This window comes from Dicentrarchus labrax, unplaced genomic scaffold (assembly GCF_905237075.1).
Source record: "Dicentrarchus labrax unplaced genomic scaffold, dlabrax2021, whole genome shotgun sequence".
NCBI classification, from domain to species: Eukaryota; Metazoa; Chordata; class Actinopteri; family Moronidae; genus Dicentrarchus; species Dicentrarchus labrax.
The window spans coordinates 25,975,388-26,219,180 of NW_026136702.1; the positions used below are offsets into that span (position 1 = coordinate 25,975,388).

General features: G+C 39.7%; 4 protein-coding genes across 7 annotated transcripts in view; 2 read left to right on the forward strand and 2 right to left on the reverse strand.

The window, feature by feature from the left end:
- The window catches only part of gbf1 (golgi brefeldin A resistant guanine nucleotide exchange factor 1), a 104,255-nt gene extending 38,341 nt beyond the window's left edge, over positions 1-65,914 (reverse strand). The window contains 11 exon segments of the mRNA XM_051422690.1: positions 1-211; positions 1,183-1,330; positions 3,377-3,412; positions 7,352-7,406; positions 11,822-11,882; positions 12,883-12,991; positions 13,730-13,848; positions 21,645-21,776; positions 60,296-60,362; positions 62,703-62,807; positions 65,618-65,914. The exon segment at positions 1-211 is cut by the window's left edge and continues 19 nt beyond it. Of these exon segments, the coding sequence (XP_051278650.1) occupies positions 1-211; positions 1,183-1,330; positions 3,377-3,412; positions 7,352-7,406; positions 11,822-11,882; positions 12,883-12,991; positions 13,730-13,848; positions 21,645-21,776; positions 60,296-60,362; positions 62,703-62,798 (1,034 nt within the window). The 5' untranslated portion in view covers positions 62,799-62,807; positions 65,618-65,914.
- A 10,032-nt stretch (positions 65,915-75,946) lies between these two features.
- On the forward strand, positions 75,947-102,839 carry pitx3 (paired-like homeodomain 3). Its single transcript, XM_051424399.1, has 4 exons — positions 75,947-76,185; positions 88,913-89,030; positions 95,878-96,083; positions 101,366-102,839. Exons 2-4 carry the CDS (start codon positions 88,922-88,924, stop codon positions 101,933-101,935), a joined length of 885 nt encoding a protein of 294 aa, XP_051280359.1. The 5' UTR covers positions 75,947-76,185; positions 88,913-88,921; the 3' UTR covers positions 101,936-102,839.
- Positions 102,840-118,804: 15,965 nt separating this feature from the next.
- Positions 118,805-136,022, forward strand: LOC127376775 (inactive pancreatic lipase-related protein 1-like). Its single transcript, XM_051424020.1, has 12 exons — positions 118,805-118,922; positions 120,304-120,455; positions 120,667-120,786; positions 122,231-122,365; positions 123,397-123,505; positions 124,825-124,944; positions 125,390-125,506; positions 128,917-129,035; positions 130,636-130,765; positions 131,457-131,571; positions 134,561-134,728; positions 135,898-136,022. The coding sequence occupies exons 1-12, from the start codon at positions 118,874-118,876 to the stop codon at positions 135,965-135,967; spliced, it is 1,404 nt and encodes a 467-aa protein (XP_051279980.1). The 5' UTR covers positions 118,805-118,873; the 3' UTR covers positions 135,968-136,022.
- Positions 136,023-146,530: 10,508 nt separating this feature from the next.
- On the reverse strand, positions 146,531-222,851 carry hspa12a (heat shock protein 12A). Of its 4 annotated transcripts, XM_051423468.1 has the most exons (13): positions 222,513-222,851; positions 187,229-187,305; positions 185,666-185,793; positions 175,582-175,768; positions 173,690-173,794; positions 173,378-173,494; positions 168,497-168,668; positions 168,285-168,299; positions 163,737-163,823; positions 161,808-161,912; positions 161,459-161,717; positions 154,458-154,561; positions 146,531-152,439 (listed from the first exon to the last, which is right to left on the reverse strand). In XM_051423468.1, the coding sequence occupies exons 1-13, from the start codon at positions 222,553-222,555 to the stop codon at positions 151,808-151,810; spliced, it is 2,031 nt and encodes a 676-aa protein (XP_051279428.1). In that variant the 5' UTR covers positions 222,556-222,851; the 3' UTR covers positions 146,531-151,807. The 4 variants fall into 4 exon arrangements, with proteins under 4 accessions (XP_051279428.1, XP_051279447.1, XP_051279437.1 ...); XM_051423487.1 differs by lacking the exon at positions 168,285-168,299 and having other exon boundaries at positions 185,666-185,790; XM_051423477.1 differs by lacking the exon at positions 168,285-168,299.
- Between the last annotated feature and the right edge of the window lie 20,942 nt (positions 222,852-243,793).

The following is a 243,793-nucleotide window of genomic DNA, read 5'->3' on the forward strand; positions in this document are numbered from 1 at the left end:
GGCTCAGTCGCAGGGTGTGTGCTAGCAGTCCCAGGGGTGGTCACAGATGAGCTACATTGTTCCAGGTCAGAAAGGTCTTCCCTGGAGGTGGCTTTGGAACAGGTATCCAGGCCACTGTCTGTGGTTGTAGGACTGGAAATGGAGGAACCAGCACTGTCTGAAGCTGGGAGGATAGAGGTGGTGAAGCCTTGCTCAATGAACGGTACGCCGCCTAACAGGAAAGAGATGCAGTCATGCAATGGTTTAACACAATGGGTTTTACCATTCACCCGCATGCTCAAATGTATACATCCCTCGCTTAATCCCTCATGTCAGAATTAGCAGCAATATGTAAGGTCCACAAAAGATTTCTTATGTATTTGTTTGCCAGAAAGTAGGATCATTCTTCACAAAAAAGAGCATGTTATTCATGTCTGCATTTGACCCTGCCAGCATTTTTAAATAAAGAAAACAGACAGAGCATTTCATGTTATTTTGGCTTCTAGAAAGTTCTGAAAGCAGTGGAAGGGTCATTACCTATGGTTACATGCACACTTTTTTCATTCTGATCGAAATGATTCCTACTGAAGACTTCGGCTCAACTGTTCATATGGGATGTGATCTAATACATCATTTAATCGGAACAGCTGTCTGACATGTTGCAAATGCTTTTGTAAATGGTAAATGGACCTGTACTTGTATAGCGCCTTTCTAGTCCTCCGACCACTCAAAGCACTTTTACACTACGTGCCACATTCAACCTTTCACACACATTCACTCATTGATGGCAAAGCCCATCGAACAGAAACTAACTCATTCATACACATTCAAACACGGATGCACGGCATCAGGAGCAATTTGGGGTTCAGTATCTTGCTCAACAATCTTGCTTCGACATGTTGCAGGAGGAGCCAGGGATCGAACCAACAACCTTCCGATTAGGGGACAACCCGCTCTGCCTCTGTTCCACAGCCGTAAAAGTTGGTGGGGTCAGATCCACTTATGTTGTTTTGGGATTCAGCATTGCAATAGGCAGTCCTCAAAGGTTTCCAGTGGTTTTTCAATTGTTCAACTTTTTGTTCGTTTTTTCTTGGACATGTTTATACAGAGCTTTTAAATTGAATATAATCAGAATGTAAACATAGCTCCATGTAAACATAGCTCCTGATGATTGTGAGTGTATTATTACAATAGCACTCTTACCTGAAAGGTTGTTGTTGCTGAGGGTGCTGGACTGGGTTAGGTCCATCTGACCGGACGGGCTTCGGACCATGTGGCGAGGCGGCCGTGGTGAGCGTTTTTGCTTCTTCCATTTGGTTGACTCACTCATCCCACCGGCACGCATCTTCAACTAAAGGAAACAGAGTGGATGATTGAGTAAGGCTTCTTCAGACACACTGTACTGCTGGACCATCATTACTGATTAAGGCCAGGATCAGATAGGATGCTTGATATCTCTTAAAGTTCTTCCTGTGTTAAACATGAGGGGGATGAGAAGCCTTTTCTGAAAGGGCAACTTACAACATACAAAAAGTTGAAAAAAGCCTTTAGTGGAGAATGTCCTCAAGTGATGTCACTTGAGTCACCGTCACTAAACAGCTGCATATTATACCTTCCACAGAATTACCAAAGACTGGCCGAGGGCAGCTGAAAAGTAGAGCTGCAACTAAGAATTATTTTCATTATCAATGAATCTGTCGATCACTTTTGTTGTTTGGTCCATAAAATGTCAGAAAATGGTCAAAAATGTTGATCAGTGTTTCCCAAAGCCCAAGGTGACGTCCTCAAATGTCTAATTTTGTCCACAACCCAAAGATATTCAGTTTACTGTCATAGTGGACTAAAGAAACCTGAAAATATTCACATTCCAGAAGCTGGAATCAGATAAGTTTAACATTATTATTTTTTTAATTTATCAATTATCAATTAGTTTGCGATTACTAGTTGACAACATATTGCTTAATCAACAGAAATGAATATTTTCTTACATTCTGATTCATTACACTAACTCTGTTGACCCTTGTGCAACACGCTTTGGCAACACTATAGGTGATAGTTGGTCATAAAATAAAATAAAAATAAATCAAATCTAAATATCTGGAGAGAACATAAACTTGACAATCATCCCTGGTTCTCTGAGAAACAGGTGATGCATCTCACTTTGGGAAGATACTGAGTGAGGTTCCAAAGAGAACATCCTATTTGATCGGGGCACAAAGTGAACACAGCCTCAACTGTAGATTAACCAGCAGGTAATTTCATAAGACAATGCACAGAAATTTAAAAAAAGCTCAGTATGTACATGCTAGGGCTGGGCAATAAATCGATTTTATCGATAAATTCGAATTTGTAGTTAAACACGATTTATTTTTAGTTAAAATCGGTTTTCTCTTGAACTTCCACAACACCGGTGCTCCCTTTCGGCTCCTGTAGGTCAGAGTGCGCTGACCCCTCCCCCCGCCTCTCCACAGATACACACAACATGGCAGCAAGCCAGGATGAGCTCATCCCCGACAAAGGCACAGTGTCGTCGGTTGTTTGGAACTGGTTTGGTTTTGTGGCGTCCGACAGCAAACAAACCACGACCCACTGCAAAGTTTGTTTGAAAGCTGTTGCAACCAAAGGTAGCAGTACGACCAATTTATTCCAGCACCTCAAGCAGACGCATGCAGCCGAGTGGGAGAAATGTTGCTCTCTGCGAGATATACAGGACCACAGCCCACAAACACCCGCTAAAGAACAGTCTACAAAAAAATCGATTAAAAATCATAAACCAGGTTTGGTGTGAAAAAATCTTTCTTTTTGAAAAAAAAATATTTTTAAGCCATATCGCCCAGCCCTAGTACATGCACACAAATACTGCACACTAAGAGGATCTGCTTCCACTTGTTCTGCTTTGATGATGGGTGCTGTCATTTTAAAAGGTTCTGTAAAGGGATTGTTTTAGGGTGTCATTTACAGTTTCAGACACCTGTTTTGTGAGCTTATCTCATCTAACCTAAAAAAAATATTGAAACATGCACTATCCTGCAACACAGTAAGCATATGGGTGTCATGATATACAGCAGCTGACACATATGTATGAGGGTGTAAACCCAAAAGACCGTTCAATTAAAAACAAAACTCAACAATAATACAAATGCAATGTGAGCATTCACAAGCAGAAATGTCTTAGTGAACTATGTTTAACGTGATAAGACTGTGCAGAATCATTTATCTGTTGGTTTGTTCTTTAATAACAGATGATCATTTCTTAAATACAGCACATGTCAAGTTCCACCTTCTAGCCAGGCTTACAGACTACAGAAGTGGGAGGTTAGTGAGGTCTTAAAAAGGACAGGGGAAAGGTTACAGGGAGAGATTCTCCAGCCTAAATACTGAAAGTCATCTTCCTTACCTGCACTCGTTTGTTTTTCCACAAGATATTGTAAGCCTCAGAAGAGAAGGGGAGCGGGCAGGTGCCCGTGATTAGTGATGGGTAACATGTCAGCAGTGGGACCAACACAAAACACACTTGAGCATACAGGTTTATGCATGATGGGAGAGGCGTGGGATCCAAACAAGGCACAGGGTTTGGAGACACAGGCACAGCCACTATAGACTCTAACCACTGGAGAATGAGCAGCAAGCCAATGAGCAGGCAGTGTGAGTGGGCAGGCAGACAGAACATGCAAAAAGCAACAACTGCTGGAACAACGCCTTCCAGCTCAATATTCAGGTCTCACATAAAAACCACATATAACAGTCATTCAAAAAGCAAAACAGGAAAATGATGACTTAGGCTATATTTATTCTAGTATAACACATGTTCAAAACAGGCTGACTTCCAGTATTTCTTCTTGCAGCTTTCTCGATATCATCAACCTGTAGAGCTGGAGAGCCCCCGCAGTTCTACACCTACAGTTTTAGACATATACGCACGTGTGAGTTCCTGGCCCACTGAGCTTGTTGGAAAGGTTTGCCTTCAGGGCTTTGTAGTAATTTTGGTGCCTAAACCTTACCAAACAGTACAGGTTTCTGACAGATCATCCTGAGGGAAAACTCCTCCCATGTGCCACCATTTTAGATATATGCATGCCCCACCAGTTTTTTTTTTCGTTTTTCCTTTCAACTTGATGGATGGGGGCAGGATGGAATTGAACCCGAGGCATTGTGGTACGGACTCAGTCTACTTTGAGCACAGTGTAGTGTCCCAGTTATTGTTATTTCTGCTTTTTTGTTAAATGACATTTAATTGACTGAATGTAGGCCAAAGACAAAATAAATTGTACAACGGTTTTATGCATTAAAAATGTCAAAATTGATCAAAATTGTTATCAGCATTGGCAGGAGAAAGGTTTTTGTCAAGACGCAACAATAAATGAATGAAATCTTTACGACATAGTTACTATTAATTAGGGACCAAGCCAGCGACCGCTGGAGATCCCTATTGTATTTGCTATGTTTCTTATTATTTTTAGCGCCTCTGACTGCGTTTTTGCCCCCCTGAACATATACGAAAACTCAATTTTATTTGGCAAAGTTGTCAGGCCTGGTGAAAAATTGGATATTCTTTGCGTCGCTTCTGGGTCGGCCACTAGGTGGCGCTACTATCATAAAAAGTCTGTTTAGGCTAATAGCTTCTGCATAGTTTGTCGCACATTCAAAAACCTTGTATCCACGCGTTCGGTGAATGGAGCTGAATCTTCCCATATAGGCCACGCCCACTTCCGTCGATAATTTTTTGTTCCGTTAGAGCGGGAAATGTCCTTAAACTACTTTTTCGTGTTCCTCCTACACGCTTTGTCCCATTCGCACAAATTTTTTCACATAGCACCTGGGGACCGTCCTGGCAAAAAAAGTTATTTGAAGAATTTTGATATTTAAAAAAAAAGCACGTTATAAAATTAGCACTTCCTGTAAATCTTTCGTCAAAAAAGGAAGTGGACCATTTCTCCACATTGGTATGTCCGATTGACACCAAGCTTGGGTCCATAGTTCCTAATGTCTTCCTTAGGCATCGTGCACAATTTCAGGCCTTTGCCAAAAAGTGGTGCTCTTTAAAATGAAGAAGTTCATATCTCCGCATCGGCACGTGTGATTAAAATGAAACTTGGTACGATGCTTGCCCATGGCTCCCTGAGGCTCACTAATAAATGTGTCAACAATCCGCCACTAGGTGGCGCTCTGGTGGCATGGTAAATCACTGTGCGGAGATCGTAATAGTTATGAATATGAAATTCACAGGGCATGTGTAGACTGGTGCCTGTAGCTCACATACCAAATATTGTGTTTGTCGTGTGTGTAGCACCCCCTAAAGGATTTTTAAAAAGCAGCATCTGCTTCAAAATTAGTCAGTACAGTCAACATATGTTGTTGATTAAAAGTTGTGCTATTTGTGACTGTACGTTGAAGGGCGTGTCTGTGGCATCCCGTCAAAGTTGGCCACGTTGAATCGAATGTCAAACTGTGATGCCATTTCCGGCATTTCAGGGCTTCTATATTAACTAACTCCTTCTACAGATTTTATCAGATTGACTTCAAATTCGATCACTGCAATCCAGACACGTTGGTGATCGAAAGTTGATCCAATTTTTACTGTGCGTCAAACGGCGTGTCCGTAGCGTGGTGCTGAATTGCCACGGTTCGTAGTGAAGTGTCTTCCTATGAACGCATAAGTCTTTTGCACAGTGTCTGAAACGCGTGAAAATGTAGAGCTGTCTCCCCCTTAGCTTCCAGCGATGAGGGTTTGGGTGTTAGGCGACGTGGTTTGGCGCAGCTGCAGCGGGCAAGGCCCCGACATGGGGAGATGGCGAGGTCCTGCCCAACGCTGCTTGCAGCTTTAATTATTGATCAAATTCATGAACTCATGCTGAAGCTAGCCAGCTACGCCAAGTAATAGCTGGTTCCCAGGGCATTCCAAAGGATAGGCTGACATTACTCACTGAAGACAGTTGGTTAACGTTAGCTTGATAGCATTAAGTTACCCACTGCGTAGGGTTATTAAAACATTAAAGCACAAATGACCACGCCTCGTAGATATAAGCAGTGCCACAGTTTTCTGGGTATAACGCAGTCACAGACTGTCGTTTTAAGTTGCGCATGTGTAAATATGTGGGTTACAGCGGCACAGGCCAGAAAAAAAACAGCACGCACCATCTTTGTAATTTTAGAAACATGACGGACTCTGTAGAAGAGGACCCGCTCCCTCGGTAGATAAAAATGTCTCCTTCTAAGGTAGCAAAAACGCAACGATTCTTATTTTCAGGTGATTATTCACTAATGAAAACATACCTATGAATATTATATTCCATTTCTGACAATAGCTTCTGAATGTTACACACTGGAGCTTTTAACTTGATTTTTTAGGTGGGCCTTTTTTAGGGGGCTAAAATACATTTTGTTGCTGCACCTACCCAAAGCAGTGCATTGCTTAGCTTCCATGCCAGTACTCCTGTCTGCTTCTTTAAACTGGGGACATGCTGACTGCAGTACGCTGTAGGTAATGCACCGACTATGGATAAGTACCTCATACAGCCCCTTCCAAAATACCTGAACTATCCCTTTAAGGATGTATATAAAAATGGCAGCATTTGATACTTGCAGTATTTTGATAGCCACTGCTCATACTACAGTTCTACCCCACAATGTTCTCATTTTCATTAGTTAGAGCAACTAAAATGTGTAATGGTGGAATAACAAAAACAACAACAGTTTTATCTCTTGATAATATTAATAGGCATGAGCAAAATGTTAGAAACCCTGAAAACCACCAAAGTTTAACAGCAACCCAATGCACCCTCATGCACTCCCACAAAGAAGCCATGTTAACCCTGCCTATGTCCGTGTACTACGCCAGTGGGCCAATCAGGTGGGAAAGTTAAGTACCCTCTCTAGGCCACTCTGTGTTGTGTTTCTATGCTGCTCTGCACAAATAAGATCCTGAGTGTCCAGGATAGAGGATGGGGTCTGTTGGAGGGAGAACAGGCAAACACAGAAAAATGGGAAACTCAACCAAAAACTACAAGTTCCAAAAAGCAAAACTGAACTGAAAGGGCAGAAATGAGATTAGACGGGACTGCATTGTTGGGAACAGGTGACAGGAGTAGTGGTTTTAAAGGTTTATCCAGACTTCGAGTCCTTAGATGTAAAGTTAATAGAGTACAGATTACAATATGCAGATAATGAGGTTGATCTTTTGGACATGTTCACATTACTCAGTCAGTGATGTGATGTGTTGTTATTACATCAATAACTGTATTTCACAGGCACAGATACAAAGTTCAGACAGAAACCTAAAAATAGCACAATGACAATGAAAAAAACAAGACATTAAAATGGAGAAATAATAGCGAGCAGATCAAATACGCATTCAACATCTCAGTCATGTTACCTTCTTCATGTTGGCACCCACATAACTCTTGGCCTCCTCTTTGAACTGTGGTAGTCTGAAAGAAAAAAGACACACCCATACAAGTTAATTAAGGCAGTCTTTGGGGAAACAATCTTCTGACATAAATCTATGAGTGTTGCAGGGATGATGTTGCAGAACAAAACATGAAAATCTTTTATGCTTGTGTTAACCACAGACTTTATTTTAGGCATCTAACCAAAAACCCATTCAAAAAACCCACTGACTTCAAGGAGAGCATCCTCCTTATAGATACAGGAAATTAAAAATTATGAATTTGTAAATAAAAAAGGTATACATTGTGTTGCTGATGACTTGAGGAGCTGTTAACTGCATCTGTGTTTCTTCTTTTATTTTAGAATCTGTATGGTTCAAATGCTAGGTTTTTAAAAAAGAGCAAACATATTCCATGTTAGAGAGATCAAATCACATCAAGTTTATTGTCACATACACAATGATACAAAGTGCAGTGTATAGTAAAATCTGTCATTTTTTCCATCTTAAGTATTCGGAAGTGGGCAGATCAAAACAATCTGAGTTGGTGAACAGTTTGGTGTAGGAGGTGGTGTGAACAGGTAAAATTGTTACCCACAGGTTTTACCATTACAGCTGTGTGACAACTGGGGGCATGTAGCTTAAAAAACACAAGTCTAAAAAAAAAAGATACTATTAGCTGCATTATGGGAAATGTAGGATCCAGAGTTTTTGGAGCTTGACCCATATCAGGACCAAAAGGCAGTAGGTCAGCAACTACGATTAATTGCAATTCCCACTAATTTTGTGGAAAAATCATTTACCAGGACCTTTCCAGGACTTTTATTGAAAGTACAGGACAGCACTTGCTGACTAACTGCTCATTTACCAGTAGGTCTAGTATGGACACATTCCATTTTTTTCCTCCTTGTTTAATGATACAGATTAATGATGAAGTGTCTCAGGTTCATAACAGATAAGTGGTCAGCGTTCATGAGATGCTCCATCTTAATTCAACGACTTTTCCACTGCTTACTGTAACATGACTGTGGCCATAGCCAATAACAGTTCTACTTAAGTAGAATTAATTTGACATAAAATTAATCTCCTCACTTATTAGCCTGTTATAAGAAGAAGCAGAAAGTCTTTGCTGCACGCCCAATTACCATTTCTGTGCGTGTATTTTTTGACCACAACAATAAGACTTTTTTCCACTGGGCTTTCATGAGAATTCTGCTTCTGGCTCCGAAAACAAAAAATCGCTGCAAGTTTGTAAATGGTAAATGGACCTGTACTTGTATAGCGCCTTTCTAGTCTTCTGAGTACTCAAAGTGCTTTTACACACATTCACTCAGTCCAGTCCAGCAAACAGAAACTAAGTCATTCATGCACATTCATACACCGATGACGCAGCATCAGGAGCAACTTGGGGCTCAGTATCTTGCTCAAGGATACTTTGACCAGCAGCCGGAGGAGCCGGGGATTGAACCACTAACCTTCCAATTAGGGGACGACCCTGGGAACCCTGTTGAATGATTTAATATTAATAATTTAACCAATTAATGATTTGGCCTATAAAATAGAGTCCAGATGAGACCATAATGGCATCTTCAAATGTCTTGTTCTGACCAAGAGATTCAATTTACTGTCATAAAAAAACATAAGACGTTCACATTTGAGAAGCAGGAACCAGTGGAATTTTGCTATTTATGATTAAAAACGTAGCCATATGTTGAGATTATCATAATTGTTCCAGACAATTAAATATTTCAAATCTGCCTATTGTTGGAACCCCAAGCTCAATGGAAATGAAATACTAAATTGTGAGAGCCATAGTGTATTTTCTAAACCTAAAACAGATGAAACAATTTACACAAAAGGTATTTAGATTGTGTCCTGAGGCAATATCACGGTGGGAATCTCAACATTTTAAACCTGAGCCAATAAACTTTTCCAACATTTGATGAGCAATACTGGCTGCTGTTCTCAAGGTATTACAGCCTTTGTGTGTGTGTGTGTGTGTGTGTGTGTGTGCCACTAGGTTTCTGTGGATTCTAAAGCTCTGCTGGAAAATGAGATGTCACCAGCAGTCACGCACACATACACACAGACAAACAAGGAGCCGGCAGCCCCCCTCCTGACATTAACTGAGCGTTAATAGAGTGTTGTCTTGCGAGCATGATTATTGGATGATCTGTGGGTCCAACAGATTAACATGCCTAATACTTTCAGCAGGCAATCTAAGACTCCTTCTGAGGAGCTGAAGAGAGCTGCTGCTCATTATTCTCTGATGGGGGGCGGAGGAGAGGGGAAGCCCAGACCCTCTCACATCTCTATTATCCAGGGTCTGTGGACAAGTGGGGGGCTGGGAGGGCTGAACATGAGCAAAATGAGATGTGGGGCTTGTGTGTATGTGTGTGAGCAATATCAGAAGGATGTAGTAAAAAGCCCACACTAAATTTATATCTGCTGTCTATGCTCAGGGATGCCTCTGTTTACGACTGTGGCCGCCAAGCTTTTCTATTTCCATGCTCGCACAGTAAAATCTTGTTAGGACATGATAACAAGGTGCCATACAAGAGTCCTGCCAATAAATAAAAACAGGCCAAGAATGCGGGGGGTGAGAGTTGGTGAATGGTGACAAGCTTGGCAAAAACCAACACTGGACTTCAGTGGGGGAAGATAACCCATCACTTTGTGACAAATCCTGTTTCAAATAGACTTGGTGGAGACGCCTTCAAACATCAGGCGGATAACACCAGAACTTTATTTTGAGCTCTGTTTGTTCTTCAGGTGTGCTCCTCCACATTCAAATGAGCACAGGTTTTTTTTAGGGCTGATTTTCCTGATTGCTTCTGTCTGGGATCGCTGGCAATGCTAATTCTGTATGTGTGCCTGTGTGTGTGTGTGTGTATATGTGTATGTGTATGTGTATGTGTGTGTGTGTGTGTGTGTGTGTGTGTGTGTGTATATGTGTGTGTGTGTGTGTGTGTGTGTGTGTGTGTGTGTGTGCGTGCGTGCATTGCGTGTGCGTGTAGGTATGCTTCTTAGTATTTATGGGGCTTGGAGCTTTGCTGTCAAAGCAGAGACCAGCTTCATCTATATGCAGATCATGCTGCGTGAAGCTCAATTGGCTCATCCGCTTGTCTGTGACTGAATGTGACTGGCACTCTGATGCATCTGGATGGTGGTTTGTGTGTGTGTGTGTGTGTGTGTGTGTGTGTGTGTGTGTGAGTGAGTGTGTGAGTGTGTGAGTGTGTGAGTGTGTGAGTGTGGGGGGGGAGCTCTTATGCTAAATGCCAAAGGAGAAATCATGTTATGGCATTAGTGAATCAGTGGCCCATTGACCCTGTTCACAGTACAAAATGAAATTCATGAGCTTCAAGGGGAATAATGAGGCCTGAGAGACAGATATATGCAGAAAACCGTCCATCTATAATCTAGAGGTGATGAAGGAGCAGTGGCAGTCTGGCCTGCTCTTCTTCCGTGGTGGACCAACTTAAAGATCCCCTCCAGACATGTATTATGACACATACAAATAGTCGGCTTGGAAAAGTAGTGGGGTTTTTTTTTTGCAAAAAAACATATGATTTCTTTATTAAAATCCTTAAAAAGTACTACTCCTTCCACCTCGCTAAAAATTCCAGAATCTATGAATATTCAAATGTTAATTTCTTCCTTTCTCTTCTTTTCCTGTAAAGTCCATTCCAAGTGGATGTGCACTGGTGGCTTCAAGTTAATGTAGAAGTTGCATACTGGACCAGGAATGACTTGAAATCCCTAAAATCTAATTTTCAATGAGCACAGCAGTAGATGATGGAGCTGCACAATTAATTGAAATATTAATGAAATATGGCCAAGTGAGATATAAAAATAGCAGAAGCTACAATATTTTGATAAAAAGGTAAAATGAGTGACAAACTAAACCAAAATAGTGAAGTACTGTAGTTCTGAAAAGATTTTACAAATCTTTTAAAAATCTTTAACTTTTCCTCTTTAAGGCTTACATTTTGTCAATTTCTTCTCTTCAAAGCCTAAAGTAATCTCCTCACTAGTCTCCCAGGCTCTTACTTTTTTGTCACTAATTGTGAATCATATTGCAATATCTGCACAATAATCACAATATGATGTTCATTATCATTTCATGCAGCTCTAGCAGATGACTGTGGAAACATCTTTCTAGCGTCAAACTCTGCACATTCATCATTGTGCACAGTGAAGATCATCAAGAAAAACCACCGACTTGAAACTACTCTTCACTTTCCTTCATTTTGAAGCAGCATTCATGCATCAATTGTAGCCCTACAGGTGTTTTTATTAGATAGCTCACCTGAAAAAAAAAGTCCCTAAACAGGCATCATATTTAACATATACAAATAAACTGGGTGTTAACATACTGAATCCTAAGTTTACACATTAAGGTGTATCTGAACTCTAACATCTACTGCATCTATCTTCACCACTATCACATTCATTTACCTGGAGAACAGTAGCTGCACCATGTCAACCAGTGTATGTTCAGCTGATTTCCTGAGGAGCTCTACAAACACAGAAGAGAAGCAGACATTAGAAGCAAACAGAATAAAATAGACAACCAGACAGAGAGACATTTAGACACACTTCAAGGTAGAGCTAATAGAGCAGGAGCAGTCACGTCTGGCTGAGTTTGAACTGGGGGCTGGTTTATGCAGGCGGTTTCTAATTGTTCTCAATTAAATAATAGAAATGCAAAGATTTTTTTGTCATTCATTCTCAATTTGACCATCCCTTAACCAGCAGAAGACTACATATCCAAACTTATGAGAAAATAGCATGCAGGTTAATTATAATAAATAGGTGTGTTATAACATATGTACTTTCAATGTTTTTAGCAACTGTTATCACTTTGTCTACCTCAGTATGTATGATGTTTGAGTGGTAGGTGAATATATGGTGTGTCTGTTTGCCTACAGTACTTCTTATTAATTTATTATGTTACCTCTTTTAATTTATTCATGGCATTAAAAACTTAGTTTATAGCATATTTTTAATTGGCACCAGATTAAGACATAAACAGAGTTTCATTGCATTGATTGATTTTATTTTTGCATATGACAATAAAGCCCCCTTTGAACTCCTTTAAACTATACAAGAGATAAATAGAAATTCCTTTCTTATTGTCAGAACAAGTTCAATCTCACCCAAACTGCTCCTAACAAACTGTTAAAAGTCCTTGCAGTGGTTTCCAACATTTTGGCTCATGTCCACTTAAAACGAAGCAAAACTTATGATCCTACATCACACGTTTACTAGGTTAAGTATTAACTGACTTTTCTCAGATTGCTGGAATGCAGTATTTTAGATTAAAGCAAAAATGTTACAGAAAGTCTGAAAGACAAACATAATCTTTTGAGTCATAGATCCTATTTTTGATTGTATTCCTGTCCTATTAGTCATCTTATGAAGCTTCAGATTTATCTTGCACAAACCACAGGAGTTGCTTACATATTTTGCAGTATGAGTTTATTTCTTCCAAGAAATGACTGTCATGAAATACTCACCACTTAGACGCATCTCGAAGCAGATCCTGAAGCAGGACTGCATGATCTCACAGACAGACTCGTTGGTCAGATGGGCTCCAACTGGTGTCAGCAGCAGAGTCCTCAGGACCTGAAACACAGTATCATACAGCACTGTAGCAAACTGTAAAAATTCATCAATCAGGTTCATCTAACAAAAAACTCAGACTGAAATCATACAACTGCTTACTCCCATGCATGCAGGTTTTGTTATAGAAAAAGACTGTTCAAATCACTCCACAGCCATAACTTATAAACATTCTGGACACATAAAGAGGAGCTTGAACAATGTGTGGTTCACTTCCCAAGCAAATGCTGGGATTTACTATGAAGATGAAGGGAAAATATGCTGTGCCCAAAAAGATAAAACTTTGGAGATGTTTGTGACACTCATGGTGAAATTAAGCATCCTGTTTCCAGAACTACTGCAGTGCTAAGTGATATCCTGAACATACCTTGTTGTTGTTTTTAGTTTGAGATGTATTATTCATTTATTTATAATGCTCTTTTTCGGAAATCATTTTCCAGGAGTTTTTGGCACTAAGATCCACTAACATGTTACTCCAGAGTCATTTTAGGTGATGACATAGCACATTAATCATATTTTTCTGATTATTTGTAAGTAAAAATAAAATAAATAAACAATATAGAAATTCTTCTTCATTGTACTTGCTTGTGCAAATCTAATGGAATTTATTTAAAGTTGCTGTAACAAGGTTAAACTATAAGGCTCAGAAAGGTCTGTTACTAGAAGGTTGCTACACTATACTGGATTCTCTTGTACAGGGATTGAGACAACATGGACCTCGTTTGTCAGGTCCTTCAGTACCTGTAGAATTTTCATAAGCACGACTTCATCGCTGGCAGGGTCCGTTCCCACAAATCTAGCATGGGTGACTGCGTCTGCCATGTTCTCAATGGCCTCTGCAGCTGCTTCATGGTTAGCATCTGCAAACAGACAAGAAAAACACACAATTTTCTCAAAAATTCACACTCCAAAACAAGCTGGATTAGCTTGATATAATAAGAGCTTTTCATAGGCAAGAACACTGAAAGGAAGCCATGTTATTGAGGGCAACAGACACGATGTTCAATGCAGGTTAGGTCATGACTTGGCTGGAAACAAAATGGCAAACGGGACACTGCACGGGACACTGCTGGGAAGTAGCAGGAGCTGCTGCGTTAGTTTACACAGGTGTACCTAATAAAGTTGACAGGTAAATATAAAGAGAACAGATTTCCTTCACAAACCAAAAAAACTGCAGCCCATTCACCCCTTCTGCTTATGGCCTACACAGGAATGATAAGCTGCAACTTCTATATCTGAAGTCAATTTTCCATTGGAGCTCTGTGAATGAACAGACTATTCCACAGGAATATTACACTACAGCTATAGAAGCTGTAGTGTAACATCACCATATAATAATATCTGCAGCTGCTATGTCTACTGCTTCTGCTCAGAGAAGACTTTGGGTGCACAGCGGGTGGTGGGACTACAGTGTGGACTTCCTCTTTACTCCCATGGCTTGATAAGACTTGATAGAATGAAACAGGACACCTTCATATACTGGTAGGCTGCTCACTTCCACCATCCAAGGAAAGGTGGTAGAGCAGTGTGTAACTAGCTCTGCCTGCGGTGCATGTGGTGGAAACCTGCTCCAAGTGTTTAAATTCAGTTTACCTTCAGAATGACAATCAGAATGTGTCCCCATTCCAGGGGTAAGAGAGAGAGATTTAAGAGAGGGGGTTCCAATGTGGTGCCTGGTAGCACGTGAGAATGTTCTTAAGGCACACCCATTTGAACGTCAGTATATTTTTTCGAAATGTTATTGTGATGACTACTGTCACACAGAACAAGAATATTACGCAGAGAAAAAGCAATGTAATTTTGTTTTGTAACAAGTTTGATTTTCTTTTCTTTCGCACTCCAAATAAAGGCGTCAACAGTTCACATTATGTGGAACAGACATCACATCACAACTTATGATGGACCTGTTGATTGCTTGTGTTTCCCTGTATTATATGACAAAGGACATACAAATTATAGACAATGTGACCACAGTGAGATGGGATGATTGAAGCCATCTACGCTCTTTTCAAAGCCCAGAAAAACTTTCATTTTACCTCCAGAACACAAGAGTTGCTCTACCGCTGCCTACATCAGTTTGTTTGTGTACATCCTAACAGAATGGACCGGACTTGAGCCCCGGGACAGGTAGCTGAGATGAAACCCTGTCAGTGTGACCCCGATACCCCTGGGAACTGTTTGAATGTCACTCATTTGCATGTCGGTATGAACTGTTTCAATGCAACAAATTCACAGGCGAGTATTTCACATTTTCGTCTCGTCCCTGCTGGCTATCTTTTTTCTCAATTTGTTCACTTCAGTACAAACGGTCTTCATTGTGTAGAAACATTTAAATACATTTAAATATGTAATATTAATATATGATAGAATTTTATAAATTAAAAAGTATACTGAGACTAGCCTGTACATGTTCTCAGTAAAAACCGTGCTTCCCTTCTGCCCCTCTACATTTGGCATTCATTCTGTGTCCCAAATGGATCCCTAAGCTCTTGCCTTTTGACTTTAATTGCCTTTGAATTAATTGTTTTACCTGGATAAGGCGAGCTGAGTAAACTGACTCTCATTCATATCAGTAGATTTATCATAAGATGCTTCAGTGTCAATACCACAACTAGATAAAAAATTACTTCCACACCCACAATTCCAAATCAAACTGGTTCCACCCATATGAAAATAACTCAAAGTAAAAATGCACGCTATATATATAAAAAGGTTGGAGATCCTTGATCTAGGAAGTGGGGGGTAATGATTGTGGGTTAACTCAGTAACCATGAACACAGCTCCAGCAACACAAAAACAGAACTAGACAAATCTAGTACGGTCCATCCAGATTGTCCTTCAAACCCTGCGATCTAATGACCAGATGTGGCCTTTTGTTGGAGGCAGGCTGGGACAAATTGGCTGTCAGAGCAACAGGAGCCAGTGTTTTTGAAACCCGAGCGGCCGGACAGCTATCTGCACAGAGCCAGCCTGTTTTCCTTTCCCATCGCCCTAAGGAGCAGCAATTCATTAACTAATAAGCACAGGGGGAAAGAGAGGGGAGCGGAAGGACGGCGAGGGTGCAGATGAGGATTTTCCAAGTAAAACAACAATGTAGCCTGTCAACATGAAGACTCTATGTGGAAAAGATGGACAGCTTAGGTGAATCTTGCCTTATGAGCTAGTGGATATTAGATAAATAATGGTACTGCTTAGGAAACTACCCACTTAGCAAACGCACGGGACATTTTAGTAATTGGCTGCTGTAGTGCCGACCTGTAGTACAAACAGTATATCAGTCAGAAGTTGGTTAATGGATGACAACTGGTTTATGCGTGGTTGAGACAAAGCAATGCCAACGTCTCTCCAGAGGCGAAGGCGACAACAAGCATGGAAGTTGTGCAGAAAACATCCAACGTCCAGACGCAGAAACTGGAGCCACAGTGGGATCCAGCAGAATGTCAGAAGTGATATAAAACACTAATCCTTCTCTTGGCACAAAGTCTATACAAGCAGTGTCTAAAGGAGGGGTTGGGGGGGCATTGTTAAAATAACATGGGGAAAGGAGAGGCTCTGTGTGTGTGTGTGTGTGTGTGTGTGTGTGTGTGTGTGTGTGTGTGTGTGTGTGTGTGTGTGCCTGAGGGTATGTGGGCAAAGTCAATAGGGGGTTGAACCAGCTGCCACATAAAGCAGTTTAAGTAATATCAAACTCTGGTCACAAAAATCAAAGACGTGGCGTGAGTGAGCGTGAGCAGAAAGGGCAGAGTGGATGCTTTTTTTTTTTTTTAAACGTGCAACACACAAAAAGCTCTCGAGCTGCACTCTGCATAAGGGCCAATACATCTTTAGAAACCAAACAAAGGGACTGCTGCTTTTTCCATGCTCAGAGAAGAAAATGAGTTTGTTCACCTGTTCATCTTCTGAATAGCACAAGATCACCTTTCAGCCGGGCCGCTCTGTTCCCGGCTGTCAGTGTGAACATGAGTAAACGCATGGAATACATATATTTATAGCATTTTCTTGTTGTTGTTGCAATGATGTAGAAGTATCAAGTTTAAAGTGTGAAAAAAATATCTTGTATCTTTCCTGTGAATTCTGTTTTAAAACAACAAGAAAACTAAAGTAAAAATATCTTAAAGCAAAACCACAATTAAACCAAAGAACATAGAATAAGTGACAGACAAAGGTTATGTTGAAGTTTGAGCGCTCTGAGCAGGTTATCACTCATCTGCTCTGGATACTGAATGCAACAAATACATTTTAAAATTAAAATAAAAAATACATTTAAATCTTTGTTGTAATTTGTAACATGTCTATATTTCTTTTCAAACTTTTAGTTTTCTCACTCTCTCTGGAGGTTTATTTATGTCTCACTTTATCATTTTTGATGCATTTATTCATTTATACATTCATAATAATTAAAAGGTTACTCGAGCTATTTAGTATTACATTTCCATAAAGGTAAAGGACCTGAAAGAGTGAAATTTATAACCCTGATTACATCATTGGGCTTTTTTCTCAGATTTTTAAATCAGTGCTATTTTTCTTTAAAATGTTATTATTATTCTGTTGTTTTTTCCTTTTAATTTTTTTTAAAAGGAAAAAACTTTTCATTTATTTATTTTTCTTTACACATGGTTTATGTGGATCTTATGTTTGGTGTTAAATGTATTATGTATCCTTTAAAAGGGAGTTGACTGGTGAAGGCGTCAGCAAGAAAAAAATGTGCCTTTTTCCTTCGATTTTCTGTGTATGGATTTTGCATAGGAGGTGTTGCTCTTTTCTTGATTAAACTACATGGAATGTTGCTGCTCATGCTAATTATGCACTTCTTTAGTCTATTATAACTGCCATTTTATCCAAGAATAACAATTTATTCAACCCTAAAATCACAGGCTGGCTACAGCTGTACTCTAAGCTCATCTCTTCTGCCAGTGGCTGTGGTTTAAGCCTCCGCTGAGCCTCGCTCTGAGCCCTATGTGGTCTGGTGACGGTGTGGCTGCTAGCACCACAGTGAGGGGCTTTGCTGACTCTGCCGGGCAGGAGAGACCGAGGGAGAACCAGGGAGTAACAGGGGACGAGAGATGAGCAGTGGGAGAAGAGAGGAAAGAGCAGAGATCTGGATATCTGTCAGCACTGAGGCTTAGTTTGCTGCTCCCACCATGCCAGTAGACCTCAGGCCACAGATTGAAAGGAATTACCTCACACTAAAGGAAATGACTGAGTGTGTGTGGGAGACAATTGACTTTGCCTTTCTCTTGGGCCCTAGACAAGCAAAAAAAAAAATGTAAAAGAGGAAGGGGCAGGGGAAATGTTTGCAGTGACACACTGAAGGGGAGGATCAAATTCAACACCCAGGATGAAGAACTGAGAGGGATGACAGCGTCATGTGTGTAAACCTAAACTGACCTTTAACGTCAACACACTCCATCCTTTGCTGAAAGCTTACAAGACATATAATGGTAACATGACACATTGAGCAAGGATCACAGAGCAGTACCAAGAGCAAGTCCACCTACAGAAGCATCTGTCTAACTGCGGGTTATAAAAACAAACAGACCTGAAGATGAAGTATCACGTGCAAAGCTAATGCTGAGCAACATTGTTTAAGATCATCTGAATCATCCACCAAAAGTGTTCATCAAATACTCAGATGTCAGATTTTTGGATTTCTTCCTAGCCAGAAGATGGCAGTACTTGACAACACCAGTGATGTTGTAATTTGGGTCCATTTCCCACTCACTTTTACCCCGCTCTCATAAAGCCAGTTTTATACATCCTACTTCAGTTATGATTTCTTCAACAACAAAAAAAATCGGCATGTACTTATAATTAGTTAGTACAGTCTTCATTCTCCTTTATTGTCAATATTTTTGTAATGAATGTTATCATTATTAACGGAATAGTATGTCATGATTTTCTTGGAATTATGGGAAGTCAATGCAAATTAAAATAACAATCAAATAGTTTTTAACTGTACTTTTGCCTACTGTATGGCGCTTAAGTTAGCTGTATCTATGAATCTCTTTATCCAACTGTGAAACAAGGAAAATCTCCAAATACAATGTGGCAACCATCAGCAACAAACTTTCAGACAGGATAATACAGCACTCACCTCTAGATGTAGTCTATTTTATTTTTTAACACAAAACAAATCTGGTATGTGTTTGACATAAATGTAAAATTACTGTGCTCACTTTAAATAAAATCAAAAACTGGACATTAAAAAAGGGGGCACTGTTTGAGAAGAATCCCTTTTTAAAACTTCAGTGGAAAGTTATGCTATATTTCTCAGTTATATAGATGATTTAAAATGACTGCCTGGTACCGTTGCATTCTCCTTGGAAATCTAAATCTTCTACATAGTCACTCCACACTTTCATGAGAAAATATGTCTTTGGTCTCCTCTGGGAGCTTCTGACACATTCTTCAGATCAAGTTTCAATACTCTTTGAACTCGCATTCAATATGGCATGCACACCGCCCCCACTACAAGAAAAAAAGATGGATGCATGGCTAAGTAAAACTAGAAGAGGTATTTGAGGAGCAAAAGTCAAACTGATGGCGCAGGGTTAATAAAGTTGTTGAACCACTGTCATATTTCCTCATCTTCACGGCTAGAGGAGAGCGAGAGCCGTTGCCTTGAGAGCTGCATCACCGCGACCGTGTGCCCCCCGTAGAACAGTGCTGATGAGATGCTGGCAGTGGTGAGATGGCGTCAGGATGCGGGTGGTGGGGATTAAGGGAGCTGGTGTCAGGTCTGGAGTGACAGACAGAGGCTCTGGGACTCAGGGAGCGATTTGTGAGGTGATCTTTAAACAGATATTGTGTGTGTATGTGTGTGAGCCTTGGCAGACAGTCCTTTTAACATGCACTAGGAGGAACTTCCATATCATTCAGTCTGGAAAGCATCGTCATCTGCTGGTCTTCAGTTTGGATGAACATCCAAAAATTCCTGAACCCTCACCTGTTCCAGAGATTGTTTCACTTATATGTGCAAAACTTTTTTTTTTTTTAATTTCAAATGCAATCGCCAAGGGTTGCTAACTTTCACATAATAAAAAGAAAACTACAAGCTACTGAAAAGGACCCAGAAATGCCTGGCACATCTCTAGTAGCGAGCTCAGTCTGGCAGTGACTGCAGCTGTTTTGCCAGCAATGTAACATTGACTCAACTGCTGCTATTTAGACTAACATCTGGTGATGCATGCTCATTTCACACTTAACAAAACAACTGGCAGACACCGGGCCATATTTCCATGATGAGGCTAATGAGGACAGGCAGTGCTGACTGTACGCCAGCACAAGTCAGCTTCTGCATCGATGATGAGAGTGGACCATTCCTGGCATTCCTGAGCTGACCTGACTATCAGCAACAGCAATGGCTAACATGTAGCTTCACAATGGTAAACAATAAATATGACCACAATTTCAGTTGCACACTATGTGTGTTACAAAAAGTGATTCATGATTATATACTTGAACACGTTGATGGCATCTCCACCTAGTATTAACATGCAATCTGTATCTGGATAAACTCTGGATAATAGGTGAGGATAACACATGAAAATGGCTGAAGATGTCCGTAGGCTACATTTCAGAAGCCTTGCAAGCTAAGCTAATGGCAGTGGATAAGCTTGCTAGCACTAGTAGTAGTTCAGCTACCAATCGTCAAACACTGTTTCGCACCTCATAGCTGTCCTAAGTCTCAGAAAGCCATGGTGCTGTATGGGCTGCCACTCTTCTTTACTTTTTTTGTTGTCTGTAGAGGAAGGGCTCGACTGTAGCTTTTTGAAGGGCAGCTTGAGATAGCAGGAAGAGCTGGAGCTGGGTGACCTGGGATATATCTCAGGTGGTGATGAACCACAGTGGCTACAGACTTATCTGATTAAAATAAAAATGTTGACTAGCTCACAATGGTTCTGCATCTTTCTGATTAGAATTACAGTATATTATGGGTTTACAATACTTCTTTTCTGTGTTAACAAGTCATCAGACCTTCACAGATTATCGACATGTAAAGAGAAATAGGGACCAGCAGCCTGTTGCAGCAGCAGTAAGTTCAAACTTAGCCTATTTATAATGGAAATTATTACTAAGTTGTGATTTATACATTACTAAAATTAAAACTGTTGCGCTACAGAGATGTTACAACTTAATTCTAAGTAACGTTAATAACTTAAAACCTACACAGTAGATCAGCTGTAAATCATAAAATGTCACAGATTTATATTCACTGATGGTGAAACAGCACTTTTTCTGCCACATAGAATATTTTTTTCATTATTGTAATTGTAGCCATCAAGAAGTATTTCAATATTGATCTAGCTCACTACGATGTGCTACAATGCCAAGTGGCTAAGGACAGCCAGAAACCTACTGGGCACGGTAACCATAGTGATGGAACAAAATCTTTTATGTTTATGTTCCATTTTCAAGTGGAACCATGCTGGTTCTCACTGCTTCATGCATTCTGCAAGTGTTCTCAAGCTTCTGACTGGTACTGTAGAGACATAATATGTGTATGCTTCACAACTAAAACTGCAAACATCATCAACTATAAAAATGTTGTGGGGCCAATTTATTAGATGATTTAAGTATGTGCTTTCAGGGTAAAACTTTACCTAACAAAAGAAAAAAAATATTGAAGAAATTGATTGATGACAAGATTTCTCACCAATAAGGCCATAGGAAAGGAACTTGTTGACAGAGGTAAGTGCAAGGCCTGTGATTGGTCCAGTGGTGTCCTCGGAGCGCACTACTTCTAGGAAGGGCCTCAGAAAGACGTTGGGTTCAACATCTGACAGCTCTGAAGGAGGAGACAGACACACACAACAGTCAGTCACGTAAACACACAACCTAAGATCACAGAAATCTGATGATATATTCATATATAGTTAATAACCCTTAAAATATTATGTCAACATCAGGCTGTCACATTTCAAATACTGTGCAGGATAAGAAGCAGTTTGACACACTACAGAATATACTGTTTGAGACACTTTTGAGCTGATCACAAGTACAATTCTCAAGGACAAAAAGAAAAAAAGAAAACATATTATTAGACAGTTTAAGTGAAATCAGGTTCCCGAAGTCCTAATGCTTGATTCTTATTTTTTGTCCAAGGACAGTGAAAAAATATCTAATATTTGTGTGTTTTAGCAGCCTGTAATGATCAATATTTCCCATAAGTCTGTCGTTGGTGAGTTTTACAGATACAGAAGAAGTACCCACGCCACTGTGCTTATAATTCTTTCATCATTGTTGAACTTTTATAAATTAACTAAGACTTCAGTTTTTTGGGTGACTGCTTCAGTGGAGCTGAAACTCAGGATCACGCTTCATTTCTTTCATCAAGACCGATGAGAGAAATGCTGAATGAGTTACAGATGAAGGGTAACTCGAATGTGACGTGTGACTGAATTACTTCAGCTCTGAACAAACCTTTCAGTACAAGGATAACAGATAAAAATACCAAATATCATAATTCTCTTTTTTTTAAGACAATTTTACTTTCAAATATCTCTGCTGCTCATATTTGTCTCCTGTATCTCTACATCTCACGGCAAAGCCACACTGCTGCACATACAAACAAGCCAGAACAGAGCAGTCAACAATGCTGTGCAGAGTTTAATGTACTATTCCCCTGCACTCTGTATGACGGTCTGTGTAAACAGTGCTGGTGCCCTGAGGGGGCCAGATCAATGAGGAATTAACATCACAAGAGGCAGAACCTTAGAGAGAGAGAGAGAGAGGAGAGAGAGAGAGAGAGAGTGTGTGTGTGTGTGTGTGTGTGTGTGTGTGTGTGTGTGTGTGTGTGTGTGTGTGTGTGAGTGAGTGAGAGAGAGAGAGAGAGAGAGAGAGAGAGAGAGGGGGGTTGTATGTGAAGCGAGACAGAGATGGGAAAAGTGAGAAGTCAAGAGGGTTCAATATTTTGGGAAATATATTCTATACATACTGATTTTCTTACTCAAGATAAAAACTATTTATGTAGCATTTCCGATGTAAAGATGAGTAGAGCATAAAGACGTGAAGCAGGTTGAAACAGGAACTATATGAATTAAATTGAATTCAACTGAATGTAAGTATACTTTAAACTGTCGGGAGTTGATATATTAAATTTAAAGTTCAAATTTGCCTTGGCAATAAAAAAGGCTGTTCTTGAATGTCACTGACCATCATTGTATGCTCCTTTTTTAACAAAAGTATCGGTTCATGCAGCAGTATTGTAAAAAAAACCTAAACGATACCCAACCCTAGTGGGCTGGTGCTACTTTTGTTTCCCTCGCCTCTGAAACAGAAATACCAGAATGAAGAGAAAATGCAGCATTTGTGCTGCAAGGGTCATTACATTTTGACCTTTATTTAAATTTTGAAATAATGATCTTTTACTAAACAAAATATAATGAACCATTAGATAATTGACCATAGCAAAATATCTGCTAGCAGAAGCAAACCATAATCAGGATTAATAAGCCGCGCCAACTAAATCCTACATTATTAAATCCAGCTGCATTGTGAGAGGCAGCAGATCTTCCCCTGTAATCAATTCACAGAGAAGAGAGCTTCGCTGGGCATTCCACTCTGGGAAACCACCTTTGGCCGATCCACCCTGACTTCAAAAATCTCTCTCTTTCTCTGGAGAATTCAGAAAGAAAGGGGGTCGGGGGGGGGGGAGCAAAAATACAAAACAGGTAAAACAACAACGGAGAAAATTAGTGGAGTCACGCACGCTGCTGTGAAATGTTGTGCCAGTGGAGTGCTTGCCACAGCAATACCGCAAGGATTATGGCTTTCTTACGAGCAGCTCCGCTCCAGACGAGAAAAAACAACTTGGACATCAAACAAGCCGAGCAGAGTGTCCAACCAATGTCTAGAGTACACATGTGACCGCTGTGCATTAGCGTGTGATATCCGATACCCCTGCGGCTTGTTTAGAAATCAAATATGAAATAATTTGGAAATTTACACAGTCCCTTTATCGGCCGCCAGGTCACTTTCAGGCCTTGCTTTCAAAAGCAAATCTCTTGCTTTGTGCTTTATTGAATATTTTTTCATCTGGTCTTTTATTTTAGTTATTGTTAAATCTGAACGCTTGGAGCAGTTTTGGTTTTAAGGGTGAAGGGTGAGGCCGAGTGTAAATTTAGAAACGACTGCACAAAAATAAACAGTTTTCTCAATGAAAGATACAATAAAAACAAAGTTAGGAATTGGAAAAATAAAAATCAGCGTCAACTCCAGAGTGAGATAGCTTTGTCGGTTCGATTCGTCCATCAGCTCCATAAAACTTTTTAAAGAGGGTTTTTGTGTCCCATTACTTTACAGTGTAGTAAGGGTGGAAGGAGAGTGCTCAAATGAATCTGTCAATAGACCCTGATGAAGACTTCATCAGATGCGATCACCCTGTAAGTGCTATGGCTGCGTTCCCAAAGACCACAGATTGGAAAACTCAATTGTGTTGTATTGATCCAGCTGGCCATCGGTGAACACAGGGCTGACTGGAGCGGTCTGTCAGTGGCCACCACCAATCTTCTTATATAAAGTCTAAATACAGGCTCTGTACTTCAGCTCAATCTCCGGGGCTTGTGGAGTGGAGTGAAATAAATAACGACGGCCACAGACGTGGTGAGGCAATCATTCTATAACCAGGTTAACCTCTGGCTGACATTGACCAAAATAAAATAAAAAATGCTGGATTAAAGCAGCTCACACAAGCGTGCATGTCGCCAGCTAAGGGCTGGGTTTGCCGGGTACAAGTCCTAATTTAAGAGTGTGTACAAGTCCAACTCGGGTTCAGCTTAATTGGGGAAAAAAAGAGGTTTGTGAAATGAGCCCATTACGATTCACCATGAGCCTAATCCTATCTACCTTTACCACGCTGGAGCTCCTCCTTTCTGCTCGGAGCTGCAGTGAGAGTATCCAGCCATGTGTGGATTACCTCTCCAAATGACCCCAGCAAAGAGAGAGAGGGGAGGCAGGGGGTGAACCTTTGCCCCCCAGGAGAGCACCTCGGGATGAGGCTTGCTCACCGCAAAACAGAAGCCATCTTTAACACATGCACATCTATTGGCACTGGAGCAGAAAAGGCTTAGAACACAAGGAGCAACAGCATGAGATGAATCTGAGCTGCAGACACACCGCATTGTCCAGACAACAGAAGGGGGTAAAAAACTGCACAGAGAACATGAAATAATGAAACACAAACAATATCTATACCCGAGTGGACCATCTCAATGGAAAACATACAAATATTTCAATGTGGAGTCTCCAAAGATCTTTGAAAGGCTTTCTAAGCAGAGTCAATAGTTATACAAACAGGCTGTCTTCCACAGAATCACAGTGTAGAGGAGCTGAGCACTAGAAGCAAAATATCTAGTGCTTTTAATGGCTGACACATCAAAACAGAGGAGGATTACATTCTTATGGTACTGGCATTGCAACTGAGTAACTTCCTTGTCTTACAAAAGCAAATTAAACAAAAAGCACACTGAATATTGTCCAAATAGTACAAGAATGTTCCAACACTTAAACATGTCAAATCAAAACCAAGGCCCTACAGTGCTATTACTTGGTTTGCATATGCTAGTGATTCTAACGGTGGGGGACAAAACTATTATTTTCTACCTATGTGAGTGACAGGGTTCAGTGACAGTTATTTACTGGTAGGCCAAGAATTGACACATTTAAGCCCAGTTTTATTCCTCTTTTATGATGCAGGGTTCATGATGAAGAATCATTACAGGTCATCAGTGTTAATTGGGCCCTTTTTCAGGACAGACAGGTTGATGTCGAAAAAGACATCAGAATTGTTTTTTAGTTGTTACAAAGAGACTGCTTTGGAGTTTTCTTGTGATTAAAGTATTGAGTTTAATGGAACAATCTTGCTGATCAGGTTGCATTAATTTAACATATCACCTTCACAGTTTGAATCAATATTTGGATCGAGTACCTCATTTTGAAGAAGAAATCGACCAGAACCTCTTTATGCTTTTCTAAGCAGCCACGCAGAGATGCATTGTTAGAAACGCATCAAAACCTTGGTTTTCCTATAGTAAGGCACACCTAGCATTCACTCTTTTTAGCTGTTTTTAGACACATAAAAGTTAAGATATTTTCAGCTTTTCAGCATAAAGGTACAGCGTTGTGCCGCTTGCAAATTAAATCAATCAAATCAAGTAAGAGGTGGGCTGTACAACTTTACCACCTCCTTCCTGTTTTGATGCCACTTACTATCCCAGTAAATGGGTTAGACTGTGAAAGAGCTACATATCAGGGGTGTAGTGGAGGTAAACCCAAGTAACCTCAGTCATCTACCTCTTTGAAATGAAGCTAGAGTTTACTCACCTATAGTTTCAATACAGTTTTTCGGTTCATCGTATTTGATAACCCTGTTACAGTGATTGTGTAACGGCGCTGTGAAACCTTTCTGTTCTGTGCAATCTATAGACAACACATAAATATTCAATAGTGGTTCTGACATAGCTGGACGTAAAAAATCAATGCATCTCTGTGCAGACAGCAGCAGACATCTGTAAAGAAACAACCTTGTTCGGCTTTTACATCTGTGACATGCACCACACACACACACACACACACACACACACACACACACACACACACACACACACACACACACACACACACACACACACAAATCTCGAAACAAAATGACACCTTCTAAAAGGTGCAACAGAAGCAGGGAGAGGGGCAGCAGAGGATGAGGGAGAAGTGAATCTCCCCTTTGACCGACGCAGCGGCCCAAAACCAAACACTGATGGTTATTGATCTGGACCTCTTCAGCTGCTAAAATTAATAGTCAGGGTCCTTGGTTGCATTGCCAAGGCTCCTCGTGCTGAGGAGAGAGGCGACGCTTTAACAAGACCAGCAAGGCTAAATGAAATCCAGGGAGAATTCTGCTGTTCATCTGCTGAACAAAGTCTTGCAGGACAGTATTCTTATACATCTGTCGGGAGAAGTTTGATGAATGTCAGCTCTCCTCAGCCATCTGCCCCCACCCTTGTTTCATTCATTCTTCTTTTCTGCCCTCAGTCTCTGTATTCTCCTGAATGAAATTGACACTTGTAGAAGGGGGCAATTAGGATGGAACAACGCTATAGAGCTCCATATGGCCATTTCATTGGGCCACAGTGGTATTTTATAGATGCTTGGAACAATGCCTCTGCGCAACCTAAACAGGCAATTTGAAAGCCCCGGAGAAATTAAAACTTTTCTAAAATGCTTGGGAGGATGGCTGTAATGGCTACTGCAGGAGAGCATTTCCTAAAGGGCTACATGGAATATAGTTTGCATTTGTATTTACCAGAACACTCTGACTGGAAGAAGCTGAGAACCAACAGCCCTAAGCTCTTAAAGCCTAATCAATCACAAAGTCAATCAAAACATGTCTTCACACTGCCTCTTCAGAAAAGTAACAAATGTAATAGCTGGTAAGTCAGTCAAAATACAATTGCAATTAAACAAGTTTGCATCCAAGTCCACAAAATACAGCGTTTACCCAGATAAGCTAGTTATACCATGACTTTAGCCTAGTAGGTAAATTATTTTCTTCTCTGTAACTATGTCATGTCTTTTAAATGCCTTTTTTTTATGTTTGCAATACTCGTACATTAAATTGTGGTTATCTGCTGTTACAGTGTGTAATAAAACCAAAAGTAAAATGAGAGAAGTAAAACCATATTTTTAAATTAGCATGTTATTTGTATAAAAAAACATGTCAAATTTTCAAACTTGTCTTGAAAAAGTTCTAAGCTAAATATTAGGCCTGGCCTCTTAATCTCAAATACGGTAAAATGATCCAGAGATTCTCAGGATCATTTGCTGCAAACTTAACTGTGAAATACTATGTTATGGGGTAAGGCATTAGCATGTCACAGGTGCTGTCACCTACATTGCCTACACCTAGTTGGTGGCGATGTCATTCGATACCAAGTTGGTTTTGATCGTTTCAAAAGGCTACGTCATTAACAACAAGCCCCCACACGAATCACCTGCTGTTGTGGAAATGCAATCACAAGTGAAAAAAAAACCTATTATAAAATTGACGAAGAAAGTCCCACACAGGTAGATAAAAACCAAAAAAAGCGGGGCAAGCTGGTGAGCAAATGTGAACAGCAGCAGGTTGGGGCAAAGGATTGGGAACATTTTGTGCTGTATCATCAAGTCACTGTTACTGATAAAGGAATGGAATCGAAATAAAAAAAAAGAATCTGTAAAAACCTTAGTGGGACAATTTTAAATGACTAGCACTCATGTTATCAGTGTTATCCCGTGTCTCCCCATAATTTTTCACTGAGAATCACAGAACTCCCCCAACTGCCTGTCTTCCATGCTTTATCTGCCACAACTGAAGTCTCCCCATATTAATGATGACACCAGTGAAGACCAAACAAACACAAAGCACTGGTGGCAACCTCTGACCTAAAGGGCTCTGTTCAAACTACCCTTTGACTTATGCTACTCATTAAGACAAACTGAAGTTGCTGCCCTGGGAAGACAATTTTTTAGGAGGCATTTGCATTACAGCAAAGGTGATAAGGTTTGTACAAAGGCTTTAAGGAATGTAGGCAATGCACTCAACTACAATGTTGTAGGCACTTTAAAAAAGGCGTATTTAATTTTATCTGGAGTTCAAACGGCAGTTTTTCTGCAGTTGAACCAGATAATTGCAGTTATTGTGTTACAGTGTATAATATCTTTAAAAATGACCTTTTATACCAATCCCTGGCATGTAGAGTTGGGCGATAAATCAAATTACACAATTTTTAAACATAAAGGTCAGTTTACTAGTCATGGGATTACTCCTCAACCTGTGAAAACATTTGTATAGTGACTCTGGAGAAGGTTTGTCGAGTATGAGAAAATAACCCTGATAATGTAAGCAGAAAGCTTGCGTTACAAACTGAAAGCGTTTAAAAGACAACGAACAGCGCAGGACACTTTCAGGAAATACCTGCAGGTGACTGGACGAACAATCTATCTGTTACTGTTTATCATGGGCGAACTTCAACCACGACACATATAACACGCTAAAACTCTACGGCAACCTCTTTAGAAGCCGTCGTTGTTTTCTAGCAAGCGATTACTTCTCACACACATTGTCACTTACACACCCGAAGCTCATGCTGTAGCTGCCACTAGTTCCTCACTGGACACTGGCTGGTCCGAACCACTGTGGTTGGAAACAAAGGCATAACTTGAAGACTGGCAAGATGGATTCTCAAACGAGAGCAGTACACACACAGAGCCGAAGAGAACGAGTGAGAGCTGTAGAGCCAGATTATTATTATATTATCAGTCCCTCCAGAAAAACGTGTTTATGCGATCGCATTATTCAATGCATAATCAGCCAAAGTCCGCATATTTAAGCGGGGGCCGCATTTTTTCAATACGCCGCACTTTCGCCACATAAATTGCAGATTTCCGCGCAAAATATGCAGGGTTTGCATGATTTCATAATCACCGCATTTTCGTTGCAAAAAAGTCAAAAAGTTGAAAAATGATGCGTTTTCTACAAGAGCAGCCATGGGAACGTTATGAAGTGACGTAACTACGCGACGTGAATGTCATGGAAAAGCTGCAAATCCCGCGATGAAGCCGCAGTTTTTGCAAGTTCCCGCAATTTCATTGCATAAAATTGCATAAATTGCCGCATATTCCATCGCGTTTTTTAAGAAAACGTGCCGCATAATCAAGGATTTTGCCCTGCAACTAAATAGGGGTTTATTTGGGCTAGCTTGACAACAGGGAATATGGTAACAAGTTGATTCACAGAGGCTCAACCAAGACTGTTACTCCGGGGAAGATGAGAAGGGACAGGCCAGAAAAGGAGAGGCGTGAAGTAGGAGGGTCCAATAAAGACGGTTTCGGTGGGTTTTAGGTTCTGTTGAGTTTGACTGAGGAGTGTGTTAAGATGATAATTAAGCTGTCTTAATTAAGTAAAAGAGTTAAACTTGGACTAGTGCACTAGTGTGCACATACATGGCAAATATATGGGCAATCACTGGTTGTTGGACTGACAGTGGCTGTTAGGAAAGTTTTAGCATATCTCCCAACGCAATATTCATCATCATGGCATCATGGGGTATGTAGTCTAGACTAAAATTCACATTCTCAGTCTCTGCTGTCTGTCCCTACTTAAACTTAATTTTTGAATTACAGTAATATATTACTTTAATTCTTACCACTTTAATTGAATTAATTCAGTTTTCGCTTTCGTTCGTGCCCAATATACAAATGTCAAACTGTGAATTTTATTGCTCTCAGGAGAAAAAGCCTCTAAAATAACATACAGACCAGGGATCTCTAGAAGAAATCTCCAATAAAAACGGCGATTTGACCAAAACGCTTTATTAGGTTCAAAGAATATTCCTTTCAACAGAATTGTGTTTCACTTCTAAAAAGCAGAGCCAGTAAAAATAAAGAAGGTGCATTCACACAGCATGACTTCATTACCAAACCTTGCCTGGGCTAGAGCCTGCCAGCCACTGCGCTGCTTTGCACCTGTTATCCTGTACATAAAATGTATTTTCTATGCTGCATACTTTGCACAGAGGCCACACTATTCCGGCAGGGAGCTGGCCGGGCCCCAACATCCACTTAATGTGTTTCACAGCCTGCTGTCCCCACTGTGATGGATGGACATACTTTACACTCAGTGTACTTATAAATAACGGATGTTTTATCATGCTGAATTCAAACCTCAGGGATTGCATATGAACATTTCTGTATGAATGTGTAGTGAAATATTTTGTGAGTTTATCTTTGGTGGTAAAATATCTTTGTTCTTCACTGGAGCTGACTAACTCTTTATAATTCCTTGAGATGACCTGCCTTGCCATAAATGCAGCCATCTAATCCAAATCATTCCATTTAATTTTGATTCATAAGTGTTTGCTTGTAGTGTCACAGTGAGGTGCCCTTCAGATCAGGCAGGCTCGTATTATCACTTCTATTTCCAGAAAAACAAACAGTGGGGAGCAAGACGCTCAATTTCCATCCCATCCTTTAACCATGTACCCTTGCCAATGTCAGTGTCTGTCTTGGTTAAGATGTTGGGCAGGTAAAAGGAGACTGGGGATGAGGAATGTACCGGGAAGGAGGGAGGGGTTGGGGTAATGAGGTTTTGAGGGCTTGAAGCTGGGTACAGTATAGGGTTAAGCTGCAGATGGCATCCATTCGGCAGGATAAACCAGCACACATGCTTGGGCTCGGGCTGGATTTCACACCCCTCTTGATGAGCACCGCCATCCACAAGTGCAAGGAAAGAATGAGGGATGGAGGGATGGAGGGCCGGAGGAACGCGGTGAGGTAGTGAAGCAGCTACGAGGTAGGTGCACTACAGGAAGCAGCCGTATCAGTGATGCAAGAAATCGCAGTACAGAAGAACTTGTCCACCAGACAGCGCTGACAATTTGATTTTTCAACTATAAAACGTTGCGCTCAATATGTATCTTTGTTGCAATAAACAAAAAAACACCAATCTAAAGGGTCTGTATCAAGATTGTTTGTGTAAGCTATATTTTACTATATTATATATTATATTTAAAAAATTATATTCGGCCGATATATTGTACCGGATTATTTCTATTCCAATTATTATTTAAAATTCATTTTTGGTCAGGCTATACTTTCATGTGTGGAAGAACATCTTTTTTTTCGGTTTTTTTAACCAACTGGTGCTTACAAACAAGAAAGAAATCATTCCCACAGCAAGGATACTAAGTGGCATAGAAAAACAGAATGTGGACAGATATGAGTTGATGAGAGAAAGAAGGCAAGAAAATGTGAGACGCGGGGAGAGAAAGAAAAAAAGACTTCGAGAGCAGCCAACACAGAGACAAAGCTGTGGTGTGTGTGTGTGTGTGTGTGTGTGTGTGTGTGTGTGTGTGTGTGTGTGTAGTGGGGAGTTATCGTCCTTATTTGTTTCACCTGCTGCACTCCTTCAGCTCCCCACTAATGGCATTCCCATGGGGTAGGAGAGATTCCAGAAACCACGCACTGTACAGGCCGACTCTGCTGTGTTCACATGAGACACAATACACCACCGCCACAGAGGCTCACACTGCAACTGCACTCTGCCGGAGATTACACATGGCCGCTGTGCGCAAACTGATTTAGTGTTTGAAAAACTGCTGTTGAATGGCTAAAGTGTCTGCACAGGAAACACTCCACCATCACAAAGCATTATTTACATGAAATGGGATTTTTGACTTAATCAAAGAACTGCTGTTTAAGTCAGGATGATTAAGTACAATTTGAGGTGAACGCACTCAACGAACCAAGGATTTGAGCAGCTGATATACTTGATATTTTTAGCCAATATTCACCATCTTTAAAATATTTATGAAAAATGTTGAGATACAGTGTCAACTTTATTTGGTATACTTCATTATTAACACTTAACTGGTGTATCATATTGCTGCAATTAGATTTCTAAAGTATTTAGGTTTGGGACGGTGAAGTTCGGTGTAAGAGCTCAATCTGGTTTGATTTTATGCAAACCGACTGAACCGGTAGATGTTCTGGCTAATTAAAAAATTACAAGAAGCAGCTATCAGCGTGTATCACAGCTGAGCAGACGGTGGCGAGGAGAAGCGGTGCCTTCAGGCTAAGTTGTTAACTAGTTTGTAAAATACACTACTGAAAAATTTATTTAAAAAAATTACCCCATCGTTTTCCCTGTTCGATACAACAGTAATATAACCCTGGCAACCGTCACTCATGCTCATCACATCTGTTTGCTGTGTTAGCAATGTAGCTAGCCGGTACAGTTAGCAGCGTAGCAGATTGAAAGGCCAGTACATAGCCTTGTTTTGATGTGCTCCTGTTTGCCCCGTTATAGTTGCTGCATTACTCTAAGAGTTCCAGTGGTCAGGAACCCTTCATTACTTAACTGAGTTTTATTATGAAACATTTGCAGGACGGTGTTATGGAAAACTTACTTGCAACTCCACTCTCATTCATGGGGTCTCATAATGTTCCCCTCAGGAGTGGCTGAGTCGTGACAGACACCTAGTGGTAAAAATCGGTATTGCTAGTTTCGTTTGGTATTTAGCTTAATATCAAACCACTTTGAAATGTTTGCCATCAGCCCAACTCGAAAAGCATGCAGTTAGGGTCAAGAGGTTCAGTTACAGTTTGACTAAACATTAGAGTGGACAAGACGAGTGGTCTAAGTGACTTGGAACATGCAATCATGTGTTGGTGCCAGACGCAGTGATTCCGGTATCTCAGAAACAGCTGTCCACCTGGGAACTTTGTATGTTATAGGGTTAGGGTTACTGAAACCAGAGAAGAATGGCAACACTGCCAGGCAACTAAGTATAACAGTATAGCAGTAGTGTGCAAAAATGAATCTCAAAATAAAAAATGAATTAAAGGTTGAAGTGAATGGGCTGCAGCTGCAGAGGATGATGTCATGTTTCACTCCTATCTGTAAAGAGACAGAATATGAGGCTACAATGGGCACAGCATCACCAAAACTGGACAACAGGTAAGTAGGGTTGAATTCCGATATCTAATTCCATTTTGGATCGTGATACAAATGACCCAGATTTGATCAGAGGCTTACAACATCTTTTTATTACTTTTTTATGAGCAAGACCATTGTAGAAAATATTCAGATATTGTTAGCAGCTTTCTCAGTTTTAGCCAGTGCTGACTGTCACTTTCACAGATTATAATGCCAAACATCACCGAGGGTCATTTATTCCAGAAGTAACTTGATGACAGGACTAAATGAAACTTGGGTGATGTCTGGTTAATGTGCTCTCTGAGTTTGCCAAAGGAAAGGGGACAAGAAAAACCACCGCTCTACCTCACGTGTTTGTGTAGCTCCAACAAGACAATCAAACAACAATCAGAGTGGCAAGCCTTCTACAGTGAAACAATCTAGTTGATTAAATCATGTAAAGTTCCAGTTAAAACCTCCTACTTAAACTTGTATGCATTTCCTATTAACATTTTAGGTTGTATCGAGAGGTTTGGAACATCAACCCCACAGAATGTAATTACAGATTTTAAAGTAATCTTAGAAATGTAGTTGTTTGCAAATATTAAAAGCTTAACCTAATTGCATTTTTTAAGAGATAAAGATGATTCAGATTCAGTTCAATACAATAAAGATATCTGGGTCGAACTTTGGTACAAGCACTATGGATTCATGGAGCCAACCTGCCTGTGTCAAAAGCATTTGTTAGGTCACAGAACAAAACTAGAAATACTGCCACTACCAGGAATCAAACACCAATGATTTATTATTCATTATGATTGATGTGAAAGCACAATATAACTCCCATGGAAAATATAATAGTTGGCTTCATATCATAATATTATTATCGATCTATTGCCTATCTCAAACATCAGTCATGACATGACAATCCACCACCACTAGGCATGGGACAATATGAAAACTTCATGTCACAATTATCTTGGCCATAAGAACTAACATATCACAATCACAATAACCATGGAAATATACTTCATACTTTTAAAATAGCATACTGGAATCACTATACCTTACATTTAACACTGTTAAACACCCTGTTCTGTATTTTGGAATTTATACTTTTTCCACACACCATGTTTTTTATCGCGATATGCAATAATATCATATATCGTCCCATCCCTAACCACCACCACCATCCTTATGGCATGAGGTAGTGAAGGCAAATCAGATGAAGAGTCCCAGACTATGAAACTCTGAAATCCATCAAGAACTACAATCAGGGCAATGGTGGATTTTCTTAACAGTACATTTAGAGCGAGCTGTACCATCACTGGTGGTGCTTTGACTACTCTTGAGGCAGGGTGAGGATGACTATAAGCCAATAAATCAACACGCAAGCATGAAGGGAAAAATGTTCTGAGACTAAATGTGTTCAACGGTTGGTTGGATGGTTTAGGACAGAGTCAAGAACTGACCATAAAAACAATCTTTCACTCCTTGTAAGCTTGGATGGATATGTAGTTGAATTGATATGTAATTAACTTTACATAGGTCTATATTACTGACAAATAAGTGAAGTGCTTGTAGAATATGCTTAGGAATTTCAACACCACACAGGAAAGCAGGATACAGTGGAGAGCCCAGTCATCCCATTTTATCCCTGCCTCAGTGTGTGAACCCCTCATTTGAATGTAACCATTCACAGCACATCTCATCAGTATTAATAGGTTGATACCCAATGTATTTAGACGTGATGCTCGCTTTATACCCACCCAGCATTGACAGCAAATCCTCTGTGTGTGTTTAATAAATCGCAGCAGTTAGGTGGGATGGCTTAGTCTCAAGTCACCTAATGACTATATTATGAGCCATAGCATTAAGAGGGATTAATACTAATCTTGGCTGTTTCAGTTTCCCCTGGGCGGGGTGGGGTGGGTGGTTTGAGTGGACAACGTAGCAGTGTGTGTTCCCCTGACCAGCAGCTAGTCGGCCAGTTCCCAAACACAGTGAAAGTACATTACTGAGTTGGTTTTGCATGCTGATCACTGCCAAAGGAAAAGCCTGGCTGCTGAGCCATCTCCAGGACTACATGCTGTTTAGCTATTCTTGAGCGCGTATATAAATAAAAAGCCTCCCCCTACATATAGCACCTCTATATAGCTGGGATAAACACCCAAACAAACTAAATCTGAGACTGGGTATACAGAGCAAAAGCCTTAAGGTCCACTTGGTGACCAGTCCTGAACCACAACAAGGTTTACAAAGTTACAAACTGCAGTATATAACCATTTTATAATGTATACAATCAACAAAAAAGTAAAGAAGCAGTAGAGAAAAGCTAAATTCAGTTTAACGTCACTACTGTAACCTGGTCAAAAATACAACATAATAATGCCCCCAAGAATATTATCTATTTAATTATAAAATATATATATTAAAACTACCCCTTTTTCTATTTTTAAAATGTATTTTGTTGGGCAAAATAATGACCAAGGTCAAAGGTGCTCAAAATGCACCAAACAGTTGGTAAGAAGAGAGCAGGTTTCCTTTATTTGTTGCTTGGCTGCGAATAATAAAGATGATATAAAATGATAAAATGAATGTGTAGAAACTACCGTTTGTATTTTGTGGTTATGGAAATGTTTGCAGGAATATTGCACTTTCTTGTAGTAATCGAATGTTAAATTGACACTCCTATTGATCATGCCAGCAGTGGCCCAACCCAATTTGAGTTTGAGACCCCTGACACAGACAATCAAGGCAAATATACAGTATTTTCATAATTAATATAATTAACAACAGGCTTACACTGATTTGTTAAACATGGCCACTCAATTATTCCTAAGGCACCAAGAGCCACTGAGAAATAAAACTCATCATTTAAATCACCCCCAATAACTGTGCCAAAACTAGACTATTCAAATGGTATTGGTAACTTAACGGTAGCAAGAAACCTACTAAACAAATTTGTTTGAAGTGCGACTTCCTGCTGTTTTGAATATTCTGTACACCTACCTGTAGACAGTGGATATAGTTTAATTCTGTTTCGCTTTTGGCATTATGACCAGGTAGGGTCCTTCCACTCTTTCACTGACTAAAGGAGTGGAACATTATCTAGTGAAGCTTGTTATACAACAGAGACCAGAGAACAAATGACATATATAAAACATCAAAACAAAGGATCAGTTATAAATAATGCTTTAAAGGCTTGTAAGATACATTTGTATTACACACAGTGGCAGAGATAAATGCATGTTGCTATATGGTTCAGTGGGTATCCATATGAGAACAGGTGACAGCTGTACTCATTTTAGAGGCCAACACTAAAGGTCTTCAAATGAACTGCAAAGATCCACATCTGAAGGCAAGTGCTGATAGCTGTTCCAAATAAATATGCTTTTTGAAGGATCGGTAGTTGTACAAAATGAAGTTTTGAGCCCCAAAATCCAATCCAATACTTATAATTACACTGTTAACTTTGCAAGCTTTATCACCACGCAGAAAGAAGCATGCATTTTTGAGCTAGCTATCGTTACAGCTCAGCCAAGGAGGATGCCATTAATGTTTACATCTTGTGCTCTCACAAGCATGAGTCTCTTGTCTATGAGCAGATGCATGCTTCCTTCTGTGCGGTGATACATAGAAAGAAAATAGTTCCTATGTGAAACTGCACAAAACAAGGTCTCGAGTAACTGGGTCATGATTTCTGGAAAGAGACATCCAGATGTCATCTGGTTCCATTATATTGACTGATATCACCAATACTCACCAAAACTATCTAGATAGATAAATAGCACTACAAGTAAGAGGGAAAATATGTATCTTTTATTTGTGGGTGATTAATTAAACATTCACAAATTGGACACAATTGACTAAATATGCATATTAACTTACAATAAAGGGCCAGAGCACTTTATTATTTTAACATCAAATGCATTTCACATCAGTTCTTTCCACAAAAAATACGCACACGCAGGCTTTAGTGTCACGTAGGCACTCCATGTGCAACAGGTTGCCCTCTCCATGGCAACACGTGGTGACTTTCGAACAACAGAGGCTTACAAGGGACATTTCTAACCACTGATGCCACACAGGCTCCATGGTGGGGAAACATTAAAGCCTATCGGGTTTATCCCCACTGGGGCACTGAATTGCCCCGCTCAGAGTGGTTGGAGATGTCCCGGGCTGGCTTAGCAGACCAAGGCGACAACTGTCATAAATTACTCCCCTGTGGGTCTGCATGTCTGCCATACTAGAAACAGCTTTAGGGAAACTCATGGGCAATAGGGCTGCAGAGCACAGGGGGTTTACTTTTTTCATTCGTACACCTAAGTACAAACGAATATCTTTGATAATTAAATGATCCTAATGGAGGTAGTAAATCACTTTAAAACAAGCTCTCTAACACTGTAGCCTTCTCTTCTGTCTCCATGAGATCCAAGTTTCCTCGTTTTTCTTAGTGTCAACTCGAGCAGGAGGCTGAGTGGTTGAAGAGGAGAGAAAAATGAGCCACTTCACTGCTGTTCACATGGCAGCTCACTTCCACTGACGTATAAAGTGCACTTCCCCAGGGCTTGCTGTTTGTCATAAAACATCTCTCAGCACATAATTTAACCAAACTTGAGAGGCAAAAAGAGAAAAAAAATGGAAAACAAACATAATTTACTTAAGGGGTGTTGGTGTCTAATACTGAGGCTGTTTGCCAGGAGTGCAGTAATTCTAAACCATGCTGCAGTAAGTGGCTCCTCAAAAGATACTGTGGGGTAATGTCAGACAGCTGAGCAAATGGGATGGGGTCCAGGGAGTGCATTATCTTTATGAATTCATGACTAAATTTTGTACTGAAAGTGACAGAGGCGAAGGTGTTTGTAAACACACGGCCTGCTCTCACAAAAGAATGTTTTAGAGCTCAAACGTACAGTGTACAGCAGGCTTTAATGTGCCTTCATTTGTGTGCCTGCAGTCACACTCCAATGTAAAAAGCAACTTACTGTCATCACATCACCCTTTCAAAATTGGGCATTACACCGTCTAGAAATGCACAATCGTAGGTATCAAATACACTTTTTAAGTGAAAAGATACCGAACATGATCTATGTGAAAACTAGGAATATATGGTTTCCAGTTACTTTGGCTTACACTAAAGGCTTTACAAGGCTTAGCTGCAAACCACAAAATGGTGGGCCTCCCACCCTTCAATGTCCTACACTACAAAAAAATGAAAAGGTGCCAGTGTCAACATAATAAATGTCTGAAAACTGCACTGCATTAAGTTAAAAGCCTATAAAAGCCTTCACTCACTCACAAATTCAAAATAATGTGTAACACAAGACTGACACGTGCACAGCTTAAAATATTCTTGTTTGCTGTTAGCTCTTTCAAACATGTGGACAAATTCTTTCCCATAAAGTTGGTTTCTGCAGTGCAATGTGTCTCCCTCACACCAAGCTCGTTCTGCACACGCAAGGCTGCGCCTATCCAATCCGACTGGCATCACGGCCATGGAATGCTGAAGTCCACATTTTTCCCATTCAGCAAGGAAAAACGGCCTTTCAAAGCCAATCAGCTAGAAATGTTGCTTTGTTTTTATTTTCGACTGAACTTCCTGGAACCTATTATGGAGCTGTCAGGGATGTATATTTAGCTATGGCAACACAGGGCCTCCTCGCCCCCTTGCGCCACTGGTCATGTCACCTCTGATAAACAGAAAAACAATTGGTTATCCCTTTTGTCACCTTTAAAGAAAATGGCATGGGTAGTATGTCTGTGGGTGTAAGTGACAAATGCCGTCTGTATGGCTAAACACAGCCTCTCTGTAAACAACATTGGAGGGATGCAGGATAACCATATTCACACCTTTACTAAATCCTCTGGAATCTCAGAAAGAGACATTTCTATTCACTGATAATGTGACAAAAAGACTAGCAGTCACATCTGATCAAATGGAATATGTACAGCTGTATAGCGGCGGCTCACAGGTAGTTCAGTGGCAAGTAATAGCCACAGCACCTTATAGGCTAAGAAAAGGGTCATGTTAGCACACTGTGTTGCTGTAATACTCTTGGTAAAGAAAACCAAACTAGAAGATGAGTAACATTTGAGGTCCAAAATTTGTTTTTGATCCTTAGCAGTCGGAGCAAAGTAAAAATAAAATGGTAGTGGTTGGTTTAGTGTGTCAACTTTGGCTGACATACAATTTCACCATTACTTTTGCAGGGTTTTTTTTAATCATAAATCTCATCATGGTACCTAGATAAAAGTTGAAGAGATCAAAGAGTATACAAAACACTAACAGTTTCTTATTGTTATCCAGCACTGACAGCCACTTTCAATAGTTAATGTAAGCTGTCACTACTCAATGTTATTTCCTGTGTGACTTGACAACAGACCAACTGTCTGTTGTTGGGTTTGTTAGCTCTCTGCAAGCTCTCTGTGCTTGTCAGAGATCATTTGTGAGGTATGAACCTCGACTCTATAACACTACTGTACTGCACAACCAAGATCAAGTGTTTATATATATATAGATAGATAGTCCTAGGAACAGCTAAGATCCTGCGCAGAACCCTCAAACTCCCAGGCCTCTGGTAGAGGACCCGAGCTTGAGGATGACACACAGATACCACCCCAAGAGGGTGAGAGGGAAGTTTTTTTTTTTTTTTTTTTTTTTATATATACACAAGAAAGCTCCTCACCATGCACGGAGGGTTTCACCCCAAATCCAGGACCCTGAGACTGTACGCTAATCGGAAAAAGGGAGGCCGAGGACTAGGGAGCATCAAGGCCACTATCCAGGATGAAACATCAAAAATCCAAGAGTAAATCAGAAAAATGGCCACAAAGGATGAACTGCTAAGTGAATGTCTCAAGCAACAGACACCCGAGAGTGCAGAGGAAGAGGAGCAGACAACCTGGAGGGACAAGCCCCTACATGGCACGTACCACCGCCAAATTGAAGAAGTGGCTGATATCGAGAAGACCTACCAATGGCTGGAAAAGGCTGGACTCAGAGACAGCACAGAGGCACTGATCATGGCAGCACAAGAACAGGCCCTAGGTACAAGAGCCATAGAGGTACATGGAGAGACACAACCAAGTGGCTGGAATAGTGTACAGGAACATCTGTACCCAGTATGGAATAGAAGTACCCAAATCCCAATGGGCCACACCACAGAAGGTGGCTGAGAACAACAGGGCCAAGGTGCTATGGGACTTCAGCTTCCAGACTGGCCAACCAACCGGACATAGTGGTGGTAGACAAGGAGCAGAAGAAGGCGGTGGTGATAGATGTGGCCATACCAGCAGATGCCAAAATCAGAAAGAAGGAACACGAAAAGGTTGAAAAGTACCAAGGGTTGAGAGAACAGCTGGAGCAGATGTGGAAGATCAAGGCGAGCGTGATCCCCGTGGTAGTGGGAGCACTCGGGGCAATGAGTGGCTCCAACAGATCCCAGGAACAACATCAGAAGCCTCAGTCCAGAAGAGCGCAGTCCTAGGAACAGCAAAGATACTGCGCAGAACCCTCAAACTCCCAGGCCTCTGGTAGAGGACCCGAGCTTGAGGATGACACAGATACCACCCCAAGAGGGTGAGAGGGAAGTATATATATTATAATAACACAATTACAACAGACTGATCAATCTTTTCTCTAGTGGATCGCGTCAATTTCAAGAGTCAGAACCTCACAGACACATTTATTCATATTACATCAATCATTTCAGCTCATAACATAATATTTTAGAACTAGAACCATTATTTGAATTAAGTAACTGGAAAAGCAAGCTAAGCTACATCCAGTAGCCTTTTTCAGTAGTTATTTCAAAGTGTCAACATTTAGGTACACCTAACTATAGGATTGGACTTTAGTTATATGTAACTAATAATAAGTGTGTAATGGCACATGTATATATCCCAAACCATTCGGTACAGGATGTTCTAGTTTTGTATGCGATTTGCTTGGTGCGGTACGCCCTGTGACCCAAACACCCACTGTAAAAATATCATATTTATGTCTCCTACTCACACTGATGAAACAGAAATTCTAGAGCGCAACAAAGTTTTGGCAGTGCACCAGTTTTGTCCATCAGCTGTAGCATGCTAGTCGGCTTAGCCCAGTTAGCCAGGTTAGTCAAACTCTTTGAATGGCAAACACAAATGGCCAGAGCTAGAAGACACCATGACACCAGTTACAGTTACAGCAAAAAGTGGACAGATTAGTGTCAAACTGTATGCCAACAATGTTCAACTGAATGTTTCACCCCTAGCAGTTACCCTTATTACAGCACTTGCATGGGATCAGGGCCAAAAAAACCTCACCAGCCCATTTTTTTCTAAATCTAAATCTCACAAACAACCCAAAATCAAAGTCTCTGTATCATTAAAATGTAATCTAACAGGTAGGATATAACTTACAAAGTCTCAAAGCTGAATCAGTAAATTTCTATTTCACAGCTTGACTGAGCAAGAAGCTCTCAAAAGATGAATTATTCTGACAATAGCAATCACAACTGACTATTCCATACTAGCTTTGGTTCTCTTTTGTCCTAGCTGCAGTTCACTCCCGTGTTTCTTTGCTCTAACCTGTCCCTGAAACAGCTTTGGACTAGAGCTGGGTATCGCTACTGATTTTCCCATTCAATTCCATTCTGATTCACAAGGTCCTGATTCTATTTGATTTTTGATTGGATTCAATATCTATCAATATTCAGTTGGGAATATTTCAGTTATAATATACATTTTGCCTAGATATGAAAAAGATTTTACAAGGAACCTGGTGCATACTTAGAAATATACAATTTTATATTTTTACAGAACTAACCCTGCAGTGTGCACTGTAAACAGTCACAGGACCCAGCCCCATCTGACGGATGACGAATTATTGATTTAGCTTTTTAGAATTAATATATAGATATTAAGAAATAAACTTGACATTTAAGGTTTCTGAATGTTGCTGTTATTTCCATGTTAAATGGAAAAAAAAAGACTGACATAAATTGTTTGTAAATCACTGCTCCACAGATTTTCACTCGCCTCATAAAACTGTATTACATATATGTTAGAAACGCGGCGCACGTCAGTCGTGCGAAAATTTCATATTCTCTAGGGGTCCACTATGAGCATGGCAAAATGGCCCCTCAGGGGCCAATAAACTGTACCACCCGGGGCCCCTTTCACCGTTATGCACAAAAATCGGCACATGCATAGATCTTATCCTGACATAAAAAAAATCCAGTGGGCGCCATATCCCAAACCCAACAGGAAGTCAGCCATTTTGGATTTAGCAGCCATTTTTGACAGTTTGCACACATTGTATTTGAACAAACTCCACCTAGGGAATTGATCGGATCGACTTCAGATTTGGACACAGCCAACTAAAGACATTCACTATTAAAGTTGTGCTATTTACGACATTCCGTCGAACGGCGATCCCGTGGCATGGCGTCCAATTTCAACGACTCGCCATGAAAAAGGAAGTTGTCATAACTGCCGCGTACATGATCCGATCTCAATGATACTTCACGTTTGATAAGAGTTCCGCCCTGAACACGTCAATGTGATAATATTCAGTAATAGTGAGAGCGCCACCTAGTGGCAACAGGAAATATCACGTTTTATACTTTCATGTTCTACTCCTCGCAGGATGATCAGATCTAGCTGAAATTTACTTATAAAATGCAAAACACATTGTTGATGATATGTGATGAGTGGGCGTGTCTGTGAAATTTTGATGTACCGCCACAAAACACGAATTTGCTTTAACTTGAGTGTACATTGTCCATTGGGCTCCAAACTTCACTTGTCTAATAAGAGTCCCGCTCTGAACACATCTATGTGATAATATTCAGATATAGAGATAGCGCCACATACTGGCAACAGGAAGTAAGCACTGCGTGGCGATTTTGATCTGATTTATGTGAAATTTTCATGTTTCATGCTGTTACGACAGCATGTGACGCGGCCGCAGCACACCCCGAGTTGCGTGGAGTGCGAGGGCCTGTTCATCGCTGCTTACAGCATTAATTTTGTCTTACATTCAGCACATCTCTATGCTGTTTTTAGCTCAGAGAAAGTCTAGAAAGTAATTTGCCAAACAATTACTGATAATACATTTATTGACATACGGGGAGTCATGTAGATGGTTTAAATGAATCAACTGGGTGGTATCCTTTACTCAAAATGGAACAGGTACCAAAGTTACATTCGTGTACCCCGTTTCCTCAGAGCATACACAGTATAAAGCCCAGACCAATACCTCTGTGGTGTTGAGTTTAGAGGAATCTGTGCTCTGAGCCCTGGATTAGTTTGACCTATACTTGACTCCAACAGTAACATTGATGCCCACAAGTTCACAAGTTCATTCTCCCTTGACCTCCATGTCTGACCCCCTACCACCCCATAACACCAATCCCCTCAAGTCTACTATGTCGACCAGCCTGCCCAGACGACACCCACGACGGACACCGTAAGTCCTTCCAAGTCATAAATTTAGTAACATTTCACCACTCACAACCTGCTCAGCTCGTGCCAGTTTAGCAGGAACTTTTACAGTTTAAAACCAACATAGACATATCTGCATTGCTAGGATGGCTGCTAGCCATCCTGTGCATACAGACGCTGGTCAGACTGGGAGGGAGCAGAGCCCAGACTGTTGCTCCCTTCTAACAGGGATTATGAAGCACAATTGACAGATCTCCGAATAATAATAAACACAGAAGCAAATTAAAGCAGAAAAATCTATTTTGCATCCAAAATTGGGAGTATACCATTTTGTAAGCCAAAGCAATCCCAAAACACTGCAAGATCACACTCATCATGACCTTCCTTCCTGATGTATGCTGCTTTATGTCAAAGGATAAGGAGGTAGTGGGTCAAATGTTCATTTTTTTGTTGTAGTTTTCTATCACTGTTGTTTAGGAAATACTTTGTATTTCACTCTTACCATGTAATCAGTACCTTTGGACACGCTTTCTACTGGTGTTCACACCCAACAGCAGTAGGGTAAGTCTTCAACTGTACAATTATCAAGGATGGGGTGGTCTTTTCTACAATGGTGTATAAGGGCCATTGTAGAAAATAAATAAATACATATGGAGTCGGGGGAGGGGTGTAATAATCAGAGATTAAAGCCACAAATTTATGAGAAAAACAAAATTCAGGGAAATTGTGTTTTAGTGACATGGAAGTCACAGTTGGGGGAGCTGAGATAAAGCCAGTCTATAGAATGATAGGAAATGTGCAACTCTCATGGTTTTTGCATTCATTTGAATGGCTGCTTCCACATATAATTGGTTGGTGTTGTTTATTGTAGTGTAAAACTTTCTAAAAACTGTGTGTAGGTTAAAGTGTAAAATGCTGTTAAAAACTATTAAATATAAGTTATCCTGGTCATTCAAAACCATGAATATCACACATCATTTAGCATGACATCTTTATATAGACTGACTTTGTCACAGAACCCCAACTGTGACTTCTACAACCCTAAAACACTGGTTATTTTTCAATCATTTCAACTTTAATCTTAAAATTTCTCAGCTTTTTCTCACAAATGTATGACTTCACAATTTCAGAGAATGTTATTATAATAGCATTATCCCAAACTAACAATACAAAATGAATGTGTCATAACACATCCCCCTGAAACACCCATTTTAACTGCAGTAACCGCATTAAGTCGCCATCATAATTACATTTATTATGAATTTCCTCATCTTTTTGGGTTTTTCATATATGTACCACATTCTACACATCACCTTTTATATTTTTTGTTTTTGTTTTACTTGTTCTCTTGTCTTTGTGTATTTTATTCCTGTTCATCATCATTTTATCTGTAAAGTCACAATTTTTTAGCTTTTGTTTTTGCACAATAAAAAAATAACAATCTTGGAGAATATCTGAGTTTCTCTCTAGCAAATGTACATCTTTAACCTAGAAATATTACCCTCTCCCTGGCTCTGTAACTTATTTTTTACCAACAATGGTCCTAATACGCCGTCATACTTGTCTGCCTTATTGAAGTTTGTATTTCTACATAACATATTGCTGTGTGCAGGAATAATTTGCCTAGACAGTACAGGAAAAAATAAATAATCTATAATCTTCCCAGTATGAACACACAATGCAAAAACAATTCATATTTGATCTACAAATCCTTAGACCTCAGTTCTCTGCAACTCCTGAATAAATCCTTGTGTAAGCCACAGCTCTGTGCAGTCCAAAGCTGTAAATAAAAAAAAAAACAGTGAGCCAGAGAGCAGGGAGTGAACATGGTTGTACATATCGGCAGGTCTATTTTGCTTTCAGAGAAATCAACACCTTCTTGTTGTCCCAGGTTGTTAGCATGTCTCATCGTCAGCTGCACTGGGCCGCGCTGGCCTGCTCAGCTCCCTCCCCTGTCAGCAGGCAGCTTTTGTTAAAATTTGTTATCAGCGGTGCTGATCCCACTCTATTTAAGAAGGGGTGCGTCAACAGGTTTAAAGCACTCCTGCTGCATGTGTCACCTCTTTTTTATTTAATATTTGGGCAACAAAATGTGGCCAGTTGTTTATTTCCCCCCACCCCCTTTCTCCATGCCCACCAGAACGCCTGTCCTCCTCTACCCACTGGTCACCCTCCCACCATCCATCCATAAGAAATTTTTGACCCATGTCACCTTTACAGCGCACTCTTTCATACCCCCCAGCTGCAGCCCAGAAATAGGATGGCTTTTTTTAATTCTGGGTGTCCACTCCGAGGAGAGTGCCTGGTGCATGTGTCCTGTTCCAAGCTCAGACAGGAGGGGGATGACAACGGTATGGATTGTTGTACAGAGTTTGTAGAGTGATTTCACTTAAACAAAATCGAGTATTAAAAACCTTCTGCTAACACTAGTGTTGCTTTCGTCAACGAAAATTATGACCAAATATCGTCGTCAACGAACCTTTATCACATGACGGAAACGAGACGAGACGCAACGTAAATGGTGGTCATGTGACGAAAACTATAATCAAATATATAATGCAATATTGTTGACAAATAAAAACGGGACAAAAACTCTGCTAAAATATCTCTTCATTTTCGTTGACCAAAACGAGACGAGACGAAATGTTTATAACGTTATTTCGTCTCACTATTATTATTATTATGTTGCAATATTTCTGTTTCCTGAGTCTCCGGGCTGCATCAGCGCACTGCGCAGACGCAGGCGACGTCACTTCCTCAATCCCCACTCGCTGCATTATTTAGAAGATGCAGCTGCGGTGGGTTAACGTTAGTCACAGACACACACATTTCATTGGCACTTTTTTATTATGTTATTGTAGCTTGAGCATTCAAGCACCTTGTTTCTCTTAAAGTTAAACTTGAATGTAATGTAAATATTTTCTGGCATTGCCATTTGAAGCCATTTTATTTGTTTATTTTATTTAAATTTACGTGTGTGTACTTTTTACATGTTTGGTAGGTAAAATAAATATGTTGTAAATTCAAATCAGAGCGTCTTCCGTGTCTGGAATTGAATGTATTCTTGAGTCTATAAGGTAACAATAATATAATAATAAGATAACCTTGTTTGACTTGTGAAATGGGTGACTTAAAGAAAATGTTGGTTTTGTCTATACTATACTAGGTACTTGTACTATATTAACTGGGTTAAATAGAATTGCATTACTAAAAAGAGACTAAAATACAATTTTCATTGACTGAAACTAGACTAAAATGTCATCAGTTTTCGTCGACTAAAACTAGAGGAAAATAGTCATGGATAATTCTGACTGAAATAAAAGTAAAATGCTCAGACTTTTAGTCGACTGAAACTTGACAAGACTAAAGAGTATAAACGTGACTAAAACTAATTAAAAACTAAAATGACACTTTGACACAAAGACTAGACTAAAACTAAAAATTAAAACAGGCCGCCAAAAACAACACTAGCTAACACTACAATAGTCGAGAACAACACCAGCGTAATTACGGTAACTGTACACAAAGATGGCAACAGCTGTAACCTCAGCTTAGAAGGCAAAAAAAAAAAAATGTTGGTTGGGATGCATGATTATATATATATATATATATATATATATATATATATATATATATATATATATATATATAGGGGCTGATTAATTATCTCTCATTAATGGGACATTTATGTTAGTATGATTTTTTCCAATAATAAAATTATAGGCAATAAATTATTGGACAAGAATAATAGTTTATCTTGAATGCAAAACTTTTGAATTTGAATTTGTGCAGTTTTCCTGGTTAAATTGCATGATTAGAAATATTCTATAATTGCTCATAATGTGTTACTAATATATATTATATACTATTTTCATGTAGTAACATAATCAAACTACTCTTTACTCTTAAGAGAAAATTAAAAGCTGAGGCTATGGAGCTTTTGACATCAGAGCGATCATTTGAAATTTGGCAATTTCAGTTATGGCCTTAATAATATTGATCTGGGTCACGATGTGGTTATTTCTGTCAAAATATCATCCTAAAGAGCACTGACCTTGAGCTTAAACTGCAAACAGTAATATGAAGTGACCAGAAAACTTAGAGCAAAGGCCTGGAAGTGAGTAAGAACTTCAAACTAGATAAATGATAAATGACAAATGACTCAACTTAATGTTCTATGTGAGTGCAGTCCTGCTTGAAATAAAAAACACTAATTTACGATGAGAGACTAACAAGAAAACAAATTCTGTGTCCAGTACAAGAGAGCATGTATGTATCTGTGAGAATCCCAGCTTGAGACCAATGGGCGATGCAATGCTTAGCTAATTGGATATGTGTATTACAATGTCCGTGGTCACAGCACCCTTATGGGGCATGAAATAACAAGCAGCTGTGTGTGTTAAGAGACTTCACGTGTGTGTGTGTGTGTGTGTGTGTGTGTGTGTGTGTGTGTGTGTGTGTGTGTGTGTGTGTGTGTGTGTGTGTGTGTGTGTGTGTGTGCTCGGTTTGTCTGCCTGTGTGTGTGTGGGAGGGAAGGCTGCTGAGAGGTTTATTAACCCAGTCCATCAAGGCAGTGTGGGATTCACACTGAGACACCAAAGGCTTAAGGATGTGAGCACCACACAAGCAAGACAGCAAGACAGCGCCTCTCCGAAATACTAATATGGGCCCTTATTTTCTACCACAACAACCCCCCGCACTCCCTCCACCCCCACCCCCTCCACAGCCATCACCTCTACACCGGCACTGCTTCCCCAGCTAGTGGGCTGTGTGCTTTGATTTGACCAGCTTTGCTGTCCTACTGAGGAGATTATCAACAACAGCCTCAATTCTTTACCACTGACTTTCCATTGTGCGTCACTCTGCAGACCATTGTATGTTTATGATAATGATCAACAGGGCAGTGTGAAGCCCAGTTTACAGGGCTCTACCCTATATAAATGGCAATATGGAATTGCAGGGCTCTGTCAAAGGTGCAGTGGATTTAAAGACCCTATTTTAGTCTGTGCTCTCACAAACACATTTTACAACCAACATGGCAACATAGCAGACATCAGAATGGTGGCGACACCATTAACCAGCCATGACTTATACATTGTCCACATAACAGTCAAAGAGCAGTTCTATGACATTAGCATACTCCTTATCCTTATTTATGTTGAGTTGTTTTGCAGCAATAAGCTGTTAAACTAACATTGTGTGCCACAAGTGCTAAGACAACGCAGTGCACTGTTTTTAAAGACAGAAAATATATGATTCAAAAGCTAAAAATATCCAGAGAACACAGTATCAGCGGTGCAAAACAAATTTTGAATATTTTTGATCAAGCAGATGCAAGATCTTAAGTTCATATGAAAAGAAATGTGGAGAAGAACTAAAGATGAATAAATAAAGCACAATGAACCATGTGTCTTATGACTAAAGACTCAAGCAAGCCCAACCTTGTATCAGGATAACACATCATCCAATTTCTCTGGTGTTTGATGTGTTTGCTTGAAGTGTATCCTGCAGACAAGTTAAGTGCTACATTATACAAATGATAGTGTCTATGTGAACAGACTTCACCAAGGATACAGAAGAGATACTTCTCAGGAGCCATGTAATATACCTGATTCCACATGAAGTAATAAGAAGAAATCTACCGTATTGGCCCAAAGATAAGATGGCTAGACTAAAGACCCACTATGAACAGACCTGAAGACACTCACTAGCCTAGTAACATGAGACTACAAAGAGGTAATAATCCAACACTCTCTGTACAGGATTTTAGAATCCTGTCTTGGCCGTGCTGCACCAATAATAATAATAATGTTATTGCCTTGACTCACACAGTCTGCATGAGCAGATTGATTGATGAATTACTATTCCAAAGGTCAAGAATGAACTTAAACACTCAACAGAGATGACGATCTGATTGTGCTCTCACATGTCAAGTGACATCAAATGAGAGGACAGGACTAGGTGGAAACCTAGTATATGGCTGGACCGTGTATGATCAGCAGTAGTGTCTCTAATGTGAATTCCTGGATATTAAATTTCCATCTGACGCACCCCCCTATGTAGATAAAAATGGCTCATTCTAAGATAACAAAAACACAATGATTCTTATGATATTCTATTCCTGACAATAGACCCTCCTAAATGCTACACACTTGACCTTTAAGGTGTACTGAAGCATCCTATCACATGACATGGAAACTATGTTTGGGTCAAAATGCAGTTGCAAGAGCAATACTTTCTACTCATATGTTAAGATTTGTGATTTGAAAGAACTTATTCTATTTATAATTATAACTACCAGTATTCCAATTATCTGTTCACTCCCTGTGATCTTTCATTTGTTCCTATCTGCGGTATCTCGTTTTTCCTTTCAGTGCCAATGTTAACCAATTGGGCTGTTCAGACAGAGGCACCATCATCTGCAGCACTAGTCTGGGTGTCTGTCCTATTTTTTTACTCTTGCTGCAAGTGAATCTGGCAAGAAAAACACACCGATAATCTATTATAAATTATATAAACGATATATTCTAATAAGTGATGAAAAACGCATTCTGTCTTGACAATCCTTTTGATTTTTCTGCGATGCTCCACTTATCCATGAATACATAATTCAGGAGGAGAATCACTTGTTGACCACGCTTGTGAAATGACCAGCCAGGCTGCTCACACAAGAGCTCACCTATCACTGCGTTTTGTGCCACTTCTGCCTCCTGTGCATCTGCGTCTGAAGTCATGTTATGTAACGAACGGTTACAGAAAAAGTGCCTATTCATTTTGTAAGCGCATTTACTACGGTGGATACTCCAGTACTCCACTGACCAACGGTGTGCCTTTATCACTCACTCAGTAAGTACCAGACTCTTCCGTTTAAAATTACTGCCTAAGCTTAGATGTAATATAACGTAAAAGTAATTATTTTCAGATGACACCAAAACTAAAACGTGGCAAAAAAAGCAGAAAACCTGTAATTGTAATGGGTGCAACACAGGTATAACCCAGCTAGTGGATGGGTTTGCCAACTGGCTGTGTGCATTATCTCAGATACGTTTCAGATGACAGATTAGTGACGGTAAAGCACCAAAAATATACAAAGTCCTACACTGCGGGTCATGTCAACAGAATTCAGATAGCCACTAACATTGCATGCATAGGAGCTAAACTTGGAGGCACATTCATTTACACATTGAAAACCTACACTTGGCACCTTCAGAAATTGTCAATACCAGCTTGTACAGTCAATCTTGAAAATGCTGTTCGGCCAATCAACTTGTCACCACGAGCAGAACAAGAGTCTGTTTTTAGAGCAGACCTCCGGTGAAGAGTGGGCGATGGATTCAGAGGTGTTGAAACGTCCCAAACCTTACCTTAATAACCCCTGTTTTATTAATGCTCTGAGCTCAGTGTGGAGTAATTAAAGCAACACTGAACCTAAAGCCCATTAGCTCGGGAGTAAAGTAAAGCGAGGTGAGGTGTGGGTCGGGGTATCTGTCTTGTGCTGAACCCCAATTACCACCTCATAAGAATATGCTTAACAGAACATTAAAACACAATCCAGGTTGCGCAGAGGAAAACACTAAATCCTCAGCATCCAGTCACAGCTGACAACACAGAGAAGGTCTAGACCTTAACTGATCCAGTCCAGACTCTTTGGGCCAAGTCTGGAAAAGAATAAGGCCAGCACCGTTTAGACTGCACTGGTGGACACATTGGCCTACATGACATTCTCAATTCAACATTTGTGCTCATCCATATTCTATTCTATATTACAGGTTGGGTTTCTTTGTTCCCATTAAGGTAAAACTGAAAGTAAGCACACCATTATGTTGCTAATAATCTGTCATTGCACAGCAAAACTGTGAGTGTGCACAGTCCAGACAAGTACGGTAAGTCCAAGTAGGGCTGTCCCCTAAAGTGGAGTAAACTGTTAGTAGAAGAGAAGTAGAAGAAGTTTTCACTAGTACGAACGGTTGGTTGCTGGTTGTTCCGACACATTCTGAATCATTACCGTTTTTTCCATCATCTTTTAACAGGCAGCTGTTAAATACATATATTTAATTTATTTGAATATAATTTATTTAATCTGTTCAACGATCAGTCAATTAATGGCTTTAACTAACGACTGATAGTCGACTGGAAAAATCTTTAGTTGGGGACAGCACTAAGTTGCAGAAAGAAGGGCGGATACAGACACTTTGGACAATAATTTTACTGATTGTCTTTGTTTTCTCTTCCAAATTAGTTTGACTAACCTTGGTTTCTACCTAGGGCTGCACAATTAATGGAAATATTTTCAAAAGTGAAATATGCAGAAGTTGCAATTTTTTGATAAAAGGTCAAATGTGTGATAAACAGCATTATAATGAAGTACTGTAGTGCTGCCATGTCCTGGCCTACAAATCTTATTCTCCAGATTTAAGAAAATATGTTTGTTTGGTACAGACCCCAACAAATGTCAAATTATCATGATAATAGTTTTTGATGCAAAAATGATCATTCCCATACTAATCGTGAATCATATCACGATCATAATATCTGTCAAAATAATCGCAGTCAATGTGAAGCCCTATTTCTACCTGAATATTTTGAATATTGTGGCCACTTTGACAGCCATCCTACAAACTGGAACAAGTGGACTATTACTGCCAATGGCCACACAGACAACTGTGTGCTGATAACTGTATGTAGGGAAGAATTCATACCTGTTTAAAACCACAAACAGCATTTAAAGTTGTGTAATGTAGCCTCCAAATGAGTTTTGCATACTTGGAATTTGAGCAGTAATAAACCGTGTCGAATCAGGTTGACCAAACTGATTTGTGTAGTGAATAATACGCTGCTAAATCTGATTCAGACAAGTTCAAAACTGTGTGGAAACTCCTGTGTGCATGCTGGAGGCTTTAGTCTGAATGCAAAGCACATTTCTTGTGTCCAAGCCGTGGCCCAGCCTGCCCTCCCCCTCCTCTTTTGGGGCTCATGGGGGCTAGTTTGTTTTGCTCACATCTTGCCCACTGTTCCTGTCAGCACATCCAGATCCTCTGCGGCACCCTCAACCCTCAGCTCCGTCCATGCCTGAGCCTGAGCCTTAGCCTGACCCCCCCACCTCCCACCCAACAGACACCCTGGCTGGCATGATTAATAGCCCTCTGCTGGGACTCTCCATCCACTCAGCACATTGTTGAGAGCCTCTGAAACAGGACAACAGTTGCATCCCCTCTTCACACTGGGCCTAAGCCCTGCCTGTCAGTCCCCGGTTAGGGCACTGTTAACTGGCCTGATTTACAGCTACTAACCAGCACTAGGTGGCAGCTTGTCTGGGGAGGGGGAGCAACTCAGATTAATCATAGCTCTTTTGATGGGGACTTTTACAACCGCTAGGCCAAGGGCTAGCCACAGCATAACACCTGCATAATCCATGGCGCCTCCTATCAACTGTCAATCACAACTACACACAGACACAACTAGTATTTATATTCTCTGTGATACATTGGCATTTAGTTTGATTCATTTAATAGTAATGTTGACCTGAGTCTTGTTCTCAGAAATCACTGTATAATCAGTCAGATTAACTAAAAATTAAGGTTCAAATCTCAAATGATCCTCATCTAAGGTTTGATAAAAGATTAAAGTTGCAGCAGGTAACTTTTACAAAAGTAACTTTTTGTCATGTTGTTTGAAACTTTCACTATATTCTAAATACAGTTAGTGCGAGACAGATAATGTGTGAAAAAAACAGGTTCCTCTGGTTCCATCCAGAGCTACAAATGGCATTTGCAAGAATCCACAGAGCCTGAAAAATTACAACCAATCAGAGGAGGACGAGCCAGAGGACTGTTGGTCAGACAAAACAAGGAATCTTTCAAATTTCAAATTTTATGGATAACATAATAAATCCAAAAATCACTAGATTAATCAATGAATCATCAGTTGAGGCCTACTTCACCACAATGGTAAAAATTACATTGTTTTTAAGAGGAAGAAGACACATTTCATATTACTGATACTAATAGTAATTCATTCAACTCCTCTAATTGTAATTGTTTAGTCAATCAAAAACATTCGAGCAGTAACATGAAACCAGTGCACTGTAAAGCCTAAGAGTACGGGTCTCCATCTCTTCACGTGGTCTTAACTGGTATTAAGTCACAGGGGCTCGAGTACTCGAGTATTCATTTGGACGTCAGTATTCATTTAACATGTCACATTCAGATCTATGCATGTGCAGCCGCAGATAATGTTAGTCATCTAAAGTTACGGGCAGAGTGGCGATCAGGCATTACAGTCATGTTCAAAAAAGTAAGCATGCAGCATAAGCCATATAACATTAAACTTGCATATCATAGAACAGATCTGATGGCGTTTGTTAAAATCGGACTACATGCTATATCACAGCAAACAGCACTGCAAGAGTGGACAAGCTGAATGAAATTAACTGTTTAGCTGTAGCCTACTGGAGAAGGTGGCAGCAAATGAAAACGTAAACCAGCCTCAACTTTGCTAGCCAAATTCTTGAAATTGTTATTATTATTATTATTATTATTAACATCTTAATGTTTGTGGATAGTTTTTCTTTGTGTTGGCTAATCTTTACACCACAAAAAGGTAGATAACCCCAGAGCATTTTTGCATGAGTTTTCCCTATTCTTTGGCTAGATTGTCCTTTTTCTTTTTTTGATCATGGCGTATGTGAAATTTATGTCCAAATTTAGTTCCAAGAAGTGTGCAAGTTGTTGATATGATATGATATGAACATTTCTGGGAAAGGAAATCCTTAAATCAGTTTTTTTGTACTCATGGGAAAAGCAGTCTGAATTACACAAAGCCTTCACAATAATATTACAACAAAATAATCAGTAGAATTGTAATGATTGTGTGAAACATGACATATGCTCCATTGTTACAATTCCATTTCTTTCATTGTTGTTCCCTTTACTAAGCTCAATTAGTCAATCAATTGATTAGTCTATTGAAAGAAAATCAACAATTCCAATAATCGACTAACCATTCAGTAATTTCTTCAGCAAAAGTACCAAATATTCACTGGTTCCAGCTTCTCAAATGGGAATAATTTGCTGCTTTTCTTTTCCTTCTATGATATGAAAGTGAATATCGCTGGGTTTACAATGTTTTTTGGACGGGAAAAAAACCATCAAATTTAAAAAAGTGTGATTGGCATACTAACAACTAACAAATTATTTTGTGACATTTTATAAACCAAACAAATAATCAAGAAAATAAACTGAGCACAATATCAAGCCAAAGTAAATCGGAACAAGCATTAATGTGACAACCCCACCCACTTATTATTGTCTTTTAACCATATCATAAAAATAAGACTGACAGCAGGACTGAGAATCTAACCTATGATCTCATGCTTGAAGCTATGGGACACTGGGGCCACGTGGCAGACATGTAAAGAATTGCTGTGCGGCAGATTCTCCTTGCTCAGAATGCCTCCATGAGTAAACATATTTGCATAAGTGGCTGAGCGACATGAATTATGGTTCCTCCTCCTCTGCTTCTGCCAGCTGCCTTCTGTTGCTTCAATTGGGAGTGATATATGTGTGAAGATCAGGTGGCAGGAAAGAGGAAGGTGGGGGGGCTGAAAGATTGGAAGAGGGGGGTAAAAGGCCACCGCCAGTTCCCAAGTGCTCAGGCTGCTTTCCCCAGAGGCCCGCCAACGCCAGCCTGACCACAGCTGGGGACTGAGACGACAAACACTCGTGCTTGACCTTGAAATAGGGCTGAGAGGGACGGCATGTGTGCATTCTCTCTTGATGACTGACATGACTGTAAAATGTGATGAATTAGTGAGGTTGTCAGTAACACGTGGATTAGGCTGTGTGAAAACAAAAGGAAAACATTTCAAAACATGTGTATCATTATACCGGCACCACTGAGTACAGTCATTTTATTGCAACAAATAAAATAAATGAGTGCACGTGATGAGCTTCAAGCTTTGTGATTAAAAATATATTATTTTTGCCATTATTCTACTATTCCATGCCAAATTAGCTGTGCTTTGTGCTTTGCTTTGGGGAAACCAGGATAATTATTGTAAAGGTCAGCTGGAGAGTAATCAAATCATCCTCCACAATGTTCATTCTACAAATCCACTGCCATGCCCCCTGATATCTACCTCTGCTGCTGTGCTGGTGATTCGAGTCAATTAGAGGTGTGCTTGTGAATTTCGTTAGTGTTTGGATGAAAAAGAGAAAGCTGTCAGTCAAAAGGCCACTCTGGCTTTGTATCTGGGGGGCTGCAAGGGGCTCTAAACCTGTATTTGTATGAATAAAAATGAAGGGATTTAGAAGCAGACTGTTTCTTCTGCAGACTTGTCAAAAATCTGACCTTCGCTGCAGTGGAGGGGGTTGATGGGAGAGGAGGGTGGAAGAAGAGAATAGAAGATTTGAGAAGCTGAGGCTCAGTGACTTCTGCATAAAAAAAGGTGCAGCTGAAGAAAAAAAAAAAAAGCAGGAGATAAAATAAAATGTATGTCAGAATGAAAGGCTGTTCTCCACGCTCTCTTACTCTCGGAGGTGTAGTCCGGCAATAAAATAAATCCACAGAATTATTCAACAAGAGATTGAGACAGATTTGTCTGTGTGATGACAATCCTGTACAGGAGAGACCCCTTGTCAATGTCAGGTAAGAGACAAAGGCTCAATCTGCAGTTCAAAACAGTACTTCAGATGTTAGAACATCAAATACGACAAGACTTTCTTTATATTTGACAGCTGATCATTTGAGTTAATGCTTACATGCAGCAACAAAACAAATCTTAGAGACAATTTGTAACTATAAGTTGCTTGTTTTTAATTCCAATATAGTGCCTGGATTAGAGGTAACACAGCACACATGGCTATTCATGTCAGTTAAACGGCTAATGGTCCTTTTGGCAAACTGTTCACCAACCACTAGGGATGTCCCGCTGAAGGATTTTCCCCTGCTGTTTTTCAGTGTGGCTCAACAGCGCAGCATGCAGTATTACCGCCATTTTTGTTGTTTTTACTAACTACTCTGTAAGGGGTACTGCGGGATAATGTTTCATTTCAGTACCTGCTTGTACTAATCACCTGCACTCTCCCTCCTCTTGCCTCCTGGGTCTGGCCACTTTCAGCCGAATAAGGTCGCCAGTTAACTGACATATTCACCCGAAAGTCACTTGTTTAACTGAAACACTGGCGAGCCTTGGAACACTAACGCCACAGCTATGGCGAACTGGGATAATTAGAGGAGCAGTCAGTGTTTTCTATTAGAAGAATACTGGTGTTTCCAGTATGGAGTTTTTCCAGAGCGAGTGAGGCTATGTGACTTTTTTTGTGTGTGTAACATTGTAATCCTGGGCAGGGACGTCAAAATACCAGATTTAGTAGTGGTATTCAATTATTGCAGTTATCACAAAAGCCCTACCAACTACCACTGATTAAGTCATATTATACCACAAAACATATAAGATAAAGGTTCAAAATGTCATGACAATAATCAAAATAATAATGTTCAAAGTAATATCAAATTGTGAACAACATATAACCACAATTTATGGATTTAAGGATGTGTAATTAACAATTAAAAGATTTTATGGGGTTAATGGTACACGCAAATGATGGTTTGGTACTTAGAGGTGGACATTTTTTATGTAGCAGGAAAAAACAACAACAACTTTCTTGGCTCAAATGGTCAAAATGGTCAAAATTCTTATTGTATAATTTGTAGCTCTCAAACTTCAAAACTGTCAACTCAAAAATTAAGAAAGATAAATAGTGACTGAACTGATGGTTAGTCCGCTATGCCATGTAATCTCAGCAGTATGTGTATATTATGGGGCAGCAGATCTCACCCACCTCTATTCAATTCTGTATCTGTCTGAAAAATTAAAAACAGGAGTTTTATTTTTCCATAATAAACACAATATGTTCTATAAGTATAAAACCAAAGAACCTTTATAGGACAGAACACACCATCACTTTTTACCAGCCAGTGCACATTTAAAGACAGATGCTGGCCGCAAAGCTGTGGAAAGCACTCAATTAAATGGGTCTAATGAGGTTAGGGATGGGGCATTAGATATCAGGCTAAATCCAAACCATCCCATTTAAATCAGAGGAAAGGCTGCTGCTTCCTGAGACTGATTTGCCTGGCTGACTGAGCAAGGTGGAGCTGAAGCATCCCGACATATGGTCCATCGCTGGCCCGGCTTCTTAACTGTGCCTTCATTGTTCGCAAGTCGAGAGAGAACCACATTTTCCAGGGGTTGAAGGAAACTTTTTTTTTTGCTGCTTTCAGAAAAGAGAGACAACACTTCCTTTCCCAGAACAATTTATCTTTCTGCTTGACAAGACTCCCTGCTATATTTACCCAACTAAAATTGCAGATGATATACTTCCAGCTGCACTACTCTCCGGCTCTATGGCACATGGTCCTGTCAATCACTAGTTAGAACACAACGGGACCAGAGCAGTGAAACCATCAGCCAGACGGAGAACAGAGTAAATAAGAGGAGAGAGATGGAGAGAAACCTAATTCACATTTCCTCTGCTGGTTGGCTTTTGCTGTTGGAGGGAGCAGAGATACACCAGAGTGAATGGAATTACTGGGCTTTCATTAAGCAGACAGCTGGGCCACTGTGAAACCTCAAAGCAGCAGCAAAACAGCCCACCCGCAAGACTTCCTACCAAAATATTGCTGTGTTTCTGTATGAGAGACACAGCAACAGAGATCGATTAGGTTGTTCTGCTGCAGCAAAAACAAAACAAATTGATCAGTCTGTCAAGCACAGAATCCAGCTCTGCTGTGGTTATTTGATCTCCATTTTGTCTCTCATCAGGGCATGGATGTAACATTTGAGAGACTGGGTTCACAGGGGATCTGGAGTTAAGGATGCAACAAGGCTTTCCAACATCCCTGACAGGGACTCATTACTTCATGCAAATGTCCTAAAAAAATATTTAAATTTTATATTCCACTTCCATCAAATACAGTAAGTATAATGGAATCAGTTTAAGTGAAGAGAACAGAGGAACATAGTCTTTTGGTGATTTGAGGGCTGAGGGGAACGGGTTATAGAGAGAGGCAAAAGGAAAGAGGAGGGTTAACCAGTGTGGTGGATTCCCCCTCAGCCAGCAGCGCCTGTCCATCTCACAGTGGCAGAGGCATTCCCTGGAGGAAGGCAACAGCGGTGGGGGCTCAGACTGTGCAGCTCCATGTGTTGCATCTTTCCCATTGCTTATTACTTCTACAACTGGAGCTGTAGGGCTGTGGGAGCTGCCAGGACTTTCATTGCAAAGGCATGACAACATGCAGGATTGTCCTCAGAGCCAGCTTGGGCTTCTCTCACAAGAGGGGGGCTGTCGGACAAGCACCACTGCAGTCACACACACACACACACACACACACACAGTCAACACACTGTAAATGGTGATAGTAAATGGTAAATGGACCTGTAGCGCCTTTCTAGTCTTCCGACCACTCAAAGCGCTTTTACAGTACGTACCACATTCACCCTTTCACACACATTCACTGAGTGAAAGTCCATCGAACAGAAACTAACTCATTCATACACCGATGCACAGCATCAGGAGCAATTTGGGGTTCAGTATCTTGCTCAAGGATACTTTGACACGTGACAGGAAGAGCCGGGGATCGAACCAACAACCTTCCGATTAGGGGACAACCCGCTCTGCCCCTGAGCCACAGCCGCCCTAGTGTGATTAGAAGAATCCAATCAATGGATCAAAACCCAAAGTTTCAAACTACTATCAAAGAGAGGAGGAAATGCCTGACATATTTCTTAGAAAATTGACTTGACTTGAATTAAATACTAAAATAGTTTGGGATTATTTTCCTGACAATCGACTAATTGTTTCAGCTCCAATGAAGATGGAATACTGATTCTTTTGACTATATGGAAGTCTGATATTTTCATGTCACAGATGAAGCATTAACACAAGAGTTTGGTACCAAAACACCCTGCCTACTGGCCCGATTCACAACGCAAATGTTGGTGCCTCATTTCGGTACCAGAGCCGACTTTTGCAATAGTTGTCCTCTGGTGTGGACGTTACAGGCAACAAGGCTATCTCTGCACAGTGTCATCACAAGTTAACATTACGGCAGCACTCCTTCTACATGGCTCTTGTAGCAGGTAGCTGACTGCTAGCTAGTAGATACTTAAAATACGGTGTTTTTTAAATTTCTTAAATTATCCAAAACTTTTCTCAGAGTACACCTGATTAAATATCCACTTACTATCCAGACAAAAAAAAGTGAAAAGGCCCCTTTGTGAAAGCAATCTCAAGTACTGAGTAGCTGAGGTTTATACATGTTTTGTGTTCAAACATGGAACAGAAAGACAAAAATCCCTAATTCACAGCTATTTCCCACTGCATCCATCCCCTTAAGACTACGTTCATCTCCGCAGCCTCACATACCTTTAATGTTGTTGAGAATTTCCTTGAGGTGGCCAAAGCTGTTCAGTAATGGGTCCTGTTCCTCGTCCTGGACAGAGAACATTAGAAGAACATGACTAGAGTGTGGAGGACATCTAAGAAACCGTTTGTCATTGAGAGTTGTTGGATCTGATACGATACTTATGAAACTTAGTAATTAGCACAGTACTTTATTAAGTATAGTATAGTACAGTACAGTACAGAACAGTATAATATAGTACAGTACTGAACACAATTGAACCTTATGGACTTAATAAAGCACAAGCTCTGCACTCTTTTACTGTGACACAATGTTATCTCTCTGCAGGTGATTTGGACCATTAGGGAGAGATGAGACACTAAGTGCCCTGGCGTTTTAGTGGTGTAGAGGGACAGTAAGCGTGCTGGTTTTTTGTCTTCAATTTTGTGTAAGATTATGTTTTTTGATCTACATTCACCTTTGTAAAAATGGAAGTCATGTGACCCAGATTCAGCCTATTCATCACACCAGTGCTCACATGCAATTTTACTGAGCAAACCTGAAGGAGCTACAGGCTAACAACGTGTTTCACCTGTAGCTCCTGTTTATTAGGAGCTCCTGTTGCCCCTGGTTAACTTTGATTTTTAACTGCATAGTCCTGCAACCTACCAGCAGCTGACTGGTTCTGGCTATGCATGGAGAGTTTTGTTTATTATTTCAGTAAATATATTCTGCATAAAAACAGAAATGACGTTTCCTCTTGACACACAACTTGTTGCATTAGTTATGATACACTGTGTTGCAGTAGATCTCGGTTCTAGACTTGTTTTCATGCATTTTATTGAAATAAGTAGTCCATTAGATGATTGTAATACAACTAGGGCTGAGAACCAACATCAAACAACTCTTGATTTGTTGCAAGTACTGTAAGAGAATAATAGCTGTCCTCTCCTGACCCATACAGGTCAGGAGAGGACAAGTTTTAGCTTTTTTTTTTTTTTGTTTAATGTATAGTATGATGAAGCATGTCAATATCTTGCATAATGAGTTATCAGCAGTATTTCATCAGTCCATATTGCATGCATGGCTTCAAAGAAAGCTGCATCAAGGTTTGAAAAGCCCTTTAACAAGCTTCATGAATTTGCAACAGGTGGACTCCGGTCAAAAGACGCAGCGGCTCGGGTTCGAATCCGACCTGCGTCCCTTTGCTGCATGTCATCCCCTCTCTCTTTGCCCCCCTTTCCTGTCTATCTTCAGCTGTCTCTCTATCAAATAGAGGCCAAATAAATAAAAAAAGAGATGTTTGGGCAGTGATCAAAGCAAAACTGATGAATATTTAAATTAGGTGTTACTATATTGTCATTTTACTTCATTTCTACATTTCTAATAATGCATTTTCTCAACATGTGCACTATAATGTAGGGATGCACCGAAATGAAAATTCTTGGCCGAAACCGAAAACCAAAAATGAGGAAACCAAGGCCGAAAACCGAAACACCGAAAGAAATTATTATGCCAATTATTAGTACCATTGCATTTATGGCTATGACTGTGTACTAACCTCACTAAAATCAAGGCATTGCAATTCAAAGAATAAATCAATTACAAAAGTATGAAAATATTAATCCCACATCCTCTATGACAGAGAATGGCTGATCATCTAAGGCAATGAATTCCATATTTTTTTGTGTAATGCCCTTTGCCTTGGTACCATCACTGGAAAACTTTGCCTTTTCAAAAACGTGCGCCACAGACGGGGGGGTTGATTTTCCTTTTTGTGCCACATCTTTCATATTCAGAATGGTGGTGTTTGAATTTCAGGTGATACATTAAACCCAACGTGGAGAAACTCTTTCAACCCTCTTGAAATTTCAGCATTACATCTTTTGCAAATCGCTATCCGTGGGTCTTTCTCAAATATATTGAAATACGTCCACACCGCAGACATGTTGGCGCTTATCCAGACAAGCGTGTGCTGGCCGCACAACTTTATCTTTCAGCCGTGTTGTTTCGGTGATAAAAGTATTTTGGTGGCCGAATACTCGGTGCATCCCTACTATAATGGCAAACAAAACATATTTTATACATTTTAATTCGGTCAATAACACTGCAACATAATACAAATAAATAAATCAAAAATTGTAGTTTTTTAAAAACGTAAACTACAAACATATGGACTTTATGACAATGCCATCCCTGTGATTCTCACTGAGAAGTGTCATTATAAAGTACAACTTCCATCAGAGTCATTTTGAACTGAGGAATACTGACCCTTGGAATATCAGTCTGACGCTATTGATGTAGTTTGTCCAATTAACCTGCAGTTTAATGACAAAAGTACTCCCATATTCACCTGTCAGTTTTCATATCTTTAATAAATCTCACCTAAAGTCAGTTAAAATAAGCAAATATAACAGTTGTTTAACTTACCAGTGGAGTGTGGGTATTCCATCTGGAGTTCCTCTTGATAGCTCCAACTACAGTACCAATTTCACCCTGGACAATGTAGATATTCTTCTCCACCATGCTGCTTTCCTAGGAGAAAAAAAAGGGTGGTGGTTGGTTTTGGCAGAAATTTAAACCAGGGCTTGGATTCCCCATTGAAATCAATATAACGAGTGAACTAAGCTAAACACTACCGCTTTTGTCCACAGGGGCTGACAGAATCACCACTAATTCAAAGTTCCTTGTTGGGGCTTTAAGTAAATATACTTAACATATATATCAATAATGCTGTGCTTATTATAAGAAACCTGCAAATGTACTATTTTGCAAACATCATAATGGGGCAGATGATCTAAACAATTAGAGCGGATAGGTTTGTGATCAGTTACCAACCAATCAACCAACCAATCAACTTCATGTACACGGTCATACACTGGAATTCATTTTAAGCGATGGATAAACATTATAATTATTTGGACTTAATATATCCAATATGAAAATCTGAGTATCTGAAAATGAAGTTGTCAAGCTTAAAGTCGAACTATGAACTCTCACCCTCAAATGAAAACATAATCTAAGAACCAAACAGCAAATCTCCATGTGAACCTTAAAAATGCCTTAAACCAATATGGATAACCAAACAGAATCAAAATAACAGGCTGTTCATATTTGACAAGCAGTATACCTCAAAATGGTTGGATTAACCTTTTTCCCTGTGTCATGAAAGCCATGCCAGATAATACTTTTACTTTACAGGAAAATTTATGAGCATAGAGACTGGGTGGCTGAGGCCAGCTTCTTTTAAATTCATGGTAAGCAGCCTATTCAACATAATAAGGATGAAGGTATGGTAGGTAGAGGCTAGGATGTAGGGACAGGGCGGCAGGCTTATAGCTTATAAGACATATAACATATATAGACATATATATTGTCATATAAATGAGTATTCACTGGGGATCTTTTTTAAACCACCGATTCCAATCTCACTGATGTTGAGTCCAGACCTGATGTTGTATTTGATATTGTACAGCTGCACAGTGCACACAGCAGGTACGGTTAACTTAGTAGAATAAGTTTAGGTCAAATGTTTGACAACTGAATGGCTCTGTAACTCAGACGTTTATTTTGTTACGTGCTTAACTGAAAATGTCCACAAATGTTCTAAATAAGAGAGAAAAACGATATAAAAACACATACAAATAAGATTTGTCAGGTATATAATTCAAGATGTAATAAAGGTGGTTATTTTAAACTATTTATTCATTGAAGTCACAGAAATTGTGCTTTATCGTGAAATGTCTGGATATCTCTTATAACTATTTATATGAGATATGAGATTCTGGTCATATTGCACAGCCCTAATTATATGTCTTTGATTTATGCGCTCCCAAGTGGGAATATAACTAAAAAAGGTTATAGAACAGCTGCTAGAAAAAAATATATTAATACAGTGGACTAGTGATAAGGGCCCTTCTGTTAATGGTTGGTGTAAAATTATATTCAAGCTGGTTCTTTTGGAATACCGTACAAGTACTTTACATACCAAAGCAGATCAATTCTACAAAGTCTGGTAGCCATATTTGAATTACTGGACCTGTTTTTCTTCCATTATTTTACTATACACAAATCCAGTACCAGAAGTAAACAAGTTGGCATTACTGCGAGGGCGTCTCCTCACTGTATATGCACATTTAAATGCAAGCTGTCCAAAGAAGTGAACAATGTTCTCCTTTTCTGTCTTTACTTTATATATAATGCTACTTTTACAAAGATGTCTAGGAAATGGGGAAGAAACTGCAGTTAGCAGCTGCTCCAACAGTAGTGGCAAACTTCAAGTTTGGGGAAAAAAATCTTGAATACCTATGAAGAAACGTTGAATTTTACAGATATATACAAAGAAGCTTGTGATTTAACTCGACTGATTATGCTAGCTAACTAGTAGCAGTAGTAGGCTTTACAATCTGCACTCTGTGGGCTTCTCAGTGAATGTCTCCACTAATCTAATTTCTTCATTCTGAAAATATCCTAATTCATACTGTAGACAAAATCATCTAAAATTCTGTGTTGCCATGTCTCCCCGCCATATCAGAACCATATACTATATTTAAATGACAGCTCAGGGGCCAAAGGGGCTCCTGCTGTTTGGAATAGTAGATATCTAGATTTAAACGTGTCGATGGAAGCTGATGGTATTTTTTTTACACCTGTCTTTGCATGAAATGAGCTTTCCTGGTGATGCTGACTGTCAGGTTAGCAATAAAGCACATGAATCACAGCATGTTGTTGAGTCAACTGTGGACTTCCTCCCTCGCTCTCAGATAGGAGCGACAGCTGCTGGGATGTTGGTTTATGATAACAACCAGGAGGATGTATACAATACCAAATCTCTGCCTGGAACCTGTCACAAATACAGAAACAGGTGCAACATAGTCTTGGTGACACACTCAATACATCTAATGTAAATAATGTAAGTAACAGAATACAGTCATACACAGTGACACACGGTAGCGAGTTGGCTGTCAGGTGAGTGAGGAAGGTGCTATCTGGCTAATTAGATTAGGTCAGCAGCGTCTACTCAAAGGCAAACAGGCTAGCAGGTTAGCTTTCCACCACACTAAAAACACACTGGGGAGACACATTTCTACTATTTAGTTAATATTCATAAACACACGGAAGACATTTGTCGCATAAATAAGACCAATTACCTGTCCACAAACCTGACAGCTAACTACCTAGCTCAACTAGCTAGCGTGTCAATTGGCTATGGGGAGTTAGAGGAGTGTTCAACCTTTGTCCTGTCACACACTAAGAACATGTTTCCTTGGTTTAATAAAGCAGAAAAGGCCTGTTGACATCTACTTAAACACACCTTCTGGATTCTCTGGAAATAAATATATTACCTGTGTGTGGCTGCTATTTCAAAGATGGAGTCCTGTTGTAGCTAATGCTAGCCTAGCTCGGCAAGCTAGCAGGCTAGCCGGCCAACAGTGAATGAAGAAGACCAAAGTTCAGTTCACTACGACAACAAGACACACTTAAAATTGTCGGACATTCCACTGCGTTAAAACGTAATGTTCTCAAACACCGCTTATTCATTCACTCGTCAAAAAAGTGCTCCATAAGGGAATAACGTGAACACCTTCCTGCAGCTGTCAGTCTGCTCTCTGTAAACACACTGACGTGGAAAAGCTCTGCAGTCTCAACCGAGCTTGATGATGGGGTATTGATTGACAGGCTAAGAAATTGGTCACGTTAAGCGTAGAATAAGGTTTTAAAATACAAGTCGATATCAGAGGGGTAAAGTTTAAGCTGTATCAACGCCTGTGCTATTCTTCTAATCATATAGAATGACAGGAATTCTCAAAAACAACAAAATATCACTTGTATTACAGCGATAAGGGGGCGGGACATAGATAGCAGCGGAGGAGTAAAGGTTGGTTGCGCCGGGTTGATGACGAAAACAAGAGCGATCGGTGGGTCCCAGCGCGAGAACCCTACAACGAGCTGCTGAACGCGCACACACACACACACACACACACACACACACACACACACACACACACACACACACACACACACAATGAAAAGGTCCAATAGAAAACCAAAGTTTCATCTATTTTACAATCTCTAGTCAAGCTAAAAAATAAAAAAAGCAACAAAGAATACTTGAAACATATTAAATGATTGATTCATGTAAATCATTTCTTAATGTGTCCCTTTATTTATTTGTTTGTTTGTTTATTACTCGTCCTATTTATTGTTTTTCTTTTATTAAATGTTTTAAAGTCTCTTGCCTTACTGAATGTTTTAATGTCATACCATTCATTGGTACTTTGTTTATTATAATACATTAAAAAAAGAGAGTCTTCTGTGTGAGGTTAAACAACGTGATAAATAGATCCTTTCCCAGTGAGCTCCAGAGGGTCTGGGGTAGTCCTGCAACAAATTATTATAATTATATAATTATTATTTTTTGAAATGTAATTATTTCTGACAGCGAAAGTTGCAATATTCATGATCACAAGTTTCACGCTCATCTGTTTTGATTCTATATTTAGTCCAAGACTTAAAGATTTTAAGCTAAATCTTCAATGAAATGATGTATTTCCATCATTATTGATTACTTTTTTGGGGCCTTTAACCACATTTCACAGCCTTTATCTGTGGATAAGATAAGAATAAAAATCAAATAAGATAAAATTCACGGGAAAAAAATCAAATAAGATAAATGTAGAGAACTGTATAGAGGATACATATAGATAAATAAAGATAAATATATAGGACAGATATGGCATTGTGTTGTTAAACAGTGGATAAATGACATTAAGCAGAAATTAGCAGTTAAATTAAATTAAATTATTGCACTTAAGTGGTGGATCAAGTTATTGCACAAAAAAATAAGCAAGAAAAAAAATAAGTAAGAAGATTGTCCAGGTATGTGTGAGTAGATTATTATTGCACAGTGAGTGGTTACCACTCCTTCTCTTCTGTCCTCTTCACCCTATTTCCTCCTCCCCCCGAGTGAGGAGTTGTAGAGTATGATGGCACGAGGGACAAAGGAGTTCTTGAGTCTATTGGTCCTACACTTGGGGAGGAGCAGCCTTCCACTGAACAGGCTCCTCTGGGTGCTGAGGACGGTGTGCAGGGGGTGGCTGGCATTGTCACTAATGTCCAGCAGTTTGTCCAGTGTCCTCCTCTCTGCCACCGTCACCAGTGAGTCCAGCTTCATGCCGACCACAGAGCCGGCCCGCCTGATCAGTTTATCCAGTCTGGAGGTGTCCTTCTTGGATATGCCCCCCCCAGCACACCACAGTGTAGAAGAGGATGCTAGGAACCACAGACTGATAAAACATCCACAGCAGTTTGCTGCAGATGTTGAAGGACCACAATCGCCTCAGGAAGTTAGCTAGCTATTTAAATAATGACAATGGAAATAAGCTATTATAGTATATAGTATAGTATATTATAGTTATCTAGTGTTTTGCTAGCATTAGCTTTTAGCTGTAACTACCTGAATTCATGTAAATTAGTTACCTAGTACCTTGCAAAACACTAGCTAACTCACTAGCTAATGACTGATGTAGTTTAGCTCACGTTTTTCTAGCTAACTTATGATGTGACTATAAAAATATAGTCACTTTTATCTTTTAACCATCTTCAAAATGGAGTTGTCTTTTCAACATAGATTAGCCTAGCATATAGCATATCTATCTATATCAACTACAGGAAAGGAGGAAGTTGGCCAAGGTTCTGACCGAGGCTTGCTCAACTGTTATTTGAGCACAGAGCAAAAATGGCCATGGCTTAGGAAGGCTCAGTTTTTGTTTGTAATTTGATTATATGTGTGTTAAATGAGTGTAGTTTAAAGAATGTAGCAATTCAATTCAATTCAATTCAATTCAATTCAATTTTATTTGTATAGCGCCAATTCATAACAGAAGTTATCTCAGGACACTTTTCAAATAGAGCAGTACCACAGTACCACCATGAGCAAGACCTTGGCGACAAGGGCAAGGAAAAACTGCCTGTTAAAAGGCAGAAACCTAGGACAGATCCTTCGGCTCTAGGTGGGTGGTCTGTCTCGACCAGTTGGGGTGAGAGAGAGAGAGAGAGAGAGAGAGACAGAGAGAGAGACAGAGAGAGAGAGAGAGAGAGAGAGAGAGAGAGAGACAGACAGACAGACAGACAGACAGGTGCACAACAACAACAGTAGCAACAACTACACTAATAGTAGCGACTGATGATGATGAACATGAAGAAGATGATGATGACGATGACGACAACAACGATGGCAATCAAGTCCAATGACCAGCAATCAATCGCTACACAGTGTAGACCTATCTGTATTTGTTTTATAATGGCTAGGGGGTCCATACAAAGATTGTACAGCTACAACCCTACAATCTTTCCTCTGCCTGTACAATCAGAAGCATCCATTTGCTCAAGACATACACTCCAAGCATTGCTCTGTGTTTAAAGCATGGCAAATCTACTTATGTCAGACCTCTGTTTGTTCTTTGCAAAGTGTTTGATCACCTGTGGGATTTCTGATTGCAACATTTCATCTGCAAACATAAGCATGTAATTTCCACAGTAGCAGATATACAGTAAATCAGGCAATAACAACACTTTCCTTTAAATGTTTGTCATGCACTTATATGCATATATATTTGCAATGTTCACAAAAAGTATAGAAAATCGATCCATATATGGTAAACAAACATGTGGTCACAGATTGATTCAGTTATCACTTCCTAAAGAACCAGCTTCAGTAATCAAATAAACTGTATCTTTCTAACCATGACATTCTGTTGCATATCCTCATTTGATCCACCATATCCCTGTCCTATCCCTGTACAGCTGCCAATGAAACAGCTGGATTTCTCTTGATTACATTTCCTTCATCCAAACTGAAAATATTTATGTAAGCTAGTGTCTTGGAAGTGGGTCTGTTCATCATTAATTATGGACATAGCAAAAGAGCAATGAGATTCCTTTAATTTTTAAAAATCGCATTTATCCAACATTACACATTTACAGCACTTTGTCAGGCTCCAGGTTATGCCTATGTCATATCATGTTTCTGCATTGTCTTGTTGTGTATGTTTATAATCTATCCTGTTTTCTGGTAAGAAGATACAGAATCAGCATTTTGGCTTTAACATACAAACATACAAACATAAACCCAGACAATGTAATATGCTTTGTGTTGCAAAATGGTTGTGTCATATTTGGCGAGTATGTTCTTGTTTGAAAGATGTGCAAGTGATGAATTGAGGCTTGTTTATCGCAAGTTCCTCCAACATCCTTTGAGATATTTTTGAGCAGTGCTTGAGGTCTGAGAGCATATTCATGGCTATAAAAGTATATGCATGGCAGTAGATAATAACAGTCAAACCTATTTTATTTTGGAAGTTTTTTTTTTCTTGTTGTTTGACATGTTTGATTATAAACCACAATGTTACTGAACATAGAAGCACAGGACTATCTTGTATAAAGAGAAAATGTGAATCCTAGGTTTGCTTTCAGCTTTGTGTTTGAGAAATCAGGTTCAGTCCACCAGTTTGAAACGGTGGATGGCTCCAAAAACTACAATACCCATCAGCCGCCACTGTTAGGGAGAGGAAGCCAGTCATAGGTGTGAATATGAGCAGCAGTGAATTCCTTGGCTTTTCAGGTTTTTCAGCAAAAATAATAGCTTTTACCTGCTATTAGCAGCACATGTAACTCAGTTGTTCAGTACTGGTTATTAAAGTGGGAGATTTTTTGTGCTCTAGAAGTGCTCCAACTGGGTGTAATTTTGGACTTGCGTAATCATTTATGGGGAAAATGTATTGGACTTCTACCTCCAGAACGTGGATCACCCAAAATAGGTCCTCCCACTTTGCAATTCTATAGAATGTACAACGATTCCTAAAACCTGGAACTGAGTTTGCAATTTGCACTTCTCTCACCTCTCCTTGAAGTCAATGGGGTTTTTGAATTGGTTTTAGTTAGATGTCTGAAATAAGGTCTGTGGTTAACACAGGCTTAAGATATTGTACATTTCGTTCTACGACATAAAATACATCAGTAATGCTAATTAATAATTTTTCTTTATATCTTGTATTTTTTCTATTTTACTTTGTTATTTAATGTGCATATCTTTTTTTCCTCATCTGCTGTGTTCTACCTCAAGCTGCTATAACAAGTGAATTTCGTGGGTTCAATAAAAGTCTTTCTTATCCTATCTTACCTTATCTTACCCAACCTGTGCATTTTGAAAAAATAAGGTTGTTAAAAAGTGGCTAAATGAGACAACAGAGGTTGTCTGTGGCATTAAAGGTCCATTGTGTAACATTTAGGAGGCTCTATTGTCAGAAATGGAATATAATATTCATAGGTATAAAATGACTCTAACTGAGGCTAACTGTTTCCACTTGCTTTCAGTCTTTATGCTAGGCTAGGCTAATTTCTTCAGGCTCCAGCTTTGGACTTAATGCACAGACATTAGCTGTATTGATCTCCTCATCTTACTCTCAGAAAGACAGCAGATTATTTCTCAACATTTTGTACAATTTCTTTAATGATAAAATGTAAATTCTCCCCGGAGTCACTGAACCCACTAGAAAACAATACAGGGAATATAACAGAGGTAGCTAGGGCCCTGAATGCTCCCCAATGATTCCAGACATCTACATCTATCGTTCAGTATCGCCTGACCTGCAGAATGCTAGAAAGCAGTTTATCAGTGCTGGCATGCAGCGTGGGCTCCCTTGTCACACACAGGTGTTACAGGTGTTACAGAAAAACAAATACACCTGCATTCGAGTTTTGGTCATTTTCATACCTAACCTGAGCTGGAAGTCGATTTTGCAAGCCTCAGAGTTCCAGCTTCACCATCAAAGTTCACTGAAAGATGACAAATGTTAGTGTTATCTCAAAGCCCACAGAGCCCTGTTCAAATATCTGTGATTCATAGAATTCTTTGAATCAGTGTAACTCCGGGACAATTACTCTCTCCCTACTCTTCCATTGCCCTTACAATAAAAGTTACATGTTTCCTTTTTTGGTAGAATAATAGTAATACTATATGGAAAATGAATATTTCACAAACATTTCCACATAATGGCAGATGTATAAAAACAGTAATTTTACTTGATTGAAAATGTAGCCTACAGTTCAGATTATTTTATAATTCTGACATCATATCAGACAGAGACAGCTCTGGTTAAAGTTAATAATGACCTTTTGATTGCTTCAGACTATGGACTTGTCTCTGTACTTGTATTATTAGATCTTAGTGCTGCATTTGACACCATTGACCATGATATTCTTTTGCAGAGACTTGAGCATCAAATTGGCATTAAAGGAACTGCACTAAGCTGGTTTAAGTCATATTTATCAGATCGCTCGCAGTTTGTACATGTTAACGATTAATCTTCAATAAATACTACAGTTAGTCATGGAGTTCCACAAGGTTCTGTACTTGGACCAATACTATTTACTTTATATATGCTCCCTTTAGGCAACATGATTAGAAATCACTCCATTAACTTTCACTGTTGTGCAGATGATACGCAGTTATATCTATCAATCAAGCCCGATGAAATGAATCAATTATCTAAATTACAAACATGTCTTAAGGGCATAAAATCCTGGATGAGCTGCAATTTTCTGATGTTAAACTAAAAAAACGAAATTCTTGTACTTGGCCCCAAAAACCTTAGAGACTCACTGTCTAAAGATATAGTTACTCTAGAAGGCATTACCTTGGCCTCTAGCACCACTGTCAGGAATCTCGGAGTTATCTTTGATCAGGATTTGTCATTTAATTCCCATATAAAGAAAACCTCTAGGACTGCCTTCTTTCACTTACGTAATATTACAAAAATTAGACACATCCTATCACAGACAGATGCAGAAAAACTAATCCATGCATCTGTTACTTCTAGGCTGGATTACTGCAACTCTTTATTATCAGGTTGCCCCAATAAGTCCATTAAAAGTTTCCAATTAATTCAAAACGCTGCAGCACGAGTACTGACAGGAACCAGAAAAAGAGATCACATCTCTCCTATACTAGCTTCTCTGCACTGGCTCCCTGTTAAATTTAGAATAGAATTTAAAATTCTCCTCCTCACTTATAAAGCTCTTCATGGTCAGGCCCCTTCATATCTTAAAGAGCTCATAGTACCCTATTACCCCTCTAAAACACTACGTTCTCTGAATGCTGGGCTACTTGTGGTTCCTATAGTCTCTAAAAGTAGAACAGGAGCCAGAGCCTTCAGTTACCAAGCTCCTCTCCTGTGGAATCAGCTTCCAGTTGTGGTTCGGGAGGCAGACACCCTCTCCACATTCAAGAGTAGGCTTAAGACATTCCTCTTTGATAAAGCTTATAGTTAGGGCTGGATCAGGTGAGTCCTGAACCATCCCTTAGTTATGCTGCTATAGGCCTAGCCCTAGACTATCGGGGGATTTCCCATGGTGCACTGAGTTCCTCTCTTCCTCTCTCTTTCTGTACTCATTCAGGTCCCATTAATGCATGTTACTAACTTCACTTCTTCCCCGGAGTTCTTGTGCTTTCTCGTCTCGCAGGTTCTTATCGATCCTGGTGGAGCCTCCTGCCATGGTCCTACTACATTGCCATTGCCAATACTGTTGTTGCTGTGCACCTGTCTGTCTCTCTCTGTCTCTCTCTGTCTCTCTCTCTCTCTCTCTCTCTCTCTCTCTCTCTCTCACACCCCAACTGGTCGAGACAGACGACCACCCACCTAGAGCCGGAGGATCTGTCCTAGGTTTCTGCCTTTTAACAGGCAGTTCTTCCTTGCCCTTGTCTCCAAGGTCTTGCTCATGGTGGTACTGTTGGGTCTCTGTAAATAATGTTTTAAAGAGTTCGGTCTAGACCTGCTCTATTTGAAAAGTGTCCTGAGATAACTTCTGTTATGAATTGGCACTATACAAATAAAATTTAATTGAATTAAATTGAATATCACAGGCCAGAGGGACGGGGGGGCGGAAGGCCGAAAATGGTGGTATAATGTTTACCATGTTAGCATGATAACATTTGCTTATCATTAGCACCAAGCAGCAACCTCTGTGGCTGGCTAATGAAGCCAACACAGTAACAAAAACTGCAGTTCCTCTAACCGCCACTTCAGGCTGGTTCCAGCAGTGAGTCAATCTCTAAATTGAAATGTCTGACCTAGTGATGGCGCTAGATGAAAAGGCCAACCAAACTGCGGTGATCAGTTGAAGCAAGTGCAAGTCATGCAGGCTGAACTGAATTAAAAACGACTCATTCTATCATTTTCCCAGGGAGGACAGTCTCATCAAAACCTTGTTTAAAGACCTGTTGTTACTATTCAAATCACCACAAACTTCCAATTATTTCAACATAAGAGTACTGGTCACACTGGGCTTACTGACAACTTGGAGGTACATACACATTGCAATGAAGCTGGAAGGGTTAGTGGGGGCCCCAAAATAAGCTTTTCATAAGGGCCTGTTAAGGGCCCATTAACAGATGAATCCAGCCATGTTTAGATCAGTGGTTCAATATAGATTTTGAGATTTCATAATAATGATAATAAAACAAACAAATCTGGACATTTAAACTATCATATAGCAAGTTTCACTGATATTTCAACTTAAACATACAATATTTAGTGTCTGCAACCAGGGGGTCTCTCAAATTGAAACAATAACAAAAGTTTGATGATGGTGAAGTAGTGTGGGATCATGGGAGTTGTTGTCTTTACCACCATTGCTGTCATTGCATTGCAGTCAGCTTCTCCCGGTTAGGATTCCTTCAGTGTTCATGGTTCAGGAGGTTTCTACCGGGAGCCCAATTATCCACAGAGGTCTCCTCCTCTCCAAAACAAACTGATTAAAACCGCTAAACACACAGAATAAAGCAGTTCCACCTTAAAAATCACTGCTTCTCCCACGCTGTTGGACAGACAAAGGACGTCCCGGAGGGGCTGCGAGCCGAGCTGCTGCTAACGTTAGCTCAGCTTGTTTCTCTGATAACTTAAGATTCAGACGTCCGATGACTAAAATCCTTCATCCGGTTCAAATCTAGAGTTAAAAAGCACCAAGATCTAAATAGTGGATGGTAAAAATGTGGCTTCAGACTGTATGACAGCTTCTGGCAGGCAACTGGTGAAATGCAGCATTACCTGAATAAAATAACAGTTTGAACATTGTTGGAAACATTTGGGATAATGGAAGTACACAACTTTATAGTTATATAGTTATTAGCTTATACGCATTTTAATGCAGAAATGTTACAGATTATGGCTTTATTTCTTACTAGTCTATCTGTGCCAATAGATCCTGCTAAAATGTAGAATTCAAATTCTTGTAACAAAATCTTGTTTCAAATTTGATGATGAAGATTCATAATGCACAACTTGTTGTATGTCAATGTGTCAAAATGAACTTTTTGTTGTCTGGGTTTTGCTTGAACTCCAACAATAAAATTGCAAAAAAATCTAAAGTCAGATCTATAAGCTACCTTAAAGGAATTAAAACATTTTACCACCTACACTTCCATTGATTTTCAACTGCTCTTTCCTTATACTGTGTGCAGCAGCAGCTTCAGTGCTCCGTCAGGATATGTTCAGGCGCATATTGAGTGTAGGTCACCCACGGTTTTGCAGTATTCACAGCCCATCACACAGTCACTGCTAGTTACATGCAAATAACGTGAATATATATATATATAAAAGTATAAATATAAAAATAATGTGAATATATATATATATAATTTCCACATTAAAATCCTTCAAAAGACATCGACTCCTTCTACCTCTTGAAAATATGCAAATTTCAGTCCATTCTCATTGTATGTGAACTGGTGTATCACACTTTGAGTTGCATACTGGACCAGGGTTGACTTCCAAACTAAACTTCTAAATATGTCACAAATCATTCTAGTAGGCCCCGGCCCTTAAAATCAGATTTTCAATGAGCACAGAGAAACTTTCCACTTTCAGCAGATGAATGTGAAAACATCCTTCTAGTGTCAGACTCTGCACAGACACCATTCAAACAGCACACTGTAGGAACAAGTAGAAACACTGATTTCTGACTGGAGGGGGACATTAACTGACATTTCTAGCTCAATTAATTACACTTTGACATTTTCTGCTATTTCTACCACATCTTCAATCTTTATCATTTCAATTATTTCAGAACTTTTAACAGCAAAACTTTAGCAGCATGTGTAACTTTTGTTGTGACAATTTATCAATTCTCTTTTTTATGTGTATGTTTGTTTGATGGTTCTATGTGCTAAAACCTCAAAAAATGTCCAATCGAGTATAGTGAACTTTGTGTCTTACTGCTTCTTTGGTGTTTTTTTTATTGGCAATAAAACAATTAAATTAAATGAGGACCTATGGGCTGCCATACAGTCTGCACACCTTTGCAACTCCAACCGACAACAACGCAGGTGAATAAAAAGCTCCACTGTGGAGGCTACAGGGAGAAAGAGATGGAGAGTGTGTTTGTAGACAGAGAGCCAATGGGAGACGGAGGGGGGGAGCGTGTGTTTGCACTCAGTGTGTGGATGCGTGTGTGTGTGTACCCCGTGTGCGCGGAAAGAGAGAGAGAGAGAGAGAGAGAGAGAGAGAGAGAGAGAGAGAGAGTAGGGGGCCGTCCTTTCTACAGTGGACCTGTCACACACAATATTTAGCATGAAGTCAACCCCCAACCCCACACCCACACCCCCACCCCTTCCTCCCTATACTCTGTGTGAAGATCAAGCCTCACTACTCCCCCACAGCCTTCATGTCTGACAGCACATGAGGAGGAAGAAGAGGAAGAAGGAAACTGACTGACTGACCGCTTTTTTCTGACTTTTTGACGCACCGGGAAACTTTTTGTCCATGTCACCGGCAAACCTGAGGCCAGGACAGCCATCAGCCTGCAGCAAAGCTCTTTGCCTTTTCCACGGATTAATTTAACCAGACCGGGATTCGACGTAAGTGCAAATAACCGCACTTTTCCCCCTCTCTCCCTCCCTCTCTCTCTCTCTCTCTGTCTCTTCTTATTGTCTCTGTGCGTCTGGAATCCATCCAGCGCCTTTTGGTTTGTGCGTACAAGTTGACAAGACTAAAATCAACCCGAAAAGTAGAGCAGGGGTTCATCAACTCTCTCCCTAGGTAGAATTTTCAGCTTTACATAATATCAGCACTCTTGACTCTTCACGTACAAGTTAACGTACCAATAATGAGCTTTTTAAGAGCTCCTGGTGTGCTTTAAACACACAGGAAAAGGAGTTTATTACTGGGTCCGCGGAGCAGATTATGATGCTGATGAGAGGCGACCATCAGGCAGAGTGATATATTTTAAAGTACTGCATCTTCCATTAAGACAAAATGATTACAGATGGCTTCAAAATAACTGAAACTCGAAATCAAAGAGAAGACGGAAGAAATGTTCCATGTTATTTTGGCCTCGCTAAATTTGGAGGCTTTTATTAGAAACATTACAGCACTGTGTTTGGGCGACCATCATTTATCAAAGTCGTCCTACAGCCCGAAATTCTCCGCGTGTGTCCGTGTCTGAGGCCCGTGGGTAGGAGAGAGAGGTAGAGCCCGTTCAGGAACCTGGTGAAGCAGCTCTCTTCCACGCCCCAAAAAATGTTGTTTTTTCCTCTCCTGTAGTGTTACCGAATTGTCATGTTTACAGCTCAGTTTGTTTTTCCTCCAAAAATTGTAAGACTTCTCAGAGACGGACGTTGTTAAAATATTTGGGAGGTCAAAAATATTTGGGGATGTGGGGGAAATTGATAGGTGGCAGGTGGCTGCCGGGGCCACAGGAGACCGCGGACAGAAAAACAGAGCTGTACCCCCCCACACACAACACACACACACACACACACACACACACACACACACACACACACACACACACACACACACACACACACACACACACACACACACACACACACACACACGCACAACTTCGATCTCATTGCTTATAATATCTGCATCCATATTACAAACATTAGGAGGAGACAATTTCAGGTTTTTATATTCATTCATATTAATCATTGTAGACCTTGAACTGCGTTTTATAATAATAATAACATTAACAACAACAACAACAACATCAACAACAATATTAATAATAATAATAATAATAATAATGAATAAACTAATAATTAAGTAAAGGTCCAATCAGTAGCTATTTTTGCGGAGCTTTCAACAGTGTCTCACAGTCTTCTTCCGCGGATGGATTTAAAAATTCTTCTTTAATGTCAGACGGAGCTTAATACATTGTTAAATCTAGAGCCTAGTCCTTCAAATTCAATTCAGTTTTATTTGTATAGCGCTAAATATAACGTGCTTCATATAGGGCAGGTCTGCGCCTTATAAAATGACTCACAGAAAGACAACAATTCCCACAGTTCCAAATAATTAAATAGGCTAAATGAATAAAATACCTTCATTGTGGAAATTATGAGACATTTTAAATGAATTGTGGAGCGCAAAGTTCTTCTTTATTTTATATTTTACAATGTTAAAAGGCCTAATCCGTATTTTAGGCTTTGCTTGATTTTACTTAACAAGTAACCTTTTTTTTTTTTTTTTTAAAGACCGCGCAGTTGAGTTTCTTTTATTAAAAATAACAAAATCAGAGGCACTGAGGCAGATTCACTTCCAAGAACCACCGGCTTACATCTCCTCCGTGAGGCCTTCACTTACTCAGCCGCCTCTTTTGCATCTCTTCCCAGGTCAGGACATATGAAAATAAGATTTGTTTAATCGAAGTTCACGTTTGGCCTCAGGGTACAATGTAAATATTTCTTTTTTATTGCCCAACCGTGTGCGGCAGAGGCAGGTCTGAAGGCCACGGCCTGCTGCGCACGGTGCTGACATCTTTATTTCCTTTAAAAAGATCGCGTTAGTTTGTCCTCACTGCGCAGAAATCAGCTCTTAACAGGTGTTCAATCACACAATAACAGGGCGGTTATAACGGTTACAATTTATTTATTGACCTTTATTCTGTCAGATAAAACCCAAAATGTATGTAGCCTACATATATTGTTTCGGTGGCGCCCTGACATACAACACAATACATCAGAAAGAAAGTGTTAATGGATTCTGTTTAATCTATTAACTGCAAAACTTAAAATTCACATTCTTGTGATATCATCACGTAAACTGAACAGTCATCATATTATTTATGTTAAAAATATGAATATTAGATTTCCCCCAGCCTTTTAAATGGTTTCCTATAAATGAGACAGATTCTACTTTTATAAGGTGAAATATTATTTTGGAGCCGCTGTAATAAATTCTTGATGTAGCTCGGAGAGGCTGTGTGTTAATCACTGTTGTGGACTTGTATTGGCTCGCACAGCCAATTATTTCCCCGCAGTGTGTGCGCACGGAGCCGGTGATTGTGCCTCGGCCCTCGCTGCCTCAATCATATGCAAATGGCTGTTATAGGAGGGCAGAAATTAACATCTACAAACATTGGACTGAAATTCCATCTGCCGCCTCTTCGAGGAGGCCCTTAATAAGTTCTCAGACAGCAAAGTGACACACATCTTAATCAACTCTTAATCCCGGGAATTAATTCTCCACGCGTTTATGAATAATTCCCGGGCTAATGCCTGCAGTCCGTGGAAATGCAGAACAGGCTGCGGCGCGCACCGCCAGATGGACCCGGCATTCTCCCGAAAAATGAGAGGATTTTTTTTAATTCCCATTATTATTATTATATTATTATTATTATCAGCAGATATATATTTTAATGAGATCGGTGTCGACTGCTTATGCAAAGCGCTCCAGCTTATGCAAACTCTCATCTTGCTGTTGATTTGCGTCCATTTCTGAACACGAGGCCGCAGCAGCGAGAGTAAACGCACGGGCCCAACCGAGCGCTCTTTCAGCCTTTATTTCAGCGCACAGGCGGCGGAGCAGCGGGTCAGGTGGAGGTGGAGGTGGCTTCAGCGGGCTGTAGAGAGTCAGTGGTTCTCAACCATTTTGATGTCATGGACCCTCAAAGGCTGCAGTCTCAGGTCTGATCAGATTTAGTCCCTCCATAACTGTCTGTACTGTAGACTGGCAGTGTGAACAGAATAATCATTCTTATACATTCTCTCATTGGGCTAACTTCTGATAACTTAGTCCCACACTATGTGCATGTGTTGTACCAAGTGGCAGCAAGTCCTTGTGGTTCGGATTGGAACCGAGAATCAGTTCCAGGTGAGAACCTGTTCCAAATCGTCCGATCCATCAGAATCGTATGCCACAAAGCTTATCAGTTCATTTTTTGGATGCTGGCTTGGAAGGAGTCCGGGTGGGGAGGAAGAAAGGGTCCAAAGTGTGGCTTCAACAAGTACAACACTCTGTGTTCAGATAATTTAACAGTTGTGTTGACACTGAAAACCTTTGTAGGCCTACTTTCTTCCACACAGAATTTTGATCAGGAGTCAATAGGGACTCGACAAAGAATCACAGATGAGCATAATTGATAATGGTACTGGTATCAATAATATCTCATCAATTCCCATCCCTAAGTTTGTAGTGTATTAAGTGTGTTTCTGAATACTAAAAGGAGGTGAATAAAGTATCTATTTCTCTATCTTCTAGTGCAGAGATCAGCAACTGTTACTATCAAAAGAGCCATGTTTTGACAATGTTATAATGATAATTTCTTGCAGCAAATCAAACATACTGGTAAGCCAGCAGCATTGTTGGTGGAAGCAAACCAATCTGTCCACGCATGATTCCATTTTTCTCAGATACTTTTTATTTCTTGGATTTGCCAAGATAGGAAGACTTAATCCACTGTGTAATGTATGACACACATTTTAGTCAATGAAATATTAAAGCATTTTTATATTCTGTGTGTAATGACTTCACTATTTTACAGTAACAAATTAAAATGCTAAAAAATATTAGCATATCATTTTATGTCAAACCCCGGAGAGGGAATAAAGAGTCACAGGTTGCCGATCCCTGCTCTAGTCAATGAAATAATCAATGAATAGTGAAATTAAAATATTTCCCAATTTTTTTAATTTATCATTCCACACTCAACCTGTGGTCTGAGGACCCCCAGGGGTCCTTGAGTGGGTTCCTGGGAGTCTCTGAAACAAAGGTTGAGTGTGGAATGATAAATAATGGAACCTTGAACCTGACTCTTAAACTCTTAAACCCACCACCCACCCTGAATCTATGTGTTACATTAATACACTTTCCTCTGATTTCATTTTTGCACATTGCAAATATCATTATGTGTCACACTGCTAACCACATTTCTGTATAATTGGCACATTTCTCTATAGCTCTTCACTCATGTATTAAAGTATCTGGCCATCTCTTTCTTTTTACATTTGTATATAGCTTCTCTTTTTAGTATCGCTTTATTTATATTTTTCTATGTTTAATTGTTATGCACCAACTTACCAAGGCAAATTCTGTGTAGGTAAAAACCTAGGCAAGAAAACCTGATTCTGATCCTGATTCAGATTTATTACCACCAGGAAATAGCCTGCACCCTAGAGGAGGGTTTAAGTGGAACCAAATGAGCTTGGCTTCATTTTAGATTTTCATAAACTTCACCCAGGAGTTCACTCACACACACAAAACAGCTTCCATTTAACAGCCTCAGTGATCAATCTGACTGTCAGCTACTGAGCCCCTCAGCCTGCTTGTTAGCTCAGTGATAGCTTGTTGGCCATATTGAGCTCAGAGGGAGGGGGGAGAAGGCCCCTGATTTTGGAAATATAATCATGTGGGGCCCCTGTGTGTGTAGCTGGGAGGGGAGGGGGGGGGAGGAGGTGGAGGCGTACTGACACCTTGTTCTGGACAAAATGACTGGCTTGCATCACCCGCACGCCCCTTGCTGCCAAGCCAGCCGGCCTCTCAGCACCACATTGACACCAGGCCCGTCCGTCCATCCATCACTGCTAAGGCGGATATAGTCCCCCGGACTGGCTCACATTCATATTTCTGACCAAAATACTGGACCTTGCAGAGACTAGACCTGAGCTGTGCACTCACAAAGGGACAGCTGTTGCTCTGTCAGGCAACCTGAGCAGCAGCCACTGGGACCAGTTTGTGGAACGTCTTTGATTTTAAAAGCGTGAGAACAGTACATCTAGACAGGTAACGTTGTTTAAACAAATAAAGTTGGTCTCATTTTTTATTTGAAAGAGTGAAATATACATAAGTTGCTTGTGTTTTTTTGCTACTTGTTCTTGCTGTGCATTGTGCTGAGTTTAACAAAGGAAAACCTCAGTTTTACCTCATTCAAAAGATTTTTAGATTTTTGTTGTTGAAAGAATTCAATCCTGCAGCAAAGGTGACAGCATGATGGTTGGTTATGTTTGCCAGATCAGTAATATGCTTGTCAGATTTTATCTTGGCAACTTATAAAACAGCTCTATCACACGAGGCTCGCTGAAATGTCACATCAGGCTTGTTTAAGAAAGTCAATAATCGCGTAATATGACAAATGTAAAATCAAGTATTCTTGTTGGGGCATAAAAAATAGAAAAGCCAACAAATGAACTTTTAAGAGTAAAACAGACAGATCATTTGCTGTCATTCAACTAAACGGAAAAAAAGAAAATATTTGTGCAGTCATGAACAAGGGGAGAACTGATCTTTCTGACCCACACGTAAACTTTAACCCACAAATCCCTATCAGAGGCTCATTAATCCAAAAGCTACAACACAGAGCGAGTGTGCTTACCGAGGTAATCTCTATACTGGGAGACTTGACCTTATCCTCAGTCTCGCATCTTTTTTCCCAGGGATGCAGTGATGGCCTCTGGCCGACAGAAGAATACTCATTTTCCTGTCTCCTAATCTTTGGTGAAACGCTGCGATCATTCTCACGGACGGCAAACAAAAAACAGATGCAAGCCTCTCTTTAAAGTCCCGGGCAAATGTTACTGCTGTTAGCAGCGACGAATATGAAATGTGCATTTTTAGGCGCTGAGGCATAGTTTGTGTGGCCAGAATAAGACGGCACATGTGTTTGTTGGGAGGAAAAGGTTGACTCACCTATCAGGTGTCACAGATATTCAGTGGTAATAAGGTGCTAAACCTTTAATCAGAATATGCAGGTTGGCTTTAGTGCAGCTTTGTCAGAGTGACTGACACAATGTTAAGTGAGGGTCAGGAAGAGTTTAAGGGGAAACTCTAATAACTTGCAGGGATCACGTTGTTCATTTCTGTGTGCCGAGTTTGTGGGAACTGGTCGGGGACTAAATGACAAAGAAAGCTCTGTTCCATGACTTTTAAAACCCATGTGGAGTACATAGTACATTTGGAACTGCAAGTGTTAAATTGCTTTTGTTTTGATTTTCCTGGACTTTTCATATCTTAATGATTATAAATGATTATATATAAAACAGATCTCAGTTAAGTTTAATAATCCTTGTGTGTCTTTAGTGCTTGCAGCTTCGTGCTGAAGTGTCATAGTCTGTCATTTCTATGAGATTTCTTTTTACAGGAAACTGTGTTAGATCATTTTTTATGAGAAATTGAATTTGCATGTAATTGCATTTTTTTAAGATGCGATGGTGTGCTGTGCATTTTAAAACATTTGGCCTTTAGTAAGAACAGCACTCTTTCACAGATTTTTTCAAATGTAAAAGAAAACTGGAGAACCTGATCTGTGTAGCAAAGCCTTCAGAGCAACACAGTCAAAATCTCACAGGAAAGCAAAACAAACCTGTAAAAGATGGATCTTTCTTTAAAGTCATTAGATGAAATAACAAGAGACAGCCACGTTTTGAACGTATTCGACTGTCCCTCCCTCCTGAGCCACTCCCCCAAAACACATCATTTCATTTTGGCCGAATGGTAGGATTGGCTGGGCTTATTGCAGGCCTGCAACAGACACAGATGCTGTCAAGATGTAAAGAGACATTCAACAAATATAACAAAAAGGCTTCTGGAGTACATTCCCTACAGTAGCTTTAATCTAAAATGTAATTTTACTGTTTTTACTCTTTCGAAAGGAGTCTTGACGTCTAACTTTTATCTTCAACAGAGTTGCACTACTGTTGGGGACACAGGTCATGTAATCAGAACTGTGTCTGGGAATGTGAGTGTTTTGGGGTGTTTTTGCTACATGGCACATACAGGACTGATTTTAAGTTTTTTTCATGTGTTATTAAAGTCATACATGGGCAGACAACCCCTGTAGATATCAGAACTCCTCTGCCCCACACCTTTTTTTGATCCTCAGAACAAGACAGAGCCTTTGTGTTTGCAGCTCCAAAGCTGGAATATTATTATTAGTTTATGTTGTACATTTGTGCACACATTTGATATTGCCTTGGTATATATATATTCTTTCATTTCCATTTATGTACCTTTTTTACTCCTATTTCAAAGTGTCTTTACTTGCTATTTATGTGCTGTGCACTGATTTGCACAGCACTTTTGGTCAACTCCATCAGTTGTACACAAATTACACATGGTGGGTTTTCAAAGGCGATTCGTTTTGGACTAAATATCTTGCATTTGCATTTAGATGTGAATTAGATTCAAATATGATAGCAAATAAGTAATACAGAGAGTATGTAAATCCAGAATTCAAAATAAATTCACTGACACTGTGTCACTGACTGAAAACATTTTATTCACAACAGTTTATCCCCTTGTTCCCTTGTTTTAAAGAGTTTCAGTTGGAGGATCAGCCTTGTCAGCTCTAAGAATAGAGCGGCTGATAGAGTGTATGCTGATGTTAAAAGAGCGCAGAGGGAAATAATGCCATTTCAACAGCTCCAAATGGTGACAGTGAGTCTGGTTCAAGAGTTCAACCAAGTTGTACAATGTGTTGGTGGTGGTAGGGGCCAGCGGTGGGGGGGTTGTTGTTTGACGCCATGCCATGCTCTGAACCCTGCCTTCTCCCCCTCCTCCCCACTGCAAGGTTTCAGATTTAACCCCAGCAGAAGTCACATGTGACTGGCACACAAAGCTCTGGCATGGTGGCAAACGGACTGCAGGGAAACACAGCGGGGGAGCTCATTCTCCAGGGGTGAAGGGAGGTGAGGGGGGTGAGTAACAAATGCCCCCCCACCCCTGCCTTGAAAATCTAAATTTGCCGCTTCTAAGTATAAAGCTTGTGGCGAGAGACCGGTGACGTCCAAACAGTCAACAGGGATGCTTAAAGCCAGGCTCAGGCTCGGTGTTTGATTTTCAGGGATGAGGTTTATCGCCTTTTTAAATCTTTGATGACATGGATTCATTGTAGTCTACAGCAGCCTTAAGACTTTCCTCTGAACCTGTAAACTTTAGGTTCTATCCACCAGTGTCCTGGCAAGCGCAAGGTAAATAGAAAAGGAGGGTAAACAGTGACGCCTCGCTCAGTGTAGGATGGCTGAGCCTTCACTTTACGTCTGCTTTATCCCTTTTGTTCCTCTATATAAATACCTGTCTCACCATTTGGTATAGTCTTTGCTTTTATGATCTCTTATGTCTAATACTTTGGCAGCTTAATAACTTCTAAATAGTGATGGGAATGCCGGATCTCTTTAGTGAGCAGATCATTTGGCTCAGCTCAGCATTAAGAGTTGACTCTCATTTAGACTCACTTCAGGCAAATATAGCACTATTTTGACCTATGATTGGTATATGTGCACATACGTCACTTAAATGATTTAGTTTACTTAAATTGTCCTTAACCATATAATTTTCCAAATACTGTAATTTTACATTATGTTTGGTATAGAGGTTTTAAAGGTCCGGTGTGTAACATTTAGGAGGATCTATTGGCCGAAATGGAATATGACATTCATAGGTATGTTTTCATTTGTGTATAATCACCTGAATATAAAAATCATTGTGTTTTGTTACCTCAGAATGAGCTGTTTTTATCTTTAGAGGGCATGGGTCCTCTTCTGGCGGAGTCTGCCATTTTGAACTGCCATGTTTCTACAGTAGCCCAGAATGGACAAACCAAACACTGGCTCTAGATAGGGGCGTTTCTCGTGGCCACTGCAGTTTCTCCTACACACTTGGAGGTGATCTGCAACTACACCTCTAGATGCCACTAAATCCTACACACTGGAGCTTTAACGTAACATTTTATTTATATTAAACTATGGTTTGCATGTTTGCAAGCGGCGTCACCATGCTTGGGTCTTAATGTTATTACCAAAATGAGAAATTTTTGGATTGTATTTAACAAATACTAGGACCATCCTATAAGTATGTCTTGTATTAATTTATCAAATAAAAAGGGACATAACACTTTAAAGGCCTCACTAAGAAAAAAGCAATTTTTTTTTGGGCGATCATGTTTTTAGACAGTAAAACCTATTCATAAATGATTGCAGCATATATATAATGGAATAACATTAAATGTATCGTATTTACAACAATGAATGATCAGAGGTTTTTAATCTTGCAGCAAATCTACATTACATGTATGTAGATTTGATAGCTAGATTCACTACCTTTAACATAAAAGGACAAACAACCCATTTGGTACAGCATGTTCTTAGAAAATTGTAATGTAAAAAAGAAAAGGACAGGGTCTGTGTGTCTGGAGTGGCTGTTTTGTTGTGAACTTCCTGTAGGGAGGCGAACTGAAAAGGGCCGACTCCTTCAATGCGCAGCGACATCTAGTGGATTTTGTTTTAGCATAACAGACCTAAATGGAGTGGTATAGATGGCTCAATACATTTTTCAATAGAACATAGTGACTCAGAGTGTGCTCTATCAAACAGTTGAGTAGAACATTTAAGTGTTGAACAACAACACACCACTACTTTTAAATATGACCTGATCACAGGTATAATAATGAAGTCACCTGATTACTTTTTTTATAAAACTCAGTTATGGGAACTTCTAATGCAATTATGTTCAACAAATGTACTACTCTGAGTTAGATGAATTATCTTTTCCTCTACAATCAAAGATGAAATGTTTTTAATTACCTCTTACTTAATAATTGGTAGCATAAACATTTTTAAATCGATTAGCCTACTAAATATTATTTATGTCAACTCATCAAAATAATGTTTGCAACTTAATAGGTTTATCTAAATCAATAAATTAGAAGTTTTATCTTGCAACCATACATTTGTGTCCTGTCACATGAGGATATTTTTTTGACAGATGTGCTTCTTTCTGACTTTATTAGCACTGTGGCCATAAATCATCCCAAACCTCTATTAGGTTTACGTGCAAACCGAGTAGAGTATATGTGCCTCCCAACATTGTGGAGGTGTTAACTGCTCTCAGATAAATAAGCGAGCGGCTATTTTTGTTCTCCATTGAGCAACATACCTCACCGGCTAGAATCTGGCTTGGAAATGTCATCGTGTGTTTTACAGCAATAACTCTATTGCTCTCCCCCCGTGTGGCCTGAAATAGAGTCAATTCGGGGCAGGTCTTGTTATAGCTGCTTATGTCAGGCTCGTATAAAAGGATCGGGATTACAACCACAACCGGGGCTGAATGGAAAGATCGGAGAGAAAATAGAAACAGATTGCACTGCCAAATTAAACAAACAGACACAAACCCACATCAAACGGAGCCTATACTGATTTAAATAAATGTATACTTTCCCAAAATAGGAAGGAAAATCTATAAAAAGTCTCTGGAGGACACAATGATGTCAGAAGAAATTATAATGAACAAAATGTAGTTATCATATCATATGATGAAAGTACTATTAATCCAACAAAATAATTATGAATGTAAATGACTGTATAATGTATAATTAATGCACTAGCATTCAAATCCCTGTTTCTTTAGATGACTTTAAATGATGTTATATTTCTGGAGGAAGGAGCAGAATTTATCTGATGATTTAAAAAACACATATAACTGCACTACAGATCATACACTTTAATGGAAACCACAGAGGACAAAGAAACCAAATGAAGCCAGCAGGCTAATTTCCATTGTGCATTTAAAATGCTACAAGGTACTTTCTTTAAGGCTGCTTTAAACTCTGTAAAATACTGGATTTCCAGTTTATGGGCTGATTATTCCACTGAACTCCAGACAAATGTGTTTGGCCCATTATTGAATAAAGATAGCCTTATCTGTGTTTGTAGGATAATATAAACCACTGAGGAGAGTCTACAGTCAAAACTATCCCTCAGTCAGAGGTCAATCTTGATGTCTTGTGATGCCTGAGAGGTAAAAACCAGGGTATAAAAAGTCATAAAGCTTTTCACTGCTAGATGAGTGTCTCAATAAATATTTTAACCCCGCTCCTCCATCATCCGGATTGTGGCAGTTGGACCGTGAGATTTTAGTGAGTAAATCAAAGTGAAACTTGGAGAACAAAACTAAAATATCACCTGTGCTGTAAAACAATACTTTTGATCCTACATTTTATAAAAGATTCTTCACTGTGGTTTAAAACAGTTTTCCTGCAGTAAGATTAAGAATATTCAGAAAGATCCTACATATACAGCAGGAATAGTAAAACAGCAGCAACACTTACTGTGTTGCTGGTATAGTTATAGAAATATTAGTGAGATATTAGACAAGTAAATCAAATATTAGCTGGAATTCCCAATTCCTGCAGCCCACCTTGATTTTATTTAATGATGACTCTGTCCTCAGGGAGTATAACAGGTTAGCCCTCTGGAAAATCAGATTTGCAGGTTTAACTGCTGCCAAAAAGACCCTAATACACTCGTGATTCTTCCCTGACCCTCCAACAATAAAACAATGGCTGAATTATTTTGTCAATCATTGGTATTGAGTTCAAATATCTTCATCTGATGGCCTTTTCAAGCAAATGTTGATATGTGTGATTATTTGTGATTAAATCATCATACAATGTAAACCTGATTAGTTCAACTCAAACTATTTGAGGAAACAGATTTAAACACCTTAAACCTTAAACAGTTTCAATGTATTAAGTCCAACTATTTGTTTTGACGCCAAGTAACTCATTTATTGTTAAGGTAAGGTAAATTAAGTTGTGCTTAAACAGAGTAAGTATACACTCACATGCAGCATTTCTCCAAACTTAATTAAAATGTGTTAACAGAACTTATCTGAATGAAGTAAGACTAACTTAAATGCATGTTCTTTATACGAATGTTACCACCTAAATTGAATGTATTCAGTTCTCTTTCACTGAAGCATATTATTACATTACCTGTCAAAACAGTTGACATATGATAAAAACAATTTACAATTAATCAATTATCAAAATGCTAGCCAATTCATTTTGGGGCTTACATTTTTGTAATGATATAAAGTCAGCTTAAAGAAAATTAGTCAAGGGAACAAGCTGGATTTATATCACTTATATAAATACTTATAAATACTGCAACGATGATTCATAGCAACGAGTGACTGAAAATCTTTTGGAAGATCAAGTTAGCGTATATTAATATATATTAATACTTCTTTTATTAATATATGCTTTTTTCCCCTGCCATCCCTTAAAGTCGCCACCCTTTGGAGACCTCTAGATCCGCCCCTGACTTTTATGTCTCTTAATACAATTGGAATATTATTCTAGCAGTGGCTGTAAGGATATAGTGATATCATAAACAGCCTGATTATGATTTCAGCACACATGAAAAGTAATCTATTGCATTTATAGGACATCAGGCCCAAGGCCGGCCGCGTTAGAGGATTAATCGGTGATGCTGTGGGTCGCAGAGGGCCTGAGGTTACGCTCCGCTGTAAGTGTCGGTGTGTGGACGATGGAGCCTGACGTGTGTCTGTGTCTGTGTCTGTCTGCAGAGCCTGGTTATGGATTTTAACCTGCTGACGGAAAGTGAACCCCGCAGCCCGGCGCTGTCGCTCTCCGACTCCGGGACCCCGCAGCACGACCAGGGATGTAAAGGCCAGGACAACAGCGGTCAGTGGACTCCAACATCTCTGTATCTGTCTGTGTGCGCTCACATTGCGTAGTGCAGTTATAGGTTGCCAGAGTTAGGGTTGGGATCAAACCAAAACCATATTAAAAATGAAAGAAAATGCTTAAAATGATTATAAATTCCCTGCACGCAAATACGTGCGAAATACATTATTATTATTATTATTATTATTAATAATAATAATTACGTATTTCTGTACAATAGTTTAATAAATGACATTATTTCTGCTTTAATAACAGACTGTGCTCAGTATTTCTTCAGTTCATTATAATATGAAATACATGATGCTTTAAACTCCGCAGTATTAAGCGTGAGCAGAGCCCCAGAGAGAGATCTGTGCGGGTTCCTGCAGCCTGCAGGTGATGTGTCTGTAATAACATATAACACATCTGACTTTGAATATGAAAATTAATTGCAAAAGAGCCAGAGCTGTTCTTCCTGAGGGCTGCGGACTCAAAGCGCGGCGGCTGCAAGGTCTCATCCATTATGATCGATGTAATCATCTATATTTGATCAGTGAGAGTACCCCACAGACCAGATACACTGCAGCACCCCTCATCAACCACTCATGTTCCAAATGTGTCCATTATATATTTGGATATAAGAGTAAATATTTTCATACAGTTGAGCTGTTAATGTTTAGTTCGGTTTGGTCTTTGGAGTTCCAAACATTTACCAAATACTCTTAGCTGACTATTTCACCTCCGCTGCTCTCTTCCTAACTACTTTTCAGGGACTCTTAATTTCAATAACACCTAAATGAATTGTGTAACACTTAATAATGAGGGTACAAACCATATACCTATGTAATATTTAACTAATGTATGAGTCATGATAATTGAATGCATTCATGTACCATGAATTCCTCACCACTATCAAATGATCAAGTCACTTTGGCTTTATGTGATTAGGCAATGCAAATATATACAGCAAATTCCATACCCAAGGCAACCCAGAGTGCTTTACAAGGTTAATGAGCAAGAGCACACAAAGGATAAAAAATAATAAAATCAGGGGAAAAAAAAACAAGTAAAAACAAGAACCCAGAATAAAAACAATAAAACAAACTAATTGGATTTGTTCAAAGTTAATGGCTCACCATTTAAGGGATGTTCATTCATACATTATTTGATAGGTATTTCTCTTACATTCAAATGTATTTCAGGACCATTAACTTAACCTATTTGATTTAAAAAATAAATTGCTTTTGCTATATATATATATATAGACAAAGCTTTTCTATCATATATACATTAGTTAAATATTACTTGAGAATATGATTTGTACTCTCCTTATAAAGTGGATCTAATAGTGGATGTTATAATATTTTCATACAATTGAACTGTCAGTGTTTAGTTTAGTTTGTACTACAACCAGAATGACTTCCAACCATTTATCCAAGCCTTTTAGCTATAATTATTTAATCTCTTCTGCCCACTTGCTAACTCGAATATCATAAATAAGATATTTCAGATGTTTTTAATAGTAGTTAGTTAGTTGTCCTGGTGTGACCGAAACTTTATGTCTCGTGATAACAGGTGGTCGCAGTGTAATCATGTAAGTGCTGACTCTTGATTGGTGGAAATTCTATCTGAGCAATCAGATAGAGGTCAGATTTCCTCTCCCCTTGTAAGCTTTTGTCTACATCTGCTTTTGAAAAGTCAGTTTTAGCTCGTACAGTTATGTAACATGATACATGACAAATAATCACCTAAACTCTCTCTACATCTTCTCCATATAAAACCTTAACTCATCCATCTGTCTGTCTGTCTGTCTGTCTGTCTGTCTGTATCTGCTGGTGTGTGACTGTGTGTGTTGATGTGTGTGTAACCCAATCTTATTGCTAAACTGTGCGTGGTTAGAAATCCGGCCCTAACAAACTGTCAGACACAAACTATTCTGGAGAGAAATGTGATGTATTTTTATACCACATTTACTTGCATGTATCTGCAGCAGTCTTCTTAAGGTGAACTGATTTAGTCCGAAAGTAAAACCTGATCTCTGATGGGACCTGGTGCTTCTTTAGGGCCTAAATAAATTGATTGTATATTTGAAAAAGGCCCAGATGGTGTGTGTGTTAGCAAACGGAAGAGAAACAGAGGACGTTTGAACACAAATTCTGTATTAACAGATATCTCAACACTGATAGACAGATTTTATATTTTTATTATTATCTTATAAGGTATATATATAATCCAAGGAAAACTGTGTGATGGTGGCAGGGGTACCATATTAGGAAAATGTGACATGCAATTATTTTAAATTATATGATTATTAAATTAAATCTAAATCTAATTTGCACATTTGATAAATTAAATCTGTAGTTTCACAATAACTGCCAAACATATTGACATTATTGTTGAGTTTTTGCACTGTTTATGAAAACTAAAACATGATTTAAAGTAAAAAAAGATGATATGCAATATAATATGATGCATATTATACATTTTACAGTTAAAACCCCACACATCCTGGAAGATTTAAGTTCCATATTTTGATTTGACTTCTTTCAGTCCAAAAAATAGTAACTAATTAAACGGTTCAGCATTGTCCTCCCTTAATTTTATTGCTGGCAGTTTGGGAAATAAAAGGTACAAATTGAACTTTGTTTTTACAGTAACAAATACTTTAATCATGGTTTAAGTTGTCTGACAGTGCTGCAGGGTGCATCAGGGGGACCTGACCGCAGTATTTGTACAATCCTATAGGGCCCTTATTGATCAGCTCTTTCGCACACAGAAGATTCCAGCAAATAGTCATGTCCTGGTTTCTCAAAACAATGGGAAACAATACTGAGGGAACAGTCATGAAGTTAGCCGTGATGGGACTTTTGAGACTGGCATTGCAAACACATTTCTTACGGTTTATTGTGGGCTTTTGTTCCCTTTTAGAACGAACACAAAACACAACTTTTAATGTGGACTGCCACACCTTACCACACAGAGCTGACGCCCTTGCCACAGGCGAGTGTACTATCTCACACCCATGACTAAATGCACAGTGTCTCTTTATTATATAATTTGGTTTTACACTTGAGAGCAAGTTTGGCAGATTGCTTTTAAAAGCCTGTTGTCGTTATTGCTCTTCAATTAAACATAACCTTTTATTTCTGTGAATATATTCTGAATTTTGCAATTTTCCCAGATGTTGAGAAGTGATTTTGTTAAAAGCCTCTTGTTTTCCAGATGAAAGCCCTCTGAGAAGCTGACCTGGAACGGCTCAGTCATGTCGGCACATTATCAGTCAGATTGCTCCTATTGTTGCTCAGTGCATCGCTCTAAAAAGGGCTGCCCTTTCCTCTGTATTGTGTTATAGACTTTGGCCTTAAGTGACAGCTTACCCAGTGTCAGTTTACTGCCAGATAACAGCCTCAGCCTGGCCCTTATTGGTTTTGCCGGTGGCCCTGCGGAGCCTCTTTTTAAACCCTGCTGATCATTTCGAACTGCTCCGAGAGTTAAGCCCTCGCCAAACAGAGCCCAACTTGCCCCAGTCACAAAAGCCTGATCCGCGGGATTAGCTGGCCAGCTAATTTCACTTCTTTCTGTGAGGTCTTCAAATTGCGGGAGTGAGATCTGGCAGAGAGGAGCCCTGGCAGACATAACATGGATGTGTGGTCCTTTAAACTCACTGTGCTGGGGGCCAAATGCAATCACTCACTGCTCCTGCACATCTTTGAACCTAATGCAGTGTTTGGAATTGTTCTCTCTTGGCAACGTCACACCCATGCTTGTCATCTTCCAGCCTGTTGGATAGAGGGATTTGAGCTGATGTTTGATCTGACAGTATTATCTAGGCGGTTTCAGTGAGGATTGGATCGTGCTGATGCAATCCGAGGTGGAAGGTGTCAAAATAACGTGCTGTTTCACTCATACAGTATGTGTTAGATAGTTCTGCTTCTTAGTTCTCTATGCAGAATCCGACCAATTAGTCTCTGCAGGGTTCAAATGTTCTGTAAAAGAGCTCTGCTCTTAGCTGCTTCCTGTCTAAGCTTTATAAATTCTCTCAGTGAGTGTGTATGCTTTTTTAATGCCCAATGATTTCACCATGTACTACTGCTAGCTCTTCATTTTACAGGTCCAATAGTATCCTAGTAATTCCATAGAAAGAAACCAAGCCTGTCATTTCTTACCATGAACAGAGACAATGTTCAGTTATGTCTATTTAATTAAAGTCATTTCTAACCTGCCCAGACAGTCTTTTAGAGAAGAAAGTTTTACAGAAGGTCAGCTGAAAAATCGAACTCATACGGTTTTAAAGAATTTTGTGGTATAATTATTATTTTATTTTTGTCAAAATATGTAAAATGTCCTTGGTTTAAATAGATTCTTTTTGAATTATTAAGCTTTTAGCAGTTCCTTCAGGAGAAATTTCCAAACTTTATCTGTACTATTTTACATAGGTTGGGTGGAGGCAGCTAAATCCAAATACTGTAGTTAACCCATCAATGACAAAGGATTATATTTAGCATGTTCAGAAGAAGCCCCAAAGACTTCTTTCTGTTAGAGGTAGAAACACAAAATCTGTTGTGGAAACTGTCAAAACTCGTGGCTACACATGATAAAATCAAAAGTTTGGTTTCATGTCATTTATCATGACTTAATTGGCAGGCGAAATTGACAAAATATAAGAACATTTAACATTCATTTGAAATGTTAAATATTATATTTACACAAATGAAGTTATTCTGAATCCAATGGTACCAAGCAATAGATAAAACTCCTCCAATAGGAATACATTATAAAATATCAATACTTTTTTAATCCATTTTGTAACAGAAAAGAATATGTGTGCAACCACACTGAAATGCTGCTTACACATTCAAATAATAATAATCCAATGATTTAATGTACATGATAACACTCCCACCGGACATCAGGAACCTGAACTCTCTCCCCCTCTTCAAATCAAGACTAAAAACTCACCTATTCAGAACCGCATACCCCACTTAACTATCTACATTGTCTTTTCTTATATGTTTCCTATTTCTTACTGTTTTTATTTTTTATGTGTTGTACAGTGTCCTCGAGTGCCCAGAGAGGCGCCTTTAAATAAAATGTATTATTATTATTATTATTATCTTCATTCTGCATAATGAGTACTTTTACTTTTGATACTTAAAGTACATTTAGCTGATCATAGTGCTGTACTTTGTGTCTAAAGTAAAATTTGCAAGCAGGACTTTAACTTGCAATGTACCTTTATACATTAGGTTAATGAAGGTCATATAGAGGCATCAGTATTAAACTGTTTCACAACCAGTTTAAAAGTCCTTGTAGTATATATAAATGAAGAATCTGAATATTTGTTTCACCATTGCATCTATACTGCACTAGTGTTGTGATAACTTTTGTAATAATAATTTTAGGTTACTGGGGTGAGAAGGATTACCAACAGAGAAAAGCATCCAATTGCCTGAAGGCTGTAGTTACCCTGTGTGGCAATTAGTTAGTGTTCATTTAATTGTTTTGGTAATACTGTATGGATTACTAAAGTATATAACACAGTACAATGATATTAAGGCAACACTGACACTACTACTTAAAATTATTTTATTGGCTTTTTCAAACTCTGTTTATTCTGTGATTACATGGTGCAATTGAATTGAATTGCATACTACTAAATACATATGTGCTTAATGAAGCTACATACATATATTATATATGTTAGGGTCAATAGGCACCCACAACTCCCTTATGCCCCTAATGGGTTAACACAGCCCTGAGGTAGTGTAATAGAATCAGTATATATATATTATCAGTTTTTTACATTTAGTGCAAACCAATTATAATATTCATTCATATTTCCAATGTCATGTTTTTGCACATTTCAATACAAAATACAAAATCTTTCAAAATTTCAAAAAACATATACATGGAGACATATATCCATACAAATATGCATGTGATTAGATTGCAATATGCTGTGTTTTTGTGTTTTATATATAAAATAACAGTAATAACTAATATAAAATAAAACAATACAATGTTGTTGTTGATTCGTATTTCTTAGATTTCTAGAAAATTACATCCACAGCTTTTCTCTCTTTCTTCTGCACATCCCCATCCTTTTCAAAACACTGTGAAATATTCCACATCTACAGTGTATTTCTACAATTTAAGTGCAATTATCTTCAAATTACGCAGTGATGCATAGATCAAAACAGGCTGCATTAATTTAATTTAATTATTTGCTCTAAAAAACACATCTAGTCAATATGAAAATAACAGTATGATCTCATTATTATTTTTTCATGCAACATATCTTAATCCCATAAAATATTAAACATATGATTTGATTCATTCTTAATGTAACTTATGACCTACTTTGTACTCTGAAAAAGTCGGAACTCAAGCTTAACTTACTAGCTTTTTCCAGAGCTTTTGCATATCATGGTCTTCATCGGTAGATGCGGGTAGTGCAGTTGTTTAACTACTATCTTGAAGGTAAAACATGACCTTTCATGATCAGTTGTTTTGTTGTCATTGCTGTGTTAACTCTCTTCTATCTTTCTGCCTAAGCTATGCCTCCTATAATGTTTTTCTACCAAATTAGCTCCTGTTCCTGAACCGGTTCTGTTCAAGGTTATTGGAACCTTTTATCTAGCGAACCAGCCAGTTTTAAGTGGAACCACAGTAATTGGATGCATCATCAACAGAGGGTGCTGCTCAGTGCACAACAACCTGTAAAATATGACACACCCACTTTGGTTCCCAGTTTATTTTTGACTCAAAATTAGTTGCTCAAACTGGAATGGAGCTGGTTCCTTGTTGGTGAAAAAAGACCTGCTTGTGTTCTTATGGAAGAATTTTTCTTTTTGTGCATCTGCAGACACAGAGAAATCTCACCAGAACCAGCTGGATGAGTCCAGCGCAGAGGATGGCTCACTGAAGAAGAAGCAGCGGCGGCAGAGGACTCACTTCACCAGCCAGCAGCTCCAGGAACTGGAGGCCACCTTCCAGAGGAACCGCTACCCGGACATGAGCACCAGAGAGGAGATTGCAGTGTGGACCAACCTCACTGAGGCACGGGTCAGGGTGGGTACACACAGCTCTGCCATGGTCCCTGGAACCTTGATCATATTTTTACTACAGCTGGTTATCACAATGATGTCCTCCTCTCTGGTTGGATGTGCTAATTACTTAAGTGCAGTATTTGGTTAGAATTAAAGGCTGCAAAATAATGGAGAATTGTTACCAAGACAGTCTATTGTACACCAGTCGGTCCAATGCAACAACTGCTGGCAAAATTGCCATGACATTTGGTATGCATGTTTTTGGTGCCCAGATCGTGCCCAGATCCGTGACTACTTTTACTCTAAATGGGAACATAATTTACAAAACAAACATCATGCTGTATGGAAGAAGGAGGAAGTCAGTTCATTTCTCCATAAGACTCAATACTATCAGACATCTTTTTGCAACCCATGGTGTTCCCCGCTTCTGGCCATTAGAAAGAATTCAGGTTTAGGACACTTTCGCATTAGCTACACCTTACAGACCCTAAAGCTCTGTCCAGTGTATGAACTGTCAGTGGCTGACCACTTCTTGGCAGCTGTGGCTCAGAGGTAGAACGGGTTGTCCCCTAAGTACAGTTCACTTACCATTTGTTTCTACTGCCTTCAGTGGCCAAAAACCTATTCACACAGGTTAAAAGATAGGGATTTAGATTTCTTTATTGTTCAAAACTTTAAGCAGTTTTCAAAATCTTTAAAACTTAAAAACTCATGAATAAAATATTACATGAATACCATGATCCCTTAAAAACAAGTGTAATATTATTGTCACAAATTTTCCAGTGACCATCTACTGTATGTTGAAATATGGCATTATCGTTAACCTGGCGTGATGGTTTGTTACACAAAACTCTGGGGAAGGTTGGAAAAGGGAAGGCACACTTGATTGGACAAACCTGTCTGTCTATCACTATCATGGGTGAACTTCGGGAGTCAGGAGGAGAGCGAACACATGAATCGAGAAAAGCCTTCAGCTCTTTACTCTCCAGTTCTGGTATAACTGATGCTAGCATCATCAATGTCTGTAGCAGCCGCCATTGTTGTTTTTGAACGAACAGTCGCTTCTCTCTGCGTCACTTCGGCAGTAATTCCTCAAAGGATGCTGATTGGTCCAAACCACTGTGGTTCGGACACAAGTGTGATCTTGTGATTTCATGATCTCGAGAATCCAGCTGCCTTCCAAATTATCACTGCCAAAGATAATTACCAGTCCAATCATTTTGTAATCATGTATAGACCTCAGTTGGATTATATAAATCAGTTTCCAGTGATGTAACTGCAGGGGGAAATACATGATTCCTAAATGGTTAAATAATATATAAATATAGTATTCCATGTGCTAGGTGAGATGCTTTATTCCCTTCAACAAAGCTTCAGTTCATACACTAAACTTGAATGTCAAAGGTGCAGCAGTGTGCGCCCACACCCAGTGGTTTTCTCATTGTAGCTATATGGAGCAGGAGGACACGCATTCTGATGGATGACAATACAATCGCTGGCCTGCCTGACAAGTAATGGATCAAATTAATGTTGGCTGAATGAAAGGTCACATAGCATGCACTCTTGGTTGTTATTTTGAAAGGACAACAGACTACACATTGTCTCGTCCTTAATGTCCATCAGGGGCCTTTCTAACCCCTGCATGCAGGCAGATTCCTACATGCCCAAAATACTTCCCGTCAGCTTGATTCATGTGATTTGTCTGAGAGCTGTTGTTAATCGTCAAAGTTGCAGCCTGACGGAACATATTGATAACACTCGATCAAAGGTCTAGGGTTGGAGGCTGTTGCATGCTTACAGACTGTAAAGACCTTCAATGCAAATGTGTGATTTGCGATTTCAGGCTATAAAATGAACTCCATTTGATTTGACGGACACACATTTGACCTTCAGCCACAAAAACAGCTCATATGCTACATGTTTGCTGGACTACTGGGTGCAAAAGGTAATGTGTACCACAGTTGCCATTTTAGTGTGTTAGCATGCCAAAATTAGCTAATTGGAACTAAGTGGAAAGTGCAGCGTGGATGAAGGGCATGTCTTGATGGGACAAAGAAGTGAAATTTTGACCTAATGCTGTGCTATATGAGAATTGTTCATTACTGTCAAATTTCATGGCAGTCCATCCTGCAGTTGTCAAGACATTTCATTTCTCAACATTTCCATCCCTGGAGCATGCCGCTGGAACTGCCTAATGAAAATGGATCAACATACACTTTCATAGCTACTCTGCATTACTTTATACAATATTATCTACAATGTATATTTAAGGGAGTGATATTAGACCAAAATTCATTGGTGTTTACATTTTCACAACATTTTTAAATTAAAAATCTAATCAACTTTTTAACACAGGGCAAACAAACACACTACAGCCTGTTCACGGTACTGCCGTCTAGTAAGAGATAGAGAAGTATCTGCTGTCGACCACCAGCCTTAAAAACAGCGTCTTCCCTCAGACTGTGAGACGGCTTAATTCATTCTAAGCACTCCACCATGTTAAATAGTTATATAGACTCCACTGTATGTATATTTAGTTTTTATGAGTAGCAAAAAAGAGAGCTACAACCTGAATTTCATGATGCAACCCTGCTTTGTAAAACAATACATTAGCTTGTATCTTTGTAAATGATTAGATGGGACATTATTTCAGCAGACTGGACTGATAAATGTATTTTTGCGAATGCTTAGCTTACATTTGAAATCAGTGCCTAAATTACATATATGGCTACACTCGGAACTCTGTGTTCACTGGAACTTTTGATGTTCAAACATATCTAGGGTTACTTTAAAAATAAAATCTGATACAATTACCAATTACTTGTTAAAAAATGTAGTTAGCAATGTAATCCAAGGATCACAATATTGAAGTAACGTAACTTGATTACTTTTGATTACTTTTGGATTACCAAAACAAATTTACAAAAGAGGAAACAAATGTCAATAAGAAGTATTGATCTAAGTATATTCTATAAGACAACCAAACAATGTAATGTAAAAAATATGAAAATGGTATGAAGGGAACATGTAAAGTTTTTTAGCATCAAAAATGTGTTCTCTATTTTTTCAAGAGAAACTAATGTATTTTGAAATTGTTATCCTGTATAATAATCCCCATTTTTACTTAATGTAACAATTTCTTTCTGTAACTGTAATGGATTATAGTTACCTTTTTCCCCAGGCCTGAAAATATTCTAATGAATCATTCAGGATTCTGCTGGGAATTCTCATTTTCTGACTCTGAAGTTAGCCACAGACACACCATCAGATGTCTTTGCTTCATTTCAGATATCAGTGCTTTTTTGAGACAGTATTTTGATCTTCTCATGCAACCATTTGACCATTTCACAGAAGACTTATAAATACAGCTGCCTCTGAGTAACCTTGACATTCAGCCTTTTCCACAAACCTTCAAACAGCATTGCCTTCGAGTCACAGTAAAGATTGGGTAGCTCCTGTCCTCAGCCGTGGGGTTTCCCCTGCTGTCACTGAGTGGGATGGAAAAGTCAGAGTCATGCACTTTATACTCATATTAATGGTCAACAGCATTCTGTTACTATAATAACAGAGGATTGGATGATACACAGCGTGCATGCCAAGAGAGCAGAGAGACGGCTGAGTATCAACACAGGAAAGGCCTGTAAAAGTTTTATGAAGATTAAAGATATAAAACACTTGACGCCAAATTATTTTGATGTAAGACAAATACATGAGTGTTAACAAATGACCAGGAGGCTTCTGTCAGATACTGTGTTTTTATCTTTTTGTATCCACAAATGAAAGGTTTCTGTCAAATTCAGAGCAAAAGTTTGTCCACAACTTTACACTTGGATGAACTTGGCACAGTTTTCATTTCTAAAAAAGCTCAATTTAGATTTTCCACTAAAGCTTTAATCCAATTCATATCCTCCAAATATAGGACCATAAAATGACAAATGTGAAGATTGCCCTTCCCTGACATTTCTTTCATTGGGATCTCACTATTCAAATAAGTGAATGATTAGTTTTAATAAGCCAAGCCTAATATGACTGTTTGATGATACACTTCAACTTACTTTCTGGGATCATTATGTCTTTCAAAAATTCTGGATACATCTGCACACAATATTATTGGAAGTATTTGAGAGGGGTTAGGATACTCTGACTGGATGTGTTTTAGAATTAGACTTTATTGACTCCTGACACTTTTTCATTGTGAAGGAAAAAGTCATTCTAATTTTTCCTTGTGAGGAAAAATAACATTCATCAAAATCATAAATTAAACTTTAATAATACAAATGATTTACTCCACATGCTGAAGCATACTGAGGCGGGTGTAGGTCACTGATGACCCTCGCCTGCTGTTTGTTAGCATTCAAACTAATCCCCACAATTTCAGTTTAACCTGCACCTACCTTGACAGCTGTACTGCTGGCTTTACAAATGCATACACACATACGCTTTATGTAACTTTTAGAACTTCATTTCAAAGTTAAACTTGTTGTTTTTACTAACTATTTCATAGTTACATTTTTATTCATGGTTTTTGTATTTCTTATTTTTTAACTTAGTCAATATAGTCAACTTTAAAGCCACCAAGTCTGCAAGATTTGTATAAGCCTTAAAAAATTTAAATCACACATTTGCAATTTTTTTATAAATTAGTCCACAACTCCCTTGTTTTAGTTATGTTGTCCTCTTCCTACATCGATTCTTATGCATACACAATACTTCAGTGAGTGACAGAGCTGACAGAAACTGCTAAACCCAAGTTGTAGTACTGAATTTTTGCTTTAAATTGTAATGATCGAATAAAGAAAATCTGTATTTTTTCAGAAGAAAAAAGACCCAGAAAACACATTTTATTTGATACTATCAAGAAAAACACCATTATCTGTATCTGTGTCAACTAAATGATCTGTATTAGTACCTGCACTCTGAATAAGTGGGGCTTAAACTAGATGTGGGTTAAAGAGAAGTTGTTAATTTAAGACTGAAATTGATTTCACTTCAATTCAATTTTATTTGTTTAGCTCCAAATCCTAACAGAAGTGATCTCAGGACACTTTTCAGAGCAGATCTGGACTGTAGTACAAAAATTTAAATAATTCAGAGACCCAAGTTGCAGCATACAGTTTACTGTAAATCATTTTCAGAACAGCCTCAGAATTGAGCTTCAGAGCAATATTTTGGATCACAAGAGTAAGACAACAGAAAAGTATTTGTGAGTACGAATATAGCAACTCTGATGATACATTATCTGTACTGGATAATAGTTTCAGAGTGCTGTACACTCAACTTATTTTCTCCTTTTGGCTTCACTAGGTATGGTTCAAGAACCGGCGTGCCAAGTGGAGAAAGCGGGAGAGAAACCAGCAGGCAGAGTTATGCAAAAATGGCTTTGGTGCCCAGTTCAATGGACTCATGCAGCCCTACGATGACATGTACACGGGCTACTCCTACAACAACTGGGCCACCAAGAGCCTAGCGAGCAGCCCGCTCTCCGCCAAGAGCTTCCCATTCTTTAACTCAATGAATGTAAGTCCCCTATCCTCCCAGCCTATGTTCTCCCCCCCCAGCTCCATCCCCTCCATGAACATGGCCTCTAGCATGGTGCCCTCAGCGGTGGCCGGGGTTCCCACTACAGGGCTCAACAACCTGGGCAACCTCAACAACCTCAACAGCCCCACGGCACTCAACTCGGTAGCGGTGACCGCGACCACATGCCCCTACGCCTCCACAGCCAGTCCCTACATGTACAGAGACACCTGCAACTCCAGCCTGGCCAGCCTGCGGCTCAAGGCAAAGCAGCACGCCAACTTTGCTTACCCAGCAGTGCAGAACCCTGTGTCCAACCTGAGCCCCTGCCAATATGCTGTGGACCGGCCGGTATGAAGAAGAAGCTGCGGCGACGACCCCTGACCCAACCGACCAGCTGTAACTCCACAATTCCCCCCACTTCACATTTCTTCAGCTCCATCTCTAAGCTGCCAGATGTGCTGCAGACTGGCAGATCGTGTGTTGATGGTACTCAATGAGAATTCTGAAAACTGACAACAAATAGACATGCCCAGAAGGACCACAGCGCTGCAAAGGAATTCGTTTGTGAGACTTTGTTGCCGAACTGACCAACTGCTTCAAAGGATTTCTAAAGATTATTATCCATTATCACTTTTTTCCTTCTTTTGAACTGCATGATTAGAGTAAACGTAGAAACCAAGGCTAAAAAAAACATGGATGCTTCAACTGGACTGGTGGTCAACATCTTGGCCCAAAAACATCAAATGCGATCTTTGCTACTATCGCAGGAAAACGGACCTGTGGTTGCAATGTGGGAGAAATGGAGGATGTATATAATGGACTTTTTTTTCTGTTTTGTATGTGACATAAAAATATATGAAAACGTACTTTAAAGATGAGAAAAAGCATGTTCTTCAAAAGCAAAGGCCCTAGGTTGGTGTACTATAAGCACATCCTTTAGGAACTTTAAACTTTGTTGTGAATTCTTCTTCCCTTGGAAGGTCATAGGTCGAAGGTCAGCTTGGGCAGTCCTGTAAAGTGTGTGTAAACACAACCTCAACACGAAAACAACAATTTACTCACACATATACCAGAATATCAGCAAGATTTTTCAAGTAAAACTCTAAAAAGCCATTGAGTATATAGATTTGTGTGGTGTTATACAAAGGGAGTCCATGACTGTAAAAAATGTATGTAAGAGTGCAGTTGTCATAACAAAAAAACAAGCTTTTTTTTCTGGTGTAGCCTGCTTTGTCTCATTAAAGAACCAATTAAAGGATCCGTTTTTATGAACTACAAATGGACTTTGACATTGAGCGAAACGGTGCGTGTCCTTCCATATCTCTCATCTATAGCCTATGATGGCATTAGCTGTGTGACACAGGCCAAAACACTCACAACAATGAGCGCACCACCATGGTAACCCCGACTCACCTCCATGGCAACACTAACGCAAAGATGACAGAGAGTAGCGGGCTGGAGGCAGAGAGGTGGGGCGATATAGATGTTCCCAAAGGCTGCTCACTGATATGTTTGACCTACACTCCGAGCGGTAACCGCAGGCTATCCGGTAACACAGCAGGAATTCAAAGAGGCCGAGGCTGAAGCAGTGCCAGCATTACGTAAGGGCCTCAAGGAGTGAGGTGTCCCAGCGGAGCCACAAACGGGGGGTTAGCAGCCCATCAATCCCCATCAGATCCTACAACTGTTTATTGCTCTGACACTTCCACTGTTGTTTTTTCTTCATGCTGATTTCTAGGTAAATTCTACAAAGTCACATCAGTCACACAGCCTCTCCAATATCTCATCATCAGGGTGAAAATGTCTCAACATTTTGACCTCTCAGCACTGAAACACTGCTACCACCATGCAAATTGTACTACAGATACTACTGCTCAAATTCTTGTTTCATTTTGTTGACATATTAGAGTCAATTGTTTTACAGAGGGAATCTCTTTTTAGCACTCCATAAATCAGAAAATACTATAAAAAAAGATACATTTTTGCCATGGTTTAGGAATAAAAAGGGATATGAATCAGACTATGAATGATATATGAACAAAGCCCTTTGTAACTACCTTCAGAATATAGATAGTTGTAAAAGTTGACTTTAATCATTGTTAAGTGGAGATTTCTGGCTAAGAGTTGGAGAAAAAACCCATTTTGAGAAAAAATGGCTTTTAAAGATATGTATTGTATAATTCTCTATAGGTGAATAGGGTAAACATTTTAACTAATAGATATCAGCATTAAACTTCCCCAGTTAATTACTTACAATAAGATAAACATTTTTTTTAAGTTTTCTGAAAATCAGTGCCTAAAACAAATCATATTTTTGCTTGTTGTTTCTCACCTAACAAAAATCATACGTTATTGCTTTAAAGTAGACAAGGAGATAGGGGAGAAAGCAACACAAAAGTAAGTGTTTAAACAATTTGTTTTAGTATATAAAATACAAAGTGGTATAGATTGGCTGTTATTATTGATACTGATCTGGCAATTAGAGGTTTGACCAAACAGTCTGATGACCTGAGGTGCACCTTCTATCTCCAGATTCAGAAAATCTAACTACTGTACATACAACACACACACCTATGAGTCTGTCAGACTATATATAGTTTTACAGTCAGATTAATTTCTACAGAAATTAAAGTAGCTACATTATCTACATGGAATATAACAGCACTAGATTTCAGCAAATGGAGTTTTCTCAGCAAAAGTAAGTAAGGGGACCTTGAGTTCAGATACTGAGGTCAAAACAAAATAATAATAAAAATAATGCAATAAGATTATATGTAATTTTCATAAACATATGTGGAAATTAAACAGATCAGAAGGACAAAACATTCTGTGTTAAAACAAAACAAAAAGTCTATTTATAGGCTTTCGAAGAAATTATTATTCATTTTTGTAGCCATGCATGTCACCAAGCTAGGTTGAAGCTCCCTGCTTGGAAATGCTTACATTCAGCGACTGGAAATATTCCATTGCTGTGATTTTAACAAAGAAAACTGGCTTTTAATTGTGGACAGCTGCAGGCTAAAAGAGACAAAGAACTCATGAAGCCTGTGTTTGATATGAGGTGGGTGAAATGTTTGACTCTCTGTCTTTCAGACAGATCCCTGGTAAATACACACAGTGATGACCCCCAGGTAAAAAAATATTTACAAGATAGATTTTGTCTCTAAATAGAATAGGGAGAAGGAGACGTTGTGTCTCATCATCAATTTGAGCCAGGTGCGCTTTTCATCTAACCTGTACCTTTTATGGATTCACAGGCTGCAGAAAAAAACTGCCAGTTTGAAGCTTTAGCTGTGGTTCTCAGGTGAAGGAGCACAATTAACAATTTTGAGGGGAGTAGCGGAGGAGAAATAGCAGGTAGTGTAACTAATTACTGTTGACAGGAGTAATATTTACACTTATAATAAATGACATTTTTTGAGTATTGAGCCAGACACTAGTGGCAGCTATGGCCCTGCTGACACGCGATCAAAAAACAGTAACCCATAATGATACAATATACTAAAAACATACACAGAAGGTACTCACAGGTACAGAAAGTTGAAATAAATTGCAAACTTGATGAGACAGCTCCTGAAACAAAATTTAAACAAAGTACTTGTATTTTCTCTTCAGTTTGGCTGTAGTCTCAGTTTGATTGAGGTATGAGAGTGCACATATTGCCTCATTTCCCCTTAGCATAAAACAAGTATGCTATAATTTTTGTATGCTAGCTGCAAAAACAGCATACTATAAAGATTAGTAAGTACAAATAATATTTAGTTAGGCATTGGCACTAACTAGGTGAAACTAATTATTGGTGAAATGTTGATCAGTGTTACCTAAAGCCCAATGTGATATTTAGTTTACTGTCATAGTATAGAAAGAAGGTTGAGAAGGTCAAATCAGAGAATTACATTTTTTATACTCTAAAGTTAAAAAGCACCAAGATCTAAACAGTGGATGGTAACAATGTGGCTTCAAACTGGATCAACAGTCAATGTATGACAGCTTCTGGCAGACAACCACAACGCTGACGCAGGCACAAAGTGGATATGACGCCATCGACAGGCGACCGGTGAAACGCAGCGTTTATCAAAATAAAATAACAGATTTCTCGGAGTTTGAACATTGTTAGGAACATTTGGGATAATGGAAGTACACAACTACAACTACATATAGAACCTGGCTCTAGTGTTTATAGACATTTTAATGTGGAAATGTTATTATAACTTTAAGGTCATCATATCCAAGATGGATGTTAATGACTAGAAACATACATACATTGTACATACATACATCATCACATACAGTGTCAAATTTAAATATGTCAATCTTCATCAGTATCCAAGAAATTCCAGTTGAAGTGTTCAGGCTTTAGATTGAATGTATTACTACCTCGTTAGACACAGAGCAGTGTGTTACTGTATAAAATAAACCCTCAGTGAGAGAGAGAGAGAGAGAGAGAGAGAGAGAGAGAGAGAGAGAGAGAGAGAGAGAGAGAGGCAGTGTGGAGCTGTCCAAATCAACCAGCAGCTATTCTCCTGGTGGCCCAGACACAAACCTATTTTGTGGAGTGAGGTGAAGCGGTCACAGTATGTGCTCTTCGCCGCCACACCACACTAAAGAATCAATATTCCACTGGAGGGGAGATATGTGACGGTCCCTGATGTTTACTCACAATGCAAAAGTACAACGAACAAAAGAGAGAGCACAGAGCGTGGTGTGGAAAAAAATACAGAAGCAGAGGAAGTTCTAACAATTACCTCAGAGAATAGGGAGGAAAGACAAAATAACAGATGGAGGAATTAGAGGTGGAAATATTTGAAGGATGATACATGATTCTATAGGAGCCCAGGCTATTGAAATTGTTTCAAATTGACATAATATTTCAGGAATTAGTGCTTGTTATTTATTTATTTTCGTTCTTTTGAGGAATGCAAGCACCTCCCAGAAAAAAATGGCATATGCAAAACAGAGAGGAATATAATACTAATTAATAGCATTATTTTTTTAAATTGTTTTGTTTTTGAATTAGGTGAAAAAATACGTACAAACAGGACAATTTAAACATAGAAATACACATTGTGACACATTAATACACATAGAGACATACTCTAAGAACTATAAAGTGAGGTAATAATCGCTTTAAAGGTACTTTGCAAAATCTACTATCATACATAAATAAAACTAAATGAATGTTTACATCCTGTTTATAAAATTACCTGCTGTTTAAAGGTCTATAAAACTGGCAAAATATGGACATGCCTAACCACTTTGAGATGCAAATGACTGTAGTTGTACAGTATGTGCATTCTAATTGACCTTTCCTAATTCCCGCCCCCTTTTTTTATAACTCACTTGTTTCAATGATATTAAGGCTTAACATTATGCATGATGCTCCACCTGTATATAGTTTTTATCTTTTAACCGAAATCTTCAAAATGTGGTTGTCTTTCCAAGGAAGGAGGAAAGGAGAAACTTTGGCTATTATAGGCATACTTTACAGTGCTCATGGTGAATTTAAATGCATACCATGGCAAATCAATGTATAGCCTACTAATGCACAATTAATAATCAGAAGACATTTGTGAATGTTTCCTTTGAAAAAATTATATTCCTATAACATTAGTTAACATAGTTAGTATTACCCGTGTCAATCATTGTAAAGCAGCTTCCACATCAAAATAAAAGGAAGAGAGAAGGAATGAAGAATACAGATTTTGTTCATAATATTTATCATAAAGTCAAGGGACACTTAACTTAATAATAATAATAATAATAATAATATTAATAATAATAATACATATTATTTAAAGGCGCCTCTCTGGGCACTCGAGGACACCGTACAACATATAACAACTTGCAACCTTCTCTGATTTTTCATGGTGGGCATTTTAATTTGACTCACCATGAGCCATGAGCCCTGTAAAGTATTCCTATAACTATTTTTGGATACTATTTGGAGACCAACAGCAAATAAACAAATGTGCACATTTGGAAAAATCGATTCTCTAAGGTATATTTTTTTATTTGGTAGAGGCATCTCTTCGTTAAAGGTCAAACAACGTAGATATGTTGGGTTGTAGTATGGTTCCATGCATCTCTCATAGGCTTCAATAGAACTGGCACCATAGTCTGGTACCACATAGCATTAGAAATGTGTTGATATGATGTAATGACCTTTCCTTCTTTTTTAGTTTCCTTGAGAGGACCTACTTCCTTTGTAGATGAGAATAGCTAATTGTAAGGTAACAAAAACATTTTCAGGTGATTATACACTAATGAAAACATACTTACGAATATTAAATTATATTTCTGACAATAGATCCTCCTGCCTTTACAGTACATTTCTGTACATATCTTCTTCTTCTTCTTCAAGTTTTTACACTTTCAAGTCAGGCTAGAGATTCCTAGAGATAGAGGTGACAGTCCTGAACCTGCCTATTTCTAGGTAAATGCCTTTACATTAAGGCACGCAACATTTAATTACTAGGAAACATATCAGGAATGAATGAAGAACTAACTGCTAGTAAACAATTAGTTACTGAGCAACTTACTTTCTTTTAAAACTTAATTGTAAAGTGTTTTCAGACAAGGAAAGTATGGCAAGCAACATTTTCAAGCCACATTGAATGCAGAGGCATTATATCTGCTTAACTCAGCCATCAGAACAGTTGTAGATCGTTTTGCTCCAGACACATAAAAATGACGAATAAAATGACACAAGTTTTATTTCTTGCTTAGAACTTGATACAGCCAACGTCATTACAGCACAGAGCCAAAAACTTGTAAGTGGCATGCGTCTATGCAACTGGATCTGTCTGTAACCTGTCACTGCAACTTCCTGGGGACCAAGACCACTGTTACAGTCAACTGCAGATTAGTGTCACAGCAGTTAATATTTACATCTGTTTCAAGCCTACCTCTAATATACAGCTCTACTGACATGGAGGGAGATTTAAGATGATATTCGAAATGCAATATGCACCGGCAATCCTGTAACAAACATTTTCCATGTATTACCCACAGACATCAAATCAGCATTACACACAAACGTGATGGCCCATATTTTCTTCTTAAATCAAGCTCTGATAATAATAATAATAATAATAGCAGTGATAAAGCATTTTTGACCATCCATTTTTAAACACGCAGTTTTAATCTCTGCAACTACAATAATCCAATGGATGCTGAAGTGAATTAACTCAAACATCGATTATGCATGCTTGCCCTTATTAAATCTAATATGAAAATGCTAATGTGTGTAAAAATTTGAGGTGTTTCCCATTCACAATGGGGTCAGTTCAAGTGGCTCATTTCTGCCGACCTGTGCCCATAAATCTGCTGCTCTATTTGCATTTGACTGTTCCTCGCTAATATGGTAGATTATTGTCTCGGAGATGGTGGACTAAATGAAAGCGAGGAATGTGATAAATATAATTAAGATTCAAGCGGAAAACACCTTCATGGTAATTACTGTTGAAAATACAGAGTGACGGAGTAATTCAGGAGACTCTTCTTACTGTTTGTTCCTGGTAGGGGATTAGAAAAAATTAGAACTGGCTGATACAAGCCTTTCAAAGTTATTAACTAAACAAAGTGACTTTTGGTGATACTTTTTATGAGCTGTTTGCTCAACCTATTTAAAGTGCGATAAATCTCAGGAGTTAATTGCAAGCACTGATTTAGGAAAAAGTTTCAAGAAACCTCCATCATGCTAAAGGAGACTGTTTTACCAGGGCACATACGGTATTCACTGAAAGGACAAGAGAGAGCTGAAACCTGCATGACTTAATGGTTAACGGTTACTTAACGGTTATATATATATATATATATATATATATATATATATATATATGCCTGCCTGTGTTGCTATCACAGCCTCTCTGTGGTTTGTTTCTATAGCCAGTCTGCTCCATGTGCCCTTTATGGCGATAGATGGTTCCATTTCTAATAGCAACTCCTAGAAGACTGATCAAAAAACAAACAAAACAATAACAGATTGTTAACAGAATCTATAGTGCTTCTCTATATCAATGTATCAGTCCAACAGTAGTTTACACAATGCCCTTCACCTCACAGCAGGTGTGAGCAGCTACACAATGAGCTCTTCCCAGCAGCGGACAGCTGGTGATGGCACACCTTGTTTGGGCTTTGATCAAGAACAAAGCCTACTTTTTATCAGCAACAGAACAGAAGATATGCGGTCAAAGAAAAAAGATATGGAGACTGATAATTTCTGAGATTATAGCCAAGCAGTCTAAAGCTGAGGTCTTTAAATATTTTGTTTCTTGGAAGATTCTCAGAACCTTGGTGCTATCTAGTGAACCAGTCTGCATTTTAACCACTTTTGAGAGGATCCAATGGGATGCACCATCAACAGAGGGCTCTCAACAACAACCTGTAGAATATGACATACCCACTGTGGTTCTCAAGAAAAACCTGCTATTTTTAGGTACCAGCTGAGAACCAACTTTTTGGGTTCTGAAGCAATTTATTTGGTTGACATAATCATAACATGTTTCCTGTTGGTGGAAAAGGCCTGAAAGAATACAATAAATTAGTGCTGATACGGGGTTCCTGGCCTGTTAGTTCCATCACAACACCCCTGCACCTGAACACACTACTGTATTATATTGTTAGATTGCACCATGGTTCCAAGAATCTTGAAATGAACCACTTCAAGACACAGAGCTAATTTGGTGGAAAAACACCATGTTAGGCCTTCCCACCAAGAGGGAAGCAGCTCCATTCTGGTTGGTGCTTTTAAACCATTTGGAGCGTCTTGACTAAAAATCAATTGGTTCGGAACCTAAAAAGTTGAATCCCAGCTGGAAAATAACAGGTTTTTCTTGGGAACTAAAGTGGGCGTTTCATATTCTACAGGATCTTTGTGCAGTGTGCAGTGCCCTCTGTTGATGATAGTGAAAGTAATGGGAAATCAGTAGTAATAGTAATACAAATGCAAACCTAACTGAACCTATTGAACAAAAAGAAAAGAGAGAACCTGAACATCACAAGTTACAGGACCACTACTTATTGAATTAGATATTGAAATATCAGTATTGGATGAAGATTGCTGACATTCACTGAATATTCTTTTTCGTCCAGAAAGTTCTCATCTTCTACAGTACCTGTGCTGTGGAACAACATTTATTTTATCTAATCTGGGTGAACCAACTTTTTCAACACAACATTTTAAATCACTATATCAGTGTGACACACTAACAACAAACAGCAACAAATCAGTTGAAAGCTAATGTAGTCATGAGACAATCCTGGGTGTGTGTAGTGTGTGTCATTTTCCTGAGGGTGTTTGGACCATACACACGAACACACACACACACACACACACACACACACACACACACACACACACACACACACACACACACACACACACACACACACACACACATAGGTGAACCTGAAGAAGTACTCACATAAACATCAAGTGAAACAGGACCTGAAGTCTTTCAAAAGTGTCTTAAGCTTGGTGCTGTTTTAGGGATTTGGGGAAACGAATTGTCAATATGCCAGTTGGCGGAAAACACACACACACACACACACACACACACACACACACACACACACACACACACACACACACACACACACAAAATCAGTAACCATACTTTCTATTGTTTATATTGTGTGCTTCATTTCTCTTTCTTTCTCCTCTTCACCTTCACTTCTGCCCCTTCCTCCACTTTTTCTCTCTCCGCCTCCCCCTCGTTGTGCCCTGAAGGCCTGGTTCAGCCTGTGGTCCTGCTCTTCCTCCAACTGTAATACATTAGGAGGATTAACATTCCTACAGTAAGCCGCTGCAGCACAGACCCAACCTACCCAGCTTTTCTGTCCTCTTCCCCAGCCCCTCCAGCTTGTGCTGTCTTGCATGTAATTTCCCGTTTGCCTTAGACCTCCCCCACCATCCTAATAACGGACTCCAGCATGCATGCCACGCACGCAGATTGAAGCTCTATTTGAGAGGCTGTACTACAGGTACACAGGCAGACACACACTGTGTGTTGACAGCTGGGATTGTGACTGGTTTCTATTTTTACACATGGGAAATCAAATCCTATAATTCACATATTATCAGTTCAGATTTTGGCAGATCACAAACTGCTGAAAATAACAATAATTATTGTAATATTACTGTATTACTAGTAATATTTTCTTTAGTTCATAAAGTTTATTGCCAGTTTAGGTCAATTTTAATCCTTTTCATTTTATCATGTCGTCATAACAGTCATAACAGTCATAACAGTCGTCATAACAGTCAGCATAATTTAAAACATAAGACTGATGTTGGTGTATATTTCTTTTTATCATCTTAAACCCAAACCCAAACCAACAATGTGTCAGTCTAGCTTTCAAGACTTTCTGACATCTCTGCCCTCGTTCCTACTGAATATGTAAATCTTTAAAAACAAAGCAAAATGCATAGTTTAATTGTTTTTAAAAAAGCCCAGGAATTTACTAAAAAGTCCCTTTCACCCCAAGCCCTCTACATGTCTCCACTCACTTCACCATGGCCATGTCCTTCCCTCAACTCCCTAGTCTTGCCATGCTGTAGCTGTCCACCAGATGTCCTCCGACTTCCCTTCATCCTTTCCTCATCACCTGACTGGCCCCCCATCCACACACCTGTCCCTATTTCTTGCAGTCACCTGACCTTCCCACCTGCACTTCATTCCCTAATCAGCCCAGCTCACTTCCTTTGTTCCCTGCCCAATCGTTAAATCTAGTTGCTGTGCGCTTCACGCCTTACTCTCCAGCTTCTGTTGTCCCTGTGACCTGTCTGTTTTTGGACCTTGGCTGTGTGTTTGACTTTTTGATTCTTTCCCGCTCCTCATCAGATATGTTTGCCAGTTTGGACTGCTGTCGCCAGTTTTGACCCTTGCCTGTAGGCCTTTATACCTCATTGTTTTAATAAAATCACTGAACTGAATCAGCTCTGCGTCGGACATCTGCATTTGAGTCCTATCCCTTGTGTTTCTGTTACCCTGCTAGCACCAGCTGTGACAGTTACTTAAACAGTATGGAAAAAATCTATTTGTTTGGAACTATTTTCCATTAGTACCCATTAGGTGCTTACCAACCAGGTGGAACTTATGCCCCAGGACATACATTGAAAGATTGGAGTAGGATTACCAATTATTACGTGTTTAATATTTGTGTGAGGCTTTATTATATTTCTTGTTACAACAACCTACCTGCTACAACAGGCCGACTGCCGGTCATGCTTCCCACCAGCCAAAGTCAGCTGTAACACCTGAACCTGAAGGTGTAGCACGAATATCTGGGCTCTGTGCATTAGAAAATAGGCCCCATCCCCCCATTAATACATCCATTATGAAAATAGCTCAACAACCAACCAAATAGATCTGTAGTATTGGGTCCCTGGCCTGTTATTTCCACTACTGCCTCCACTACGATGCCCCTGCTCCTGAAACAGTGTGTGGTGATTGAAAACAAATTAGTCAAAATGGATTGTAAAGGTAATGGGGAAATTAGTAGTTCAATTTGAAAAGTGTCCTGAGATAACTTCTGTTATGAATTGGCACTATACAAATATAATTGAATTGAATTAAACAAAAAAAGAACCTGAACATCATCAATACCATTATTTTGTGAATTATATATTGAAACATCAGTATTGGACTATCTTGCAAAAACCCTGATTGCATTCGCTGACCACTGACCTGTGCATGGTAACTACAGTTAAGTTTAAGGAAAGGTCATGGTTATGACAAACTTTCAGCACTGGCACTGAAAACTGGCTTTAGACGTAAATCAGTGTTGATAGAGATAGAACAAATACTGGCAAGTGGCAAAGTAGTCATGCCTAGCAAAGGCTGCTCCCTAGGAACATTTTTTAAGAAAAGAATAAAAAAAATAGGGCTTTCCTAATAATTTGACTAAAGACGCAAGGAGAAATCACTTAGGTGTACGTAAAAAAGACACGCACATTTTTTATAGACCAAATGCATCCAAATGAGAAAGCCAAATCAGCTTTCACAGAGTACTCTAGCCAGTCCTCCCCTGGTATCAGGCAGCAAGAAGACATCTCTTCTTACTCCCAAACAGGCTCATGGGTGAGGTTCTCCAGAATCCATGTTGGACCACCATGTTTCTACAGTAGCCCAGAACAGACAGACAACCATTAGTTGCACTCTGCAACTTCACCGCTAGATGCCACTACATTTTACACACTGGTCCTTTAAGAGGAGAGCTAATGGTAGTAACACTGACAGTGTTCATTGTCAACCCTCTGCCGTAAAATTCGATGGCTGCGAATGGAATGAAAATGTTCGGCTAGCTTAGCTACCTTAAACTAGCTCACACCCGATAACAGACTTTGAAACTTGAATTCCCGCTCAACTCGTAAAACGTTAGCATTCTAGCTTTACAATGGATTTCCATTTACCACAGTCATGGTAAAATATTGACATTGCTTTTATGCAAGTGAGGGGGTACAGTGAATAAAGTGTGGATGCAACACTGATGAGGTGCAGATTCAAGTTTGGGGACCACTGTTGTAGTGAGTATTTGGGGCAGCAGGACCATGTATGTGGGATAATATGCAGTGTGTGTTCATGGTTTGAATGAATGAACATGTCATCCGGTACAACAGTGTAGCTCACAAATGTGTTTAATAGTTTGTGGACAATAATGGAGCTCTATGGCACACAGGAAGAAGATTTTAGGCTTTGATATGCACATGATACTTGTTAGTAGGATATATTTGTTATTGCTTTGGGTCTGTGCATGAGATTTGTTGACTAAACATAAAACACTGTCAGCCTTAACCTTGGTGTTTGATGCATATATTTAAGTATCAGTTACTTCATGGCAATGGAACTCTATCTTGGTCATCTTCACGGAATGTCATTAATCCTATAAATTCGATGTGTTTGCATACATTAGATGTTATTCTGATTTGTGTGAGCTTAAACCCAATTCAGTATGAAAAAAAGAAAAGAAAAATTTCACAAACGTACACAGAGACACAGAGACACACACAGACACACACACACACACACACACTTTCAGACTCCAACCGGCTGTAGCTGCAGCTCTTGTCTAAAACCTATCCCAGACACCTCTAATTGGCCTGTATTTATCCAGGAGCCCAGGAGAGCAGAGTGCACCCAGGGCTGTTTTCACATAGGATTAACCTAGGTCCAAATCCCAATTTCACAGAGAAAACCCCAACACTCTCACTGCATCATCTGGCAAAGATTGGCCCCTGCCAGCCTGTTTACCCAATCTGACTGCTCTGATTCAGCTCAGTGTTTCTGAGCTGCTGGTTTTCTGGTGGGCAATGGATTTAAAGATGCTAAACACATTATTTTAAACATAAATGACGTGATAGTATATCAAGTTCAGCACACATATCCTGACAGCCTGTCAGTCAGGTTTTTGTCCTTCAAAAGACTGCACCCAGAAACGTGTGTCCCTAACTTATTGACTGAGTAATGAAGTTACACCATTAGACAAATGGACAGGCATGAATGTTAGTTACCTATAATCCAGATTCTATGAGTATTTGCGTAGCTTGCAGTTGTTGTTTTTTTAAATACCTGAATGTCCCCAAAATCTGAAAACAATGTAACTTTTTTTGGACTCAGGAAAATATTATGTCTCTTTGCTTAGAGGTCTGTGTACCCTCCATCCAAAGTTGTGTTCAGCTTGTTTAACGACAGGATATACACATATAAAATGCATTGTTTTGTCTTTTGTCTTCAAATTGGCAATTGACCATAAAACAACTTAGATTTTTATTGTTATATATATATTGTTATATTTATATTATATTTGAATATAATGCTAGAATAACAAAGAAAAAGTCTGTCATTTGGACCTTCCATTTACAGCATCTGTTACAAAGATCAACATTACAACTAGATACATTGGCTTAAACCAAATAATCTTGACTCAGCATTATGCTGTATCTCATGGTTTTAGTAGTAGTCTCAGTAGATGGTATTTGCAGGTTCTATTCACAGAATCTGTTGCTCCAAGAATTGAAAAGTTCTAGGGATGAGCAAGTGTGCCATTATCTGTATCTGTATCTGTATCTGTTCATCCAACTAAGACCAGGGGTGGGTAGTTAACCAGTAGTGGTTAATTTAAGCCTGAAATTAATTGTAAAAAGAACATTATCGTTTCAGCCGAGAACTCCCTCCACCGTAGTTATATAAATTAAAAAATGACATGGAAAATCAAGGTTCTAGTCTCTAAAGACAGCAGTATGAGTGAGTATAATTGTAATAGTGTCCCTAACCCTAACCCTAACCCTAATCCATCAATGTCACACTGTAGCTGTTTTGCATATGATTCTGTCATACTCAAAACACAGTTAAATTTGTTGTCTGTAGTTGGGATGCAGTGGGATTATCCTCTTCAGAGGAGATAGAAATTGTGGGAACTGTTGTATCCTTGAACGTGTGAATGTGTATGACTGCACCTGATAAAGGGAAATAAAAAGTTGTGGGAACTGTGGTCAGAAACTGTTTTCTACATTTAAGAACTTTTTAAGCACAATATGATATTTCATTGGTGGTCTGAACAAGTCTGAACTTTAAGCAAGATACTGTTAGTGGAGATCCCGCTCCCTCCAATGGTACATCTACTCTCTAATGCCATCTACTGGACATATGAAATGTCCAAAAACTGAACAAAAACAACTGACATGTTTCAACATCATCCATACAGTCCCCCTAACTTTACCCACCTACTACCTACAGTACAAAAACATATAATAGGTGGTTTATGACACAGTGTAGTTGTAAGCATCTAAGTGCTTACAATTTAAAATTTACTAACTATAACTACTCCTGTGGGCAGCCTTAAGTGTTGTATAAACAGATAATGAATGACAATATAGTAAAACACCAGTTGTAATAATCTAAAATATGTCTTTATAAGAGAAGTAATAACTGTTAACAAATACTGTACATAAATACACACTTAAAAATTGCACTTATATCTGCTTACAACTACATTACAGTGTTTTATAAACTATTTAAGAAATGTTAAACACCAAATAAGTGTTACCCAGTAGAGTAGATAGTTGGATCCCAGGGGTCATTCCTCCTTCCTCCTTCTGTAGACACAGAGAGCCTGGCACAACCTTGTACAAAATGTACAAAATCATGATTCTGGTCATTAGAGACAGACTTGCAGTACAATTATATCAGAATTAATGAAGAACATGGAAACTGACAATGTCATTTTACTTGTGAGTTAAGTTTATATTGTCTTGTATGTGGCGATTGTATTCATACCGTAGTTGTGAATCAGCAGAGGCTACCTGTGTGCTGTATAAGCAGTGTAGATTGTTCCTACCAGCTGCTCACACAGAATAGATTCAAGATTCAAGATTCAAGATTCAAGAACTTTGTTTGCCATTTGTGCTTGCACACATAGGAACTCTTGTGTGGTTGTTTGTTCAGAGAGTCAAGTCAAGTTAAAAAGACACACAAGAAAGACACATAAATCTATAAAACATATACTTCTCTAGAAATAAAAAGAAAGTGCATAAAACCCTATATTAATGGAAAGTGATAGCATTGTAAATTGCACAAAACCCTCTATAGAAGTGTAAATTGCACAGGCCCAGGAGACAATATGATATAATATGATATGCTTCTATACTTGTGTTCCTATAGTTCTAAAAGTAGAACGGAGAGAGCCTTCAGTTACCAGCTCCTCTCCTGTGGAACCAGCTTCCAGTTGGGGTTCGGGGCAGAACCCTCACCACATTCAAGAGTAGGCTTAAGACATTCCTCTTTGATAAAGTTATAGTTAGGGCTGGATCAGGTGAGTCCTGAACCATCCCTTAGTTATGCTGCTAAAGGCCTACTTTCTGGTGCACTGAGCTACTCTCTTCCTCTCTCTTTCTGCACTCTTTCTTTTCTTTTTAATGCATGTTATGCTATTTTTTTTGAGCTTTCTGTAGGTCTCATGGTTGCATGGTCTTGTTTGACTGCCATTGCCAATACTGTTGTTGCTGTGCACCTGTTGCTGTCGCTCTCTCTCTCTCTCTCTCTCTCTCTCTCTCTCTCTCTCCCCTCGAGACAGACACCACCCACCTAGAGCCGAGGATCTGTCCTAGGTTTCTGTTTTAAAGGTTTTTCAGGGAAGAACTGTTGGGTCTCTGTAAATAATGTTATAAAGAGTTCGGTCTAGACCTGCTCTATTTGAAAAGTGTCTGATAACTTCTGTTATTGGTGCTATACAAATAAAATTGAATTGAATTGAATATTAGAGGGTTTTTTTGGAGCGTGTTCTGTTTGTGGTGATGCTGTCCGCTCGTCTGTGCCTGAGGTTGTATGTGCAGTTTTTGTGTTTGAGGAGGGAGTGAGCTGGATGTAGTATGTCTCTGATGATTCTCTCTGCTCTTTTTTGACAGCGCTGTGTGTAGATTGTGTCCATGGAGGGGAGTTCTGTTCTGTTAATCCTCTCTGCAGTCTTTATGACTCTTTACAGAGCCTTCCTCTCAGTCTGTATGGTGTTTCCATACCAGACAGTGATGCCTGTGGTGAGGATGCTCTCTATCAGTCCTTTGTAGACCTGGGTGAGAGGGCGACAGTGGAGACCAGCTTTTCTGAGCAGCCTGATTAAATACAGTCTCTGCTGGGCTTTTTCCACTGTGGCAGCAGTGTTCAAAGTCCAGTTCAGATCTGATGTTACTTGTAGTAAGGAATCTGTAATTGTCAGCCCTCTCCACCTCAGTCCTCTTAATGATGAGGGGCTGCAGGGCGGGTGGATTAGACATGTGATTATGAAATCCTGTTGACTGTAGATATCTATAGTACAAAGTGTGTCTCTCCAGATCTACTGACCAACACATCTGTTCAAATTCTGAACCACAGGTTAAGGCACTGTGTATGTATAAGCAGACTTGTAACTAATAACTGACCTGTTTTTGACCTGACACACCTGTATGTTTCCCACTGCCTCATGGCCAAAAAGCCTCCTGACTGCACTATTTAAAGCAGTGCAAAGTTAGTTCGCTACTTTCTGTCTGGCCTCAAGGTGAGTATACAGCATCATTCTGTTCGTATCTTTGCTTCACTGTGGCTCAGATTGTGGAATAGGTAATCAAAGGATTGATGGTTTGAACCCCAAATCTTTGGATAGAAAACTCTGTATAGCTCCTGATGAGTAGTTGGCATCTAGCATGTCAGTATCTGTGTATGAATGTGTGTGTGAATGGAAGAATGTGACAAGTGATGTACAAATACCAGTCCATTTACCATTCTCTACAACCAATTCTCATGGGACTTTGTCAAACAGATGTCACAGAGTTTGGGTCTGCTCTGCTTCCTCATTGGCGCATCATATGGCAAGTTAACATTCATTTTACTCAAATGGCAAAGTAAGTAAGTTAAAGTGGTACATGTTTTCAGTGATTGGTTTTAAGCTGCTAGTGATGAAACCTCTTAAGATACAGATTTCCTCTTTTGTTTCCCTGTCAGATTCAGATCTAAGAATCCAAGTTCTCAATGGCTGCCAAGGTCAACAAAAAAAAATAATATTCCAAATTTCTTATGTATTACTTTTGCACATTTGAATCTCCTGAAAAACAAATGAATGCTTTATTTTATTCTTGCTGATAGTGGAACAGCTTTTAGATGATATAACATCAAAGTACTTTTTTGGAAAGTGATCAAAACCTATGGCTTCAGTTCACTTTGAGGTCTTTCAATTGAGTCCTTTAACTATGGGGCTAGAAACGTGAAATTTGGGTTTGGTATGGAAAATTTGGCATTGAAAACAAAACCTGACCTGAAAACATAAACGTTGAAATTGAAACAGGTTTTGCCACTGAAAAAATACAAAATAAAGTGTGTGTCTGATCAGACGCTTTGGGGATAGTGACCTTGCTTGGTTCAGAGAAGGCGTGACATTTTCTCATCAATATGCATAAATCCACCCTCCTCTCAACATCCAAATGCTGACAGAACGTTGAAACTGAAAAGCATTGACACAGTCCATTTGAGCATTTGAGATAGAATCCATTGTGCTTCTCGGTAATCCTAATATGGAAATATATCATAATCAGAAATACTTTAATAATCCCAGGATATATGGTTTACTTTTTCATATATTTTCATATTCATTTTATATTTGATCTATGCATGATCATTGATTTTTGGAGTGTCCAAATTATATTTGGAGCCTGTAAACATTAGCTCCTGTTTTGAATACGCAGTTGTTCCACTTTTTATGAACATGACCATGCTGGCTGGAGTACTCAGATAGAAACTCAAATTAAGTCAGTCTAACAAAAAATATGATGATAAATGATGATGGTCAACAAGCTGAGATAGAAGTGAAAGTCTGACAATGGTAATGTGGTTGTTAAAGAGTAGAGAGACTAAACTAAAGAGAATGCAGTCCAGACCAAACTGGGTTCATCCGTTACTACTCAGTTTACCCAGTTGGTATAGATATTCTGTCCAAGTAAGCTTCAAATATGGACAAATGAATCATTTTGGACCCTTTTGGACTTCCTATTACCAAGACACAGTTCCTGAAAGGTCTATAAAGGGCCTTTTCAGACTAGAAAGCTTCAGAACCTCATGAGTCGAAAGTTTTATCTGAGTTGCCAATATATCATATTAAAATTGCAGTATCTGAGCAGTAACTGAGTATCATTGTGAAATTATCTCCATATGGGAGTCTGAGGGTTTGTCTTAGTGGTGTGTTCTTTATGTCCACAGCGGCTGAGGTCTGTTTTAATGACCTAGGCTGCTTCAGTGACCTGCCTCCCTGGGGGGGCACTGCTCAGAGACCAGCTTCTGTCCTACCCTGGCCCCAGGAGGAGATCGGCACCCGCTTCCTCCTCTACACACAGAAGAACACCTACTACCAGGCAAGAGAGGTTTTTTTTTTGCTGTTGTGTCTGACCATGTGAAAACCATGTGTGTAAGTATTGTAGGGACACTGCTGAAGCCTCAAATTAGCTTCTGCTGAACTTTTTAACACTTGTACACTTGGGCATGAGTGTATTGTATTAAGACAGATTTGAAAAAATGTTAACCGATCTTTTAAACTCTAAATTGCTTTTCTATTGAAACCGTCAGGAGATCAAGATTGACCAGTCCATCCTGGCTTCAAACTACAATGGAAAGAGAAAGACTCGATTCATCATTCCTGGTTATTTGGAAAAAGGAGACGAGGCCTGGCCACAGGAGATGTGTAAGGTAAGAATTTGACACACATTTAAAAAGTTCATATTCACTTCATATTTTATCACTTCCCTCTAGTGGTAGCAGTTGTTTTTGGTTTTATTTGTGTAGTTTTCAGATATTTGTCCATGAGATTTCAACTTCCACTCCAGTATAATGGAGATTATGTTAGAACACTGGATTATGTAATAACTTGACAAAATGGAATACAATTTCAGTTCCTTATGTAATAACAACTGCAATTTGTAACAATCTGTAATAAACAGCTTATGTAATACATTTTAAAATAAATAAATAATTATATATTATGGTGGATATTACAAAATGTGGGAGTTGCGCAAGCTTTTTGGCGGTGTTTTTGGGGAGCCCTGTCTAAAGACCATTGCAGTAGTCAACCCTGCCAGAAATAAATGAGTAAATAGTAAATGAATTTTTCCAGATTGGCATCTGACACAAAGTCCCTGAGTTTGGCTGGATTTGTAAGATGATAACAAGCTGATCTTGTTACTGCTTTTATGTAGCTAATTAGACTAAAATAAGAGTCAGCTGCAACACCAATGGGGCACCACAGGACACTCATTTAATATTTGGGAAGTTTCATTTTGTTTGGTTATTGCATAAAGTTATTATCATAACTAATTATAATTTCTGTATTTTGTAATAACCACCACAATATGTAATCCTTTATTACAAAACACAATGCTGTTTATTACAAATGTGGCAGATTATTACAAAATTTAGATGTAATTTCATACTGAAGTGAAAATGTATGACATTTTGTGATGTTATTACATAATCCAGTTTTGAGGTGTAAACAGAAAAAAACTAATTGTGCTAATTGTAAGATCCTGCAGCAGTCTGTGGGACGTTTACCCTCTAATATCAACCTGTAATAGAGCTTAGTTTGTCTTCGCTGGACTGAAACTTTTACAATTATTTTCCCCAGTTCTGATAAATGAGTCCGTGCTTTTGTGTCTTCACAAATACATTACTGTATGATGAAGCTCCTGAGTACATTTCTGAATGATTGTATAATAGCTACAAGTTTCCTGGTTAGATTAAAAAGTGTTTATTAGGCAAAAGAAGACTATTCCCTGTCTTTGCCCTTCAATTCTGGAATAGTTGTCACCAGTTACTATTGGATGATCCTATTCAACTGAAATTTTAAATTACTCACTATCTTTTATTATCTTCTTTTTATTAAGTAATGCTTTTGCTCTTTTGTTGATGTTATTTCTCAGTTCCTCTTTTGTTCTCTTGGGTTTGTTACTGTCCTGCCTGTTTGATATTTCATTCTAAATGTTTATTATTTTATTGTGAAGAACCTTGTCGCTCTTATTTCGAAAGGAGCTATGTGAATAAATGATCATAAATCATAAACCCTTTACTTATTGACTGACCCAAAAAATATTATTTTGTAAATTGGGTCAAGGTGCATAAAACCTGTTGCTGTGTCTAGGTAATGGTGAAGTGGGATATTGTGAACTGCATTGCTGTGGAGTGGAAGAAAGGTGTGAAGACTCAGTATGCCCAAGCTGCCAATAATGCCAGGGTGGTGGCTGCTCAGGTGGCATCCATGATCACATTCCTTATGGTAAATACAGCACTTCATTGACTGTCACTGCATACTATAGGTAAAGGTCACAACGTGTTCCATAGATAAATAAATGATTGAAAAAAAACTACAAGTATTCTTTCTCTATACGCTTTATTGCTGTCTGATTCCTTGCACAGAGATAGTCTTGTGATAGAGCTAGGCTAGCAGTTCCCCCCTGCTTTCAGTCTTTGTGCTAAGCTAGGAAAGCTTGTGTAAACCTATTCACACAATTTAGCGGAGGTGAGGTACTGCGAGTTGAGCTGCTCTCATTGGCTGTGCAGTTTCAACACGTCAGTAGCGGGAAACAATGGCTGCTCGCCTGGTCACACACCTGGTCACCTGACAGATAAACTATGAAAAAAGAAGTTTCTGAAATGATTTTAGGTTTGAAATAGTTAATGCAGGAACAGAATCTTGATTCTTATTTGGCAGCACTGCCTGGTTTAACAGTTTGATCTGAGTTTGGTGCGTTGAGCTGGACGGACTCACACAAGGTAGCCACGCCCTAAAACAGACCCTGCTTTATTGTCTATATTACTCTTAATGAGACCATCATTTACAAAATAAACATCATGCTGTATGGAAGAAGACTTAAAACTAGATCTTGAGACCCTAAACTCATTAGGAAACTTTTTACTGAGCTCATAAATCAAGGGAGAAGTACACTGCAGGGTATCTGCATTTTAATGCAGCCAATGGAGCTCCCTTCCTTTAAATTTAGATGAGTATTACAGGAATTTAGAGTCGTACTTGCATAAATTTGGGGTACTCTCAAGAGACAGATTTAAAAAGGCTGATGAAATTTAAGGAGCATAGGATATACCACACACACATACAAAATGCATGCTTCAGTTTATGTGACATTTTTTACTTTTTAAGCTGAGAATTGGTGTAATCACAGAAGCAACAACTAAAATAAATAAATGAAAAAGGGTGGAAAGGGCACAGACATATGCCTGCGCATGTATGATAGTGCGGTAGATACAGTGTGTTGGAACTGAACATATACTATATGTTACATGTTGCAGGGCAACTACAGGCAGAAGGCTGATGTGTTCCATATTATCGGACACGGCATCGGAGCTCACGCTGCAGGAGATGCTGGTAGCAGGATCACTGGCCTTGCACGCATCACAGGTACCCCTGCCACAGTCCTCACAATATAATAACCTGTCAGCTGAAGTCACTCACTGTTGTCTAAACATCTATTGTAGAGTATACTGAATTTTTTGTTGTTGTTATTAATATTATTATTATTATTTGTTTTTGAGTTTCAAAACCACAATATTTTATCAAATTTTTTCCGTAACTGTATTGAATTTACTGACATTACCAGTTTCATGTACAGATTGACACTGGCCCAACATATTGGTAACATTTACTCACTCTTCCAATACCTAGTCTATTGTTTTATATATTTAGATACACACTGACCCTGGCAGATCAGTGTGAGGTAGTGTATATCTCTGAATATTATATTCATTAAGCCTGAATATAAACCGAGTGGGGCTCTTAGATCCAGTGAGTGCAGCCCAGAGTTCAAACTAAACATGGTGAAGCAGCATTCAGCTGTTATGCTTCATGCAATTGGAACAAACTGCCAGAAGATCTTAGATGTGTCCTAAAAGTAGCAATTTTTAAATCCAGGCTAAAAACATTGTCCTTTAATGTGCCAATGATTGAGCTCTATAACTTGCCCTGTATTCCTGATGCACTTTAAGCTTGAATAAGACTTCTACTTACTCCAGGAGGGCTAAGATCTACTGGAAGGCTTTTGCTCTATCATTCTCTATTCAGTGTTCCAAAAGATACAAACGCATAGTCCGGGTTACTCCCATTTTGTTTGTTTTTTCTTTTTTGATTGATTTGATGCCGACACAAGTTTTAGAGGGAAAACATTTATAGCCCTTTTCATGTGAATTGTGCACTGATATTACTCTGCAAAGGTAATTATAAGGCTTTTTTCTTAAACAAATAACTGTGTTAAAGAATAACAGTAAAATAATTTGTACTGATGCTGATATGTCTGCAATAATATCAGCTGATATATTGTTCGGGCTGTCAAGTAGTCCCACAAGAGTGACATGTTTAGAAAACTGTTCATAATTTGATACTACATTGCCAAAAAATGCAATTACTTAAAATACTAATGGGATGACATAGACTGCACCAGCTTATCATATTACCTTCTGGTTAGAAGCTTGCACATTTTGGGCACCCCTGTCCGATGCTATTTTATGCAGCCATATGAATAAAATTCGAAATAATTTTTTGGGTAAAAGGTGCTCTTCTTTGTTGCAGTCCATCAGGTGATTTAGGTTTCTGAAACAGCAGAGTCTCTACATTGGAATCTGTCTCTGTACATGTTTGATTATTTGATAAAGACAATGTTTTTAGAAATGAGCTAAGATAAAATTGATTGTTTTGTGTTTTCACACCTTTCTTTCTGTGCTCAGGACTGGACCCAGTTGAACCTTACTTCCAGGACACTAATGCCACTGTGCGTCTGGACACCAGTGATGCCACCTTTGTGGACGTCATTCACACAGATGGCCTTCCTTTCAACTCCAAACTTGGTAGCTATCACTGTTGATCCAAATTAGTGTGATCCAAGGGAAAGTATTCACTCAGTGACTTCATTGTGTAAACTATATATAAGTACAGTACTATAAACAGCAGTGGTGTGCACAGACTTTTTGAAGGGCAGGGGCGGAAAGAAAAGAAGGGGCACATATAGCGCGTCCTCACCACTGTAGAGGGCACTTTAGCATGCGTTTTCAACAATTGGGCCACGAGGGGGGGCGACCGCCTAACCCTAACCCCCGTGCACGCCACTGATAAACAGTACTGTACCAGTAAGAAGTAGTGTGTAGTAATGTGACAAATGCTTACAGAAATGAAGGCCTAAACAATATTCAAGCCAATTTCGATTATTTAATGCTGTATGTTACCATTTCTTCATAGAGTTTGAAATAAGATCATCATCTTCATCAAATTTGATTTCTGTTTCCATCCTCTCAGGTCTGGGGATTTCACAATCTGTGGGCCACATTGACTTCTACCCCAATGGAGGAGAGCTGATGCCTGGCTGCACCACCAACAAAGGGAAACCCACTGACCTGGATGCCATCTGGGAGGGTGAGATAAACAGAGACACACAAACAAAGGTGTTTAGTACAATTTTACAATGAATGTATAAAACTTAACTACATACTAACTGGTCAGAGCATCATCATCATCATCATCATGGCAGGACACCATACACAACTGTACAAGAAAAATAATAACCATCAAACCACAATTTTAAGGTAAGGCATCTAAATCTATGAATTAGACAATAGGTGTAAGATGTTAACCTTCATTAACAACACTGAGTCATCAAGCAATGATACTAATCTGCCTCCGTTACGACCAGTGGTGGACTGGCCACCGGGAGCACCGGGACATTTCCCAGTGGCCTGGCCGCCGAACTGGCCCGCTGGGCGATTGCAGATGGTCGATACCAAAGGCTCGGTTCGGGTCGCGCTTGATTTTGAAATAAACAATCCGTCATGCGGCTCATTAGAGTAACTGCCTCACTGAAGCTCACACACACTGAGCAGCAACGTTGGGCACAAACACACCCCCTCCTCTCTTTGTCTGAGGCTCTCTGTCACAGCACTGCAGGCAGACACACACACACACACACACACACACACACCAAGGTGCGCCCCCGCCCCCTTCCTCCCTCCTCCCTCACCTGTCGTTCTACATGCTTGAAAAATGGAGCGAGATCGACAGCCCAAGAGGAAAGGTGGAGCAGAGAGGGAGAGGCTAAAAGCTAGAAGCACTGACCACAGATCAGCGAAGTGCTGTAAAATAACTGACATGTTTGTCAGTGAGGGAGCAGGTCAGACATTAAACAGTAGTGGCGGCAACAGACACACAACCAGAGTCTATCCAGCACCACCAGCTTCATGAGGAGGTTAGTTCCACTTTGTGGAAGCTGATGGGGCTAAAACTGACTTAATAAAACAAATGTTTTAAGTTGTAACAAAGGCTATTGCAAATTTTAGAATATGGTTAACTAACATAGACACAACATAATAAATTATATGAATATTGAAATCCTTGTATTATATTATTTCATTGAACTTTTATTTAACCAGATAAAATCACATTGAGATTAAGAACATATTTGTTGTTATATGAACATAGCCAAGGCATATAATGCGGCTGTGGCTCAGAAGAAGGGTGGGTCGTCTATTAATTGCAAGGTTGATGGTTCGATCCCCGGCTCCCCCCGCCACGAGTCGAAGCATCCTTGAGCAAGATACTGAACCCTCAAATTGCTCCCGATGCTGTGCATGGAAGACGTGGAGAATAAACCTACACATCTGCAGTGTGCCACCTGTGTACCTCTCACTTGTGGTATGATACTATGGTTGTCACAGTGGTCTGGTACCTGTTACATTAAAAATAGGATTGGTCTCAAGTTTAGATGGATTAAAAGTGTAGTAGTAAATGAAATAGAATAGAAATTTCGGTTTATGTGATTTGAGTACAGGTTATTGCAGCACAACAGAAACATTTATTTTGTAGGGGAAATGACTGGAAAAAGCTGTGTGTGGGCGCATGTGGAGCCTTTACTTTATTATTTTACACTCTTACATCAGTAGGCGCCCAACCTAACTCACTCTTGGTGTTTTGCGTTAATCGGGTGGTGGTGGCCTGGGATGGTATCAAATTCCTGGCCTGAATATTGTCCCAGTCCGCCCCTGGTTACGACAGTCAATCACAGGAGTAGACCATAGACTGTTCTCTGCATTTCTGTGCTTTGATTGTGTTGTGCTATGATTGTGATTGCTGTAGTTGTCTTGTATGTCCACTGCACAAATTAAGTAAAGTTAAGTTTAGGAAAATAAAGCAATTTGCCTTTAGTTGAAATCAGTGGACAATGTTTATCACTTGATGTTGTGCAAAATCAAAACATCCAAAACAGCCAGAATTCCCATTTCCCAGTCTCATTTGAGCTGTTCCCCAAAAGATATTTCTTTACCTACTCTCCCTCTGACTGCGTTATCCTCATATTTCTACCCCAAACCCAATCCCATTCCCAATCCTCATGCCTAAATCTAACCAACCCAACCAGTGAAGACAACTACTACTAACCATTAAGAGAGTAGGGCGAGTCATTCCTTCAGCATCCTAGGAAAAGAAAATTGTAGTTCCCCAATATCCCTCCTGCTCATAGGGGTACAGTGCCCTCTTGTGGTGTTAATGATGATGCCATTATTTTCCCCACCATGCTACATAAGCATTAATGATTCCAGCATCATTAGACATTGACATCTCAGGAAATGTGTCTCATCGATGACTGTCAGCTTATTAATCTGCAAACCTTTTTTGACATGAAATGCATTAAGCAGAGGTGTTGACTCAAATCACGTGACTTGGACTTGAGTCACAAACTTAATGACTTTAGACTATACCTGACAAAATCAGAAGACTTGCAACTTGACCTTGAATTTAACACCAATGACTCGTGACTTCTTCTGAGCTTGAGCCTTTGACCTCTCCCCAAGCCCAAATATTGAAAAGTATGTTATTTAAAAAGTGTGCCACAAATCAATTAACTTACCTTTATTTCCTGAATCAACTATCTGTACATTTACCAACACTTGAAGTGACCTTTTGATACACTACTTTGATGCTTTACACACTACACGTCCAGGTGTCTCAAGTCTATAGGCTTCATCACCGGCATGCTTTTTATACATAACACACTGACTAATATATCCTTTTTTCTCAGCCATGCAACTTACAATGCAGAGCCCCTGTGGAATATTGGAGTTGTCCCAACGGAAAATCGTAAAGAAACCCCAGGCAGAGTTATTCCTGTTGGACCAATCTGAATAAATATTTTCTGCTATGGATGACGACGGCATTCTTTTGAAATGTGCCGCTGAGAAGCAAGGCTCAAGTGGCAGCATTGGTGCCATGCCTGGGTCTGGAGGGTGGGGGTGTTGGCACAGCTGAATCTGCCACTTTTGATCCTATAGATAAGAGAGGGAGAGTGGGAGCCAGGCTGCATAGCTGGAGGTCTTGGAGCGCCTGGTGTTTGCCCTGTACTGGAAGAGAAAACAACAGAAGCCATGACCTCTTTCTATGTTTGTCTCTCCCCGACACTGTCTCTCTGTCTCACATTCTAACTCTAACTAAGATTCTCCTTATTATTTATTTACTGGTGCTGACTCTCAAACTGTAACATCCTCATCAACTTATTTTCTGTGCTGATTTTCACAATTATGGCAGGGAATTTCATTATATTATTAAAAATAATTCTCTGTCAACTTCTCAGCCTTCTAATCTGTTAGATCTTTCTCGTGCTCAGCAATACATAATGACCATGGTCAGAAGGTCATGAGATCATACTTTTCTAAAATTCAAGACTCAAATCTGCATTTACATCTCTTCACTGATTCCTCTTTAGCGTACCCTCTTTTAACACTGCTTCCTCTTACTTCTTCTCCTTCTCCTTGCTATCAACTGCTCCAATCTTATGCCAGGTACCATGAAGTTTGATGCCTGCAACCATGTCCGAGCCCACCAGTACTACAGCGAAAGCATAGTCAAATCCCAAGGCTTCGTAGGATTCCCCTGCTCTGACAAGGGCAGTTTTGATGATGTGAGTCTTTGGCTATTATTATTTGGTTAAGTGGTTATTTTCTTTGCAGAATTTCCATCGTGAGACATTAGTAAATTACACATTCTACAAACTGAAATATCTGTCTCTTTGGTTGGTGTTCAAAGTTATTTTAAATAAGTGACTGTGTTGACCTGGAAGTGTTAAAGCTGTGGTGATAATAGGATCAGGTGGAATCTAAATTCTAAGAAATATAGCTTCAGTCCTAGCATAAATAACCTTACCGTAATGAGAAACACATCCTTAATAAAAAAACAAGAGGAGATAAAATCCCATACTTAAGTGGCAGTACCGAAGTGTATACTAATATTGTAATACTCCATTACAAGAAAAGTACTGCATTTGAAAGTTTTTCTCTATTAAGTGCAGAAGAATTACAATACAATATACAGTAGACTATATATTGAATTTGAATTTCCCTCAGGATCTATCTATCTATCTATCTATCTATCTATCTATCTATCTATCTATCTATCTATTGTAGTATTGTATTTTTATTACAGGTGCAGTAAGTATCTTCTCAGAATCTAGACACCAAATTCAAATAATTTCCCTCATAGGTATACAAAAGCTTTGCTTTAATTAGTGTATAATCACCTGAAAATGACAAGCATTGTGTTTTTGTAACACGTAGCTGGTTACATGCTAGCATTAGCCAGTCACGATAGCATGCCAAGCCAGCTACCTTGCTAACTGGCTTTGTTGGTTCATTTATTTAAAGGACCAGTGTGTAGGATCTAAGTCACAGATTGCAACCATTATATACAATACAGCTCAGCCTTCCCAGTGTGTAGGAGAAACTACAGGCCCAATCTAGACACTGTGTTAGATGTGTACGTTGTTGGCTACTGTAAATATGGTGGCTTCAAACCATGTATCATACTTATATGAGCGTCTGGTGGTAGAGGTCACAGATGAGGGATCTGGGAGGCATCTTATGTCCTCAATTTTAAAAGTGACTCAGGGCTATCAGATGGGCTCAGACAAGAGGAGGTCTGGGGAAGGAGAAGGGGCCCTTATCTCCACTGGCCTAGCATGTGTATGGGACAGCCACCTGTTGCCGTGGGACACTGATATGGCTGTGAACCATTTCTTTGGTTTTAGAAGTTGATTCGGCAAGATTGGATTTGTGTTGCGGTGGAGGGGGCGATGCAAATGGGCTTCCCTCATGTCTTCCACAGGGAGGGCTTGTATCTGCAGCTGTTGGTGTTAATGACAGTTTATCCCTGCTTTGGACACATGTCCCCGATCAAAGGAAGCCCAGAGAGCGCCGAGCATGACCTCATATGACTATGTCCCTGTTGAGAGATGACAGCACCTCCTTGTCGTTCACCTCGTAAACGCTCCCTGGTGTTATTCCTGCAGCCATAGCTGAGAGCCGCAAAGTCAGCCTGTTCCCACACAGTAACTTATCGCAAAACCAGCGCCATTCTCTGCCTTTATATTTATAAGGTGGCAATCTGCAACATTTTAAAGGAGTATGGGGGGAAAGTCTTTTCCCTGACTATTCATTGATAGGGAAAGACACTCCATCACAGGGTGAGCTCATTCTTCACACCTCACTGTGTCCTTGTCTTCACAGGGAAAGTGTTTCCCATGTGCAGACGACAAATGTCCTCTGATGGGCCACTACGCTGAAAGGTTCACTCTGACTGATGGCATTTCAAAGATGAAGTACTTCCTCAACACAGGCAGTTTAAACCCATTTGGCCGTAAGTACCCTGTCCTTCCTGTCCTGGCAAAAAAAAAAAAACATGTGACTTGAACATAGGTTGTAGGAACTCACATTTTAGATTTCAGGGTAAATACAGCTACAGCGAGCCACTAGAAGAAAACACGAGCCAGCAGTCAGTTGCAACCAGCACTGCTTAAGCTTGAGTGTGTAACCTAAGGTTGATCTATTGTCAGAAATGGAATTCAATATTCTTAGGCTTCATAGGTATGTTTTCGTTAATTTATAATCACTTCTTGTGTTTTTGTTAGATTGGAATGAGATGTTTTTATAGTATGATAAAAATATTATACTGCAATTATTTTGACAGATATTGTGATGAAATGATTCACGATTACTGTGGGAATGGTCATTTCTGCATCACAAATTTAGTTTTCGCTGAAAAAACTATTCAAATCATGATGATGTGACATTTATTGGGGTCTTATCAAAGAAACATGTTTTCTTAAATCTGGAGAAAAAGATTTGGAGGCCAAACATATATAACACATAAATGCAGAATAGACAAGAGAAGGCAAGAGTTTTTGTGTGTCTGAGTATCCGAGTGCATGCTTTGTTCTTTGATAATCCCCACCCATGGAAAATGATGCATGCATCAAGATGTTACGACACTATGCCCGAGCGATGGTAGATAACGTTTTCAGATGCTTTCTATTTCTTTCCATTTCTAGGTTACAGCTACAGAGCGACAGTAACCCTGGATGGTCCCCGCTGGCCCAACCCAGGCTTCATGTATGTGGCACTCACTGGAGATAATGACAGCACCAAGGAGCACCAGCTTTATGTGTAAGAACATTATAACATTGTTTTGTGGAACGCACTATGAGCTTCAAGTCCATGAAACATCCCTGACTGGGGAAAAGTGGTCTAGGATGTTGTGCTTCTCTTTGTTGACCAAGCCTGAGAGTTTGAACAACTGCACCATCTCTTATCTGATCATGTGACTCCCTGCTGCCTACATGACAGATCTGGTCAGTTCCAGATACTCACTGATGGTGTAATTTTACAGCTCAGCCAAAGTACCTTTCATCTCCTCTTTTACAGTATCTCTGCATGCCAGGAGCAGAGGCAGTGGGCATTAAGCTTTTTAAGCTACAGTTTCACTATGAGCCACTATATAGTTCCTCCACAGAATGTCAGACTGCTGTTTTAAAAGAAGTACAGTATGGTACACATTAGGTTGATGGGCTTCACCAATGCCTTCACCCATTAAATCTATTTCTGCATTAAAAAGACTATAAAAGCTAGACCTATGTTATAAATACATTCTATGAAAACATCCCTAGCCTGTATAGAGGGCAAGAGCCATAGTTTGAGGTCAAAAACACCATTCTAAAATTACAAATGCAATAATGGTAAATGGACCTGTACTTGTATAGCACCTTTCTAGTCTTCCGACCACTCAAAGCACTTTTACACTGCATACCACATTCACCCTTTCACACACATTCACTCAGTGATGGCAAAGTCCATCGAACAGAAACTAACATTCATATACATTCATAATAATGTAATAATGTATACATAACTTTGGTTAATGGTAAATGGACCTGTACTTGTATAGCGCCTTTCTAGTCTTCGGACCATTTAAAGCGGTATTACACTATCAGATATAGCCTATGATATATGACATAAATAACCAAAATGTCAAATACATATTTTAGAATATATAATAAATGCAGTAGTCCCCTGGAGTCATGTCCTGGTGTTAGCATGTTACAAAATGCTATTATTTTAAAATAAAAGACACACTGATGACATTACTTTACTTCCTTTTATCTACTTGCTGAACATCTATGAAGAGAGGCCCATGGGAAGGCCACTGTCTCTTTTCAGTTGTCAGAATGAGATTAATGATTCATAAATTATTATTATTATTATTATCATAATTATTTCATATGAAGCTTTTAGTTGCAGTTGTTAATAGTTCTGCAGTGCATTTTTTAAATTCGCGTCTCCATGCGGGAATGCAAACAGCAGCAACAAGATAGTGATGAAAATATGGTTTCATCTCGTCGAGGATCCAGGATGTTGCAGGTCTCTGTAAAGATGTGGGCAACAGTTTCTGATTTCCTGTTGATTGGCCATCTGTAGTTCCATTTTGGAGCAGCCATAAGTCCAAGCCAGTCCAGCATGGCTCCTATCCAGCTCTCCTCCTATCCTCCTGGGACAACGGCACCTGTCGTGGTGGGTTGGTCCGGCAGATCTGGCTGGGTGGATCGCCTATGAAGCCGAAAAGATACTATTACAACAAAAACAGAGAAGTTTGAAGGAGCTAGTCTACCGGCCACAGCGTCTGTACGTGCAGCTTTTGCCGCATTCAAAATCTCCCGATCCATTTGATTTGAACAATTTTGGCTCAGCACATTAAATCCAATCAGACATCATTCAAATATGTTTTCAGCAATAAAGCTGAAAAAATACAGATTAACATAAAAATGTAGCAAGTTTTAAGGAGCTACCGTAGTATGTAATTCTGTGATCACAAAGGAAAAGGTAGTTGGATTGTTAGTGTATAGTATAGTGACTCCAATGAAAGTATATAAAAAAAATATATATTTTTTATTTTTTATTACACAAGGTCAAAAGGATATATATCTACACATCCAGAATAACACAAAAAACAAAACAAAAGATAAACAAAAATAGAAAAATAATAAAGGGAAAGCTTCCTGTTGTAGTCTCATTGTTAGATCAAAGATTGTTGTATAGCAAATAGTATAGTATTCACCATACAAACATATCTGTACATACAGTATGCAATCAGAATTGACCACCGCACACTGGAATAACTTTTTATAATTTTCTTTTTTTGCTGAGTGAACCTGAGGAAGCTGCATTGCTGCGTTGCTCGCTCTTAAATAATATCATAGTAAAGTTATTCCAGTGTGCCCCATACGCAACAAACTACCACTTTTGATAGGTACTGACCTCTGCAGACCAGGAACACCCCACAAGAGCTGCAGGATTTGGAGATGCTCTGTCCCAGTCGTCTAGCCATCACAATGTGGCCCTTGTCAAAGTCGCTCAAATCCTCACGCTGCCCATTTTTCTGGCTTCTAACACATCAACTTGAAGGACAAAATATTCACTTGCTGTCTAATATATCCCACCCACTGACAGGAGCCATGATAACCAGATAATCAGTGTTATTCACTTCACCTGTCAGTGGTCATAGTGCTATGGCTGATTGGTGTATAGATACATACTGTACTGTGCATATCTGTATACACACATTCTCATGTAATTTTAACTAATTAACTTTTCAAAGAAAATTCTAACCCTTTAACCCTAAATTATCATCTTCTGATGGTGATCTAACTCCGGCCAAGTATTCCACCCTGACTCTGCTTCTTATTCCTGTTAACGTTGTTGTGTCTTTGTAGCTCTAAATACATATGTTTTCCACATCATAATGATGATATTGTTTAGATATTTTCCTTTGACATCAACCCTTCAATTACCCAGCATTATGGTCAAAGGACAACTATAAAAATTTGAAATTAACAGATAGACAGAAATCCATTTTTCAACTTTAATCCAAAACAATGCCACTTCCTAACAATACCAAAATAGATGAATATCTGACTCCTTTTTCTCTTCATACAATGTTGAATGAGTGTACCAGTATCAGTACCTGTGTATCACCAGCCAACTCTGTTGTAATGGATTACAATGTCAAAGCCATCTAAGGAGGAAGAGTTTCAAAAAATAAATGCATTCCTACAATTCATGAAGCGTGTTTTGAGTGCAGTCTGTTGTGACATTTCTCCAGGGGTACGATGGTGCCTGGAAGGACCTATGAGGTGTTGATCGACGCTGAGGTGGATGTGGGTGATGTGACAGAGGTGAAGTTTCGGTGGAACAACCACATCTTTAACCCCATGAATCCCAAGTATGGTGCATCCAAGGTGGAGCTGCAGAGAGGAAAAGACAAGAAGATGTAAGTTTTTTATATAATAAGTTCTGCCATTAGATTGATCATAGTTCATCATACAGGACATAGTTATTGATATGTTGTATTGGACTGCATTATATTCAGAGGAGTTTCTAATATTCTTCCCCCCCTCGTGTATGTAAATGGGAAGGACATAAACTTAGGAACACCTCTCAACGTAACACAGTCCAGTCCATGGACAGTGCCCTAGTTCACTTGGTAGAGTTCCAGCACCATGTATCATAGCTGAGTACTTATTATCAGGGAACTGTTGGGTCTTTATAAGGAGTATTTGACGTCCTGAGATAACTTTTGTTATAAATTGGCGCTATACAAATAAAACTGAATTGCAGGTTTGATTCCAGCCCAAGGTCCTTTACTACTCCCTCTCTTCCCTGTCTCTCCTGTCTCTCTCAAGATGCCAGTATCACAAATAAAGCACAAATCAATCACAGCTGTAGCACTGATGAAGGTCATTGTATTTACTTGTTTTACAGCCGTGATCTCTGAGATCCTAAACAATAGTCATTTTCTGTTTTTTAAACCTGTAATTAGTAAAAAATCAAAAGCAATTCTCTTAACCTCAGGAAAAGTCATAGAGTATCGAGGTGGTAATTGTATGCTTTTCAGGGGGGCTGGGGGACTGATGAACAGAGCTTGGCTGTGTGTCTGTTGTCACACTGTAGCAGCTCTCGACACCACTGTGCTGTACTGTATGACATTGACTGGCTTTGGCCACTAGAGGGAAGCATGGGACTGCCCGTAGTGCCCTCCGGTGGTTAGGGCAGCTGGGGGTGGGGCTGAGATGAGATGGTAGTACATCCTGAAGATTTCTCTTAATGGTATTTACTGATCCTTTGTCACTGCCTTTATTTCATATTACAATACAGCTCACAGTAGAAATAAAAACATTGTGATGGGAGGAAGAGATTTTCTCATGCTGGAACAAAACTGAACAAATGCATTATTGGATTTAATTGTATTAATACATAATTTGGCTTGTCAACCGATTCGGTGCATACTAGGATTTATTCCTCAGTGACAATATGAGCAACTGTTTAGACACCTTTAAATTGATTAAAATAGATACATAAGCCAAAATGTTCGTTCACATTCTCTTCTAAAGTGTTTCACTCAGTCTCTTTCCTTTTGTATCTCCTTTTCTTCTCTCACAGTTTCTCCTTCTGTGGAACAGGGAACGTGGTGGAGAATGCCATCCAGTCTGTGCTTCTATGCCAAGCTTAACCAGCCACAATCACCATGTCACTCAGAGTCTTTCAATAAAGATTTTGCATTCAAACCTCTTCAGCTCGCTCTCATTTGATCCTTTGTGCAGGATGTAGCAGTGCTATATGATGATCAGACAATGAAGAGAGCTTGATGAATGGGCTGTGAAGTCACTTAAAGACACAGTTTAGACAGGAAACATAACAGAATGTTGTGATGAAACCAAGGTGATGTCTTCAGGTGTATCGTTTTGTCAACAATCCAAAACTCAAATATTACAGTCACAGAAGACTAATTCAAACAGGGGCCAGAAAATTTTGGCTTTTTTTAAATTACTCAAAACAGTTTTTCTGTCAATCGACTAATTGTTGGAGCTCTAATATAGATTATTGTGCACATAGATCATAATTACTTTTCAGGCATTTTATGCCTTTCTTAGATAGTGATAGTAAAGACATTACAAGGAAGGAAGGAGAGAGATGCAACAAAGGTTACTACTAGAGATGCAAAATGACAACAAACATGAACAAAAACACCACAAAGAGATGCAAATCAACTACAAAGAGACACAAAACCACCAAAAGAGATGGAAAAACTACTACAGGGATACAAATGCAACCCATAAAAATACTTAAAATCACAAGGAGAGGCAAAAACACCGCACCCTCACACAATACCACCACAGAAAGGCTAAGAAAGAAGACTGTTGTCACACTGTAGCAGGTCTCGACACCTCTGTGCTGTACCATATGACATGGACTGGCTTTGGCCACTAGAGGGAAGCATGGGACTGCCCCTAGTGCCCTCTGGTGGTTAGGGCAGCTGGGGGGTGTGGCTGAGGTGAGAGGCAAAAACACCGCACCTCCACACAATACCGCCATAGAAAGGCTAAGAAAGGGGATCACAACCATTTTGTGATGGCAAACTGAAAGAGACTCAAAGAGTCTGGGAGTCTTGATCCTATGTAGAAGGAGTGGGGGGTCTTTTGCATGTCTGTGCCCATTGTCTCATAATTTGTGCCCACACAATGTACAGCAAGTCTCTGCAAACGCACATAGACAGACTGATAATGTATGCAGTAAATGTAAGCTACTGCTTTAAAGCTTTAAAGTGGGCTTGTCAATGTGCAATCACAGAGAGCATCTTTAACTGCAAGTTTATAATCTCCATTCATTATTTATCAGTCTTTGTAGCGGACTGAGAATTCACATAAATTCACATAAAACCACCCCTGACAACTTCATTGCTATTTATAGTCCCTCATTACTGCAGTGTTATTACTGTCACTTTAACAGGCTCAACAAGAGCAGCAGTACGAGGGATACTTCACATGTCCAACTGTTAGCATCCCTTGTCTTTCTCTCTCCTCACAAAGCTAACTGTTCCTCACTGCCAAGGCCTGTCAGGACAAGGAGAGGGTAAATATTACCCTTATTAATGTTGAAAGACATCAGGCTCCATTTGTGCAAACACAAATCAACAGTAAATTACATGGTGAGATCACTGCTTTCTTCTGCTCATTTGGATACAGAATGGTCCCGGACAAAATCTTGTCTAATGTGTCACATATATCTGTAATTCCAAAAGGCCTCTGCGTGTACATGTGTGTATGTGTGTGTGTGTCTGCAAAGCACTTATTAATCTGTCCGTGGCCTTTCGACGGCTTATGAAGTCCTGATTGTGTGTCATTGTTTTGGCTTCATTTATTTGAACACACACCCCGTAATCACGCTCGCAAATATACGGCTTTAAAAAGGCGAGCTGCCATTTTCATCATGGTGCTAACAAAGTGCATTTGAAATCACTCTGACTTCCCTGAGCTGAGCCATCAGTGCTCACACAATACCAATCAGAAGAAAAAACTCTTGGCTTCAAAGCTTCAAGCTTGACTACATTAATAATATTAATAAAACAGCAAATTGAATGTGTGGGCTAAAAGGTGGGGGGAGAAAGTGTCTTGAAATCCTCTAAAGACATCCGTCTTTGTCTCTGACTCTTGTTTCTCTTTTGATTATTGGCTCATTGAAAGTGAAGGCTAATGACAAAATAGCGGGCTAATTCCTGTAATTATGTGTGTTTGTCAGAGGAAATTTGCGAATGACAGCGCTTCTTTTTCTGATCTTCAAGCCAGTAGCTTTGGGGGTGGCATTGTTACTAACAAAGCATTTATAGACAGGTCATGAATTAGTGAGGTATAGATGTAGGTGGTAAGAGAAAAATAGCTCTCCTGGGGAATGCTTGCACAACAAACTTAACCCCTGGCCGTTAGCTCCATTGTACTGTTGTCAAGTATGAACAGAGAGGTAAAAGAAATCACATGCATGTGAAAGCAAGAAATGATGTCAAACAACGAGAACGTAACACAACATGTCACATTATGTCTTAATATAAAAGACAATGCTGAAAGGGACAGAGAGAAACTGCCAAAAGGTTTTGGATTTCAATTGTCCGGCGCCTTCCTGAAGCCGTCACATGGAGAAAGGGTATTTGACCTCCACAATAAAACTGTTTTGAATACCACATGTTTTGTGACCTTCATAATAAATGGATTCAGCAGCAAAATGTGAGTACACAAAGCAATCTATTATAGTGAGCAGGAGGGAGGTTGAATAGAGGCAGATGGGTCAGACAGGGTCAGTACAGTCTTTAAAGCAGATGCTGACTTTTTTGTGCTAAAGCTGTTTAGCACCAATATTCATTAAAAATGAAGTAGATAACTACTGCGCTGTTTATGCAATGCGTCCCAGATGACACTGCAGATATATTCCTGGAGTTTTGTGTTTTATTTTCTGAGTTTGAGTTTCCAAATTATTGTAGTCATTTCCTGTGTGTTTGACCAACAGGATTTTAAATACATGAAGAGCAACAGGTAGCACGCCCCCCCTGAAAGAGACATGAGCTGCACAAAAAGCTTGAGAAATTTAGGGGGAGTTTTAAAATATTTTAATATTTGGTGCCACTGTTTTGCTATCATTTATATGTTTCTGTATATTTAAATTCCTGAAATAAATAATTGGCTAACAGTCAGGAACTTCATGGTGTGTGTTTATTTATGCATAACAATTTCAGATTATTTGTGTCTAATAATAATAATGCTGTCTGTTCCTGCCATATTCGGTCCATATTCTATGAATTGAAATGTATTGATACTATATTTTTGCACATAGGCAGGCATGTGTGCATGTCTAGAGTACTCTCCTGCCCCCCAAAAATAGAGCTCCTCCGAAAGCCATGACATAGTCACTGTTGGTTACAGCGACATATATAAAGATGGACAACAAGACAGCTCCCCGAAAGTGAAACCAAAACATTTCTATCGTACCCTGGTGGCTGACTGCAGTATAGGTCATTCTTAGCTTTAGCTCGTTCTTATCACACTGATGTATGTTAATGTTTGTTTTTCATATGAGTTCGGTTTGAATTTGTAATTTGAAGCTATGAAAAGAGGGGTTCATATCGTGATTGACAGCTGAGTCCTGCTTGCAATTTAATTGGCCATGCATATGGGTGGGACTTTGATTCCGTGGTGCCAACCCCAATCGACTGCTGTAATTTGGAATGAGTCAATCTCCATAAGACCCCATATTAAAATGCTCAACTTTACAGCAGAAATAAAAAAAATTTACAATCTGGTACAAAAAATGCATTGGTCTCTTTAGATAATTTCCCTGTTCATTACAACTGTACAGGGGAATTTACCTGTTTAAATTATATTAAGGCTTAAGGTTATGCATAATTAAGGGCCTGGCCGCTTTCAGGGACAGATGGGTGCCGTCACAGGCAGGATTCATTCAGATCCACCAATGCTCCATGCTCCCACCCACTTCTGCTTGTGGCAGAAATGCATCCTGTATAGACACAGTGTAATAACTAAGCTCATGTTCAATTCAAATCAATTTAATTTTTCAATTCAGTTTTATTTGTATAGTGCCAATTCATAACAGAAGGACACTTTTCAAATAGAGCAGGTCTAGACTGAACTCCTGATAACATTATTTACAGAGACCCAACAGTACCACCATGAGCAAGCACTTGGCGACGGCGGCAAGGAAAAACGTCCTTTTAAGAGGCAGAAATCTTGGACAGACCCCAGCTCTAGGTGGGGGGCCGTCTGCCTCAACCATGTTCAGGAAGGCTCTTTGGAGGAATACTTATGCATCAACCGTTCGTTATATTAGCAATATATTACCTTCAATGGTTGGAGGTGCTTTGTCAGGTGCTGTTTCCTGGCCCACCAGTTTGACTGTGACCCAGTGCTGTTAGGTGCTTAGCAGAGGAATGGCCACAGGACAGCCCACTAGTAGAATTTAGTAGCTAACTCTACTGGCCATTCATTTTACAAAATCACAAATAACATTAAACTACAAATTCCAACATTTTACACAATGTCTGCACACGGAAACTACAGTACAGGTATGGTACAGGTTAGGGCAACTAAAACATCGCTAAAGTTAAGGAAACACTACTTCCAGCAATGGCATTGGATGTAAACTATGTACTGCAGAATCATCCAATATGAACAGAATTTGTACACTGTAACATTTTTGTGAGAACTCATTTCAAGGCAGCTCTTCATAAAAAGTTCTAGAGTTCTAAGTCAAACTTAAAGTCAAGTTTTGAAATAATCTTATAATCATAATTTACTTTTCCTTCTCTTATTTCTTTAAATTTAAGAAACATAAAATAAACAATAATTTTTATTGTTATTATATATTATTTAAAAAAAATATTTAAAAATATTAAATCTTTTTAAAGTTTAAATTATTTCTAAGTTTTTCTCAAGAAGAAAGATAAATTATTAATATTTCAACAAAGAAAAGCTATAACTTTTTTAATTTATTTCAGAACTTAAAAGTTTGAGTTTGACTTAAAACGTAAATATTTTATGAACTTTTTACAGTGTAAGCAAGGGAGTCACCTGTATCCTTACACTGTAAAAAGTTTCACACTCCCCTTCCAAGAACAAAGGATAAACTATGGTGGGCGTGAAATGCGCAAAAAATGCTAAAAGTCCTTTCCAGGGCCAGTGTTTGTCCGTTCTGGGCTACTGTAGAAAAATAGTGGTTCAACATGGTAGCAGAAGAAGACCCGCCCCCTCTGTAGATAAAAACTCTCAACAAAAACACAACAATTCTTATTTTCATACCCGTTAATATTATATATTGTTACACACTGGAGCTTTAATGCTGCTATGTGGCTATATGGGTGTGTCCTCTCTCTTTACTTCTATAGAGTGAAGTTAGTTATAGTATAGGTCTATGTTCACATTATTTTGTGGAACCTGTAAATCATATCTGTTTCCGGTGTGGTGCACAAGCATCTCTGCCAAGCACAAGCACTGTTAAACAATGTGGAGTTGCAGTAAGGATACACCCAATTTTGTTTGGAGTCTACTGCTGCTCTCAGTCTACTTCATTCAGTCAACATTAGCATGAATGTGTATGTGTGTGTGTGTGTGTGTGTGTGTGTGTGTGTGTGTGTGTGTGTGTGTGTGTGTGGGTGGGTGAGGTGTGTGCATGTTAAGTGTCCAGGCGTACCTTTACACCTGAACACTTAAGAAGGTTACACAAATATTCAATTCAAACAAACAAATTCTAATGAACTTACATTCTGTCTGTTTTCAACCAAGTGAAGCTTTAACGAGCACAAAGTGTGTCAAGCCCCCTGTTATCGCCCCATGATTTCATTGGTTAGTCATGTAGCTCTGAACCCTGCCATTAACTGGAAGAGAGCGTGTATGTGGGAGGGCAGCCGAGCCGGCAACTAAAGGGCCACTTGGAGAGTTTGGGTCCCTCCAGATTGCCGTAGCAACTACTCTACTTCATAGCTATTTGAGGGAAATCGGCCACACCTATCCAACCCTCTCACCCTGTCTCCACAGTCCCCTTCCCCTAACCCCTACACACACACACATAGCACATCCCAGCTAAAAACAACCTTGCCCTGTAAAGGGTTGAGTGGCTCTCTACCACCACTTCTGTAAGAATAATACACTCACCGCGTAAATGTATTCTGGTTACTGAATAAGTACCTGTGTTTAGTTTCATATTCCACTGGGTGAATCACTGGTGGGGGTGTTGGAGGGGAACTAAAAGAAAAAAAACGTAGTTTAATGGAAAATTGTTCCTGTATGGGCGTTTTTGTAACTTACAAAGCACAGCAGAAACAACAAAGAGAGTTGTTTTTTCTTTAGAAGCTTTGCAGTTAAGTCACAAATCTACTTGTAGGCATGTCTGGCACCATTACAGCATTATGGCAACTACAAGGAAGAATGGTTTGTATGCAAATGGAAACTCATTTTAGAACCAGAAAGGAAAAAGAGAGGATGTGTAGGACCTGAAATCCCATTCTGGTCCAAAATACTCATCAGCTTTAAGTCTAACCCCAAATATAACATAACCCCAACCCTAAAAAACAACATAACCAAAGTTAATTTTCAGTGCTGTTTTATTAACATTAGTTCAGTTATGTTGACGTTCAGTTTTTGGACCGGTGTATTTCTATAACCCTGCATACAGCAATGCTGGTGAGGTACTCCTAAACAAATGTATAACTGTGTCTCTGTGTATCTAGCTTAACACATCAAAGTAGTTGTTTTTAGACAATTATTTCACAACTTTTATTGTTTATGCCTTGGAAAAAATACCGGTGTCAATTGTGGGTACAGCCACACTCGTGAACAAAAATCAGAAGTGCTGATACTCAGTACTGATGAGTACCAGCCCATTTCAGGCCCTGTTTTTGCTTCATTTAGCTAGTAAAAAGTATAAAGTTGTGTGATACTCAAAGTTGTAACAAGGCTGCTATTTATGTAGAAAATGTTCTTTACTAACTAGTAAAGAGGCTGTATTTCTGTTGATATGTTAAAGATGAGATTAGCAATGCAGTCACTTGTTTTCTCATTCTTGTTCTACGCATATTCCAAAAGGTGAGAGCTTCCAATATGGCTGCCAAAAAAACATAAATCAAAATCTCCTGAAATTTGAAGTCCCTCTCCTGTCAGCAATCAGTGTTTCTATTTGTCCCAACAGTGTGATGTTTGAATGCTGTATTACTTTCTGAGGATTTTAATGTGAAAATTACACTTTTTTGGCAGAAACAGTATATCAGACACACATTATTGCACCAAACAGACATCTGTAATTAAATCAAAATTCAGAAATTCCTTATCGGAATAAAAACCATAAAAAAAATGTATGTGAATGTCATAAATTAACGAATGTCAAAACTGTAAAAATGTATTACTAGCTCTTATTCTCTTCAGAAAATGCAGCAATAACATGATGCTACTGATGAATACATAATAGATTAATTAGTATTACACTTTGGCAGATGATAGTGTGCCTAATTTCTTACAAAAGTAATAATAGATGAAGGAGACTACGTCTACTGAACCATTTAAGGCCCACTGTTAGTTCACACTGCAGGCACAAGTGGCCCAAATCTGTCATCTCTCATATGTGACTCAGATCAGTTTTTATTTATGACTGTGGTTTTTGCAATGTGACCTCAGTGTGAACAGTCATATCACAATTCATCTGACTTTTACATCACTGTAGATCCACATTTGTAACGCAGTTCACCTCAGGAACGTGACCTATTCACACTGGAATTGGATATTGGCCAAAAACCTAAAAATAATGTGAACAAACAAAAACAAAATTTCATCAAATCAGACCTGAGCAATTAATCAGAATTGAGTGTTAAAGCTTGCAGTGTGAACGTCCCCTTAGACTTTTAGTATATTTTACACTTTTTGTGCAAATTATGCATAATTCTTGAAGTGACTCTCATATTTATAGTAAAATGTGCATCATTATATAGAGACTTAATTGGTAGACTTGTGCAAGACACTAAATGTTCAGCAGTTCAGTGAGAAACAGTAATATACTCCTGGACCACCTTCCACAATCCCTACTGCTCTTGTTCTGTTGTCACACCTCAAGATTCACACACCCTGAACTGCCTGTTCACTGTTCTCTTCCACATCGTCATTTCATATTCAACTAGTGCTTTTTGGGCTCTTCAGCATGTGCAGGTATATATTGGTGCGTTACTGACAAGTTCAACAAAAACATGGGAATTCTATAAAGAAAAATATGTTTTTTTTTTTTGTTTTTTTAATAAGATAAGCTAAAGCCTTATTATTCCCTGGAGGGAAATTCAGGTGTCATAGCAGCAACAGCAAAAGAAGAATGAAATACAGGAGGGGTACAGGTAAGAGTACAGAACCAAACAAGGATCATAAGAATAAACACAAATATGAATTATATATGAAATAAGCAAAACACTGCTGTATACTGCCATATAGAACAGTAGTAGAATAATATTTTCAATTATATATTATTTGGAAGACATGTTCTTAAAACAGTCTGAATCTCATGCCTCATTGAATCCACTTGGTGGCAGTGTTGCCTCACAAAGACTCCAAAACACAGACTTCAGTCCATAGTACAGTTTTTCTCGAAGACACTGATTGTATAATCCAGGTCTAAGGACACATGGTTTTTGTGGACGTTCTATGGTGGAACCTAATATGGAGTCCAGATCGAAGACTAGATGGCTTCAATGGATCTATTCTTTTTGTTTTTAATGATTTCTCATTGTTTCTCAATGACCAACCATATTAACAAAAAATGAATGTAGACGGTTTTCATGTGAGAAGGACTGTAGCTGTACCTGTGAGGAGTTTACTCTTATTTGGAGAATATTTAACCAGTATATTATTTTAACAGGTACTCATATTTACTCATTCAGATGCCTATTGGCATTCATATAAGTAGCATATTGGCTTTTTATTAGTCATTATAAAGCCCCAATTAATGCCCTATTCTGCAAATTCTGTAACTACTAGGCCATCAACTGAGAGTTTTCCCTCAGTAACATAATAAGGTCGTAGTACCACTAAAATACTCCTCCCTTAAAAACACTTTATAAATAAATAAATCTATTCTTATGTAACAAAACACAAAACTGCAAGTGTTGATAGTGTCCAAACAACTCAAATTTAAATCTGCAGTAGGTAGCTTTGAAAATTATACATTTGTCATATTTGCTGAAACTTTCACTATATCCTGGGGGGAAAATCTGGTTCCTCTGGCTCCTTCTAGTGCTCATAACGACATCTGCAAGAATCCACCGGGCCTGAAAGAAAACAACCAATCAGAGCCAACAAACATAGTTGATTGTTGAGTCTCATTCCCAGGTTGTCATATATGGATGCTGGGAATGAAACTCAACTATCTTAAAGCCACCAACCCAAAGTGTCTTTCTAGCTTTCTTGGCTCTGATTGGTTGGGTTATTTTTTTCTTTTTCTTACCTACTGCAGCTTTAAGTCTATTGAACTCAGAATATGTTCCCCTTTCCAAAGTGAGCTCTTGTTCATAACTGCAAGACCTTAAACCAGTGTGATAATTTTAAATAGTGTAAAAGATTCATATAAGGAGTTCGGTCTAGACCTGCTCTATTTGAAAAGTGTCCTGAGATAACTTCTGTTATAAATTGGCGCTATACAAATAAAATTGAATTGAAAATTGAATTCAAAGTCTTATGAAAGCACAATATTCATAGGCATGAGCTCTCTTTAGAATTTGGAACATATTCAGTCAGAAAGACTTAATTTAGAGTTATTTGGACACTAGTAACACTTTATTTGTTTTGTGTTTGGTTACATAAAAATAGACCATAAGTGTTATTATAGAGAATGAGTATTCTTGTAGTACTACTACCTTACAAGGTCCAAACCATAATAATAAGATCATAATATATGTACAACAACTTCCTTACTTACCATCAATAGGCAGTAGTTAGGAGGTTCTTGGCCTAGTAGTTGTAGAATATGGACATGCAGAAAAAGGCATTAATAACTGCTTAATGATGAGTAATAAAGAGCCAATATTCTACTAATATAAATGCTAATAGGAAACTTATAGTGAATATAATGTGTTACCATTATTTTTATGCAGCATTTCAATGTATGTAATTGTGACACCTTTTCTTCCAACAAAGATTCATTATTTCCTCACCAGAATGTCCTTGTCACTCCTAAATGTCACACACTGGACCATTAACTGAATAAAAATGGTAAATGGATTGTACTTATATGGCGCCTTTCTAGTCTTTTGACCATTCAATGCACTGTACACTATATGCCACACACCCCACCCCATTCACACACATTTATAGACTGATGGCAGTGGCTGCCATGCAAGGTGCCAACTGCTCACCAGAATGGAAAATAATCATTCATACACACACACTGATGCACTTCATTGGGAGCAATTTGGGGTTCAGTGTCTTGCTCAAGGACATTTCGACATGCAGGAGCCGGGGATCGAACCGCCAACCTTCCGATTAGTGGACGACCCGCTCTACCAGCCACAGCCACCACGGCATTTAACAAATGTTAAATGTTAACATTTAAAATTATTGAATACATTTCAAACTTCCTTTCTAGTAATACTGGGTATGGCTATGAAATTCTATGAAGAGTTCCTTCCTTCCCCAACTATGTAAAGACATGGCAATGAAATCAAAGTGAAAACCCTAATTAAACAAACAAAACACGACACAAAGCAATGTTCTTTGAAATACACAGATTTTATTGGTGACGGTCTGACAGTGAATACTTGGCATTGAACAAAATACATCCATTACTGTGTAATAATTGCAAGAGAACAAGACATTTAAGTAACTCAAGATAAAAAAATAATTAAAACTCGTTTGCATCATCGATAAAGAACTAAAAGAACAAAGTGTACATTGTGTTGCTGAGATTATCCTAACTACAAGCTCGATCATTTTAGCTGTAAAATGTATATTTTAGATAGTGTTAAGCAGATACTTGTACATGATGCAAGCTGGCTAGACTGCTACCTCAAATCAAACCCACGGAACCACTGGACCTCAGACTGACTGACCGAAAAGTTCTCAGCTGAAAGGTCAAATGCTGCTGTTAAACAAGAATAGAAAGTAAACAAGGTAAATGTCAGCTAAACATGTCTTCATATATCATAGCTTTAAGTATAAAGCTGCTACATAAGTATCTTGTGAATCACATAATACTCAAGGTTGCACAAAACACATTGCAAATATCTAACTGAGGAAACAATAGAAACATGGTTTTATTAAATCCTCCCTCTTGATATCCACCCTTTGTGAGTATAGAGATGTGTAAAATGAATAAAAGGTTATTATGTTAGTTATCAGTAAGGTATGTGAAGTGCTGCCCTGCTATGGTAGTGAGCTGCCCTCGGTTACGAGCACTAGTATTGACTTCATCAGCTCAGGAAGCAGCAGGGTATCACACACAGCCAGTCTCCAACACGGCAACATGGCTGAGGAGCACAATTTATTCCAGAAAACACTACCATCATCATTATCATCATCATTGGTGGTAAACCTTGATTTTGTGTATTAGTAATAGTAATCACCTTGTTGTTTGTTGCTTGTTGTTGTTAAGCCATTCCTATGTGACACATGCGAGACATGCATTGCAGAAAGTGCCAGAGACAGCAGCTTGTGTGACTTTGTACATTGACACTGAAAAGCGACACAAGCCTTGATTCACAGTTCAAATAAATAATCAAAGTAAATGGCTTTAAAAACTGGGTATAACATCTTATTAAGATATCAAGATCCTGGAAACACTACAGCACAAAATTACTAATATGCCTGTGGGGGTTGTTGAACAATATCCATGTCTCAACAATTACTTGGGCTTTTTGTTGAGTCAAACAAGCAGACGACCAACAGAAGGTTCATTGTTCTACCAGTATTTATCAAGGTGATATGTTGTCTCTTTGCAGGATGTGTCATGTCTAGCTCTTCGCTGAACAGCTAGCTTAGAGACTTGCGTAAAGTCTTGTAAACAACATCTGCCTCCTTGAGTTGTGTTCGGATATGGTGTCAGGTATATGCATTGAATTAGAGGTTTTATTATTGAGTTCTTGGAGAGAGTTTGGTGATGCAGGGTCTTCCTGTAGATGCTCTGAAGCATACTTTGACCTTCACACATGAATTTGCACTATTGCCAACAGTTTTGACATGTTAACCTTTGAAGGAACAAAACCTCTAGGTATTATATTAGCTGTCGCACCTTCCAATTTTATATAACCTCTTAATGAGAAGTTAAACCAACAGTGTTTTTCCTATGATGAAGGTAGCCGCAGGCAGATGTACCCACAGCATGATGAAGTCACTACATCCACAAGCTGGACTGAGGACAAAACTTTTTTTTTCTACCGATGTTGTTGCAGTCCTGGCTGACAACAGAGGTGTCTCACAGTAATGCCCATTTAATTCAAGCTGTTTTGAGAGGATGTTAGGTGAACATGTGGAACATTGAGATGTGGCAAAGGCCTTCTATCGATCAGTGTGATGCTCAGTGATTACTTCTGAATTCACACTAATGTATAAAGCGAAGTATATTGTCAGGAGGGTGAGGGAATGCACTGTATGTTCCGATGGGATGAGTGAATACTGACATCACATTTTATTCACACTAGGCACTCTTTAACCAATGTGGCATTTTACTTATTGCTGACTATGTCTCAGTTTTTAACACAGAAACAACAATTTCTGCTAGATGCGATGGCTCAAGCTCTTTGCAGTAGGTGGAACACTCTTAATATGTCTTTAATGAATATGTAATAAATCATTATGAAATCCCTACAGAACTTGTACTGCAGGAGGGATGGACACATTCAGATACTGCCACCATTTCAAAGCTATATAACGGCAGACTTAATTATTGAAATGTTTCTTTAAGGACGGAGGTATTCAAGTTTCTTTTGTGGTTTTGTGATTGTGAGAAAAGTAACAGGCGACACATCCAGTCTTTCACTGTGAATGAAGACAGAAATCAAACCTGCCTTGGCCTCTCATGCTATGGCTGGTGAGAAAAAAATGCTGAGAGATGCTCTCTCTCTCTCTCTCGCTCTCTCTCTCTCTCTCTCTCTCTCTCGCTCTCACAAACACACACACACACTGCCAAAGCTGCTGAAACAACGCTAAAAATCTGTACAATATTTAAATACTGTATTTACAGAAATAAACATACTTCATTGTCTGTCTCAGCTGGCCCGCACCGGAGTGCAGAATCACACCTGGATTCAAAATATTCAAGTCGGCAAGTGGCATTTTGTCCACATGAAATAATCAGAAGCATAAACAAATAAAGGCAACAATTAAGCGCATTTGATGGCTGTCCTGGCTTCTCAGATTTAGTCTACAGCACGTTTCACATTCTTGGATTCAGATTTAATTGTGGGTAGTCTCTAAGTGACTTTGCTTGATGTGGCCTATTGATTGAAAAGACCAGATGTACTTGGCATACTTCTCCAGAGCATGCCATCAGTTTTTAGGCTGATTTCCTTATATCCAGGTAGGGCTGGATGTTGGTACCTTTATGGTACCATCTGCTGTGCTACAGTACTCCAGAGTACTGAAAAATGGACTGTGTCATTTGGTAATATGGATCAATACTTAAGCAGGTCACCTCACTGCGTCAAGTAAGGATGCCCAACAAGATCCTTTGAAGTTAGTAAAAGGGCCATATTTTGCAAGGACGGTTCTCCTATTGTCCTGATGCTCACTGCTCGACAAGAGTGCAACATAACCTGACAACAGGACAGACTGTGTAAGCTATTTATCTGCTGAACAAGCATAATATAAATTTGCAAAAATGCAACGTCTTCAAATCCCTGTCACATCTTTATCCACAGCTGGTGTGTTTTAAACAACCATGCAGCTCGAGTTAGACTACCAGTGAAGTGTTAAGAAAAGGCTGAAAACAAAAGCTATCTGTATGTGGCTGTAAAACCTAATTAGCCACGCATATTAAGGCTCAACATTAGCATTTTTGTATATAAATGAATATGTGTGATGTCAAAGGAATTAATCGTGAAAATGAATCTGTACAAACTGACAGAATTGTTTTCCACAGCTCTATTGATGGTTTTAGCGTCTTTCAGCTCAGTGTTTTGGTTTCATGGCACGCAAAGGTCAGCCTGGTTTCCAGCAGCAGTAGGTAGCTGTTTCCAGTAAAAAGGCTCTGATAAGCCCACTGTACACTAATGAAGCATTTAAAGCTAAAGAGACAGATTTTTTTCAAGAGTTGGTGGAGAACAAAAACAGAGCTAAAGGGAAATTAAATATTGGACTTCATCTGGTTTACACAAACACGACTCCAAATGAATGCTACTGCTGCTCCATGTCTCCTGAATGTCAGTTTGCTGTATCAACTTTGTACGAAGCTAATCTGTCGATGTTGTTTACAGCTTGTTTTGCTGCCCCCAAGTGGCCAAACAGTCAAGCCTTGGTCCCATCTTCATCCATGGCTGACCGATGGATCAGCTAGCTTGCGAGCTCTGGACCTGGGTGATAATGTTTGCATTTGTCACTAATGTAAGAATAGTTTTACTGATCATTGTTTACACAACTTTATAATCGTTATTATTATTATTATTATTATTCGTCATATTACTACCAGAGCTGGGGGCTGCTCAATGTTAAAAGGACATTTATCCTTGCCATTGTCAAAATTAGAACCAGCCAAATGCTAGTGAAATATGTCTTTCAAGCATACTTTATACATATGTGATGATGGAACAATTGACAGATGACCAGCGACAGTGACAGATAATGATAGTTAAAAGTTAAAGTTACCGTAGCTAGCATGGACTCTCAGAATGCTCTATGATTCCCATTCCCTATTACAAAGATGCTAAAAATGGAAGCTAACGGTATATAACCATTTATCCTAACTGGCCATGTATGTGTTGATGATTACTAATGATTACTTAACTGAGCCAACCGGTTGAGGCAAACATTTGCAAACCTAGAACCTGGTTTCTAAGTGTTTAAAGTTTTTTCTTGCCTAGTGCTTGCTCATGGTGGAACTGTTGGGTCTCTGTAAATAATGTTTTAAAGAGTTCGGTCTAGACCTGCTCTATTTGAAAAGTGTCCTGAGATAACTTCTGTTATGATTTGGCGCTATACAAATAAATCTGAAATAAAAACTGATTTAAGCTACTGCAGTAGATTCCTATTACTGATGGCTTTCTGGATGCTAAAAAAAATCTGTCCAAAATAAAATGGTATGCAATGTGTGACATATTCACAGTTTATAGTATGTATAAAGGGCTGAATCGTGCAAAACCACTAGTATAGCTGATGTAAGTTTAAAACATGAAGAGTATTAAGACCTTCCATAAAAGCTTAATGATGTGTTATTATGACTATGATTATGACTTTAGTAATCATACATAAAACAAAGAAAGTGAAGCATGTAAAGATGCACTCTGAATGTGTATGTACCATGTTTGTGTTATAATGTATGTCCTGTTTTTTGGCTTGGAGAGCTTTTACTCTGGAGGGAAGATTTGAAAGGCTGTGCTGTAATACATCATGGCTAAGAAGTGATCAAACATCAACAGCAAATAGGCCTTTATCTGTCCAGTCAGGAGTTCTTAAACCTGCCTCAACAAAGCTGTAGCCTGTAGCAAGGGGTTTATTATGAATGTGTGAATGCTGTGGAGCTCCTCGGGAAACTACAGGGACGGAGTGAAGTGATGGACCTAAAACACACTGAACTCATCCAGACTGTCTTTTACTTTTCCTTGTCATAACGTGGATTCTACAGTTGAATGTCAGCCCAGGTTTGAGGTGAAGTTTAACACTTTCATTCAAACTGTCTACCACCCATGCTTACACTGAGTGACCAAACCTTGAAATTCATGAACATTAACCACTTTCCAGTAAATATCCTCAGCTTGTGTGTGTGTGTGTGTGTGTGTGTGTAAGCTGTATGTTTCCATTTCCATTGCTTTTGTAACATTAGCTCCCTCATTCCTTTCCTAATGGCTAAGGAAGTCAATGCTAGATTTGACTGTGCGTCCGGTGGACACATCCACTGCCATGGCACGAATCTCTGTGTCACCGAACTGCATGAGCGTCTGGATCTCGCGCCGTGGTGCCGTGCTTTCCGTTCCAGTCACATCCAAGCGAAGTGTGCCACACTTCCTGACGCCGGGTTCACTGATGAACCCCACATTCTCCTTCTCGGAGCAATAGACGTGGATGACGATGACCTGCTGAGAGGGCTTGGCAGGTGTGTAGCTCCGCTTTACCATCTCACCCAGTGCCACGGACTGGTCGGCAGCAATGAAGGTGTCAAAGACGTCGGTGCACCAGCGCGTGCCGTCCTTCACCAACAGCTTCTCCGGTGGATGCTTGCCCTCAACAAAGCGATTGAGGACGCCAACCCCGTATGTGAGGGGCGAGCGGCGGACTTTAATTATGCTGGGGTCCAGGCCGAATAGCACAGCGCCTTTCAGAATGGTGAGGCCAACATCATGGGGTATGATGATGCGACTACGGCCCTGAAGCATGTTCTGGACAGCTTGCTGCAGCAGGGGAGATTCCGCAAATCCTCCCACTAAGAACAGGAACTTAATGTCACTCACCTCTGGCTTTTCAAACAACTCGCCTGGAGGAGGAAAACAGAATGTCAATGGAGAAAATAACTGTTAGAGGAAGGAGTGCAAAAAAACGTAGTGTTGGTAAAAAACTGGGTATGTCCGGTGGTAAATATCAACTATTTTTTACTGTCAAAATTTCAATGTTCCAATTGACAGATACTTTTCCAACACCATCCTCAAACCACCAAAATTAGTGTAAAAATGTTGTGTGCCGGTACATCAGATTATCAGACATCTTAATTTACGTACAATCTTATTACTGGTCAGAATTATGAGCAAAACTATGAAAATTGTAACACCAAAATAATTAATAATTTAAGTATAAAGAAGAAAAATAATTAATTATTAATAATTAGAATTATTATTAATGCATAATGGGTAAATTAGTTTTTCACTCCATTTTTACACACACATATGCCCAAAATACAATCACGAATACACAGGGTTTACACACATGCAAATATGGAGAGATGGTGAAAGGATGGGCCGCCATGTATGTCGCCCTGGGGGTAGTTAGGAGTTCGGTGCTTTATTCAAATAGTTACAGGCTGCCAACATAGAAAGGTGCAGGTAGTTATATGTCAATTTCTAGACATTATTAAAAGTGTTAGAAGTACTAAGGCTTAATATGTTGCTTTGTTTGCCTTTTCTACTTACTATGGCACATTTTAGTTCAGAACAACAACAGGTAGAGACATTTCAGTGTATTTCTGATCAAATCTGACTGCAGTGCTTTAATACTGGTACTCTCATTTCTTGCTTTCTGCATGCTTTCATGTTACTGTCCTGAAGGAAGGAAAGCCAAGCAAGTCACAAACAACCTGAGCAAACCAATTAGAATCAGACCGATCCATGCTAAAGTAATGTGACCTCCTTTCCTCTGGAGGCTTTAAATTATGTAGGTTGGCTGGTTTTAGGGAGACTCTCATTTAGAAGACTGAGCAACAACAACACAGCTCAGAATGTCTTAAACTGTCACTATGCCCAGTGAAGACTGTTAGTATCTACAGTCACTGGTGACTGTTGTGAAGTTGGGTACATCTTAAGGTATACAGTGTATGATATATAGTTTCCATTAGCTACTTATGAGGCAATGATTACTGGCTATATCTTAACAGATGTGTAGTAGTTGTTTGCTGTAGTTTTACCATGAAACAAAAACTGGTATTAATGTCAGCATGACATTTCATTTGCAGCTACAAGACTTGTTTGACCACAAAATTCAGACTGTGATGTACTAATTTGTGTGTGTGTGTGTGCGTACGTGCGTGCGTGTGTGTGTGTTATCTTGTAGTGTTTTATGTGTATGTTAAGTAAGATGTGTGGTCCCATGCGCCCGATTGGCTCCAGCTGTTGCCTCCCTACTTCCTGCCTGATGAGCCAAAGATTCTGATTTGAGTGGCACTCAGTCCAGTTCTCCAATCCAGATTACATGCAGAATAATTTGGGAGTCCAAAGCTATAAAAGCTTGGCCAGACTGACAGTCAGGGCAGCTGGTATTTGCAGCGTTTTTTTTTTTTTAAACCTTTATTTATTCAGGTTCACTGGGAGAAAGCGCCCACATTCACATATTCATGCACTAATACCCTGACGTTGACCACCACAATCTGATTTGTTGGCCACTGCGCAGGTATAATGGAGCAGTTGGGGTTAAGGGCCTTGCTTAAGCACCCCTCAGTGGTAGTAATGAGGGAGGGGCAATCTTCTTCACTTTACCCACCCAAATTTCGGGGTTTGAATCTGACCTGTGGCCCTTTGCTGCGTGTCATCCCCTCTCTCTGCCCCCCTTTCCTGTCTGTCTTCAGCTGTCACTGTAATAAAGGCAATAAAAAAAAAGCCCAAAAAATATACTTAAAAAAAAAAAAAGCACCTGGTTTTAGGTTGCTTCCATTTCTCTTCACATGTGTGTGTGTGTGTGTGTGTGTGTGTGTGTGTGTGTGTGTGTGTGTGTGTGTGTGTGTGTGTGTGTGTGTGTGTGTGTGTGTGTGTGTGTTTTTGAGGTGTTGAAATTATTAATGTTGCTTACGGAGATGTTGGATGATGTGGTCTATGGTGGGCTTGAAGAGGGAATTCATAGCATCTGGACTCATCCTCAGCATCCCCTGAGATGACCATTTCACAAAATCCACACTGGAAAGGAGAGGAGAGGAAGAGAGGAGAGAAATAAGTCACATGCAGGATAAGATAATGTGTGTGCTTTGGTTAAAGAGATAGTCCAGAGATAAAGCAGTTTTAGAGAATTTGATTGGTTTTGCCAGAATCAGAGACTAATAAATTCTTTAGGGCAGACCTTTTTTCTGTATTTATGTAATCTGAAATGATGTCTAACAGCAATATTGGGCTATCTTGGCAAAAAAACATAATTTTGTTACCATATGCATCCATGAATTGAGCAAAACTGGATTAAATGGATGTGTTCAACTCTACCAAAATACAGCTCGGTCTATTTTCCACCAAATCCACATTCACACTGCAGGCAAAAATCTGATCAGCTTTTTGCTCATCATGTGACTCAGACCTGATGTTTTCATGACAGTGAACATCACAAATCACATGGAAGCTGATCTGTTCTGTCAGATCTGATTTGGGCCACTTTCATTTGTGGTCCAAATATAGGTCTGATGTTTTGCAGTGTGACCTCAGTGTGAACAGTACCATTAGAATTCCTCTGACATTTACATCACTTTAGGACCGTGACCTGTTTACACTAGAATCTGATATGGGCCACATTTAACAAACAATGTAAACAGACAAACAAAACAAAGAGTTTTTTATTTTGTGGGCAGAGAAAGAGCTGCACTGACATATCACCTTATCAAGTTGTTATATGGAAGCAGGCAGTTCCACTCAATGAAAATGAGTCCAACCTTCACTTTCTTAGTTATTTTTTGGTCTCCACAAACATTTACCAGCTAGTCTCTTAACTTAAAACTATTTGTTTGCTTTTTGGACAAATAGTGTACAGTAGGTTTATCAGAGCTGCCTCTGCTGGAAAAGAGGCTGATTAGACAATTTCTCTGAAAGATGCTCAACATATCATCAATACAAAACTGTTGTTAAGTGCAGCTTTAACTACCATTTCAATCCTACTTTGAGGGATTGATGAACCACCCTCTTCCTCTTCATATTGCATGAAATGAACTGATTCACTACACTGAACACAGTGCTTGGAACATGTGTATGGAATAGCCTTGCACAACCAGTCAACAGATTTATACTTGGACACTGTCACTTTAGCAATCTATGCAGCCTGGTTTTGGTGCACATTTGTAGAGAAATGTGGTATTTTCAGATTAGCCAGTGTTCCCCAGCTTGAAAACTTGAGGCAGAGACCAGTGACAGCCATGGTCTGTATATACCATAGTCATTGATTTTTTGTTGGCTATTTCCCTTCAGACCTGTCTCCTGAGACCTACAGGGATATCTCCCTCTGCCGCCTGATGTAGTCTGTCTGTCGGATCATAAATCCTGTAAGAATCTATAGTATCCATCTGCTTTGATCCCATGTGTGTGATTTATGTACAGTATGTAATGTGTACACAAGTGTGTGATCGTGTTAATGCTGGTCGCTCCCAATGCTTTCCAGCACACTGAGACAGAGAGTGATTCCAGTTAGGCATCAGAGGAGCCTGGAGGTCACTGAGGACTTTAGTTTCAGCTACATACATATATTTAATGTCCCTCACTGTGGGATTTTGACAATCCACACAGACATGAGACAGGGCCATTAAAGAGTCCATGGTGGTCCCAGAAGTCAGTCGTTATTGTACTCTAATGGCTGGAAGAGAAAAGTTATATCACCATTTAGGGATGCACCGATCCACATTTTTTCACTTCCGATACGATCCCGATACCTGAATTTGGATATCGATACTATTCCGATACCAGAGCTCTGTTTGCTTTAATATTATTATCATTATTGTTGATTTTATATGAGGCTGAAATAAACTCCGCTCAACAGGCAAGTATGATATGTACGTATGTATGCATGTATGTCCCAAAAGGCAACTTGAGGTAAGTATAAGGTCAGAAAAGGAAGTCAGAAAAACAGGAAATCCTGAAAACAAATATGCAACTGTAAGGGTTTCAAATTGATTGTCATGTCAATATTTATTATGCCTCCAGAAGTGATTCCTGACAGCTCCTTTTGTCTTTCTGCCCCTGCTCTTCTTCTTCTTCATATGGATTTCCGGCAGTTTAGATGCTTCTAGGCGTATTACTGCCCTCCTCAGGAAGTCACTCTAAGGATAATGTCTTCAAATTTTCATATATAGCCCTGTATCGTGTAAGAACTGTAATACTACTTTAACAATCAAGTGGTGGTTCTCATTTTGACCCAATAATCCTCGTGCTCTTTCGTGTGGTGCTTTTTTAAATGTTTGATTGCGTTCGTAGTGTTGTACGACGCGAGGGAGCTTCCGCCTCTCTGAATCACGGCTTTGCTAGCTGGCTGCAAACTGCGGAATGGATTTCCTGAGCGGGGGCGTGTCTCATAACTCTGTGTCTCATTGAGCCGCGCCTTCGTTCAGGAAATCCATTCCATAGTTTGCAGCCAGCTAGCAGACAGGCCAGCAGGAATCACTTGTGGAGTCATTTCAGCAGACAACGTTAAAGTGGAGACATGGCTCATTGATATCGGATTTCTCCGCAGGTTGGATCGGGAAAATCCGATATGTGAATTACGCTGGTATCGGTCCCGATACCGATACTAGATCGGATCGGCCCCATCCCTATCACCATTAATTAATGCCATCTTTTATCAAAGAAAGAAATCTGTTTCATTGTAAGTGGTGCTGGGCCTCCATCAGCATGGCTTTTTCAATCTATCCCTCCACCAACTTTGGCCAAGTGGAGCTGTTTCTTTTAATCACAGGGATCGTCTTTTTGGTTTTTTTTGGCTAAGACAGTTTGCTGGTCCGATAACCATCATTTCTGTCTTAGCAGAATGAAGCATCAAGGAATTTGTTGATAACCAGCTCTTAACAGCTGCAAGACAGGCCTCAAGTTTAGCTGTATTAGACTCGCTTCCTACACCTAATGGCATATACAGCTGCATATCGTCAGCATAACAATGAAAAGCAATCCCAAAAGAATGGAAAATCTGACCCAATGGGGATAGGTAAAGTGAAAAAAGCAATCGACCCAGTACAGACCCCTGGGGAACCCCGTGCTTGACGGCACAGGACTCAGAGAGTATGTTGTCATATAAAACACATTGAAATCTTTCTGACAGGTATGATCTTAACCACTCACCACTCACACTTGTCCTGAGATGCCAAAGAAATTCTCAAGTCTATCCAATAGTATACATTGGTCAACCGTATCGAAAGCAGTGCTAAGATCTAACAGCAATAAAACACTTGTTGACCCTGAATCTATAGACAGTAGCAAGTCATTCACCACTTTTGTAAGTGCTGTTTCTGTGGAATGATTTACCCGAAAAGCAGACTGAAATGGCTCAAATAGCTTATTTAGTGACAGATAATTTGAAAGCTGATTTGAGACCACTTTCTCAAACATTCTTGACAGGAAAGCAAGGTTTGAAACAGGTCTATAGTTGGTCAGGGAGTCTGCATCCAAGCTAGGCTTCTTTAGTAGGGGTTTAACCACAGCAGTTTTGAAGCAAGCTGGAAAGACTCCAGTGAGGAGGGATGAGTTTAAGATCGCTAAAACATAAGGTCCTAATGTAGGCCATAGCTCTTTGACAACCCAAGAAGGCAGAGGATCCAGTGACCAGGTTGTACATCGTGCCACCATTACAACCTTACTCAAAGAAGCCAAGGAAATTGGTTCAAATTCAGAAAAGCCTTGTCCTGTGCAGATAGACAAAGCAACAACACACTCTGCTTTGTCACTGTAAGACTGGGGTATTTTGGCTCTAAATGTCCTCTACCCTTACATTAAAATACAATAAAAATCATGTGCAGATAGGTCAGTACCACTAACTGCCTGAACACGCTGTGAGAGTCGAGAAACAGTGTCAGATAACGGTCCAGGATTATGCCTATTATTTGAAATCAAATTAGAATAGTAGGCTGCTTTTGCAGCTGACATCATAGATTGGTAGTTGGCCAGACTGTCTTTCCATGCATGATAAAACACTTCAAGCCTTGAGTGACGCCACTGATGTTCAATTTTTCTGCAGGTATTCTAAGGACTTGTACATCCTCATTTAACCAAGGGGTATGGTTCTTTATAAGACACCTCCAAGTCTTTACTGGAGCCACAGAGTCAAGGAGGCCCCGAAGAGCACTGTTAAAGTTAACAGTAAGGCGGTCAACTGAAAGAGCCTGATTAAATACTGGATCGACCACATCCGGCAAACCCATAGTAAGATCATGTAGAGCTCTTGTGCTGATATAACGAGATGACCTTGTTATCCTTGTTTCTTTCCCAAGGATGAGTGAATTTGGAATTAAAATTTCAAATAAAATTATTGAGTGATCTAAAACAGGTAACACAGAGATTTCATTTACCGAGACAGACAACCAATAACCTAAAACTAGATCAAGTGTATGTCCGCGCTGATGTGTTGGTCCAGTCACAAATTGTGTGAGATTAAAAGACTAATATTTAAAAAGTCTCTAACCAGAGCCTTGTCATCACAACAAATATGAATATTAAAATCACCAACAATCAAAATCCTTTCATATTGCAGAAAGAAGCTGGATAAAAAGTCTGAAAATTCAGAAATAAATTCATCATGATATTTGGGTGGACAGTAGATAACAGCAACCAAAACAACAGAGGGATTATTCAAGGTGAAAAGCTGCAGTTCAAAACTAGTGAACACAGTAAATTTCAGAAACTGTTTGCATTTAAAATGATCCTTAAAAAGTGAGGCCACCCCCCTCCACTGCCTGTCAGTCGAGGAGAACTGAAGAAACTGGAGTCAGGGGGACAGAGTTCCACCAGGGGCGCTAATTCACCGCTATGCAACCACGTCTCTGTTAAAAACATTACATCCAGCTCGTGGGAGTCATAAAAGTCACAGAGGATAAACGTCTTATTGGACAGTGACCGGGCGTTAAGGAGAGCCATTTGGACTTTCCCCACGTCAGCACCCGGTAGTTTTACAGTCCAGATGACGCAAGTTATCCAGACATGCACCTCCCCTTCCGCGCAACCTCTGTGACCAGCAGGGCTGCAACAGCTGATCGAGCTCCAGAGACACGAGGTAAACAGGAAGATTCCTGTCGGCACGCAAAATCCAATTGAATATGCCTGACATCAACAGCATGATCCCTGTTCATCATCCTTACTACCGTTTTAATCTTTACACACGTACTTAATCAAAATTACAGTATTTACATACTTTTACATTTTATAAGCTTATAAGTTCAGTTTGAAACAAGTGTACAACTTTCTTTCAACTTTGTTTTCTATAATTATTACTCAAAAACAATATCAACTCTAGGGTTGGGAACTGAAATTCAGTAGGAATATCTAAACACAATATGCTGTTTACATGACCGTCATCAAATGAGGAATACTGTCATATTTGGAATAATAGTGGAAAATTAGTGTGCATGTGATCGTAGTCAATGTCTGTCTCAGTCCTGTTTTTACCCATTCTGCCTCTCTGTCCCACCCTTCAGCTACACTCACACTTCCATAGGCCCTTGTGTTGTCATCCATCCATCCACACACCAGATGCCCTCAGATGTTCACACCTGTCCCGATCACCTGACTGCCCCATAAACCAGCTCAGGTGGTTCAAATCTCCCTCACCAGGCTTGCAGTACATAACCAGCCAATTTCCACTCATTTCCTGCCAGACTGTCTACTTTGTTCTGGGCCATTGCTTGCTTCTAATATACTGTTACCTGATCACTAATCTGCACCTGCTTGCCTCCACTCTTCGCTGCCATCCTCTGGACTCTATACTACTTGTGAACTAAAGCATTTGGGTCTACCTTTGCCCACCTATCAGTTGAAGATTTTGGCAAGTACGTTTATCAATCTTACGTCTGTGTGTTAAGTACAGAGCAGGAGTCAGGAAGTGGTTTGCTTAGCTTTTTAGAGACTGAAAGCAGGAGAAAATAGCTAGCCTGACTCCGTCTGAACTGAAAAAAACCCAACCAACACCAATAAGCTCATAAAATAACATTTCCAGTTATTTACCGTACAGATTATACAAGTGAGATACTTTTTGGCCTGTACAGAACAGGTTATTTACAGAACATTTACAGTTATTTACTGTACAGCTTAAACAAGGGAGATACTTCTTTTCCTGTAGATAGCATGTTATTTACAGAGCTTTTACAGTTATTTACCGTACAGATTAAACAAGTGAGACACTTGTTTGCCTGCCAATAAAGAGGACTTTACTACAACCTGTTGTCACAGACCATATCTTGCATACTGCACTATAGCTGGAGACGCTGCACAGAAGTGCATGGTGGTTTGCCATTCTCTGCGGTTTGCCAAAAAATAGTTCCAGCGTGTAGTTTTTACATTTCTGTTTGTGTACAGATTTAACAAATTAGATACAACATGTTATTGGACAGAGCCAGGCTAGCTGTTTCCCCCTGCTTCCAGTCTTTATTCTAAGCTAGGCTAACCACCTCCTGACAACAGCTCAGTACTTTTTTTCTTGCTTTCAGAAAAAATTAAATATTTCCTAAAACACTGAATTCTTTTTTTTACTACTATCGAATGTGTGTGTCTTTAAATTTCAAGCATTAAAAATGGAAACTATGATGACCGATTGCTGTTAATGTGCTATGCAAAGTCACCTACAACAGAAACAGTTGTCTCCATATTAATCGAACAGCTCCTGTTCTCTTTTCCAGAATTTTTTGTTACCATTTCTTATTCTGTTTCTTTATTTATATGATGATAAATAGATATACAAGAAACTGAAGGTTTGTCTCTGCTGCAGGTCTTTAAGATCCAAATAAAACAGATGGATGTTGAAAATAAAATAATAAAGCTTTGAAAGATAACCTAACCTCAGTTTTATTTTATACATATTTATTCCTGTTCTAATCTGTCAGTTTAAGAGGGTTTTCTGCATGTACTCACTTGCTTTTGCGAAGGGCATGCTCCACGCTGTGGCCCCTGAACTTCTTGTAGTAGTCGATGAAGGAGAAGGGAAGGTTAATATTGAGGGGGTTGGTTCTGTCAGGGGCTGCTGCCCTCTTCCGAGACTCAAATGCAATCATCAGGTCCACCCAGGCGGCAGGCCTCTTGATCTTAAATTGGTCGATGAAATCCTGGCCAAAGATCTTACACAGCAGCTTCTCAAATTCATAGTCAATCCCAAGAGAGCCATAGGGACCACCTGGGAAAAGAAGGTATTATGATTGCAAATTGAAGTAAGAAGAAACCTCAGCTGCATAAAGCAGGGAAAGAGTGTTATGTGTCCTTTTACCCGAGGCCTTGTAGAGCTCCTTTAGATGTCCCTCTGGAAGACGGATCTGATGGACAGTCAGGTCCACTGTTCCTCCGCCACAGTCCACCACCACATAACGGTCACCTGCACAGAGAATGCACAAAATGCGGTCAGCCTCTTAACTACATCTCTGCTGTTTAGGAACATTCTTAAGGGAGGTTGGAGGCAACTCTTTGTGACTCTTCGGCTTCCTGAACCAGACCCCAGAGAGTACTGCTGACCCACATTTCTGTAGCTGTGTGTCAACAGCACAGTGGTAAGGTGATGATGGTGATGGAGAGAAATTACATGAGGTAGAAAGTGGGACTCGGGATTGGCTTTGGCAAAGACAAGATGGTTGAGCAGCTGACAATTTGGACATCAGATGATTAACAAAGTGGAACACATTCAAGGTTTAATTTCTTTATAACTACATGTCACAGAACTTAATGTGGGTGTGCACCTGAAGGTGGGTTTGCTCTGCTAATGGCTTTTAAAAAAGGTAGCAGTTCCATTTGTACTTTACTAATATGTCCAACACAGTCACCCCAATAATCACATTTTTTGTCATTTCTACATTTACATGTTTTTAATTACTGAAAGGAAGAAAAGAATATATATATGAGATAGGCTCCCTTCCTCTCAGCTTCTATGTGTCTTTGGACGTGTTTGACTGTCAGCAGAGCCAGCAGGCTCTGGCATGGAGAGACAAAGTAAACAAAGTAAACTAAAAGTCAACTAGTAACTGTCTTACAAGCTTACAAGTACAATAATAGTCAGTGTTTTGTTAGCAGGGTGGTTAAAGAAGGTCAACATTATTCAGCAGATTGATGTTGACAGTCGCAGGTTAAGTGTTTAAGCTGTTTAATGAGCTACAGCTGACCTGCTTATTACCTTCTGGGTTAGCACAATCCTAAAACCCCAAAATATAAATTCTTCCCTAGTGGCTGTGTCTTTCCTCATCTACCTCTGTGAATTGAGGGTTTATCTCAACCAAAGCAGAGTCAGTGATTGTTGGAACAGTGGAAAGACTAACAAAGACTGTTTTGTTGAGTTTTATTTTGTTTCTGTCCACTTCAAATAAAGCTATGATGTAAAATTACTGTTTTTTTCCTATGGAGTCTGGTGGTAAGCAAGATGTTTCTGGTTTAACTAAAGGTTTATCTCTGTAGGGATTCGTTCCATAATGCTGTCAGACATACTGTGACAGGCGCATTTACATTGCATCGTCAGGATATTTTCACATCAAACTCAGTGAATTAAGGATTTATTTGAACAAAACTGGTATTGATGATTGTTGGAACAGTGGGAAAAAAATGTTTTGTTTCTGTACAGTTTGCATGTTTTTTATTTTAAGCAAAAAATGTTAGCTAGAAGGAAGTTATTTTAGTACAACCAGAATGATTATCATAAAGAAAGAAAATAAGGAAAATATGATGAAAGATAAAATGTAGTATAAAAATACATATTTAAATAAAAATAATAAATACAATTTCAAGCTATGGTGCCGTTCTGTCAATATTACATTACATTTCCTATAAATCTCTAGATTGTTATAGTTCTCCCCCCAAACAACATGCTAATGCTAATGCTAATTATTAGCTTTTTTTAAAAGTATTTTTTTTGGCTTTTATTGCCTTTATTAGATAGGACAGCTGGAGAGAGACAGGGAAGGGGGCAGAGAGAGAGAGGGGATGACATGCAGCAAAGGGCCGCAGGTCGGATTCGAACCCTGGGCCGCTGCAGCAAGGACTCAGCCTCGGTACATGGGTCGCCAGCTCTACCCACTGAGCTAACCGGGCACCCAACTAATGCTAATATCTAAAGCTGGATGACAGATTGGCAGCACAGAAACAGCAAGAGCATTTACCGTAGAGGAATGGGGAAAGGAAATCATTACAGATGGGTAAAAGAAGAGAAAGACTCTACCTTCTTCCAGCTCCGACCAAAGCTCCCCTATGACATTTTCCACCAAAAAGGTGCGGCTCTGCCGGTTGCGCCGGACATGCTCCTTAGCTGGTTGTTAACAGAGAGAGAATGTTCTGGTGAGTGTGATGAAGGCGTGAAGCTTGGAAGTGTGAAGCTGCATACAGTGGTGTGTGATGCAAGCGGCAGGCTGATGATTTTTATAATTACTATATAACACATATATATGAGTATATACCAGTCTAAAAGATGCAATCAATGCCTCTAGGACCATCTGTCACAGCAGGGTGACCAATCATGTTACTCACAGTGAGAACATGCATTGAAAGTGACGGGTTTAAAACAGACATAGAACACCTGCCAGTGTGCCGCCACTATAAACATTGATCAATAACCTTTATCAAACCTTCATTTAACCTGGTAATTCTGAATGAAATAATACATCTGATCTTCTAAATAAAACCATGCCAAGAAAGCAGCATCAACCCAGCAGGTTCATAATTCTACATTCATGCATTCATTCCTGAGGTTGACTGGCTAATAGCAGGAAGACCTGGCAGAAGTAAATGTCAGAGGGTCATTTCCTCCTACACAGAGGAAACAATACAGAGAAGGAAGGACAATTCTCCAACACTCTAATGAGCTTTGCAGAGGGCATGAGAGAGGTCTGCAGTTAACATTACGTCAACCTAACATTCCAATAAAAAGCACAACAGTTTCCTCCCAAGACAGTTTTAAATAATTATTTTTCTATAAAGCAGTTTTATTACAAAAAGAAAAATAAAACCATCACAAAAAAATAAATAAAACATGTCACTGCAAATGTATTACTGTAACATTAATATATACAGTAAAAAGCAATATCAGCCAGGACATTGTCACACAGGACACATTACATAACAGATAACAACATTGCAGGGAAACATATTTGGTAGAGGATGCTTCAGTGGGAATGGCCAATATGGGAAAGTCAAAGGGAAACAACAGCAGTAGGTTTAAAGTTGACTGTTCCTATTGTGTTCCCAAAAACACCTAAAGACTTGAGCTGAAAGAACTCTTCCTGTCTCCTCTGCTCAGATCCATTTCACTGTAGCATTTAAACACATACCTCAGACAGCTCAGACCAAAGAAATAACATAACATCCATTCCCAACCTAGGGTTGCCTGATATTCAAACAGCATTGCAAGAAAAAAAGATAAAAATAGAATTTTTATCATTAAATATTAAGGTCATTTTAGGAGTTCAGTTTTAAAGTTTTATTCAAATGAAAAACTATAAAATTGGGTTAAAAATGAATAGCTTGAATGATGAAAGGCAGAACTTCATGAACCTTGACCTTCACAAGACTGCAGGATGATAAAACTTAACGTCCAGCTTAGTTGAATATCGAGCATATATCTTAGAGATGTAAGAAGATATTGATACACTTGAGTATCATCGCATTTTGTTTTATGATATTGTATCGATTCTCAAAAACACAATCCACTTTTGTGTTTAAACCCCCAACTGCTAGATAGCAGTGTTGTAAGCATAAACTAAGGGGTGTTCTGGTTGCATAGAAAAGTTAACAAGTTAAGTTTTCCAAAAAGTATATATCTATGTCACCTTGCTTACTGTATAGTAATATATTGAATCATAACCCCTGTATTGTGATACGTATTGCAGATATTCCAGATTCTTGCCAATACACAGCCCCAGTGATGCTTGGGTAAATTATCAAACAGTTTGACTTGATTGAACCATTCCACTCTGATGCAATCTCTGTGGACCTGCCAATCAGTACCATCTGAGCTGCCATGCGATCGGGAGTTTTGGACTAGAACAAGGTTGGATTGCCCAAAGGTAAAACTGTATGCTTTAAATGATGAGATAGATCATGTGAGATGCATACCCTCCACTAGAACCAGGACTTGAATTAACATCAGTATCAACATATTTTGCCTAAGTAGCTTATCCTTTATTGTAGACTTAAATGTGCTTTTGTAAGTCTTCATTTAAACCCATTTAAAAATATCCTTTAGCAAAGAAATGTCTATTTTAGACAGCTAGCACAAGAACATATTAAGACCTAAAATTAGGGTTTAGAGCCAGAAAACACTAGGGATGTCTTCATATACAGTGGGAAGCACCTTAGGTCACTGTTCCAGGGAATATGTCCCAATTCCTGTTCCTGGAATAATTACATTCTAACATCTTTGTCTGTGTTACAGGATGCTCTCCTGCTTTGCTTCAAGCCTCAAGCTATAACGTCTTCCAATAAGAATGCAGTTAAAACGGCTCATTACCAGTTCTGCAAGGTAAACTAATAATATAGCATGTGTTTTAAAAGGACATGCATAGCCACTAGCTGTAGCTGGACATAAAACATGAAAAGGCAACATGTCATCACTCCCAACTGGTCAAAAACTGCAGCTTGGTCACCACTTCAAAATATGTTGAGTCGATCCTTTAGTGTCATTTCTGGATGTGCAGAGCTCAGATGACAAGTTTGCAAGAATAAATATGCCATGTTCAGGAGTTAATGTTGTGAATCTGTCACTGATTGTTTAGGTTTAGACACAAAACCTACTTGGTTAGGTTTAGGAAAAGATCATACTTAAATGGGCATAACTTAAGTAAAAAAGTCAAATTACAGCTAGGACACAGGCCAACCAGTGAAGTAACATTAAGCACTGTGAACAACAAAAAGACAACAGAGGAAACATAACAACAGTTATAAAGCTAGACCAAAGCAATGAAGACATAATAAATAAAACAAAGGGAAAAGAGCAAAGAGATCTGAGATCAGTGTAAGAGCCCAGAGCCAATAAACATTTGTGCTGATAGATGTCTTGTATTGTTTATTCACATTAAAGTTGTGTTGTTCCTGACTAATCGTCATTTTTTTATCTGTTATTGGACTATAGGGTTTCTGTAGGTTTAACAGGTTCAATTTAAGAATTTTAAGACATTCTAAAAGACCGTACTGAATACCACTTATTTCATGTCCATACTGGCAAAAAAAGTATAAAGGGTATGAAGGAAAATCCGTATTGTCCATTGTCCAAAGTGAATTTTAGTTCTGGTTTTATTTTACATGCGAACATATATTGAGTTGTCTATAATATTCACATGGAGGTGCTTTTCATAGGAAATACCATCAAGGGCAACATGAACAAACACAATTATATCTGAGGGAATAGAAGAGAGAGAACGAACAAATAGAAACAAGGTTAATGCTTTTAACATAGCGGTCTACTTTAGCTAACAAAAACCTTTGGCATGCATGTGAATGATACACTGTGATTGAAGATGAGAGGTTAGACCAAAGGAACCTTGTAAATGCACATTTTTAGAAGTGGTGATGAACAAAATCTGTGACAGACTTGTGAAAAAAGGAAGGAGAGGTGGGTTTTTGCTGTTGCTGTTTCACATGCTGGTAAATAACAGCTGCTAAGTAATATATTCCCATTTATATACAACTGCTACCGTACTAACTTTCTCCTGTTAGTCTACATAATTATTGTATTATTAGGTGTCAATGTGGGTCAGTGAAATAGTTTAGTTTAATGCTGATTGCTCATTTGTTACATTTGTTGCGCAAAGTTACAGATGCAAACAACAATAAGTACACATTACTATAATGTTAAAGGGTAACGTTGGTACTTTTGAACCTGTACCTTATTTTCACGTTTTTGAGTTGAAATGACTAATGTTTTTATGGAATTTAGAATTTGGTCCAGTACTGAGTGAGAGGAAAGCAGTATACGGTTAAGCAGGCAGACGACCACCCACCTAGAGCCGAGGGGTCTGTCCTAGGTTAAAAGGCAGTTTTTCCTTGCTCCCGTCGCCAAGGTCTTGCTCATGGTGGTACTGTTGGGTCTCTGTAAATAATGTTATAAAGAGTTCGGTCTAGACCTGCTCTATTTGAAAAGTGTCCTGAGATAACTTCTGTTATGAATTGGAAATCAAGTAACATTACTTTAATATTGTGATACTAGGATTAAGTTACTGGCTGCATGTTATAAAAGGTAATTAGTAATCAGATGAAATTTACAAAATTCAAAGTAACACTCCAACCCTGTGGATAAGAGTATAACCTGAAGAGCGGACTTCTCAGAAGACTGGTGGTGTACCTGTTGGTTCTTTTACCCTATGCCCATAGAGGAGATTTTACACACAAGTTCAAGTGAAAGGTACCAGAAATATTAACATTTTTACTAGGGTTCTATTCATAATGTTCTCAGACACTTATAATGACAAACTGAGCCAGTCAGTGGACGTATTTGACAGTGCAGCGCTCTCACTCAGTACTGGATCAAATTCAAAACTCGTCCCCATTCACTTTGACACAAAAACATGGAAAACAAAGTCTAGGGTGGAAAATACCAAAGTCACCCTTTAATGTTTTTAGGTAGTTAGTCCCATTATAAATGAAGATGTGCTTTTTGTATAGGGTAGAATCTGGGAAAAGCAAATGCAAGATGCAATGTGATGATTAGAAAGAAATAAAAAATTGTGCCTTTGAACCATGCAGTTCCTGTCTGAATTTAAAAAGAGAGCATGTTTACCATGACCCGGAGACACTATGGAAGAAACATTCAACAGGAAGAGAAACAGTGTTACAATGTCAATGCTGTCATAGTAAGACACTGAATACACACACATTCAGAACCATTAACAACAGAGGGGTGTACATGGTGAATGATCAGTGAAGTCAGAGGTGATAAAAAAAAGAAAATGAAAGCATCATCAAGCTATTAGAACAATCAGCATCACGTACCTTGGGTCATTCCACTCCCCACGTTGTCAGTGGGGCTGAAGCCATTCTGGGTGGTCTGGGTGCACAGGTCCACCATCTGGTGGAGGCGGAGCTTGCGGCAGTAGATTGACGCGGCCTCTGGTTCTAAGGCGATGATCAGCTGTTCTGGGTTTTCACGGGACACCAGAGCAGACTGCAAAAGGACAGAATACAGACAGGAAAATACACTTTAACCAACTTTGCTTACTTCTAAAATATGATAACGTTTTCTTCACCATATCATGCAGCCCTATTTGGGACATTACATGTTCAGGGTTGTGTGATAAGAAAAGTGATGCAGTGTGAACAACACAGTGGCACCTGTGTTCATGCTGACTGTGTTGTCCACTAAGAGAGATATAGAGGTCCTGCAGTCACATTCTCTAACTGCCAACATTATTCCCACAGTGCACATACACTGAGAATGGACATTTCAGTGAAGTGGGAGACTATTTGTATATACCGTTATGTCTTAATACATGTCTGTCTGTCTGTCTGTCTGTCTGTCTCTCTCTCTCTCTCTCTCACCCCAACTGGTCGAGACAGACGACCACCCACCTAGAGCCGGAGGATCTGTCCTAGGTTTCTGCCTTTTAACAGGCAGTTTTTCCTTGCCCTTGTCGCCAAGGTCTTGCTCATGGTGGTACTGTTGGGTCTCTGTAATTAATGTTATAAGGAGTTCGGTCTAGACCTGCTCTATTTGAAAAGTGTCCTGAGATAACTTCTGTTATGAATTGGCGCTATACAAATAAAATTGAATTGAATTGAATTGAATCTTTAAAAAATGTTGTTTCAATCTGAACTAAGGTATAGTATTCACATAATCTCATTACCATGTTAATTCACCCAGAAGTAAAGTTAATCACACAGAAAGCCAAAAATGTGTCATAAGGGTCACAGATAATAAACCGTAAGCCGTAATTCAGCGTTCTGATTAATAGCTGCTGTTGAGGTGCGTGGTATTAGGGATGGATCAGAGGAAAAAGGGGTGAATAAAGTGCAGGAGAAAAGACTGTGGGTTGTGTCAGGGCCCCAGGAGAACTAACGGATGATGTGATCAGAGGAGGAGGAGGAGGAGGAGTGGTTACAGTGTGCTGCTGTTCGTTCATTTTCTCCCTCTCTGTCCTCCACGAACAGCCAATCAAAACAGATCACATCTACGCTGCCTGATGCTGAGTCACTGCCAACGCCCAGCTTTCTCTCTACCTCGTGTTACACTTAGCTCGTCCTTCCATCGCTGCCTCCAGCAACACTGCAGATAACAGCTGAAAGCTCTCCTCCTTTTCTCTGTTTCTGTATCTCCATTCCCCTTCCTCTCCTCATCTTTTTCTTTTAGCACGCGCACCAGGGACGTGATCAGAACAGAATATCATTGGGCATGACAGCAGCAAAACAGCAGAAATCTTAACTAAAATTACTACCCCGTGGCTGTTTACATCCATGCCTGTCCAGACTCATAATATATATGTGGAAAATACTTGGAAAGGGTTGAATAAAAAGATATAAAAGTGTATGGCACATAATTATATATATGATTCCAGTGAATATACATGTTTGAACTGAATAATGAAGGATTATAATAGATGTATTGTCTAAACAGGTACACATGTACTTGATTACTATGTAAAGATGGATACTTATAGAGTATAGCTATATAAATGTGGTGCTTTTGTTTTTTCCTGGTCTCTATGAGCACTCACTCACTCACTCACTCACTCACTCACTCACTCACTCACTCACTATTAGCTAGTCAGGCTCCAATATGTTTTTTGCAGTCAGGTGAAATTCAGAATTAGTGTGCGCGCGCAGTTTGATTGACATATAACACAGCATTGTGATGACAGCCTTCCCTGCTTTCTTCACAGCCACTAGATAAAAGCCAGATTTTAGAAAAGCATCTGTCCTGCGTTGGTTTTACTTTTGAAAAAATAAATATGTGGGACGCATGATAAGGGATAAATGCTCTGCCTACCAACCAATATCTCTAAAGCTTAATAACTAATATATCATATCTTCTTAGTCAAAAGTCAAACGCTTTTACAGAAATGTAAAAATAACTATTTGTAGTTTTAGGCTGGATAAAAGGATATTAGGATATTATTATTCTTTTAAGCCCTTAAATTTGTATATTTCTACTTTTAGTCTCTTTCCCAAATGTGAATGATTTCTGGCAACAATAAACATTTTCCATGGGCAGATAAGTACATTTTATATTGTTTGCCAGCCTTTTCTTCAAGCCATTTATGGCTGAGTTAATAAATGATGCACTCACATCTCTGAACCACACAGTACAGTGGTTAAATGAGGGAGACCCAAATCCAAAGGGCATAAATGCAAAAGTAGCTGGATATGGTCATTCTAACTGGCAAACATTTTCCATGTGCAATTACAAACAAACGACAGCAATAGCAGCATGAATTTGATTTTTATGATGACAGAACTGGTGGAACTGTCATATATGGATTTTATTTATTTTTTATTTAGCCTATATTTGACAACACAACTCCTGGATGCCTATTTAATGAAGGGCATGGGATAATATACCTTTCAATGTCAGGGGTTCAGCAGTCAGCATGAACAGGTGGTATTCATATTTATTCATGTTCATGCAGAACTCAATTACAGCAGTTTTCTAATGTATTGGAATCAAATATTATCATATGGCTCTCACTGTTAAAGAGAGAACTAAAGAGAAAGAAAAAGGCTTGTACGCCATTCAGGTTGAAATTACAATAAAGCATTGAGGGCATGTACAAGTGAGATTCATCAATCCCCTCTCTCAGAAAATTCACATCACTAACACAATCACATACACATGTACACACTGCTTCCCCCACCCATGAGAGCTGTCCTCTATCTCTCCTCTGTCCTCCTCCAGCCCCATCCCTCTTTCTTTACTACAGACAGCCACACCCAGGTGTCCACATTCAGTGATGGTCTGAAGATACTTACAAAAAAAAGATTGTAAGTTACATTAAGTACTTGACGTAACTTAGGTACATTATGTTAACTTACGTGCGTACAATTTTCCTTTTGGTATGGACATGAACAGTGGCCTCCTGGGTTAAAGTCCTGTATCTATTTGGGCCATCAATCCACCACCACCTCCATATGTGGACTTTGCCACTCTTTTTAAGGCACATCCAGAAATTACATTAGATGGGTACCTACGTTATATTTTGAAGGGCAACGACCAAGTGGCAGTATTACAGTATCACGACTTGGGAGTGAGACGTGTAGTATATTGTGTATATAATTGATTAGTACGTTAGTTAGTGTGAAATACACACTCCAAATTAACCCAGACAGTCAGTGGTGGAGCTAACCTCCTCCTGACCATATTTTGAAAATCACTGAGTGAGAACATTTAATAATCCTTTGCCTACATACTATAATATATCTTTTGCAGGGTTAGTTTATAGAATTGCAAATCACCCCATATGAGTCCTCTGAGGGCTAAACACTATTTGTGACCCTCTGTTACCTACTTATACTGAAGATTGGAAACTTCATATGAGGTGCTACAAGGTTCTGTCCTGGGTGCACTATTTTCCAGTCTTTGTTGACTCATAGTCATCATCTGTATAACTATTTATGTCTGCTGACTCTCATCACCTGAACCCTCTTCAAGATTTTCAAACCTGCATCTCTAACAAAAAAATTGGATGACCCAAAATGTCAAAAGAGCAAAGAGAGCCACTGCCTACAATTTATTATACATTACCATGGATAATGATCCAACCTTTCTGCATATAAGGAACATAACTACACAACTAGACCAGTTAGATTTAGGATACATTTTAAGATTCTTGTACCGGTTTATAAAAGTATTTTGAGACTTGCTGCAAAGATATTGTGCCCCTTTATGACAAGCATCTTCCCACTGAAAATACAAGATCAGGCAAAAAACAGCTTTACTTTCTCATAACATACAGCAATATTCTCCAAGTCTCTAGTATACTGGATTTTCCATCCAGTATTAGTGTTGTGATGACAAAATAGTTTTTCCGCAGTAATGAGAAAATGAGAAAAACACTTGCAAGGGCCATGCAAGATGTATTTACATTTGTAGCACCACAGATCCACCACCTTTCACATTGTTTAAATTGTGTAATATGCCTTTTCCATTGCTGTTGAGCTTATTATCTTATCTTATTTTGTGATTGTTTCAAGGTGGTTATGTTCTAAAGCACTTGCACACAATCCTGCAGAAGGTGCGCTTTGCCTGATTTTGTGCCGAAGCTGCATTGTCTGCTGTGTGTGACTCAACCCGCCCTCTGTCAAACGGACTCCACAGTCTCCGTCTCCACACTTGGTTTAAGTGCTGTGGCAGAGGACAGAGGCAGAGACAGAGGCAGAGATAGAGATCTGCTCCCTTTGACCTCAGACTATATATTCTATTTTTAGGAAAATCCCACCTAGTATGCCTTTAAGGTTAACTGCAGTATGGAGGGTTTATTATTGTGTTTTTCTTTCACTCGTGGTAGTCATCCTTACTTCCATCTTTTCTCTGTGTCTCCTTGTGTCTCTATATTGATGAATGTCTGGCTCCCTCTATGTCCTCTACCACAGTGCATAGGTCACTGTCGGTGTGTATGGCAGTCTCGTTTGACTGTGAGGCACTGCAGCAGCCCTGAGTATGCCCTCTCTCCCTCTATCTATAGAGAATGTTTTAACACAGACATTATTTTACATAGCCTTCACCATTAGATCCTGTCCTCAGCCATTCTCAGTATATTGTTACAATGACCTCCAAGATTTAGAGGACATGATATAACCAGTCATTTGCAAACTGGTTCAAACTAGAAATGCAACTGGAAAAAAATGTTAGTGTAGAAATGTGAATGAAGCTTTTTAGCCTACCTTATAGGCAGCTTCCCTCATGAACTGTTTTGCAGGCATTTTCCAGATGGCAGGAACAGTGATTACCCATCTCACATCATTGTTGTCAAAATCGCCGCCTGTCTGATCACTCAGCTCCTGCAGAAGAAAAAGTCAAACACAACCAACAGACAGAATTATAGTGATTTATGGTTTATGCTTGTCCTTTACTATTCATCTCCCTTTGATGAACTGCATGTTCCTGAGCTATTCATTATGTCACAAGGTATCAGCTAGTCAGATATATATTTTTGAATACAAAAGAAGATCCAAGTGTTGACAGAGGTATGTTACCTTTAATGCTTGCTCCTTAAAAAAGGCCAATGCATATGCAAAGATATCCAGAGCTTTCACTCGCTTCCCATTGGCTGCGTGGAGGTCTGTGTCGATGGACAGATTCTGATTACAGGGAGAAGACATCAAAGTTAGAGCTGCATAAGAACATACAATCAAAACACTGTAGTCGTACATAGACTTAGTCATCATATGAAGAGAGGATATGAGGTCTAGATTTCCAGTTATATGTGGAATCTTTTATACTGTTGATATGTTACACTGCTCAGTATACTCGTTTTCTTCCTAGTGGCAGGGCCTAAAGATGTTGATTTGTCGACAGTTGTCGTCAATTGAACATTTCTCAGTCCTTTTTGCTCAAATAACAGTTGATAGAAAGCCTTGGTCAGATCCTCAGTTAACTTTCTCCTTTCCTTTACTTACATATGCTATGTTGAAAAGACAATCCCATTTTGAAGACGGTTAAAAATATAAAGGTGACATACATCAATCAGCCATAACAAACCTGGGCACCCTGGTTCTCATAATGTTCTGCAGCCCCATACCAACACACTGCTCTGCACTGTGTATTCTGACCCCTTTCTATCAGAACCAGCATTAACTGTTTCTGCAGTTTGAGCTACAGTAGCTCGTCTGTTGGATCAGACTGCAGGGGCCGGCCTTCACTCCCCACGTGCATCAAGAGCTGCAGTTTTGTTCACTTGCTTCCTCATATATCTCACCCACTACTCATAATGTTATGGCTGATTGGTGTATATCGTGTCGTTTACATCATTGTCATTAACTGACAATGATGTAAGTTATCTACTTAAAATTAGCTTTCACATGTAAAGCTAGTTAACGATTTAACAATTAGCAAGCGGTTTCCTTACATTAGCTAGATAACATAAGATATTGGCCTATGTTGCTTTAATCTGTTAACCATCTTCAAAATGTGGCTGTCTTTTCAACACAGACAAGCTTAGCAGATAGCATATCTAAGTACAGGAAGGCTCAATTACTATTGAAGCACAAAGCAAAAGGGGCGGGACAGAGGAAGGGTCAGTTAAATAACTGGTCCAACTTAAGTCAAAATATGTCAACAGCCAGCAGCCAGACTGCCATAAAATGTTCATGGTCACCAGACGATACTTCCTAATGGTTCTGGTGAACCAGTGAACTTCCCTCTAGCTCCACCATCAAGCTTAAGGATAACTGGTAACTCAGTAATTTCCATTAACTACAATGTGTGTGTGTTCATGGTTATGAAGAAACATGGGAGGAATAAGATATATCATGCTTTTGACAAAGAAAAATACTTGCTAGTAGGACTAATAAATTGTAGGTTTGGGTCTGCACATAAGATTTGTTGACAATGAGATAAACAGAGAATATTAATCCTTTAATCAGTCAGTTTTGCTCAGAAAACATTTTATAAGAAGACATTATAAAAAGGATGAAATACTGAACTTTGCTAACCCTAAGTTTATTCTGTCATGGTGGTGTGTGTTATAATTACTACCACAATAAGATGTTGATTGTGATCTCTGAAAATGATTACTAGGCCAGCTCGGGGTTTTAATAAAAGACCGGTATAAACAGGCTAACATAGTGCTCTAATACTGCTAACATGTCTGATTAAAACACCCCAGCAGACAGGCTGGAGTGTCAGGCCGCTGTTTCCATTTTTACATGATATAGTAGGGTAAAATCAAGTGTTACCAATGATACTAATTAAGGTCCTGTTCGTTTAATGTAGCAGAGCCTTTCCAGTGAACAAACATGCACAATAGCAGCACGGTGACTGGAACAGAACCTTAGTTAGGATCATTGGTAACACCTACTTGGAATGGTTGCTAGAACAGTGAGCTGGAGAGCTGCTATGCATTTGTTCAATGTGTTTGTGTCCTTACTGCAGTGGTGTGGAGCTTCATTTTGAATTTTTCCAGGTAGAGCCAGTGTTTGGACTCGCTGGGGTCCAGGTCATGGTAGAAGTCCCGTGCAGCGTAGCCAAAACTGTGGAACTTCCTGTCTGGAGTCAGCAGGATGGTGGTTGGAGTCTTCTGATTGGACACACCAGGGTCCCCGCCTTCCCAACGCCTGGGAGGACACAAGTCAGATATAAGTACATGTACTATTAATCAGTCAATCAATCAATTCAATGTATTGTCCTCCAAGGGGGAAATTAATGTCCACATCACTGCACCATACTAACACCATACACTCAACAAAGAAACACGCCATCCACAATTAACAAATCCACAAAGAAAAACAAACAAACAAACAATCAAATAAACACACTCCGCGCGTCCCTTTGTTTAGAGCAGCAATAGCTGCAGGGATCAGGCCATTAATCTGTATTTTAATCAAATATGGAAGTTTCAGCACGTTGAATGTCTGCTAAATAATTATTTTCCAGGTGAAGGCACCATTTGCTCTTTAGGGACTTTCCATCAATTGCTCATGCAATTAGGTATCTATTACAAGCTACATGCATAGTGAAAAGACAGTGAATTTAAGTTCATGCTTTTATGTAACATTCACAGTTAATTTGTACACTTCTATGAGATTTATATTAGTCTTTAAATTCTGTCAGAAAAGCCACATGAACTTATCTTCTAGGCTAATTGAGCGACCACAGTATTTTTGTACAGATGGAGGTCAGCTATTATTAGTGTTATCTCTGTTCCTTGGGAGAGGAGTATGATGGGATTATGGAGGCCATTTCACTAAGAGCACCTGAAGTGAAGAGGAACTAATTTGTGAGATCTGGGTAAAACTGGATTGAACTGCTTTTAGTTTGGTGGGATATCTGAATTTCATTTGAATTTAATAGGAAATTACAACAATTTGATGGTGTTTTTTGTGACTGATTTACTGTGCTGTTCTGTAAGAGTAGTCCAGAAATTCTGTTTTATTGATTCTGAAACCCAGTGCTTATAGCTATTTCTTTATTTTTTAGTCTGTCCAGTAAATGTGACTATCATGGCTAATGCAAACTATACTTTTCCTGGATTTATTTAATGTAAAATGCATCTGCTGAAGAATATACAAGACATAATCCTAATTGTGTGTTATGTGGCCAAAAGTGGCAATGTATATATATAACCATAGAAGTGTCATTAAGTCAGCAATATGAATCCATAACATCAAGACCCTGAAAGTATTAAATGTAAGAGGTGGGTTTTTAGTGTTTATGGATACAACCTTTAATGCGCAAGTGAAATATTATTTCTTCTTTCAAAAGATTAATAGTCTTGCTTTGTCATTATTAAAAATACCTTTAATAAACAATCTAATCTGTGAAATCTATCCAATTAAGTAGGGGTGAGTATTGGCAAGAGTCTCACGATACGTATCACGATACTTTGGTCACAATACGATATACACATATAATTGGAAATCTATACGATATTGTGATATAAATAGGGATGAAAACACAAGTACCTGTATATGCACATCAGATGATATTGATCAGAGGACAAATTGAGTCAAAGCTATTTCATTCAAAACAGCCTCTCCATTTTATTAATTTATTAATTATTAATTTCCTTTTAATAATTTCACAGAACATGGACGCTACCAGTGCAGCAGCTGTGTTATTATTGCTTGTGGCTCATCTAAACAAGCTCAATGTGAAATAATAACGCTTTTCTACAGAAACACTAACATTTCAAGTAATTCCGTTATCGCAAGTCTTACATTTCAATAATTTTTTGCCATTTTTGCCTATTTCAATTTCAACAAGTGCTGTGTTGTGCGTGCAATACAATGTAAAGTTTTGTTTTCGAGCTGGTTTGCTAAATAGGCTAATGTAGCTAACAATAACACTAGCCTGCTACTGCCCCTGGTGGCTCGAGACAAACGCCACAGCACTTGTTGAAATAGGCAAAAATGGCAAAATATTATTGAAATGTGAGACTTGCAATAACGGAATTACTTGAAATGTTAGTGTTTCTGTAGAAAAACATGTTATTTCACATTGAGCTTGTTTAGATGATCCACAAACAATAACAACACAGCCGCTGCACTGGTGGCGTCCATGTTCTTTCCGACTTGTAATGCCCGAAGACAAATGGAACGCTATAAGTGGTACAAGCCAGGCAAGCACAGCAGAGTCGCTCTTCGGCGCCATCTACCGGAGTGGAGGTCCGGACGTCGTACTGTATTCACATTGCGTCTAAACAAGATTCATTATTCTTTAAAAAAATCCATCTTTGGAGTTGAAAAATCGATATTGTATCGGGCGGCAAAGTAGCGCGATATATTGCCGTATCAATATTTTTACCCACCCCTACAATTAAGTCATCTTGATTTACCGTATATGGCCATAATACAAGTATATCACAGTATATCTAACATTCATTTGATCAAATTAATCAAAAATACATCTAAGAAGTGCAAAACAAGCACACAATAAACTAGGTATGTAATGAGAAAGAAAGACAGTTGTTGCTAAAACTTGATGGTACTTGTTTTTCATTTACCAAGATGCAGCAATTCTTCTGGACTTGACGGCTCAGCATATACGCCTATTTTCTAGTCTGCCATTAAATGCCATAAGAGGAAGAAAAACACGATGAAGAAAACCAGCTGTGCAGGTGATTTACTTGCAAAGCAAAACAAGATTACAGAGAGTTTGTTAAGCTATTTTATAACCTACTCTGTAGTAGTATTGGATCAGGACTCTGTCTATATATAAAATGGGGATCAGGGGCAAAAACTACAAAAAAAAAAAACTACTAGCAAGTACTGTGTAAGATAAGAGAAAACAGTCTTTATTGAACCCACATTGGGAAATGTCCTGTGTAAATGGTAAATGGACCTGTACTTGTATAGCGTATTCGGACCACTCAAAGCACTTTCACACTAACGCTAAGCCTTAACGCATTCATACACCAATGCACAGCATCGGGATTGGGGTTCAGTATCTTGCTCAATGATACTTTGAACCAACAACCTTCCGATTAGGGGACGACCCACTCTGCCTCTGAGCCACAGCCACGTGTGTGTATCAAAGCCTGATATATCTTCTTCCTCTGTGCTATAGAGCTCCATTGTTGTTCAAACAGGTAGTTCATCAGGTCAGCTTTTCCCTAAACACCAAAACTAGGTTATGCTAGCTAAGTTATGTGAGAAATTAGTAGTTTGTTAAACAGCTAAGAAATAAATAGCTGGCTGGCCACAAGGCACCCCAGCCCCTGATGTAAGTGGTTCTTGGTCCTATAGCAGCCGGTCTACAACCAGTTTTCCTGGCCAAGAACTGGTATTCTGGCTGTTGAAACATGAAGAACTGGTTTCAGATTTGGCACCAGCTCTGAACCAGCCCTCAAACTGCCTGGGTGGAAAAAAGGGCAGCATACGTTAGTAAAGCCTAGTCTCACATCACCCTGACCAGAAGTCTGCTCCATCTCACTAAAGCATGCACTGAATGGCTCTGGCCTGGCAATAACGAATGCATTTTACTGTGAGAAGGCCAACTGAAGGTTAAAATCTTTTTAAATAATTTATTCCAACTAATATTTGAGAACTGCATCTCTGTGAGGAAGTAGTGAAGTGATGGTAAAAGGATCTTCCATCTCTAAAAAGCTGTCCTCGGACTGTGTCTCTATATTTGAGGGGATGATGGCGGGGGGTCCCTCACAACAAGTGAGGACAGATGATGAATGCTAATGTTCAGTCTATAGGGCAAAGAATGTCGCATACTGGCGCACCAGACACCCCCACCCTTCTGACAGCTTTTCAACAATTCCTTGCTAGAAACTAAAAACCTCTTCCCTGACACAACACAGGCAGCCTCTGTCCAGCCTTTGTTTGGGTAAGGATTTCACCGAAGGAGGGTTTCACCCAAACTAGATATTTAGGGCGATCTGGAGCCGTTTCCACTGCAAATCTAGTAGCACTGAGTGAAAATATCTGATTATCTGATGGTTAGAGTTAATGGGGAAGGGAGAATTGCTAAGGCAAACCCATGGATCTATGTCTTTTTTTAAAATCATAAAATGTTTAAGGTTCCAGGTTCCTGAAGGGGGTCTGGAAGTCTGGAATGAAGTGCAAAGCAATGTCTGACTTTGAAATAGTCCGGGTGGTCACAGTCTAAAGCAGTGATACTCAACTTAAGGCCAAAGACGCCGACCATTTTCATATGAACATAAACTGATTCACACTGGTAATTTGGTTTGTTTATACCAATTAGAAAATCCTGATTAATGTCCCTTGGGCGCAAGTTTAACATAACAACTATCATACTGCTATCAGTGATGTGTGCAGTTTGCAGAAACAGTGTCACTTGATTGGTTGAATGGTTTGCAATGAAAAAAGGCAATTCAATGAAAAATGGGTAGAAAAATGTAGCTTTATTTTGCCACCTCATACCCTAAAGCAGTGGTTCCCAAAAGACCCCTTTTTTATTATTCAGTTAACAACCCCTGACTGAAATATTAAATGGAGATTTAATATTATATTCAATGTATAACAATAACAGTAGAGAACAACTATTAAACTGTACAATGAACCCAAACAGTGAACACAATAACTGCAAGAAGTTTGTCTAAAACAAGCGATTTGGATGAATTATTTCCTGTGAATATTGCATCAGAGATGAGATTGCCTAACATTTTTAGGAATGTTTTATACAACTCTTTGTTTGTATTATGTATTTTTTTTGTCATTTAAACCTAATAGGCTTCTTTTTTGACACATCCACTGTTTTCTTCTCCCAGATGCTCGGCCATGGTTCTATTAGCTCTTTGGTGGTTTTAACTGCATAGTTTTCTAATGCAGGACAAGACTGTTTATCAGAGAGTCAAGGCTCTGTGAATACAAAGTTTAGATCTTAAATAATAATCAAAACTTTAAAAATAACTATTTCATTAAGTTTTCTTCAAAGAAATTCGGAAATGAAGCTTTGGCGACTCCCAAGTTGCCCTAAAAAAAAGGTTTAATTTGCCAAACAACTAATAATCTGTAAGCAAGGTTGCTAATTTCAGGCACCATCAAAAGTCAAAACATGCTAGCTTCAGTGCAGTGTTCCTGCCTGGTAGCACCACAAGAGGACCTTAACCTTTATTGACCCAGACAAATCATTAAGAACAAATTCCTATTTATGATAATGGTCTGGCAAAAGGCAATCGTAATGTCTATTCATTCTATTTGATAAGTATCAATAAGATTTGTCTATTGACTGGCGCCCGGGCCTCCTGTCATTTTGCAAAAGTGCCCCCTGGGAAAAGCTAGTTGAGTATACTTGGTCTAAAGCGTTGTTTGCAATAGCAGTTCATTTTCACATAAAAGGTTCATCCCACTTTGCACACTTTGAATCTGCTGTAGGCAGGATGGAGGATGGACATACAAGGCATGGAGTGTAACATAGCCTAAGTCATTGGATAAAAAAATCTAATTCAAACATTTTGTGTTTTGTTGCAGCTCTACCTCCTGAGGGCAGCTGTGGCTCAGGAGGTAAAGCGGGTTGTCCACTAATCAGAAGGTTGGCAAATTAATGAATTTTGTTTGTGATGGCCATGGTTGGAAGTGTAGAAAGGCGCTATAAAGGGCGACATGTGGCTCAGAGGCAGAGCGGATCGTTCCTTAATCGGAAGGTTGTGGGTTTGATCCCCGGCTCCTGGTGCCACATGTCGAAGTATCCTTAAGCAAGATAGTGAACCCCAAATTGCTCCTGATGCCGTGCATCGGTGTGTAAATGTGTATGAATGTTAGTTTCTGTTCGATGGACTTTGCCATCGCTGAGTGAATGTGTGTGAAAGGGTGAATGTCTCACGTAGTGTAAAAGCGCTTTGAGTGGTCGGAAGACTAGAAAGGCGCTATACAAGTACAGGTCCATTTACCATTTACCATGGTTTAGCAGGTAAACACATTAGCTGCAGGTTGGCCCCCATTTATCCGGATCCAGTACCAGCATTGCTTACACTGCTTGAATAGATTAGAAAGATTTAAGGACACGTATGGATTGCAACACTGTGAATACCAACGGTGCAGCTCTACAGAGCAATACCAGGAATGTGAAGAATCACTCAGAAACTAAACACCTGCCAGCCTGTGGTGAGATGGAAGCTGTCAACCCCTATGGCGCCTGGCAATAAGAGCAGCAGAGCTGACCTGAGGAACATGGGACTCATGGGCTTCTTTCACTGCTAACAACTGTCAGCACTAGACAGAGGGATGGAGGCCTTGATGAAACCTTGTTACTTTTGATTTAACATACCATAAAACTTCCAATAAAAGCAGGGTCCATTATAGACGCAGGTCTCATTTAAAAGCCTGGTGTGGCTACACATTTTGACAAATAAACGCAGGTCTCCAATAGAGGCCTGGTCTGGATTTTATAGAAATTATCTCAATGTATGAAACCTCTTTAAACCCACTCGCTTGAGCGAGTTTTAAGTCATTTCAATCTGCTACACAAATATAAATGTTTAAACTTCTGTCAATATGTACGTGCTGCACATTATTAGATCAGTTATAGATTCTCCACAATTCAATCTTTCACTATATTTTACGAAAACGATCAACAACAAAGTATAACGTTAATTCATTCTGACTTACCGGTAACATGGTAAACAAGAGAGAAGGAAAAAAACCTCTGAAGCGATCATAATCATCATGTTAGTTGTCAAATTTGCTGAACAAAATCTCAAGAGAGGCAGCTGTTAGAGTTTAGTTTAGTTTTGTGCTAAAGGAATCAAACGCCTGTCCCAAATAGACGCCTGTCCCAGATAAAGGCAGGGGGAGTTCAGTGATTTAAGCAAATAAACACCCGGGCTATTATTAGAAGTTTTATGGTACTCAAAGCCTGTGACTAAGCATAATAAAAATATCTCACTTCAGGCACACTGTACCCACCTCTTATATTAAACAATGTTAAATTAGAATCTAAAATTTTTCATATGGGTCTGTCAAATGGGATATCTGTGTTCAAATATGTGACGTTTTTGGAAACTCCTGTATTACAGTAAATACAAGCTTAGCCTTTTATTACAACCTGCTGTGCATTGTAGTCTAGACACATAGTAAGCACAGGTCAAAAAATAAACAATATTAAAGTGGTATCATTACTGCAATAATGGTTAGGAATGACATGATCAGGACTGGCTATCATTCTGAATTCTTTTGTTCTTTTGGTAATATGATACCTGGTTCAAAAAACATCCCCCAAACAGTCCTTTAGATTTCAGTCTAACCTTGCAACTTTCTGACACAAACAGGTGATCTGTAGCATAATACAGTGCATGATTCAATTAATTATTTTTAAAAGATTTAATAATTAACTATGATGAACAGTACAGTGGCTCAGTGGTAAGCACTGTTGGCTCATAGGATGAAGTTTCTGGGTTCGATTCCCGGCTGGCCTTGCTGTGTAGAGTCTGCCTGTTTTCTCCATGTTTCCGTGGGCTTCCTCCGGGTGCTCCGCATTTCCCCCCCACCATACAGTAAGTGAGGTCCAATCAGTGCCCTTGACCAAGGTACTGGCCCAGATCTGGAGCTGGTTTCAGGTGCCACACGGTGGCTACCTGCAGCTCCTAGTACTTAGGATTACTTTTATAACTTAGATAATCAATTAATCATCACAGTATTTGACTTGTGGGCGGCTGTGGCTCAGAGGCAGAGCAGGTCGTTCCTTAAACAAAAGGTTGTAGGTTTGATCCCCGGCTCCTGGTGCCACATGTCGAAGTATCCTTAAGCAAGATACTGAACCCCAAATTGCTCCCGATGCCGTGCACCGGTGTGTGAATGAGTATGAATGTTAGTTTCTGTTCGATGGACGATCACTGTGTGAATGTGTGTGAAAAGGTGAATGTGGCACGTAGTGTAAAAGCGCTTTGAGTGGTCAGAAGACTAGAAAGGCGCTATACAAGTACAGGTCCATTTACCATTTACTTAAGAATCACAATGTATAATTAATATTGTGTTCACAGTATCAGTGTGATCTGCATTATGGCTGACAATTGGCATAATAACTAGTAAAATTTAGTATCTGAAAAGGAAAAGCTACCTTAGGATGTTTATGTAGGTCACTGTAACATCACCTTGATCACCTTGCTTTGAAAAGACATTCTGTGGCATCCAACTTTAATATGTTTTTCTCATTTATTGGGTCACCTAATTCTGACACTGTTTTCATCTGCTGATTTCTAACAGTTGGACTCACAGCTCAGTGGTATGACTTTCTTCTATTGTTTGTACATTTTTTGTACATGAAATGGAGTGGGACAGGTTGCCTTTTATAACAGTTTAGCTGCATCAATTATGCTATTTATGTACAGGTGGTATCTATCACCATCAAAGAAAACATTTATCATAGGTTAGTGCTGTTAAGAGGGTTTGCTGAATCTAATTTTAAACACTTACATGAGCAAGAAAGAAGTAAGCCTCTTAAAGCCTTAAAGCATGAGACCCAATAACTCAGCCAATGAGATTATTTCAGGAGCAGCTCTGCATCTGAACAATACTTCAGTCTGCCTCGTATTCATTATAACAGAGGATTGGACATCATACCTACAGAGCAAATCATCCCAAGTGAAAGTCACAACAAAAAATGATCAAAAGTGATTACCACCTATTGCTAATAAATGTAATCCTAAACCAGTATAAACAAATATAAGACACTGTTTGTTCAGGCCCAGTGGATTCTTGCAAATGTCATTAGGAGCACTAGGAGGAGCCAGAGGAACCTGATTGTTTTACAGATTATCTGTCTCATGTTCTACTGTCAGGATATAGTGAAAGTTTTAGCAAATATGACAAAAAGTTATTCTTATACAAGTTACCTACTGCAGCTTAAAAGGTCCAGCAAGACAATTTAGGAGGCTCTATTATGAGAAATGGAATATAATATTCATAGCTATGTTTTCATTAATGTATAATTACCTTAGAATGAGCAGTTTTTATCTAAAGAGGGAGCGGGTCCTCTTCTACAGAGTCTGCCATGTTGAACCATTATGTTCCTACAGTAGCCCAGAATGGACAAACCAAACACTGGCTCTAGATAGGGCCTTTCATGTTTTTCACAGCCACCATAGTTTCTCCTACACACTTGGAGCCTTAAATCACTTGAAGGTGCCATTTGCTGCTTCTGAAAGCTTAGCGTCAAGTCTTAAGTGTTTTTTAATAAAGTTAACATTAATGATTAAGGGTGCTCTGATCAGCATTTCTGGAGCTGATCACCAATCGCTGGGTCTATTTAAAGCCATCTGTTTATCATGTAGCCTTATTTATTTAATTATTCAAGAACAACTTAATTGATTAGCTCTTCTCATCTGCTTTTATAGAGATCGCCAGTCAAACTAATCAGAGCAAATAGCCAATAACGACTGATGGGCAATCTTTAGGATTATTTAATAAATAAACCACAATTTAACAAAAAAACATCTTATGATATTATTTATTGACAGTTCAAAACTCAAACTCTCAGGTCTGCCGTGTGGGTGTGGTTTGATCTGACTTAAAGATTATATATATATATATATATATATATATATATATATAATATATGCAAAATTCACTTCATAAAATAAAACTCTTTGTAAGTCTTTCCACTGTCTCCAACGATCACAAAGTGTTTATTTTACGGTTTGCTCAAAATAAAACCTTAATTCATCAAGTTAGCTGTGAAAATATGTGTGAAGGCCTGCAATGCAATGTAAGCTAACGTTAATCTCTGGGTACAAATGTGCCCATTGCAGTACATCCACTAACAGTGCTCGTCTTTGCCACTGACAGGCTCATGTTCATGCTCATCATCACAGTCAGAAGCTCACTGAGATTTTAATTTGACAAATCCATTCAAAAAATCTGTTGGGTTGCAGATATTTTTGTTTGGTATTTTTAAGAGTGACTCTAGGCTCATTTTATTCTGCCTATGTGAGTCATGCACTGTGTTCAAAGCAGGTGGGCCACTATCTGCAAAATAATTGTTGATGTAGCTCCACGCCACCCCCACACTTCTCGTCAGTGAGTGTCTGCATTGCAGTGCTGGCCTACCTCATAGTGTGAATGCACTCTGGCTCCTTAGTGAAGGCGTAAGCATAACCGCTGGAAGTGGTGCCAAAGTCAATGGCAACCACCACCACAAACGACTGCCCAGATGGGACCTGGTCTGTGTCGTTCTGCTGTGCAGAGAGAATACACAGTTGGACAAGGTTAGGGCATGTGGTGACATATGATGAGACTGACTCATTATCTTCAACAAGAGACAGAACACACACAAGCAATTTAAGCTGTTACAAACCCATTCACCTTCACAACAGCAACAGTTCAAAAGCAATCACAGGAGAACAACAATTGATCAAGATCAATCACATCAATAATTTGAAAATAACAAACTATCATCACTACTTAACAGACATGAACACACACACACAGCAGCACTGAATAGCTACCACTCACTTCTGCATGCCAGGCACATGGTATTGAAAAGACCATCATTATCTATCATTATTTCCTGGACTGCTATTTTATCAAAGTCCCCTCTAGTCGAAACTCAGTGTTTGTTACAGTGTGATGTTTGATCTTCACTGTGCAAAATGATGAATGTGCAGAGTTTGACACTAGAAGGATGGTTTCACATTCATCTCCTGAAAGTGGAACGTTTCTCTGTGCTCATTAATATCTGATTTTAAGGCTTGGGGACAATCAGCATGATTTACCTCACAAATTGTTTGGAAGTCAAATACTGGTTTAATATGCAACTTCTACAAGTGTGATGTTGAAATGTGAAGTCACCAGAAATGACAACAATTTTTAATGAGGTAGAAGGAGGTGATTAGTTAGATTACTTGCTTGTTCCAAGCAGACTAGTTGTACATGGGATCTTTAAAATGATCATTTTAAATTCTAAATGATTTTGTTAAATAGAGAGCTGGATAGAGTGGATGGGGGAGGATTCACTGGTTCCTCCTGTATTTTGTGTCCTATCACTGCTGTTGCTGCACTAACACTGTTATGCAATATGGCCAGTGAAAAGGGTGAAGAGAAGACTGTTTGTTTACACCAGTATAAAATATAATATGATTCTCTAAGACAGATATTGTAGGAGTGGACCAGTATCTGAACAAAAAATATGTTGTCAAAAAAATTGAGGAAAACTACGAGCATGGTTGGAAACATGGAAATCTACCAGGGGCTCAGCTCCCCTGAAAGAGAAGAGTTCCCCAGAAAGTTTAATTTAAAATAATAATTCTTGGAGTCAATGTTTTTTTAAATAAATATTTTCCTATATATATTTAGGTGCCTGAAATAAATATTTTATATCTAAAAAACACAGTGCTGTAAAACAAATATTGTATGAATACTTGATAGTATATTTTTGTATGCAGGCAGGCACATTCATGTATGCTTGTGCATATGTACAGCACCCTCCCATCCCTGAAAAATGAGTGTGCCTAAAAGCCACGGTGTCATACGAAACACTGTGAGAAACAGTGACAGGAGAACAAACATGCTAGCAGATTATACATGTAATGTAGTTTGTGATATGCAAAGACAGCATAACAGGTACAGAGTAACAATAGGTACATGAAATGAAAACATGTGTGTAAGCGTCACCTGAGTGTGTGAAGGAGAAAGTGGGGTGATTCCAGGGTCACCCATGCTCTTTGCTGGAGAAGGATTAGCCATCGCATCTGTAGAGGAAGAGAGATATTCACGTTACAGTCACACACTCCACTTTAATCTTCTATGTTCAATCATTTTTTTATTCTTTTAAATGCTTACTCATAATATGCTACATACCGGCCCAAATATAAGACAATATATATTTTATGGAAGATGTTTGAAGAAGCGTTGGTCGAATTACATTTGATGATAATTAGGAGTTCTACTGAGCAAACTCCATCCACTGATGAACACCGTGAGATGAGACTGAAAGCCCCATCCTAAGGTTAGTTCCTACTTGCTGTTGTTGTCTAGGAACAGGAAGAGGAAGGAAGAGTGTGACAGGTCTGTGTGAGTATGTGTGTGTGTAGGCAACTTTGACGAACAGCTGTGACTATAAAATATCAGTAAACAGCGGAAATGCACAGTTTAATTTCCTATAGCACAATGGGCATCTTTAAATCTAGTTTATGACCCACCATCGATCCAAAACCCCAAAACAACATTTACTATCCTATATGACAAAAGATCCTCTTATTTGAGAGTCTGACAGCAGATAAATATTGATATTTGTTTGAAAAATGACTGAATCAATTATGAGAATAGTTTCTGTTAATAAACTAATCAATGAATTGACTAATAATTTTAGCTGTAGCCCAGTGACTGGAGTAGTTCTAGCTCTGAGGTTCAATATCCACAAGCCCCTTTGATCTGGGGTCTCCTGGAAAACAGTAGATCATCACCTGAACTTTCAGTCCTACCAGAACAACTATTTCATTCAAATGTCATTACTTCCATCTTACCAGAGAACATGTAGATTAAGCAATGACTGAAATCAGCTCTAGACTTCGAGCACAAAGCTACAAACACACTTAAGCAAATTAAACAGGCAGAATGAGTTGCTTTTGAGGGTGATAAGTCAGTTGGGATTGGAATTGATAAGCAGAATCGATAATGGTATTGGTATCAGTACAATCTTATCGGTACGATTCTTTATCAATTCTCTTATTGATTCCTGCTCGACCTACACACACACCTTTCAGCAACAAATGGTAAATGGACCGTATCTCCGACCACTACACTACATGTCACTCATGCACACACATTCATACGCCGTTCATTCAGCATCAGGAGCAATTTGGGGTGCAGACTCTTGCTCAAGGACAAATCGCTCCTGAGCCACAGCCACCATATGACACAACTGTCTGAACACAGTGTAGAAGCAGAGTAGAAAAAGGGTCTTACGTGTGACTCAGGTGTGCAAAGCTACAAAGTAACCCTTTCATTTGGGTTTTCTTAGTCAAAGAAAACATCTGCTAGGCTTAGCTTCAGCAGCGGTGTGAGAAAATATCGACAAATATCGGATCACAATATTTTGTTTTGTGATACTGTATCCATTCTGAAAAATACTGTATCGACTAGATAGCAGTGTTGTAAACTGTGGGCTATGATGTTGGATGTGACATATGCCTATGGTGGTGTGTTCTTTATATGACGAAAAATCCAGTATTTTGCCTTGCTTGCAGTATTGCATTATATCACAATATATTGGACGATAACTGCTGCATTGCCAAACGTAGTGTATTACCAGATTCTTGTCACTGAACACAGCCCTACGCTTGAGTTTATTGTCTTTGTTTTGAAATGCACAATGGTCAGAAAAACAAGCGGGCATTGATAAAAGGAATAAGCTCGGAAGCATATGATTCCGATGGATCAGACAATTAGGAACCATTCTCAAGGAACCTGCTCTCAATTACCATCCCCAGTCAGGTGGCTAAAAATGTTTTTTGTTGGATCCTTGTAGCTTGCAGGAGGGTTTTTAGTTACGATCAAACAGTCATGGTAACTGAGGAACTACTGTGAGATGCTGCCAGAACTGAACACCAAATTAATCCGTGCCCCGTTGCTAACCCTGAACTCCGGAAAGTCTCAGGCTGTAAATGGCAGAGAAGTGAAAAGATGGCTCCTTTCCTGCAGAGCTACAGACTGACAACATCTACTCCATTCAGACAGCAGAAAACGTCTGTTGCACCTGTCTTTAAAACACAATGACATTTCAATTGAATTGGAAATGGTCTCCCCATTTGCTACCATCATTTTCATTAGTCTGGCTTAATAGCCTTCACAGAGAGTGTTCTTTGAACACACACAATAATAATACTCCCTCGACGTATTGTAAGTGTCTGGCAGAATTGTCTCACGACGGGACATCATGTTATCCATCCTATTTTTCCGCCTCGCTCATCCTTTTCTCTTGTCCACCCCTACAGAGTGGATGAGTGGTCTGAAGACCCATAATACACTTTGCCAGGCAATTACGGTGCAGAATTACAGACCACCTGTGGCTAGGCTCCATCTAGCCACCATCCAGCCCGTCTCTCTGCGGCCCCGGCAGCCCACTCCCAAAATCACCTTTACAACCTTGAGTTTTTATTTCCAACAATGGCCATAAAAATCAAATCACGATTACAAAAATAAAGTGATTGCTCTTGTAGTAAATAATATCTCCAGTGCTGTATTACTGAGGTTTGGCTCAGCAGTTCTTTGTTATTGTGCCAGTTCAGTTTGTTTACCTCCATGTAATAAGAAATTTCATTACAGAGTTTCTAAACAGGCAGCTGGCTACGGAGTGCCACCTGTTTATCTACAACTTTCAATACTTAACACGAGATTAACTACTTCCAATCAATATTGTGTATTAGGCTATATGCCACTTACTGTGTGTTATATACAGGACAGTCACCTGTATGTTTAGCCTGGGAGTTGCTGAGAAATCCACAAAAATATAGTAGAATGAATTTGGTCCCTTCCTCACTCAGCTGTATGGAGGTTAAACCGGTTTCCAGAGTGAGGATTAGGTTATTATTGTAGTATCGGCATTTTATGGACTGATGAAGAAAATGATAACAGATTAATGGAAAATTAAAATAATTGTTAGTTGCAGCTCAAGCATTAACCCAATGTGTCTAACTAGGGCTGTCCCCAAAAACTTGATAACTTCAATCATCAGTTGACATCAGACACACAAATTACAGTAACTCTTTAGCAAGCTGACCCCAATTGTGCACTGTGACAACGTGAAAGCTAAAGCTTTGACCAACAGCAGTGAAAATAAAAGTTTAGACAGACAGTTTCAGGATTATTTTCTAATTCATATTTAATTATTTTTTTTCCAACCGTAGCTGAAAGCTAGGTGAGGTGAGCTCACGTTACAGCTCAGCCGAGGAGGATGCCATCAATGTTTACATCCTGTGCTGTCACGAGCACGAAACTCTCGTCTATGTTTAGATGCATGCTTCCTTCTGTGGGGTGATACATAGAAAGAAAAAAGTTCTTATGATGTGCAACTTATTGTTTTAGTGCAAAATGAAGGTAAAAAGAGACTGGAATGGTGCCATGCTTGTGAGACACTGATACAGGCATACTTATTGAAATCTCACTGTGATGACAGACATAAATAAAACATCTGAGACTGTGCTTTCATCATGATCCACACTTATAAACCTTACTTTATTACTATACACTTCTTAAAATCTTACTATATATCTCCACTGAAACTTTTGTCAGCGTTCCAAGATGCATACCATGTAACCACAATGTCCCTGGTTCAATTCCAGCCTTTGTTGAATAACTCAAAATAACAAAAAGCTGTCTAATGCTTAATGGGTATACAAATTAGTGTGTCATTTTTTGCTTGTCAAGAAGAAACAATCACTCAACTACAGTTAGCGCCCTGTGACTGTATGCCTCTGTCAACCAGTCAGGTTGTAGTTTACATCCATGTCTGTCAAGACTCATATATACACCAATCAGCCATAACATTGTGAGCACGGACAGGTGAAGTGAATAACACTGATTATCTGATTATCATGGCACCTGTCAGTGGGTGGGATATATTAGACAGCAAGTGAACATTCTGTCCTTAAAGTTGATGTCTTAGAAGCAGGAAAAATGGGCAGTGTCAAACCTGCAGCTCTTGTGGGGTGTTCCATGTCTGCAGTGGTCAGTACCTATCAAAAGTGCTCCAAGGAAGGAAAAGTGGTTAACCAGAGACAGGGTCATGGGCACCAAAGGCTCACCAGGGTGCCCAGGTGCCCATAACATAATGGCTCATTGTATATATGTGGAGGAAATTTAGAAAAGATATTAAATGTATTTTTTGGCTTAATGCAAGTTATCACAATATTGACTGATTTTTATGATTCCAGTGAATATAAATTATACATACAGAACACCAACACGGAGGCCTAAACAGATGTTAATGACATATAAGAACAGTAACTGTTTTTTCTGTTACAATCCTGGCACTGAACAAATTACTTTTAACAGCATTAACAGTTAGATGGCTTCAGAATACCCACACAGTGGAGAAAGATGAGTCAAATAAACAGGAAAGTTTGTATTCCTTTGAAAAGCCTGCTGAACTCGTGTTTACATTGCAGCACAGACTGTGCAGCTGAAAAGGATTTGAAGACACTATTCTCTCCTCTCAGCAGGAGCAGTGACTTCCTGCTGGCCTCGCATTACATCTATTCCCCTAATGACTGCTCTCAAGAGGCCTGAGCCACAACAGCATGTTAGTAAAATTATCAGGTACTTCTGCTCTGACTCAAAAATTAACTAGTCAAAGTACCACTGGAAACGGCTTCCTTGGACTTTAAAAGGCTTACATCAATAAATAAGAGAAGCCTTCATTTTTCTGATGACACTGATCTGCTGGACTAGGGTCACTTTCACAGAGGGTCTGCCTGATGAAAAGAGCAGCTAATCAAATACATGCTTTTAACCTGCACACAGGGGAGAGAGAACGTCACCAGCAACTCTTCAGCCACCACGAGCCAGACAGCCATCAGAGCACCACAATAGGAAGCATTCCACACAAACTACATCCATCCTAATTTCCAAGGATGATAGGTTCACAACTATTCATATCTCAACATGTATTCTGACAATATAGTTATTGCATAGTCCCATTGAATTATCAGTATGCGTTTCAATCTACTACATTTGTGCATATAATATACAGTATAATTGGGGTTTTGGCCACGAGCACTTGAGTACTGGATTTGGATTTCTAGTATTCTTTCAACATATAGAGAAGTTGCATTTGCAGCTGCAGTTAGCATTCAACGTTTTCAATCACACAAAACTTGATCTAACATTACAGCTTATGGCGACCAGGCATAAGAGTTATGTAAGATTTACAACAAAATAGACTAAACAAATGTGCAGTGCACACTATGGAACATTAACCTTGTGTTTAGATGCACCTACTTCAATTATTCACATTAAGCACAAGGACAAAACCGCAGAGACAGTCTTTGATCATCTTATTTGTTAGCAGTGTTAGCACGCACTGTTGTGAAGATTAGTGAGCTCATATCGAAAGTGGTGACCGGAGATATGCCCCCACCATGGCAGGGGATCTCTACAGTCTCTGGTGCGTATAAAGGTGATGATAACCCTAACACCACCAACATTTTTGCTTGGGTGTTCATTTCATACCCTATTCTTACATTAGATTTTCTTTTGCAAGTACTCTGAATATCAGATCGTGATGCTGATTTCTTCCTCTAATATCTAAAACTGACACACAGACCAAGTAGCACTAAATATGTCCTTATCTTATTGTTTATACCAGTTCTTATCTGGAAATAGCACTGCTAGTAAAGCTATGTTAATATGCTTTTACAATAAAGGTTTCAGTATTTCAATCTTTCATGTGCTTGAGGTTCCTGCTTTCTCTTACCTATAGATACTTATTTGTTTTGGGGTTTTTTGTATATTTCTTTTTAAATACTCAATATTATTGTTGTTTTGCCTTAAATACAGCTTGCCTATAATTGTGAGAAATATTAAATTATTATTATGTTGCATTCATATGGATCCAGGCCACCTTCTGGACAGCACAGGAAAAAAATACAAACACGCAAAATGAAAGACGAAATGATCATTGATCCATGCAGTCGGTCAAAGTATAAGTGTGCATCCTGGTCCTAATTCAGTTATAAAATCCTAGCACACTACATAGCGCTTCTCCTGCCATGCTGCCGACAGAGCTGTCAGCCAAATAGGATGGCAGTCGACAAGGTTTGGTTCAGAAGTGCTTCAGCTGTGCTAATAATACAGACAAAACACAAAAAGGTTTACAGCCTGCTATGCTGTTATACTGCAATTCTCAGTGCAATGATAGAGAAAAATACAAAGTTCAGTAATTCGATTGACACAATCTGATTCAACTCAGGTTCTTTTTGACTGATGAATGATGGAGAGGGCAACTCATCGTTCTATATTCAATCAATCCACAGTATTCTTAACTTTCACATCACCAACCCTGAAATAATACAATGTCATAAACATGGGAATCTACCTCATCTGTACGAACCATCCCATATGATGGGAACAAAGCATGAAAGCAGCAAGACTTAAAAATTACACTTTTTCTCTAGTTTAGTGGATGGTTTGGTTTAAGGAAAAATGACCACAATAATACAGGACACCAAAGTTATTCCCTGCTGTCAAGCTGAAATGGAAACACAGCTGATCACAACTTTGCGGGCTATACCAGGAACATACTGTTTTTGTCAGCTGTTACACTGATAGAGAGGGGACAACATGCAACACATGTCCCCATCTGGAAGTGCGCTGCAGACGCTGCAGTTACCTACACCCTCAAAGTCTCTTTGTTTGTTATTTTTCAGTCATTCTTTCCTATAACTGTGAATGCCAACTTTTCCACCTTGCCAACCATATGTTGCAAACATTTGTGGTGTTTCCACTGCATAAATTGAAGTGCACATAAAAATACTAACATCCAACATCATATGTTTGTTAGGATGTTTTTTTGTCTTTTGCTGGCAATCCCTGAATGTTGCTGAAGGTTAAGTAAAAGAGAGAAACTCACAAAATAACTGTACTTTTCTTTAAAACACTCATCCTCACCTGCTCATCAGATGACAGTAGTCTTTGATTCTTTGATTGAACAAACTTGGCAGACAGGCTGGGCTTCCAGCCAATCACGCTAGCAATTCAACCTCCGCACACAGCGTCATCATGCAAAAACAAACTCTGTTCAGAAAGACATTCTGTAAGTTGACCTCAGTTTTGCCCCGAAGTCTGACAGCAACAAAGTGCAGCTATGCTATAATTTAATCAGCAAATACGAACTTGTTTAAATATTTAATATGTTAATAAACTTTTAGGCACAAAGAATCTTGGGAGGTGTTGATAGAATATAGCAGTCTGTTTCAGAAGACAGTGGTGTCCAAGATTGTGATGAAACACAGAGACAGACACAAAGCAAGGCACCAACTGTTACCTACAATGACAGGAGAGGAGCCTCATTAAATTCACTGAGGCAAACTGAGAGGCACAAACACAAAAAATAGACTATCAAAGGGCCACATTCATAAGGGCGACGGCAAAATGAGTTTGGGGAGAGAATGTGCTGTTTCTTCTTGCCCATCTGAGGTCCCATTCATTCATGCCATGCAGAGAGACACACACACACACCACACTCCTCTCTCCCTGGTTGACATCCACTTGGCCGTTAGCCCAGACACACAGTGCGGAGAAACAGCCTGACAACAGCTGCAGCCACTACACACACATACAAATCCACACACACACTGTCACATCTAAGCATGCAGAGATCTGGACAAACACACATATAATACACTATGATGTGGGTTTTCGAGGATGATTGCCAACATAGTTTTTGGAATGAAACTGCTAATAGCTCGCAGATACTCAATACCTTTATCTTATTTCTAAACCACACATACTTTAGAGAGAGAGAGAGAGAGAGAGAGAGAGAGAGAGAGAGAGAGAAACTTGGATAATTAAGAGACTGGGATACTTAAAATTAAGGGGTGTGCATCTCTTCCATCTAAGACGATCTGATACATATCTAAATACATGGGGACGATATTGTTTAAGGATGGTGCATTTTAATATGGAACAGTTCGGTGCGATTCCATCCAATCTGATACAGTTAACATTTGTTTAATGTACAGTACTGTGCAAAAGTTTGTGCGGCTGTGGCTCAGAGGTAGAGCCGGTCGTCCACTAATCGGTAGGTTGGCAGTTCAATCCCCAGCTCATCTTGCTGCATATTGAAGTGTCCTTGAGCAAGGCACTGAACCCCGAATTGAGTTTATATATGCATAATATGAGTGTGTGTGAATGCTTAGTTTCTGTTCTGGTGAGCAGCCACTGCCATCAGTGTATGAACTGAGTGAGTGTGGCGTAAGGCTACAATTAATCGAAATTTGATCATGATTACGATTTTGGGGCCAAACGATCTCAAAACTAATAAAATCGGGGGGAAACGATTGTCTTTTCATTTTCTGTTGTGCAACGTTGTATAGAAAAAAGCTGTGTGCACAGCCACAGTCTGCATATTTCGCACATGCGTATTTCCGTCCAGCCCCCAAAGCATGTAATGCACATGAGTCAGTCACGTTGTTTTCATTGGAACAGGTAACGCGTAACAGTAACAGGTAATCAGTGTTTCCTCTAGGATATTATTTAGCAGTCAACCCCCCCCCCGTTGGCAAACGTTTTATGTCTGAAACAGAAGTGACACTTCGCTGACACATAAACAAATATATTTACCGTTTCCAGATGTTTGATATCAGGACGTTGAGCTGAGAACTGACAAGTTGAATGTTGTCCAATTAAAACGGACCCACCGCGGTGATGTTTTTGGTGGAGCTGTTAGTTTAATAGTCGACTTGGAAGAAAGCAAACGTTTTGACAATAAGCTACATCAACACAACAGTATGTGGAGTTAAACTGGACAGCCCCAATAACCTCTGAATAGTTCTACTTGTTAAATTGCAATGTGAGCGGAAGCCAACGGGGGTTAGGTCGGCAGGGTCATTTAAAAGGCAACCATGACTACATTGTGCGTCTGCCCCATTTCTGATACCGTGGTGGCAGAAATTTAACAGCGGCGGGCCGCCGCTCCAAAATCAACATAGAGGAAACACTGCAGTAATTTCAAATGTTGTGGCAGTGCACTAAAATTTGAGAACACAAATTGTTTTTCTATGGCTTATCTTTTGTGTGTTATTTTATTTAACTTTTTGTAGAGATTGCAGGAGTGCACTATGACTGTCAATGTAAAAAGGAGACTTACAAATGTTTATGGGGAAAGGAAAGTGTAACTGAGGACTTCCTTGCCTACGACTGGGTGAGGAACAGCCAAACTCTGCTACCAAGTTGAGGTTGTGGAAGACAGTTTAATGTCACAGGTCACACACCATGGCAAGACTGAGCACAGCAACAAGACACAAGGTAGTTACACTATATCAGCAAGGTCTCTCTCAGACAAAATTTTCAAAGCAGACTTGGGTTTCAACGTGTGTTGTTCAAGCTCTTTTGATGAAGCACAAAAACAGGCAATGTTAAGGATCGTAGTTATACTTGGCCGGCCAAGGAAAAAGTTTAGAAAGCTTATTTCCGTTTGAAATTGGAAGAAGTCCATCAGCCCAGAACTGGCAGAAACCAGTGGGGCCCAGGTACACCCATCTACTGTCCGGAGAAGTCTGGCCAGAGGTGGTCTTGGTCTCTGGACTGATGAGTCAAAAGACAGAAGCCTGGAGAGCAGTACAATACGAGTGAATGCAAGCAACAGTAAAGCATTATGGAGGTTCCTTGCAAGTTTGGGGCTGCATTCTGCAAATGGAGTGGGAGATTTGGTCAGGATTAATGGTGTCCTCAATGCTGAGAAATACAGGCAGATACTTATGCATCCTGCAATACCATCAGGGAGGCATATGATTGGCCCCAAAGTTTTTCTGCAGCAGGAAAAATACAGCCAATGTCATTAAGAACTATCTTCAGCGTAAAGAAGAACAAGAAGTCCTAGAAGTGATGGTAGGGCCCCCACGGAGCCCTGATATCAACATCCTCGAGTCTGTCTGGGATTACGTGAAGTGAGCAGGATTTGAGGAAGCCTACATCCACAGAAGATCTGTGGTTAGTTCTCCAAGATGTTAGGAGCAACCTACCACCCGAGTTCATTCAAAAACTGTGTATGTGTACATAGAAGAATTGATGCTGTTTTGAAGGCAAAGGGTAGTCACACCAAATATTGATTTGATTTAGATTTCTCTTCTGTTCATTCACTGCATTTTGTTAATTGATGAAAATAAACACTTTTTTGAAAGCATTCTTTGTTTACAGCTTTTTTTCACACCTGCCTAAAATTTTTGCACAGTACTGTAGATGTTTGTTTCATATTCTAAATTAGAATAAGGCAATTCTATAAAAGTGACATTGCTTAACTTTAAATACATATATTACTATGACTTCCAGTCGGAACACCGTTAAGATGGCTGCGTAGGTAAAGAGCTCCCAATAGAACCTGAGTAGCTGTTGAAATACTCCCATAAAAACTAAGAAAAAATACTCTGAATAAAATCATAAAGAAAGGGGTTTGAATATCTACCAAAAATTGAGCAGTAAATACCAGCAAAAACAGAGGTTGGTGAGAAGACTTAACTGCAACAACTAACGAGAATAAAATAAACTATGCAAGCCCCAGGCTGAGAAATGGCTAACTTGGACCTAATTCTGCAAGAAATGAGAGGGTTTCGCCAAGAAAACAAAGAACAGTTGGATGCAATTAAAGAAGAAATTACAACAGTGAATATCAGACTGAATACAACAGAAGGGTGATTTGAGAAAACAGAAGAAAGGATCCAAATCATGGAAGAAATCATGATAAAGCTAGACGTGAAGCTAGAGGATAAGCTAATGGATCTGGAGAGCCGCTTGAGACGTGAGAACGTGAGGATTTACGGGGTGCCAGAGGAAGCTGAAAAAACACTCACCAAGTCTGGTGTCATTCGTGGAAAAACTCCTTTTTTTCAACTTCTTTGAAAATTCCTTGGCAAAATGGCAAAATGGACCTGTACTTGTATAGCGCCTTTCTAGTCTTCCAACCACTCAAAGCGCTTTTACACTACGTGCCACATTCACCCTTTCACACACATTCACACAACGATGGCAAAGCCCATCGAACAGAAACTAACTCATTCATACACATTCACACACCGATGCACGGCATCAGGAGGAATTCGGAGTTCAGTATCTTGCTCAAGGATACTACGACATGTGCCACCAGGAGCCAGGGATCGAACCACCAACCTGCCTCTGTGCCACAGTCGCCTTGAACTGCCCAAGGACGTGCCCAACTTGCAGATTGAATGAGCACATCGCTCAGTGGGACCAAAGCCCCCAGGAGATGCTCCGCCACGCTCCATCATTGTAACGTTTTTGAGTTTCAAAATGAAGGAGTCACTACTCCACAAGACATGGCAGAGAAAGGGGTTCGCCTGGCAAAATTACCCGAATAAACCTCTACCATGACTACCCCCCTTCTAATCCTCAAAAAACAACAAGAATATGCTGAGATCCGGAAAGTCCTGAGAGAAAATCAAGTTAAATTCCAGACGCTCTTCCCTGCCAGGCTTCGGGTGAGATATAAGGATGGAACCAAAATTTACGATACAATGGAGGAGGATGCAACCGAAGACCTGTCCAGTAGAGGCTACACAGTGAAAATCACCAGACACCCGTAGACGATGATGGAGCAGATACAGCGGCTGACTTGAAGAAAGCGGACTTGCGAACAAGGATGGGCCCCTTCAGATCCGGACCGGGGGAGCTACAAAGAAAAACTACTATTGGGCAACCAACCTCCGTATACTCCACTACTGGCTGCGTGCTGACAGTTCACACAACGCCCCAGCGTGGTTGAGATTGGAGGCGGCCTCTTGTTCGCCATGCTCACTGGCAGCTCTGGTTTACACTTCTAATGGTTCAATCTGCACAGAATACTGTAAAAATATCCTAGTTAAGACTACTCTCAAGATGTGGAACCAGTTTAGATGCCATTTTGGGCTCAACTCCTTTACAATGCAGGCCCCCATAAGTAAATATCACACTTTCAAGCCCACACTGGGAGATGGAGCATTCACCCTATTGTCTAATCATGGCATAACATCTTTTAATGACTTATATATTGAGGGCGTCTTTGCCTCCTTCCCCCAGATTATGGCTAAATATTAGTGCTGTCAGTTAAACGCGTTAACAGCGTTAACGCAAACCCATTTTAGCGGCGTCAATTTTTTTATCGCGAGATTAACATTTGTTTAACTTTGTAGTTTTTTTCACATGCTACTGCAACAACTAGTAACATTAGAAAAACTACAACACTACACTGGATCTAGCTAGAACGGACAAATGGTTCAAGACCAAAGTGATCAGTGTGTTTTGTCGTTGTGAACTGAGCTATCATCGCAGCACGTCCAGTCTGAAATACCACTTGGTGGCCAAGCACACAGCTGATGCGAATTCTCCGCCCCCTCGTCAAAGCCAGGCGACAATGGATGATTTTTCAATAAAAACATTTGCACAAAGCAAGCCGATCCACTTTTCTATGTTGATAAGAGCATTAAAATGAGAAAAAAGAATGGGACAAAAAGAAATCAAGGGACATTTAGAATAGATAAAAATGTACGATTAATTGCGAGTTAACTATGACATTAATGCGATTAATCGCGATTACATATTTTAATCGTTTGACAGCACTACTAAGATTCTCAGAGTCACTTTTTCAGATATTAACAAATCTGTAGCTTTGCAAAGAATATTAGCTCCCATTTCCCCTCAAAACCAGCAACCCCAGCTATTGATATGTTGCTATTATCAAAAGGTGCCATCTCACCTGGCTATGAAAAAATCCTCTCTCTCAGGAGTAGCAAACTTTCAGCTATCAAAGCACAATGGGAAGAGGACATACGTGAAGAACTTAACCAGGACCTCTGGGAGTATATTCTTCTTGGAGTACACTCTTCATCCCTGTGTGCCAAACATGGCCTGATCCAGTGTAAGTTAATAAAATATATCCCGACATTGATGCTGTTTGTGACAGGTGTAAACTAGCTCCAGCCTTTCTTATTCATATGTTTTGGTCATGCCCACTGCCAATTTTGAAGGTTTTCCCCCTTACAAAGCATGTAGAGGTCTGTAATTTTTATTATTCTATTATCATAGGTACTCTTCAACTGTGAGTGACGGAATCTAAAACAAAAATCCAGAAAATCACATTGTATTTTTTTTAAAGTAATTAATTAGCATTTTATTGCATGACATAAGTATTTGATACATCAGAAAAACAGAACTTAATATCTGGTACAGAAACCTTTGTTTGCAATTGCAGAGATCAGACGTTTCCTCCAGTTCTTGACCAGGTTTGCACACACTGCAGCAGGGATTTTGGCCCACTCCTCCATACAGAACTTCTCCAGATCCTTCAGGTTTCGGGGCTGTCACTGGGCAATAAGGACTTTCAGCTCCCTCCAAAGATTTTCAATTGGGTTCAGATCTGGAGACTGGCTAGGCCACTCCAGGACCTTGAGATGCTTCTTACAGAGCCACTCCTTAGCTGCCCTGGCTGTGTGTTTCGGGTCGTTGTCATGCTGGAAGACCCAGCCACGACCCATCTTCAATGCTCTTACTGAGGGAAGGAGGTTGTTGGCCAAGATCTCGCAATACATGGCCCCATCCATCCTCCGCTCAAAATGGTGCAGTCGTCCTGTCCCCTTTGCAGAAAAGCATCCCCAAAGAATGATGTTTCCACCTCCATGCTTCATGGTTGGGATGGTGTTCTTGGGGTTGTACTCATCCTTCTTCCTCCAAACACGGCGAGTGGAGTTTAGACCAAAAAGCTCTATTTTTGTCTCATCAGACCACATGACCTTCTCCCATTCCTCCTCTGGATCATCCAGATGGTCATTGGCAAACTTCAGACGGGCCTGGACATGCGCTGGCTTGAGCAGGAGGACCTTGCGTGCGCTGCAGGATTTTAATCCATGATAGCGTAGTGTGTTACTAATGGTTTTCTTTGAGACTATGGTCCCAGCTCTCTTCAGGTCACTGACCAGGTCCTGCCGTGTAGTTCTGGGTTGATCCCTAACCTTCCTCATGATCATTGATGCCCCATGAGGTGAGATCTTGCATGGAGCCTCAGACCGAGGGAGATTGACCATCATCTTGAACTTCTTCCATTTTCTAATAATTGCGCCAACAGTTGTTGCCTTCTCACCAAGCTGCTTGTCTATTGTCCTGTAGCCCATCCCAGCCTTGTGCAGGTCTACAATTTTGTCCCTGATGTCCTTACACAGCTCTCTGGTCTTGGCCATTGTGGAGAGGTTGGAGTCTGTTTGATTGAGTGTGTGGACAGGTGTCTTTTATACAGGTAACGAGTTCAAACAGGTGCAGTTAATACAGGTAATGAGTGGAGTACAGGAAGGCTTCTTATAGAAAAACTAACAGGTCTGTGAGACCTGGAATTCTTACTGGCTGGTAGGTGATCAAATACTTATGTCATGCAATAAAATGCAAATTATTTAAAAATCATACAATGTGATTTTCTGGATTTTTGTTTTAGATTCCGTCTCGCACCGTTGAAGTGTACCTATGGTAAAAATTACAGAGTGGGAAAACCTGCAAAATCAGCAGTGTATCAAATACTTGTTCTCCCCACTGTATTTGTGTGTTTAGGTTTGTGTGTGTGTGGATGTATCCATGCACATACTCTGACTCGTCTTACTTTTATACATGCTTCATTGCCCCCCCCCTTTTTTTTTGGGTCCTATACACAAATCACAAATGCAATGAAAATTGTTGTTTTTGAAAAGAAATGCTAATAAAAAGAAAAAAAGAAAAAACATTGGTAGAGACGAGGTCCATGTTGGGCACCGCTTTTTCCATTGTGCCGCCGTCATCGATTAGGGCCCCCTCCAACCAGTGGGGCGGTTGTGGCTCAGAGGCAGAGGGGTTGTCCACTAATCGGAAGGTTGTTGGTTCGATCCCCGGCTACTCCTATCACATGTCGCTTTCACCTTTTTTGTGTATATTGTGTATCAGTCAGTAAGCTCCCCAGTTCAACTCTGTTCTGTTAACTTAAAATTAGAAAACGGGAAAAGCAAAAGACGTAATGTTGTAGTAAATTGTTTGCAACTGTACTTGCAATATATCGCAAAAAAATTAAATAAATAAATAATAAATAAATACATATATTTTATAAAATACCAGGAAATGGCATGGCATGGGAAAAATGGAAGACAAATGTCTCATTTCAGCCTTATGTCATTGTGTTTATTGCTTTTCCAAAAGACACAGACAAAACAGACTTTCTGTCTTGATTAACTTAGACCTCACCCAGTTGGAGCTAAGTTGTGACTGGAAAGTGTTTAATATCTTGCATGTTCTTGCTTGTGCTAGCTGTATTAGCATTCACAGACTCATCATTATACAAATGGCTAGACTTTTGTCCAGCTTTTCTTCCTTCTTACAGAATCCAAGTCTTCCAGACTTTAGATTTTAGATGTGATGGTGCACTGTTAATGGTGTTGGTGTTTATGTACTAACCTTGTGAGCCACACGCCACAGTTACCCTGGCATTGACCTTTTAACCTTCACGAGAGTGGAGACACTGTTAGCAGCAAAGCTTCAGTCATTTCGTAACTTTAGAATCGGACCATTGACCAGTTCATGGTACATTTAGCAGTCCTTCCAGAAAAATGTGGAGTTTTTTGTGATTGTTACTGGCAAAAACCCTTGATTATGCAGCACGTTTTCTTAAAAAACTAGTGCTGTGCCCGTAGGAAGTATGTATTGCTATAGAAAAGTGGGAGGTTAAGTAGTTTTTTCGTGGTTGTGTTTGAAGGTGTAGCAGCTAGCTACAGACGAACATCCACAGATTCCGATTCCAGTTTGTTGTCCTCGCGTATCTGGATCTCCTCAGTACGGAACAGACTCGGTCCGGACTCGTTCAGTCTCAGTAATCCACAACAGTCAGTTTGGTGCACAGAACGGGACTGAACAGCCGGAAAAATCCGCTGCAAGTATAAAGCCGCTCGCACCGCTGCAGGTATAGATCAGCGTGTTTCTTAATGTGTGTCGTGGGGGTGGGCTCTGCAGTGATTGGCTCTGGTGTGCACGTGGCTATGGTGTGTTGGACACGCCGGCGCGTCCATCGACTCAGGAGGTGGGGCGTGAGGGTGGGGTCTGCAGTGATTGGCTCTGGTGCACACGTGGTTATGGTGGCTATGGTTGACAATGCTAGCGGAATTTATAAATCATTTATGAAATAATTTATTAACGGTATCTTTGTAGTCCAAACAAAGCCGACGTTGCACACCCTTAAACCACACAGCAGCCATGTTGAAACTCTCAGGTCAGTCTGATCCTGATCTGCAGAGATATTTGAGACACACACACACACACACACACACACACACACACACACACACACACAGACAGACAGACAGACAGACAGACAGACAGACAGATAGATTTCTTGCTTTTATAGAGAGATGCGATGGAATATGCGGGATATTTATGCAATTTTATGCGATGGAATTGCAGGAACTTGCAAAAATTGCGGGAACTTGCAAAAATTGCGGGAACTTGCAAAAATTGCGGGAACTTGCAAAAATTGCGGGAACTTGCAAAAATTGCGGGAACTTGAAAAACTGCGGTTTGATGAAAAAGAGAAAAAAAAGTGATTCCCCCAACACCCTGTTCTCACTAGGCTACTACCTTAATGTAACAAAAAGACGTGCATGGGATGACAGTAGGAGGAACAGTTCATAAAATAGCACTTTATGCCGATGACATCCTGTTGTTTCTGACAAAACCTGACATATCAATACCAACTATTCTCTCTATTATTCAGGAGTTCAGCTCCTTCACAGGCTACAAGATCAACTATGGCAAATCAGAGGCCATGCCATTGGGTAGTCCGGCTGATCCGTCTTTATCTACTAACTGTCCCTTCAAACTGTCTCCCACAGGCTTCACCTACCTTGGGATAAAATTTTCACCAAACTTGACGGAGCTATGGAAGCTTAACGACTTAGTTAGATGACATGATCTCCCCCATCTCTTATGGGGCGCATTAGCTTAATCAAAATGAATGTATTACCCAGGTTATTATATCTCTTACAATTGCTACCCTTATGGATCTCCAAGAAGGTTGCTCTTGATATAGAGAGAGCATTCTCTCGATTCATATGGTACGGCAAGAGACCCAGACAGAAAATGAAAACACTACAGCTACCCTCTGACAGAGGAGGCTTGGGCCTGCCTAACATAATTTTTTACAACTGGGCATGCCACGCTGGCTTCCTGTGGAAACGGTGTGTAGCGCCGGCATCAGGACCTGAACGACTTCCGGCTTGGCGCAGATTCCGGTCTTTTCGCGGTACTTCCCGGCACACGATCGCCATCTAACGTAAGTCTAAGGAATTTCTACATTTTACAGAGTCTATATGTGGTTTTTCATACATATACATCAACATTTACATGTCTAATTATTATATGAAAGTTACTTTAATGAGGGAAAGCCCCGGGAACGCTTAGATTGCACTTGGGTGACGATCCAGTCAACTTTAAAAGTCTGTTTCTATTTTCACTTAACAGCTTAAAATAAGCTCTCATATGGGTACATATCGTAGCTAGGTTTACATTGATTAGTCTAGCTAATAAAAATGTTGGATATTGTGTTTATACAAACTGTGGTCAAGCTGGGCGTTTTTTTTATTGAAAAAGTTATAGATGTGGGAAAGGAGAACAAAGGAACAGAGCAAGAGCAGCATTGTTTTTTTTATCTGTGAAGTATCACAGTACACATGAAGATTTAATGGAAAAATAAGGTTCAAATTAGCTATTGATGATGTAGATGTATTTTCTTGTTTATAAGCTAAGATAAAGTATATTTTATATCATGATGTCATCATGTAATAATTGATATGTTATGGGTGTCTGCGTCTGAGTAAGAGAGGGAGGGAGGGAAAGACCCTCAAAGACACGGCCCTAGGATGCAGCCCATCCACCCTCTCTTCTACCAGAAGGTTCAGAGACCATCACAGACCTCCTCCCCCCCATCACCAGCCCCGGATCATCCCCCCTGCTGTGAGGAGACACACCAGCTCAAGCACCCAGTACAGTCGACGCACTCGAGCTGTCGCGCGACAACGTGACGTCAAAATGACGTCTATCTCACTGACGCACCACTTTTTTTTTTTCAGCTGCGCGCGACAAACTGGAAACAGGAAGATGGACGATCTGTACGATCCTTCAATAAAGGAGCACAGAGTTGCCGGAATTCATGGCGAGAAATCGCCATGAATGTTGGAATTGAGGAGGACATATGCTGGAAAATTTGGAAGAACCTCTGCGACCGATTTGGAAAGAAAAAAAAATAACTAAAAAAATGTTTCTTCTTCTAGTGCGTAGAAATAGCAAACTCGGTAGCCTTTCCTCACTAGCAACACCTCTGTTCAGGAGAAGACTGCAACTAGTGCCACGACCACCACGCGCAAGTATAGATAGTCACGGTGCTCCCGTGACGTCACGTTGTCGCGCGACAGTTGGTCTGCGTCGAGTATACCGGACGCTTACAGCAGCAGAGCTATGCTGCAGCTGTAGCCCGGCCTGCTGTCACAGCCCCTCCCCCTGCTACCTGTGAGCTGACAAACATCAGGGAGATGCTGCACACCCTGTGCACCCGGCTTCTGTCCAGCTAAGATATATTTACTCAGAGCACTTTCCCATTTGAGTTACAAAACAACATGGACATATATTTGTTAGTTAGTAATAGTAATAGCAATAGTAGTAGTCAGTACAATAGTAATATTATTGAAAATAGTAGATCTCCATGGAATTAATATCAAATTATTATTATAAATATATATAGATAGGTTTTTTTAATATTTGTCACACTATACAGGTTCATTTTGAACTTTGAACTTGAATTCTTTTAGATGCGTTCATTTCATATAAGCTGTTGGAATATTCAGGGTCTCCACTCCTCAACCTTTGAGCTGAAGAGTGGAAACCCTGAGTTCATGAAATCTATCAAAGACGTTGATATCATTGTATTGACAGAAACATGGTGTCAAGATGATTTGCTCACTCACCGTCCTCCAGGATATAATGAAGTCATGGTGCCCTCCCTAAAACTAAAAAACATACGCAAGGGCAGAACATCGGGGGGGAGGGGGGGGGGGTTTGGTGTGGTATAAAGGAGATCTTTGCAATCAGATCTCACCAGTAAAACAGGGTAAATCGCACATTTGGTTGAGGTTAGATCAAACCCTAGGCATAACCGATAGGGATCTATACCTCTGTGCAATTCACATACCCCCCAGTGGATTCTCCTTATTTTGAAGAGGACATTTTTGACACCCTAAATCCAGAAATCGCCTATTTCCAGGCGCAGGGAAATGTACTTCTAACTGGAGATCTGAATGGACGCACAGGAATTGAACCTGATATCATTGACACACAGGGCAACAACCATGTATTTGGTCAGGCCCCCCTGTTTACCACACCAAACATCACCCGTTGGAATAACCTTGACTCAATATTAAATCAAAGTGGCAGTGCATCTCTGTCGGGCCTTAGGCCTGTACATAGTTAATGGTAGGTTCAGAGGGGACTCTTTAGGGAGGTTCACATACTCCTCTGGGTCTAGTGTTGTAGACTATGCAATCACTGACATGGACCCCTCAACTATCAGTGCATTCACTGTCAGACAGCAATCCCCCCTTTCAGACCACAACCAAATTAATGTGTTCTTTAAATTGTCAGGTGAAATTAGTGACACAAAAAGGGAACCCAGTAAGCTGTATAAATTAAATCATTCTTACATATGAGCCCCAGACAGTGGAGACAAATTCATCAAGGCTTTAAACTCCCCTGATCTGATGAATTACATATCAATATATACTCAAAATCAATATGTCCCTACCAGAGATGGGGTAAACAAGGCCATTGAGGATATCAATATGATATTTCATAAGGAAGCTATTAGGGCTGACCTCATAAAGCAAAGAAGGAGACCTGTTAAAAGGCAAAATACTGACAAATGGTTTGATCAAGAATGCAAAACAATCAGAAAAGAGCTGAGAAAAATAGCAAATGAGAAACATTGCCAACCGAACAACCCAGCCCTGCGCATTCGATACAATGAAATTTTAAATACATATAAATACACAATTAGGATCAAAAAACAAAATTATACCCAATTGAAACTTGAAGATATGGAGAATGCCATTAACCAAAATCAATTCTGGGATATGTGGAACAAGTTCAACACAAAGCAACAGCAGACATTACCCATCCAAAATGGTGACATCTGGAGATCACATTTTGAAAATCTGTACAAAGACATACCAATCAATCAAATCAATTCAGATTAATTAATTAATAATTAAAGACAACCAAAACCCCCTTGATTTCGAAATTACATGGGAAGAAATAACCACACAGATAAAATGTCTGAGGCCAAGAAAAGCTTGTGGTCCAGACAGCATTAAAAACAAAATGCTCAAAAGCAGCACCCCAGAAATGCAAGGTGCAGTGTTACATTTGTTCAATGTTATACTACAGGCAGGATGTTTTCCCAACATCTGGTGCAAATGGCTCATTTCCCCCATTCATAAGAGTGGGGACAAATCAGACCCTAATAACTACCATGTCAGCAGCTGTCTAGGTAAACTATTCTGTAGTATTCTTAATACAACAATACTAGACTTCCTTGAGGAACAGTCAATCTTAAGTAAAAGTCAGACTGGCTTCCTCCCAAAACACTGCACCACCGACCATGTATATACCCTTCACACTTTAATCAACAAACATGTACAACAAACTAAGAATGGAAAAATATTCACCTGCTTTATTGACTTCAAGAAAGCTTTCGACTCTATTTGGCATGAAGGGCTCTATTACAGACTTTTAAAATGTGGTGGCAAAATATATGATCTGGTTAAATCGATGTATTTGGAATGTGTGCTGTTAAAATTGGAGACAAACTAAGTGATTTCTTCCCCCAGAGAAGAGGCGTTCGGCAGGGTTGCTATCTAAGTCTGACTTTATTTAATGTGTATATAAATGAACTGGCTGTTGAGTTGGATAAATGCGCTGCTCCGGGCCTCTCCCTCCTAGATAGAGAGGTGAAGTCTCTGTTGTATGCTGATGACCTTGTTCTACTGAACAAGGACTACAGCTACAGCTGGACGTAGTAGAAAAGTACCGTCAGAACTGGGCCCTGGCAGTAAACATGAAGAAAACCAATGTCATGATCTTTCAAAAACGCCCCAGGTGTCATGAGAACAAACACCAATTTACCATCAATAATCATGTCATTGAACACAGCATGAGTTATACCTACCTTGGTATAACCATAACAGCATCAGGGAGTTTCAACATGGCAGTGAATGCTCTAAAAGAAAAAGCTTGAAGAGCTCTATATGCAATTAAGAGAACATTTTATCATTTCCATATTCCAATAAAAATCTGGCTTAAAATATTTGATAGTGTCATCCAGCCCATTGCGCTGTACGGTAGTGAAGTATGGGGTCCACTCAGTCATCAGAGCTTTACCTGTTGGGACAAACATCCAACAGAATCTCTACATGCAGAATTCTGCAGATACATTTTACACGTACACAGAAACACACCAACAAATGCATGTAGAGCAGAATTAGGCAGATACCCACTGATAATTAACATTCAGAAGAGAACGCTCTCAGACACACTCTGACCAGCCTCACAACAACACTGCTCTACAAACAGTAATCAGAGTAAAGCAAATTATAGCACAATGTAAAGAAAGCTATCTGGACCATTGGGCAGAAACAACTAAAAGCCAAAGTAGATTGGAATGTTATCTTGCCCTTAAAAGAGATTATGAATTAGCAGAATATCTCTCCACTGTCAGAGATAGAAAGCAGAGACAGATCCTAACCAAGTACAGGCTCAGTGACCACAAACTGGCAAAAAATCATGGCAACCAAAAGAAAACAGAAAATGTGGTCACTGGTCGACAGGTGAGGTTGAGACAGAGATGCACTTTCTCCTACAATGTACAAAATTAAATAATACTAGAAAAATGTATTTGAACAAGTTCAGCTCTTTGGTTCCAGATTTCAAAGAGCTGAACGACCTCTCCAAATTAAAAATACTCCTCGAAGAAGGAGAGCAGACACACCTTGCTGCCCAGTATGTATTAAGATGCCACAACCTGAGGGACAGTGAGTGATCGAGGCGTACGCACGCACTCACGCACGCACGCACGCACGCACGCACGCACGCACACACTGTATATAACTAATATATTGTTCATAATGTATATATATCTTTGATTTATTGTATTGTATTTGAATGCTTTGCTTTGGCAATATTGTTTTTTAAAAACTTTCATGCCAATAAATCCCATTTTGAATTTGAATTGGGAGGGGTGTGAGAGATGTGTTGAAAGCCAGTAGAGGCTCTTATGATAGAAAATATTGGTTATATAAATACACCTCCTTATGTATAAAATAGTATTGTTTTCTGTTTATGTGTTTCTGTCTGAGAACAGAGACAGAGAAGAGAGACATGACAAAGACAGAGAAGAGAGAAGACAGAGAGAGACCTGAGAAAGAGAGAAGACAGAGAGAGAGAAGACAGAGAGAGACCTAAGAAAGAGAGAAGAGAGAAGAGAGAGAGAGAGAGAGAAGACACACAGAGAGAGAGAGAGAGAGAGAGAGAGAGAGAGAGAGAGAGAGAGAGAGAGAGAGGCCTGAGAAAGAGAGAAGAGAGAGTGCAAAAATGCTTTGGTTTAAGGTAAGTATATTTGTGTGTATGCATGTGGTAAATACATTTGTGCTTGTTGATGCAACATGAAATAAAAAAAACCTATAAAAATGTTACTGTAATTTCTGACTGGAAAAAAATAATATGCCTCTTTTAGATGCCTAACATCAGGCAGCTGCCCCAGAGGGAGAGGAAGACGAGGAAGTGGACACAGGAGGCCATGAGACAGGCCATCCAGGAGGTGAAAGCGGGTAGGCTGAGTCTGGGGCAGGCAGCCAAACTGTTTGGGGTCCCAAAAACGAGCCTGAGTGACCGAGTCAGTGGAAGGGTGGCCTCTGACTGTGTGCATGGTCAGATGCCACTTCTCACCCCTGCAGATGAAGATTCCCTGGTGGAGTACTGCCTTTACTCTGCCAGTCATGGGTTTCCACTGACAAAGCCTCAGGTTCAGTCTTATGCAACGGCCATTTACAATCACCGCTATCCAGAAGAGAGAAGGGGGAAGTTGGGCCAGACGTGGTGGCTCAACTTCTGGAGGAGGCAAGGCCATCTCTTCACTTCTCGGACCCCAGACAATATTGACCGTGGGAGGGCATCCTGTGCAAAGAGGGGGCCGATTGAACACTATTTCAATCTCCTCAATACCACCCTGGAGGAGCACGGGTTGAGGGAGAAACCCCGTCAAATCTATAACTGCGACGACACGGGGTTTCAGCTGGACTCGTCGAGAAGAAAGGTCATCGTGCCCCGGGGGACAAAACGTGCTTACAGGCAGGCCCAGGGGACCAGGGACCACATCACCGTCCTGGCCTGCCTCAACGCGACTGGGGAGGATATCCCCCTTGTAAATTATGAAAGGGGGGATATCCCGGGGGGCCCCTATAACAAGGAGGGGGTCCCCAACGCCCACTACGGGAAGTCACCGGCAGGGTACATAGGAGGTGTGACCTCTACCCTCTGGACCCGGAAGCCATTGATTGGTCACGGGTCATGCCATCCGGGCCGTGGCGTGGGACCTCCTCGCCACCTCCGCCAACCTCATCAGCATCTTCCTGGACCATGCCTGATGTTTAATTTGATTATCCTGTATATATTTGTTTGTTTTTTGTCCTGTCAAGATGTGTGTTATTTAATAAAATATTTTTGTCATATCATTTGTCTTTTGATTAAATAATATAATTGTATGCATGAACATTTATTTGTTATATTATGCTACATACTAACTCTGCACTGAGTCTTTTACAGGTAACTGTTATATGTGCAAACAGCATATGTGTCTGTAATTGTTAAATTAAATGCATCAGCTTGTATTTTACAAGTGACTGAAATGAGAAGTGTTTAACAAAATATCCAGTAGGTGGCGGTATAGCATCACTGAGTTGTTAAAGCATTGTATCTTATTTTAAAGGAGGAAAGTACGATCCCAGATGAGTTGATGTTAGTTTGTCAGTCTCAGGAACAACTTAATACCCCCATAACACCAGCAGTGTTCAATGTTTACAGCGGGCGGACGCTGCCGTTCGACTCGGGACACCGACAGCTCGCGGCTAAATCACTGGCGTTAGCATCCTTTTACCGACTCTAGTAAAGACGAGCAAAATTAAATGGTTAAAACGATACATGGTTAAATAGGTCTGTCTTTACTTTAACACCTTAAAATCAACCGAAACCATTACATGATCATTTAACTTAGTAGTTGAAGGGAATTTATAGAGAATGTTAGCATGAGGATTTGACTCGGCTAGTGATGAGGGGCCAGTTTTCCCTAAAATGGCCACGCCCACCTGGGATAAATCCATAAGTGTAAAATACTGTCATTTGTTTAATGTTTTAACTCCGCTTGATGTATCACTGCTTACTTTTGTAGAATACTGGAATGACTATGGCTACACTAATGGACAATGTGTGTGTGTATGCAGAGCAATATGGAGAGAGGCTCCAGTATGTACTGTGAAGATGAAGGGGGGGGCGCAGTAGACTGGGACATTTTCCTGCTAACAATAGATGGATGGCAATATAAATATATATGTATATATATATATATATATATTCTTTTTTATTATCTATCTCTGTTACTGCCATGATGGCAAATGTATAACTTGTGTTTCTGTTGAAAACCAATAAAAATGTGTTGACCAAGGCACAGTGAATTGTGACTGATAGAGACATCATAACTAAAAGGTGTGCAGGCCTCTCTGGGCTGCTCCACAGTCACACTAAGATAAACCAGAGCAGCCGGATATCAGCTGGCTTTAAAACGTACACTATTAATTGTGGGTGCACACTTTGTAATGTGGAGTGGTGTTCTACAATGTCTGACCGTTGCACAAATTACATAATATTGCACATTCCTAGTTTGCTGCTATTCTCAACCATTGAAGTCAATTCATATTAGCGATGAATCAATGTATTGGTGCCTGGATTTGAGGTGCCACACTTGTTACTTGTGTTGTAAGAAAATCTAGAAAAATATCATATCACAATAATTTTGTTTGACATTGTATCAATTCTCAAAACATTATACATTTTTGTGCTTAAACCCCCATCCGCTAGATAGCAATGTTTCAAACGTAAACTGACGGCTGTGATGTTGGATGTCACAGTGACAAGTTGTAATAAGTACAAATGCAGATCCCACGGTTCTGGGTGCATTATAGAAAAGTACGTTTTTTACTCACACTTCATGCATATGTTGGTGTGTTGTTCATACTATGATAGTTTTCCTAAAATTACAATTTAAAAAAAAGGCATTGCAATATATTGTGATACATTGAATTGTAACCTTTGTATCATATACATATCGTATTGTCTGACTCTTGCCAATACACAGCCCTACTGACCTTAAAACTGGATCATAAATACAAATATGAATCAATATGAAAAAAATATTTTATTGACACAAAGGCCGATTAACAATATTGTTTGAGACATTTTTGGGAAGTTTTTTTCACTTCAAATTTCTGGTATACAAACATTAAAAAATACAAATGTATAGTCATATAAATAAATATTTTAATTCTAATCTAACTTAGTATATCTATCATGTTTTGATTATGGAATGTTTGCATTAAATTCGGCTCTGATTGGTTGTTTTCGTTCAGACCTGGTAGATTCTTACCAGCCAGAGGAACCTCATGTATTACTGTCAGGATATAGTTTAAGTTTCAGCAAATATGACAAAAAGTTAGTTTTAGAAAAGTTACCTACTGCAGCTACTACAATGCAGACCTTTTACTATGCAACCTCAAATTAGCCCTTCTACCGTAAACCCTAAAGCTAGGCAAGATCATGAATTTTATTACATGTAAAGGAAAAAGAATTCCCTTGTATCTGATATCTTCTTCTATCTATATTTTCTGACCAGAGAGTATTCTTTGTCAGCCAGCTCAACTTCTCTGTGTGCCACCTGCTCAGGCTGACCAATAGTTTGATTCATGACTGCCTGCTGGACATTTAAAGCATTCATTTTCTCATACCAACTACCTTCACATTTGCTTCATATTTCCACATCAAAGTAGCCAGACACAAGCAGATGTTTGAAAGAGTGGTGCATTGTTTATTGCAACAAAGAAACAAAGACTTACATATAAAACAATGAACAGAGATGTCTTACAAAAAGACAAGTTCCTGGAGAGGGCAGAGCATTTTGGTCACACTGAGGAAACGCTTTAAAATTCTCTGCTGAACAATGGCTTTCCTTCCTGCCTGGAAAAAATGATAATAGCACAAGCTCGGCTCAAACAGTCCCTGATAACTGAAGACCATTCTCTTAGACCAGACTAGTCAAAAATAGATCAGCATTTCTGGTTTGACATCCATGTGAGCACGCCATTATCTGTAGTAATCTTTCACAACACACATCCTGAATCTGATTTCTGGTATTTGATGTGTCGAGTGTTCTCTCATAATATCAAATACGCTCAGGTTTCAGTTCTGATTCTGCAGCCTTGCTTTTCTTGGGCTGTGTGCATATTTAAAAAGCCTATGAATTATTTAACAGTGAAGACACAGCTTAGCAGTGCAGTTTCACATTGTAAGGATACATATCTGCCCAAGCTGACTTACAGTTACCTACAAAAGGATTTGATTTTTTATATTCACCAATAACTCATCAGGAGGCTGCTGCTCTCTGCTGTGCTGTGAACACAATATCAACAGATACGGAGTACGGATTCTGTTACAGTGTTTGTACTGACACAGCTGTAGGACCACCCCAGGAAGGGGGTGACAATGTTTCTCAATTCCATAAGTGACATGGTTCAATTTGTCTGCTTTACACTGATATGTGTATTACTTATAGATGCAGTTAGTTTTTTCTTTTTCCAATACAGAAAAAAAATCTACAATCTGCAGATCAGCTGAAGAATACAAATTAATTCTCTTGCAGTCTGCATGTTCTCCCTGTGCACGGATTTCTAGGGGTTACAGCTTCCTCCATAGTCCAAAGATATGTAGGTCAGAGGGACTGGATATTTAAACTCATCAGCGCAGCATGTTTCTACCGTCCACATATATACATACATAAAAGATGGAAGCTGCGGACCAAAATGAAGCCAAAACATTACGGATACGGAGTCTGCGCAGTAGTGATCGGAGTCAAATAATTAAAACCAAACTGACTGGAAAAATTAGTGATATGTTCTACTAAATGTCAGAAACCATCTTTGGGAAAAATGTATTTGAAATTTTTTAGTTTGCCCCAACATGGTGGCAGCAGGTACCAGAGGGAAACTGAGGTGTTTTGGCTTCACTTTTGAAGAGCTGTCAGGTCGTCCATATTTTTATATGTTGATGGTTTGTTGTAGATCTAATGCTGCTTGTGATTGGCTGTCTACCGTTAATGTCAAAGAGGCATGCAGGAAAAACACCGTCATTAGGGCCCAGAGGCGGGCCCCAATGTTTTTTTTAACCGCCAGCTGCTTATCTGCAGAACTAACTGGACTGGCTGCACAAGTCGGAAAAACACAAGTGGACTTAATAATAGTAATGGCTCAGTGACAGTCCAATTATAATTTTTTATATATTCCAATACTGTACAGTTTCTCCAGCTGCTCCAGGTCTTGAACAGCTTCCTCCTTTGAAGTAAGCAATTGTATTGTAACGTTTTAATGTATTTTCTTTTCATTAAAATTAATTTGATCAATTTTATATAAAAAAGGATAGGAAATTGTATTGGAACATCTCTAAAAAATGGAGTACTTTGCTCTTTCCCATGTTGGCCACTTGCCTGATGAAGACCCAGTAAGGTCGAAACGTTGCCTTTCTCAGTGTAATAAAACTTTTTGGGAGTGATAATCTAACAAGTAATAACAGAATCCAGCAAATCATTGCATAAAAGTTTGACAAGCGCAACATTTAGTGGGAGAGAAACTACACCAGATCACAGTCCATTGTGTTAGACTTATGTGGTTCAAGTTCAAAGTAGACACATTCCATATTGGCGTTGACTCCTTTCCCACTGCCAGTAGATGAGTTTGCCTTTCTGATGTGTCACATTATGAAAACAGGTTAATAAACGGTAGAAAGCAGCATTTGTTACTTGCCAGTATTTTTTTCACTCAGCATTTCCGATATGTTGTTATATATCACACTGTCCGTCTCTCACAGTGCCAGTCTCACATGGCCCGGCCTGTCTCCGCAGCGCCGTGTCAGTTAGCTGTCTCCTTCAATCAGGACAAGCTCTCACCTCGCTGTCTTGCCTGTGTTGCATCTTGCACGATAAGAACAAAATCACTGTTGCATATTGTTCCCATATACTGTACTAAATGTGTGTGAATGAGTTGATGAGTCTCGCCATCACTGTATGAATGTGTGTAAAAGTGCTTTGAGAGACTCTAAAGGCACTATGTAAGCACAGTCCATTTGCCATGACTGTATAAAACAACAAATAGAATAGAATAGGGGTGAAAATTGTGTGTCCACGCAGGTGTCATGTTTCCATCTCTGCCAACTGCAGTCATTTGACTTGGGAATGAATGCCAATTGTACCCTTTCCCACTGGAGACAAAAGCCAGATGTTAGTGGGTGTTTGTGGGGGTTTTGGCCAGTTTAATCTATATATATATATATATATATATCTTAAGGAGTTTGTGGACAAGCGGCGCTGCAGCAACCCCGTTGTTTTTTGGACTATATTGATTTACATACTTGACATGCCACAGCAACATTTGAAACCAATTATCATCAGCTGAAGACTCAGCACATTGCTTTTGAACTCTTGGTGCCCATGGTGTGCATTTAAGATCAAACCGTGTATAGTTAGCAGTAATAAAGTGTCAAGTAGACTTCCTAACAGTGTTTTTTGTTTTCCAAATGAGTGCCATTTCCTCCTTCCCTTTTCACCAGCTCCTATCTGATGGCCTGTTAGTAGCACCTCCCCCATCCTGTAACTTCCACTCTTCCACAGATCACCACCTCCTCCTCCACATGGCTCATGTCTGGGACATGAGACAATGCTGAAAACGACCTGCTGCTCCCATTTTTCCTACTACATTTTGAGCCATGCTATGTCATTCTGGGAGTGGGAGAATGATTTCATCCTGTTGCGGTTAAGTTTTGGTCAGCAATGTTTAGGTCAGTCATGCCATATTGTCTTTCATATGAAAGCTTAGGTGATGTTATGATGGTGGAAAAGTTTGCTGTAAATATATATTTTTATGGTGCAGCTGACATTTCCAATATCTTACCAAAAGCCTCATTACTCATTATGCCTTTTTAAGACATATGGCAAGTTATATATGCAGATACAAAGATGGTGTCTTAAGAGACCTTTAAAAAATGTGTCAATATGCTAATTTTGCAAGATTCCTTCTTCTTTTATTTTCTTGTTATTTATGCAATATCATAGCACTGTATTACTTCCTCTCTATTCAGAATTATTTTAATGAACTATTTGTTTCTAAATCAAACTACTGCTATTATTAATAGATTTAAAAAGGTCCAGTGTGTAACATTTAGAAAGATTCAATTCAATTTTATTTGTATAGCGCCAATTCATAACAGAAGTTATCTCAGGACACTTTTCAAATAGAGCAGGTCTAGACCGAACTCTTTAAAACATTCTTTAAAACAAGATCTATTGTCAGAACGTCAGGTATGTTTTCATTAGTGTATAGTCACCTTAAAATAGGAAATTGTTTTCGTTACCTTAGAATGAGCCACTTACATCTACTTTGTTTGATAAAAGGTAAACCGTGTGACAAACAGCATTATAATGAAGTACTGTAGTGCTGCAAAGATACCCTGGTCTACAAATGTTGTGTTCCATATGTAATAAAACATATTTGTTTGGTACAAATGTCATATCATAACTTTTTAAACAATTTTTTCAGTGAATATGAACATGGTCACTGCTGGGCCACCAAAATGAATTTTACTAGTGTACAGCAAATAATGACCAATGCTGCTTGAGCTTGATAATGTAGTTGCATTAAATCCTACACACGTGTAACATGATTTAATGTTATTTTTCAATGTTTGCCTCCATACACAGTTCATCATATGTGGGTGTAAATACCCTCAAAACAAGTCTTAAAGTCAGCATTTACATGCTTTAGTTATTGTTTCATTTTAAATCCAATAATTGCAGAGCCACATCGAGACTGTCTGAATGCTCACAGACTGCACTGCTCAGCTCCCACTGTGTGGATTAGTAGTGAAAGTAGCTGATCTTTGAGAAGTTAATGGCCAGGGTGTTACATCACCCAACCCCCTCGACACCTACCACCAACCAAACCTCTGTCTGACACCCTCCCCCACATAATTCACAGACAGATGTCAACAGCACGCAGAGACCACTTCATTTACTGAACACACTGATGTAAATGAAGTACCTTTTATTTTCTATCCAGCTCACTCAGACTGGAAGCTTCAACTCCTAGTTGCAGGCAGGGTCCAAAATGAACACCCGCCAAGTGCCAAATGTGGGTAAATTTTGGTTTGGCAGGAAAGCAAATCACTGGCCACAGGAATTAATTTGGAATCATGGTGTAGGGTTACATTTACATCAATGTGACGTGTACAAGCTAACACTAATGTGACCCTCACTGTCCACCGTACCATCGCAAGCTCAGCAAATCCAATCGAAGCAGCTTACTACTATATGGTGCTTACACAATGTCTGACCACAAGAAACATCTGCTTTACATGTTATTAGAGACATGGCAACAAATTTGCGGTGTTAAGCCACCATAAAGAAAACATGAAGATGAGGAGAAAAATCAGAGGTCGGTGTTACTTTGCAAGAGTTGGTGTCTGAAGCCCAAAGATCCCAGCTAAAATATGCAGCTCAAAAGGTTCAGAAAGCCTCGAAACTTGGGGTAACAGGGCTCCAGAGTGCGCACATGCGACCAAAATTTTTAAGAGTGCGACTAATAATTTTTCACCTGACGCTGCCCGGGTGAAAACATAAATTTATTTCGCAAGTGCATCATCTCTCTGTGTTCTCCTGTGACCGAACTCACACACTCATGGTAGGATCATATCATGTTCTAAACCAATAAGAGACAGACCTCGGGCGGGTCTTTGCCTCTGAAATCATTCACATTATATGAAAGTTATGGAGAACGATAAAAAGGTGACCTTATGGCGTTAAAGGCGACGTTCATGTTATTTCAACAAAACTTCTCAGCAAAACTATTTACACATTCTCAGTCAGTCAGGCAAGTCCCTAATGGCTCTTATCTGACATGAATCGCAAAAACTAGAGACAGTTTCTTCCATAATGTCATCCTGACAAGTGGGAGTCCCCAGGGCTCCAGTAAAAAAAAAAAAAAAAACATAGGGTCAGCTGGTCAATAAGGTGAAGCTGGTTTTAAATTTTGACCAACACAACTTGGAATTTTGAATTTTAACCTTTTTAAATATAATTTTATAGTTGCAAAACTGATGAAATGCAATCAGTGAAGTTTTGGTGACACTAATCTGGTTGCCGGCGCTCTAGCTGACGTCTCCTTTTGTTCCTCTTGTAGTGAGGGATTTGTGTTTGGCCCTGAGTTAGTTTCAGCAGTGCTGTATTTGGGTGTGTCAATTAATGTTTTATATTCCTGAGATGTTGAACCAGCACACTCGATAAAAGACTTGATTAGCCAATAATTACTTCTCATCTTGAGAAATGTTCTTCACAATCTAAGTAATCAACTGAGGGGTGTTCCAACTGATGTCTTTGCTGTGTTAACTCCCTATACTGCAGTCCCCAGAGGAAGAAGAGGACGTATCAATAATCTGAGATGTATACTAAAGGGAAAGTGCTTCCTCAGAGCCACAACTTGTTCTATACCAGTGACGAAATACACCTTTAGAAACTAATGAAATTAGGAGCTTTCCCTGATTTGTATAGCTATATTTATAACTAAATTTATGCTTAGTCACTGTGCATTCTGGACAACTGTATAAAAAGAAGACAGTGCAATTTGACTCTGCCTTCAGTGCAGTTGAATACAAGACATGATTCAGCAGAGTGACATCTAACTCTGACCTCTCATCGATGACCAGAATTTTTATATTTTCCTAATTTTCTGTCAGATTTATTCAAGAATGTGAAAGGAAGGTGTGGAAGTTGTATTACCATGACAACAAGCACTGTCATTGGAATTGCTCACGACACTGATGAATTCTACATGACATTGAAATTTCTGGCCTGCAATATTTTAGTCAGCTGAAAATGTCAACCATATCTCAAGACAATTTGATTCAATGTATTTTTCAATCCACAGTGGTTACATTAAGTTGCTTCGTCATTGTGGCACTAATTCTGCCACTAAACTATTGCAGAAGAAGAGGGTGCAACAAGATGACATAATAAAATGACTGCCTGTCAAATCATAAACAGTGTAGAAAACATGGAGGAATTAATGTTTGCTTTATGTATTCATTTGAGGAAAGTTACAGTCTTTAGGCTGCACCCAACAATTATATTATTTTTTCAATTAGCCAATTAATCTACATACTTACTTAACTCTAGTTACCCAACTTGTCTCATTAATATTTCAATATTTAATTTAATCATCATCCTTATAGAGACACATAAAGCAGATCAGATGCACTTACTACCCTTTTGTGGCTGGGTGAAGTAAGGCCGATGACCACTGGGGCTAGCACAAGCTAGTTGGAGGCCCAAAAAAGTGTCACTTTAAACCAACTCTTGGAACCTCACTCATGGCAAGAAAAAAGCACAGGGAGATACCCAAAATGTTAAACTCGTCCTTTGTGTGTCTGATGTAGTCATGCTTTGTTCTGATGTGACATCTGCTTGACCAATAACTATCGTCAGCATTGCCAGACATCCCTGAAAGCACCTCAAACCTGCATGACTGCAGACATTCTGTTCAGTGTGTAAGTGGACAGTGAGATATGAAAAAAGCACTTGTATTTGACCCTTTGCAACACACCATCTTATCTTTAGGCTGACATGGCCCACAGAGGGTTCAGACCGCTTTTAAAAACCCTGAAACAAAGGGCTTCTTTTATACTACAACTGATGCTGTGAAAATACAAGACAAACACAAATTAAGTAGTTGCCTGCCCGAGTAAATAATATTAGACATGGGGGTGCAGCCATATTGGATTTAGAGATGTTATGGGTACTGTAGTGCAAATCTCCATACCTGAGGTCTTGACAGACAAATAACCATCATCAAGCTCAATGCCACAGCCGATGACATATGACACCTGGCTCTGAGTGTTGTCATTTATCATGATTGTGTGACATCCTGCTGCAAGTTAATGCAGTTTGGTTTCACTGTCAGGGAGATGGAGCTACAGTGGGGAGGATCAGCAGAGTGATGCTGCATTCATGTCACATAGGAATAGTAACCCTCACTCACAAGAAACTCTGTGAAGATGTACCCTTTTTTATGTATGCTAAAAAAACTGGGTGAAGAACAGACTGGACTACATAGACAAGATCTAACCACAAGATCAACAAGACCTGGACACCCCTATGGTAGCTAAAACATGATAGAGTGCCCTCTATGGTACCATTCCAGTGGACAAAGCTGGGTAAAAGCCTTTAGTGTGCTAACCATGACTAAGCTGTTTCACCAGAGATGCATCATGGCTTTCTGCATGCTGGTGCCCTTTTGAAAAAATTGCTCCATCCTTAGCCATGGCTTGGTATTAAAAAGTCCCAGAGCAACACACAATTACCTGCAGACCACACAGTGTGTCAAAGGCAACTTCTTATACACAGGACACTTGTGCAGTGTGATAATCTCTTAGTTTGCACCATGTAACATCCTGGTAACCTCCTGGCTGACCACACCATATATAAGTAGTAGTAACAGTATAAATGTACCTTTCAGAAACACTAGCAGCCATTTTATCTTTAGGACTAAGTCACACAAAGTCTGGTTTAGCTCACATCCCTAAGACATCATCAGGCTGCAGTCTCTGTGCCACTCATTACATTGCATAAGGCAGTAGCATTACCAAGCCCCCCAGAAAGGTTTTTCCCAGGAACTTCCAATCAACCAAACTCCATTTAATTTTTCCCTAATTTTGGCATGCTATTTAAAAGGTTAAACAGCAAGATGTATGATGCTGTACAAATCAGTAGAAGCTACTGAAAAGACCAATGTATAAGTGAATCAGCTCACAGTGTGGGAATGACGCACACTGCTCATTATCGCCCTCCACAGTGGATTATGTTGCAAAATCATGAGGGAGACACCTAAAAGTTGAAACACTGTTAAAATAAACGATTCTTTGTGTACTAAGTGCTTGCCGAATTTTACAGTATGAGTATTTACAAAGGATCTTGCATAGTGATTTGGAATTAATGTCCGCTTGTGCTTTCAGACCAGCGAGCAACAGTAAAATGACAAAAATCCAATGGAGTTCGTCTGACTACTCATTACAGTACGTTGTGTACCTACGACAGGGGAAGGTGATGTTGAGGCAAACTTATCGTATTCATCGAGAAGAGAACAACATATTCGATTGATTAAACCGGCGGACATTTACTCCAGTGGACAGAACCGCTGCTCGGTGTTACCGCAGCCGAACAGCAGCACCGTCTGGGCGGGTGAACAATACTGCGTTACCTGAGGACATGGTGCAGACTTTTTTGCTGCATTGAGTCACAACTCCAGTGGGACGGGCCATGTGACCAAACTCTGCACCGTTATGGAGGACCGAACTGGCCCGTATCTTTTCTCCAACCAACTGTTAACACACCGAGCTCAGCCTCGTTGGCGGAAAACACGAGCCGGATTGATAAACTTTTAATATCGCCATGTTCGTTGTGGAGAGTGCTGCTCCGAGCAGGCCAGTAGGCGAGGTCCTGTACACTGCGGTTGCCCTTGGACAGCCAGGGCAGTGCTTCATCGCTCATACAGCCTCCCTGCACTGCAGTCGGGGCGTTAGGGAGACTTTTTAAGGCTGAATGACCCCGTAATGTAACAATATGATGTGATAACAGCGTTTAGCGATAACCTCGGAAACCTCACTAGTGTGCACGTAAACGCGTCCCACATACGACCACACCGAACTGTGCGCACGCAATAATTGCTATCAGAGATGGCCATTGCTAAAAAAAACTACCAAACTGCTCAGAAAAAAACAGCGTATTTACCTGTTATTATCTTCTCTGTCGCCGTTTCTTTCTCAGTCATCATGTCCCGCTGTTTCACCTCCTCCCGAGCCTTCTCTCCGATACAGCTACACCAAGCAATTTTCCTGGTTTACTGGGAATGCCGGGCCAAAGAGGAAAAAAACATCAACACAAACAGAAAGCACGCTGCGGATTCGGCGTCCTCACAACTTCACTTCGCTGTGCCGCTCCCTGTTCTCTGTGAAAAAGCCGTTAAAAGCACATGGAGGAGGATTGGGGGTCCGGAGATCTTTTAAGTACGGGGGGCAGTGAGTCTCAGCAGAGAGGATGTAGGACCCCAGACTACTGCTGCTGCTCTGTCCGCCCCTCCCAATCACATTCACGGCTGTCCTGGCCAGGAATGCTGCCGCTGCCAAGTGTGCTGCGGCTCTGCTTCTGACAGCCGGCAGGGCTGTGCCGTCCACAACAGTCCCAATTTCATGTAAATTTGAGGAACAAACTTTAAGAATAAATGAACAGATGATTATAGTGGAAAGTGGACAGAAAAAACATATCAGAAATGTGCTTTCAACTGATATTCATGATCAAATATTTTCTTTTGGTCCTTAGCTTAAGTCATATCATTTTGGGTGTTTATTTTATAATTAATCTCGTTACCCATATTGCATAGTTGTGTGAGCCCTATTTGGACTGAACATAAGCCTGGGGTTGAAGTGGGCTAAGGGTGCATGCAGGGGTGGCTCGAGAGGGGTGGCACTTCATAAGGGTGTGTTGCCCTCAGTGTTAACCTATATAGTGACATCATCCATTGGTTTCTGGAGTTTGGTTGATGTACTGCGAGTTGAGCTGCTCTCATTGGCTCCTCCGTAGCAGAAAACAATGCAAACTCGCCTGGTCACACACAATCATGTATTACAGCTAAACAGTGCATTAAAATGTTTGTGAAGTGAGAAATAGGCAATACAATAACAAAATCTTGATTGATATTTGATCAGCACTGCCTAGTTTGACAGGTTGATCTGAGTTTGGTATGTTGAGCTGGACAGACTCATTGAGAATGAGCTGTCAATCACAAAGTAGCCACACCATACCCTGCTTTGTTGTCTGTTTTACTCTAAATGGGACTATAATTTACTAAATGAACATCATGCTGTATGGAAGAAGACTAGAGATTGAAACCATACACTCATTAAGAAACTGTTTACTGAACTAATAAATCAAGTGAGAAGTCGGATAATTTCTCCATAACACTGCAAGCCAATGTTTTATTGCAGCCAATGGTGCTGGCCCCTGCTGGTCATTACATGGAATGCAGGTTTAAGATACTCCAGTCTGTCCTCTATATACACTGTAAATGGGTTGCCCCCATGTTTTACACACTGCAGAAGTTATTCTTTAATATCTAAACTTTGAAGAACTGAACACACACACACACACACATATATGTATATATACATATATATGTTTGTTGTACAGTTTATTAGTTGTTCTCTACTGTTATTGTTATGCATTGAATATAATATGAAATATCCATAAAATATGTCATGTAAGGAAAAGGCTGTGATCCACTACTCCAGGGTTCACTTCCAGAGTGGTCAAAATATGGTGAAGTGCTGTTTCACCATAAATGCATCATGCCTTCTTTTTTTTTACCTAGCCTAAGTACCTAGCCTCTTTTCTTATCTGTTTCTTATTTCTTGCTGTTTTTTTTTTTGTTTGTTTTTTGTTTTTTGTGTTGTACGGTGTCCTCGAGTGCCCAGAGAGGCGCCTCTAATAATTTTATGTATTATTATTATTATTATTAAGTCCACCACTGATGCCTGGCCACCCCAGCAGCATGATGTCAGATTGAACACATTAATTTAGATTAGTTTAAGATAAAACATGTAAAATACAGAACTTAAATTAATGACCTGTTATGGTCACATTTAGACTGATTGGCATAAGTTCAATGAAAAAAGACTATTTGGAAAAATGTCTAAAGATTTGGAAATAAAACAATGTTTTGATTTCTAATGCCACCTTTAGATATTTCTATTCAGTGCTTTACTAATGTGCCACAGTAATGTTTTTGGGTTCAAATATCTTCATTTGGAGGCTTTTCTAAGCAAATATTAATATATGTGATTGTTATTAGGTCAGCATATATTTCTGCCGCACCTTAAACTCTCCATGCCACCCTCTGGACACCCGATGAATATTGCTCTAGATCCAGCCCTGGGTGCACACTTCATATGATAAATGTGGGCAAAGTGGCCATGGGCTGATTTGACAAGCTAAGGATGACCACATTTTCAACCCCCCCAAACGAGGACAATCTACGATGTTCTGTGCATGAAAGAGTTAGTTTCTGCTTTTGATGAGCCTCTGCCATCAGTGTGTGATTGTTTGTGAATGGGTGAATGTAGCATGTAGTGTACAGTGCTTTGAGTAAAACACTAGAAAGGTGCTGAAATCAATCATTCAATCAACATGGCGCCCACCGTGGTCGACATGTTTGCTAGCCTACATGCTAGGCTAAAGGCTAGAGCTACATGACCACTGCTACCTAGCCTGCTGCTGGTTTATGTCCGCTCTCTTGAAAATAAGATGGACGAGCTGAGAACTAAGACTACAACTCAGTTTGAGATAAGGGAATGTTGTGCTCTTATTTTCACTGAGACCTGGCTCCCGAACAGCGCGCCAAACTCGGCTCTCCTGCTCCACACACACTCCATCAACCGCAGAGACCGCACAGAGGCCTTGAAGAAAACCAGGGTGGGTGGTGTGTGTGTACATTAACAACAGATGGTGTGGGGATGTGCAGGTTGTTGAAAAGCACTGTTCATTGAACTTTTAATGCTAAAGTGCAGACCCTTTTATCTACTGAGGGAGTTCACCGCTGTGTTTCTACTCACTGTTTACATTCCGCCACGGGCCGTTCACGCAACCGCGCTGGGGATGCTACAGGACCTCATCAGCAAGCAGGAGACTGCACACCCAGATGCCGTCTTCATCGTGGCTTTAATTTAACCACTGCAACCTCAGCAGCGTCCTACCAAAGTACCATCAACACGTGAGCTTTCCTACACGGGTGAAGAATACTCTCGACCAAGTGTACAGCAACATGAAGAGTACCTACAAGGCTGTGCCTCGGCTGCACTTTGGGCTATCAGACCACATCTCAGTGTTCCTCCTTCCCAGCCTACAAACAACTCCTCAAACAAGCTCCTCCAGTAAGTAAAACTATTAAAGTGGGGAATGAAGAATCTGAACTGGTGCTTCAGGACTGCTTTAAAAGTAAAGACTGGGGTGTGTTTAAAACTGCTGCTCTGAGAGGGGATGGCACTGTGGACCTACAGGAATATGCTGCAGCTGTAACTGGCTACATTAGCATTTGCACATTATCCCCACTAAACGCTGCAAGACCTATCCTAACGACAAACCCTGGATTAACTGCGAAGTGCTGTCCATGCTACATCCTCGCTCTGCTGCATTTGTCTCGGGCAACACTGAGGACTACAAAAAGGCCAGATATGACCTGCGTAGATCAGTCAGACAGGCCAAGAGACAATACAGACTGGTATACTACACCACTGCTGATCCCCGGAGCATGTCACAAAGTCTGCAACACATCACAGACTAAAAACAGAAGAGTTTGGGGGCCTCAACAAGCAGAGTCACACTACCGGATAGGCTCAACAAGTTCTAGGCTGGGCACACTGGACACACCACTCTCTGTGTCACCAGTAGAGGTGCGCTCCGCTCTGAGAAGATAACATCCTGATAAGTCCACCACCATCGTGCCCCTCCCAAAGAAGGTCACTGTGACCTGTCTTAATGACTATCGACCTGTTGCACTCACTCCAATCGTGATGAAGTGTTTTGAAAAGATAGTCATGACACACATTAAAAAGACCATCCCGGCCACCTTGGACCCCTTACAGTTCCACAGACGATGCTGTCAACACTGCCATCCACACTGCCCTCACACACTTAGAGGGCAGGGACACGTATGTACAAATACTTTTCATGGACTACAGCTCAGCATTCAACACGGTCATTCCATTCAGGCTCTCTGAAAAGCTCCTCACCCTCGGACTGACACCCTCCCTCTTTAACTTGGTGCTGAACTTCCTCACAGACAGACCCGTCAGTCAGAGTTGGAGACCGGACATCAGGCATCAGAGTTGTGAGCACAGGGACCCCCCAGGGCTGTGTGCTAAGTCCGTTGCTCTACACCCTCTTTACCTACCACTGTGTGTCCTCCCAGACCAACACCTGCATTATAAAGTTTGCAGACGACACCACGGCCATTGGACTGATCAGTGGTGGGGAGGAGACGGCATACAGAAGAGAGTTGGCAGGACTTATGGCCTGGCGTCAGGAAAATAATCTCTCCTTGAACACAAACAAGACAAAGGAGATGATTATTGATCCTAGGAGGAGGAGGAGGGAACAGCACACCCCACTGTACATTGGTGAGACAGAGGTAGAGGGGGTGGAAAAACTTTAAATACCTCGGAACCTGTTACGGCCCTGGCCGTATTATTAGTATTATGTCATGGTATGGTAGAGTGTGTTTTTGCGATAGAGTGAATTGTTACGACCTTAGTAGATAGTGTTTTTGTATGATTGTGTTTAGTGAGTATCGTAAGGGTGAGCTGCCACTTTCTTTGTACTACTTTTCTCCTGTTTTTCATTAGGTTAGGGAGTTAGGTTTAGTAACTGTATTTTATTTATATTGCATAGGGATTAGTAAGGATTTTTGTTTAAGGAAGTTAGCCCTGTTTTGTTTGTTGTTTTGGCCTTGGTTCACCCTGAAGTTTGTTGTTTAGTTTTTGTTGCACTTTGTTTCACCTGTTTGTAAATAAATCACATCACTTGATTAACACTGTGTTAGTTGTTCGTTTGGGAATCGGGGTAGGATTATTGGTTCATTTTCATCATACATTTATGTAAATGGTAAATGGACCTGTACTTGTATAGCGCCTTTCTAGTCTTCCGACCACTCAAAGCGCTTTTACACTACGTGAGACATTCACCCTTTCACACACATTCACTCAGTGATGGCAAAGCCCATCAAACAGGAACTAACATTCATACACATTCACACACCGATGCATGGCATCGGGAGCAATTCGGGGTTCAGTATCTTGCTCAAGGCTACTTCAACATGTGGCACCAGGAGCCGGGGATCGAACCCACAACCTTCCGATTAAGGAACGACCCGCTCTGTGCCACAGCCGCCCGTGGCACCCCTGGCAGCTGTGGCATGTGGCGCTCCTTCCCCCTAGACAGGGGCGTAACAGAACCCACATCAGAAAGGACCTCATCTGGCCTCATCAGACCCACCAGCTCCTGAAGAAAGCCCAGCAGAGACTTTACTTCTTAAGAAGGCTGAGGAAATTTGGCATGTCAACCAAGATCCTCAGCAACTTCTACAGATGTACAGTCCAGAGCATCATCACCAGCTCAGTTACAGTGTGGCAGCTGCACTGCTCAGGACAGGAAGGCTCTCCAGCATGTAAGAAAAACTGCACAATTCATCTCTGGAGCAGCCTTCCCATCACTACAGGACATCTACACAACCAGGGTCATCATAAGGGCCAACAACATCATAAAGGACAATACACACCCACAACGCAGTCTCTTTACACTTCTGCCATCAGGCAGGTGCTACAGGAGTGTGAAAGCAAGGACAAAAAGACTCTCTAACAGTTTCTATCCCCAGGCCATCAGACCCTTAAACAGTACAGCCCACACCAACCTCCCCCACACCCAATCACTTCCACTGTGATGTAATGTCACTCAGCATCTGAAGTTAAACTGTGAGGCACAGAGCACCTTATCTAACTCAGGTTTCTTTGTTTACTGTACAATGTTTTGCACTTTAAGTTGTAAGTTATATGTTATATTTTAGTTATATTTTATATTACATTTTTTTTATAATTTATAATTTTTATATTCTTAACTTTATTCTACTCTTCTACTTGTGTGTACTCTTCTAATTGTGTGTTGCCTAAGGGAGTCGGGCGAAGTAAGATTTTCATTGTACGTAAAAACCACTGTGTTTCTTACTGTACATATAATAAACCTTTTGAATCTTGAATACCAATACAGTCCATTTACCTACCATGTATGTGCATATGCACAATAGACATTTTCATTAGGATAGGGGACAATTATTTCAGCGCTTATCACACTTACCTGCTTTATCTTTAGGCCGTCTTGAAGAGGGCTCTTGTGTCAAAAATCTTGTCTAATATCTACTCTAGTTGGTGTTCGGCTGGAAAATGCACATTTCTGGACTTCAGTGCTCCTGCAGACTGGCAGACTTTGTGGGCGACATTCCAGGCAAGTCTGCAAGTGCTGAGGGCTGTCCAGACCTATAATTCATTCAGTCTAAAGTGGGCCTCAAGCAGACTTTCTGCAGACATCCAGAGATTTGCTTTGGGTGCAGATTTATTTACCCATGATTTATTGCAATATGAACGTGACATTGTAGTTTTTCCTATTGCTGACTAAAAAAATAAAAATAACTTATTATGACTGTGTGAAACTTTTACTTAATTAAAATGTTACTTGAATCATGTTGGGCAGAAATAATATTCAACCACATCATGATACAGTGGATATTTGGATTCAGTCATTCTCTGGTTATTTCAGAGCCAGGTATTGATTCTGACTTACTTACACATTCTTTAAAGAAACATTGTTGAATGGCTCTGACTTTAATGCACCATAGTGCCAAATGGTTGCTGAAATAAGTAGCTGCTGCTTGCAACATACTTAAACACATCAATTGTGCGGCCAAAGTGCGGAGTAGTAATTTGAGCATGCTTGTTAGTGTTTTCATCAAATATACAGACATATCTGAAAACACACAATATACATGATTTACATTTCCTGTTGCTTCAGTTGCAGCAGTGACTCAGCAGTAATCCTACCTCACTTACTTGTGGGGAAAACAGAAGCAGCAGTCAATAACCTCTGAACACCTGCTGGAGAGCCTGTAAATTTAGAGACTAGGAATTTCCCCATTGTGGGACAAATAAAGGAATATCTTAGTTTTGTCACGGAAACACCTGAAAAATGATTTAAATGACCAAATACCCCGGAAATAATCTATGTTGTCCAGGAAAATGTTCATTCTATATTATCCTGTGCTTTGAATTAATTTTACAGTTAGAGGAAAACTGTAGTCAATAGACCTTTTTCACAGCAGGCCTTTTGACATGAAATAGTGGGGTAAACAAAGGTGTTACCAGTGAAACAATTTAAGATTCAGTTACACTCAGGTCAAACAGGGTCAAGGTGCTGCTATTGTGCATGTTCTGCAACACTAAATTGAACACCATGTTAATTAGTATCACATGTGTTTATACTATTTATTATATACTATTTCATGTCAAAATGGCTCCTGTGAAAAAGGTCTATTCGGAAAGCGGAAAAATCGACTGTGGTGAGAAAAGCCAAGCATGCCATAAAAGCGAGCAACTACAGAGTGTCCCATTAACTATGACCACCTATGGCTGACAACCATTTGTGAGCAAGGGCTGTCCTCTATTGTCAAGAAAAATTCCTGGCAAATGATTTCTTAAAAGAGTTGGAACCCTGCTAAAGAATAATATATGAACATAGATACTGTACTCTGTGCTAGATAGTGTACTTTTTCTGTGCTAAAATTATCAGAAATCCATCTGGAAACCAATCTAAACATGTAAGTACCTATAAGGTGACAGTTTACATTTGTGAAAATGGACCAAGGAACAAGTCACTTTTCAATCGTGTTGATCTGGATCCAGGAATCATCAAGGATTTCTTAATTCAATTCAGTTCAATTCAATTTTATTTATATAGCGCCAATTCATAACAGAAGTTATCTCAGGACACTTTCCAAATAGAGCAGGTGTAGACCAATATCAATGGAAGATAAGGTAAAAATGATTTTATGCTATTTTTGTATATTATGATGCATATCTCAGTCCAGATGTAGACTGAAAGAGAGTATAGATAATTTTACCACTTTGCTAGAGGGAAGTTCTTTCTCGTTCAAAGTAATCCAAAAGTCTGTCAGAGTTAGAAGAAGAAAAAGTACAAGTATAGAAAATTTAATTTTATCAAGGTTAAGATTTGGACATTTATAATAGGACAGTTGTTTGGGCCTTTGAATATAAGAATGCATTTACTTTAAAAAAAAAAAAAAAAAGGAAGCTGTGAGGTAGGTGAGGCAGACTGATCTGTCTGACCAAAAGTTTCAAACAAAGTTGTGTCTTAGGTTTACTGAGTTTGTCGATAGGAATAAGATTGTATGCAAAATAAAATGTTTGAAATGAACCCTCTGGGCATGCAAGGTATTAAATGAAGGCCTAATACAATATTTAATCTGTGTACTATTTTTTATTGTAATTTTTTTATTCACTGATATAATAGTAATTTAAAAAGTTTGAGAAACACACACAGATTGTCATTAACATGAACTCACTGGTCTTACAACAGTGGGTTAACTTAATGGAATGGGGAATGGACCAATCATAATTTTTCTTCTGATGTTATCTGGGTGGTTCTCCTGGCAGGCATGGCCTTTAGCACCTGTAATGAATGTGGGCAGAAAACTAACATGGGAAGTTGGCCTTGTTTTCATTGTCTTTAAAGTTATCCTTTATTTATCCTTGTAGGGAAATTCATTCTCTGCATTGGACCAATTTTAAGTATTAGGAGCAGTGGGCCGCCACTATGCGGCTCCCAGGGACCAACTCGATGCAATCCTCAGCCGCAACCACCACCAGGGTGCTCTGGTACCACATACACTTATGAGCATCCCTATGTATGAACATGGTGTTCGTTATGGACAATCCATGACTAGCACAGAAGTCCAGCAACAAAACACCACTCTGGTTCAAATCGGGGAGGCCGTTCCTCCCAATCACGTCCCTCCAAGTGTCTCCATCATTGCCCACATGTGCGTTGAAGTCTCCCAGGAGAACGATGGAGTCCCCTACTGGAGCCCTATACAGGACTTCATTCAGGGTCCCCAAGAAGGCCAAATATTCTGCACTGCTGTTTGGTGCATAAGCACAAACAACAGTCATAGTTCAACCCCCCACAGATCGTAGGCGTAGGGAGGCGACACTCTCGTCCACCGGGGTGAACTCCAACGTAGAGGTGCTCAGACGGGGGCTAGTTAACCCCTATCCAGGAGTAAGGATCCAGAGTCTCGACTGTGTGTTGAAGTAAGCCCCACCAGATCTAATCGATAGCGCTCCACCTCCCGCACCAGTTCCGGCTCCTTCCCCCCCAGCAAAGTGACATTCCACGGGCCCCCCTTCCAGGCCTGGCTCCAGACGGGGGCCCCGGGCTTCCTCCGGGCCAGGTCTCTTTGCATCTTCCATGCTTTTCCATAGTGGTTTGTGAACCATTAGTCTGGCCCCTCACCTGAGACCACTCTGCCTTGGGAGACCCTACCAGGAGCATGTTGCTCCCGAAATCACAGCTCTCAGGTTCATAGAAGCACCCAAACCTCTCCACCGCGATAAGGTGATGGTTCACGGAGAGGCAACCCAAGTTTATCAAGTTAAAAGGCTAAATGATCATTATAAAGGTTGTGAACGTTGGTCTAAATGTTTGAGACTGCAGGGATACAGTGGTGCCAGGTGCGGTCTAACTGATAGTAAGGTGCTTGCCATTGACCAGTGAGATAAGTTGTTATGTCTAAGTGACTTTTCAGTTCATAAGAGGATCCCATTGTGTTAAAATAACAATGCATGTACAAGATAATACGAAAAAGTAAAAGTGTTTTAAAATGCATTTGTGGCATTAATGTTCAAAAGGTCATCCACTCATCACCTTACAGACTACAATAGTTTACGTGCACAGTTTGTGGGTCTGTGAGCCCATGACCTGAGAGTACAATTCAAGTGCTTCATTAATCCCATTTTCACACCAGTACCATCTTTGCTGGATTTTTAGAGTGGTAAGAGTATGAAGTCCGCATTCATGAGGATGACGTACAAACTTACATTACTCCCGGTCAATGCAAGAGCAACCAGACTGTCAGAGAGGCGTCAAGACCAAACAGACATTTGCAGCACTCCCCACTACAGTCCTGTTTGGATATGACCCTCCAGCAAAGGAAGCAGAGCTGCCTACAAAACCCCAGAAAAACAAACCAGAGAAGCCCAAGAAGTATTGTCCTTTCTGTGACAATGTTCAGCATTACTTCAATCAGTGCTCCGAATTCAAGAAATTCACAAAAGATCAGAAGGTGGCTTGGATCAAAACTGGTAAGTGGTGCTGGAGATGTGGAACAAATCACCAAACGGCACCAATCTCACAGCTAAATCTCACACATTTTGAAGAACTGCATGATGTGAATTCATCAACATCTATAAAAACAGAAAGGCCAGCCCCAGAACCTGCTCGGCCAGTAACATACTACCTAGATCACCCCAGAACCTGCTCGGCCAGTAACATACTACCTAGATCACTCCAGGAGAAATAGCTGTGTGCTGCTGAAAATGGTCACGGTGTTCCTCTACAATTCAATTCAATTCAATTCAATTCAATTTTATTTGTATAGCGCCAATTCATAACAGAAGTTATCTCAGGACACTTTTCAAATAGAGCAGGTCTAGACCGAACTCTTTAACATTAATTACAGAGACCCAACAGTACCACCATGTGAATAATTGTGAACAGTGGTTCTCAATTATTTTCTGTCATTCCCCCCTAGAGGACAGAATTCCCCCCCCCCATGAATTTTAATACTATTGAGAAACTGATAATATTTATTTATTTATCTGTAAAAACCACTGTATGAGTTGCTAGCACCAGCATTCTGCATACAATCACCTGATTATCAAAATGGATTAATAAAATGAGCTGAGATAACATCTGCAACAACTAAAAACAATTTCCAAGTTCAGTTTATTAACTCAATTTGTAACATTTAAACAAAACTGCTCAGTCTGTGTGATTCTCAAAACAGAGAAAAAAGTGCAAATGATTCACTGGGATGTGCATTTTTATAGACTTAACACAGTAACATTCAAAACTTTTTTAAACTGTGAACATTGATCACTTGTCAGCTTCATCAGCTTATTCCTTTTCAAAAAGGTATATGACTTTTTAACATTTGTTTTATGTGCAAAATTTGCAACAATATTACTTATATTTAACGTTTGTCTGTTAGATGTTCTGTGAGTTGTTCTTGTAGATCGTCTGAAATGTCAAATATACTTCTCCCGATCGTGTCATTTGAGAGAGGGACAGTATTCAGTGTCTCAGCACTTTCCTCACCTATGATTGTGACCATGTCCAATGCTGTCGGGAAAAAAAAAGTCCTACATAACTGGGGTGTAAGGTCTCCAGGTGCCGTCTTAATTTGTTTGGTTTCATGCTGTCCGCTGCCAGAGTTTTTAAACATAAAACACACACAGGTCTTTCCTCATTTCCGACCGTATTCACGGTAAACCCAGGGCTACGTAGGCTTCGTCATATTTCCTGGTCTTAATAGGTTTATGCCGGTTACCGTCACTTGCTGTTCTTGCCTCTGATGCCTCCTCCGTTTTTCTTTTTACTCCTGTCAGAAACTTCTCCATCTCTCCTCCTCCGTCAGTCACCCCTGCCTGTTGCGCCCCCCCTGCCAGGCAGGTCAGTCTCTTTCTTTCTGTCTTCTGCCATTCACCCACAGAAACAGTTCCGAATCCACAGAGCATTCACTGCCATGGAGCTTGGCCTCATGACAAAGGTCATCACACAGTCAAAGCAAGATACGGCTGCAGTCAGGATGCTGAAAGAGAAGACAATCAGAGAGGAAGTGGATGTTGTCTATAGAAAGAGCCAGTGCTGGGTCACCTGCATGGGACCAAAAAAACGCTTTCCAAGGATCCTGGGAGCTTGATCGGATGGGTTTCACCTCTGAGGATCACTGTCGCCAGTTCCGGAACACCGTGAAGGGACCCACCAACTGTCCCTTTGTCTACGCTGAGCAGCTGAAAGACGCTGCTTCCAGGTGGCTACAGCCAGGGGAATCCACCGGCAAGGGGCAGATGTTGGAGCAGGTGGTATCGGAGCAGTTCGTGGAGGGGTTCCCAACCAGGACCTCGGAGTGGGCCGCTATCACCCTAGCGGAGGATCATCGGCTGTCCATAGTAGGTTACAGGCTCCAGAGAGGAGGCCCTCTGCATCCACCGGACCAATACCGGCACCCCGCAGAAAATCCACACCCCCATCTAGCCATTAACAATTAATTCACTCGGCCTTCCCTCTGTTTTCTCTCCATCTCAGGGTCCAGCCACTACAGGCGCTGATCTCGACCCACAGGAGTATTGGAGGTGTGTTCAAGTTCAATTTTAATTCAATTCAGTTTTATTTGTATAGCGCAATTCATAACAAAAGTTATCTCAGGAGATTTTCAAATAGAGCTGGTCTAGACCGTACTCCTTATAAAATTTTTTATGGAGACCCAACAGTTCCCACCATAAGCAAGCACTTGGCGATGACGGCAAGGAAAAACTTCCTTTTAAGAGGCAAGAACCTCGGACAGACCCCGGGGCTCTAGGTGGGTGGCATATTGTTAAGGCTGTGTTTGTTTGTTAGTTAGTTTGGGAGAGTGAACTCCAACAGCTCCCTAATATCTCTTCTTCCAGATGTTATGCACGTCAGAAGATAGGTTTCTCAGCCTGCACCCAGAGTGTTCATATCTTTTCAGATGCATCGGAGAGAGTGTATGGGTCTGTAGCTTACCTTCGAACAGTGGATCAAACAGGTGAAATCCAAGTGACATTCCAAGCAGTTGCCCAAGTGCAACAGCAATCCATACCAAGGCTGGAACTCTCTGCTGCCCACATTGGTGCTCAACTGCTGCTGTCCTGAAGAAGGAGCTCAACCTCCAAATCTCCAGCATCACCTATTGGACTGACACAATCACAGTCCTGAACTGGTTGCAGTCACAAACTTGCCACTATAAAGTTCGTTGAGTGGCTGACATACCTGGTGGTATGCTCAGGAGACAATCTTGCTGACCACATAACTCGGGGACTGAATCCCAGTAAAAGTGGTGGTCCCATCCGCTGGAGCCAAGGACCACCATTCTTGCTGCAGAATGAAGCATCCTGGCCTGCATCTCCAGACATCTCCTCATCCGATGATCCAGCTGAACTGCGCAAACTCAACTCTGTGGACATCTCTTTGACTTTTGACCCATATCTGTGTCTTCCCTGATTATTCTCTCTCTTGGCATCCCAGAAACCAGTACCAACCAGCAGCAGAGTATGACCAAGAAACCCAGTTGATTGGTGTGGGAGGGTGGCTCCGCAGATATGATGACCTCTGCCAAGATACTCTACATCCAGTTGTGCTTGATCCACATCATCATGTCATCATCCATGACATGTTTGGCCCGCTCACTCATCCAGGACTGAGAGAGTCTTTGCTGGGCTACGCAGATGATTTTGGATCTTTGTGGGAGAGAGTTTGTCACCAGTATGACTGTGCTGAATGTCGGAAATAGCACAGCAACCCAGTCATTCTCTAATGGCCAACCTTCTACCCTCCAGGTTACGACTTCATTGCCCAGCATTCTATTAAATGGGTGTGGACTGTTTGAAGGAATCCCTTCAAGCTATTATCCAACCATGGCACTAACTTTCTTTAATTCTGGAGAAGTGTTGAATGGGAATCTACAGAGTGACACGTTTTGAAGATCAGCAAATGGAACACTAAAGCTGTAGCTGTGTGGAATCTTTGAAAGGCTGTTTCTCTGCATGGACTGTCAGGACATAGACACAGCCACTGAGGCAATAACAGACTATATACACTTTGACATCACATTGACAATGTGGGTGCTAAAAAGGTAGTTGTTACTACTAGCCAAATTACAAACCTTATATTACTAAACAGATAAAAGACTGCATCAAAGAAAGAAAGAAAGAAAGAAAGAAGAAGCTGTACAGAAGGAATTGAACCAGCAACTAAGAGCAGCCAGAAAATGAGAGAAGGATATTTTAGAAGAAAATTTTAATAGCTCCAATTTAAAAAGATTCTGGGATTCAATGAAGACTATCACAAACTTGAAACCAGCTCAGAAATGGTCAGTTAGATCATAGTAGTTAGATGACCTGAAAATGGCTAATGATTTAAATACGTTTTATCCGAGATTTGAGACTCATGACTTTTCAGCTGAGTGCATCAAGGAGCTGGACTCCTTATCCTCCATAAAATAGACCACTCATTGTTTCACAATATGTACAGTACCTTTTTAAACATATCCCTCTAAAGAAGGCCATGGGACCGGACAGGATTGTATCTTTTCTTTTAAAAACCTTTGTGGCCCTATTTTAGATCAGATTCAACTTTATTGTCATTGCAAGTACAGGTACTAGGCAACGAAATGCAGTTAAGCATCAAACCAGAAGTGCAAAGCAGTAAAGTGCAGAGTAATGTGCATATGTACGGAAGCATATTGCATTCACTTGAAAATTATTTTTTTTGTCTGTTTTTCTGAGTAATTATTTCTGTTTTTCTGAGTAATTTATTTTTTGGTTTGTTTTTCGGAGTAATTTCTTTTCTGTTTCTCAGAGTAATTTTTTAAGGTTTTTTGAGTTTAGAGAGCATTTGAAACAATAAACGCATTCATTCCTTTATTGAGAACTCGATTTAACGGAAACAAACATGACCGGCTTGTTTAGTTCAATCAAGTTTTACTTTGATCTGAGTTTAAGACACTGGGAGATAGTCCTGTCTTTAAGTCATATAGATGGTATTATCATTAGTTTGTCGACTCTTGTTGAAGATGGGGCATGTATTTGTGGGCAGGAGTCACCATAAGTCCATGGGAGTCATTTGCAGGTTGGAGGTTCTCGCGGGAGTTCGAAGTATCTTGACAATTCAGAAAAAAATTACTCAGTAAAACAGTAAAAGAATTACTCAGAAAAACAGGGGAAAAATTACTCAGAAAAACAGGAAAAGAATTACTCAGAAAAACAGGAAAAAAATGTGTAAGAAAAAGAAAAGATTATAAAAAAAAACAAACCAAAAAATAAATTGTATTTTTTTTTTTTTTCAAGTGAATGCAATATGCTTCCGTATGTACAAAAATATGTAAAAAAAAAAAACCAACAACAAAACATTATAGATATATATATGAATATACTAGCAGGATATTTACAGTATGAACAGTATTAACAGAATGAACGGAGTGAGGTGAATACACTAAATGGTAAATGGACCTGTACTTGTAAAGCGCCTTTCTAGTCGCACATTCACATCGGGAGCAATTCGGGGTTCAGTATCTTGCTCAAGGATAATTCAACATGTGGTGGGAGGAGCCAGGGATTTAGCCAACAACCTTCTGATTAGTGGACGACCCGCTGAACTCTGAGCCCCAGCCGCACCACTAAGATATATACAGCTATTAAGTGGAGATATTTACAATATGAACAGATTAGCAGTAAATTATATAGTGCAGATGTAAGTACAAGTAATTCAGTTGTTTGGCATTATATACAGACAGCTAGATATGAATACACTATGGGTAGATATGAAAAACACAGAAAGAAAGACAGTTCAGTGGGATTTCAGGGGGGAAGGGGGGTCTCCCTGATGCAGAGTTTAGCAGGCTGACAGCTGATGGGAAAATGTTCGGGAAAGGAGAGACCTGTAGCAGCTCCCAGAGGGAGTAGGGCAAACAGTTTGTGTCCTGGGTGGAAGGTGTCCCTAGCAATGTTGTGCGCCTTCTGCGGACACCGCTTGCTCTGGACAGCCTCAATGGTGGGGAGAGGTGAACCGGTGATTCGCTGGGCAGTTTTCACCACCCTCTGCAGTTTTCCGGCCCGAGGCAGAGCAGTTTCCTACCAGACTGTGATGCAGTTGGTAAGAATGCTCTGGATGGAGCAGTGGTAGAAGTTCACCAGAATCTAAAGAGACAGATGGGCCTTCTTGAGTCTCCTCAAGAAGAAGAGACACTGGTGAGCCTTTGTGACAAGTTGTATATAACAATTTATTCATACATACAATTTATTTTGAGTTAAACATAATTCATTTGAAAAGCTAATTTCAGTTTGATGTTATCACAGTTATTATAGTATCTATTTTCAAAACATGTAATTTAATTTATAGTATTTGTGAATGTATATGAGGACTATGCAACTAGTGAGTAATACCAAGAAGAGGAATGCAGATAGGTAACATAGATCTTTATCTGTGTGGTTTAATGGTTCGTCAATCTGTTGGTAATGCCTCATAGCTCCAGTAGGGGGATCGCGCTCCTCTTCCTCATTCAATACAGTCGAGTGAAGGAAAGAGCTGCATGTGTGTTTTCCTCATCCTTCTCCTGTTACTATTCCTCTTTTTAAAGTAATGGTCATTTGCAAAGCACTGTAAATTTATGAACACATGTACTTTTCCTTATGTTACTTAGGTTTTAAATGCATGGAAAATACTTTTTTTTGGGACTTATTTGTTGTTTAGTTTCTTGCTAACTCAGAGTCTGAGTGTTGACATTGGTGTTTAAGTTTGTTACTGTTTCATATATATATTAATATATTTGTGCCTAGTTCATGTCATAATGCTGAAAATTAATAAATTAACAAGTTAAAAATACATTTCATCATTCAAGTGTCACATAATAACTAGATAAAAAGAAAAAGAAAAAGATAATTAAAATGTCACGAGATAGCTTGTTAAAAGTATAATTTAAATTGCATGTGTTTATTTAGTTAAAACGATAATTTAGATAATTTAGAACATGTTAAAAAGACACTCATATATCTGTGGTCCTGAAACTGAGTGTGCGTATGTGTACATGTGTTTGGTGTTTGTATGCATTGTTTAAAATAATATTCACACAGACGAGTGAAGGAAAGAGCTGCGTGTGTGTTTTCCTCATTTTGAGGTTGAGGTGTTCAGGGTCCAATAGAGGTCCTCGGAGATGTGGACACCCAGAAACTTGAAGTTGGAGACACGCTCAGTAGTAAGGGGCTCAGCACACAGCCCTGTGGGACGCCGGTGTTCAGGGTTAGGGTTGATGAGGTGTGGTTGTCTAACCGAACAGATTGGGGTCTGTTGGTTAGAAAGTCCAGTATCAAGTTGCAGAGGGAGGTGTTGATGCCAAGGTTGCTGAGTTTGGTGATCAGACAGGAGGGGATGATGGTGTTGAATGCTGAACTGAAGTCAATGAACAGCATTCTCATATAGGTGTTACTGTTGTCCAGGAGTGTAGAGGCGGAGTGTAGCGCTATAGAGATGGCGTCGTCTGTACTCCTGTTCTGGCGGTAGGTGAATTGGAGGGGGTCCAGTGTGGGTGGTAGGCTGGTTTTGAGGTGAGCCAGGACCAGCCTCTCGAAGCACTTCATGATGGTAGGGTTGAGTGCAACAGGGCGGAAATCATTGAGGCTCGCTGCAGTTGAGTGTTTGGGCACTGGCACGATGGATGTGGTTTTGAAGCATGTATGGACAACTGCTTGGGCCATTGACAGGTTGAAGATGTCGGTCAGCTGTCCAGCACAGGCCCTGAGCAGACGTCCAGGGATGTCATCAGGACCAGCAGCCTTATGTGCATTTGTCCTGCTCAGTGCAGCACACACGTTGCTGGGGGAGAGTGTGAGGGGTTGGTGGTCCGCAGGGAGCGCAGCCTTGATGGCCGCCTCCTGGTTCTCTCTGTCAAAGCGAGCATAGAAGTTATTGAGCTCATCTGACAAGGAGATGATGGCCTGGATGCCTTGCCACATGCGCCGGGGGTCGGTGTTATTGTTGAAATGCTCCTCCATCCTTAGCTTGTGGCTGTGTTAGCCCTGGATGTACTGTGAGCATGTGCGTCGCCAAATCTAAAAGCGGTGTTGCGTGCCTTCAGCAGGAGGCAGATCTAGGGAACGTTGTGATCTGTTTATGGGGAGTGACTCTGTCGATGTTGGTGTTTATGTAGTCCAGAACAAAGGAGGCATATGTATCAGTGTAGAGTGTGTTTTGCCACTCAGGCCACCCTGAGTTGCTACGTTTTGGGGACAAAAGAAAAGAAGTTAGATCAGCATTTTCAAGTTAAACCAGAGGTCCTCAACTGGTGGGTCGTGGGGCCATTTTCAATGGGTCACGGATGTGAGTGTGGGCATGAAAAGAGCGAGGGGCGAAATATCCCACTTTTTAGTGTCAAGATGCTCTGTTAACAAACACACTCTACACTGACAAAAATTTGGAGTGATATTTTCTTGGAAAAATCTAGGAATGTTTTTGCACTTAGAAATTGTAAGTAAATTCTACAAGGTCAATCTTCAAGTAAACTTTACTTGCAGATATAAGTCTCTTTTACTAGCAAACCTCAGGTAATTTACTGATGTTTATTAATATGGTTATTGAATTTTACTCTCTCATTCTTTGTAAGTTTTACTTCAACTCTGACTGCTTCAAACTGAAAAATCTCACCTAAAACCAATGGCTTTTCAGGTTCATTTTTAAATACTTTTTCTAACTTTTATTTATGGACTATATTTAAGTAAAATTTATTTTTCTGCAGTTTAAATTGCCTAAATTTGTTCTTAATGTTTTTGTTTATTGAAACAATGTCTTGAAAAAAAAAATGAGGCAACGGTTTAATTTAACAACCCATTTATTTTTGTGAAAAAATATTTTGTTCAATAAAACATTTTCCAGCAAGTTTGCATGGCAAAAACAACAACAAGGTATAGTTCACCCTAAGATGATTTTTTTTATTGATTATTATTTACTCACCCCTTTGTCAATAGAAGGATTGGTGAAGTTTTGTTAACATCCGTGTTCTTCTGCAAGTTTGAGAGACCTTTTTTCCACTCAACTGCATCAAACGTCCAAAAATACAGCAATAATCAATAAAATAGTCTCCATACTGCTTGTCTGAGGTAATCCAAGTGTCCTGTAGCTCACACATGCCAAGACGTTTGTACAAAACATAACAAACTTGTGTTTTCAGCTGTGTTTGCTCTGCTGCTCTTCCAATGCGTGCTCCTTCCAACGCCGCACACAAACTTACACACTACTAACTTCCAGCTAGCCCATCCGTGTTCACGCAGCACCACAGTGGAAGCAAAGCAGAGCAAACAAAGCCAAAACACAATTTTGTTATGTTTTTCAAAACATCTAGGAATGTGTAAGCTGCAGGACACTTGGATTACTTCAGATGAGCAATATGGAGACATTTTTTTGATTCATGACATTTTTTGGATGTTTGAAGCCAAGTTGCCGTTCACTGAAGTTTTGTGAGAAACAAACATCTCGGCAAACTCCCAGAAGAACATGAATGTTGACAAAACTTCAGTCCTTCTATCGGCATCGGGGTGAGTAGATGATGACATAAATTTCATCTTAGGGTGGCTAAAATGGGTTTGAGGTAGCTTGTTAAAGGCACAAGGACAAGTTCAGGAACTGTTTTCATAGAGCATACGTAGCCTATCGTTTGGAGAGGCTTTTTAACCTTAAACTCTCGAAAACATTTGACATGCTGGTGCATCTTAAAAGACATGCTTACTATTCCTTTTTATCTTAAAGAACAGTGTTTTGCTCTGAGGTTCTAAACGTCTGTTTCTGTATCATGAGTAATATCCTACAAAAAGCAGAGCATCTTGACACTAAAAAGTGCGATATTTCGCCCCTCGCTCTTTTCATGCCCACACTCACATCCGTGACCCATTGAAAATGGCCCTACGACCCACCAGTTGAGAACCTCCGGTTTAACTTGAAAATGCTGATCTAACTTCTTTTCTTTTGTCCCCAAAACGTAGCCACTCCACATGGCCACATACAGTATTTAATACAGTGCAACAAGTTCAAATAAAAATTACATCATTAAAACGAGAGAAAAATAAGAAAATAGACAAATAGCCACATTAACATACATGTGCACTCAAGCTATAAGCTTGTTTTGCAGAGACAGGATTTTCGGGGACAGCTTAAGGACATCAAGCTCTAGAAGAAGCTTTTGAAAAACTTCAAAAGTGTACTTAGTTTTTGGGGGGTAACTCAAATTCATGGCATAAATGATGCTCAGGAGCACAATTTAGTTTTTACCTGAAAAGCCAGATGGCTTTTCTTGTGACACAGCTTGCTGTAGTTGCTGTTTGAGATGGCACTGTGTCAACTGTAGAAAGTTGTTGCTTTGGGCTTAAGGACAAAAACACAAAGACAATACATTAAAACTACAGAATACTACAAGAAATACTACATTAAAACTGAGAATCATGTAACTAAAATTAACTGTACCACTGTCAAACCAATGTATTTTCAATAATATGTAGTCAAAATATTTGAAAATATCGCTCTGATCTAAAACATTACACACATTTCCACATGTGTTAAATCTTAAATGAAGAAAATCCTGCATTTTTGCCGCTGTGATTCTGTTCCTCTCCTCCAAGAGGCAAAAATGGCAAAAATGCAGAATTTATTGATATTGGAAAAAGTCCAAACTTTAAGTATACCACCTCTACATGAGGGAATTACTGTTTAAATTGCTCTTATCTCTCTACAGATCCTTTTAAAAACTATCATATGCGTCCCTCCTCCAGTCCCTGTGACACAGTTCCTACAACATTTCCAAAATCCATCCTCCATGTTTAAGGTTCTAGCCTGCTTTCGATCATCATTTCCTCTCTCACATCAGGGTCCGTACCTGACCATTTTAGTAAGATTGCCAGTGTTCAGCCACTTCTTTAAAAACCTTCTCTCATTCCAGACCAAAAATCTTAGTGAGTCCTCACATTCTACATGGCAATGCAGATGAACTGCAGGACATAACAGGTAGTTCTCTACAACTATTGCTTTCCTTCCCACCACTGTTTTATAGGATTCTGATGATGAGGCTAGGACGAACCTGTCTCTTGAATCCTAGACAGAGGGATTTCCTAACTTCCTTGGGTGGATGCGTGGAAAACTGGATGGTTATGATTCTCTCAGCTCCTGGGCCATCACAGACACACTCTTTCTCCCACTCTCTTGGCAGCAGTTCCTCCAATCTCTCATGAAAGGCATCATAGATCTGGGCGATAGACAGTGCACATATTACACTCTCAACGCTGTCCAAGACAAGCGCCACAGGTTTAGCCTGGTCCCTGCTGTACAACCGCTGGTGTACCTGGAACTAATGGCTTTTCTGGGAAAGCCACATAGATGGTACAATGGCCAGGACCACCTTTCTGGCTTTTTAGTAAAATGGCCAAGCAGGTGAGGAGTAAATGGATACTGCTGCCCAAAGAATTGGCATGCAGCAGTACAGATGAAGGTGGGGTTGAGGAGAACAATATCCCCATAGCCACAGACCCTTAACCCTTAACCCACAACAATGTTCCTACCCCGGT

Bases quoted from the DNA above. Each gene is read 5' to 3' on its own strand.
- hspa12a (XM_051423468.1), bottom strand. From the start codon at position 222,555: ATGATGACTGAGAAAGAAACGGCGACAGAGAAGATAATAACAG. The intron at 173,795-175,581 runs GTAAGGACACAA...CCCTGTAATCAG, and splicing joins TGAAGCTCCACACCACTGCA to AATCTGTCCATCGACACAGA. The intron at 173,495-173,689 runs GTAACATACCTC...TTTCTTCTGCAG, and splicing joins TTAAGGAGCAAGCATTAAAG to GAGCTGAGTGATCAGACAGG.
- pitx3 (XM_051424399.1), top strand. From the start codon at position 88,922: ATGGATTTTAACCTGCTGACGGAAAGTGAACCCCGCAGCCCGGCGCTG. The intron at 89,031-95,877 runs GTCAGTGGACTC...GTGCATCTGCAG, and splicing joins TAAAGGCCAGGACAACAGCG to ACACAGAGAAATCTCACCAG. The intron at 96,084-101,365 runs GTGGGTACACAC...TGGCTTCACTAG, and splicing joins TCACTGAGGCACGGGTCAGG to GTATGGTTCAAGAACCGGCG.
- LOC127376775 (XM_051424020.1), top strand. From the start codon at position 118,874: ATGTCACAGAGTTTGGGTCTGCTCTGCTTCCTCATTGGCGCATCATAT. The intron at 120,456-120,666 runs GCAAGAGAGGTT...TGAAACCGTCAG, and splicing joins AGAAGAACACCTACTACCAG to GAGATCAAGATTGACCAGTC. The intron at 122,366-123,396 runs GTAAATACAGCA...TACATGTTGCAG, and splicing joins CCATGATCACATTCCTTATG to GGCAACTACAGGCAGAAGGC.